Source organism: Castor canadensis, chromosome 15 (assembly GCF_047511655.1).
Source record: "Castor canadensis chromosome 15, mCasCan1.hap1v2, whole genome shotgun sequence".
Taxonomy (NCBI): Eukaryota; Metazoa; Chordata; class Mammalia; order Rodentia; family Castoridae; genus Castor; species Castor canadensis.
Genome location: NC_133400.1, coordinates 9,977,620 through 10,265,977, shown reverse-complemented (window position 1 = coordinate 10,265,977; position 288,358 = coordinate 9,977,620). Strand labels below are relative to the sequence as shown.

General features: G+C 40.3%; 3 protein-coding genes and 1 pseudogene across 9 annotated transcripts; 2 read left to right on the top strand and 2 right to left on the bottom strand.

Moving 5' to 3' along the window:
• Window positions 1–80,938: 80,938 nt before the first annotated feature.
• On the bottom strand, window positions 80,939–94,780 carry LOC141417353 (14-3-3 protein zeta/delta pseudogene; annotated as a pseudogene).
• Window positions 94,781–95,492: 712 nt separating this feature from the next.
• Mon1b (MON1 homolog B, secretory trafficking associated) lies at window positions 95,493–104,896 on the top strand. 6 transcript variants are annotated; one of them, XM_020162455.2, is made up of 6 exons: window positions 95,493–95,648; window positions 96,051–96,196; window positions 98,021–98,350; window positions 98,932–99,751; window positions 100,147–100,294; window positions 101,794–104,896. In XM_020162455.2, exons 2-6 carry the CDS (start codon window positions 96,061–96,063, stop codon window positions 101,992–101,994), a joined length of 1,635 nt encoding a protein of 544 aa, XP_020018044.1. In that variant the 5' UTR covers window positions 95,493–95,648; window positions 96,051–96,060; the 3' UTR covers window positions 101,995–104,896. The 6 variants fall into 6 exon arrangements, with proteins under 6 accessions (XP_020018044.1, XP_020018046.1, XP_020018045.1 ...); XM_020162457.2 differs by having other exon boundaries at window positions 95,494–95,648; window positions 96,051–96,133; XM_020162456.2 differs by lacking the exon at window positions 95,493–95,648 and adding an exon at window positions 95,679–95,839.
• A 4,063-nt stretch (window positions 104,897–108,959) lies between these two features.
• On the top strand, window positions 108,960–115,023 carry Syce1l (synaptonemal complex central element protein 1 like). The gene is made up of 9 exons (XM_074055363.1): window positions 108,960–110,649; window positions 110,854–110,928; window positions 111,438–111,485; window positions 111,750–111,804; window positions 113,255–113,318; window positions 114,081–114,150; window positions 114,239–114,293; window positions 114,436–114,507; window positions 114,673–115,023. Exons 1-9 carry the CDS (start codon window positions 110,466–110,468, stop codon window positions 114,737–114,739), a joined length of 690 nt encoding a protein of 229 aa, XP_073911464.1. The 5' UTR covers window positions 108,960–110,465; the 3' UTR covers window positions 114,740–115,023.
• Window positions 115,024–152,267: 37,244 nt separating this feature from the next.
• Adamts18 (ADAM metallopeptidase with thrombospondin type 1 motif 18) lies at window positions 152,268–287,698 on the bottom strand. Of its 2 annotated transcripts, XM_020162447.2 has the most exons (23): window positions 287,586–287,698; window positions 287,401–287,485; window positions 284,406–284,722; window positions 224,005–224,287; window positions 222,097–222,290; window positions 221,770–221,853; window positions 220,055–220,214; window positions 217,564–217,669; window positions 215,619–215,756; window positions 213,241–213,394; window positions 204,175–204,270; window positions 201,008–201,156; window positions 195,124–195,296; window positions 191,455–191,585; window positions 190,606–190,729; window positions 189,670–189,914; window positions 170,622–170,763; window positions 168,259–168,385; window positions 164,572–164,776; window positions 162,185–162,367; window positions 160,383–160,586; window positions 158,819–158,966; window positions 152,268–154,130 (listed from the first exon to the last, which is right to left on the bottom strand). In XM_020162447.2, the coding sequence occupies exons 1-23, from the start codon at window positions 287,673–287,675 to the stop codon at window positions 154,015–154,017; spliced, it is 3,654 nt and encodes a 1,217-aa protein (XP_020018036.2). In that variant the 5' UTR covers window positions 287,676–287,698; the 3' UTR covers window positions 152,268–154,014. The 2 variants fall into 2 exon arrangements, with proteins under 2 accessions (XP_020018036.2, XP_073911717.1); XM_074055616.1 differs by lacking the exons at window positions 152,268–154,130; window positions 158,819–158,966; window positions 160,383–160,586; ... (1 more) ...; window positions 164,572–164,776; window positions 168,259–168,385 and adding an exon at window positions 168,392–169,053.
• Between the last annotated feature and the right edge of the window lie 660 nt (window positions 287,699–288,358).

The following is a 288,358-nucleotide window of genomic DNA, read 5'->3' as shown; positions in this document are numbered from 1 at the left end:
CTAACACATCCTTCTTCTCCAGACCCATGCACGACTGATAGGAGGTATGAAATTCTTGGACTTTAGCACTCATCTTCCCTCAGGACAAGACACGTTTCATCATTTAAGATCATCTAAAGTACTACCTCTTCAAAGATACCATCTTTGACCACTCTAAATGAAATCGCCTCCTCAAAGTCTCTCACATAACATTTTCTTCCTAGCACTTATCACATAAGGAGCACTTAACACTTAGCACCAGCTGATATCATCTCGCTTACTTGGTTCTCACCTGTCTCCCTATCCCCACTACCCTCCAGGTGCAGTGTTTAAGCTTTTTAAAGATAGTTGTTGCCCTGCCTATCTAATCTGCCTGATCTATAAGAGGAGCACCAACGCATATTTGTTACGTGAGAGTATTGTCTCCAACAAGATTCTAAACCACAACTGGTCTATTTATCATGACACTGTACGAATCATGCAAGCCCTGTTAATTCTAGTAGAGCCATAAGGAAACTGAAGTAACTTCTAAGCAATTGGCCTGAGGTCACAAAGAGTGACCACTGTTAAACAGTATATATTTGATGCCATTAAAACATTAGAGTATTTATTTTAACTTTGTCACATCACAGTATCAATATAATCATATTTTCTAGCAATACTATGAAATGGTGTAGAAGCCCAGGAAAGGACACAATGAATGAATATGCACTTGGACTCTGACTATTATTTATTGAGACAGGTGCAGTCTGTATCCCTGAATTCAGAGACACCAAGTTCAAGTCTTAGGTCTGCTCATTCCTAGCAGAATGGCTTCATAAATATCCTGAGATGCTTTGTACTTGTGAAGATAATAAATCCACCTTGTAAGTTCCTAATGAGAAACAGAAGAAATTCTTGCAAGGTTCTGGAACACTGAGTAGACACTCAGTCATCTTCCTTATCATAATCACCATCATCTACTTGGGCCACTTATTTCTCATGGCTGTTTGAGACATATAACTCAGCAGGAGTGGCATAATCTTTTAAAGTCTAGAATGCCAGACTAAAGCTCCATTTTGGAAAACCTTAAATTCTAGGCCAAAAAGTTTAGATTTTTGTCTTATAGGAAAAGCTTTAGCAGAAAAAGTAGCTAAACAAGGATGCATGCAGTATTAGGAAGAATCTGTGTTCTTGACTTTGATATGTATTCAACACTCATTGCCATTGTGCCTTTTATCCCATCAAATTTCTTAATCTGTTTCCTTTCCCAGTGTAAAGAATACAAACTTTAATTCTGCACAATTTCCAGCACCAGGAAAACCATGAACATTGTATGTTCAGTTAACATTTATGAAATTAATGAAGTTGTTGAGAAATGTATCAGTTTTCATTAAATCTTCTTAGGAAAAATTCTAAAGTCAGAAAACAAATGACTTTCCTGCTCTTCTTCCTCACCTCTTCCCCCATAGACCTCTCCACCTTTTCCCTAAGCTGCTGCCTTTCCAAACACAGTAAGGTACCTACCCATCCTGCATCAGACACAAAAGCACATGTGAGGTGAAGGTGAATTAATCGGCAGAACTTTCACGAAGGACCTTTCTATTCTTAGAATGAGTTCTATATATCAATCTTTGTCTTTTCATTTGCAAATACCATAAATATAAACTTTAATATTACAATGTACAACCTATTCCACATTGTCCATTGAGCATTCAAACAAGAATGGACCAGGTCATGGTGGGGGACGGTGTTTAGTACACATTTTAGGAAATAGCCATATCACTCACCTCAGCCTTGGACACCACCCTTTACTTGGTTTTCTCCTGTCCCAACTCAGGGTCAACCATGCACCAAGTTCTGCCTAATCAGATCATTATCCCCTTCTGAGAACCCATTGGAACAAGTTCCAAATGTCTTGCACCTCCTGTGATCTGGTCTCTACCCACATCTCCAACATCGTGTTCACACTGAGCTCCTTCCTGTCTCAGAGCCTCCTCTGCTTATAGCCCTGTCTCCTGATGTTCCTAGAGTTCTTTCTTATTCAGACCTCAGAATTAACTTTACCTTCTTAGGAGAGGTCCCCGTCACTGTCACAACACCTTGCTTCATCCGATTTTAGTTTCCTCCTAATGCTTATTACTCTCACAACCATCTTGCTCATCAGCACATCTACCTGTTCATTGACTCCCTGCTCTGAAAAGTAGAACTCTTAAGAGCTAAGGGCTTGGACACATGTTTCAGGTTTCCCCTCCCCACGCCTCACCTACCAGCTAACACTCAAATCCCAATCACCTATAAGAGCATACTTAACTGGCTTCTGGGAGCCCCAGTCACATCACTCTCAGCTTACATCCCTTCAGTGGCTTACCACTGTTCTTAGAATAGAACTAATTTTTGACTTGGCTTACATGGCCTTCCTTTCCAGTCCTATTTCACACCAGACACTTTTCCCCACAAGGTCTAGTCCACAGTCAGCATAGCTGGCAAGAGTCGAGCTAAAACCAAAGGCTGGAATTCAATGACTTACCAGAGCTGCTGCCACAGAATCAAGATATCTATGGACAGAGTGGTCAGAACATAGAATAGAATGTTGACCTCAGAAGGCAGGCGCCCTCTCCCAAGAGCCTGAGCTCTAAGGCATCAGGGCTCCACCCCTCCTGTTTTAATCAATTGTATTGTGAAAGAAACCTGAGCTCCTGATTTAAGGTATTTTAGGAGGTGGCACTGTGAAAGAGAGTAGGATTAGGGATCTAAACCAAGAGATTGGGCCCTATTGATAGATTAATTGTGTAATAGACATGGAATGGACACTTGACCTTCCCTACATTAAGTAATTTCAAGGCCTTTAGACCCCAGCTGATGAATGAGATAACATAGGAGAATGTCAGGCACAATGTCACATACTAGAGGCTCTGCAGAAAGCTGGAGTCTGGGTAACAAAGAATAGGTATGGGCCAGTGTTGATTCAGTGGTAGATCTGTGGAGCTGGGATTCACATCCTGGCTTCTCTGGCTCCAAATCCTGGCTCTTACCATTAGATAAGGCATCACTGCTGGCATGACAATGAGAATATTCTTCATTTAGATTTGAAGTGGGGGCTAGGCACAGCAATCAGACTTACTGGGGAGCTAGTAAGTGCCAGGCATTCTACTCCAGGCTGTCCATACCAACAACTTTGTGAAAAAAGTACAACAGTTTTCATCTCTGAAAGGATCTATGACTCAGAAAGTCTATATACCAGTCATGGTTACACAGCGCCAACGTCCAAATCCTGTGTGTCTGACCTTGACTCTTGTGTTCATCCCATCACCACATGCTCTGGCATGGCTTTATAGACACCTTGAGCTGAGGCAAAGGTTTATCTCCCATAGTCCTGCTTTTTTTCTGTGCTGAACATTTGATATTTAATCACCATTAGAAGTAATTCAAAGTGTTTTCTTAAATCTGCACATCACTGATTAAAACAATATCTATTCAGATACAATATCAAATAAGTTCATTAAGGAAAAACTAAAAATAAGTTCAAATCTTGGAACCTCTGATAATATTAAAACAGTATTTCTCACTGCCACCCCAAATCATCCTCAAGTCTATATTTCTTTTCCCATGCCAACTCATATATCAGTTGATGAAATGCAGCCTCCATTTTCCATTCATTCATTCAGTCAGTCCATCAATCTGTCCATACATCAAAATATCCTCTGAACACCTATTACTGTGCTCCAAACATTATTCTTGGGGCTGGAGATACAAGGTTTAACAGGGCAGGACTCCATCCATCTAGGAATTTACAGTGTACTAGGGGATACTGGGAATAAATCAATAAGTCAATTGTTACAGTACAGTAAAATATATATAGCATAGGATAGGATAGGACAGGATAAGGTAGGAAAGGGAAAGATAGGGTGGGATAAGGAAAGAAAGGACATTTCAAAGTAATGGCTTTTAGAAATGTTGAAAACAGGAGATAAACACAGAAGTGGTCTAAATCAAGTTGTGGTCCCCAAAATCTTCAAGAGGGGATACCTAGGCTGAGTTCTGGGAAATAAGTGTAAATGAGCTAAGAATAGCAATGAAATGATAAAGAGGTCCAGATCTTAGGGCAGACTGCTCTAAATCTAAACCCCTCCTTCATTCTCTGCTCCCTATTGACTATTTTTAGAGCTGATCTGCACCCCAGTTACTTAATGGATGTCTTGACCACTTTTTGCACTTGGTGCTGAACAGCTCCTTTCAGGTTCTTGATTGTGTACTTCAAGTTCATTTTATGAAAGACAAGCTCTTGGTTCTGTTTAATTACCCACTAAAACATGTACTTACTTAGTAATATGGCTGTTTTGTTCCTTTTCTGCCTCTGGCCACTGTCAGCCTGTCTGGCCTTTCTTTCCACCAATCCCTACCTCTCCTATTAAAGGTGGGCCACACCAGCCAACTTGAAAGACCAGCCCCAACCTTGCTGTTTCTGCACCCTTGACTTTGCTCTTGGGATGAGCTCAGCCTAGAATGTTCTTTCTGTGGTGTTAACTAGAAAACTCCTCCATCAGTCGTCACCACCCCTCCAAGATGCCCTCCTCTATGCAAGTGCCCTATTCTATCTGTTATCCCTGCTAGAATGAGATCCTTAGGACAGACATGTCCCAGATCTCAATAAACACTGATGTGTTAATGACACCAAAGTTCCTTCCAGGCCCAAATGTGCCTTCTGATCCGACAGCAGAATTCAGTTGGACAGTACAGCCACATATTGATCTATTATAAAAGGCATACCCGCTTCCCTTTGTGAAGAGAAATGTCCCCTATCTTGGTACTTTAAGAAAGGAAATTCATATAATAATAATAATAGTAATAACATGATTTTTCAATTAACATTTAATTTAACTTACCTTGTTCAGTAAGAATCATCCATCTTTAAGTCTTGGGAATACCCAATTCTTAAAATACTAGGATTCTGAGAAAAGATGAGTTTATATCTCAACTTGGCCTGAATTAAAATTTTTTGATTACATCCTTCCATCCAGAATCTTGATGTGTCTTTCCTTTTGTTCTGACATTCTTTTAAGTCCTTCTATCAAGACTCTGTGGTTTCCATTGTAATGACTTTTGGCTATATTTGTACCCAGAAATTTATATCTCTGTTGCTATTCCAGATGGAATTTATTTTCTAATTTCTATTTTTAATTTAGTATTACAAATATAAAAATTAGTTTTATATCTTTTATTCACCGCATTATTAAATTATCTTTTTTATTGTTGTGCTGGGTGGGGGTACATTGAAGTACTTGGAAAAGGTTCTTATAATGTATCAAATATATCATATTTGAATTCACTCCCTCCATTGCTCTCTAATTTGCTTAGCTTATAGGACAGTTTTGTGGGGTTTTTTTAAACTTTATAATCATGCCATCAGCATGACTCTTTTCTCCAATATTTGCTGTTAATACTGCAGTATTGTTCATATTGCATTAGCTGCTGCTTCAAAGCTCAAAACAGAGTAAGGTAGACACTGATTCCAGTTTTTAATGGGAAATGGCCTTACTATTTTACCCTTTATTATATTGTTTTTTATTTAAGGAAATAGCATTTATTTGTTTTGGTAGCTTCCTCCTAATCCTTCTCTCTTTGTAGTTATTCACAATAGCGCTACATTTTACTGAATAGCTTTTCAGCATCTATTGATATCCTTTGGTTTGTTGATGTAATAAAATGTGTTATAAAGTTTCTATTTCTTCAGTCCTTGTGTTACTGAGAATAACTCCATTTGCCATATCACATAATTTTATAAATGGATATCTGGACTCAGACATCTAATAGTATATTTGAAATATTTGCTTTTATATCTGTAATTGGAATCCATCTAATTTTCTCTTGTGTGCTATCTTCATGATACTTTATACAATGATTTAAGGATATTTCATCTTTTCCTGTAGACTAGAAATCTTTAAACAGCATAAGAATTACATGATGTTTGAATTTAGATTAAGTCAGCAGTAAAATCATCTAAGTCTACCACAAATTTGGCTATGGTTATTGGTCTATTCAGATTTTTCTCTCATTTTGGGTCAAATGGGGTATTTTACATTTTGATAACAAGTTATCCATTTCCCCCAAGATGTTCTAAATCTATTATCATTGGTTTGTTTGAGATACCGTAAATATAAGTCCTTAAGCTTTTCTGTGTTTGAATGTCATACTCATTATTAACATTGTTTATCTGTCACTCCCAGGTTTTCTAGGGATCTCCTTTTATTTTATTGTTCATCTCAAAGAACAAAATTTGAATTTTATATCATATAGCAGAGAATGGGTAGCATATTACAAAAAATTAAGTTCAATGTCTTAAGATAAAAGTATGTTTTTATCTCATGTAAAAAAGATCCTGAGAGGGCTGGTGGAGTGGCTCAAGTGGTAAGAGCCCCTGCCTAGCAAGCATGAGGCCCTGAGTTCAAACCCCAGTGCCACCAAAAAAAAATAAAGAAAGATCCTGAAATATGCAGCCTAAGACTACTAATTTTGCCAGCCCCTTGGCATTATCAAGACCCAGGCTTGGTCTCTATGTCTTGGTCTCAAATGTCTGCCTTCCATCCTTGTGATTTTTGTCATTCAGGTGACTATTATCAGTTGATCAGTGCACATCCTGACCAACAATAGGTGGCAGAAATTAAAAATAAAAGGATCACCTCACCAATGATTTAGTCTCTTGCATTATTGTTCCCAGAATTTCTAAGCCATACTCTTGTTTAATATCATCTGCTGGGATCTAGTCATAGAGCCAGAGAAATTCGGGAATACAAATTTCCACCTGGAAGTGGGGGGAGAACTGGATGTCATCTGCTACAATCGTGTGTCCTAATAGTTCTGCTTTTCCAGATGTAAAACCGTCTTTAAATTTTCATAGCTTCAGCCTTCACCTGAGTCAATTTTTCTTCCTAATTTCTGTTGACCTTTTTCGTTTTTATTTTTTTATTTGTGTTTTGTACTGGGTATTGAGCCAAGCCCTTGTATGTGTGAAGAACATACTCCACCACTGAGCTACAACCCCCAGCCCCTTGCCTTATTTTTATAATGATTTTTCAAGTCATACAGTCAAATAGTTTGTGTATTTTTGTCTTTTTAAAAACTACAATAAAACATTTGAGAACATAAACTTGAAATCCTGTGTTTCATAGGCTCATTTGTTAGATTCCAGCCCCCTACCAGCGGGGCAAGTGTTTATGGAGCTGCCCAGAGACAACTGGAACTAAGAGCATTGGATTTTAGGGTTTATGATCTTTGAACATATATTCCCTGAGCTTTGTGGTTACTTGACATACTAAATATTTCTTCTCAAGCACATAGTCCCTCTGTATCATAATTCATTTAACCAATTGCTTTTTGCCAGACATTTAGTGGTCTCCAATTTCTCAAGATTGTAAGTAATGCTGTATCTGCCTTCCTTATGATGTATCTTTGTCCATCTGTGTAATTATCTCTGTGGATTAATTTCTATGACAGAAATTGCTGTGTCAAAGGATGTGCACATGTAAAATCTGGAACCTACCACAAAACCAATTGTTAGTTTGTTTTTGGCCTCCAAAAAGACTTTGTGGAAAATATACACTTTCTTTCTCTCTGCATTTTTAGTGAGAGTATACTTGTTAAAGCTGATGCAGATATAGCAATATGGTAAGATCAGCCAAAAGTTAAACAGGTGTAGTCACTGGTGTGTGTAGCAAGTCCTCTTCTAGGAGTCTGTATCACTAAGTTGCTTCCATATACACACAAATATATATGTGCTGTCTACTCTTCCACATGTACCCACATATATACTGTATATATTGACTTGAAAACATAACATAAAGATACTAAAATTAAGCGGGAAAATCACTTCAAAGACCATACTGTACTATAATTCCATTTTGTAGAAAGAAAACTCTGAGACTGTCAGCATATATTAGAATTTAAATACAAAGTAAAAGAATGAGAACAATACATGTCCAACAATGGCCAATGGTTACTCCTAAGGAGGAGAGCCAGAGTCCAGGTAAAGGAATCAGTGGTTAGGTATATCCACTGTTTAAACAAATAATGTATTTCCCTAAGAATGTATTTTAATTTTGCTATTAAAGGAAATAACATGCTGATTAATTAAAATTAAACTATGGTACATTTTAAAGTTATCTTTATTGTTTGCTTATGTAATTATTCATATGGTTTAAGTATTTGTACTTCAGTATCTTGATTAAAAGATACTGCTCCCTTCTTACTGCTCTTCTAGGGCATAGATTGGATGCTGCAGACTCAGGTATTTAAAAAGACCCAACACAATCTAGTTGGAAAAGAGGGGCTGTTGTCCCAATGTGTTTCCCCAAAGAACAACAAAGAAATAACCATCCAGAAGAACCCCTTCCACCAGCACACACAAAACTCTCTCTCTCTCTCATGTGTATTCTCTCTCTCTCTCTCTCTCTCTCTATCTCCACCCCCTCTATCTCCTGCCTTCCCTCTTTTCTTTCTTCCTCCCAGTCTCCCCCTCTCCTCCTCATAGCCATAATTTTCCTGTGCCCATGACCAGCATGGGAAGAAGAATTTGATAACCAAGAGAGGCTTACTGAAAAACATAAACAAAGAAAGAAGCTATGCATCCAAGCAAAACTCAGAGTCTTTAAAGCAGGGAGTAATGGTTATAGCATAAGCAACCAAGTTCTGATCCTGTAGCAAAAGGAATCTCTCTCCCCCTAAGTCCCATCAAGACTTTTGTAAAGTGGGCTGGCAAAGTGATTCAAGTGATAGAAAGCCTGCCTAGCAAGTGTGAGTTCAAACACCAGTACCACAAAAAAAAATATTTTTGTAAAGTAATTACTCAATGGTTAGATCTCAAGATAAATCTTACAATGAATGCACTTCTCCATGTCATGGTTCAGCTAGTGTGAATTATGGTGTAGAGCAATTTATAATGAATTCAATGTATCTTAAAATTCTTAGAAGATTCCTTCTACTCTAAGTATGCCCACAGATTATGAAGACTTCTAGGGAACTTAATGGACTCCAAACTTAATCTGAAAGACTGTAAATTTTGATTAATACACAGATTTAATAATTTATCAGTTGACCAGGCATGGTGGCTCATACCTACAATCCCATATACTCAGGAGGTGGAAGTAGGAGAATTGCAATCTAAGGCCAACCCAGGCAAAAAAGTGTGACTCCTTAGCGAAAAAACTGGCTTAAATAGTGCTTGAGACCCTGGGTTCAAACCTCAGTAATGCAATATATATATATATATATATATATATATATACATACATATATATATATCAACATCTTGGAGGCACTGGGGCTAGATGCAAGGAGGAAGTTTAGACAAGAGAACTAACTCCGTGGTCAAAGTTGGCCAAGTATTCCTTCCTTCTTCAAATAAGAGAAAGGCAAGTCATACAAATCATACAAAGTGGGCAATATTCATCTAAAAGTTTTAATGACTTTGTAAAGAGCAAATGTGGGAAGGGTGAATATATAGAGCCACTGAAAGATATATACATGAGGGTAGTTTGTGCCAACTCACAGGCTGTTTCTCATGAACAGTACTAGGTATACTGAAAACTCCCTGTACAGCTATGTTAAACAAGTGAAAATGTCATTTTTTTCTTTTACAAAATCAGAGAACAGGAGGATGAAATAGGTCCTGTCTGGGGGGAGGGGGATTGGTACCAGTGGGAAGGGGGAAGAGGTGGGGTAAAGGTGTAGGAGGGTGAATATGGTGCAAATACTGGATACACATGTATGTAAATGGAAAAATGATACCTGTTGAAACAATTCAAGGAATGAGGGGAGGGAGAGATAAAGGAGAATGGTGGAGGGGGTGAATTCAAATATGATATATTTGATATATTATAAGAACTTTTGTAAATGCTGCAATGTACCCCAGCTCAGCACAACAGTGAAACAGATAAAAAACCAAGGTGGTACAGAAAGGCATAAAGCCACACTCAGATCCCCTTCCCATTTGCCTAGCAAGCATGAAGCCCTGAGTTCAAACCCCAGTACCACAAAAAAAGAAAGAAAGAAAAGAAAACAAGTTACCAAACTGAAGCACAAGTTGAAAAAAACAGTAAAAAACAAGCATGTGTCAGAGCCTCCCTTAAAGAGCAGTGGGACAGTATTAAATTGTCTTACATAGAAGAGAGAGAGCTATTTTGCCCTTCTTGCTTATGTGTTTTGACTTCATTGTGCATGCCTTTTCATTTAATCTTATAACCATTATTTAGTCTCTATTAATTTTTGTGGCTTCTGTTGAAATTAGAAAACATACTTATTGTAGCATATCTTAAATTATTACTTCTACTACCTCCTGAATTATGCTTGAAGCTACCAAAAATTTAATTCCATTTTCTCTCATGGCTTTTGGTTATTGCTGTCATTTTCACTATGAATCTTACTCCATTTGTTTAAAAAAACTCACAATTTTTTCTACTTATTGTTCTTACAATGTCTATTACTTTTTAAATGCCTATGTACCCATCTGGGTTTATTTCCTTTTACCTCAAGGAAACCTCCTCCCCACCCCTTAGTATTTCATATAAAGTAGGCAGATTTACAAATAAATTCTCATTTTCTGTCACCGGAAATTTCTCTATATGATCTTCATTTTTGAAGATTATTTTTCTTAAGTAGCATTCTGAGTTTGTATGGATTTTTGTATACTATAAATATCCCATTCCATTTCTTGTTTCTATGCTTTCTTAAGATGTTAGTCATCACTCATTTTTATTCTTGCTATCTTGAAATTAATGTTTCTTTTTTTCTTAAACTATTAAGATTTTCTCTACTTTTGAAGTTCAGATGTTTGAATATGATGTACATGAATGTGGTGTCCCTTGAAGTTATTTGGCTTGGTGTTAATTGTGGTTCTTGATCTATAGATTAATGTCTACAGATTTGGAAAAGTGTTGACTCATTTCTTCAAATATTTCTGTACATCTTTTTTCCACTCTTTCTGGTCTACCAGTAAAATATACATTAGACTTCCTGGCAATGACCCAATTTTTTTTTATTTGTGTGTGTGTGTGTGTGTGTGTGTGTGTGTGTGTGTGTGTTTGCTCTTCATTTGTCATGCACATTGACCTTTGTTTTAAACTTTCTTCAGGTTTACTAGTTCTGTCTTCTGTTGTGTCCATTCTGAAGTTAATCCCATCCATTGGTCCTGATTTCAAATACTGTGTTTTGTTACTTTTAGAACACCAATTTTATTTTTGTACATATCCTAATTCTCCATTGAAATATTCCATTTTACATTTACCTTTTTTATTTAATATAGCACCAAATTCTCTAAAGCCCTTGCCCATCAATATTGGATCATCTCTAGGTCTGTTTCTGTTGACTATTTTATCTACTATTGGACACATTTCTTGATTTTTATCATGTCGAGTGACTTTGTTATTGCATCATAGGCATACAGATGAGACATTATTATATCATTTTCCTCATAAAGAGTATTGAACTTTTTCCTTAGTGGCTGTGAAAATACCAACAGATCAATTTGTTCCTGGTGAGAACTACTTTTAGATTACATTAGGTCAGGTTTGTTTCAATTTTATCCAAACACACATGTCCTTACCCATGTGACATCAGTTTTATCAGGTCTCAGCTAAATGACTTGGTCATTCATGCATTTTTAAAATCAGTAATTGATTTTTAAAGAAATGTTTATCTTTCTTCATTTCTGGCCTCTATAAAAAAGTAAATTTGCTGCTATTTAAGTCAACTTAAGACATGAAGGAGATGGGGGAAGAGGACAACACTGTTTGATTTGACTCTTGCTAGGTTGTACCACATAAATTTTCTCCATAGTTCTGTGTAAAACAATTTCCAAGTTTCTTTTGTATATCCACACTTTCTTTTTCTTTCTTTCTTTCCTTTCTTTCTTTCTTTTTGAGAGGGGCCTAGGCATTGAACCTAGGATTTCACATGTACTAAGCACACACTCTACCACTGAGCTACACCCCCAGCTCCTGAATTTTCTTTTCTACTCATGTAGCCAGCTATATGTATGTTATATTTAAAAAGAGAGGGGATATATTCTTCAAAATTTACCTCAGGATTGAAGAGAAATAAAAGTTTATTACAAGGAAAACCATACACTTACTTGTTTTGTTAATTCCCTAATCCCCATTCTGTCAGTATTCACAATGAGTTGAACTAAGTCAAATCTTAATAAGGATGAATGTCAAGTTCTGCAGTTGGAATAAAAACAACAATTTCTCAGGAATAAAATAAATAACATTTGAGTTTAATGAGCATCTCATGTGAGAATAAAGTTCATTTTGAGTCTTAAAGTTAATGTTTTAAAATTAAAAGTAAACATATACTGGTACCTAAGTCAGAAATTTTAAGTGTCTGAAGAGTCACAGAAAAATGTGCCACTTATTTCTCTACAGGAAAGTCCTAGTGTTTCCCACTGTTTCCTCCAGGCCTGAATCCAATGAAATAATATAAGAATGGAAAGGCAGGTCTCTAGCAGGGTGGCAACCTATAAATACAAGGAGTGGTCAACTACAAGCTTGAGACTGAGAGTGCTCAACCAAAAGCATGCAGTGCATAGCTCTAGGATTCCCAGAATGCCTTGGAATAAATCAGATACCTTGATTTCCTCTTTTCTGCTTTTTTTTTCTTATTTCTGAAAAGTTCCTAACTAAATCTTGCTATCAAATGTGTTTTCCTGAGAAATCTAAGATGGTTAATACCAGCTACTACAAAGCTCCACAAGTAAGCACAGTAAGTGGTATTTTTTAAAATATAGAACAAGGACTGAGGTTGTAGATCATTAGTAGAGCACTTACATAGCATGCATGAGCCCTGAGTTCATTCCCCAGCAACATATACACACACAGTAGAATAAAGTTAAAAGAAGTGACCAATTGTCCAAAACTAAATTCCATTTTACCTCATAGGTCTTACAAATTTTAAATTATTCCACCTGAAGCCCAAGTAAGCCAGCAGTTACATAATTTGTGAAATAAATGAGAGAAATAATAACAATTTTCAATTTTTTGGCAACTGTATTTCAGTTAGATTGCACATACTTCATTTCTTAAGCCTACTGGATATCACTTACTGAATAGGATATATGAGGTTTGCTTCTAATTTATGCTGAGTGATATAAAGATGAAATCCATTGGAATCTCATTAAAGTGTTCCTTTGTGTCAAATAAGAATCCATTTTGGCTCTTGTCATTCAAGAGTTCCAAGCCTTAGCATGCAACTCACTTAGAAATGTAAACAAATGTTGGTTATATAAATGTTGAGCACAGGAGAAGTTAAACATTTAATGCATAGAATAATGGAAATGTTTGGGTTTTCAGGGGTGTCATTCTCTATTATTGACTATCTACTATATTCAAGCCACAAACTGAGAATGAGAACAAGAATCAGGATACCCTGTGTATGTAGGTAGCACAGAGAATGCTGCATAATTTGTGTTTGTTGGATCAATAGCAGCTTGCATGCATTTTCCACTTATTATCTCATTTTGTCTTCAAAATTTCCCTGTAAGGTACTGTTCATGTACATTTCATAGATGATAAAATTGGGGCTTATAGCAGTTAAGGAGCTTCCTTGACCCAGGTCCCAAAGCTGTGAGTGAATAAGAAGTGCTCTCCCTACTGGACTGTGCTCACATGCTCTCTACTGGCTCAGCAGGAGGCAGCCATGAAGGCTGAGAAAGGAGAAAGGATCTGGATTTGCAATTGAGAAGCAAGGTAGTAATATCCATGTGCCTCCTGAGAGGTGGCATGAGTGAGGGTTTGTGAAATATGTTAGATTTCCAGGAGTTGTGAGAGAGACAGGAGAGAGTAACCATGGTAGCTATGTCTACAGCATGCTGTTTGGGAAAGATGTGGAGGCAAAAAGGGAGCTTATTGAAAAGACTTGAAGGGAGATGGAGAGAAAGTGGAAACTATTCAGGGTATCTGGGCAAAGGTCCCTGATGCACAGTTGGGCATCTTGAGAATTTGCTGTGAGTCTATGTGAAATAAAGTCATTAAGGACAAAATGGAGGTGGAAAATGGAACCCCCAAGTCTCAAATTCCATGACTGAATACTGGTGCCCTTACTGGTGCCCACATCCAAAATCTGACCCAAATCATCCATTCTTTGTCTTAGGAACAATGGAATGTGGCACCTTGAGGCAATGTTTGTATTCTTCAGAGTGTCCTTAGTCTCTCTTTCCCCCTTAAATCACCCACAGGCTTCCAGCAATGCACACAGGCCTGCTCCATGACATGGAGCCAAAACCACAGTTCCAAAAGGAAAAACAATTAGACCAAAAAGGAATAATTTTCTCTAGGCTTTTTCATGGATTCCTTTGGGCTCATCCCTATTTTTAACAATTCCTTTCAACCTGGCTTATAATTATGCAAGTACAGTACCTACAAGAATCAATTGGTCTTCCAAACCCAAACACGTTTATCTTTATCTAAATGTAATTTATCTGAAATGCCATGTTGGTGAGCATTATGTATTACTGCATGGGCTTCTATTTTCTTCTTAAATAATGAAACACCCTAATGGAAAATATTCCCTCTAAATAAATTTTAATGAGCACTTATTTGCCTAAATTGTCCTTTCTCTGAATGGCAGAAATTTAATATGAACTTGAAATTATTAGGAGCATTTTATTATAATGGGCTATGGGAATAAATCATGCAAAGATAAATTATTTTCCTACATCTTTCTAAGCTGCAAATGCTGCAGTAACCACTTTCTCCCAAATGCAAAGTGAGTATCAACGTCTTATCTTGCATCTTTACAGGAAATTGTTACCTCAGGAATCATGTCAAGGTATAAGACATTGCTAAAGCTTGAGGTGAACAAGAAAAAAGCCAGATTGTTACAGAAGGGCATGTATTCCAGAATTTGCTACTCCAGATGACAATGTATGTGTATGCTACAGTTTTTTGAATTCTGTGTACTGAATCAATTTTCTGAAGAAAGAAAGTAAATGGTATATAGTACCCCATATCCTGGGCAGGCTAGAGAATTTGGGGGCCAAGCTGTGCTCACCAAGTATTAAAACAGGAACAGATGGAGAGCTTGACTAAGTGCCTTCCAGAGAAGAGCTTCAATCCTAGCAAAAATTATGAGTCAGTGGAGTAGGAAGCCAGATTTGAGAGTGCCCCCATAGACTCCAGAATTCACATTAATTGCTCCTCTAGACTTTTTCTGCATCTGAAATACTGCCAAAGGGAGCCATTGCCATTTGTGAGTCTTTTTTTCTTTTTATAATAGAAATGACACTGAAAGGGCCCATTTAGTTCAGTTCCAGAATATGTATTGCATATCTACTACAAGCTTCAGAGTATTAAAATCATCAACAAAAGAGTTTCCGTTTTTCAAGGAGCTTTTCTTTGGAATGAGTAGCTGAGTCAAAGATACTAGTGACTGTCTGACAGTCAGTCTTCTTTGTAGACTAGGGCAGTGTCAACTCAGGGGGTAAAAGTACATCAAAGCAGGTTGAGACCATGGTGCAAGTGTAGAGCACCTGCCTAGCAAGTGAGAGACCCTGATTTTAAAACCCTGTTCTGCTAAAACAAAAAATGGTGAATTGAAACCCCACTCTTCCTATTCAAAGGAGGCTTCTGGGCATAGCCAGAGAGCATGAGTTCCAGACATTGATGGAGTCCCCAGCAGAGTAGCTATCACAAGGTCAATGAGTCCCCTAAAAACCTCTGTTTCTTTTTCAGCAAAATGGAAAAAGACTACCCATTTTAAGAGCAGTTGGGAGATGCACACAGATGGCAGGTATTCAAGGAATGTCCTCTTGACCAACCTCCCCAGCAATCTCCAGTTGCCTCTGCCCCCACCTCATCATTACATTCCTACCTTCCTTACTCTCCTGGGAGTTTTGTCCAGGACCATCTCTGTCCACAGAAATGACAAAATGGTTAGGACATAAGATCTCAAGGAAGATATGGAAGATGGAATTATTCTCTATCCATGTAGAGAGAAGTCAGAGGAAAATATTAGACATGGTTAAAATTATTTTGGAATCAATAATGGTTATATACCTCTCTTAATTTATGTATACTAATAATCATTTCTATTTTAAAAACATAAAAATAGCATAAAACATTTAGTAACTACAAAGGACTCATATATATTTTATAATTGGACCTTCAGAACAACTGATATTGTCATCAAAGCAAAACATTTTGCTACCAATTTTAATATAAAGAAATTGAAGCTCTGATGAGTTATATGGCTTGATCCAGGCACATGGAGAACTACTGGGAGAACAAGTCTCACGTAAACTTTTGTTCCAAATCCTATTCTTATTTTAACATGTCAGACTGCTTGAATAAATCTCTTTAAAAGAGTTCCATCCTGGAATTTTATTCTGTATCAGTATGTCTACTCAACAGCTCAACTTGAATGTCATTTAAGCTAGATCTAAAACTTTCCCCATGAACTGTTTCCACACACCTTCCATCCTTCACACCAGTAGCCTTGGGGTCACCCTGATACCTCTCCTTTCCCATTAATGGATTATATTACCCATCTCAGTGAACCTTACTCTACCCACTTCTTAAATATCTCTGAATCTGATTCCATCAGCTTTGACTAGCCACCATCATCTCTTCACTCTTACTATAATGGCTCCCCAGAATCCATTCTTGCCATCTTAAATTTGGTCCTCAGCAAACCATCCATCCTTATAAAATACAGATATTACTTCACACTTTCCTACATGAGTCCTTCCTCCTCAATCCTCTAGGAAGATTCAAAGTTTCCATACATTTGGCCATTACCAGATGTTTGGGCTTCCTCTTTCCCATAATACCTACCCAATGCCCTTTCATTTCCACCCTGCCAAATCTCACCCCATAACTGAACTTCTCCATAAGATACTCTCTGGGTTATGGATCCTTGTTACCCAGCATACCTTCTTACCACCAACTTTCATTCATTCCCTCTGCATATGATCCTTCCTGATGACTTTTTCTCAATTCCTCTTTTATTCCATTTGGCAAGAAGAACAGTGACCTCACCGAAGACATCTGAATCATATCCCTTAAACCTGTGGTTGACAAAAGAGAGTGTGCTGAAGTGATTAAGGATGGTGAGATGGGAAGATTATTCTGGATTATCCAGGTTGGCCCACTGTAATCAATCATAAGTGTCCTTGTCAGGAAAGAAGGAGGCAGGACAATGAGAAGAGGAGGTAATTATGGAAATAGAGGTTGAGGTAATTTAATTACTTGCTGATAGCCATAAACCAAGGAATGCAGGCTGCCTCTAGAAGTTGTAAAAGACAAGGAAATTGGTTCTGCCCCAGAGCTATAGCAACACCTCAATTTTAGTTCCTTAAGACCCATTTTATACTTCCTACACACAGAACTGTAAGATGATGAATGTATTTTTTCTTAAGTCACTATGTATATTGTTACTGGTTACAAAAGCAGTAGGAAATAACACACCCCTCAATTCCTATACCCCAGGGCTTTTAGGTCCCTTGTGCTAGAATAGCATTCTGTAATAGTAATACTAATACTAATAGTAATAGTAATACAATACTTCTTGTTGTTCTTTATCTTCTCTTCTTCTTCTTCTTCTTCTTCTTCTTCTTCTTCTTCTTCTTCTTCTTCTTCTTCTTCTTCTTCCTCCTCCTCCTCCTCTTCCTCCTCCTCCTCCTCTTCCTCCTCCTTCTCTTTGAAGGGAAGAGAAAGGAAGTTTATTGTATGGTGTGAGCACCATCAGGGGAAGAGGCATAGTAAGCACTTCAGCCCATCTTCAAGGTACAAATATGAGATTTAGGTTTAAATCGCAAAAGAACTCAGGTAGAGGCAATAGGCATGCATAGTTAAACAGTCCTGGTCCTGGTCATAGGTGTGGCCTGGTTAATTTTTATCTCAGTCCTGGTTTGGGGAGGAGTTCTTGGGAAGTTGTTATCACTGTCATCACTTGAGAGGAGCAATCTAGTCAGGATAAGCAAGTCATTATTGCCTCGGTGGTCTATCCTGCAGAGACTCTGCTGTTCCTCTTCTTGGGAGCAGTTTCTTCTGGTCCTCTTCATAAAGATGTTATCAATCAGTCTTGTCCTTCCTGAATTCCAAGATGGCTACAACATAAATGGTTCAGAGCAAGACAGATACAAAAATGAAAACAAGGATGCCAAGCTTTTCTCCTGCTTTTAGCTAATTCATGGGCCCAAGTAAGGAGTCAGTGGTTTTCAGCACAAAGTTTACCTGTTATATTTCCACCATTATGCTTGAACATTGCTCAGTCTTGAGGAAATTAGGGTATTGGCCAGTCTGGTTTTGCAGGTTTCTTGGCCAGTGATAACCTAGTACAGGAAGTAGACAAATAGCTGAAGTACATAAGTCAAAAGAACCTGTCATTTAAGCCATTATAAAGCAGAATATAAGAAGGAATAAAAGTTAGGAGATATTAAATTAAATAAATTGTGTAGGGGATTCTCTTTTAAATAACTCCGTGAGCATGGGCACTCTGTATTTCTTCTAATAGCACATAGGGGTTTTTCAAATACTTATCAGGAAAACATATTTCTAATTGTCTAATCTTCTAGTCAGAGTGTAGCATTCACCACATGTCTTGGCCACTCCTGAATCCTCAGCTTCTAGTAGATCCTAAAGCTTGTCAAAGAGAGAATTCACATATTCAAAGAAAAGGTTCACAAACACTGGCTTGTCAAGAGAAGCCACTATGTGTTAATAAAATGATCAAAATAGTGGGGTGAGACTTTAGAGATATGGGCGACTTCTAGGTAGTCTGTTGATGATGTGGAGAAGGACCACCCTTCACCCTAGTCCAGGGCTAATCCATCACCCTTCTAAATTACACAGGGAGAGCTGCTAGCAGAGGGTGCTGTCACTCTGCTGTGAGTTCCTGAGTTTGCATACCAAGGGAATAAGAGGCCAGGAGCCTCTGAAGGACAAAAGATGCCCTGGGATCTGACAGTCCCCTGAAAGGCAGCTGTCTACCAGCAGAAGGTCTACCTACACTGGAGTGCAGAGGTAGGAATAACAGGTAGTGCCTCCTTGTGGGGAGACACATTTTACCCCCAAGTGTAAAATACTTCAAACCAGCTTCTTTGCAGTATATCAGGCCAGATCACCTTCCATGAGAAGGAATTCAGGTACAGTAGTTGAATTAATTCATTAGGAAGTTAGACATATAAGGCTTCACTGCCAGAAATAGATAAGAGACCAAAATCAAATCTCTAAATCTCTCATTTTTCTCATCAGGAAAGTGAATTCATAATGCCCAACTCATAAGACTGTTTCAAAGCTTAAAGAACATGCAGGTTAGATGCCTGGACATATCACATGCTTAATAAATAGTAGGAATTAATATTGCTGTTTTCATTATTCTGATCTGAGAAATAGGAGGACAATAATAATTACTGAGTGCTTTAACAGACCAGGAACTTTCTCAGGTAATTGCAATCTCAATTACAATCTCATGTCCAGCCTTTACCTTCTTCAGGTAAAGGGACCTGGCACAGGAAGGGGGTATCATCTGCTGACAGCTACACCATGGATAAATGGTGGGATATTTTTGCTCATTCAGAGTGGCCCCACTGACGGTGGACTTGCTATCCTTACCCTATGGAAAAGAATTATCAATACATCTGCATAAACACTGTTCAGACATTTCTGAAATGAGCACAAAACTTCTGAGAAAAGGAAATTGGCAAACTTTACTGTCAACAATCAAAAGTTGATCAACAGGAAAAAAGTTCTGTGAGAAAGCATTTTTTTTTCCTCTTTGAAGCAGAGCTGATTTCCCTGGACAACTGGAGAGCCGAGTTTTTATAATTATTTATGCATATACTCCTGTCATCTTCTATATTTGTAGAAAGTATATTTTAGTTTTAAATAAAGAAAAAAAGATAGAGCTACCATTTTTCATATCTTAGTAAGCTGAATACCCTCTCTCCCCTCACTTCCTCCATTGCAACGATAAGCACAACATTTATTTCTAGGTCAAAAAATGAATTAGGAAAAAACCTAGTGAGAAAAAAATGTGTGCTGCTGCTTGTTAGTGTGAAAATATCATGAGTTGCTTCCTCATTCTTTGAAGAAGGAATTCAGTGTATCTGTCTGTCTGTCCCTATCTGTCTCTCTCTCTCTCTCTCTCTCTCTCTCTCTCTTGAACTCTTTCCTCTAGCTGAGTGTGACTTGTGAGTAGGAGTATTAACTCATGAGGACAGTGATGCATGCATCAGCTTCACTGCCCACCCATCACATCACACCTAGAAAACCAGCTCCTCTTTCCACGGGCCGATCTAGGCGCTCTATTCCCAAAGACAAGAGATCAAAGACTGGATGGCTGTTTGCTAAGACTTGCTTGGGACTGTGGAGTTGAGTGTGTGTTGTGGGGGTGATAAGGGTCAGACATGTGCTGGGCAGATAGCAGATCCTACATTTTAAGAAACTGTGTCTGTCCATTGAACACTGAGTTGAGAACACACATTGTTTGCAGGGGTCATATTCTTGGTTTCTTTCCAAAAGCCCCTGTTGACTCCCAGAGTGGTAACACCCTTTTTCTAAGCCCATAGATAATCTTAGACACACTTCTGACTGTATTTAGATCTGTTCACCAGACCAAACCTGTCTTTTCTGCATTCTAAAAATAAGTATACCTATTTGAATACTCCATCCTGGGGCTGTTCAAAGAACCAAAGGGAGTCAGAGTGAGTGGTCAATTCTCTGATCCTCCAACATCCTCCATTGCCAAGCCTGTCTCAGAGCCATAATCAGCCCTGGAGATGGTGTGAGTCCTGGTCTCCAGTTTCCCTCCCTGGAGAACAGGGAGACTAGAAAATCCTTGGCCAGAGCATGGGGCCAGTGAGAAAGGAGATATGCAAAACAACTGATACCCAGGAGAATAACTGGAAACCAATTGCACCAATGGGAAACAGTTAGATAAGGGTAAAAATAAATAGGTCATAAAATAAACTATGTGATGTAAACCCATTGTTAAAACAATAAAATGTACATACTGTTTTTAAAGCAGGGATTTTTTTCAGTACTAGGTTTTGAACTCAGGGCTTTTCACTCTTAAGGCAGGTTCTCTACCACTTGAGCCATGCCTCTAGTCCTTTTTGCTCTGATTATTTTGGAGATAGTGTCTTGCTTTTCGCCCAGGCCAGACTGGGCCCCAAACCTTCTCGTATAAGCATCACACCATCACTGGGTTGACAGGCGCTCATCACCATGGCCAGCTTATTTTCCCTTGAGATGGGGTCTCACAAGCTGTTTTGCCCCAACTAGGCTGCAACCATGACCCTCCCAACCTCAGCCTCCCACATAGCTTGGGATAACAGATACTCACCACTGTACCCAGCTACTGGTTAGAGATGGGTTCTTACAAACTTTTTGCCCAGGGTGGCCTCAAACTATACTCCTCCTGATCTCAGCCTCCCAAGTACTCCCAAGTAGGATTACAGGTATGAAGCCACTGGCGCTTGGCCATATGTTATTGTCATTAGAGAAAACACTAGAAGAAAATATATCCAAAACAGGAATGGAGGGAGGCGAATAAAGGAGGTGATGGAGGGGGTAAATTCAACTATGAGATTGTAAGATCTTTTGTCAATGCCACAATGTACCCCTAGCATAACAATAATAAAAAAATAAAAATGCAGAGGTGCTCATCTACCTCGCCAATAAAAAAAGAAAATATTTTCAAATTTTGATGTTTTTTTCTCCGAATTCTAGATATGCAGGTGATTTTTATTTGTGTTTGTGATGTAAGACTATTGTTTTTTCTAAATTTTCTACAATAACCATATACCACTACCATGAGAAGAAAGACTAAAAAGGCCACAATAATCTGCACTGGCCTATGAGTTGAAAGGAACCTATTCACAGACCTAAGTAAGCCCAATAAAAACAGTCGTTCTCCAAGCCCCCTGTGCCCCACAGATGACTTTCCCATAACCAAGAGAAGGAAGTGTTAAAATGAGTACATCATCAAGCATTTAGTCTTTAGGCTGCAAAATTTTCAGATGTGGATAAGTAACTGCCTTTTCACAGAACAGAGTGAGGTTGCTCTGAATAGGGAAGAAGTGGAGGCTGCTTCTTATTACCTCTGAACTGATTCTCCACCATCTCAGAGCAGAGTGACTCACTCCATATTGACCTAGAGGTTCGGTGGCAGCAGGTTACACACCAGGGTGGGTAGCAAAGCAATGGGGACTTGGAGAAATTGATCTGATCCGATGAATCTGATATAGAGCTGTGCTCAAGACCAAAATGTAGGGGAGCAAATTGACTCCAAGCCCCTCTGTAACCCTCTAGCTTGCAATCTTCGGGCAACTTAAATTTACTCTCAGCTGGCCTGGTATTCTTCATCCATGTAGCTGTCCTGCATTTGTCTCCAAGTAACCATTTTCCCAGAACACTGACTACTCAGAACAAGAACTGGAAAAATGACAACTGTGAATTAGAAACACAAACACAGCATCTTGTCTTAGTAAACATAGAATAGAAATAGACTATGTTTGCCTTTACTGTGGCATAAAATGAGAGAAAACTCAAACACTCCCTCCACGTACACAATCCAGATAAGCCACAATAGTATAAGAAGAAAATATGGATATTTGCAATGTAAAGACAGAATATGAGAATTCCATAAGCCAGAGTTGTCAAATATGGAAGCCAACAGCCACACGTGACTACTGATGTTTGCCTATTCTGAGTTGAGATGTGCGGTGTATTGGTTTGATAGGCTAGTCCTAACGAAGTGCCACATATTGAGTGGCTTAAACTATAGAAGTTCATTGTCTTCTAGTTCTGGAAGCTGGAGGGCTGAGATCAGGGTGTTGGCAGAACCACACTCCTAAAGGAGCTAGGAAGGAACCTGCCCAGGACTCTCTCCTAGGTCCTCTTTGCTCCTTCCCTTGGACAGCATATCTCCTTTGTGCACATCTCTACACCCAAAATCTTCAGAAAGACTTCAGAAGGACACCAGTCATAGTGGATTCCACCCTATTCCAGCACGGCTTCATCTTAACTAATTACACCTGCTGCAACTCTATGTCCACGAAATCTCACTTTCCGAAGTACATATGAATCTCAGGTGCACATAATTCAACCCAGACGTGTTGTAAGTACAAAACACATGCCAGATCTCAAAGATTTCATATTAAAAATATAAAACATTTCATTTATAATTTCATATTGATTATATGTGAAACAGCTAATATTTTGTATATGAAATTAAACGGAATACATATTATTAAAGCCAATCTCACCTGTTTTGAATTTTTATGCACCTTTTTTACAAAAGATAAAATAGTTTATGTTCCTATTAGGCTGAAGTAGAAGAAAGATTTTCTTTTCAGGACAGCTACTCTCTGCATTCCTTTCCAGTCTCAACATGGCACAATGAAAGTACTATGGGAGGTGTGCTTTACAAAGAATAGTTGGAAAGATGGATGGTATTTCAACACTCTTGTGTAATGGCTGTTATGATCTGGTCCAGTTTTGCCCTTCATTCTTTCCCTCCTTCTTTCCCTCTTTCTCTTTTTCTTTGCCCTTTCTTTCTTTTCTTTTTTTTAGGGGGAAGGGATAAAATTATCTCTGCCAAAGTGATTTTCCATGTTGAACTCCAGTAGGAGTGAGGAGCTGGTGGGATAATTAGCTGCTGTTGTACTTCACTCATCATTAGCAGCTGATTTACTAGGAAAGCTTTACTCCAGGTAAAATCATTACCTGCCAGAGTGATGTGACTTTAGAGACAGGTTTTGCCTGCCCAGAATACTTCCAGTGTCCTTTAAGTAACAGTGCTCCTACTCAGCTTTGCAAAACTGATCAATCCTTTTGATTATGTCAGTTAGAGTCCCACACTCTTCCCTTCCCCAGTGGATTTTTAGGATAATTCAGATCATTTTCCTGTAACTTGAGTCAAGAGAATTCACACATCATGGGAATAGAGGTAGAACAAGACATGTTTATATCAGTGTCCAAAGGACATAACCATTTGCTCCTGCTACTGGATCATTGGAGCACTATAGATTTTCAGGTCTTCCTTTGATCCAATAAGCTACCCAGCAGTCTTGAAGTAATTTCCTTTTACATGTCAACTACCCAAGTCATTTTCTGTTCTTTGTACACATAATCCTCTATGTTATTATTCTGATTTTGCAAAACAGGGAAATGCTGAAAAAAGAAGTACTTAAGGACTTTTATCACTGAATATAAATAAGTGAATAAGGTAAACAGATGAATGGATTCTAACATAGTCATCAGCTTTGGCTTTGTAAAAATTACAATGGACCTGGTAGTTAGCACTCAGCAGGTAGCTGAGTTCCACCAGGTCCTAAAAGTCTTTATCCCCCACTTTGCCAGGGAACTTAGCTCTGGAAAATAGAAGTTAAATTAAATGGGATGGACTGGATTTTCCCAAAACTTTCACCTTTAAAACATTACTACAGTGAGTTCTTCAAACTCAAGCTCTCCTTATGAAATCAAGTTTTCATGTGCCTGAAGCAAATCTCTGAATCATTTTTAAAAGCACTCCTTAAATTTTATCCTCAAAGAAGCCTCTATTTTCTTGTGACTTGTATATGCAACTTCAATTACCTTTGCCATTCAGGCAGAATACTGGTCAGTTGAAGTAAAAAAAGACTTGTTTTCTTCCCAACAGGTAACCAATTTTCCTCTTATTTGGGAGTTTTAAAGACTTGGTCATTGTTTCTCATTGATTTTAATTGTTAACAAATACACTCTCTCTAGTGTTTTACAATGGAAAGTTGGAGGGGGTCAGTTTAAGTTTTGCAGCTGTGAACAGTGAATTTGGTAATACTAAAATATATTGCATTTACAAAATAAGTTACCAAGAAACTGGATTGGAACTGTGGCTCAAATGGTAGAGCCCCTGCCTAGCAAGTGTGAGGCCCTGAGTTCAAACCCCAGTACCATCATAAAAAAGGAAAGAAACTTATTATTTCTTCATGAACTCTATGCCTATAATTCTTATCTTTGCTAAAAAGTTAGGTAGGTACCAATCAGTAGAAAAGGACTCAGATCCCTTTATAACTCTCTGGGTATATGAAACCAAAAGTCTGAAATAGTAATTGTTTGAACAGAAATGTTTATTGGTTACATGCTACATTTCAGGCACTGAAATAGGATTTTTCATTTGCTTTACAAAAAGTAGAATAGATACCATCATCCAATTTTACAAATGAGGATGCTGAAAACCAGAATATTTAAGTCATCTGACTTAAGGTAACTTAGCTAAGAAATGGCAAATCAGGGTTTCAAAGTGGTGCCAATATGTAAATTCAAGGCCAGACCTTCTGATGTCATTGCTGCTGCTGCTGCTGCTGCTGCAGTTTCATAAAATTCTTTTCTCAAGCATTCCCTGTTTCTTAGGTGCTAAACTTAAGTCATATGTGAAATTAGAATTAAAGAAACAGGCCCTCATCAACACAATTAGTCAGGTTCTACTTTTAAAACCTTAATTCCAGATCCCAAGCATCAGACGAAGCTGTCTGATGTCAGAAAGCCATTGTCCTCTGTTTGTATAGACACAGCAAATATGGCACGTCCTCTCAGGTCCTGCTGCCTGAAACTTCCGGCTCTGGTAACCTGCCCCTTCAAGCATTCTTCACTGTTCTATCCCACAGGCACAAATACTTTGCCTCTAGCTTCCACCTGCCAGGTTTTCCTAAAAGACTTAGCCCAAACTAAACTTAACCCAAACCAAAGCTAGTTTCCCCTCCTTTTAGATAAATATTTGAGCAACTACACAACTTTGTCATTTTCTGGCTCTCCATCAAGGATGAATGACTTCTCAAAGAAACTATGCCTACTCTTGATTTTCAGTCAAATATCTGCTAGCAAGTTCTCGGGTGATCTCATAATAACGCCACAAATGGGTTTATCCTATTATAATATATAGTTATTTTCCAATATAGCCATGGAAGGATTTTTCATTTCCAAGGCCAGGCATTTTTGATGCCACATAATGTTCTAACATCTCTCTCTCTCAGGTTGGTTTTTCCAAGTGTATGTGAAATGACAATCACTGCCCGCCAAGTCCACCCCCAGATCTGAAGAAAGTTCCCCTTCTACAATTCTTGAATCCAAGAGGGAACTTGGGGGCAGGTTAGGAGATATTTATAGGGAAGGCTGACATTTAATGCTTGCTTCCAATGTACCAGGCATGGAGTTAAGCTCCTGTCATGTGTTGTTTCATTTCACATCAAAATGACCTGTGAAGTAAATACTATTACCCACATTTCCTAGATGAGGGAATCTGAGGAGTAGTAAAGAAAACAATTTATCAAAAAGAGTTAGACTTTGGACCCAGGCACTCTGACTGCACAGAGCATCCTCTAACCCAGCATGATAGCATTGTTGACCCAATTGTTTCTGTTACCTTGATGCCTCATGACCTCAAATGATTGGCCCACAGCTGGGGGCATTTCCTCCACAGCTTTCAAGACCTGGCATGAAAAGATGGGCTGGCCCAGTCTGCATTTCACTTCTACAAATTTGAACTAAGATACCAAGAATCCTCTAGGTGACCTAGTGTTTAAAGTTTAAATAGTAGGTAAGGTCTACATGAATAGGGTAGGTAATATGCAAAGAAAATTGGCTGATCAGGCAGGGAGAAGCAGCTTTTAAGGAGATGGGGAAGAAGGAGATGTTAGAGGGTAGTTCAGGCAAGTTGATAGCACAGCAATGGGAGCACAGACCCCATGGCTGAGTGCTCTGTTACCAGTGCAATCTTTGCAAGGCCAGTCTCTGGCTCCCATCTGTGTTTAGCACAATTTCTGCACTGGCCCCCTGAAGATTTTTTTCTTTAATCCCCCAAAACTGTGAATATATTTTGTGAAATGGCAAAGGGGATTTTTTTGCAGATGGAAGTAATTTACTAATTAGTAAAATAGGGATCTTAAAATAGGGAGATTATTTTGGATTTCCAGGTGGATATCTAAAACATCCCAGAGCATACAGTATTGCCCAGGTGTAACCACTTGAGAGCCCTTAGAAGCAGAGAGCCCAGGGAAAAGGTGTCAAAAATACTGGAAGTCTACAAAGGAATAGAGGCACTATTGCTTCCTTGAAGATGGAGATACCACACGCCAATAACCACTGAGTTTGGAAGAGGACACTGAGACCCAGCCAAGAACTCATCTGGCCAATGGCTTGAGTATGAGACCCAGAACAGAGGAATCAGTTGAGTCCAGCAGACCTATGAGATGATAATATGTTTTAGGCTCCTCTGAAGTAGTGGCAAGCCTGCAGGATGGCAGCCATGCCTGGATATTATAAGTCCAAAGGCCTATCCCTTGGTCATTGTACAAACATCTTAGAGTACTTTTGAAAATCTAGATTGCATATATATATAGCCTACTATATACCCATACACATACCCATGTGTGTGTGTGTGTGTGTGTGTGTGTGTGTGTGTATAGAATAGCCTACTTACTCCTAGGTTCGCAGTGAACAAGACACAATATTAAATCAGAAAAGACTGAAACTAGATCCCAATCTCTTACCCTGTGCAAAAATCAACTCAAATGGATTAAAGGTATTAATATAAGACCTGAAACTTTGGAACTAGTAGAGGCAAAGATAGGGAAACACTTCAAGATCTAGGTACAGGCAAAACTTTTCTGAATAGGACCCCAATAGCTCAGAGTAAGAACTGACAAATGGGGTTGCATTAAAATGAAAGGTTCTGCATAGCAAAAACAAGCAGTCAACAGAATAAAGAGATAGACTACAGAATGAGAGAAAAACTTTGCTTGCTATTCATCCAACAGAGAATTAATACTCAGAAAACGTAAAGAACTCAAAAAATTAAATACCAAAAGACCAGATACTCTAATGAATACAGGGGAAAATAAAATGAACAGACACTTTTCAAATGAAAAAGTACAGATGGTCACTAAATACACGAAAAAATGCTTAACAGCATTAGCCATCAAGGAAATGCAAATCAGAATCTCACCCCAAGTCAAAATGGCTATCATCAAGAGAACAAAAAACAACAAAAGTTGGAGAGAATGGGAGTTAGGAAACTCTCACACACTATTGGTGGATATGTAAGTTAGTCTACCTCCTGTGGAAATCAGGATGGAGGTTCCTCAAAAAAATTAAAAATAGAACTTTCATATAATCTGACTGTACCACTTCTGCATATATTCCCAAAACAATCAAAGTGAACTTACTATAGAGATACCTGAGTACCCATGTTTATTACTGCACTACTCACAATAACCAAGCTATAGAATCAGCTAACATGCCCATCAATTGATGAATGTGTAAAGAAAATGTGGCAGCTGGGTACTGGTGACTCATCCTACCTACTCAGGAGGCAGGGATCAGTAGGATTACAGTTCAAACACAGCCTGGGCAATAGTCCTTGAGATCCTATCTTTTAAAAACCCATCACAAAAAAGAGCTGGTGGAGTGACTCAAGGTGTAGGCCCTGAGTTCAAGCCCCAGTACTGGAAAAAGAAAAAGAAAATGTGACATGTATACACAGAGGAGTTATTCATGATAAAGATGAATGAAATCACATCGGTTACAGGAAAATGGAGATCACCGTGTGAAGTGAAATGAAACAGTCTCACAAAGACAACGATCACATGCTTTCTCTCATGTGGAATCTAGGGAAAAGAAACAAGGACATGAATAAAAGGGGGACATTAGGGAGGTGGAAGGAGAAAAGGGGGAAGGGAGAGGAAAGAAAAAGGGCAACAGAGGGTGTGAATATGATGAAAATGCATTGTACACATATACAGATATGTCATAATAAACTCCTTACCTTGTATAATTAATATATGCTAATGAAAAATTAAATCCAACACAGAATGAAATCAAAATATCTTATAAACATGAGATATGAGGCTACTGCTGATGCTATTTGACATTGTTTCACAGTAAATTTTCTTTACAAGTAGAATGTACTCTAAGATAATGACAAAAGTATAATGTTATAAATATATAAACCCATAACCATTGTTTATTATCATCATCAAGTTTTACCTACTGAACATAATTGTATTTTTGTGACTGCCAGCTCTGTGGGTTTGTCTGCACCAGCACCAACACAAACACAAGAGCACTACATTACAAGGGCTCTTTTTTTTTTTTTTCCATTTTATTTTTTTTTTCTTTTATTATTCATATGTGCATACAAGGCTTGGTTCATTTCTCCCCCCTGCCCCCACCCCCTCCATTACCACCCACTCCAGCCCCCTCCCTCTCCCCCCCACCCCCTCAATACCCAGCAGAAACTATTTTGCCCTTATCTCTAATTTTGTTGTAGAGAGAGTATAAGCAATAATAGGAAGGAACAAGGGGTTTTGCTGGTTGAGATAAGGATAGCTATACAGGGCATTGACTCACATTGATTTCCTGTGCGTGGGTGTTACCTTCTAGGTTAATTCTTTTTGATCTAACCTTTTCTCTAGTTCCTGGTCCCCTTTTCCTATTGGCCTCAGTTGCTTTTAAGGTATCTGCTTTAGTTTCTCTGCGTTGAGGGCAACAAATGCTAGCTAGTTTTTTAAGTGTCTTACCTATCCTCACCCCTCTACAAGGGCTCTGATATCATTAGGCAACAGGAATTTCTCATCTCCATTACAATCTTATGGGACACTGTCATTTATGTGATCCATCACTGAGTGGGTTATGCTCATGAGACACAGGGTTATATACTGATGGACGCTTTTTCTAGGAATAAGAAAAAACTCAATATCTGGGTTACCCTATAAGAATCATTTCCTTCCCTTATCGATGCTATATTCAATTCACTATTCTATTATGGCCATTATGCTATCCAACAATCTATTGAGGATTTTCAATCAATGGTGATGGAAATACATGTAAAGAAAAATATTTGAAATTGTAGCCAACCAAGCTAAAACAAAACACTAGAAGAAGATTATTACTGCTTTACAACTTTGACACTCAATCCATATAACAATACTATGAGAAAATCCTATGAGACAGGGGAAAAAGCATTATATGTCTTTGAAATTTTCCAAAATCTCAGTTGCCATTGCGCTGCCTCATATTTTGTTTAAAAACTGAATTGGCAAACCATAGACCTCTCAGGACAACCAATCAAACAGGATACTATGTCTTCTTATGAATGATATAAGATAACTAATGGTGATAATGCAGGCTAGGATATCTGGCACAATTCCTGTACAGCTTGTGCTAAGTCAAGACATCCTGCATAACTCAGTGTAATGCAACAGAGCCTACATCACCTGCATCAGGAAGGGTTTCTTTGGTCTCCCTCAAACCCTTCTTCACATTGTTTTTAAAAAAGGAAGGACTTTTGGAGTTCACCCAACAAACTGTTGTCTTTCAGAGGCTGTACTTCCTGCATTATAATGCAATAGTTTGATTGGTCTCTCCTTGATCCTATTTCAAAACTTCCTGCTTTTATTGTATCCTTGCCTATCTTATCAGCGATATTTTTTCTTATCCCTCTAAGGATACTAATTATGCTAAAAATCCTATTTTGGTTGTTCTACCAACACATCCCTCATTATAAATTCTTCTCTGATTCAATCTGTGGATTCTCTTTTTAAAATTAGAACTAAAACAAGTATTCTGGTGAATCAGATAGTAAGTTCGTCCTCCAAGGATAGCCTCTTCTACATTCCTCTGTCCTTGTTTCTGTGCCACCCAAAGGCAGTAAGGGCTGGAAGTTACTTAGCTCGTGCTCCCTGCATTTTTTTCCCAATGACAATAGAGCAGCCTGTTAGGTAGTGTTTCATAGTGATTTTTTCAGCTTGGCTATTTCTGATTTTCCAGGAATATTACTGGTTACCTAGGCTATTAAATGCAAGTATGTCTTATTAAAGAGGTGGCTAACACCCACAAAACCTAAATTATATTCTAGAGTCATTATTGTTTTTAAGGCTTGTGTTTAGATTTATAGTTCACCTGAATAGACTTTTGTTTATGGTATAAGAATGATATACTGGTATTTATAAGACAATACCAGCAAGGATAGTCAAGACCATCTCTTTCTTTCTTTTCTTTTTTTTTTTTTTTTGGTGGTGCTGGAGTAGAACTCAGGGCCTCACGCTTGCCAGGCAGACACTCCTCAACCTGAGCCACTCCACCACCCCTTTTTTATGTTGGGAATTTTCAAGATAGGATTTCCATGAACAACTTGTCTGGGCTGGCTTTGAACTGTGATCTTCCTGATCTCGGCTCCTTGAGTGGCTAGGTGGCTCAATATACTCTTCTTGATCCATGGAACATTCATGACCTTGTTGCCCCAAATTACCAAATTACCATTGCATTGTGCCTGGCTTCCTTCCTCACTCCCTCCTTCCCTCTTTCTTTTCTGCTGTCTACATCAAATTCTCTTCCCCAGTCCTTGACCCAGTTTCCTGAATAAGCAGAAACATACAGTGAGGAAAAGAGATTGCCTGTTTGTTCTCCTGAAGCACCCACACTTCATAAAAGATGGTCCTGGGACAGATTTCTTGATACTTATGATCATCCAAAACTGAACCAAGAGGACATTAATCACCTGAATAGATCTATAACACAAAATGAAATTGAAGCAGCAATCAAGAGTCTCCCAAAAAAGAAAAGTCCAGGACCTGATAGATTCTCTGATGAATTCTATCAGACCTTTAAAGAAGAACTAATATCAACCCTCCTTAAACTGTTCCATGAAACACATTTTATGAAGCCAGTATTACACTTATCCCAAAACCAGGCAAAGACACCTTCAACAAGGAGAACTATAGGCCAATCTCCTTAATGAACACTGATGCAAAAAACTCAATAAAATAATGGCAAATGGAACTCAACAACACATCAAAAAGATCATTCACCACGACCAAGTAGGCTTCATCCCAGGGATGTAGGGGTGGTTCAACATACGAAAATCAATAAACATAATAAACCACATTAACAGAAGCAAAGACAAAAACCACTTGATCATCTCAATAGATGCAGAAAAAGCCTTTGATAAGATCCAACACCATTTCATGACAAAAACTCTAAGAAAACTAGGAATAGAAGGAAAGTACCTCAACATTATGAAAGCTATATATGACAAACCTACAGCCAGCATTATACTTAAAGGTGAAAAATGAAACCATTCCTTGTAAAATCAGGAACCAGACAAGGATGCCCACTATCTCTACTCCTATTCAACAGAGTACTGGAATTCCTAGCCAGAGCAATTAGGCAAGAAGAAGGAATAAAAGGAATACAAATAGGTAAAGAAACTGTCAAAATATCCTTATTTGCAGATGATATGATCCTATACCTTAAAGACCAAAACAACTCTACTCAGAAGCTCCTAGACATCATCAACAGCTACAGCAAGGTAGCAGGATATAAAATCAACATAGAAAAATCATTAGCATTTCTATACACTAATAATGAACAAACTGGAAAAGAATATATGAAAACAATCCCATTTACAATAGCCTCAAAAAAAAAAATCAAATACCTAGGTGAAAACATAACAAAGGATGTGAACGACCTCTACAAAGAAAACTAAACTTCTGAAGAAAGAGATTGAGGAAGACTATAGAAAGTGGAGAGATCTCCCATGCTCATGGATTGGTAGAATCAACATAGTAAAAATGTCGATACTCCCAAAAGTAATCTACATGTTTAATGCAATTCCCATCAAAATTCCAATGATATTCATTAAAGAGTTTGAAAAATCTACCGTTAAATTTATATGGAAACACAAGAGGGCATGAATAGCCAAGGCAGTACTCAGTAAAAAGAACAACACTGGAGGTATCACAATACCTGACTTCAAACTATGTTACAAAGCAATAGCAATAAAAACAGCATGGTACTGGCACAAAAACAGACATGAAGACCAGTGGAACAGAACAGAGGACCCAGATATGAAGCCACACAACTATAACCAACTTGTCTTTGACAAAGGAGCTAAAAATATACGATGGAGAAATAGCAGCCTCTTCAACAAAAACTGCTGGGAAAACTGGTTAGCAGTCTGCAAAAAACTGAAACTAGATCCATGTTTATCACCCTATACAAATATTAACTCAAAATAGATCAAGGAGCTTAATATCAGACCCCAAACTCTAAAGTTGGTACAGAAAAGAGTAGGAAATACTTTGGAACTAATAGGTATAGGCAAGGACTTTCTCAATGGAACCCCAGCAGCTCAGCAACTAAGAGATAGCATAGATAAATGGGACGTCATAAAACTAAAAAGCTTCTCCTCAACAAAAGAAATGGTCTCTAAACTGAAGAGAACACCCACAGAGTGGGAGAAAATATTTGCCAGCTACACATCAGAAAAGGACTGATACCAGAATATATAGGGAACTTAAAAAACTAAATTCTCCCAAAATTAATGAACCAATAAAGAAATGAGCAAGTGAACTAAACAGAACTTTCTCAAAAGAAGAAATTCTAATGGCCAAAAAACACATGAAAAAAATGCTCACCATCTCCAGCAATAAAGGAAATGCAAATTAAAACCACACTAAGATTCCACCTCATCCCTGTTAGAATAGCCATCATTAGCAACACCACCACCAACAGGTGTTGGCGAGAATGCAGGGAAAAAGGAACCCTTTTACACTGCTGGTGGGAATGTAAACTAGTACAACCACTCTGGAAAAAAATTTGGAGGCTTCTTAAAAATCTAAACATAGATCTGCCATATGATCCAGCAATACCATTCTTGGGGATATACCCAAAAGACTGTGACACAGGTTACTCCAGAGGCACCTGCACACCCATGTTTATTGCAGCACTATTCACAATAGCCAAGTTATGGAAACAGCCAAGATGCCCCACTACTGACAAATGGATTTTAAAAATGTGGTATCTATACATAATGGAATTTTATGCAGCCATGAAAAAGAATGAAATGTTATCATTCACAAGTAAATGGATGGAACTGGAGAACATCATTCTGAGTGAGGTTAGCCTGGCCCCAAAGACCAAAAATCATATGTTCTCCCTCATATGCGGACATTAGATCAAGGGTAAACACAACAAGGGGATTGGGCTTTGATCACAAGATAAAATCGAGAGCACACAAGGGAGGGGTGAGGATAGGTAAGACACCTAAAAAATTAGCTAGCATTTGTTGCCCTCAATGCAGAGAAACTAAAGCAGATACCTTAAAAGCAACTGAGGCCAATAGGAGAAGGGGAACAGGAACTAGAGAAAAGGTGAGATCAAAAAGAATTAACCTAGAAGGTAACACACACACCCAGGAAATTAATGTGAGTCATCTCCCTGTATAGCTATCCTTATCTCAACTAGTAAAAATACTTGTTCCTTCCTATTATTGCTTATACTCTCTCTTCAACAAAATTAGAGATAAGGGCAAAATAGTTTCTGCCAGGTTTGAGGGGGTTGGGGGGAGAAGGAGGGGATGGGGGACAAGGGAGGGGATGGGGGAAGTGGGGAGAAATGATCCAAACACTGTATGCACATATGAATAAAAGAAAAGAAAGAAGACGGTCCTGGGGACTCTCTGGCAAGGTGGGGTACAGGTTTTCACGTAGGAAGAGCACGGCATGCTTTGATCCCTCCTTCTAATCATCTGTCCCATATCCTTGTGAAGGAATGAGAATAGGATTATAAATGGGGCAGCAGAGAGAATGTGGAGACTTCTGTAGTGGTCTGGAGTGTGACAGTTGTTCAGTCTGACACCTTGCTTTTCTCAGCTTGGGTTCCTTTATAAATCCCCAAGGAACTGAAAATATGTCACAGACCTCCCTTCCATTACATCAGGTGGACATGCAGAGGAGAAAGGACAGTAAAGACAGGGAGCTGAAGTCCAAATATATGACGTCCATTTGTCAGTTTTACCTGAAACTCTACCTGCTCACTTGCTGAGAGAAATGAGGGGTGCTAGCGCCCCCTTCAGGACAGAGCCCCTAGTGCCCAAGGGGACATCAGTAACTAACTGCCATTAGAGCACACATCTAACAAGGGTCTTTTGATCAAGCCTAAAAATAAAAAAAATGTAAAGTTCTCACAGCTGAGCAGCTGGAGATAAAGTTCATTAAAAACAGCTAACGTAATCTCTGTGTTGTCAAAGAGCAGCAAGCCACCTGGAGAAAGAACATTCCAATAATTCAGGTGAAAAAGTAAAGCAAAAGAGAGAAGTAAAAAGAAGCAGGGACAAAAAAAACAAACAAAAAAAAAACTCTTCTATCTCAAAAGACACAGATTTTCCCAATTCTGAGATTGTGAATTATAGCTCATTTTAAAGTCCCTTGAAATTAACAGGTTATAGTAGAAGAGTTGATACAGCCTTATCTAAAAGTAAGCAAAGAACACCCCCATTATGATGGCAAAACAAAACATCTAAAGTATGCTCTGGCCAGAGACAAAGAAATATTAAGGTCCTTACGTAACATTGCACCAACATTGACCAAGTCAGATTTCTTCATGTGGCTGTACAAACAAGCAGAAAATTTTAGAGCTATGAGTGGACAGGATTTTTACTAAGAAGCAAAAAATGTTGGGGATAAAGGAAAAATAATGAAAATATAATGGAAAGCGATGGAGAGAGCTGAGAAGGAATTCTCAGGTTCTTTGTGGTTCTTAATTCTGTCTCCTCTGAAGTCCACCCACTTTCCACCATGCTGTGCACTTGAACTGACTTTGTAGCCACCTTTTTAAGAGCTGGCTGGACCTGGTTCCTCCAACTTTCAGCAAAGAATCATGACCACCATTATAAGGTTGGGGGGTCCTCTTATCTAGGTACAAGATACACAAACATCATCGAATGGACAAGCTCATCTGCCTCAAGGGGGCTAAGCTGTGACATGAAATTCTTGAACACTCAGATATGCCACCAGAGACACACAGCAGATGGGAAGAATTAGAGTGATGTCTTGTCTGGGGAGAAGATGGGAGTCAGATGTGAGCTGGTCTCACACAGCAGCAGGGTGTGTGATGTAACCAATCCATCCATCACACTAGAGAGGGTGGTCTTTGAACCTGGAACCACTGGGAATGTCATGGTTCATAATACACTGCTCACCCCAGCCTAGTATTCCCTTAAGCACTAACTTAGGTTCACCCTGACTCAGGCTAGCATACCTAAAACTGTTTCCTGTGTCCACTCTTCCCAGTGAGCTAGTAATGAGATTATAACACATATGTCACGGAGTCCAAGAACAATTACTTTTCATGTGAATTCAGAGAGCCCCAATGTTGCTAACATCAAACACCATATTGTTAATTCCGTGTAGTATAAATAAATTTAAAGTAAGTAGTTGTGTACATTTTTCTAATTATGTAATCTTGAGCAAATTACTTAAATTCTCTGGCCTCTGTACTTTTCCATAAAATAGATTCAAAATGTACTATATGATAATTGTGATGATTAAATAAATTTGCCCATCTCATGTGCTTATCACAATTCCTGGTAAATGCTAGCATGTGGTAAATGTGAGCAAACAGTAGCTCTTATTAAGAGGAGAAGTACCTGGCTGCACTCACTGATTGGACTCCATAGGCAGAACTCCCCTTTGTCCAAAACATATTACACACACTACTCCAGTCATTGGAGACTCATCACTTTGGGTTGTCAAATAATCTCTGCTGTATTACAAAAAAATTCTAGTAGGAAACATGAAATACCTTATAGTCATTCAAGCCTTTTATAAAATAGTTTTCAAAGTAGATGACTTCTCCTAATTGGTTTCAATAAAGAGAAGGATGAGATTAAGAGAAAGGACTCTTGGGAAAGGTACAGATTTGGAGGATTTGCGTGGGGTAAATCACTGACATCACAGTGATCCCTAATTCTCTGTATCCATCAAGCAGATGAGCTGGTGTTCTCTGACATACTCAAAGCTCCAAAATCTTTGAAGCAGGTGCTGCCATATCAGGTACATAGGTTTTTTCTGCCATCTAGTGGTCATTTTTGAGACGATTAACCATCTTCATGTAAGCAAAGGTGCCCCACCCTGAACCCTGCACAGGAATCTCATTGGCTCCCAGGCAACTTCTTCGGTTCACAGTTTGAAGGGGGTACCTCTAAAGTCTCCTGTGAGCTGGGAATAAAAAAGCAAAGGTTTTAACCTACATAGAGACATAAGCCTACAACAGGCTTTTATAAGACCAAGATCTTAGCCACCAATTCTCTGGAGAGCCTCAGGCCAAATCATTTGCCTCTAACCTGTTTTCTCATCTATGAAATGAATCACCGAGCTGGTCCCTACTGCTGTGATACTCTGGAGCATATCTGATTTTAAATCTTTGTTTGAACAACAATTCCATACTTCTTTCATTAATACAACTAAATCAAGGAGAAATTATAACATATAGACAACTAATTACTATTCCCTAGGACAACTCAGTGATAAAGGGATTGAGTACAATGTTTCTGACATCATCTTCCTCTTGGGAAAGCTATTACTTTTTAATTGCCTTGTAGAGACCGTATGGATCATTGACTCATTTATTGTAAAGTTCATAAGTGAAATGCAAATTAGCAATGAGCAAGTTGTTTGTTTCTAATATTCAGATGTTCCTTGATGAGTTCCAGAAAGCCTTTTATCACACTAATTTATTCACTTGTTAGGATGTATTTAAATTATCATTTTCCACGTCACAGCCTTCCCAAACTCTTATCTGAAGGACCACCCTATACTCTTCAGCATTCTGCCTGCTTCTAAGAACTCTGCAGGGCTGGGACATAGCTCAAGTGATAAAGTATTTGCCTAATGAGGCCCTGAGTTCAAACCCCAGTACCACAAAAAAAAAAAAAAGCTTAATAAGTTGCCTTGTAGAGTGTAACAGTATGATGATTTCACGATATACTGGGGACATGGCTTAGGTGTTAGAGCACTTTCCTAGCAAGTGTGAGACCTAGTACTGAAAAAAAAATAAAAAACTGGTCTGGAGACAAGGTGGCATGGATCAAATTGTAGAGTGACTGCTTATCAAGACCTCTCCTTTTCCTTCCTCATTAATTCCATCCAATAATCAAGAGAGATGAATGTTTTTATTCATTTTTTTTTTTGGTGGGACTAGGGATGGAACTCTGGGCTTCTTACTTCTATTATGGTGGACATTCTACCACTTCAGTCACACCTCCAGTTCATTTTGCTTTCGTTATTTTGGAGATGGGGGAGATCTCACCAAATACTTGCCTTTGTTGCCTCCAACTAAGAGCCTCCTGCTCTCAGTCTCCCAAGTATCTAGGATTACAGGCATAATAATTAGGCCTGAGTGTGGGAGACAAGGTGGTGTGAGCCACCAGTGCCCAGCTTTTTATTCATTTTTAATTGACAAGATTGCATACATTTATGGTGCATAAAATGATGTCTTGATATTTTGTGGTAAGGACACTTCAAATCTACTCTCTTGGAAATTTTCGAGTATATAATACACGTGCCCATAGATTCTGCTGGATTCCTGCTACCATCATCCAATCTAAATCTGCATCATGCCATTTGAAGCTTCTTTGATGGATCCCTAGGAAAGAGATTTATTTGTTCCTTCCTTGGTACCTCTACCCTATCAGCTTGCATCTCCCTGTATTGTCTTTGGAATATTACTCCCTCCATTACCTGCATAATCTTGGCCTAACTTCATTTCCAAGGCCAGGACAAACCTTATTGCCTTACTCTAACTGATCTTTTCCCTGGCCTTGTGACTGGTTCAGGAGTAGATCCATTATTCAACATGAGTCAATGAGATTTTCAGAGATATCTGACAGATTCTCAAGACATGTGTAGTCACTGAAGATGCTGGTGCCATTTTGGAATCAGGTGGGAGAAACTTCTAGAAAATGGAGCAAACATCAAAGAAGATGGGCAAGGAATGAAGAAAGAGACTGAGCCTTGGTGGAGCTGTAGATTGACTCTCCCGAAACTTTTTCTCCCCCTTTTATTAGCCAATAAAATTCCTTAATTATTTAAGGCAGATTGAATTTGGTTCTGCCTTTTGAAATAATAATAAAATTATAGCTCATGCAACCCCCAAGAAAACTTCACATACATGTTACACTAATCCTCAGGGACCCTACTTCCAGTGTCTCAGACTAAAGGAAGATAGTCGACCAGAATGGACAGTGTGGGTGAGCACCAGAAGCATTCATCTTGGTTCTGGGCTCCTGACTAAGTTGCTAATAATTAGATCTAGTGTGGGAGAGAAGACAGCAGAGAGGGTGAGCCCAAAGTGAGAGACTTGAGTCACCTTGGGACTAACTACTGGTAATATTTACTAAGAGAAGAAACAAAGTGGAGAAAGAGGTAAGGTTCCGTTTGGAACAATCTGAATTTGAGCAGAACTAGCACATCAGGCTTCAAAATATGTGTACAGACTACCACCCCAGGAAACTGGCAGTTCCTTGAAGGTTGGACTGTGGGTTCTTGATATTCAGTTTGTCTCCTAGAGAACCCAAAGAACATGTGTTCAATTAATAAAGTAATAAAATAGGACTGGGGGTATAGTTCAGTAGTGAGTACTTGTCTGATATGCGTAAGGCCCTGAGTTGGATCCCCAGCACCCCAAAAACAAAACTTTAATGAAAAAAATAGGGACAGGCATGCACACCTGTAATCCCAGATACTCAGGAAGTAGATTTAGGAGAATCACAGTCCAAGGCCAACCCAGGCAAAAGAATGATACCTTAACTCAACCCAGGCAAAAAGTACTGAGTTGTAGTTCAAGTGTTAGAGCACTTGCTAGCAGGAGGCCCTGGGTTCAATCCCCAATAGTGAAACAGAAAATAAAATGAAATGAAATATAAGTTATCCAAAAATAATGAGAGAACAGCTCAGTCCCAATCTCCTCCATGGACCTGATGATTCTGTTTATCAAAAGTTCTGAAATGCTTCCTGGAGGGAGTGAAAATCCTGTCAGTAGAAAAGGCAGCAATGAAAATGCACTCTGAAGATTGAGGTTTATGAAAGGGAGAAGGGCATTCTAAATTGGAAGCAGAGCCTGAGCAAAGGTACACCCAGCCACCCATCTGGTTGGATTTACCATGGTATGGTGTGGAATTATACCATGTTCCAGTAATTAAAACAGAATGAAGCTACCAAGAAGAGATCCCACTTCACCTGGCAATCAGTGATCCAACACAGTGACCAAAGAATCAAAAGATACCCAGAACTGGGTTTGGAGAAATAAGTCACAGGTAGTTAAACAAAAACTCTTCATCAGATAGGCAGGGAGGTGGATATGAAAGGAGAGAGATGGTTCAATGAGTACAAAGTTATAGTTAGGTCAGAGGAATGAGTTCTGGAGCTTTGTTGCATAGAAAGATGACTACAGTTAATAATAATGAATTTTAATTTCAAAACAGCAGAAAGGAAGAATTTTAAATGTTCTCACCACAAAGAAATGGCAAAAGTGCTTCAGGTGAGAGGTATGCTGATTACTCTGATCTTATTCATCTAAGGGGTATATGTGTATCAAAATATCCTTTGTAACCCATAAATATATTCAATTATCTATCAATTAAAAATAAAATGAAGCTAAAAACAAGGAATACTCTTCACTGCAACTTTATAACTTCTTCAGTTGTGTTGGGAGACCATTTAATGTGTCTCTATTGAAATCCAAGGAGCAGGCAGTGAGGAAGCTGGTGTGAGGTTTTGTGCTTCCTTTTCCTGATGACACATGAGATGGAGTGAAGGAACAGGTGTCTTAGAGCCACCCTGATAAACAAATCTAGAAGATAATTGCATTGGTTGGTTGTCTTTACCTCTAAAGGAATTTTCCAGGAGAAAAGTCATAGAGAAAATATCTATTAAAAGAGAAAAAATTTAACATCTGTAATTATTTCAAATGTAAGAAAAAAATCTTCAAAGGGAAAGTATTGCTTATAAGCTAGTTCCATATGCATTTTGAAAAGAAAATATGGGACAACCTAAGGCAGATTTCTGTCAGCTGTTGGGGATTTGCATGAGAATGATCAAAAGGTCCTCTTCTTTCTCTCTGAGAGATATAAACTCTTATCAGTCTTTCCTGAAAGGCTCTCTGAGTTCTTGCATAACTCTACACTTGCAGACAATACAGCTCTCATGGCTGCCTGTATGAATTTCTTTGCCATCTGAAAAGGAATATTTTGAAACATTAGTGCACCCACTGAGTTTTAGCAAACAGGCAGCAGGCGATTTGGAAATGATGCTATGCATCCTCTTCTTTAATTCTTGGGAGAGTGATGGTGCTGACTGGCTTCATTACTTCCACAGGGAAACATATCTGGAATCTGGAGACCTGTGACATAAGAGGTACTTGCCCATCATCATTATGCAATTCATACTTTCTGAGTATTTTGGTGACCAGACATACCAGAAGACTGATGAGGTAATAGTGGCCTTCCATTCTGAAAAATGGCTTATGTTTTCGTATTGTATTAGGAACATTCTAACTGGGGGGCAGAAGTGCTTTGGAATAGCAGATGAGGCATAGAATTAGGTGTCATGAAATCTGAAGGGGATACTCGTCCTACCCAGGCCTTGCCTGGTGACCTTCATACATTTGATTTTGGTTTATATCTTGGGGATCTGTGAGGCAAGAGATTCCCAGAGTTTTTTACCTAGAAAGGGAAAGTTTGGGTGGAATGGCCTAATAGTTTATCATAGAGGAAGACGGACTCATTTGTTGGTTAAGGTATCCAGTGATAAGATGACGGTCTCAAGTTTTGCCAAATGTGCTATTTCTTGGGCTTGGTTCTTTATTAGAGAATGAAGTGAACAGATGGTGCCTCCATGAGGGGAAAGGGGTTGGAGTGTCACAGCTTGCTCTAAAGAAAATGGAGTTCGTCATAAGTGAGCGCCTTCCCAGATGGAGTTGGTCATGAGTGAGCACCTTCCCAGTTAGGGCTGTGAAGACATAGAACTGAAGATCTCTGGTTGGTTGGGGAAGACCACTTTGGGAGCACATTAAGCATTTCTACCAAGCAACATTTGAGGGGACAGCCTGGAAGCCCTTGGGAGAGATGATGCTGTAGTGCAAAGCAATGCATTGATTTATGGCACCATAGTACTGGTCTATTCCAGTCAGGAAATTAATAAACCTCAGCAGTTCAAAGAATCTTGTGCTAACCAAGAGAAGTGCTCTTCATCCCACTGCCTGAGCTGGATGTTTACTACACATTTATTAGGCATTATTTGATTTTGGATGGCAAGCACCCCTCCAATGATCAGGAGAGGCACAGGATGGAAATAAAAATTTTATTACCTAAAGTCCCCTCAGAAAGTTATACTGAAATGCCAGGAGTACACACACACACACACACACACACACACACACAGAACCAGAGAGAGAATTCAGGGAACAGATGAACAGAGACCCATGGACCAACACTTTTATATTGGGGTCTAGTTTTGGGTCCAGTGATTTACCCAAACATTTCCAGTTTTAGTTGGTGGGTTTAAAGCAAGTATGCCCACTTCTGCAGTGACTGAGATGTCCTCATTGGGTCATATCTATCTGCACAGTCCATGGAGGTTGTGAGATTCAGTGGGCCACTTGAGTAGGTTGTATCCAACTGCCCCATAGGGAGGTGGTCACCAAAAGTCATTTGGATAGGGTAGTTAGCCATATCCACCACATACAAGGACTGGAATGATGTGGAGAATTAGAAACTGTGTTAAGGGTGGCTAAACACTGCCTCTGGCATAGGAAACTCTAACTAATACTCAAAATGGATAGTGAAGCAACACAAAATTGTAAGAATTCACTACAAGGCATAATTCACACAGTATAAAATTCAATGATTTTAGTGAATTTATACAATGTGCAGTCATTACCATACCTAGGTTTAGAATATTCCCACCGCCACAGAAAGTTGCCTCAAGCCTATTTTACAATTACCGAGCTCTAGTCAAGAACTGCTCTCTCTCTCTTTCTGTCTCTATACAATCAACTACTATAGAGATTTCACATAAATAGAATCATGCATTGTGTAGTCTTTTGTGTCTGGCTTCTTTCATTCAGCATACTGTTTTTAAAGTTTATTCATGTTGAAGTTTGTGCCTATTCCCATTAATTGTGAAAGAAAATACTATTTTATAGCATACTCTATTTTATCTATCAATTTATGTCATAGGCTACATAATAGCCACCTAAAAGTATCAGATTCTAATCCTTGTAAGCATTATTTGGGTGACAGGTCTTTGTAAATATAATTGATTTATGGATACTGGGATGGAGGAATCATCTTGAATCATCTGGGTGTGCCCTAAATGCCACCACAGGTGTCATTATAAAGGGAGAGGAGGAGGGAGATCTGACTCTACACAACAGCATGGAAGAATCGCAGGGACAATGTTGAATGGGAAACGCCAGAACAGAGGAGAAGGTGATATAAAGACAGAAGTAGAGAGCACAACAATGTGATTACCAATCAAGGAATGACAGAATGCAGGAAAGTGCAAAGATCAGATTCTCCTGCTGACATCTTCATTTTAGACCTTAGGCCTCCAGAATCATGAAATAATAAATTTCCATTGTTTTAAGCCATAAAGTATATGGTGATTTGTTATAACAGCCATAGAAAACTAATACAGTTCATCAGTTGAAGAATATTTGGAAAGTTTGCAGACTTTGCTTATTATGAATAATGACACTATGAACTTTCACATACATGAGCATATGTTTTCATTCTTTTGCATAGATATATAGGAATAGATTTGCCAGGTCACATAGTAAATTTATGTTAAACATTTTAAGAAACTGCCAGTCTGTTTTCCGAAGTGGCTGTGCAATTGACTTTCCTGCAAGCAAAATATGAGGGTTCCTGGTTTTCCACATCACCATCAACAGCTGTTAATTCTTTTCTGTTTGATTGCACAGATTCCATATCCCTTATCCACAATATTGAGAAGATATGTGGTGTAAAACTTAGGTGTCAGTCCTGGATATTTTTGTGTTCACATAATGTGTCAGCGTGGAGATTGGCATGGGGTTTATGGTCAGATATTGAAAGATGTCTATGGTCAAGGACTGATAATTTTGGAGGGGATAAGGGGGGGTTGCAGGGCAAGTTGCAGAGCTTAGGGGTTAATTTGGGAGTATGTGATTAATCATTTTTGGGTCATTGCTAAGTGTCTCTCAGTTCAGTGGTGGGAGTCAGTGGATCAGGGAGAAGGAGCTGAAGAATGAGTGACAAAAGAATTATAGTGTTAGAAATGAGGTTTCTCTGGAGTCATTTACTGTGTTCTGTACATATGGTATCTTGAAATGGGGTTCCAAGTACCTAATCCAGGTTCTGTGATCTAAAGACTGTAAGCTCAGTTGTGAGGTCTTACATGCCAGTGATATGGACTGTGTGGGGTAGTGATGATAGTCGGGGTCTATAGCATCCGCAGTGGCATTGGCTATGAACTTTGGTGTCACCACCTGAGCCAGTATTAGATGAAGTTTTCTGCAGAGAGCAGGCAGAAACTTGACTGAAATGATACCCATAAGATGGGAACAATTCCCTGAAAGTAACTCAGTTACAAGATACCCACAACTATCATACGCAGAATGCTTCAACCCTAAAAGAGCTTGAAGAAGGAAAGCTGCACCCCACGCTGTGAACTAAAACAGACAGTGATTATAAATGTGGAAAACCCAAAAGAATAATTGCAAATCACTGCAAGCAACCATAATATTTATTAATATAACAATTTATCAGATTAACCTATAAAAACCTGTACTGGATACATACAAATATAAACCAATACAATATATAGTAGAGGAGAATTCTCCATTTACAATCAATAAGTAAATAAGTAAGCATAAAAATGCTGGGAATAAATATACAAAGAATAGGCCAACAGCAGGATACAATTTTACTTTATCCATGTCCTTGGCAAAATTGCTTATTGAAGTAAATCATGGAAACATTAAACAAAATGAAATTGAAGGAATAATTGTGTAACCAAACAGAGCTTGTTAAGAATGTGAAGGTCATAAAATGAAAAGAATAACTGAGGAAGTATTTCTTGCTAAAGAAGTCTAAAGAGACATGATAACTAAATAAAAGCAACATGTGATCCTTGACTAGATCCTGGGATAAGTAGATAAAAATTTAAAAAGAACCAGGCATGGGTCAAAAAAATGAAAATCAATAATACATTAAGTAAACATTAAATCAATAAGAAATTTCTTTGCTCCATAAGAAAAAGGTTTTCATCTTCGAGAGATGCATGATGTTTGCAATTTGCTTTCAAAATATTGCTGAGCAAGAAAGTTTGCATGGGAGAGATGTAAGATGGCAGATTAGAGACAGCCAGCACTTTCCTGAATCTCCAGAAACCTGAAACAAAATCATTAATTCCATGGTCCAGGGAGTGGATGGTGGCCAGGAAAGTAAGGGAAATCAGCATTAAATAGTAGACATAATCCAGAAATAATGAACTTCGTATCTACAAAGGAAACAACAAACTCTAACATAGAGCATTGAACAAAATGACAGGGAAGGAGGAGAATCCCACCAGTGGGGCTAAAGGCAGAACATAAAAAGTAGCCTCAAGAACAGCCATGGTCACATGTACACCAGAAGGCACTCTACAGAAATACAATCCAGCTGAGAGATACATATACTATGCATCACAAGGATGCAAGGGAAGGGGATTTAGGGAGGAGCATATATATATATATATGTATATGTATATAAAACTGCCTATGTAAATAAGGACCTTAGCTGCAAATCTAAACACTAAAATCACCAAAACAATAGCCACAGAGCTGCCAGTGAAGACAACAGTGACTGCAGAGCCAGAAACTGCAACATAAACTGAACTCTAATAAAAGACATGAGTATAAGTATCTATGCTAAGACAGAACTGTGAGGCTAAGGCAACAGGGATCAATTAAGAATCCCATGTCTTAACAAGCCAGTGGAAACTGCATTGTCTTGACCATTCTCTACACTTCCTGAGGGCCAGAGAGATTAGTGGACAGCAGCACTGTTTGGGAAATTATTTCCCATGATAAATCAACATAGGCAGAGATATCCACCATGGGGGGTCCTCTGTTCACCAAGGAGGAACTGTTTCAGGGTAACCCCTAAATTCCCTGAATCAACAAGCCTGCTTTTAAGTAAATACTATCCTGAATTCAACACAGTGAAGACAGGTCAGGGCCCAGCAATTCAACAGACTCCACCCCACTCACTACTTAATATTCGGAGAGAAAACAAACAAACAAAAGAAGTTGCCCTCTTACAAAGGAAACTGAAAAGAAACCTGTGGGCTAGAAATCTACCCTCAGCAAGAAAGAAATACTAACTCTTGTGTATTTTATTTTATTTTTATTTTTTATAGTGGCAGTTGTAGTTGGATTATTGTAGTTGCTGTTTTGTTATTTTCCTTTTTTTTTTCTTTTTTCTCTGTTGATCATTTTATCTTCTGCTGTACTCATTTTGCCCTGTTCTCTCTAGTTTTGCCTATGCTTCTACCCCATATTCTTTTCCTCTGTTTCCTATTTTGCTTCCCTTCTTTTTCCTTTCTCAGTCCCTGCTTCCTTTTTAGTACTTAATTATTAATATGTCTAAATCTAATAATTTTTAAACTCCTAGTGCATCTTATAAGTATTTTATTTCTTTTCCTTTATAACCTTATTAGGGGTGTAGTTGAAGTTTCCAACTATTTTATGCTACATCTAAATATCAGATATGTTTTTGAATTGTCATTGTTAGCCCTCCTGCTTTCTCTCCTTTGAGTGGCAGAAGAGAGTGTGATGCCAAGAGAAAAATTAATCTCCAAGAAGATTCCAACAAAAGATAAGTAAGCAAAACAAAGAAACATCAATCCCAACTGATGTGCAAAACATAACACTAAGCACAAAAAGTATAAAAAACAAGGCAATAAATAGATCTCTAACATGCAATGAAACTGAAACAGCAATAAAGAGTCTCCCAAAAAAGAAAAGTCCAAGACCTGAAGGATTCTCCACAGAATTCTACCAGACCTTTAAAGAAGAACTAATACCAACACTCCTTAAAATTTCCACAAAATAGAAAGGGAAGGAACACTTCCTAACTCATTCTATGAAGCCAGTATTACACTCATCCCAAAAGCAGACAAAGACACATCCAAAAAAGAGAACTACAGGAGATCCAAGATGGCAGTTAGGGTAAGGAATCAGAATTCCTGAGCTCTGTGACTCCAGAAACCACCTTGAGATGTGGGAGCTACATTTGGGTAATTCTGATTGCTTCTAGTGAAAATGATAACTGCCATCACATTAGGTGCACATAAATTTCAAGGTCTGACCCTTAAAACAGCTTTTAATTGCACCTACCAGCCACTAAAATCCTGGCTCAGCACAGCCCAGAAGGGTGTGTCTGCCCTGGGAAAAAAGTCCCCTCGCCATTTCTCTTTTTTCTCTCTCTCTCTCTCCCTCTCTCTCTCTCAATAAGCAGAAGACAGAACATCAATCGGAATTGAACTCTGTGACATCCTAGAGCCCTAACTCATGAAAAGCCTCCCCATACCCTGCCATGCTGAGAAAAACAGCATGCCATGTTTCCTCGCCAGCCAGTTCAAAAGCTGCTTATATAAACCTGCAGAAAAAACAAACCAGAGACAGAAAGAGCACATCAACCTAGCTAAAAACCAAGTCAGGCACAATGCAAAAATTAAATCAAGGGAAAGAAAACAGGCAAATAAAAACACCAACTAGCTTATCAAGAACATACTTGTACAGTACCAAGTGGAGCAATGGGGAGAAGAAGTAAGGGATGGAAACTACATTCCACAAAAAAATAATTCAATACACGACTCAGTGGGAAATGAAGAAAATAGATACCCAGTTCCTGACCCCAACAAAACAATGATAAATGTCACTAATGAGCCCAGTGACACCCACAAAAAAAATTCCTAAAAGAGGAAATCATGAAAGAAATCACTGAGAAACTCATGGAGAAGATACTAAACATGGTTAACCAGAAAGTACAAGATGCACTCAAGAAATCTTAAGACACCAAAAATGAAGAACATGAGAAGACACAGAAACAAATAAATGAACCAGAGACGACTTCAACAAATACCAAAGTGAAACAAAGGATACTATAAAAAGAGAGATAGATGAATTAAAGAAGACAACACATAATATAAAAGAGAAGCTGAACAAAGATATGGAAAACCTCAGAAAAAAAGAATCAAAGAGAAATCCTGGAAATAAAAAGTCCCTTTAGTCAAGCAAAAAACTCAGTGGAAGGCCACTCCAGCAGACTAGAACAAGTGGAAGACAATCTCAGATCTCAAAGATAAAATATAAATTAAAGAAACAAACAGAAGAACTCTTAGTCAAACAACTCTAGAGCTGTGAAGGAATATGCAAGAACACAGCAACTCCATCAAAAGACCAAACCTGAGAATCATGGGCATTGAAGAAGAAGAAGAGGTGCAAGACAAAGGAATACTTAATATATTCAATAAAATAATAACAGAAAATGTCTCAAATCTCAAGAAAGTTTTGCCCATTCAGGTACAGGAAGCCGCCAGAAAACCAAACACACTTGACCAAAATAGAACCTCTCCACGGCATATTATCATTAAAACAACAAGCACAGAGAACAGAGAAAGAATATTGAAGGCTATAAGAAAAAAACAAATAACATATAAAGGTAAACCCATTAAAATAACAGCAGATTTCTCAACATAAACCTTAAAAGCAAGAAGGGCATGGAGTAAGATATATCAGGCACTGAATGAAAATAATTTCAGCCCTAAGATACTCTACCCAGCAAAACTATCATTCAAAATTGAAGGAGGAATAAAAGTCTTCCATGATAAACAGAAACTAAAACAATACATGACAATCAAACCCCCACTACAGAAGATTCTACAAGGAATTCTGCACACAGAAGATGAAAGCAAACAAAACTACAGGATGGAAAGTATTAAACTGCAGAAGAAGAAAAAACAAGTAATAAGAGAGTAGCATTGATTTGGCTGCACAAAATCAAATCCTTAAACAACAAAAACTAAATGGCAAGAATCACCACATACCTATCAATAGTAACGCTGAATGTCAATGGACTCAACCCTCTCCCATCAAAAGATACCATCTGGCAAACTGGATTAAAAAGGAAGATCTGACAATTAGGGCCGAAATTTATGAAATAGACACACACACACACACACACACACACACATACACACACACAAAAATGATACAAAAAATCAATGAAAGAAAAAGTTGTTTCTTTAAAAAATAAGCAAGATTGACAAGACCTTGGCAAATCTGACTAAAATGAGGAGGGAAAAGACCCAAATTAGTAAAACCAGAAGCAAAAAAGGGAGATAAAAACAAACACCAATAAAATCCAGAGTATCAGAGACTACTTTGATATATTCCAATAAGTTGGAAAATCTTGAAGAAGTGGACAAATTCCTAGATACTTATGACCATGCAAAACTGAACCAAGAGGATATTAACCACCTAAATAGATATATAACATGAAATGAAATTGAAATATCAATAAAGAGTCTCCCAAAAAAGAAAAGTCCAGAACCTGATCGATTCTCTGCTGAATTCTATCAGACCTTTAAAGAAGAACTAATACCAACTCTCCTTAAACTTTTCCATAAAATAGAAAGGGAAGGAACACTGCCTAACTCATTCTATGAAGCCAGTATTACACTCATCCCAAAACCAGACAAGGACATATCCAGAAAGGAGAACTATAAGCCAATCTCCTTAATGAACATTGATGCAAACATCCTCAATAAAATAATAGCAAACCAAATCCAACAACATATCAAAAAGATCATTCACCATGATCAAGATGGCTTCATTCCAGGGATAGTGGGATGGTTCAACATACAGAAATCAATAAATGTAATACAGCACACTAATAGAAGTAAAGACAAAAACCTCTTGATCATCTCAATGGATTCAGAAAAACCCTTCGATAAGATTCAACACCACTTTATGATGAAAACTCTAAGAAAACTAGGAATAGAAGGAATGTACCTCAACATTATAAAGGCAACATATGACAAACTTACAGCCAACATCATACTTAATGGGGAAAAACTGAAACCAATTCCCCTAAAGTCAGGAATGAGGCAAGGGTACCTACTCTCCCCATTCCTATTCAACATTGTCCTGGATTTCCCAGCCATAGCAATAATGCAAGAAAAAGAAATAAAAGGAATACAAATAGGTTAAAAAAAAACAAGTCAAACTATCCCTATTCACAGATGACATGATCTTATACCTTAAAAGCCCAAAAAACTCTACCCAAAAACTCTTAGACACCATAAATAACTTCAGCAAAGTAGCAAGATACAGAAACAACTTACAAAAATCAGTAGCCTTTCTATACACCAACAATGAACAGATTGAGAAAGAATATAGGAAAGCAATTCCATTTACAATAGCCTAAAAAAATAAAATACCAAGGAATAAATGTAACAATGGATGTAAATGACCTCTACAAGGAGAACTACAAACCATTGAAGAAGGAGATCAAAAGACCACAGAAGTGGAAAGATCTCCCATGCTCATGGAATTGGCAGAATCAACATAGTAAAAATGGCTATACTACCAAAAGCAATCTACATGTTCAACGCAATTCCCATCAAAATCCCAATGACATTCATGACAGAGATTGAAATATCTACCCTAAAGTTCATTTGGAAATACAAAAGACTGCAAATAGCCAAGGCAATAGTGAGCAAAAAGAGCAACACTGGAGGTATCACAATACCTGACTTCAAACTGTACTACAAAGCCATAGCAATAAAAACAGCATGGTACTGCACAAAAAACAATATGAAGACCAGAGGTACAGAACAGAGGACCCAGAGATGAATCCCCACAGCTATGCACATTTTTGACAAAGATGCCACAAACATACAATGGAGAAAAGAAATCCTCTTCAACAAATATTGCTGGGAAAAGTGGTTATCTGCCTGCAGAAAACTGAAACTAGATCCACGCCTGTCACCCTGTAATAGTATCAACTCAAAGTGGGTTGAGGACCTCAATATCAGACCTGAAACTTTGAAGTTAGTGCAGGAAAGAGCAGGGAATATACTGGAAGCAATAGGCATAGGCAAGGACTTCCTCAGTAGAACTTAAGTGACTCAGCAACTAAGAAAGAATTGATAAATGGGACTACATGAAATTAAAAAGTACCTGCGTAATAAAAGAAATGGTTTCTAAATTTAGAGACCACCCACACAATGGGAGAAAATCTTTGCTAGCTGACTATCACACAAGGGACTGATAACCAGAACATAGGGAGCTCAAAAAACTCAACTCTCCAAAAATCAATGGACCAATAAAGAAGTGGGCAACTGAACTAAACCAAACTTTTTCAAAGGAAGAAGTCCAAATGACAAAAAAAAAAAAAAAAAAAAAACACATGAAAAAATGCTCACCATCCTTGGCCACACTAAGATTCCACCTCACTCCTGTTAGAATAGCTACCATCAAGAACACCAACAACAAATGTTGGCAAGGATGTGGGGGAAAAGGAACCTCATATACTTCTGAAGCTAATACAACCACTGTGGAAAACAATATGGAAGCTTCTTAAAAATCTAAACATAGATCTGCCATATGATCCAGCAATCCCACTCCTAGGGATATACCTGAAGGAAAGTGACTCAGGTTATTAAAAAGGCACCTGTACACCCATGCTTATTGCAGCACTATTCACAATAGCCAAGCTATAGAAACAGCCAAGATGCCCCACTACCAACAAATGGATTAAGAAAATGTGGTATTTATACACAATGGAATTTTATTCAGCCACAAAGAAGAAAGAAATTTTGTCATTCGCAAGTAAATAGATGGAACTGGAGAACATCATCTTAAGCGAAGTTAGTCAGGCTCAGAAGGCCAAAAATTGCATGTTCTCCATCATATGAGGGTTATAGGCCTAAAACAAATGCAGAAATATTATTGGACATGGGTGACACACTAAGGGGAGAGAGGAGGAAAAGGGAAAGGGAAGAAAACCTAAAACTTGAATGTGGTTGATGTGCTTACTGTATAGAAGCAAATATAGTAATCTTAAACTGGCAGAGGCCACTATGGGAAGAGACTAGGAAGTAGTGAAAAGGTCTGGTAAAGATAAACCAATGTGGGTTGTAATACACATATGCATGGTAACAACACTGGGAATCTCTCTGTACAGTTATTTTTATCTTAAACTAGCAAAAAAACTATGTTTTTCTTATTATCTCTCAGGTCTTCTCTTCAACAATATCGGAGAACAAGAAGGCAAGAAGAGGTTCTGCCTGGAAGCAGTGTGTGGGGAAGGTGGCCCAAATAATGTATAAACATGTAAGTAAATATAAAAACAAGAAAATTAAAGTTTTAAAAAGAGAGAACTACAGGCCAATATCCTTAATGAACATAGATGCAAACATTCTCAATAAAATAATGGCAAACCAAATACAACAAAATATTGGAAAGATAATACATAATGACTAAGTCGGCTTCATCCCAGGGATGCAGGAATGGTTCAACATATGCAAATCATTGAATGTAATACAGCAAATTAACAGAAGCAGACAAAAACCACCTGATCATCTCAATAGATGCAGAAAATGCCTTCAACAATATTCAACACCATTTCGTGATAAAAGCTCTAAGAAAACTAGGAATATAAGGAATATACCTCAACATAATAAAGGCTATATATGACAAACCTATAGCCAACATCATACTTAATGTGGAAAAACTGAAACCATTTCCTCTAAAGTCAGGAACAAGACAAGTGTGCCCACTCTCTCCACTGCTATTCAACATAGTCTTGGACTTCCTAGCCAGAGCAATAAGACAGGAAGAAGATATAGAAGGAATACAAATAGGTAAGAAGTCAAACTAACCCTATTCACAGATGATCTGATCTTATACCTAAAAGACCCAAAAATTTCACCAAAAAAGTACTAGACACCATAAACAACTTTCAGCAAAGTAGCAGGATACAAAATCAACTTACAAAAATCAGTACCATTTCTATACACCAACAATGAACAGATTGAGAAAGAATATATGAAAACAATTCCATTTGTAATAGCCTCAAAAAATCAAATACCTAGGAATAAACTTAACAAAGTATGTGAATGACATCTGCAAGGAAACCTATGAACCACTAAAGAAAGAAATTGAAGAAAATTGCAGAAGGTGGAAAGATCTCCCATTCTCATGGATTGGTAGAATCAATATAGTAAAAATGGTTATACTACCAAAAGCAACGTACATGTTCAGTGCAATTCCCATCAAAATCCCAATGACATTCATCATAGAGATTGAAAAACCAACTCTAAAGTTCATCTGAAAACAGACTGTGAATAATCAAGCCAATACTGAGCAAAAAGAGCAACACTGGAAGCATTGCAATACCCAACTTTATACTACAGAGCCATAGCAATAAAAATAGCATAGTATTGGCACAAAAACTGATATGAATAACAGTGGAACAGAATAGAGGACCCAGATATGAATCCATGCAGCCATACTCACCTAACTTTTGATAAAGGTGCCAAAAGCATATGATGGTGAAAAAACAGCCTCTTCAACAAATGTTGCTGTAAAAACTGGTTCTCTGCCTGCAGAAAACTGAAACTAAATCCATGTTTATCACCCTGTACAAGTATCAACTCAAAGTGGATTAAAGACCTTAATATAAGACCTGAAACCTTGAAGCTAGTGCAGGAAAGAGCAGGGAATACACTGGAGGCAATAGGAATCAGCAAGGACTTCCTCAGTAGAACTCAAGAGGCTCAGCAATGAAGAGAAAGGATCGACAAATGGGACTATATCAGATTAAAAAGCTTCTGCACAACAAAAGAAATGGTCTCTAAATTGAAGAGGCTAGCCACAGAATGGGAGAAAATCTTTGCCAGCTACACATCTGACATGGAGTTGATAACCAGAATATACAGGAAGCTCAAAAAACTAAATTCCCGAAAGATCAATGACCCAATGATGTAAAGGGCAAATGAACTGAACAGAGCCTTTCAAAGGAAGAAATCCAAATGGCTAAAAAACACATGAAAAAAATGCTCACCATCCCTGGCCATAAAGGAAATGCAAATTAAAACCATATTAAGATTCTACCTCACTCCTGTTAGAATAGCTATCATCAAGAACACAAAAGACAGCAAATGTTGATGAGGATTCAAGGAAAAAGGAATCTTCATATTCTGCTGGTAGGAATGTAAGTAAGTTACAGCTACTATGGAAAACAGTATGGAGGATCCTTAAAAAACTAAAAATAGATCTGCCATATGATCCAGCAATACCACTCCTAGGAATAAACCTGAAGGATTGTGAGTGAGCTTACAACAAAAGCACCTGTCCATCCATGTTTATTGCAGCACTATTCACAATAGCTAAGCTATGGAAACAGCCTAGATGCCCCACTACTGATGAATGAATTAAGAAAATGTGGTATTTATACACAATGGAATTTTACTCAGCCACAAAGAAGAATGAAATTTTGTCATTCACAGGTAAATGGATGGAACTGGAGAACATCATCTTAAGTGAAGTTAGCCAGTCTCAGAAGGCCAAAAGCCTCATGTTCTCTGTCATTTGTGGAATATAGACCTAACACAAATGTAGTAATATTATGAAACACTGGTCACACTAAGGGAAAGCCACACAGAGGAGGGGTAGGGAAACAAGAGCTTGAATATGGTTGATATACTCACTATACAAGAATGAATATAGAAATCTTAAATTGATTGAAACTACCATAAGAATGTGCCAAAGATAGAATGCAGAAAATTAGAGGAGATAAATCATCTTTTCTCTTTTTTCCTCCTACAAATCGGAGAGCAGGCGAATGGAACAAGTGCTGCTCAGAGGGGAGGGCTGGGACCAGTAGGAAGAGGGAGGTGTTGGAGAAAGAGAGTAGGAGAGTGAATACAGTATAATAAAATGTGTACAGATGTAAGTAAATGCAAAATGATACCTGTTGAAACTACTCCAGGAATCGGGGGGGGGGGTGGGATAAAGGAGAATAGTTGAGGAGGTGAATTCATGTAATATATTTGACACATTGTAAGAACCTGTGTAAATGCCACAATTTTACTCCCACCCATCACAATAACAAAGGAAAAAAATCAAGGCAGTATGACTCCTCCAGCAGTTCCTAATCCCCCCTCCAGTAACTGAATCAAGAGATAGTGAAGCAGGTAAAATTACAACAAAGAATTAAAAAGCATAATTTTAAAAATGATCAATGACCTCATAGAGGATTCAAACAAACAGCTGAATAAAGTAAGCAACTCAATTCAAGACCTGGGTTAAAAACAAAAAACCTCAGCAACATGGATCAGAAATTCAGCAAGGATACTGAGATTCTAAACAAAAAAAAAAAAAACAATAAAACACATAGGCATAGGTAACAACTATGAACAAAGTTCCAATAGTGCAGTAATTAAGAGAAAGAACTGACAATGGAACTGCATAAAACTAAAATGCCTCTACACAGCAAAAGAAGCAATCACTAGACTGAAGAGACAGCCTACAGATTGGGAGAAAATCTTTGCCAGCTATACATCAGATAAGGGAAAAATAACCAGAATATATAGAGAGCTCAAAAAACTAAACTCCCAAAGAATAAACAACCCAATGAAGAAATGGGCAAATGAACAGAAAATTCTCAAAAGAAGAAGTACTAATGATCCATGAAGAAATGTTCAATATCTTTGGCCATAAGGGAAATGCAAATCAAAACAACATTGAGATTTCACCTAACTCTTGTTACAATGGCTACTACCAATAACACACCCAACAACAAATGCTGGCAAGGATGCTGGGTGTGGTGGGGGGAGCACTCATACACTGTTGATGGGAATGTGAATTAGTGCAATCACTATGGAAATCAGTATGGAGGTTCCTCAAAAAACTAAAAATAGAACTATCATATGCTCTTGTTGTACCACTCCTGGGCATATAACCAAAGAAATGTAAAAAAAAAAAAGCATACAATAGAAATACATGCACATCCATGTTTACTGCGGCACAATTCACAATAGCCAAGTTATAGAATAAACCTTGTAACCATCTCCCAGTGAGTGGATAAAGAAAATGTATTAGTTATACACAATAGAGTATTATTCAGCCACAATGAAGAATGAAATTATGCCATTTTCTGGAAAATAGATGGCACTGGAGATCATCAGTATGGAGGTTCATCAAATAGAGCTACCTTTTCACCCTGCTATACCCCTCTTGGGCATATACCCAAAGGAGTATAAATCAACATACAAGAGAGACACCTGCACACCCATGTTTATTGCAGCATTATTCACAACAGCTAGCATTATTCACAATTCATCTAGGTGTATTATTCCCTTTGCAGGAAAATGGATGGAACAGGAAAATGCTAGTCCATGTAGCCATGGATGCCTCTTTATCAGCCTTACAGTTTCAGACTCTGGGGTTGACCATCTATGGTCCATGGCATGTCCTTCCCTAAGGGATATCCACTTATGCCGTGCTGCCTCTCTGCTCTTGTTCTCTGTTTGGTCCAGGCCATGTGTCAGCAGGGAAAGTGTACTCTACAAGACTCAATATGGTTAAGAGGCATTACTTCACCAGAGAGCAGAAATCTGCCTTTGAATCAGCATATAAAGATGAATATGGATGCCTAATGAGTGGTCTACTTTTTGATTTTTTGTTTTCTTTGTTTCTGATAAATAGGCTCTGGGCCTTGCTCCTTCTCTCTGTTCCCAGGTCCTTCTTGTAATCTTTGCTCTCTGACAGACCCCTGTCCCCCTACCTTTGTCCCATTCCTTTGTCTTCATGTCCTCTGAGCCCATCACTGCTCTATTTAGCTCCTATTGGGACCCAGATCTCTGTGGTCCTTGTCTTCTTAGGATAGAGTGTTTTACAAGGGATGGGAAAGATTGCCAACAAGTCCCATGCCCCTCTCTACCTCTGGTGTGCTGGTACCTCTGCCCTGAGCCTACTGTTAAGGATTGTCAGTGAAAACACAGACTACAGGTACATTGTACAGTAGGAAACTTCTCCACATCCTCCAAGTATGTTCTCTCTGCAAACTGGTCAGTATGACCGGGACAGAATTTCACTTTACAGCTTCTAAGGAACTACACATTCACCTCTAGCTTAATAATAAGCTTCTAATATTCTCTCTCTCTCTGTCTGAATAATGTTTACAGAATCTGTTTAGCTTTGTAAATAGTCATTGATTTCTATACTGAAATTTTCTTTACTTTCTACAAATGGAATGTGCTTCTACAGAATAGATCCCAGGCTGGTGACAAACCTACCCTGGTAACAAACCTTGATCCTCTGATTTCTTCATTGACTTTTAATCTCTCATTCATTGATCAACTACATTCCTGACATTAATTCTTCTCATCCTCAAATTCCTCTCATCTTTTCATCCTCTGAAAATGAAAGTTCTGGTGCCCAATGAAGGGTTATAGCCAGCAAAACTGGAGTCAAACTCCAGCTGACATTCCCTGAGTCTTCCATAGCTGATGTGTAGAACTGGTAATTACTGGGTGGGGGAGAAAGGATATGCTTGTTCCCAAATAATCAAGACCTCTGCAAATATAGAAATAATTCCCTGGCAGATTAAAAAAATATTTTTCATTCATAAGACACAAAGAGGAACATTTTTTAGAACTGGAAGTCATGAAAGGCAAATGCAAAGGAAAATATTGACAAATACTATCTCTGACAACTCAGTTTTGCTTTGTTTTTCATGGCTTGGTAATTTTGAAGAATACTGGTCAAGTATTCTGTTGAATGACCTTCCCTCGGTTTGGATTTGTCTGTTGTATTTTCATGATTAGATGTGGGCCTTGAATTTTGGGGAAGAATACCTCAAAAAGGAAGTACTTGTTTCATTGCATTATATCTTGAGTACATAGCGTTGACATAATATTAGTGAAATCAACACTGATCAGTTGGTTAAGATAGTGTCTGCAATGTTTCTCCACCATCAAAGTCACAAGTTTTTGTCTTTCCATATTCTACAGTTAGGCCTCCATTTTTAAAAATTGGACAGTGGAATTAAGAAACATATCTATGCAATGGGTTATTTATTGCTGATAGGGTGTCCTGGTTCTGGGTCTTGTTAGCAGATAGAATTAGGAATATATGCATGCATACTAATGCATTTATATAGACATAGTTACAACTATTTCCATATCTTTCATCATATACATATATACTAAACATGATATCGCACTGATTTTATACAGTTATAATTGTCTGATACAGGGTCCATTCCAGTCCCCATCATTAATTTTACCTTCTATGACAATAAAAAACATGACTCTTGTTTTATGTACTTACCTACTCAACATTACTATACATGTGGTTCCAGAACTGTCAACATATGCCTCAGTGGAAAAATCAATTTACCAACTACAGTGCTAACTTCAGCTGGGGACATGGGTCAAGTGGTAGAGCACTTGCCGGGCATGTGCAAGGCCCTGGTTTCAATCCCCATAATGTGACAGTTTCATATATAGCTCTTACATAAACCAATGGGCTCTCTCACCTACACATGGTCCCCCTTTTTCAGAACCAAAACTTCCCAAAAGCACATGTTTTCATTCTGGAAGGGGAACCCTGCAGAGAAGATAGTGTTCCTGGCACAGAACTCAGAAAACTGCATTCTTTCAATAAGCAGGTTCTCACATTTAAAACCCTCAGAATAGGAGGGGGCTCCTGGCAAAGAACAGAGAATCTGAGAGGTCATCGATGTGGTTCATAGGCAGAGAGGAGGCTGCACAATCCTTGCACCAATTGTTCCATGGCCTGCTTTTCTTGGAATTCAACCTTAAAACTAGAGGAGGAGTCTGTGAGGAGAACATCTATGAGTCAGATGGCATAACTGGCCCAGAGAGCCAGTTATATATAATATCTAGGTACAACCTAGATATTATGACTCTCTCTTACTTAAAGATGTATAAATGCTGAAAATTTGAAAAGAAACAGTCATGGAAGTTACCCTTAATGATTAGTTAATAAATCCTATAAAGATTATTGGTATATTCCAGGTACTTATGAGAGCAAACAAAGTTCACCTACACAAAGTGGGGGAAATGAAGACTGGAATAATGTCTACTAAAATTATATTCAATATTTCTTCCGATAATATTATTTCATAGGCTTTGGGGAAATTTTGAATTTCAGCAAATGACACTTCAATTCTAATTGTTTTCATTGAAAAGGGAGACAGCAAAGTCAAGAATCTCATATGTTAAGTAGAAGGTCATTGGATGTCTCTTCTTGAAGTGACAAACATTAGTGAAGTAAACGAGTTATATAAACCATCTTCACAAGAAGGTTGTAATGAGATTTTGACAACATCACTTTTAGAATGTCAACAAAAGATATTTCGTGAAATGTCAGAAATAGTAGCAGAAATTTTTAGCATTTAAGAAGTATTGATTTTCCTTCCCCAATTATATAATCCATATATGTTCCATTGATAGCGTAAAAACAAGGGAAAGGAACTCCTACCTCTTTTGGTCTTTAAAAAGATAACCAGTCATTATTATCACCTTCTATTTCTAATCTGTTCTAATATGGAACTGTCCTGTAATTGGGGAAAAAAGAACTGACTTATCTATAACTAGGTTCACAGCACCCTCTCCCATTACTGATAAAAGTATGTTCTTCACAATAGGGACACAAGTATCACCATTACTGGTACCAGAGAGCTTCATCCCTGATACGTATTCCCCCTCACTCACTACAGGGTTATGTCACTGTGCCAACAGGTACCTTAGAACTTAGTCCACAGACCCTCAGCCCTCATCCACAGTCGATATCATTATTATATTCATACAATGAAAAACATATAAATGGCAAAAGACTACTGAGTTCCTAGAATAAGAGACAGGGTGAGGACATGAAAAAACACGTGTATGTAGTAATACAAGGGCAACAGGAAAGATCCTGTTTGTTGATGCAATTATATTGTATGCTTATTGGCTCACTGTCAATATCCTGGCTGTCATGTTATACAGTAGTGTGGTAAGATGTCACAGTTCAGAAAAACTAGGCAAGGATGAGCAGGATCTCTCTCTACTATTTCTTACAAATGTGTGCAAATCTACAATTATCTCAAAATAAAAATGTAATTAAAAATAAGAAAGTGACCATTAATTCATCTTAAATGCATTTTTCTAAAAGGAAAAGAAGCCAAGGCCAAAATTTTACATACTTTATGATTATATGCATGAGCATTACGAAGAAGGAAAACCTATAGGCTTTTCCTGTAAGACTGGAAAACAGTTTAATGACTGCTAGAAATTTTGCGAGTTAGGTAGGAATGAATAAAAATGGGCTGCACAGCTGAATTTTTAAAGTGATGAAACTGTTTCGTATGATATTGGGGTGATAGATACATTCAAAACTGTACAATGAATATGGAGAACCCAAGGTAAACTTCACTGTTTGCAAGCTGGAGATGCCTGGGGATAACAGGAGAGAATACAGTGTACTTTGTGACCAAAGAATCTAATTATTTTACAAATGTGAGGCATAATGTCTGTGAAGAGAGGGAAGAAAAACAGAGGTGAACTAAATAACTTTTGGAAAGCATTGTTTGACCAGATATTAAAGCGATAAAGGCAAAAAGAACTGTACAATACTCTCGTTGGTAAATTTGTTTCTTACAGAAATAAAGACTAGCCATTCTAAACTATTTTACATTTTACTAGGAGAGAAGCAGAATAAGAGCTCCCCAAAGATGTCCACATCATAATAATTGGAAGGAGCCTATGAATAAGTAATGTTATATGGCAAAAGATCTTTGCAAATGTGATAATTAAAGGGTGTTCAGACAGGGAGATTATCCCTGATTATCTAGGTGGGCTCAAGGTAAATACAAGTGTCATTAAAAGTGAAAGAGGAAGGTTGAAGACTCAGAGAGAGAGAGAGAGATGACATGTTCTAATGGATGCAGAGGTCAAAATGATGTGATTATTGGCTTTGAAAACAGGATTCTTCGATAGTGGGACTGATTGAGGGGACTAGGCAAAGCAGGAAGAGTAATATTGAAATTCACTGCATCTGTTAGGAGGATGGCATAACAAAACACTGAAAGCTGTTAAGTTGTCAGAGACAAGGCTCCCTTTGTGAGCCATTCTATCTTGACCTTGCCCTGGAACATTTTGCGGTTGTTTGTACCAACTTCTCCATCTCCAGCACAAGATGGCGCCATCCCTGCTTCTCTTCCGGGAGTTTACCTTGCCGCCGGCGCGAACGTGCACCCTATCAGAAGTCCTATAGCAGAACCAGCCAACCAGCCTGCACCTCGTCATACCCCTCACTCCCTCAGCACATAAATACCCCTGTGTGAACAATAAAATTTTGCAGCTTGATCAGAACTCCTGTCTTGCTGTCATCCTTCGTGTCTCTTGTCCCTTCATTCTTCCCCTTCTAGGTTCGCTACCCACGCTGATGTGTCCTGCAGGAGGGGACATTAAGTAACAGGGGTTGGGGAAAGGATTAGGAAGAGTAATAGAGGGAGTCAGACTGATTAAATAAGTACAATATATAGACAAGTGAAATACCATGGTGAAACACCTGTGAACAATGAATGTACACTCAAACAATGGAGGACGGGGCTGTAAAACAGGTCCTGTTAGGGGGAGGGTACTAGCAGGAGGGCGGATGAACAGAGTAAAGAAAGGTGAATATGTTCCTGTACTTTATATACGCACATGAAGATAGAACATTGAGACCTGTGGAAATCATTTTAAGTAGGTGGAGAGGGGAATGAGGGAGAGTGATGGCAGTGCGGGGGGGTGGGCGGGGGACCTAACCAAGGTATATTGTAAGGATATATGGAAATGTCACAATGAACAACTAATATATGCTAATAAAAAAGGTTTCAAAAAGAAAAAGGAAACAGAGGTCAAGGCCATGACCAAAACAATGCAGACAGCTTCCAGAAGCTAGAAAAGGCAAATATGTGAATTCTCCCCTAAAGCATCCCTGAAGAAACATAGCCCTATTTGTTTTTAGTATAATCAGACCCTTTTTAGACTTCTGGTCTCTGGAGGTATAAGATATTACCTCTCTGCTGTTTCAAGCAAATTCATGATCATTTAGTACAGCAGAAATAGAAAATAAGTGCCTCTATTACCTACTGAATCCCTTTACCTAAACGAATGAGAACCAGGAAGAAGGGAGCTGCTTCTCTAAATTCCTAAAATTCAGGAAGTAACTTTAGAAACTGGCAGTGATCACAAAGTGTAAAAATGTTACAGACCATTGCAGAAAAATTTTAATTGCCTTGAAAGGAGGGTTAATTAGAAATATGGATGTTTTTACTCGGCTAGTGAGAACTCAGAAAGAAAAGAAAGAAGATGACAAAGAAAACATGTCACCTTAGAGGGTGCCTAAAATATTATATGAAGTTGGTTCAGTAAGTACATAAATAGTTATGATATTGCAATGTAGGAAGAAAATGAAGAGCAAATGTGCTCCTATTAAAAACTGTAAGAAAAGGGATCTTTGTTATTTTGTGGCAGAAACCTTAGTGGAATTGCATTCTCAAGTTTTATGGAAAACTCAACCATAAATAGTGAGTTGGAGATTTATCTAAGGAAATTTGCAAGCAAAGTGTTGAAGATAGACCCTTGTTATTTTTGCTGCTTATAATAAAATGTAGGTGTAAAAAAATTTGAAGAAAGAATTTCTTTATTGAAATAAAGAAGCAAGAATATGATTGCAGCCAGGAAAGTGAACTCGGGGAGAAAACCTGGAGTATGGAAAACCATCTTTGCTTGCACATCCCAGGATAACATTTCAGGATGTTCAGTTACATAGAGGGTTCTTTGAAGAGGCCAAGCATGTGACTGCCAGCTACATATGCAGAAGCCAGAAATAGAGATTGGAATGCATGAGATGTGTATGAGGGTGAGTATGGCATTTACTAGAATAAATCCTGTGTGTAGACAACAGATCCACAAAGTTCCTGAGAATATTATTCCAACAATGATAGAAAATGAATATATAGGAGCCAAGTATGGTGGCTCACGTCTGCAATCCAAACTACTCAGGAGGCAGACAGCAGGAGGATTGGGGTTCAAGACCAACTCAGACAAAAGGGTAGCAAGAGGCAATCTCGACCAATGAGCTAGGTGTAGTGGCACCCACCTGTGGTCCAGATGCACCGAAGGCCATAGGCAGGAGGATCATGGTAAAATGCCAGGCCTCAAGCAAAAAAACCACATGACCCTACCTGGAAAACAACTTAACAAAAAGGGCTGGAGGTGTTGCTCAAGTGGTAGAGCACCAACCTACCAAGTGCAAAGCCTTGAATTCAAACCCGGCACCACCAAAAAATTTTTTAAATAGGAAGGGAAGGGAGGGAGAGGATGGTGGTGAGAGAGAGGAGAGGAGGGAAGGAAGGAAGGAGAGAGATGAGGGAGGGAGAGAGGGAGGAAGGAAGAAAGGAAGGAAGGAAGGAAGGTAGGAAGGAAGGAAGGAGAAAGAAAATGAATAGGCTTGAAGAAATAAGTAACAAAATCATAGGTAAAGGGAGGCCTATTTATCACTGTATAGGATGACATAATAAATGACCAAGAAGGTGCCAGGCATGGTAGAGCATGCCTGAAATCACATCACTGGGAAGGCTGGGCAGGAGGATCATGAGATCAAGGTCAGCCCGGACTACATAGTGAATTTGAGGTCAGCCTGGGCTACAAAGCAATACCCTGTCTCAAAAAACTGCAAAATAACAAAGGAAAAAGCCTAGAATGAGCTGTTTTGCTGTTCCCTGAAATAAATATAAAAATATTTATTCAAGAGTTAGAGAAAGAGAGAGGAGAGGGAGGTGGGTAATGGTTATATTACTTCTTGAATATTGTGTTCCAATTCATCCTCATAGCTTCCTTTACAACAAAAAAGTTGCTTAAAGACAAATCTTGCAGTTGTTTGAATATTTCAGTGTTATTGTTGGATTTTTCTAGTTGGGCTGTTTTATATCCTTAGCATTTGTATGTGTTTCTGTATACATACATACATATAGTATATTAAAATATGGTGGCCACTTTTACAAACAAACAAAAAACTCAACTGGGTTTTACCTTGAAATTGCATTGATTGTATAGATGCAGCTGAGAGAAACTATACTAGAATTTACATAGCATTCATTACACTTATTCCTAGCATATGGATTTGGGAGATGTTTTAGGTAATTATGTTAATCTGATCTAATTTTCAATAGTTTAAAGATTGTGTTTAGAAGCAGATGGATGGTCTAGTTGATAAACTTAGTTTTCTCAACAAGTTTGAAGCTACTTTGCCATGCAAGCTAGGTTTGAACAAATAAGTTATATAAATTCAGAGCCATGGTTGCAAAGTCAAAAGTAATAGTTAAGAGCCCAAAGTAAAATCCCTAAGTCTTACATATTCCTCACCTGCAAAATTAGTTTGTGAGGTCTGCCTCACAGGACTGTTCTGGGGAACCTGCAGGTGAGAGCCTGACATATCATACATCAACAAATGGCAGGAATCATTACTGCTGCTGTTATTACCCTAATTACAATTCTGAGAAAGAAGAAACAGCAGTAAAAATTACTGAATGTTTTTTAACAGGCCACAAACTTTCTCTGGCAATCAAGATCTCTATCACAATCCTGTCTTTGCACCACAATCCAGCAAGGTAGATATCATCATTCCCGTCTTCAGGTGGAGGGACTTAGAGATGACTGGCTCCGGAAGGGGGTGTGATCTGCCTACAGCTACCATGGCTAAATGGTGGGATGTTTGCCCCTTCAGAGTGGGCTCACTGAAGGTAGACTTGGCTGTCCTTTCCCTGTAGAAAAAATAATCAGTACATCTGCAGAAACATGTTCAGACAATCTGACATGAGCAAACTTCCTGAAAAGAAATTGGAAAACATTCCTGTCAACCACCAGTTGATCAACAGGAGAAAAGTCTTGTGAGAAAGCATTTTTCCACATTCTTTGAAACAGAGCTTACTTTGATAGATAAATAATTATCTATGCATGTATTCCCATCATCTTCTGTATTTGTACAAAGAACATTCGTTTTTAGGTAAAAAAAGATGAGATGCCATTTTTCATATTTTACCAAAAATCCTCTTCTACCCCTCACTACTGCAGTCATCACACAACATGGTACCAGGAATTTCTAGAGTAGGGCAACAAATGTATCTGGAAAAAAGCTACTGAGAATTGGGTACTGCTTCTCATTACAAAATATCATTGAATTGCCTCCTGATTCTGGGAAGAAGACAAGTCATGTTTTGTCGGCCTTTCTCTCTCTCTCTCTCTCTCTCTCTCTCTCTCTCTCAAATGAACTCCTCACACCACCTAAATGTGTCTTATGAGTATGAACATTAACTCGGAAACAGACAAGCATGTATCACCATCTCTGCCCACCCATCACATTCCACATACACAACCAGCTCCTCTTCCAAAGGCCCATCTAAGCTCTATATCCCCAAAGATTGGAGATCTAAGAAGGTAAGTTGTTTGCTACGATTTTCTTGGGACTGTGGAGTTGAGTGTGTGTTGTGAGTGCCATGTTGAGACTAGGCATGGGCTGAGTAGATGGCAGGTTAGACTGGGCATACATAATCATTCACAGGAACCAAACTCATGGTTTCAAAACCCCCTCTTGGGTCCCAGAATTGAAACACCTGGCTTCTAAACCCGTAGACCACCTTAGACACACTTCTGGCTATATTCAAAACTATTCACCAGACCATAGCTAGCTCTTCTTAAAAAAACCATACTATTATAATATTCCATCCTGGGGCTCCTCAAAGAAGCCAGTAAGAGTCAGAGTAGGTGTTCAATTCTCTGATCCTCCAACTTCCTCCTTTGCCAAGTCTGGCTCAGAGCCATAGTAAGCCCAGGAAACAGTGAGAGCACTGGTCTCCAACTTCCCTCTATAGAGAACAGGGACAGTCAGCCAGCCTTGGCCAGAGAATAGGGCCTGTGGGAAAGGAGATGTGTGAAGCAACTGATACCCAGTAGAATGACTGGAAACCAAATGCACCCATGGGAAGAAATGAGGCGAGGAATAAAAGTAAGTAAATTATAAAATAAACTGTACAATATAAGCCCATTGTTAAAACAATGCAATGTACATATTTTCTGGTTATGCTTGTAGAAAAACCACTGGAATATATCCACATTTTGGTATTTTTTTCTCTGAATGCTAGAAATATAGATGACTTTTACTTATATATGTTTGTGACATGGGTCTATTTTTTCCTTAATTTTCTACATTAACTTCACACTGTTGTCACAATGAGAAAAAGGATACTGTTAAAAATTTATAGCTAAATCTGCAGAATTTAGGAATACAGAATAGAATATATAATAAAAACATGAGGTGGGGTCTTATTGTGTAATAGAGTGAACTGCAATATACACAGAAGCCCACAAAGTTGTTGAGAATTTTTTATTATTTTATTTTTATTTTTTATTACACCAGCAATAGAAAATGAATAAACTAGGTTTGAAGAAATATGTAATAAACAGTGAGGTAAATGGAGGCAAATTTAACATGGTCATAGAATGATATTATAAATAACCAAGAGGAAGGCTAAAATGGGCCCTGTTTTGGTAGATAGGTCAATGATAATAGTATAAATGTGTGGGGGGCCAAGCACAGTGGCTCATGCCTATAATCCCAGCTACTCAGGAGGCAGAGATTGGGAGGATCTCTATGCATAGCCAGCCTGGGCATAAAGTTAGGCAGACACCATCTCAACAAATAGGGTGGATGTGGTGGTGCCCAAATGTGAGCATGAGCGGGAGACATGGGTAGGAAGATTGTAGTCCAAGGTCCTCCTGAACTGAAAAATAACCAAAGCGATAAAGAGCTGGAGGTATGGCTCAAGTGGTAGAGAACCAGCCCAGCAAGGGTAAAGCCCTAAGTTCAAACCTCAGAACTACCACAGAGTATGAAATTGTATTTGCTCATAAATAGATAGATGATGAAGAGAAAGACAGAGATCAGATAGATAATGGCTGTACTATTTCTGGACTATTTTGTTCCAGGTCATCCTCATTACTGTCTTTACATCAATAATGGTACTCAAAAGCATCATGAAATGGTATGAATACAACACTGCTTTTGTTTGAATTTTTCAATTGAGCCATTTATATCCTCCTCATTTGCAATTATATATTTATACATGCATACATATCATATATTAAAATGAGTTTGCCAGTTTTATGGACAAAATAATCCAAATAGCATCTTGCTTGAAAGCATATCAATTCTATAGATGAAGCCCAGAGAAATGATACCAGGTTTGCACATACTCCATTTATCTCTCGTGTATAATGTTTTTGAAAACTGCTTTAGATAATTATGTTAATCTTCCTCAGTTTTCAATAGTTCAATGTTTGTATTTAAGAAATAAGATTGGTAGTCTAGTTGACAATGATAGTTCTCTCAGGGATATGGGTGAACAATTTTGAAACTACTCTACATGCATTCTAAGCTTGAATGAATACGTACATAAATTAATTAAATTGGGTACCAAGGTTTTTAAAGTGAAAAATCAAAGCCAAAATAATAGTTAAGAGTCCAGAGTAAAATCCCTAAGTCTTACATAGCCTCATCTGCACAAATGAGTTTGCGATGCCTATCTCACAGGACTGACTGTTCTGGGGACTAAAGAAGAATCTGCAGATTACATGTCTGGCACAGATCACATGCTCAATAAATGCAGGAATTGTTATTGCTGCTTTTATTACTATAATTGTCATTCTGAGAGAGTGGGGAGAACAGTAACAATTACTGAGTGCTTAATAGGTCTTATATGTCTCAGGCAATCACAGTCTCACAATCCAGCAAGGTGGCTGTCATCATTCCCATTTTTGAGTGGAGGGGTCTAGCTCAGGAAAGGGGCATGATGTGCCTACATTCACCATGGATAAATGGTGGGATGTTTGCTCCTTTAGAGTGCCCCTAATGAAGGTGGACTTGGCTGTCCTTTCCCTGTGAGAAGGAATAATTAATACACCTGTAGAAACCCTGTTCAGACAATTGTGATATGAGCAAAATTCCTGAGGAATACCTTCCTGTCAACATTCAGAAGGTGATCAACAGGAGAACAGTTCTGTAAGAAAGCTTTGTCCATCTTCTTCAAGGCAGAGCTGATTTTGCTAGACAATCATGCATATACCACCATCATCTTCAATATTTGTACAAAGTATATTTTGGTTTTTCAGTAAACAAAAAAGACAGAGATACCATTTGTCATATATAAACAAAATGAAAACCCTCTCTCCCATTACTGTCTAGAGCAGTCATCAGTACAACCATTATCTTGAATTTCTAGAGTAGGTCAATAAATGTGTCTGGAAAAAAAACTTGTGAGAGAAATGTGTATTGCTTTTTGTTTAGTGTGAAAATGTCTTGAATTTCTTCCTATGTCTTGGAAGAAAAGAACTCGTGGTATGTTTCTTTTGTTCTCTCCTTCCCTTCCTCCCTCCCTCCTCTTTCTCTCCCCCTCTCTCTCTGAAAAAGGAAAAAATGAACTCTCCACTCCAGCTGAATGTGTTTTAGGAGTGGAAACATTAACTAATGGGGAAACACATGCATGCATCAGAATTGTTGCCCACCCAACATGTCCCACCTACACAATCAGGCCCTCTTCCATAGGCCAATCTAGGCTTTATATTCCCAAAGATGGGAGATTTGGGCTGGATGACTGCTAAAACTTGCTTGAGACTATGGAGTTGAATGTGTGTTGTGGGATGGTGGGGACCAAAAATCTGCTCATTGGATTTTAAGTACCCTGTATTTTAAGTATCTGTGTCTTTCTACTGCATGCTGAACTGGAAACATATTCATTCGCATGAGCTAAACTCCTTCAAAAACCCCATCTTCAGTACCAGAGTAATAACATCCTTCTTCCAAATGTGTATATGACCTCAGATGTACTTCCAGCTACATTCAATACGGTTCACCAAACCAAAGCTGGCCCTTCTGCATTCTGGAAAAAGTAACCTACTTAATATTCAGTCCCGAGTCTCCTCAAAGAAGCCAGTGAGAGTCAGAGTGGCTGGTCAATTCTGTGATTCCCCTATTTCTTCTTTTGCCAAGGCTGTCTCAGAGCCATAGTGAGCAAGCAGACAGTATTACCCTCTGTAGAGAACAGGGACATTAGCATAGGGACATGGGAAAGGACATATGTGAAGCAACTAGTACCCAAGAGAATGACCAGAAACCCAATGCACCCATGGAAAACAGTGAGGATAAAAAAATGGATAAAAATAAGTAGATTATAAAATAAAAATAAAGTGTACAATATAAGTCAATTGATGTTGATACTATAAACTGTATGTGTTATATTCATAGTTTTAGGAAAACCACTTTGAGAATATGTATCCATATTTTAATATCTTTCCCCTGAATGCTAGGAATGCAGACAATTTATATATATATATGTTTGTGACACAGGCCTATTTCTTTCCTATATTATCTACATTGGCCATGTATTGTGTCATAATGAGAAGAAAGTTACTGTTAAAAAGTATAGCTACATCTGCAGAAGGCAGCAGTAGAAAAGTATGTGGGGGTTTCCACTGTCTAATGAATGAACCCTGAGCACATACAGAAAACCTACAAAATTCTTGAGAATTTTATTGCAGCATCAATAGGAAATATCCACACTAGATTTGAAGAAATAATTAACAAAAACGTAGGAAACGGGAGGCGGTTTTATTACTGCCATGGAATGACATTATAAATAACCAAAAAGGAAGGCTAGGGCAAGCCCTGTTTTGCTCGATCAGTCAGTAATATCAATATGAACTTATATTTATTCAGAGGGGAGAGAGAGAAATCGAGAATGGTTGTGCCGTTTCTTGGCTGTTTTGTTCCAATTCATCCTCATTACTGCTTTTACTTGAATAATGTAACTTAAGAATAAATCTTGAAACTGTGTGAATAGGTCAATGTTTTTGTTTGAATACTTCAAGATAATTGGGCTATTTTATAAACTTTACATTTACATATGTGTATTGCATACATCCATGCATACATATAGTATATTAAAATATAGTTGTCTATTTTACAGGCAAAAAGTCCAAATAAGATTTAGCTCAAACTTTTTAGATATGACTGGGAGAAATCATAACATTAAATTAAATTTATCCCTAGTGTATAATGATTTGCAATTCTGTTTTAGATAATTATGTTAATCTCCAATGCTAATAGTTCAATGTTTGCATTTAGAAACAAGATTGGTTTAAAAAAAGGAAGAAATAAGATTGGTGGTCTAGTTGATAAAATTAGTTCTCTCAAGAGTATGGGTTAGTAATTCAAAAATTAGTTCACATGCATCCCATAATATGCATACAAATAAATAAGTAAACTAACAATATAAATTGGGAGACAAGGTTTTCAAAAGTGACAAACATTAGAATCGCTTAGTAGTTACTAATTAGACACAGATGTTAATATAAATCTATGTTTACACACAAAAAACATAAAGACAAAAATGTTCATATTTATCCATCTATAGGTAACATATATTTCCTAGCTCTATCTGTTGAAAGCTCCTAAGTTAAATCACACCCTAGTTGTAGTAAGTTCATCTGGTCCTCAGGTATCAGTTTCTAAATATCATTCTCCAATTTTAAAAGCCTAGTGGCATTGCCAAAGGGCACAACAGGCAACCTGAACTTGCTCCCTATGGGTATGATGTGACAATTTTAACAACATAAATAATAATAGTACTGAATTTTATCTCAAGGGATAAGATAAATATCAATCAGTTCATATTAAAATAAATTAGTAATTTGTTTTCATGAATATTTAAAGGATCAAGACTTCCTGAAAACAAATTCCAAATAATATATGTACATATTTACTCCTCTATGAGGTGAAGCTTAATTTCCTTCCCCTTGAATATGGGAGGTATTGATTCACTTCCAAAGGGTGAAGAATAGAAAGGGAGAAATAGTGACTGTACAGTGGAGAAACTGGCAGACACCACCTTAACCAGATATTCAATGTTGATATCCCCGGTGGCAAGTCATGTAGATGTGATGATGTAGTGTGAGTGAGGACAGCTCACCCCTATGGTACTCATTGCAAAACCCCGTAACATCGGTCTGTTTATGAGAATGCAGCAGAAAAACCAAAATTATACTATGTACTGCAACATATCTAACCTGTACTCTTCAAGACTAAGTAAGGTGGGAAAGACTAAATTATCACAGATCAGAGGGACTCATGGAAACATGGCAACTGAATACAATGTGGTGTCTAGCTAAGGTCCACAAGAGCGTGGTGGAAACACTGGTGAAATCAAGTCAACTCTGTAGTTCAGTTAATAGGATTGCATCAGGGTTAATTTCATAGTGTTTTCCAAGTGTAGGGACAGTTGGGTAGAAAGTATATGGGAATTCTTAGTAATGTTTGTCTTAGTTTTCTTTAAAATCATTTTAAGTATCAAAAATGACAGTGTCCTTCAGGAAAAATGAAAACAATATAAAATGAAATCAATAGGAAAATATAATATAAAGAGGAGAAAAATCAGCTACTAAGGAGAAATCCAGAGATGATGGACTTGGCAGACAGGGCATAAAAACGTTATTGTTGCCGGGCACTGGTGGCTCGTGACTATAATCCTAGCCACTTGGGAGGCTGAGATCAGGAAGATCATGGTTCAAGGTCAGCCAGTGTAAATAGTTTGAGAGACCCACATCTCCAAAATAACCAGAGCGCCTGCTTTGCAAGCACAAAGCTCTGAGTTCAAACCCTAGTCCCACCAGAAAACAAAAGGATGTTATCAATATGTTTCATAGTATCATGGATGCAGATGAAAATATCAACAAGACAGGGTAGGAAATGGAGGACATATGAAGAACCACAGCAAGCTTCCACAGATGAAAAATATAGTATGTGAAATAAAATACATACCAGATATGCTAAAAAAAAAAGAAAACCAGATTTGATATACCATTAGAAACATCAGTAAATTTGAAGACATACCCATAGTGAATAACCAAAATGAAGTTCAATGATAGGAAATATGAATTATGAAAGTTTTCAAAAATATGAAACTTTTGCTTGGATTTTGTATCAGGATAATTCTAATCTCAAAAAACAACTTGGAGTGTTTTACCTGTCACTTCATCCACATTATGAAATAGATTATATGAGATTTAGGATTTTTTTTCATTACATGTTTGATCAGTTTTTACCAGTGAAGACATCAGTACCTAGAAGTTGTTACTTTGTTTGGTGGTTTATTCATGCAATGTAATAGCACTTAGCATTAAAGAGAATGAACTACTAGTAGAAGCAAAGACCTGATGACTCTTCAAAGTACTGTCTGAAAGAAATTAAAGAGATTATGCAGTATGAATCTAGCTCTAGGCAATTCTAGATAAATAGAATTGATCTATGAGGACAAAAACCATTGTCATTTTTACCTGGGGATGATATTGGTAAATGATTAGATCCAAATGTGTATAAAGGAATTGCAATAATTACATAGTTGTTTCCTTATCTGAGAGTGTCATTATATGGTTATTTGTTCATTAAAAAGGCATCAAAGGCCATATGCTATTGGCTCATACCTGTAATCCCAGCAGCTCAGGAGAGAGGTAGAGATCAGGAGGACTGCAGTTCAAAGTCAACCTGAGCAAATAGTGATGAGACCCTATCTTGAAAATACCCAACACAAAACAGGTCTGGTGGAGTGGCTTAAGTGCTAGAGCACCCGTCTAGCAAATATGAGACCCTAAATTCAAACCTCAGCACTGCAAAAAAGAAAAAGACAAGAAGACTGGGCATAGTGGCTCACACCTGTAATCCTAGCTACTTGGGAGGTGGAAAACTACAGGATTATAGTTTGAGGCCAGCTTGGGCAAAAAGTTAATAGGATCCCACCTCAACCAAAGGCTGGGCACAGTGGCATATACCTGTCATCCCAACTACATGGGGAAACATGAATAGGAGAATCCCAGCCCAGGCTAGCCCAGGCGTTAAAAAAAAAGCAAGACCCTATCTTAAAAATAGCCAGTACACACAAATAACAGGACTGGTGGAGTGGCTCCAAGTGGTACAGCACCTGCCTAGCAATCCCAAGACCCTGAGTTCAACCTGTGGTACTGCCAAAAAATAAAAAGTATCAATCTGGGCACAGCAGTTCAGGCCTATAATCCCAGCTACTGGGAGGCAAGGGTAGGAGGATCATGATCTAATGCCAGCCTGGCAAAAGTCTTCCTAAAAAATAAAACTAAAAGCAAAAGAATTGAGGACAAGGCTCAAAAGTAGCGCACTTGCCTAGAAGTACAGGGCTCTGAGGGTCTATCCTTAGTACTGAAAAAAAAAAATCGAACTGCAGTTAAAATAATTAAAGTACACCTCGTTCATTGTAGGTCCATTTTCCTATAAAACCTGAAAAAAATCAGTAATCATCACATGATTGAATGGATGGACTTTCTTTTTTATTCATTTATTCATATGTGCATACATTGTTTGGGCCATTCCTCCCCGTTACCCCCACCCTCTCTCTCCCCCCTACCCCCTCACTTCCAGGCAGAACCTGTTTTGCCCTTTTCTCCAATTTTGTTGAAGAGAAGACATAAGCAATAATAAGAAAGACAAAGCATTTTTGCTAGTTGAGATAAGGACAGCTATACAGAGAGATTCCTAGCATTGCTTCCACGCACAAGTGTATTACAACTTGATTTGATTCATCTCTACCTGACCTCTTCACTACTTCCCAGTCACCTTCCCAAATTGACCTCTGTCATTTTAAGGTTACTGTATTAGCTCCTCTGCAGTGGGCAAATCAAACACTTTCAAGTTTTGGGTTTCTTACCTATCCCCCTGCTCTGTCTAACACCATCTGGACTGCAATCAACTCCAGACTGAAATGGACTAGAACATTTCTTTGCAACTGCCTAAGAGTTCCACATCTTCTAACTCTAAGCCCCTTCTCCTTCCACAGAAAGGACATGACCAAGAAGCCCTTCCTGGTGCTGTCTGCATCGAATTTACCCTGATTCTCTTTAAAGGTTATTCTTGATCAGGGATGTCCTCCAACTTCAGCTGATTTCAACGTACTCAGAAAACCTACTAGTTAACCAACCCTGGAATTTTTTTGTATCACTAAATGTATAAGTTAGTATAGGCTTTGGTACAACGATATGACTTTCAGAAAACTTGCTCATGTGTCATTTTTTTGCCCTATACATATGCCCATTTTCAATCTTGAGAGCATCACTTATAGCTGTTAAATTTGTGCTGAAATAGCTTGAACTTATGAAGGAAGTTTGGCCAAACCCAGTTCTACAAACACTCAACTTGGCTTTGTCTTTTTGATGGTACTGGGAATTGAACTTGGCCACAAATACTCTACCATTTGAGCTATGCCCCAGTCCTCTTGCTTTCAGTTGTTTTTCAGATAGAGGCTTGTGCTTTTGCCCAATCTGGACTCAAAATACAATCCTTCTGTATTGGGGTAGGGGCAATTTCTTCAGCCTTGCCCTTACTAACTGCTATAGGTTAGCTCTTTTGTATCCCCATGTGTTAAAGACTTGACCCCTAGGGTGGTGGTATTGGGAGGAAGGGGAACTTTTGAGAGGTAGGGTCTAGTGGAAAATCTTTAGGTCACTGGAGGTCTGCACTTGAAGAGGATTATGGAATATGAGAAACTAATCTCTCTCTCCTTCCTCCTCCCCCCCACCCCGCATCCATCCCTCTCTCTGCCCGCTCTGCCTTCCTGGTCATGAGGTGAGTGGTTTTGCTCTACCACGCACTCCCTGTCATTGGTATACAGTATCCTCACTAGAGACCTTAAGCAATGGGTGCACCTGATCGTGAACTGGAACCTCTACAGTTCTGACCCAAAATAAACCTTTTCTCTTTATAAATTGATTATCTCAGGTATTTCTTACAGGAATAGAAACTTGACACAATGACTTTTTTCCCGTGCTTCATTTTAAAATGAAGAAAAAAGTTTTTACTATGGTGATTGAGGCTTCTCTAAATTTGTCGATTACAAAAAGAAAAGAAAAGGAAGAAAATTTTTATCAGTGGCTCATATCTATGATCCTAGCTATCAGGAGGATAGAAGTTAGAGACCAAGCCGGGTAAAATAGTTTGCAAGACTCCCATCTCCAAAATAACCAGAGCAAATGTACTGGAGGTGTGACTCAAGCAGGAGAGTGTTTGCTTTACAAGTGTGAAGCCCTGAGTTCAAATCCCAGTCCCATCAAAGCAAAAATTGTTGAGAAATGCATGTTTTAAGAGCACAGATTTACCAAATTGGACAAATCATGTACTCCTTTTCTCCAAACCCAGACAAAGAAAGGACACAAAAGAAGTTTTAATACAAGCAGAAGATGGGAGACTATTATTTGAGTGCTTCTAAATGTCAGTGAGAATCTAAGTAAGCAGTGACCAGTATCTATGTGAAGTCTCTTTGGAGGGTACAGAAAGCAGGAAAAAAGTTTGGTATGTATTTACTCTGTGCCCTGGCTTGTGTAGAAAATACAAGAAAGTGAAGTCAAAGGTGAATATAGAAGGAAAGTCCTGGGAGCAGAGAGAAGGAGCACAGCCCAAAGAAAGGACCAAAAAAGACAGAAGATGGAGCAATCTATAATAGAAGTGATTAGCAAAGATAGAGAAATAGAGGAAATTCATGAAATAGAAAAACAAAATCAAAGAGAAAACAAAGAACGGTGGAAAGGAAAGAGTGCCAGAGACAGGAAAAGGAAGAGGAACAGGCAGGAAGATACAAGAAAAACTAAGCAACAGATCCTGGACTAGGCTGGTCCAGGATAATTCATGATAGAATTACCACCTGCCCTGGAGATATCAAGATATCTTCTTTTCCCTTCTAGTTGTGTCACTTTTAATATTTCATACTGAATAGATTCAATTTTAGGTTACTCATACTTAAACCTACTCATGACAAGAAATTATATTTTGAAGTCAGCACACTGTATCTGCTTGCTGGCTTATGTGGGTCCACTCCCAAAGCCTTGTATACAGCCTAGCAGGGTTCAGAGACAGCCAGGAGTGGGCATTCCTGGGAGTACAATGACTTGAGTTACTCAGAGGAGACAAGGCCTGTGTCTATGGTCTATTGGCCAAAATTGAGGTTTCATGCACATCAGCAAAGGCAAAGGAATGTGTGCATGTGAGCTTTCTCTGGAGAAAGTTTATTTTTTATGGAGAACATCCACTTGTGAATATAACAATGACACTTAACCTCAACAGTCATGTAGATAAATTCAACTCTCTCCTCAGGGGAGAGAAAATGTTTTGACACTCATGGATGTTTATGAGCTAGGGTCTTGCTGTTTAGCAGACTAACCAGGACCTTTTGTCTTCCAAATACACTCCACACTCTCTCACAGCAGGTGGAGAGTTTTGTTTTGGTGAGAGAAATGTGGGAAAGAGTTGGTAGGTATGCCCTGGCAATTAACTCGTAGAGTCACATTTTCTTACTGGTATGACCAGGCCTTTGAATGAACAAATAGTGTCCAAGAGGGTGCAAAGAATACTCACAGGATGCCACTTACATGCCTCCACCCGATCTCAAAATACAAAAATGTTCATCCCCACTGCACCCACACCTGGAAGCCCTTACTCAGCCACTATAGAATTTTCACCCCCTTCAGAGCTACCACAGTAGTAAGACACCACAGTGAAGGGTTCTACATTTCTACCAGACCTGCTAGCATCCACATAAGCCACCTGGTGGTGTAATAGCACTGTGGTAGGCCTGTACGGATACAGTGCTGAGAGTCAGGAGGAAGCAAAGACCAGCAAGAGAGCAGAAGACAGGTGGGATCCCAGGGAACAGGAAAAGAGCTCTGGTCCTCTGTCTTTCCTGATACAATGTTATAATATTGATAAAATGTGGATAAGTAATAAGATTCCTTAATTGCCATAGAAGTTAATTAAATGGAGCCTAGGCTCAAGTTGCTTGGGTTAAAATCCAGATTCTTTTCATTTATGGCTATAGTGCAAGGAAGGTCATTCAACAGCTCTTTGAAGAGCCTTTGAGTCCTCAACTGTGACATGTGGATAATTATGGAATCGCTCTATAGGATTATGACCAAGACTAAATATTTAACACATGAAAGACACCTGAAATATTTGGAAAGCAAGTAAACACTCAATAAATTTGCTTTTGTATCATATTTATTATCATTACTCTATGGTTAGTATTTATAATTGCTAACACATTAGTAATAATTAATATTGCCTTAATAAATGAAAATGTACCCCTTTTAAACTGCACAATACCATTCAAATATGGATTAATCCCCCTGTTTACAAGTAACTCTTCTTTCCTAATTATAGTATTAATTTCAGTTATACTATTAATATAATCATATCAATGATGCATCGTAACCATCCCAATAGATTAAGAGGGAACAACAGGATCCTCTAGAAGAGTATTAATCATGGTAATAAGATTATGTTCATGCATATTAACAATGTACTGAAAGCATCTCTAGTTCCCAAAGAGAAACCAATATTCCCCAAAACAGCTTACCACAGTGCTTATCAATACTGGCCTCCATTGACTTCCAATGGCCTTGAAAGGTCCTGGGATATGAAAGAACTCTGCAAGATGTCATGAAAAGCTCAGAGATTAATCCTCACAAATATTATCCTTCTTTATTTTTACTAGATGACTGTGCTTCTTCTTAGCCACAGCTAAGCCCCTACACCCTCTCCCCAAGACTCAAAACTCATCAGGGTGAGGCCATGAGCCTAGGCTCTTCACCTAGTCTGAAAATGCCCAGGTCCAGGCAGTCATGTATCTGGATCTTACTTGCAGATTAGGAACCTATAGCTACGACCCCAACATATCATCCCCTTAGCATACAACACAAAAATATTTTTAGACCATAAACCATGGGTTTACCTGTCTATCCAGCCTTTGGCCTAAGAATAGAAAACAAACAGGTCAGGGCCAGTTGCTGGTTCCTGTTCCCTATTCTAGTGCCTCTTAGTAGCACCTAAGTACGTATCCAATTCTCTGACATCAGCAAGATGGAGAAAGGCCAGATTGTATCCTGTGATGATGGGTTAGTCAGGATATCAGTGCAGTATGAAATCATGTTTATTGCAATGTATATCCAGATATTTTTATGCAGAAATAATGATAAATATTCACATTTGCAAAGATTTTCTGGCTCTGTACCCTGACAAGACCTAGAGCCATGGACACCATGGTGGGAATAAGCCTATTTAATGCCAAGATCAAAACACCATTGGTCTCTAAACACTACCATCTATTAAAAGAAACCAAGAGCAAGCTGGGCATGGTGATTCCTGCCTGTAATCCCAGCTTTCGGGGTTACAGAGGCAATAGAATCACAAGTTGGAGGCCACCACAGGCAAAGGTAGCAGTAAGACCCTTTCTAAAAAACAAAATAAAAACAAAAGGGAATATGAGTGTAGCACAAGAGGTAGAGTACTTGCCTGACGTGCACCAAACTGGGTTCAATCCCAGTACTAAAGAAAGGGAGGGAGAAAGGAAGAGAGGGAGGAAGGGAAGAAAAAAGAGAAAGAAAGAAACAAAGGAAAGAAATAGAAAGAAACCAGGACTCCTTTGGAGAAAGGGCTGAATGCAGGACTGGGACAGGAAAAACACAAAATGATCCTGGTTCTTTCCAAAAATACATAAATCAATTTCAAAGCATTTCCAATAGCTAAGACTGGAATGATTTTTTATAGCAACATATAAAATGGTAGTATTGAATTCTAACGAGTAAAATAAATATTGCTCCATACCAATGTTAATAAAAGCTTAAAAGAACAAACTAGTAGAGAGAGAACAAATCTTCCTTATAGAGGAATTCCAAATGACAAACGTAGCTACCTGCTGCCTAGGAGATAGAAATTAATTCCCTTCCCCTTAAGTATGAGAAGGTTGTACCATATTCCCAAGAATAAAATATCAATAGGAGAAAACAGTAATTTCATGATGGTGAAACATTGAAGAAACCACCTTAATGAAATGATCAAGACTAATGTCTAGAGTGATAACTTAACTGATATTAGGCTGATGTCATGTGCCCCAAAATGATGAAAATGAGAAGCTTGCTTTACCTCTGAAGTATTCTTGGATCCCATAACCCAAGTCTGACCATGAGATATAATCAGACAAACAATGAGGAACATTCTACAACACACCTGATCAGTGCTTTTCAGAAGTCATTGTATTTTTCTGTGCAAAATTTGCATTTGATTCTTCCACTTTCAGGATAGTTACTGGTATTACCTATTATTTTATGAGTCATTGTCCCAGTACTTTTCTTCTAATTCTTTAAACAATATTTTCATTAGTTCTGTGAATATATTTGTAATAACTGCTAAGAAGTCCACTCTTGCTAAATCCAGCTGTGTGCATTTGTTTCTGGGTCCTCTACTCAATTTAATTGGTCTATTTGTCCACCCCCTGAGAAAGAATTCCTATTGGCAGATTTTTTTCTTCTGGATCAGTTACATTTTTCTGTTTCTTATGTGTATTGTTTAAAGGTTTCCATTTTTATTCTATGTTCTAGTCAGTTTGCACTCTGGTCCTTCCTCCTCTGTGAGTGGCTTTATTGCTAGCTTTGTTTGATTAGTTTGTCTCTCTATTTGTTCAGTGATTTTCCTGGATTAATTCAGTATAGTTTTTGCTCTACCGTATGTGTTTGTTCTGTTCTTTTGTTTCTTCGTCTAACCAGTGTTGCAGCCTCAGGCTAGCTGCAGTATGAGCCTTCTACTGGTCTCACTGTTGTTTTCAAAATTGCTCCTGGGTGTGGCTTTTTCTATGCTCTGTGAGGAATCAGTCCCTCCAACTGAGCAGCAAGGCATCCAGTGTCCACCCAGAGCACTCAGGTAGAAATTTCATGCCACAAAATGGGAGAAGTCCAGAGTAAGAAAGCCCCAGATTCACTGTTAAGCTAATACTCTCTTGATATGCGCCTCTCAGCTATACACCGTGAGTCACCTTCCAGAGATATCACGTGATTGCTTAGTTTTATCACTGATTTGGGAGAATATGATTCGCTAACCTCCTCATCCTGCCAGCCTGATGTCCTGCCCTACTCCTGCATACCTATTATTGTTTCTTTCTTTGGTTAGCATTGAGTGAGCCATACTCCTCAATTCTTCTTCTCAATGATGTGCAAAGTACATTTAAAAAATATTCTCAATGTTTTCTTTTTTCAAAGCAAAATTGAGGTATGTAAAATCATGCATTATATTTAAATTGCAATTCCATTGTAAGTCTCTGTTATAACCTCTTAGATTTATAGGACTACAAGTATAATCACTAACTTAGGCAGCAAAGTTAAATGATGACAATTACATATTTTTCCTCATTTTTGACTGAATTTTATCATCTAGGAAGCACTAACTCAATTCAAACAATCTTAAAATGTGACTATAGGAGTGTCTTTTCAGGGACTTGTCTTCAGGTCTTTGGGAATATTTTCTGGAAATGCAACACAAATTACATATTTCCCTCTTAGCTAAACAATTCCTATTGTTAATGACAGAAGACAGTGATGTCCTGTCCTTCATAATGCTTGGTGTGCTTGAAATAATGCACTCCATTGGCAGCTTGCATCTCCCTTGTAGTAACAAAATGACATATTATCCCTTCACTGATTTTCACTTGTCGATGTAAACAATGCTGTCCACTGTCTGGTCAAACACCAATCTAGTCATTGCTGTGAAGATATTTTTTGGATATGTAAACACTTAAATCAGCATATTTTTTGAAAAGTCCATTCATAAAACTTTCATTCCATTTACATGAACTTAACACATGTGTTCTCAACACTTATGCTTGGATAGTTCATGAAAATTTCATAAGACATTTAACAAAGCTAACCATCATCTCAAGTTATTTCCCTGTTAACTATTTCTACAGCACATGCATGTTAGGCAAGTATCAAAAGGGAGGAAAAAAAAATCACAAGAGCAAAATGAAAAAAGCCCTAAAAAAAGTTAAATACATGGGATTTTGTTTACTGCTGTGCTTGACATCCATGAAGCAATTGAAAGGATGTGCCCTTTGCCCCAGCAGATCCCCATAGCAGAAACCAGTAAAGCCAGCACAGGATGCCCCGTGCAGGATAAGATAAACAGGATGGGGGCAGGTGGAATGTGAGGAATGTGAGCAGATTGTGAAAGACGACTAGAAGTACGTGCAAGATGTGCCCTGCCTGCTTGCTAAATGTAACCGTGTGCGCGAATACTGACCCTTGAATCTATAGGCTAAGAAGCAATGTACTCTTAAATGGATAGGCTGGAAATGTATGTGGTGTTACAAACTCATTGGCTATGTACTGTGCGGGCTTTTGCTGTAACGGCCAGTAGGGGCCTATATAAGATCTTCCCTAAAGAGGCTCGGGGTCTTGTCTGCCCAATCGGACCTGTGTGTCTGTGTGGGAGCTTGACCCTGGCTTGCCAGCTCAATAAACTCTGCTTTGTTGATTGCATTCACGCGTGACTCTCTGTCTCTCAGAGGAATAGGATTCTCGGACCCTAACACAATGAACACTAAGCATTTCATCTTTTACATGCATCTGTACTTTTACATTTGTTCTTAGGTTGCCTAAAACATTTAAATACAAATAAAATGTGTAGCAAAAATAATGAAAGCTAACAGCAGGTAACTTTACAAATAATGGAATATAAACTGTTTCTGCCCTTGTCCAGAGTTAATTGGGTCATGACTTTGTCTAAAGGAACACTTCTGCAGCTGTAGTCAAGGTGTGCACACTGAGAATGACTATTCCACAGAAACACATGCTTCCAACATGTAATATCAATGGGATATTTGTACCACAGCCTTGTAAGTGCTCCAAATTTTAAAGTGCCCACAATAACTACACCTGTGACTGGGGTCAATTATTTTTCGCTTTTATTCCCCACCAGGACAAACCAATATGTAAGCAGTTTTCTTTGCTCAGACATGGAAGCAGTTTTAACACTGGCCCTTATGAAGCCACAATGTACCAAAAGTACTACGCCAAACATTTATAACTCGTATAAAAATTTCGCATCCCCATCATGGCCACCTCAAGAAGATAACAGGTAACCCCTCATGTTAATTGGCTCCTCTAATAACTACTCTAAAATTAAACATAAAAACCACATGGGAAATATAGAAATTCAAATAGAAGTAACATAAACCTGTCATAAATCATAAACAAAAAAACACTATTTGTGGGACAGCAAGGATGACAAATGGTCTACTGTGTAAATTTTAGAATGAGGCAGACAAATTTGGAAGGCCAGTTAATTTTCCCCTCCTCCTACTTCTGCTTTGCTTCCTTCGGTGTCCGAGATCCATAATGTCAAGTTGTCTCTCAGTAATTGCATTATTAGCTGTGCTGTCTTTATATGACTCTTCACTTAATGTATCAAGTTCAGCATTGGCTTCATCAAAAGCTGTCTTTGCAAGCCAGCAGGCTTTCTCTGGGGAGTTCAGAAACTCATAATGGAACACAGAGAAGTTAAGGGCAGACCCAACTAATAGGATGTGTTGGTTGCATTTCTTTTTTGCTGATTTCAAAAGCTTCTTGGTATGCTTGTTGTGACTGATCTACAATCCCTTTCTTGTCAACTCCAGCAGCAACCTCAGCCAAGTCATGGTAATAGTCTCCATTTTCAAATAGAACACTTTACTCTCTGCTTGGGAAGCACTGGAGATCAAGAACTTTTCCAGAAGAGACAGAACATCATTGAAGATATCTCTGAGCTCAGTCTCAATTTTCTATCTTTATTCTTGAGCCATCTGCTGCTTTTGCTCAGCACCTTCCGTCTTTTGCTCAATACTGGAGATGACCCTCCATGATGACCTGTGGGCTCCTGCAACATTTTTATAAGCAACAGAGAAAAGGTTCCTCTCATCATTAGATAATTCAGCTCCTTGCTCAATTACAGACTTCATGTAGGTTGCCATGTCATCACATTGGTCAGCCTGATCAGCCAGTTTGGCCTTCTTCACCACCTCATTTTTATCCATGACTGGATGTTCTGTGTCCAGAATGGATGATGGTGGACTGGGACTCAGCAGTCTCTGGGTGACAACAGTGGCAGCAACAGTGAGGCTGAGACTCTGTCCCTGGATCTTGCAGCTCACAGGCTACAGCTGCTCTGCAGGCACGGGGTTTCTTCCAATCTAAATCAGTATATTTTTGAGTAAAGCAAATTGCTGTACTCAATTTGGTGTAAGTCAAATGTCAGTACGATCTGAGTGGGCCTTATCCAGTCAATTGAAAGTCTTAATCAACTCATTGAGGTCTGTCAAGAAAGAAGACTACAATACCAAGTGTTGCCTAGGCTCCCCTACAATACCAACTCTTCCTGTTAGGGTACGAGGCCGGCCACCTCCTGAGAGGACAAAGGACACTCGAGACAAAGGAAGTCACAAGGCGAGGTTTATTTCTAGCCGGCTAGGGTCCAAGCATCCGCCTGATGCAGCAGGTTTCAACAAGGACCCTGAGAGAAAATTTAAGCAGATCTTATACTCTTTAAAGCATCAATCATCATCACATAGGAATTCCTCATGCCCCTGGGGTCACATTTTCCTGATCTTGCCCACATCCTGATATTGCCCACATCTTGGTAGTGGGGTAATATTATTTATTGGGAATGGGGAAACACCAGAGGCTTACTTATCAGGTTACAAGGAATGCGTTTTCCCATAAATTAGGGGCTAGTAGTGGACTAGAAACCTAAGGTTTAGATAAGAACAACAGGGGAGTCCTGCTTTGGAAAGTTTATTTACAAGTGGAGACAAAGAAAGGCAGGAATGGGTGCTTATCTCTGCATGGTGCCTTTCATCTCGGTCCCGAACTTTTGCATGGCTCTAATGAGCAATTCCTCACAGCTCTGTAGGAGGTTACAGCTTTTAATTGACAGTTTACCATGTTTTACAACCCTGTTTCAAGGCTATCTTTCTCTTCACAGGTTACCCAAGGTTCATGACAGTTATAGCTGATTTCTAGGCTAGGTGGGCTGCAAGTTAAAGTACCCCAACATTTCCACACACTTTATTGGTTCTCTTCTCTGGAGAAACCTATGGGTACTGTGAGTGGAGTCTTGACTTCCACTTTTCATCTGCAGTAACAAGGTGGCTCTCCTATTCCTTTCCATTGACCATGGGGAATCTCCATAGTCCCATGACTAGACATGCTATATAAAATCATTTGGCAGAATTTTCCATAATCTAAACAAATCTAATCCTAAACATTCATTTTAAATGAATAGTTTCTCATAGGATGTGGAAAGAAGGCATGTGGAAGTCCTACAGTTCCATAGAAAGAAAACCAAGAGATCCTATATGAGGCCAATAAAAGATAGTTTATTCTCTGAAAACCTTCCAAGCCAAACAACCTCTACCCTTGAAGCTTCGTGGATAGTTAATGAAGATGACTGTATGGATCCCAATACTGGCTCCTCCATGACCTTGCTGTATGACCATGAGTAGATTGCTTAACCATTTTGTCATTCACTTTTATCACTTACAAAATAGACACAATTGTATTTATCTCATAGGACAGTTGTAGGGATTAAGAAAGGCAATACACTGTAAATCAGCTAACTTAGTTCCTGGTATTATATCTGCTTAATAAATATTAGGGTTATTTTAGCTTTTTTTAAAATTTCAGTATTTAAGAATTTTGTTGGAAAAAAGCCTAGATTTTAACTAGAAATATCTTTGTGGCCTCCCAGCAGGCAGACTTAAATTAATTGTAGATCCAGATGAGAAGCTCCAACCTGCTTCTTATTTTCCCTTAAAACATCATGAACCCACTGCGTTTTCAAAGACAGGGGCCAAGAGCTAGAGTTGTGGTTCAAGCAGTAGAGCATCTGCCTAGCAACTACAATGTCCTGAGTTCAAGCCCCAGTACCAAAAAAAAAAAAAAAAGACAGTGGCCAAACCTATATTGAATTTTAATTTTCCAAGATTCAGGAGTGGGTGTTATTCTGAAATGGCAAAATTGTGTGATTAGAAAGTTAAATCATGTAAAACACCTGGCATTACATAATGTTGGCATATGAAGTGTGTGCTTGTGTCCTGTTGAAAAACATTGTCAACCAGTAAGCTGTATTCTCCTAAATTCTGTTTAGATCATTATTGCATTATCCTTCATATTTTCACCACAATCTACCAGGAATTAATTTTATTTTAACAGATATTTTTAAAGATAAAGACTACAAAAAGACTAAAACCAGTTCCTGTGCAGCAGGATTGTCTTGATCCATGTGAACAAATGTACTGTTTCAAAATGACAAACTGTCACTGCATGCCATCTCCTTTCCTTTCTGCTGATGTCTTCTGTTCTCTTTCTCACTCTCCAAACTAGTTTTCTAGATAAGCAGACATCCTTCTAGGGCATGAAATTGCCTATTTGTCTTTCTGAGGCCCTTTCATCTCTATAAAGTATGGGGTTTCTATAACCCACACCAGTCTTTATAAGGCTCTTGGAGAACTATTGGAAACTTACATGGAAACATAGTGGAAAGAACTACAGCACACCCAGCCCATATTTGCAATCTTTTCCTCATCTACACTGGACAGAGAATAAAATTAAATGATGGCTGAAGCAGAAGAAACAACTTCGAGTCTTCTCTGGGGATCTGGAGTGTGACCGTAGTTGTCTCTGATGTCTCTTTTTCCTCAGCTTGAGGTCCCACTTAGCAATTCCCAGGGAACCATACACATGCCAGAAGTTAGCTTCCCATTATGCTTGGGTAGGTATGCAGAGGAGAAAGGGAAGTAAAGACAGGGAGCTGGAGTCCAAACTCATGGTATCCACTGGTCAGTTTTTGCTAGGAGAAAAGAGGAGTGCTAGCATCCACTGCAGGACAGAGCTCCTAATAACCCAGGAAGGCACCCATGTTTGAGTGCACATCTTACAAGGGGTTCTTAGTAACCCCCAAAATAACATTGTCACAGCTGAGCAGCTGGAGATGGTGTTCATTAAATGCAACTAAAGCAAACTGTGTGCTGCCAAAGACATACACAGTACCGGGAAGAATAGCATTCCATGTGTTTTGAAGAAAAAATAAAAGGAAGAAGGAAGAAAAGGCAAAAAGGACACTTCTATCTCAAAAGGCACAGATGTTTTCCAATTCTGAAGATGTGGGTTGCAGCCAGCTTATAAAGTCCCCTGAAATTAGCAGGTTATATTGAAAGTGTTGATACAGCCTTATCTAAGTAAGCAAGAGCAGCTCCATTATGCCAGGCAAAGGCAAAACACAAACTTCTAAAGCCCGAGACAATGAAAACTTAAGGTCTTTGTATAATATTGCAAGTCACTAACTGCTTTGATTCTGTTCTAATGTTTAAATTCATATCCAGAAGCCAATGATATAACCATAATACAGAATTTTAATTTATGAAGTACAATATAATTAGAAAGAGCAAACTGTTGGCTGTAAGCCAATATAATGTGTGGTATGATAGAAACCACTATAGCTAAATATGTTTTGTCCAGCTTTGCAAGACTGTCTAATATATTAGGCCTGAAAACTTTTAGTGGACTTCCCTCCTAAGTTAGGCAATTATCCTTATAAAATTATTTTATATCTTGTCTCTAAATATTTCACTAAGAGAAAGCAAATAATAACAATATTCCTAAACTTATGAATTATTTTATGAAGCAATACTATTATTAATTGTAGCACAGGATATGGAAACCACTTTGAAGAGTGATACAGAGCGATGTTTCAGAGAGCTGTTGCTGATTAGTTACATGATCTTTGAAGGTCTTTAAAAATATAATCTATCATTGACAAAATGATTAAATAGGGCCTAGGGAGATGCTTAGAGCCTGCTGTGGGCTGAGGCATACGAGCCAGTGTATTCTGTTATAAGTATAGAAAATCAGCTCAGAGTAAGTAAAAGAGATTTTGATTACTCTGTGCTTACTCTTTAAACAAAAGAGATTTATCAAATCTCACAACTGGATATTATAGAACTTCACATGGCTTCCAGGCCAGTTTGACTAAAAGATTCAGTGGCTTTAGGGCTCCAGGTGTGTCTTCAACTCACAGCTCTGCTTGCCATTTCTGGCATCGTTCCTCACGTAGTCTTCCTGTTTACTAAAAGGCCGGTCAGCAGGCTTTCAAAGCCTCAAACTGACATCTACTAACTAAAAAGAGGTACGCCTTTCACTTCTTGGTATTAAAAAGTCCTTTGGAGAACTCTCATTTGTTACATGCCCTTTCTTGAACCAATCACAATGATTTGGGCTACTCTGATTGGGTGGCCCAGGCTTTCCACTTCTGTGTTAAGGGAAAAGTAGGACCAGGTGATTCACTGACCAGGAAGGTCTGGTAGGTGAGAGAGGAGACATCCCTGAAAAAGCTCAGGCAATTTCAGAAGCATGGAATGAAAATCACAGCTCACACAGCCCACTTAGGCTATACTGTTGTCTTACCCAGAAGAATTGAGGCCACATGGAAATTGTCCCCAGGAGTGCAACAGAGCTACCCAAATGGGCTTCAGAACAACATGTCACCTGTTTCCTCCTGAGTGAGGTCCACTCAAAGCAAAACTAGGAAGAGAATGGCTGGGGTCTCAGTGGTAGACCATTTGCCTTGTGTACATAAGGCCCTGGGTTTGATTCTTAACCTTGCCAAAACCAAAAGAACAAAAACCCTCATCAGATATTTTTGAAGGACTTGGAATTGAAGCCAACAAGTCAGATTTTCCTGTGTGGCTGAACCCTAACCATGGGAGTTTCCAGGTTCGGATGCCAGGATACATAACAAAATGTACAGAAAGAAGGCTATGCAAAAGGTAGAAAAAGAGTTCTCAGGCTCTTTCCAGTTCCCAATTTCATTCCCCCTGAAATCTGTCCACCATGAGCTACACATCAACTGACTTCATAGCCACCTTTTTAAGGAGCTGGCTGGACCTGGTTCCTCCAACTTTAAGCCAAGAATCCTAATCACCAGTGAGGTTTAGGAAATTAACCAGTAAGTGGGAGAACTCTTTTCTAGGTACAAGACTTTCACACCACACACCATGGAATAGACAAGTTCACTGTATCCCAAGAGAACTGAGTTGTGGCATGAAGCTCTTGAACATTCAGGTGTGTTGCCAGAGACACCCAGCAGATGGGAAGAATTGAGTGATGTCTTACCTGGGGCATAGATGGGGGACAGACGTGAGTTGGTTCCACACAGCAGCTGGGCCTATGATGTAACCACTCTATCCATTACACTAAAGAGGGTCCTGGAACCTATAACCATCAGGACAGTCTTGGTTCATAATACTCTGCTTACTGCAGCCTAGCTATTGTCCCAGTATTCTCTTAAGGATTAACTCAGAGTTACCCTTACTCAGGCTAGCACAGCTAAAACTGCTTCCCTTGTCCATTCTCCCTTGTGGGTGAGTAATGAGATTTCAACACCTGCCATGGGGTCAGAGAGCAATTATTTTCATGTGAATTCATAAATTCCCAACATCGCTAATGTCAAGCAACTTACTGTTAATTCCATGCAGAATAAATTAAAAGAAAATAGCAGCCAACGTTTTTCTAATAGTATGATCTTGAACAAGTAATTGAGCTCTCTGGGTTTTAGTATACTTATTTAAAAATGCATAACATGTATCACTTCATGAGATTACTGTGAAGACTAACACTATGATTTGAATGTCTAGCCCCTCCAAAACTCATGTCAAAATGTAACTGCCATTGTAATAGTATTAAAAGGTCAGGCCTAAGAGATTCTTCCCTTGTGAGTGGATTAATACCACTATGGAGAAAGTAGGTACATTATTATGGGAGTAGAATGATGGTATTTTTTTAAAAATACTTAAATATCATAAACTTATATGATACTGAGTGACTTTTTTTTCTGGTTTGTTTTTTTGAGACCAGATCTCACAATGTAGGCCAGGCTGGCCTTGAAGTTATGATCAAGTGCTGGGATTATAGACATGCACCACCATGCCATGCCCATGTGATGTTTTGATAAATGTACACATTGTGTAATGTTCAAATGAAGGTAAGTATAAGTGTACCACCTCAAGTATTTGTCATTTCTTTATAGTAAAAAAAAACCACTCAGATCCATATCCAGGTGTGGTGTGCCATGCCTGCAATCCTAGCAACTTGGGAGGCAGGGATCTGGAGAATCCCAGTTCATAGCCAGCCCAGGAAAAAAAAAATTGTGAGATCCTCCATCTTGACCAATAAAAAGCTGGGCTCAGTGATGCACACCTGTCTTCCCAGCTACGTGGGAGGGATAAGTAGGAGTGAGGATCACAGTTCAAGCCAGCTGGGCATACACAGTGAGACCCTATCTGAAAAATAACAAAAGCAAAAAGGAGTGGAGTGGAGTTCAAGTGGTAGAGTTTGCAAAGCCCTGAGTTCAAACTCCAGTAGTGCAAAAAATAATTCTTTTCTTGTAGCTTTTTGAAATATATAGTATATTATAGTCACTCCACTGTGCAATAGAGTACCAGAACTTATTGCTCCTAATTGTAACTGTAACTTAGTACCAATTGATCAAAATTTACCAATCCCTCTCCCTTCCCTGCTCTCCTTGGCCTCTGGTAACCACTTCTGTAACGTTACATACGAATGAGATAATGTGACCTTTCTTTTCCTGGTTTACTTTATTTAACATAATGAACTCTAGTCCACCCATGTCATCACAAATGACAGGATTTCATCCTTTTAATAGTCAAATAGTATTCCGTTGTGTATATGTACCACATTTCCCTCAACATTCTGTTTTTATTTCCTTGGGATATACACCCAGTAGAGAGTGAGCTCATTATAAAAGGCTACCTTAATGCCTCTTCCTTTTCTCTCTTGCCCTTATGGCTCTGCCATGTGATGGTGCAGTAAACAGGCCCTTGCTAGATCCTTGATCTTGGACTTCCCAGTCTCCAAAGTTGTGAGAAAATAAATTTTGCTTGACTATACATAGTGTACTATTTTGTTATAGTAGCCCAAACTGGGCTAAAAAAATTCAATTTGCCAATATGAATTGCTTAGTTCAGTGCCTCTCACATAGTGTTGAACAAATACCACCCCTTACTATTACTTCTACAAGTATAGTGCTGCCTTCACTGAAAACCTCAGAGACTGGCAAGCGAGCTCTCCCCTGTGCAAAATTAGTTCCCTTGCCACACTGGTCATCTCAGCTTCACCACATTGGGTTATCAATCACTGCTGTAATACAAAAAAATCCTAGTAGTAAATGTGAAATAGCACATTCAAGCCTTTTGAAAAATAGTTTTTAAGATAGATTATCCCCTCCTAATAGATTTTAATGAAGAGAGGAGTGAGACAAACAAGGGTCTTGAGGGAACTGCAGATTCAAAGTTGTGATATGGAGGTGAAGTGAGCTGTTTATAAGTAGTGGGCTATGAATAAGACAGAAAGTAGAAATAAAAGGAATAAAAATAAGAAAGGAAGAAGTCAAACTACATCTATTTGCAGATGACATGCCAGCTTATACCTAAAAGACCCAAAAAACTCCTAGACATCAAAGACACTTTCAGCAAAGTAGCAGGATACAAAATCAATCTGTAAAAATCATAGCCTTTCTATACACCAACAATGAACAAACTGAGAAAGAATATAGTAAAGCAATTCCATTTACAAAAAATACCTATGAATAAACTTAACAAAGGATGTGAAAGACCTCTACAATGAAACTCTAAACCATTGAAGAAAGAAATTGAAGAAGACTACATAAGATGGAATGATCTCCCATGTTCATGGACTGGCAGAATCAATATTGTGAAAATGGCTATATTACCAAAAGCAATCTACATGTTCAATGCAGTCCCCATCAAAATTCCAATGACATTCATCACAGAGATTAAAAAATCAACCATAAAGTTCATGTGGAAGCACAAAAGACTGTGAGTAGCCAAGGCAATACTAAGAAAAAAAACAATGCTGAAGACATCACAAAACCCAATTTCTAGCTATACTACAGAGCCAAAGCAATAAAAGCAGCATGGTTCTGGTACAAAAGCAGGCATGAAGACCTGTGGAACAGAATAGAAGTCCCAGATATGAATCTACACAGCTACGCCCACCTGATTTTTGACAAAGGTACCAAAACATAGGATGTCCCACATGTTGCTGGGAAAACCGGGTATCCACATGCAGAAAGCTGCAACTAGGTATTTCACCCTGTACAAGTATCAACTCAGAGTGGATTAAAGACCTTAATATAAGACCTGAAACTTTGAAGGAAACTAGTGCAGGAAAGAGCAGGGAATACACTGGAATTAATAGGCACAGGCAGTGATTTCCTAAATAGAACTCAAATGGCTCAGCAACTAAGAAAAAGGGTTGACAAACAGGATTACATGAAATTAAAAAGCTGATGCACAACAAATAAAAAATGGTCACCAGATTGAAGAGGCAGCCCACAGAATGGGAGAAAATCTTTGCCAGCTATACATCTAACAAGGAATTAATAATCAGAATATACAGGGAGCTCAAAAAACTAAACTCCCCCAAAATCAATGATCCAATGAAGAAAAGGACAAATGAACTGATCTTTTTCAAAGGAAGAAGTCCAAATGGCCAAGAAAAAAATTAAGAAATGTTCAATATCCCTGGCCATAAAGAAAATGCAAATCAAAACCACATTAAGATTCCACCTCACTCCTGTTAGAATAGCTATCATCAAAAACACCACCAACAACAAATGTTGGCCTGGATGTGGGGGAAAAGGAACCTTCATACACTGCTGATGGGAATGTAAATTAGCACAATCACTATGGAAAACAGTATGGAGGCTCCTCAAAAAACTAAAAATAGAACTGCCATATGATCCAGCAATACCATTCCTAGGGATATACTTGAATGAATGTCAGTAAGTCAGGCTACAATAAAGGCACCTGCACACCCCACCCATGTTTATTGCGGCACTATTCGCAATAGCCAAGTTATGGAAACAGCCAAGATGCCCCACTACTGATGAATGGATTAAGAAAATGTGGTATTTATACACAATGGAATTTTACTCAGCCATAAACAAGAATGAAATTTTGTCGTTTGCAGGTAAATGCATGGAACTGGAGAACATCATCTTAAGTGACGTCAGCCAGGCTCAGAAGACCAAAGGCCGCATGTTCTCTCATATGTGGAAGCTAGGCCCAACACAAATACCAGCATTACTATGAAAAACAGATCATGCTAAGGGAGGTCACTAACAGGAGAGAGAGGGTAAAAGAAGGAAGTTAACAAGATGAATATAGTTGATGTACTTCCTATGCAAGAATGAGTACAGAATTTTTAAACCCACTGATATCACCATAAGAGGACTAAGGTAGAAAGAGGAAAAATAGAGAGGACGAACCAATTCGGGTTTAATACATATACACATGGAAATGTCACAATGAAACACCCTGTATCACTATCTTAAGCAAACAAAAATGTCATTCTTTTTACAAAAATGGAGAACAGGGAGGCAAAACAGGTCCTATCTGGAGGTTAGTACCAGGGCGAGAGGGGAGGATATAAGGAAAGGCTGTAGGAGGACGAGTATAGTGGAAATATTATGTATACATGTGTGTAAATGGAAAAATGAAATCTGCTGAAACTATTCCAGAAATGGGGGAAGCAGGGATAACGGAGAATGATGCAAGGGCTGAATTCAACTTTGATATATTGTGAGAAGTTTAGTAAATGTCACCGTGTACCCCCAGTACAACAATTAAAAAAAAAAGTGGTGGGCACTTGATGGAGAGTTTGCTAGTGTCACAATGATCCTCAATCCTCGGTACGTGCCAGGAAGGTGAGCTGATCTCAGAAAGTATAGATTCTACAGCTCCAAAATCCTTGATGCAGCTGTCACTATACCAAAAACAATGGCTTTGTCTGCCATCTATTGGTCATTTTTTTAAAAGACAACCATCTTTATGCCAGCAGAGATGTTATACCACCTATTTCTGTTCATAAGTACCTCATGGCTTGCCAAGCATCTTCAGCTTACACTTTCCAAGGGATGCCCTGAAAATCTCCTCTGAGGTGATAACAAAAGCAAAGGCCTGAGTCTCTAGGGATCATAAGTCTAAACTTGTGCCTGTTAGAAGACCTGATCTCTGTTGGCCTCAGGCCATGTCACTTCTCCCACTTCACCCTATTTTCTCATCAATGAGTAACACTGGCTGGTCCCTGCTAAATCTAGAAATCTGAGGTTTAGTCTCTTGTGTTTGATTGAACAAACATTATCTACCTATACTTCATTTAACAATGAAATCAAACATAATTTATAACATTATAATACAATATCCATAGGCCCTCTAATCACATTTTGCCTCTTTCAATCCTGCTACTGATAATTTGTCTACTTTCTGTTTTATCATGCAAGCTCAAATTTTAGTTACTTGACCTTTTCAAAAAATAAGTATTTTTATGTTGATTGCCTCATTTGGCTGTATGTTTTCTAACTTACTGAATTCCACTCTTATTTTTATTATTTCCATCTTCTTAAGGGTCATATGTAGATCACTGACTACAGGCATTTCTTTCGGTGGGGGAGGCACTAGGGTTTGAGCTCAGGGCCTCATGCTTGCTAGGCAGGCGCTGCACCACTTGAGCCACTCTGCAGTCCCATTTCTTTATATAAGCACATAATACTATCAATTTCCCATGAGCACTACTTTGCATCCTCCATATTTTATCTGTTGTGTTTTCATTTTCATACAGTTAAATAAATGTTCTAAATGTCCCTTGGGATTTATTATTTGATCCATGTGTCAATGTGAAACGTATTGATGTGTATTTACTTCATTCCCAATACTGGGAGAATTCTGAGATATGTTTCCATAATAATTTCTATTTTCATTCTGTTTTAGGTACAGAACTTCCTCTGTATGATCTAGCTTTTAAAAAATGTATTAATACTTCTTTTGTGGTCCATGGTGTAGTCTACGTTATGTATGTTCCACATGAACTTGGAAAACATGTATACTCTGCTAACAATTTTCATAAATGTCAATTAAATAAACTTGGCTAACAGTTACATCTTCCATATCCTTACTTGGTTGCTGCCTACCCTTTCTGCCAACTACTGAGCATGGAGTGCTGAACTCTCCAACTATCATTATGGGTTTGTCGATTTCTCCTGAGTTTTGTCAATTTGAGAGTAATGTACTTCCAAGTTTTGTCTTTAAATAGATACCTACTCAGAACTGTTATGTCTTCTGGATGAGAGCATCTTGACCTCTGTATCATCGTGACAGGCCTTACCTGGAAGTCTGTTTTCTCTGACGGTAATACAGGCAATCCTATGCACTCGATGCACTCCGGGTCAGGCAAATCCTCAGACCCACAGGGTCTATAATGCCCTCATTGTTTCACAGCTAGGGCACTTGGGGGAAGGCGTCCAAGGAACCCCACACCTTCTTCCAAATGCCCGCCCAGGAGAGGGGCCGCAGGGCCAGCACCAGGTGAGGTCCCCTGCCCTTCTCGGATGCTCCGGCCCCGCCCTGCAGGCGCGGGAACCCTGCGGGTGATGGAGCTGCGCGCTCCAATCCGCCCATCCTATGGGGCTCTGGGCACGGGTTTGGAGAGCGAAAAAGAGAGAGGCAAAGACCTAGACCTTGAGAGACAGAGAGACTGAGAGACCGAGAGACTCCGGGAGTCAGTCTGGAGGAGTCGTACAGAGAGAGACCCAGACAAGCGAGACATTTAGCCCGGAGCAGGTGCGTGCGCACCCGCGCTCGCCCTCACTTTAAAACTGTCAGCGTGAAGCGCCTTCTCCCGGCCGCCTAGGCCCCAGGCAGCCTTCGGGGCGGGATCCCAGTGCTTCCTCGGGATGCGAAGATCGGGTTCCGCCACTGCGTTCCTCTTTCTAAGCTAGCGTAGACCCTCCAGGGGACGGGTCCCAGATGCGAGTCATGGTGCCCGCCCCTCGTCCAGCCAACCAATGGTGGCGCGCAGAAGCCGGCAAGGCAGAGCCCTCAGCCAATGAGAAGCCTCTGTGGGCTATGCCACACAGCATCCACGGCCGGGATTCCTAATTTGCATGGCTCCGCCCACAAACCCTGTCTACCCAAGTTGGGGTGGCACGGGCTTTCGCCTGTCTGGACAAGCCCTAGTCAGCCTGCGCTTTGTTTTATCAACATTTCCAGGTACCACGAAGATATCCGCAAAGGCTCGCGCTTCCCTTTTCCCAGTGACTGCCAAGCCCTTGGGCTGATTAGACACCCACAAGTAATTTCTACTTCCGAGAGGACCGCCTCTTGCTTTAGGACCCAAATCCCATAGGCTGACCAGAGTGCTCGAGGCACTCTGATTGGAAGCGGTGAATGTCCATCAAGCACCACCCTATACGCCACCCTTGCCTCTCTTGGAGGATAAATGAGAGTGTAGTTGCCTCAGTTCTGTTGGAGCAAGTTTGTTGATTTGGCATGCGAACCTATAACGATTTAGGCTGCAAAAGTCTAGAGCGAAGAGAGGAATAGACTGGAACCTTCGGTTAGGTCCAGGCACATGTCAGTCAAGCAATGGGCGGGCGCAAACACCAGCTAACGCGTAGTACTTGTGGAGAAATAACCTAGATCGAGGGGACGAAGGAGACAAAGTACTCTCGATTGGTCCCAAAGGGAGCTAGTCCCGCCCTCCATACTCCGGGATTGGCTAAGCGTGAACCGCGCCCCCTTCGTGCCGGCAGCCCTCAGAGAAGTGGGCGGCACTCGCTCTGCTTCGCAGCTCCGGTTCCTTGGAACGGGGTGAAGGGACTGGCTAGATTCCTGCACAGATCCATCGTAGATCGGGAGAGGCGCACGGTATCTCAACGGTGAGGAAACATCAGTAGGCGGCAGGAGTTGGGTGCCATGGAGAGGGTGTAAAACCCCGCAGCCGGAAGTGTCTTCTGGGAGGCGTCTATTCCGGAAGTGTGGCAAATACCTAGCAGAACCCGGAAGTGTGGTGCTGCTGCCGGCCGGAAAGTATTGGTATCCGGCCAATTGGGATTGGGGGTTAAGACAGGTGTTTATGTATCTTTTATCTACAAAGGCGCGGTGGAGCTGTCCTCCACGCAAAGTTGGAGGGTGCTAGCGTTCGGTCATGCTTTGAATGTCTCCTGTTCAAAACCGTGGGGGAAACAAGCACTAGGACTGTGTCCAGGGGGGTTGGCTCTGTAAGGCTTTTAAGAAGTTTCTTTTGCTGCCTGTTACCCTCAATTCCCCTTCCTCCCCAGGGATGTGCAGATGGAGGCCGGAGAAGATACTCCTGCCCCAGCCCCCGGGGCCGCGGAGGACTTGGCGGACACGCAGCTCCCCGGTGAGGAGAGTGGGGTTCACGGGGACCCGCCGGATCTCGGAGACCCCGACCTGGAGGAAACAGGTGTTCCCTCCCCTCACTGGGGTCCCGGAAGGAATTTCCTAGGGGTTGTCATTATTATGCGAGGAGGACAGAGGATTAATGGGGAGTCCTTTGGTACTGAGGGAAGTAGCCCAAACCATAGCTGGGTCAGTAGGAGGTCATAGTGGGCTTACTAGTATAGATTAAATCATTAAGAAATGAAGAAGAGGTCAGTGCGTATCGGTTGTTCACTAGCTGCCAGCCTGACCAAGGTGGTGGATCGTCCTGGCTTGTCCCAGAGATATCTCCATTTTAGTATTGGAATGCTCTCATTCTGAGAAATCGCTCAGTCCTGGGCAAACCAGAATATACTTGGTCTGGTTTAGATCATTGAGGAATAAAAAGGGTGCAGTTGGGGGTTAAAGAGTGTTATTATCGATTTAGGGTATTTGGATAAATGATATGGAAAAGAAAGTCGATAGTATCATTAGAGAAACTATTTAGAAGTGTTTGGGGAACTAGGATGTTAAGTCATTGCAATGGGAAAGGGGATCCGTCTTCATGGGGTCATTAAAGAGTCTGTAGAATGATGTTGGGGGGAGTCTTTAAGGAACTAAACGTTAATGGTGATCAGTAGGGGTGGAGAATTATGAGAATATTTAGAGACTCAGAATAAGTAGAGGGAAGGCTTTGAAGTCCCAGACATTATTGGGTACGTCAAGGTTGTCATTTGAGGGATTAATGGAAGTCATTGGCAATCATTGTTCATTTATCACTTTGGAATTAGCGGATGATAATGGGATCATAGGGAAGGATCAACAGACATCACTGAGGATAAATTGGGAGTCTTTTAGGACTTGGGAATTACTGGCAGGTAACAGCAGTTACTGACAGGAGGTAGTTGGTTTTTGGAAACATGATGCTGTTGGTGAATGTCACTGAGAAAATATAAGTTCATTGGAGTTTTATGGGGAAGTGACACATAGTTGTAAACGGATAGTAATTACTATCATTGGGTGAGTCAGTAGACATCAATGGGAATACATGAGAGTGTTGGGGCAGGCAGGGGGAGCACTGAAGTTGTGGGTTTTAGTTAATGTCAATCATGATTGTGGAGAAGGGCAGTGGAGGTCATGAAAGCTATGTGTATTAGTGGAGATTAATGGTGGTCACTGATGGAGTGGAGAGAATAGATGTGACGACAGTAAGTTGTGGGCTAGGACAATCCTTGAGGGTTACTAGTGTGGGCTTATTGGGGTGTTGATGTATCTTCGTGGAAGTAAATAGGAAGAGTGATTGGGGGCTAGGGGGACCCCTGAAGATCTGAGTGGCAGGCATTGAGAGAATTAACGAACATCACTGAGAATATAAATAGTTGACCAGGAGAGTTTATAGGGGTCATTAGGGACCAGTGGCCATCAATGAGAATAAAAAAAGGCTAGGGGAGTCAGAGGGTAGAGAGCTCAGCTATAAGTGGATGTTAATGGTGGTCATTGAGGGGCATAGATACCAGGAGAATAAACTGGAGAATCATTTTAGGTGAGGATATCAGTGCTCACTCATAGGTAGTGGGTGCTTTGAAGACTTGGGAGTGGCAGCTGTTGAAAGGGGAATAATTAGTCTGTAGGACCAGTGAATGACAATGACAGCATATTGGGTCATTTGAGTTTTAGGGGGATCATCAGAATCTAAGCATTAGTGAACATCATTTGGGAGGTCCTAGTCATTGGCCCTTGGGAGTCACTGGCCATTGAGTGGCAAGGGAGCTACTCAGAAGTCTTTGTTAGCATGCAGGGGTCATTGGTGGGCTGGTAAGAATTTGGTGGGAGTCCACAGGCTGATGACTCAAAAGGGGCTTCCTTTTAGGATCCAAGGCCAAGGACCAGCCGCCCAGCCTCCTGTCACCACTGCCCCAGCTGGAGGCCCCATCAAGCACCTGTGAGCACTGGAAGACCGCAGCCTCAGACAGTAGCCTCATTCATGTCCCTGAGAGTAGCCCTGGAGGCCAGAGTGGGGACCCAAGTGATGAGGACTGGCGCAGCCAACGGAAGCACGTATTTGTGCTGAGTGAGGCTGGCAAACCCATCTACTCACGGTACGGTAGTGTGGAGGCATTGTCGGCTACCATGGGCGTGATGACAGCCCTTGTGTCCTTCGTGCAGAGTGCAGGAGATGCCATCCGTGCCATCTATGCTGGTGAGTCTTGGTGCAAGGCAGAATGAGGAACAATAACTGGGAATGTGGTTAGTGGGCTGGAGGTCTAATGAGCTGTGGGTACACCTGTCTGTCTGTCTGCCTGCCTGCCTGCCTACCTACCTGAAGCAACGTCCTATCACCAGAGGTGAGTCAATGTGTGTGGACAGCCAGCCAGATGTCTGCCTCTGTGTCTGGAGATTCATCTGTTTGGCCTGCTGGATACAGAGCACCTGACTCACTGGGGTCTTAGTGATGAGCTGAATACTCCCTGGTTACCTGAGAGTGTGACTGTGGGGCCTGAGGCACTGACATTGGTGTCCTGGCTTTGTCTCAGTCTGTGTTCCATCTCACCAGCCCTGCCACCCTAACTTAGTACTGTGTGTTTAACCTACTTGATCCTTTGACAGCCCACCATGGCTCTATAAATGTCCAAATTCCCCCAGCTTGTCCTTGGCCTAGTCCAGGTGCCTGCTGGGCTCAGGCCAGGTGTTGCGTGTGTTGGGGAGGAGGGGGCTGAAGAGCCACTCCTTAGGTCGTTCCTGATGCATTTCTACCCCTGCCCTGCCCCATATCTCCCCCAGAGGACCACAAGCTGGTGTTCGTACAGCAGGGCCCACTGCTGCTAGTGGCCGTGTCCCGGACTCCTCAGTCAGCAGCACAGCTACGGGGGGAGTTGCTAGCTGTGCATGCACAGATCGTGAGCACATTGACACGGGCAAGTGTGGCCCGCATCTTCGCACACAAGCAGAACTATGACCTGCGCCGCCTGCTAGCTGGTTCAGAGCGCACGCTGGACCGGCTTCTGGACAGTGTGGAGCGAGACCCAGGTGCCCTGCTCCTAGGCGCAGTGCGTTGTGTCCCCCTGGCCCGCCCACTGCGAGAAGCACTTGGTGCACTGCTGCGGCGTTGCACAGCACCAGGCCTGGCACTGTCAGTGCTGGCAGTTGACGGTCGGCTAATAACAGCAGCCCAGGAACGGAACGTGCTGGCAGAGTGCCGGCTGGACCCAGCTGACCTGCAGTTGCTGCTCGACTGGGTGGGTGCACCAGCTTTTGCGGCAGGTGAGGCATGGGCCCCAGTGTGCCTGCCCCGCTTCAACCCCGACGGCTTCTTCTACGCCTACGTTGCCCGCCTGGATTCCATGCCTGTCTGCCTGCTGCTGCTTGGCACCCACCGGGAGGCCTTCCATGCCATGGCTGCCTGTCGGCGCCTGGTCGAAGATGGGATGCGCACCCTTGGTGCCCTGCGTGCCCTCGGGGAAGCTGCCAGCGCCTCTAATGCCCTGGCAGCCAGTGCCCCTGCCTACAGTGTACAGGCTGTGGGGGCACCAGGCCTCCGGCACTTCCTCTATAAGCCACTGGACATCCCTGACCACCACCGCCAGCTCCCCCAATTCACCAGGTGGGTCCTGATCCCCTGTGCAGTGGGCCAGGTGGGGAGACTTGTCTAACCAAGAGGGCCAGTGTCTTACAGACATCACTCAGGAGACGTGGCCAGCCATGCTCTAGAAGAAGGGAACAGAACAGTTTTCTGTCTGATGACAGAGACTCATCCATCTCTGGGGACCAATAGTGGGGCCTAAAGGAGTCCCCCCAGTCTAGTGGGAAAAGTGGTAATCCTTAGGGAATCCCCTAGTTTGATGGGGTAGCTTGGCCTCCAATCACTGAGAATTCTCAAGTGTAATGGGGAGGCTTAGCCCCATAAATTTAATTCACATCCCTAGACTGAGAGAAGAGTTAGGCCAATCAAGAAAGCCCTTGACTAACCTTTTGCTCCCCCTCCCTCTATCATGCCAGCCCTGAACTAGAAGCGCCATACAGCGGAGAAGAAGAGCGTCAGCGGCTGTCGGATCTGTACCACCGTCTGCATGCTCGCCTCCACAGCACCTCTCGACCCTTGCGCCTCATTTACCATGTGGCAGAAAAGGAGACGCTACTGGCCTGGGTGAGTTGGGTAGGGCTGTCAAGCCTCCTTTCCCTATAATATACCCCTCCAGTAATAGCAGTATTCATCAGGGAGACCAACCAAACCTTTGCCTGCAACACTATTGCTACCATTACACAGGCATCTTCAACCACTGTCTGCAACCCTACATTTGCCCCACCGTTCTGTTTGCTTTTCCCCCAGTGTCTTTGACTTTCAAAACACCCTTTAGCAATCATCACTGTGCATGTCAGTTCCTCGGTTTCCTCTAATGCAGCTTTGATTCCAAGTTCCCAGTACTCCTTGATCACTACAGGCTCATGATGTACCCTCTATCTGGGTTACCCATCCTGTGGATCTGTTAAAAGAGCAGTTACTGAGGGAGGACAGTCAAGGTGACCCCATCACAAATGGGACCTTCTCCTCAGGTGCTGTTATTTATTCATTGAATAACTTACTGTACATTTGTATACAGGCATTGTTCTAGGCTGAATATTTTAGTTTTAAATTCTTTTAAAACTTTCATTTTCAAATAATCTTAGACTTAAGAAGTTGGCGAATTAGTATAAAAAATTATCATAAAGATGCTCTTCACCTAGTTTCTCCAAAGGTTAATGTCTTACGAAACCACAGTAACTTCCTAAACCAGGAAGTTAACATTGCTTCAAGAACATTTAGTCTACAGACTTCATTCAGATTCCACCAATTGTCACATTCATGTCCATTTACTGCTCCAGAATCCAGTCCAGGATCACATAGTGGATTTATGTGGATTTATTTATTGTGTCTCCCTGGTCTCATTTATTCTGAACAGTTCATTAGTCTTTTTTTTTTTTTTTAATCTCATTGCCTTGGCACTTTGGAAGAAAGTGAGTAAGTTAGCATGTAAAATGCTTCTCAACTTGGATTCTTCTAATGTTATGCCATGGTATCTGAAGGAAGAGTACCTAGCAGATGGAAAAGATTGCAAATGCTGTAAGGGGGTCTGACTCTAGGATAAAGGATAAGGTGACTGGGATGGGGAGGAGGGAGAGAGCAGCAGGACATGGCATAGAAAAGTTGCTGGTGACCTGAGGATTGAATTGAGTTCCTCTTATATTATGTCCAGGCTATAAATAATGAAAACACGGAGTGTGGCGCTTAGAGCAGGACCTGTGTGTAATAATTACTCACTGAATATTAAGTATCGTTTTTACTATTTTCCCCAGTCCTCAGATGAGCAAATGAGGGCTCTAGAGTAAACACATACACACACAGCCAGCAGCCAGCATCACCCTGTTGAAGCCACTGGGTCCAGCTGACCACTAGGCCCAACTGAGAACCCCTGGCTCACCCTTAACACAATAATACCAGCTTGCCTGCCTAAGGTGCCTGCCTTAGTCTAGCAGCACCAGGGAGTAGTTTCTGCCAGGCACATCTTCCAAGCTGCAGGAGGCAAGCCTGTGACTGGGTCTAGGAGAGACAGGGTTGTCTATGGCTAACTGTAGCTCATCTAACTTTGTCTCCTCCCAATCTCCCAGGTGACTTCCAAATTTGAGCTCTATACCTGTCTCAGCCCTCTGGTGACCAAGGCAGGTGCTATCTTGGTAGTGACCAAACTGCTGCGCTGGGTGAGGAAAGAGGAGGACCGACTCTTTATTCGTTACCCACCCAAGTACTCCACACCCCCAGCCACCTCTACGGACCAAGCTACCCATAATGGCTTATTCACTGGACTCTGAGTGCCAGAGCTCCCAGACTGCTGGGAGCAATCACCTTTGTCTTACCTTCTGGCTTCACCCTGGAAATATGTGTTAGGCATCTGTCTGTGGCTGGTTTCCGTCTCCCTCAGCAGTCAGGCAAGAGCTGAGGGAAGGGCTTGTCCACAAATAAGAGATGGGTGGCAGCAGCCACTGGCACAGGCTGCTTTCCCAGTCTCTTCATGCACCTCCTTCTCCCCTCCCTATGTCTCACCTCCTGGACTTGGATGATGTTCCAGCCTGCATCAGGGGCTGTCCCTCCAGATCTGCTTCAGAAGTTGGCCTCATTGGATTTTCAGCCTACAGGCCTGGTCAGGGTCTCTGGGGGTGGCCCAAAGGGGTTCTAGAATCAGGAATGCCAGCCTGTGCCTGAACCTACCTGAGGATATTTTTAAAGAAGAAAACTACATAAAAGGCCTAAAGCCAAGCCCCATAAGCATATTCCTTTGCCCTTCTTGTATTTCTGTTCATTTTTACCTTACCAAAAAATGAGCCATTATCAATGTTGGCTGCTTCTAATATTAATGAGAAGGTGGCCTTCAGTGTCCACCTGTGTAACTCAGGACATGTAGCACCTGATTTCATTGCACAGTGGCTGGCTGAGATCCAGAATTTTTACAAAGGAATTGCACCTAGCTTCCTAAGCTCATTTTATGTTCTGTGAAACTGAGATAACTCTCAGTTTAATGAAGCTTTGTACATGGAAAGGGGTTGGAACTCTCATTTACTGTGTGGCACATGCACATTTGGCCCAGACTTTGGCAACCTGCAACATCACAACTTGGAGAGACCTCCCTAGAGTTTGTGAGTGCACAACACTCACTCCCCAGTTGCCCACCACCTTGATTTGGCCCTTATTTGTCTGGAGCTGTGACCTCGTGGTTGTATGTGTGCATGCTGCCAATCACCAGTACGGGCTGGCCTGCACTCCTTGGAGCAAATGACCTGCTGTAGCTTAAGGGCGTAAATGCACATGTCACGCATGCGCACTGCCTTTTGCAGTCACATGGTGTTTTTTAGCCAATGGGCTCCAAGGCCCAAAGCGCAAGCGCAGCCCCGCACTGGAAAATGGCGGGGGAACTGCTGTCTTTGAAGGAGGAGTGGCCGGAAGCCGAGGAGGCTGAAGGTACTGAGGAACTTAGTATGAACCTCAACCCATTACAGCAGTGAAATAATGATAAAAGTAATCTTTTTTAAAAAAGTAAAACAAGCCTTTTATTACTGAAGCTTAACCTTTCCACCAAGTGGAAATAAGTAGCATGCACATTCTCGTCGGTGGATTGACCTGGTCGGCTTTCTGGGATACGTTGCTTAAGTGTTGTAAACAAGTAGCTCAGTGTGCGTCACTCTAGGCACAGTGGGGAGGGACGTTCTCACAAGCCCACCCTGCTGCTGCCACCCTCAAGAAAGAGAGTTAACCCCTCACAGCTGGCGCCCGAGTCCCCACGGCTGTCGACAGTGACACTGGCCCCGAGGGGCCGGGACCGCGGGGAATTACAGTCCAGCCAAAAGGAAATCTCCAAGGCCTAATGCCGCCAGCGTTGTTTAATTAGGGAATTTTCAAAATGTACCAAAGTAGAGACAACAGCATGACGAATGCCCGTGCACCATCACGCTCTTCAACAGATGTTCGGTTTTCTGCCCTCTTGCCCTGCACTCCCTAAACCACTGTATTAATGCACACCTGAGAGCTCGTCTTGCCGGAACTACCTACGAGACATCAGAATAACAGTTGTTTTACTTGTCTGTCATCTCTCCCAGAATGTGAGCGCTATGAGAGCAGAGAACCGTGCTGTTCCCAGCACCCAAACCAGGGCCTGCTTAGCACATAGTGGGTGCTGGTTGGTTGGTAACGTGTGGATAGCGAAATAACTTTAACACACAGTGTGTCTTAGATTAAAGCCACGTGTTGAGGGCCAGCTTTTTGAAAAGGAAAGACATAACTGCCACAACGATCAACCTTTCAAATTCCTCCTAGTTATAATTATCAGTAATGAGTAAATTGGAAAACATATCAAGTTACCATCTCTATTCCGTCAAATTGACTTTATAAAGGGAGGGGTGATGTCTAGCATAGATGATTGGGAGAACTAACTTGAAAAGGCTCTGCTGGGGGCAGTTTTGAAGAATATTTTTATTATCTAAAATGCTGTTCCACATCTGCATTGCTAGGCAGTTGGGAGAGTACACAAATGCATGGGCCAGGAATGGTCATTGGAGTGTTATTAAGGGAGGCAAACACGAGGAATCATGGGAGTGGTCTAATCTAGACGTGGGCATACTGTGGAATGCCTGGGACATGGATATTTTTTTTTAAGAGGCAGAAACCCTAATTTCTTAATGGATAAGCTCATTGTTCATTGACATAGAATGAGCGCCAAAAAGAAGTCATATTCTTAGTGAAGAGCCAGTTGGGATTAAAACATAAAAGAAAGAGGGAGGTTGTCAATGTAGCCTTTGTGTGTTACACAGAGTAGTGTTTAAAGGCTAACAGCAGACAGCTCTAAACAACAGACTCAGATGGGGGAGTAGGTGTGCAGAAGTGGAGGCATTTTTGTGAGTTACTGTTTTATTCTTTTAGAAAAACTGTAGGTAGTTCTGTGTAATTTTAAAATACAAGGAAAATGTGAAGGACATCTGAGAATATTTGGATCATTATTAACATCTGGATTTGGTGGTTGTCCTGTATGTGGTATATTTCCCTGTGTAATAGTAAGTACACAGGAAAATTAAGGAGTAATGGGCCATAATGTCTGCACCTTATGGTTAGGGAGTACTCAAAGATGGGGAAGCTGACAAAAGGGCAAATGGGAGCCCTGTATCCTATTTCTACAACTTTTGTGTACACCTGTAATTATTTCAAAATAAAATGTTTAAAAGGGGACTCATACTCTACATGCTGTTTTCTTCTGAAACATGGAAACTTTAAAATTTTTTAATCAAGATGTTAGATTATTTAAAAGACTTACTTAGCATTCCCCCTTGGTCTTAACTCATGTCTAGACAAGAAAAGCTGTAGACAGGAAAAGTCCAGATGGAGCTTTTGCAGAAGTAGTTACCATGTGGGGACAATCAGAGGACATTGCATATGGTCTAAGTATTGGGTGAGAGTACATGCTGATTGTTAATCTCATTGGTTGATTATAGGACTGAGGTTATCCTAGAAAATGTCCTTAAGCAGTTGAGACTCAATGGTGTAACTGGGGAGAAAATGTCAAGAGTTGAACACAGTAAAGACAGCAGAAGCAAATATGGGTGAATAGTAACAATTCTCAGATCTGAGTCACAAGGACAATCAAGTTCATCTGTGTGCCCTTTCTTCTTTCATGTGCATTTGAAAAATTTCATAAAATGTTAAAAAGAAAATATTCACAAATACCTCTCCTTTGCTAAAGTAGTTTTGTTTCATATCCAAGTATTAAGGCAATTTTAGTATTTAAAATGTCTCAAGAGGAGACCTTCCAGTCTATTAAGGGTTATTGTATCTGGGCAGCCAGATTTAGGGCCAAGGAGAGAAGGCTAAGTTTTGCTTTTAACGTCAAAGATTTCTGTCATGTTTGGAGTTTTGTTAGAATGCTAGGTGGGTAAGAAACTAAAAAAAGCGATACATGAACTACATTTTATTAAAGATTTGAATGTCGTCACTGAGCTGCTGGTAGTGGTTATTTTGGAAAGAGAACTGACTTGGAGAAGGTGCTATTAGTGAGATGAAGGTTTTACTTTTAGTTCCATGTTCTACGTTTGTTTATTGTTTAAGTAATTTAAAAAATTAAAGTGTAAAAGTAAACTAATGCATGCTAATTTATAAAAGATTTCAGGGCCCAGTGTCGTAGCTCATGCCTGTTAATCCCAGCTACTCAGGAGATGGAGATTGGGAGGATCACTGTTCAAGGCCAGCCTGGGTAAAAAGACCCATCTCAACCAATAATCCAGGCATGGTGGTGCGTGCCTGTGGTCCCAACTACAAGGGAGGTGTAGGCAGGAAAATCGAATTTGAGTCTGGCCCCAGGCAAAAATGTAAGACCCTATACAAAAAATAACTAAAACAAAAAGGGCTGGGGGTGTGGCTCAGGTGTCTGCCTACCAAGTGTAAGACACTGAGTTCAAACTCAAGTACTGCCAAAAAAACAAAAAGAGTTCAGGCCAGACAAAAGGATGTAAAATGTAAAGAAGTGATTATGCCCACAAAATTTTTTAATAAGGTCTGGTTTAAAAACCCCAGTTTACAATAGAATTTTTAATGGCTGAAAAGAATTTCATTCAACAAATGTACGGTAAACTCCCCTAAGATACATTCAGGTTGCTTCCATATTTTAAAGTTACAAACAGTAAAACATCTTACCCTCCATCCTTAACTATTTCTTTAAGATGCATTCCTAGGAATGGAACTTCTGATCAACAGGAGATGAGGAAGGTTTTCATAACAAAATGAAACACTCTTTCTGCCCATCAGATTGACAAAAAATGAGAAGTGTTGGAAACATATTTGGCTGGTAAGAGATTGGGCAAAGTTCCTTTGTGGGCCCAAAAAATGGTCAAAGGCAATTTTGTAATGTCAGCCAATTTAATAGTAATGATGTAGCAAGTCGCTTCTAGGTGGTATTCTAGGTGTATCCAGTAGACATAATCCAATAGAAGCACAAAGAAGAATGTACAAAAATGGTGTGCTAAGTAAAATGGTGCCCTTCCCAAAATTTATGCCCACCAGAACCTTAAAATGTGACCTTATTTAAAAATTGGGTCTTCACAGATAGAACTACTTAAGATGAGGTCATACTAGATTAGGGCAGGCCGTAATTCATTGACTGGTGTCCTTATAAAAGACAGGCAATAGGCCAGGTGTGGTGGCTCAAGTCTGTAATCCTACCTATTTTCGAGGTAGAGACAGGGAGGATCATGGTTCAAGGCCAGCAGAGAATTTTTTAGTTCACAATACTCCATCTCAAGCAATGGCTGGATGCAGTGGCACATGCCTGTCATCCCAGCTACATAGGGAAGCACAAATGGGAGGATCCCAGTCCAGAACAGCCCAAGCATAAAGGGAGACCTATCTCAAAATATAATCAACATAAAAAGGGCTGGTGGAGTGGCTCCAATGGTAGAATGCCTGCTCATCAATTCAACATGAGTTCAAACCCCAGTACCACCAAACAATAAAATAAAAACAAAAATAGAGGAAGGCAAAAGGGATACACAGAGATACACAGAGAGAATGGCATGTGATGATGATGACACAGACACACAGGACAGACCAAGTTTATGGTTCTCTCTTATAGCAGTGGATAAAACAAATACAAGCAATCATCCTGGCATTGTTTGTAATGGCAAATGATGAGGAACAACCTAAATGTCCATCAGTAGGAGCCAGGTCTTAAATTACTGCTTGTCTGTGCAGGACAATGTCATGCAGCCAGTAAAAACAATAAAAAATTCACCAGTATACATCATCAAATGAAAAATAAAGAGGGGAAATACTGTGTATGACAGACAACCATTTACACAGAAAAAATAGGACATATGCTTGCATATGAATTAGATAACTTGGGGGGAGAGTTGTGGTTCAAGTTGTAGAGTACCTACTTAGCCAGCACGAGGTCCTGAGTTCAAACCCCAGTACTGCTAAAAAAAATTAAATACCTTATAACATTCAGTGACCCCTGAGGAGGAAAACTGGGACACTTCACTGTTTACTGTGAAGTATGCTGTATACTGTATACTTTTCACTGTATACATGTGTATGAGCACTTCTGTACTCACTTTATAGCTACCGTATGTGTTTATGAACTGGCTTCCTTCTCTGATCAATTTTCCTTGGAGAGGAGTGGGTCACTGGAATTTGACCTTTTATCATTATTTTCAAGCATTTAAAATGTTTTTAAAGTGCTAGTATTTTCCTGTGTTGTTGTTTGAATTTTAAAAGGAACACAGCCTCATGTTAAAGTATATAGTGAACTATATATGGTGAAAAGTGCATTCTTTTGAATCAGGATCCAAAGGTCTATTCATTGCAATTAATTGATGTATGCCTCATGTCTTTTTTTTTTTTTTGTGGTACTGGGGCTTGAACTCAGGGCCTTCACCCTAAGCCACTCCACCAGCCCAGTTTTTTAGGTTTTTCAAGATAGGGCCTCTCAAACTATTTCCCCAAACTGGCTTTGAACTGCGATCCTCCTGATCTCTGCTTCCTGAGTAGCTAGGATTACAGGCATGAGCCACCAGCACCTGGCCTTCTGTCTTTTTTAATATAGGTTTTCCCTCTCCCTTGTTTTCTTCTTTGTAATTTATTTGTCGAAGAAACCAGACTTAGCTGTGCATTTCCCACAGTCTGCATGATGTTGACTGCATTTCCAATGCTGTCATTTCATATGTCTACCTGCCCTTTGTATTCTTCTGAATTAGCATTAAGATAGGGAAGCCTGACGTGATTCCATTTTGTTGTTGTTGTTGTGCTTGTTGAGGTTTTTGGAAAAGTAAAAAAAACTTTCATAAGCAGTGTTATAGTCTTCCATTAAGAGGCTCATAATATCCACTTGTCCTTTTTAAAAATGCTAACAGCCAAGAATAATCATTACCTAGATATATCGGTTCATTAGAATTTGTAAATTATTGACTATACCATCTTTAAGGAAATTTATCTGCCCTTTTTTGTTGGTTAGAGCTTCACATTGACTTTAAATAGCAACAGTAGCAAAACTATATCTCTTCTCAGCTCTGAGTTTCCAAGGGGTATTTGGGGTGTTTTGGGGTTTTTTTTTTTTTTTTTAACCCCTCCTGGAGAACCTGACTCATCCAGCACATACCATGCACCTGAGAGGCAAAGGAGAGGGGTTTTACAAGGACCCTGCTCCAGTTGGAAAACAGATTCTTAGCCGACACTCCAACCCAAGGAGTGTCTGACACTTCCGGACTTTCCAGATGACCTGGATCTTTTCCCCTGTCCCTGTCACTCCCGTGGGGTCCTATAATTCTGGTTTTCATCTCCACAGGGCAAGACACATCTTTGAGGAAGACTGAAGACTTGCTGGAGATGGTGAAAAAGCTGCAGAAAGGTCTCATATCTTAAGTCTGAGCCTTGCACTGGGATATTGGGTCAGACAAATATGGTTCAAAACTCAGACCTCTCAACTCACAACCTTGGGAAATTATCCCATTGCACTTACTCCTTCTTACACAATTGTGTTCTTTGAACCAAAAATATAGCTCCACAGTTCAAAATTCAAGAAGCCTAGAAGGATGGAAAAACATACCCCTTCTATCTACCTACACATACACACATTTACACACACCACACCATACATTTTCTTGACCCAAAGGCCAGTGGCGGGTGTTTTTAAATCCGTAAGTATCTTCAAGAGATTTTTTTAAAAATACATTCACACATGTATACTCTTTGTCCTCTTTTTTTTATGCACAAATGGTAAATGACAATGCCAACTGCTTTGCTTTGCTTTGCTTTGCTTGCTGAGAAGGACCTAGAAGCCACTTGCTTACAGTGCCCACCTCAGGGCTGGGCACAGTGCTGACTGACTGCTTGAAATTAGACCCCCATTCTCAACTTCAAGTGCTTCCATCCATTGGTTTGCTCTAAACAAAAGGGAACTTCCCCATCCCACTCATGGCTGCACACAGGAGTGCACTGGGACTTTGCCTGGACAGAAACTACTTAAAGCGATTGAGGGACTAAAAATGCATAGGGACCCATCCAGAGCATCTCCAGTAAAGCAAAGATAACCCCTTCCCCCCTAGGATTTTTGCCAGTCATGATATGCATCACAGAAAGCACCCACAGCAGGGGCAGTCACAGCAGGGGTAGGTGGTGATCCCAGAAAATCCAGGGCCTGAGCTTATTCACAGTAGACTGTGTTACATGTTGGCAGTGAGACCCAGCATGGGAGGGGCAATTTTATACCCCAGCTCTCTTTTACTAACCTTAGAACCAGACAGGGAAGAGGAAGAAGACTTCTCCCTACAGATCACTAAAACATGTCCCGATAGAGAAAAATTGCAAGGTGCCACCTGCCACATGAAATCAGTGTTTCCCTTATTTCAACCAGGTTGACAGAAGTGACAGCCTACTCTACCCAGCTTTGAACAGTGTGGGACATATGGGAGGTCTCCATCAGCTCCCACCACACTCAAAATTGTATCTGTGAGCCTCCACCATGACCCAAGAGGCCCTGTGTGATTTCCCTTCCCACTTGCTCCTCCTTCCCACATGCTGCTAGACTCTAGCCACATCAGCTCCTCACTGAAACTTTGGATGTGGCAGAGCCTGCTCTCCTTCCTTGATTGGGAGCTTTTCCATTTCTCAAGAAGCACCTTTTACCATCTTGTTCTTTAATACCTTACTTCCCTTCACAGCAGGCCCTGCCACCCAGATTGATTCCTTTCTCCTCCCCCATCCAGAATGCAGGCTCTGCAAAGTGCTTGTTACAGATAGGGACACACAACAGATGCTCAATAAATGTCTGTTGATTGATAGCAGCAGAGCCCCAATGCCAGCATGCAGCCCTTGTGCCTCTGCCTGGGGCAGGCTGGCATCTGTTTTTCTTGGCTCAATCTTCTTTCTTTCTTCAGAGGGAAATCTGGAACCTCAGATTAAGGACCTGATTAACCGGATTAATGAGCTACAGCAAGGTAAACTTGGGGACCCATATGGACAAGCTGGGGACAGCAAGAAAGGCCTGGACTTTGAACACCTCCATTTCCTCATCTACAAAATTCCAGTTCCCTACCCTCATCCTAGAACTGGTTGAAGATGAACGTGTCATGTCACAAGAGAACAAAGAGCAAAGCCAGAGGCTGTGCTCACAGTGTATTTTTTTTCCTTCTTTGGCCCAGGAAAGCAGAAATCCAGCAAGGAAGTGGGAGAAGCCAGAGATCTCCAGGGTGCTCTGCATAAGGAGCTAGATTCCTGTAAGTGGGACCAAAAGAGGGACCCAGAGACCCCCTGACCATTATTAGTGTTTCTGCTCATGACTCAGGGCCTTTGCCTCACCTGCAGTGCTCTTAGCTCACATAATCCAGACTGTCTCTTGCTATATCGTGACAAGCCTATCTTGATAGTCCCATCTAAAAATAGAATTCACCCTTTTTCTGTCCCTCAAATTCCCCTTCTTGATTTTTTTCAGAGCCTCAGTGGCCACCTGAGATGACATTTACTTCTTTATAGTCATCTCTCCTGTCAACGTAAACTTTGTACATTTTTCAGGGTCTTCACTCCTTTGGCACTTACAGGAAATGTGGGCATGGGGTTGATGGGGAAGTGGACAGAATGGTCCCAGTGGGAGATGGGTGCAGGACTGGCAAGAATATACCTCCCCTCTCTTGTGCTGTGTGACTTTTTTTTCCCCCTTGCATGAAGTTGTAGAGGGGACCTGAAATAATGTCCCTAGGGGCTGAAAGTGTCACTTTGTGTTTTCCAGTGAATGGAGAGAAAGAGCACCTCGAGGAGGTCTTGAGCAAAAAGCAAGGTATTTATCCGGTTCTGGGTCTTCCTGATTCTACCCTTTCACTTTACAAAAGCCCACTCTCCAGAGTAGCAGAGGAGGCCCCTAGAAACCTGAGTTGGGGGCTTCTCTGTGCAGATCTCTCCCTTGGTTCCTCCTTGCTTGGAGGATGCATCTGGGGCTGCTCATTGCCCTCCAGTGTCCATCGTGATGTGGGGCTCCTTACCTCTGCCCCACTCTGTCTCTCCAGGAGCTCTCACAGGGCCGTTTTGGTTCCTCTCTCCACAGAAGCACTGATGATCCTCCAGCAGCACTGCCAAGAGAGGGAAAGTGAGGCTCAGTGGTAAGAGCCCCGCCCCAGCTCTCCCCAACTTCATTCTGCTGCCTGAGAAGGGAGCAAGAACTAGGATAATGAATCTTGGATACACACTCTTCATTTCCCTTTCTATAAAATAGAGCTTCCAGATAAGACACTTTCCTGATCATCTCTGATTTTAGGTGGTGGTGTTAAACTAACCTCAACAGTTTATTCACTTGTTGCTGATTCTTTATCAAAGAAAATTCCACCCACTGTTATTATCTTGTCTTTACCTGCTGACCACTAGCTTCTCTGCCATGCATTCATTTGTTTAGCTGCTCACTTTAAGTTCCCAGTCATCCATTGTCCTGCCCATCCATCTACCTATCCACTCATTTGTTGATTTAGCTATTCATATTCTGTTCGACTGCCCAACTAAGTCATCCAGCTGTCATATCTTTAATCTTCCATCTAATCATCTTCCATCTATCCAACATGCATTCACCTTCTCTCCATCTTTCCAATTACCCCTTCCTAGCCATTCATTTCTTTTCCATCCACCCATCCAAACAGCAATCCATCCTTCGTGGGAATCTTTCCATTATTTCTACATCAAGTCATCACACCTTCTCTCATTTCTGTAACCAGCCATCATCCTTCTAGCCAACCACTCATCCACTTAACTGTTCATCCCATTATCTGTGCACCTGTCATTTCATCTTTTGATCCTTTAACTTAGCACATTCCTGTGACTGGGGTCTCACGTCCTCATGCTTCCTGACTTTGTGTTGGGAAACCTGATGGGAAGTTGATGTGTGTGTATGCTTAACCACACCACACACACATTCAGCCTGATGAGTGTTTATGTTCATTTATTTACCTAACCCTCACAATGACAGTCACCCTCCCATCACTACCACCATTTTATGTATGAGGAACTGAGACCGAGAGCCATTAAGTAACCTCACAGTGGAGCATATCCAGGCTTCAAGTCATTCCCGTAGAATCCATGATGCTAAAATACTCGTGCTTCTCATAAAGGTTTCTTGGAAATGAACAGTTTTATGTGGAACAAGATGGGCAGAACAGTCATTTCTACAGACATCTCTACAGGTTCACATACAACAGAAGAAAGGAGATGGGTGAATATTGGGAACAGATGTACTAACCCCCACTTCCATTGGAGAAAAGGGGGCTCATTCAGAGTGTGACCAATGGTGATCTTTCCCTTCCCAGGAAACACAGGGTGCAAGAGTGTATGGAGCACATTTCTGACCACAGCTCTCAGATAGCAGAGTGCCAAACAGAAATCTGGGATAACTGCCAACCCTGGGTCTGGTGAGCCACTGGGAGGCAGTGGTAGTGGAGCAGGTGTCCAGAAGAGTTTGCGGAAAGAGGAGTTATTGGAACCCATGAAAAGCTGCTCCTGAACATGAGGTGCCCTACAGCTGGCCTGGCTAGGTGTTGGCCCTAATCTGTGATCTCTCATTCCTAGGATGGATGTCAAAGAGCAGCTGGAGGATCTGACTGGCCAGCACAAGGATCTCTGGGAATTCCATGTGAGCCATCATCATCACACCTAACCCCACTTCTCCCTGGGCTTCAGTCTCTGCTGCTCAGGCCCAATGCATTGGACAGTCCCTGACTCCTTTTTTACTGTCACTTTTAGCCTTACATTCGGCCACTTTTAACCCCCCTTTCTCCCCTCACGATTGCTTGCTGATTGTTGTGGGAGCTGTTGTGGATCCTTCTTCCTTCCCGCTCACCTAAAGCATTCACCTTGCAGTGGCATATGGGAACCTTGAGAAAGCCTTCATTCAACTGTGGATGCTGCATCTGGCAGCAGCTGAGACCCAAAGGGTCAAATCTTACCTACCCCCAGCTGGTTGGAGCAGGGGGAGGCATTCCCAGACTAAGAAAACAAGTTAGGTTGACCTGATAACCCTTGGGGAAGGCCTCTGAGCAGGTGATATCTGTATACAACCATGAAGGAAGTGAAGGAAACAGTTGAGCAGGTGTGTGGGTGCAAGTGTACCTGTGGGAAGAAAGGCTGAACTCTGCCTGGAACGTTTGAGGAACAGCAAATGGGATGCAGAGGATAAGGAAAGTGAGAAGTGCATTTTGAGAGGCCATGGGGAGCTACTGAGGAAATGGGGAGAGACTAGGGGTAAATGGGTCTCCAACCACAACAGAAACTGCACATTGTGTTAATTGTTGAATGAATGACCTAATATAGTGGACTTCGCCAGAAGCGCAAAGGGAGAGGGGTGGTGTAACCACAGAAAGACATTTGGACAGATAGTCCTCCTCTGTCCTCGAAGATGCTGAAGCAGCGACTGGCGCAGGAGATCCGTGCCCTGGAGCAAACCAAGGAGCAGTTACTGGTTGAGAGTGAGATTCCTGAACCGGGGGGCGGCGGAGTGGGGGGCCGAGGAACGTGGTCTGGGACATGGCCACAATGACGCCCCTGTCCCCGCAGGAAAGCTGGTGGGAGCCAGACTGCAGGAGGTGGAGTTGTGGATAGGCTCCGGGTGGTAAGTGTTGGGCGCCCAGCTGGGAACGACCGGTGGCGGGGAGGTGCGGAATTGTCCCCCAGCCGGCCTCTGTCTCAGTGGCTTTCTCCCCGACCCCTTTGACTCTTGCTCTCTTTCCTCTTCTCTCTGTCCTTTTCTGCAGCCTGGAAACTGAGCTCGAGAAATTTGGGGGACAAACCCAACGCACCCCGGAGACCCGGTCCGCTAAGGACAAGTTAGTGCCCGGGAGACGGAGGTTAGGCGCACGGGGGTCTTCGGAGGTCCCCGGACGGAGGGCCTGGAGGTGCAGGGCGTCCCCGGGGCGGGGTGCAGGCAGGTGCCGGCCGTGGGAACCTGAGGTTGCGGACCCGGGCCCCAGCCTGACTCCCGCTGCCCGCAGGCCGGCCGCTGGCGCCCCCGCACCCGCCGTGAGGAGCATCTGGAGTCGCCGGTGGAGCTGGCCCTGACTCCCGCCTGGGCCTTTGGAACCAGCCCCAGGAAGTAAAGGCGGTGCTTTCGGAGGCTGTGCTCTGGGTGTCACTGGGGGGAGGGAGTTCGGGGCGGGAGCCTCAGCCCAACTCCACCTACCAGTCCACTGCAGTCATAGAACAGATAGATGCTCAATAAATGCTGAGCAGCTCAATGAGTGAATAAGTGGGTGTCAAGTCCTGCAGATCACGGTGCGTCCACGCCCTCACCTTGGGTTCCTGAAGCGACTATTTTATCAACAAGGGTTACAGGAACAGTGTCAAAAGGACCAGGCTAGGTCTTCAGGTCCAGAGAAGCCCAAGCCGCTCAAGGTCTCCAGATTCCCACAGTCTCCCAGTGACCTCTCAGACCTTTCTGCTCACCTGAGCTCACCCTCACGTGTTCTAGCCATCCAGTAGCCTTTTTTTTTTTCAACCAATTTCTTTGCTTTTATTTGTTTGTTTGTTTGTTTTTTTTCATTTTTCTTTTATTATTCATATGTGCATACAAGGCTTGGTTCATTTCTCCCCCCTGCCCCCACCCCCTCCCTTACCACCCACTCCGCCCCCTCCCTCTCCCCCCCCAATACCCAGCAGAAACTATTTTGCCCTTATTTCTAATTTTGTTGTAGAGAGAGTATAAGCAATAATAGGAAGGAACAAGGGTTTTTGCTGGTTGAGATAAGGATAGCTATACAGGGCATTGAGTCACATTGATTTCCTGTGCGTGGGTGTTACCTTCTAGGTTAATTCTTTTTGATCTAACCTTTTCTCCTCAAGCACTCTGAGCCCCGGTCCTCACAGGGTCTTTGCCCTGCTATGTGTTCATCTGGGCTGCCTATCTTCTGGTCTCCTGCCTGGGGTCTTTTGCACTTAACTGAACGACTATTACGTATGTCATAATTGAACCAGAAAGACAGCAACTGAAAAGCAGGAGGGGGAAGGTAGTGCAAACATACAGTCTATGCAGCTCCTGGACTAGGGCGGCAGAGATAGTGGGGCAGGGCTTCATTAGAATCTCCAGGTGAGCAGCAATATGCTACTTACCTGGACAGAACCTGCGTTGGCACATCATGTACTGTGTCAGGGGTAGCCATCCTTATTACAAAGAGTTTTCATACTGTTTAGTCAATCGCGGTAATCTTACACAATAAACAGCATATTAGTCTTGTTGCCTTACAGTTAAAGAAACTGAAACCAGGGAAGAACTAGTACTCAAGGCCAGGGCTTCCCGAATTCTACCTGTTCTCCAGCCCACATTATACCACATTCTTTTCCATTCCATCCTGGCTTCCTCCCCATCTTGTTAGTGAATGTAGTAGTCCATTTTTCCAATGAAAAGCAAAATACCTGAGACTAGGGAACTTTATAAAGAAGAGGGGTTTATTTTGGCTCATGATTCTGGAGGTGCAAGGTTGAAGGTCCATCTGGTGATGGCTTTCTTACTCATAGGTCCAGAGATGACACAGGACATTATGTGGCCAGATACAGAGTTTGTATCCCTTCTGTCTCTTATGAAGCCACCAGAATTCAATCATAAGGGTTCCATATTTCATTAGTATGACCTTATTTCATTCTAATCACATTTCGAGGGTCCCACCTCTGTACACTATGGTGGAATTAAGTTTCAACCCTTTTACTTCCCCATGATAGGGATTAAATTTCAACACATGGAAATATGAAAGACACCCAAGCCATAACAGTGAATTAAGATCAAAATCCATTTGACTTAATTCTTCCAAGTCCAGTGATTCAACCAGCATAAATCCAGCATTTTTCACATACCTAGCCCTTTGCTAATCATTGAGAAAGTCACAGAAAATGTGTTGGTCAGAGGTTCTTCCATCAGGGAGCTTATACTCACTAAAGGAAGAACAGATGTGGTCAGTAAATAATAGGAGACACACAGCATGTAGGTGGAAAGTTCCAGGCCAAGAATTAGGCAGTTTCTTACTTTATTTCAGTTCTGATCCCCTATGTGACCTTGTTGGGAAAATAAGGCTAAGCATCCCCTGCTGACCCAGGAAACTTCACAAAAAATAGAAGACACAACAGCTTTATTGTTGAATACACATTAAATCAGAGTAATGTACATCACAGGCAGTCTGCTAAAAGATTGCCAAGATAGAAATGCAGCCCATTCTGTGATAAACAGTGACTAGTCCTAAAATAAGTAGACTAGGCACCATTTGTCACACATACATCATCTGAAATTTGGGTGTCTGCCTATGTTAATTTGCTTTATCCAAAGGAAAACCCCATGGCAGTTGGCAGCTTTGAAGTAGGACACACATGGTAGCTAGGCTCCTATTCCTTTACAGAGACTGAGATTGGGGTGTAATCATTCAAAGAGGTGGTTCCCAGGTCAAAGAGAAAGACACTACTGGGTCTTAAAGGTGGTAGGAGTGTATTTTTAAAAGATTTATATGCATTTCAAAGGGTTTTCTAAAGTAAGTTAAGGAAGAGCAGGGGTGGGGAAGAGTCACTTTCCTTATTTTAAGTGGAGAATTAAACCTTTTATTTCTAATTCGTATTTGCCATTACAACCATAGGTAAATCACTTCTTTCCAGGCCTCATTGTTTATGTAGGAAGAGGCAAGCAATGTATATCAGTGTTGATAATTTTGGGGCCTGGCTTAAGCAGTTTGAAGCCCAGTAGTACCCTGTTAAAACTTCCTTCTCTCTGTGTCATTACTTGCAATGTAGCCTACTTTTTCCTCATTCCACTGATTGAAAACCCAACACACCCACAGCTGCCAATGGTAGCAAAACCTAATGGTCAATCTAAGTCATGCGAAGAAGCTCCCCACTTTGTACATGTTTTCTTTGAACTGGGAAATCCACAAACTTCCAGGAAAGTGGAAGGGGTAAGGCCCATGATCCTCCAAAGGGCATGGTCCCTGCAGGCTCTGTCTCCTGTGCCTCTAGACTTCCCATCAGCACAGCTTTGGATAAGCAACTATTTTTTTCTAAAATGCATTTGTTTTATTTGCCTTCTATTTGTTTTTGCATTTCCCTTCCAATTGGCACTAGGTTTTCACATGGTTATGACCAAGGGCTGATATACTGATCAAATTCAGCATTTCCTGTACTCAAGGATGTGCAAAAGAAATCACAGCCTTAAGTTATTACAGTCCCTGAGAGAGGAGGACTAGGATCTGGGAACTCTGAAAACATGTCAGAGCAGGCATGGACATGGGGTAAAGGTGAATGATATGATGCAGAAACCAGGGTCAATGTGTAGGAATCTTAGCAGAAGTTCCTGTGAAAGAGATGCTGATTGATTGTTCAGATGACAGTCTGCAAGAATGCTTATTACCCTTGAAAGCCATCTTTAAACACACCAATACAATTTTAGTATTCTGATTGAAGAGATTGTGTTCTGCTGATGTAGCCCTGCTCAGAGCATTTGTTTAAAATGCTGATAAACTCAGTTTGTGTCATTAACAAAATGAAGCCCATTCGGGGTGGGGGGGGTAGTATAATAAAGATTTTGAAATCTGTGTCGTAAGTGCTGAGACCAAAGGATCTAAGAGTATTCCGAGGAAGAAAGACCTGGGTACTGAAAACGTCTTTGTGCATTCAGTGTATATAGTTATCATGTGATAAAAGAACCAGAGACACAAATGAGGACTTGCTCAAAATTACTGCTATCCAGCAGTAGAATCAGTGGCCATGTTGGGTAGGGCAAGCTCCATCACCAGAAGGAACCCAAAAATTCAGGCAGTGACTGACAAATGTGTTCTTCAGATGTGTGCAGTGGTTGAAATGTTAAAGTAGAGACTAGTTGGTGAGTATTGTGTGTATGGAAAGGAAGTATAGAAAAGGAATTCATTTATGGAGAGTGTCTGCTGTGTTACAAGCTATTTCCCAGCTCTGTGCACCCTTCTTCCCCCCATGAGGAAATGGAGACTGAGGTTTGAGAAGTTTTGCAACTTGCTAATGTTCTCGTGGTTAAGAACTTAGGTAAGTTCCATCTGTTAATCTTTACAATCATTATTTGACTTTTTTTGAATCTTGTACCCTTCTATTTTGGAGTTATCACTTCTTCATGGGTTGTAACCCAGACAGAAGTCACAAGAGTGTCTGTGTGTGTGCTTTTTATGGCCTCTGTCTGAAGTTGTCAGCAGAAAGAGCCTGTAAGAGAGCCTGAGGGTTCTGCTGCAAAACCCAGTGCCAAATCAAGCCCTTCAGGCACTCACCAGAGAGCATCTGTATGACAATGCTTACTGTTGACTATGGTGAATGTTGTACTCTACTTCCCTGGATCTTACTTTGGGATGGAGAACTATCTCTATAGCAACTGACAGCTGCTCACTGTTGCCAGCCCTCTTCAAGAATTTCATCAGTGACAGAATGAGGTTGCTTAAGGTCCTGCCTTTGTCCTGTAGTATTCAATAACCACTGACTTGGAGGTATAAGAGAGCCCATGAGGTATAGAGACCTGCCTCTCTTGTCTATGTTGAAGTCATCTTATCTTTAGAACTCCCCATGAGGTTGGCCAATGCCTTCATTGAAACCTCTCCCTTTGTGCTTCCTTTCCTTCTCTTCCTTTTCCTTCCATAAGTTTTGATCCCAAGAACGGTGCCTAATAAATACCTATTATGCTGGTCTCCATTTTAGAGTTGGCTTTAGCAGTCAACTGTGACATTTCAGCATCTTCCCATGTGGGAGGTTGTCCTATGTTTCAGTTGTCCAACCAAGGGGCCTGGTAACTGAACCACATACACATTTATTCATATATTCTCCAACAAATACTTACCAACCAACCACTATTGGTCCATAAGTGCTCTGAGCTCTACTAGGAATGCAGTATAAGTGAGGATTCTGTCTTAACCCAAAAGGGATTTTCAGGCTAACAGAGAAGAAAGTCATTGAACAGATATTTACATAAAAAATGATGTGACGTTAGGGAAGGTGTTTGGAGAACTGCAGGGCATTATCAGTGAGCCTTTTCCTGGTACAGGGAAGTCAGTGGAGGGTCTCGTAAGGAGCTGAGACATTAAATTTGAGACCTGAAGACTGGGGGATGACTCAGATGTGGTTGTGCCCCTGTGTGTGTGAGTATATGGGGGTAATTCTGAAGTAACAATATGAGATGGAAGATATTTCTATCTTTAGTGAATGGAAAGGCTTGGATGGCAGCAGCATGGTGAGAAAGAGGAAGAGAAGTGAAAGTGAGGTTTGGCTAAATATTGTAGGAACTTACAGGCTCAAGCATAATTATGTCGCATAAAATAGTAAATCATATGTGTCTTGGATTGTGATGTAATTTTCCATTTATTTTAATTCTGTTAATAACTTCTGCATTTTAATAAGCGAGAAAACAATTTCAGAGAGATTGTATGTTCTGTTCAAAGTCAGAAGCAGAGCAAAGAAACCCAGCTATGTCCACCTGGGTCCAAGGTCCACATACTTGTGGATTCCATGAATTCTCTGAATGTCTTTGGGAAATAGTCTCTGTTTGGGTCAATGGAAGCCACAGCTTAGAGAGACCTTTAACCTACTTTAATTCTCTATCAAACTGAGGGCCCTTGGATGCTTGGTCCTTTTACCAGGGTGAAATTGAAAAATAATCACCAAAAATGGATTGGTGATCTCCGTGCTATAAAACCATCCAAGGGATAGACCATGCTGGAATTTCTCTTATCAAATACCACTTTCATTTCAAAGTTTCAAAGTAGGTTAATGGCCCTTTAACTCTATGATAATGATTACTTTTAAAATATCAAAGGCCATTTTCTTAAAGGTCCCTCAGATTTCTGGCTTACAGTCAAATTCTTGTTTTTGTGTTCATTTCACTGAAGTAGAGTTGCCATCAGAATGATTTCACTGGAGCCCACTCATTTCACACATTGCCTAGGAATCCTAATGAGGAAATACATGGTGTTTTTGTTGTGATTCATTTACTTTGCATTGCAAAGTATTTTAAGTTTTAAAAAATAGAATTCATAGTATAAGTAATTATCTACTCATATCTGCTGAGTGAGTTTCTCACATCCATCTTCTTGTCATCTTTTTCTCAGTTCCACTATCCTAGCTCAGACTTTTGTCCTTGCCCTTTGTTTGCCTGGCTAACATAAGAACCTCATTTCTCACTCTGCCTGTAGTCTTACCCATCCCCATTCATCAACCACAGTGTGTTCAGAACTAATTAAATCCTAGCCGTTTGTTGCTTTGGTCATTTCCCATGAACTACAGGGTTAAGATCTAAACCCCTATTCCAGAATGCAAGACCTTCCCTAGTAGTCATGCCAACCTACCTTTCTAGTCAGGTACTACTGGGTCCCACCACTCTGTCTACCTCTGAATCATGCAAGGTGGGATTCATGCAAGGTAGGATTCTTTTCTTTGTTTTCCTCTTCTATTTGTCCTTATTTGGACACCTTACATTCTTTAAACTGACACATAAAAATCATACATATTTATGGGGTACAATGAGATGTTTGAAACATTGTATAATGTTCAAGTCTGTCTCTTCAAGCATTTATCATTTCTTTGCAGTAAAAACATTCAAAATCCTTTCCTTATTTTTTTGAAACATACAGTAGATTCTTATGATCTGTAGTCTCTCCACTGAGCAACAGACACTGAACTTATTTCTCCTAGCTAACTATAATTTAGTACCCATTGACTAATCCTTTCCCATCCTTCACTGTCCCCTACTCTCTGCAGCCTGTGGCAACTACTATTCTACTTTCAATTCTAGAGATTTGTTATATGTGTGGAGATAACTTTTAGATCCCACATATGTGTGAGATCCTATAGTGTTTGTCTTTCTATGCCTGGCTTATTTCACTTAATGTCCTCCAGTTCACCCATGTTGTCCCAAATTTCATCATGCTTTTAGCTAAATAGTATTCCATTTGTGTGTGTGTGTGTGTGTGTGTGTGTGTAACTCACATTTCTTTATTCATCAGTTGGAGGACACTTAGACAATTAGGTTGATCCCATTTCTTGGCAGCTGTAAAGCAAATGTCACTTCAACATACCAATTTTGTTTCCTTTGGATATATACTCAGTAGTGGGAGTGCTGGATCATATGATAGTTCATTAATTTTGAGAAATCTCCCTATGGTTTTCCATAATGGTCATACTAATTTACATCCCACTGAATGGCATTAGAGTTCCCATGTCTTCACATCCTTGTCAGGAGCACTTGTTGTCATTTGTCTTTTATGAAGTACCACAGAAAGGTGGTAACTCATGTCATAAAGGTATGAGGTGGTGGCTCATTGTGGTTTTAATTTCCATTTCCCGATACTGCTGTCGAGCATTTTAAAGTCCCTGTTGGCCATGTGTATGTCTTCTGTTGAGAAATGTCTCCTTAGGTCTGTGGCCCATTTTAAGATCAAGTGGTGGGTTTTATTTTTGCTATTGAGTTGTTAGAGTTCCTCATATACCCCAGATATAAACTCCTGTCAGATGTGCAGTTTAAAAATATTTTCTCCCATTTTATACTTGTCTCTTTGCTCTCACCAGAGAGCTGTGCTGAAGTTTATGCATTTAATCTTGTCTATTTTTGCTTTTAGGCTATTGTGTTTTGTTTGTCTATGTGCTTGCTTTTATGCAAATACCCTGTTTTGTTTACTATGGCTTTGTAGTGTGTTTTGAAATTAGGTAGCATAACACCTCCTGCTTTGTTCTTTTTACTCAAGATTGTTTTGGCTATTCGTGTGTGTGTGTGTGTGTGTGTGTGTGTGTGTCCATACAAATTTTAAGGATTGTTCTATAAAGAATGTCAGTGGTATTTTTATAGGGATTGCATTGATCTATAGATCACTTTAGGTAGTACTGATATTTTACACATTATTGATTCTTTCCTTCCATGAACCTGGTCTTTCATTATTTTGTGTGTCCTCTTCATTACTTTCATCAGTATTTTATAGTTTTCATTTTAGAGATCTTTCACCTCTTTGGTTACCTTTATTCCTAGGTTTTAAAATTTTTGTAGCTCTTGTAAATGGGATTGATTTTTTTTAGATAATCCACAGATGATCTAATAAGGTATAGAAATACTACTGAGTATCGTATGTGGATTTTTGCATACATCTTGGAATTTTACTGAATTTATTAGCATTAATTTTTTTGTGGAATTTGAGGGGGTTTTATACTTATGATCACATGGTTGGCAAACAGTGACACTCTCACTTCTGCCTCTCCTATTTGAATGTCCTGTCTCTTGCATGATTTCTCTGGCTGGGACTTTCAACAGTATGTTGAATGAAAATGAAAGTAGGTGTTTATGTCTTATTCCACATCTCAGTAAGTTTTCAGCTTTTCGTGTTCAGTGTGATGTTGACAACTTGTTATAAATGGCCTTTATTGTGTTGAGATACATTCTTTCTATACCTAATTTGTTCAGTTTATCCTGAATGTTGAATCAAATGCCTTTTCTATATCTATTGAATTGATCATATGGCTTTGTACATCATTCTGTTGGCATGCTATATCACATTTATTGATTTACAGATGTGGAGCTATCCTTGCATCCCTTGTAGGAATCCCTCTTTATCGTGATAAATAATCTTGTTAATGTGCCATTGGATTCAGTTTTCCAGGGGTTTTGTTGGGGAGTTTTGTATATATGTTCATTAGGGGTTTTGGCTTGCAGTTTTCTTTTCTGTTGTTTAATTCTCATCTGGTTTGGCGTTGGTGCATTAGCCCAGTCTAACTGATATTTAGGTGTGTGGCTTGAAGTGGTTTCTTTTTATAGTTTCTATGAGGGTAAAAAGTAAGTGCAATGATACATGTACTTCACAGTACATACATATTTGTTTCACTGGGTGAATAACATTTAAAAATTACTTTCTGGTAAAGTTGCCTGTTCTCACACCCAGCAGTGACATCATCCTGCAGCACTGGTGCTTCAGAATCATGTGCAACTTGTCAAGGAGCTTCAAAGAACAGAAAAAAAACTACAAAGCCAGGAAAGGTGGTACACCTCTGTAATCCCAGAACTTGGAAGGCCAAGGCAGGAGGATCACTGGTTTCAGGCCAGCCTGGGTTATATAATGCATAGTGACCTGTCTCCAAAAAGAAAAAAAAAAAAAAAACTGAGTGCAGGCCAGTTTGATAAGTCCAACAGCAGGGCTCTGTGTAGTGGAGGGTGGGCTCAGAGAAAGTTCGAGTCTCTGCTGACAGCTAGCTTGGTGTTCCTTTGAGTTTCACACCTTCTGAAAGCAGACTCAGAATTCAAGGGATATGAACCCAGTCCATTTGCAAGCCTACAATGTTGACCATTCTGGAGGATTGCTAAATGTAACTATAACCAGGAGATGGCAGCATATGGCAAAAAATAAGTCAACCAGCCTCTGCTGCCTCCTGACACTATGGCATCTATTGAATGAACACCAGAGGGTGCTAAAGTTCCACCACTGGGTGGAGAATGGTGTTGGTTCAGAGGCTCTCCTTGTAGGAACGTCTTCATGTCTGGCTTTCTACACCCGTGTGAGTATTCCACATATGCATATCGTCCCTCACAAGATTTCCAAGCTGAGACAAAACTACCAGCCACCAAATCTCCAGGTTCAGAGACAGCTGTCATCTTTTCACCTCTTTTACATTTCAGCAATCACAGGAAGTGTTCTACATTAAATATATGTTTCAATGGCAGGATTTATTAGACCTCAAGATCATCCAGGATGAAGTTGGACAGGAGTTGTAGCCAATAGAAAACAACAAGCAGATAAAGAACTAAGAATAATTGCATGCATGTATGCCTGGAACGGTGACCACAGATGTATATGTCAAATGAGGTTGCATTTATGGATATAGATATGTAATTTAAAAGGTGTAACTTCATTCCTTCTTCCCACCTTATACTTTAGTCAACTCTTTTTGGTTTTTTTTTTTTTTTTTTTTTTTTTGGTATCACTTTGCCGTCACTTCTTGTCATACAACTCCCTCATGGTTATAAAAGAGGTTCAATCCTGGAACTGGAGGTGTGGCTCAGTGATCAAGTACTTGCCTAACATGCACGAGACCCTGGGTTGGATCCCCAGTCACACACACACACACACACACATCTTAATCCCAAATGTGTCTGATTATAAACCCTCTGTTCTTTCTATAGCCCCAGCTTCCCCTAGAACACTTAACAACAAGAGAATTTTCATTTATATGAAAAGAATTTAGTGTCACTTATAATTGTTTTTCTTCTTCCAAATAGAATACCACTGGATTAAATAATTTTGCCAAGTGCTGAGTAGAAATGTTTCACTACAGGCACATTCTAGTTAAGTAGAATGTAATTCTGGCTTCATATGAATTCTCAGGAGCATTGCATAATACAATTTTTTGTAATCACAATAGCTCTGAAAAACCCCAATTATATAAATTTTAAAACAAGGCTAAATAAAATTGCCCTGCTTTTTGCCTACAATGTTAACAAATAAAATCAATGCATATTCTCAGGTTGAGGTGAGATGTGAGTGGACGTTGGCCTAGGAGTCTTTCACACAGGCTACTTCTGGCTGCAAGGTCATTATAAATCAGCAAAACAAGGCTATCGATAAATTGATATGAGCTCCGAGGCATTAATGAAAGAATAAAGTTCTTAGCCATGGATGTAAGCATTTTTCTCTATTCCGTCACTCCTAGTGGTTCTGTTTTTGTAGCAAAACACTTTGCAGGTGTTTTTTTTGGCATCTGTAAAACTGTCACAAGAGAAATGGGATGGTTAGTGACTACTCTGAGTTAGACACCCCCAAATGATGGCTCAGCTGTTTTCTAAGCTATAGTCTAACAAAGAGACCATTAAGGAGACACTGCCCCAGGTTTGAACAGATACAGGCTTATGAACAGAAGGTTGGAATAGAGGCAGAGTGTATCTCATTTCAGAAGAAACATCCATAGTATGATCCCATAGGTGTCCTGGTAAGAGGATTGATAAATAAATACTTTGACAAGCAGAAGATCTTTTCCATGTATGGCATATGCTGAGCTAGATTCTGGGAATGAAACAATGACTGGGGCACGATCTGTCCTTGCCTCATTGAGGCTTACGTCCAGTGTGAGAAACAGGCACCACAACCATGGACCATGGATCCTACTGTATATAAAAGGGATAAGAGCAGGATGCCAAGGAGCACAACAGAAAGCCCCATGAGCCTCTTCCCAGAGGAAGATTATCCAACTAGCCACCCGAATTGCATTGAGAAAGGGAAATTCTTTGGACCATTTAAATTTTAGTGCAGTTTGTTTGAACACAACACAACAAAAAATTAATTTATGAATTATGTAGTTTCCAGAAGCAGAAGAGGTTCTGAGAACTCTTAATCAACCACATGATCTGACAGCATTTATAGAAGATGGAAGTGAGACCATACTTGGGAGCAGCTTAATTAAGTGATTTCAGAACTGCCTGCCATTAACTGAAGCTCAGCTACTGTAATTAATCTCTGTAGTAGCTTGGTCTGTAGAGGCCAAATAGGAGATTAGTCTACTCCAATGGCTTCCTACAAATTTTGTTTACAATAGTGAATAAGGGTTAGTTAGATAGAGGGTAGGATAAAGGATTTTCCCATAAAAAAAAAAAAACCCACCTCCACAAACTCAAAGATACCTGTGACTTCCTATACATTTGTAACCTTTCCAATACACCAAGAAAAATGTTATATCTCTTATCTATTGCTGCATAACAAACCATCCCAGTGTTGTAGCCTAAAACCATGACTTTGTACTTCCTCATGATTTTGTAGCTTGTGCTGGACTCAGTCAGGTGATTTACTTCCTGACTTATCTGGGATCACTCATGGGGCTGCCATCATCTGTTATCTCAATCAAAGTGGGTGGCCCAGATTGCCTCAAATTTTTGGTATCCCCTAGGGCACCTTGGTCCTTCTACATCTGGACTCTTCTCCTCCCGTAGGTTAGACAGAAATAGATAGATTGATTGATTTGGTAATACTGGGGTTTTTGAGCCCAGGGCCTCACATTTGCTAGGCAGGCACTCTATCACTTGAGCTACTCCACCAGCCCTATTTTTTTATGTTGGGTATTTTCAAGACAGGATCTCATGAACTGTTTGCCTGGTCTGGCTTTGAACTGCTATCCTCCTGATCTCTGCCTCCTGAGTAGCTAGGATTACAAAGGTGAGCCACTGGTGCTTACCCCAGAGATTCTTTATATCATGGTTTCAGGCAAGCATTTCAAGAGGACATGGGGGAGAGTGTTCAAAGTCATTTTGGACCCTTGGTTGTAGAACTCATATAGTGTCACTTCCATCACACATGTTCTTTTGGTCAAGGCAAGTTTAGGACCAGCCCAGATCTGAACAATGAGAAATAGACCCCTACTTTTGATGAAGTATGTGGTCCAGGACAATTCAGGACCACAATTGTCCTGAAAAATGAAAACAGCCAGCTAGTAAATTTAAATACAGAGAACTGAAGGAGGTCCTGAGGGGTAAGTAATGTTAAGGAGAGCTGACCTGTTCAGAGAAGTTCTCAGTGTATGGTGTCAGAGAGTTAGAGAAGAAATTATGGGGAAAGACATAGCAGGGGAACAGCATCATCATACCTATCAATGCCCCACAATGCACTGCATTGTCTATGAGGTGGGCAATAAATACTAATCTTATCCAAATGAGCAGAAGATCATAAAAGGCCTTACATGGTTGATATGAGTCCAGCAAGAGATCATTTAGACTAAGGAATTTAGACAATGAGCTTTGTCTTTGTATATCTGAAGTTTGATTCAGAGACCCTTCATAAAGGAGCCAGCCTCAAAATGACTTCATTCCTATAGATTTGGTCAGAGCCTTAATTATTGGTATTCAGTGGTTTTCTGGTTCTATCATCTCTGAGTCCTGGCTCCTGCATTGGTCACATTGCTTCAGTCGGAGTAAAGGAGATTTACTGCTCTCTTAGGATGCTACAAAGACACTACATAGCTTCATTGTGGACACTGAGATTTGTAAACCGAGGATTATTATGAAAGCATGTGACCTTCAGCATATGAAGACAGAGGCCATCAAATCCAATACACATTTGGAATTTCCATAGGATTTTTTCCCCTACTTATCTTCAGTTGGTAGGGAAAGAACATTTTACTGCTGAATGGCCCAAATTGAAGCACTTAAACAGCAACCAACTTTTTGGCAAAGCCAGGATGGAGGTCATTTAGATTACCCAAGATCATATGGTGGCCAAATGATCTAAGCCACTAGGGCTGGATATCAAACATTTCCTCACAGTTTTGGTTACTCTGTTATCAGGAACAAAGCATGATTTAAAATGAAAGTACAAAGTACTTAGAGCAAATCTTTATGTCATTTTGAGATGAGCTGGCAACCACCTAGTCTTCACTTTCAGAAAATCTTTTGAAAGTCAAGTGGAGACATGTTCTCAGAGCAATAGCAAGTGTAACAAGTGCCTTCCACTTCCTAAGTACACCCCTTTGTTTCTTCAAACTAAACAAGCAACTATTGAAACATAAATTAAGAAAGAATCCAGCAGTTCTGAAAAGTTATTAGTTGGAATTTGTATCATTCATTCAACCTTAATGCTGTTACAAAATACTCTTGTTTTGCTCTAAGGAAAAGTGGAAACTCTTGGAAGAAGTAGGAGTAAAGACTTGTCAATTCAACACATCTTGTGTTAGATTAGCCGGACTCTATAGAACCACCGCCCCGCCCCACCACCCCACAGCCTCAGGTTACCTATGTTTTGCTAAGATAGGAAGGCGTTCCTCAGGGACAGACAGGCCTGGGGCTAATTATGCTGCAGGGTGAATTCATCAATAAATCTTTCACTAACAAAGACAAATTATCTCATACCTTTTACAAGGCCCTAAAAAAATTAGGTGAATATAATATCCAGCCAGTGCTTGAAGCCAGTCAGCAGATGGCACCCTGCCAGAGAGACTCCTCACTGTAGGTTTGTTGTACAAAGATGAAAATAGGCCACTGTTGTCAGACATACTGTTTATGAGATCTTTCATAGACCACGGTCATCTTTGATTCTTGGTGCAGTCATTGAGAGAGAAGTATTATTATTATGTGCATTTGTGAATAAAGATTCACAAATCTGTGATTCGGAAAGACCCAAATCATAGAGCCAAAAGAGCTTGGGTGTTACAGACATACAGCTTTTAGCTTTATGTCCATCTGCACCACTCACTTGCTGTCACACAGCAAGTGAGGTTCTGTCTCTTTGTCTAATGATAGGGTTGATAATACTTGCCTCATAGGCTTGTGACAACAGAGGACAATTACGTGACCCATGACATCTCGAAAGGGTTATTTTATCTGGTGGTCATTAAGCAGTGAACCCTGGACTGGGGCTATTTGAGGTTCATTTCTGGCTCTGCTATTTGACAGAAGTCATAAATTGAATTAGTTAAGCCTTTCAGGACTACATTTTCTTATTTATAAATACAGACAATCACAGCAGCTGCCCAATGGTTTGTTGTGAAGCTTAAAGCTGATAATAGTAGAAAAAGCCAATAATAATCACTGAAATAATGTTGATACTAACATTAACAGATAAAGGCATGATTTAACCAAAGTCACATGTGCTCCAGAGTTAAGGTTCAATCCTATATCCTCTTAAATTTTGAGAGTTTTCTATTGTAAGACAGGAGCACAGAATTCAGGGCAAGGATGGCAAACAAATTGAAATCCATTCATTGGAATTTCTGTGATGGCAGGAAAGACTGGAGCAACTTTTAAGAGACAATGAAAGTGCCAAAGGGGTGGGCTGGTGCCTTCTGGATGGCTAGGGTGAGCACTACCACTTGACCAAAGTCAAGCTACTTTGTATATCAAGATTCCATTTCCTTGTCTGTAAAATAGGTCATGAAGTATCATAGGATTTTCACTAAGACCATAGAAGATAATGTTGAAGCACTTAGCTATTGTTTCTTAGTAATCAATTACTGGTAAGTCTATTAGAGATATAGCCTTAGGGACATAGCAGCAAGAATGTCCCTAAGGCTATATCCCTAAGGTTCTGCGATTAGTGTCTTAATGGCTACATTTGAATATTAGTTCTTTCACTGATCAGATTTGCCACCTAAACCATTGTCACTTTTCCTCTGAGGCTTTTTTTTCTCATTGATCTTGGGAAAGATCAACATTTAAAAGCTATTTTCCAAGGATGGTTTCGTTTTTCCATTTTCATACATGAGTACATATATTTCCACCACCCTCCTAATACCCTTTCCTTACACCCTTCCACCTCCCACTGGTACCAACCTCCAGATAGGTTCAACATTTGAAGGCTATAGTACAAGAAACATTAGTCCTGTGGGATTGTCCTTAGAATGAAAAGGGATTCCGTCTGGAAACTTTGTGTCTTTTATTCTTCTGGTAGAAATTCTCAGTGCTCATTTAGTTATCCTAATAAAGAAATTGAGAAGTACTGTAGTCAAGAATGTTCTTGATTTGGATTACACCAACATTTCCCATTTGACCACAGGATCTCTCTCTCTCTCTGTCTCTCCTCTCTCTCTCTCTCTTTTTTTCCCCATAACAACTTATCACCTTCTCATGGATTATTTTTGGGGACATGCTGAACAAGGTGATCTCCTAAGAGTCTTTTCAACTTAGGCATTCTTTAATTTCTCTCTACTCACATTACCTACGTTCATTATTTGTTTCTGTGACGTCAGCATCTGGTACAAGACAGGATGTCCCCCTTGTTGATAGCAACCACAGTTTTTAATACCAAACCACATGGCATAGGCAACTGACAGGTTTATAGTTACCCAAAGCAACATGAGTAAGATCCACATCCATTATGTGCACAATGATGGTGATAATATGCAAAATCTAAAAATATGCTTTGCAACATCCTTTTCAGCCTTTACTTCCTGGGCAGCCCTTTCTTTAGGAATTGCACTCCATTTTTCTCACCCAAATGGAAAGAAAAACTTGAAACATTTCATTGCCTCCTGAGTCACTTACCCAAAAGAGCAATGGTCTGGAAACCAGAAAGTTTGGATTCTCATTCAGCCTGGGCTGTGAAATTGACCCTTATTGAGAGCAAGTGATCTGTCCAATCAAATCTTGCATTTCTCCATCTAGAAAGGAGGTAGAAGAGAATCCAGCTGAGCTGGATTGGTCTTTGTGTTCCCACCCAGTGTGAAACATGGTTTCTTTCTAGATGAATAGTATCTGAAGCCTGCTTTGAGACCAGCAGTTGCACTGTTTGTCACTGAAGTCTCCTATAGTAGCTGACGGCTCCTGTGTGGTTTACATTAGCCTCTCTGTACCCAGAAACACAAGCAGGGTATGGGATGGCTGGAGCCCATCTGGCTGTTTACAGGAGGCTGCACCTCACCCCTCAGGTGTCAGTGCCGACACCGACATCATGACCTCATTCTTTGGGAAAATGCTGTCGTCTTCAGCTATAGGGATATCCTGTGTCCACTAGATCAGTGGCCTGGATTGTAGGGATTTGGATATTTTCTTTCTTTTTAATATATTAAAAGAAACATCATTGACACAAAACCTAATTTATGTGAAGGATTTCCCTTAAATCCACAAAAACAATGAGAACCAGACCTAGGCCTACAAATAGGGCCAGACACAATGGCTTAGATTAAGGCACCAGGATAAGCTTCAATTTTGAGGCTAAAGATTGTTCATTCTTTTGTGGCTCTGTCAAGTCCTTTAGATCACTTAAGCATAATTGACTTGCGGGAACTGAATGCTGTGAATGTGTACATTGGTTTCTGTTTCTCTGAAAGTGCTCAAATTCCCTAAACTACTGAGCACAGAGAACCTGTCCCCAGATATACTCATTTTAAGATTGTTTACTGCATCCCCTTGGTCCCACAGGTGATCAGTGAATTAAACCTTAGTTTATCAGAATCACCTCAGTGGTTTCCTTGAAGGGTTGAGTTCCATGATCTTGTTGGATGGGCTGTGTCTCTGGGTGTCTTGAGAACTTTATAACTGTGACTTTGGGCTAGGTGTTTTATTGCTCTGTGCCCTGCTCAGCTTCCTTTTCTGTAAAATGGGGTAGAAAATCCCCCACCATGACTCAACTAATGGGACTGCTCTGCTGGGACCCCACCCCCACCCCCACCCCACCCCCGCTTTCTAATCAGCTATATGGCATGTGTGGACGATCTTGACTTTGTTTAACTCCATCTGATTCTCCTGTGTCTTTGAGGCTTAGCTAAAACTTCTCTTGCTTCTGATAGTAATATTTTTTGTTGCTGTTGTTTTTGTTTGAGACAGAATCTGGCTATGTATCCCTGGCTATCTTTGAGCTCACGATCCTCCTGCCTCAGTCTCTTGAGTGGCGGGATCACAGGTGTTCTACCATGTTTACCAATGTTCTTTTGCTTGGTGAACTTGTACTCATTCTTCCAGACTCAAACCATGCATTTTCTCCCAGGTAGTTTTTCTTGACATCCTAGGCTAGATGTCCTTGTTCTGTACTCCTCTGATACCTGGTATTTATTTAGAAACCATTATTTACTATTTATTATTATTACTGTTTACCATTTATTATTGGAAACAATTTATTTAGTATAAAACTTAGAAAATTCAAAGTGCCCACCCTTAAGGTGCTCACAGATGCCTCTGTGATTTTATGTTCCCCCATATGGAGGCAAGTGTTCTTCTAGGCATGTCATAGTTGGTGAATGAGCATAAAAAATATAGATAAGTGAAGAAAAAAATTAAAGAACAACTTGATCTATATGAACTAGTACACTTTAGGTATTTTACCTCATCTAATCTCTCCAAATTTGTGATTCAATATATGATAACAATGTAATTTGAAAAAAGGAAGAAATTAAATCTGAGAGAGTTTATGTAACTTACTATGCCAGTTGGATCCTTTGAAAAGCAGACAGAGATGAAGTTAGAAATGCAAATGGTTTACTGTGTGGCGGGGGGGGGGGGTGGGGAGCAGTGCTTTGGAAAGATCAAAGAGGAAAAAACCAAATTTCAGCAGGGAAATCCTTCAGGCTGCATGTGGGTCAGGATTTGGCAAAGAGAGCCAAAAAACCATGATACAGATGTGATAAAGTTCCAGCCAATACATCAGGGACTTTGGGAGCAAAGATTATCCATTAGAGATGCCCCATTCTGGGCTGAAATGATTCTCTATAACGTTGAGAAGCAAAGATGAGTACTGACTCCATACTTGTATCCTTTCAACATTTAGTTTAGATATCCCCACAAAGCCACGATTTGATAGTGGGTCAGTCTGGCTTTAAAGTCCAATTTTTTAAAATTAAATTACACTTCTGAAACTTATGCGGCCTCCTGTTACATATTCCAAAATAAAGTTTCAAAGATCAAAAGCATGGTCAAGACCACCATAATACCAACATGAATAGGACCTTAAATTTTAGTGTGAAAAACGAGATACATACAAGGTGACCTTCTAGTTCAAAATCTTGTGTCCATTACTCTGTTTCCTCTCTTGAAATTGTCTTGGCAGGACCTACAGTGATCATATACTATAATGAATGATTAAAAGTTATAAAACCCCAGATGATTGAATCTACTGATTAAACAACTGTGCAGACATTCACATCACTTAGCAGGCATGAATGGTTGCCAAGTGTTGTAACCTTGGGTTGGAAAGGCAAGGGATTTAATGAACAAGATTGCTTCTCAAGCTTTCTCTACCAGGGATTGGTCAGAGCCAAATCTTGATTAATTATAATATCATCTTCATTCTAGATATCCTGAGATAGCAGCCTTTACACCCCTTCCCCTCAAAGGTCATCAGAGTAGGATGACATGAGCTCGATCACAGTATAAATTTCTGGAATATTCATGAAACTTCAAGTCAATATAAAACCATCTTCTAACCCTATGCTCTTTTAGACCATTTTAAAAGTTGCAAATAAAACATCAATTAGGGAAATTAAGGTAGGTTTAGCTTCTCAGTTGATTCTGATACTGACTTTATAAAGCCAGATGTAGAAATGTGGTAAGCACAAAGTCCCAATGACTCTATTTCTTAGCACCCTACTAAAATTAATAAGTATCCATTGGATTGGAGATCTGAATAATTAATTACTGATGAGATACATATAAAAATACTGTTCATCCCAAAAGAATTAGCAGACTGGTGACAGGCACCAGAATCATGAAATTTATACTTGTCTACATGGATCCTAAAAATTCTAGTCCCAAAGCCACGGGTACTTTAGTGGGAGAGAGAGGCCTGGAATCCAGTTCAGTAGTCTTTTAGAATTATAGGGAGCCATACAGCCTTCAAATCAACAAGTTCATGGCTGTCTCAACTAGTTTTAAGCTCCCTATCTCCAAAGATGGGGCAGAGAGTCATCCCTCAGATGGATTATGGATGAAAGTCCTGAAAATGGAAGTGGGTAGCCATCCATAAGTTCTCTTACTGTTATGAAAGTCAACCTCTAATAAAGGTGGGCATGGACAATCCAGAAGGAAATAGTTCACTATGCATCATATCTTATACTAGACCTGCCAATACCTTTCTGCAAATCATGGTTTCCTGTCTATACACTTAACTTTCAAACTCACAATTATGATCACATCACTACATTTTCCCGTTTCTCTGTGATCTATCCTGACCACTAAACATTTCCAAACTGTTTCTCTTTAGACCTCAATCCCTCTCCATTCCCTCTCTTATTTCAGAGAATGATATAAACCTGTATACCGCCTACATTAGCTGTCTTTTACCATGTAACAAATTTGTCCCAAACATAGTGGCATACAAAATTAAGCATTTATTATTTCACAGGAATTCAGAAATGCTTAGTTGTGTGTATCCAACTTGAGGACTCTCATGGCTGCAATTATTTAAATGTTTGGGCTGGGGAATGTGCTTCAAGATTACTCTTTCACCTAGCCTGATTGTTGTTGAGAGGCCCCAGTTGCTCTTCATGGGAGCTGGGCTGTTTGAGCACCATCACAACATGGTGACCAGCTCCTTGCAGAGTGTGAAATCCAAAGCCACAGTGTTTTTGATGGTCTAGCCTTGGAAACTACACATAATCATTCTGGTAATATTTTATAGGTTATGAATGTCAGCCCATCTCAACCTGAGAGGGGACCACATAGAGGCATGAATATCTGTAGGCAGAGGTCATAGGGGAATTTTTCTGGGATCCACTTCCATGCCCATAAGTTTGAAAATGCTGCTTCTTTTGCCTGGATTGTCCTGGTCTCTTCTCTTTCTAGCACCCTCCATTCATCTTTCCAGAATCATCTCAAGTGCCACCAACTTCATGGAGTCCTCTCTAACCACAAAACAGAACTAGTCTCCCGTCCACAGCACTTTGTACTTAATCCTATGATATCCCTATGGAAAGATGCACTTTATTGTAAAGTACAAAGTTCTCTATCAGGAAACGTGTGAAAGAAAGGGCTTATCTAATGTTTTTAATACTAAGTTTAAACTTCATTTTCCTTATGTCATCATCCCTAACTTTCTTTCAGGATCCAAAATTAATACTAAGGAATAGTAAAATACAAAACAACCTCATTGAGAGAGAGAGAGAGAGAGAAGAGATCAAGTGTTAATTTTCATTTAAATCATAAACCTATGTGTAACTTTTATTAGGAAGTAACTTTCTATAGGGAAAACTGGGAAATTAGAATTGCTAGAGCAAAAAAGGACAAACAAAAAAAGCCTTAGAAGTCGTGCTGCCCAAATCTTTCCTTTTGCAAATGGGAAACATCTTAACATGTATTTTTCATGATGGAAACTAGAAATGAGGGTAAATTAGCCTTGATTAGAAAGAAGAGAATTAAATATCTTCAATTCATTTTATCACATTCATAATCTTTAATCTCATCCCCTAAATCTTCTTTGAAGAACAATTATTCTATGAATAAATGACTTGAATGGGTGAAAAATAATAAGGAAAGCAGATCTAACTTCAAAATAACTTTATTAAGAAAGGACTCAGATATTTGATATATACCGGACATAGGTAGATAAGAGTTCTTAAAAAATTAAAAACTTGGAAGAGGCCCCATTGGCTTCTTAAACTCTAATGTTCTCCATTTTCCATGTAGGATTCTAACTTCCAGAGATGGGTAACTATTCTCTGTAAAAATAAAAATAAATTCAATGGCAAAGGCTGGGTAAGTACTGAGGTCAACGTTCAACAATAAAACTGACTTCCTTTTAGGAAAGAGGAATGGAGGGTGTTGGAAAGGGACATAGAGAACTCTGATTTTTGCAAATTCAGTCTTGCATTTAAACAGTAATTTTTCTCTGTGTAGATCAGGGCTCATTTAAGTCCCCTGTCTCATTTCTCTGTGACCTTCACTACCCAAAATTGGTGCAAGTATTTCTCACTGTTCACAATTGCTCCAACATCAACCTGAAATTTTAAGTGTTCCTGGGTGAAGAGAAGGAAAATAAGGTTTCTATGTATCAAGACAACTAGGCTGCAGACAACCCTGTTGTACAAAGCCTACCATTAAGGTGTAGGCAGAGCATTTGCTGTTAGCAGAGCAACAGTGATAGACAGCTAAAGGCTTGATTTGAGTTTGCAACAAGAAGTTCACCACCTCCATCCTCACTGTGTCCGATGTCACCGTGGCGACTAATACTCAGCACAGATTTTTTCAATCCTTGCATGTTGAACCCACCCAGGCTGATAAATACATTGTTTTAGGCCCTTACACAATAGGCTGAAGTCATTCTTAGCTTTTCATTCAGACTGGAAACCATCATAAAATTATAGAAGATACAGGGCTTGGAAGAGCCTTTAAATGACTCATCTACAATGTTTGTTGTTGGGACCAAATCAAAGGTTTTAGTTCTTGGTGAATATTAGACTAATCTGGGAACTTACAGCTTAATTCCAAATCATTGGAATAAGAATCTTAGAGATGGGGCATGGGTATGTTTTTTACATCCTCTCCAAGATATTATAATGAATCACCTGATCTAATGATATCCAGATATCTGATGATACCTAAGAGGGTATGAGAATAAATCCACTTTGTCTAGAGACTCAGTGCAAAGTCTAAACCCCAGGCTTTCAACTTCTCTCGAGGTCTTCTTTCCAATGCACTATAGGAATGTACTTAATTATGCCAACTTGCTCAATTCCAGGAGTAGGGATACTAAGTCTTAAGTTCTCTTTCTTTCGGTAATGACCCTTACACATTCATGATCTTCAGTCACCAGAATATTGGGCTCCATTATTTGTTGAGAACTAGACTAAATTTTTAAATTTTGAGTGGCAGCAGAGCCCACAGAAAATACATTACAGTAGAAGCCATATAAAACCAAGTCTGAGTAGCAATTTGTCTTACTAGTCACACAAATTAGGTTGAATGGCACCGAGTTGAGGGCTGTGGATCACTATCTGGCTGCAATTACCAGTTATCTTGATAAGTTTAAAAGATGAAAATAATACCCAATAAGGTATTTGCATTTAGGGAATCTACAGTGTCCCAAGAATGTGTTTTAGACGATTCCAGTGATCTTGATTTCTACCTCTAGTTGAAAACCCATGAACCAGTCATTGCTAGACACTTTTTTTTTTCAGTTCTGATATGCTGTGTTCAAATGATTTGAGTCTGCAGGCTGAGGGTATGGCACAAGGGGTTGAGCACCTGCTTAGCTAATGTGAGGCCTTGAGTTCAAATCCCAGTTCAAATCCCTGCCCCCCAAAAAAGATTTCTGACTCTGGCTTATATTCTACTTCTTAAGTTTCTCTTTTCTTTTTAAACATCTTCATTGGCATATATTTAGTATAATTCAGCCATTTAAACTTCACAATTCAATTACATTGATACCTTTAAAGCTATGTGGAACCATCACTGTGATCAATTTTAGAACATTTTCATCACCCCAAAGAAACTCCATATGCTTTTGCTATACCACCTATATTCCAGCCCCTTGTGGTTTCCCAGAACTAAGAGAGTACTAATATAACATATGATCTGTTCTAGTGCATATGTGCTTGAGAAGAATGTTCTGTGCATGTCTGTTAGGTACATTTGTCTAAAGTACAAATCAAATACAATGTTTCTTACTGTGTCCTGGTGATACTTTTATTGTTGAAAGGGAAGTACTGAAGTCTATTATTGTATTGCAACCTGTCTCTCCCTTGGATCCTGTAATGTTTACTTTATTTACTTGGGCACTCTAAAGTTGGGTGTGTATAGTTGTTATAGTCCCTTGATGAACTGATCTCCTGATTTGCCTTTTGTTTTATTTTTACAGTTTTTGACTTAAAGTCTATCTTTTCACTTACATGGAACATCTTTTTCCATCCCTTCACTTTCAGTCTTTATGAGCTTTTAAATATGTGGCAGGCAGCATATAGTTGGATTTTTAAAGAATTTGTTCAGCCATTCTGTCTTTTTAATGAAGAATTTAGTCCATTTACATTGACTCAATTGAATTCAATTATCAGTTATTCAATTGATAATTGATAAGGACTTAGTACTGCCATCTGTGTATCTCTTTCTCTCTCTCTCTCTCTCTCTCTCTCTCTCTCTCTCTGTGTGCATTTAGTAGATGCTTGCTTTTTTTTTCCTCTTGATATTTTCCTTTGTGTCTCAATGCTTTTCTGTAGTAGAATATTTTGAATCCTTTCTATTTTCTATACACTTCTACTATCTATGTTATGCTCATTTACTTTCCAAATTTTAATTTCATATTTGTGTATTCTTATAGCTCACTGAATTTCTTTAATGAGATTATTCTTAATTCTTTGTCAGTCATTTCATAGATCTTTATTTCTTTATGGTTAGTTTTGGGAGCTTCATTAGTTTCTTTTGTTGGTGTCATAATTCCCTGCTTCTTCAGAGTCCTTGTGTTTTTGTGCTGGTGTCTGCTTATTTGAAGAAACACTGCCTCTTCTGGCCTTTACAGGTGTTCATCGACAGGGATAGATCTTCACAGGCTTATAATGCCCAACCTAGGCAGAGCTTGTGTTCGATTTTTAGTTGACCAGGATGCTGCCTTTGCTGTGAGTTTGAGTGGGGCTACTGTCCAGCAAGGCTGCTAGCTGGTAGTAGTTTTTCTGAAGGTTATAGTATCTTAATACAATAATCCAGGTTGGATTTATACCAATTCAATTTCAACAGCATATTTTTCTTCTGCATTGCCCAGATAATTACATTTACGTGTACTCTTTCTCCTTTTATGAATGGAGGCTACTCTCTAGTATTCTTACATTTCAGTCTAAAGGACTTCCTTTGGTATGCATGTAGGGTAGGTCTATTAATGACAAATAATTTGTTTTCTTTTCTGAAAGTTCCTTAATTTATCTTTCATTATGTAAGAATGCTTTTGCTGGATATAGACATTTGGTCAACAGTGTTTTCTTTCAGTACTTAGTACTTCTGGAATCCATGACTGCTGAGGAAAAGTCAGCAATTAATCTTATTGAGGATCTTGTATGTGATGAACCACTTCTTTCCTATTTTTATGATCCTTTCTTTGCCCAAAGATAGTGACAGTGTGTAGATGTGGATCTCTTTGAGTTTATCCTACTTGGAGTTCATTGAGATGCTTGGATATGTGGACTATTATTTATTTGTTTATTTATTTGGCACTACTGGCGTTTGAACTTGGGGCTTCACACCTGATAGCCAGGCATTCTACCATTTGGGCCATGCCTACAGCATTTTTTGCTCTAGTTATTTTTGAAACAGAGTCTCACTTTTTGCCCAGGTCTGACTGGACTGTGATCCTCCTATGTTACACTTCCCACCATAACAGGGATCACAAGCACACACCATTGTGCCCAGCTATTGGTTGAGATGAGGCTCTCATGAACTTTTTGGCCTAGGCTGGCTGATCTCAGCCTCCTAACTAGCTAAGATTATAAGCTTGAGCCACTGCACCCAGGTATAGATTTTTTTTCATCAAATTTAGAAAGTTGCAGCCATCATTTAGTTATAATCTTTCTCTTCATTTATAACTGTTATGTATACATCTATGATCTGTAGATTTCTGAGGCTCTATTCATATTCTTCCTGTTTTCTCTTTCTGTTCCTCAGAGTGGATAATCTCAATTGACTTTTATTCAAGTTTGCTGATTCTTTCATCTGCCTGCTCCACTCTAATAATTTTTTCCTTTCAGTTACTGGACTTCTTAATCTATAGAATTTATATTTTTTATTATTTCAATCTCTTTATTGGTATTCTGTTTGTTAAGACACCATTCTCATACTTTACTATCATTTTCATAATTCTGTTCTTTAGGCATAATTTTCTTTCATTTTTGAAATAGTACAATAGCTGATTTAATATTTCAAATAGCTGATTTAAAGTCTTTGTTTACTGAGTCTAATATCTGGTGTTTCTCATGCACTTTCTATCGACTGCTTTTTCCCAGGAAAACAACCATGCTTTTTTTTTCCCCTTCTGTGGCACTTTTGAAGTTCACGTCCCTTTCTGTAGTTTATTGGTGCTTCTGTTTTTTAGTTTGTTTAGTGCCTCTCCTGAACTAAATCTGTAAGTCTGTATTCTTCATGCATGGCCACTGAAGTGTCTACATTGTTAGCTTAGTGGTCAGTGGATGATTGAACAGATATTTCTATAAATGCATGTCAACAAGAAACACAGATATTTCAGTGTTTACTGAGAGCTCTGCTTGCAGAGCAGTTTGTCTTCAGTACTTAGCAAGCAATTTACATCTCTTTACACACTGCCTATTCAGTGCCTCAAGGTCAGTCTCAGATATTTCCTGAACATGTTCACAGCTGTGGGCATGTGCTCAGCCCTACACGTGTGCATGGCCTTCTGGAATCCCAGGAATATGGCAACGCTTTTTGATGCCCTCTCTGGACATCTCATTCTCCAGAATTTGCTTAGATTTTTGGCTAGTCAGTTCTTTTTTTCAACTGTTATCACCACCTCAAGCAGTCACAATGTGAATCAATTGCTTCTGCTTGTTTTTGACAAATAGTTCAAAAGAAAAGACTCTTCACACTGAATGGCTTCAGAATCAGATTAGAGACAAGCCTTGTGGGTGGGTTTTCCAGGAAACCACCAGACAGGTCAAGTAGAAATTCTGTGAATTGTGCTTTGAAGGGATCCTAATACCATTATGTTCCCTCCAGCCGCCAGGGTGTGGTTTTCATCATGATTGCAAATTCTTGGTTTTCCAAGCTACCATGTTGCTGGATAAAGGAGGATGGAAAATAAATCAAGCAAAAATCTACAAAATTCACTGTTCTTACAAATAGTCACCTATTTTTTTTAAATGTCCTTATGGTTTTCTGAATGTCTCTGGTTAATTTCTAAAGTTTTGAAAAGTTGATTGACTATTTTTCCCAATCTTCTCAGTGCTTATATGGGGCTGAGTTTTGGAGGTCCTATTCCCTCATTACTTCTGCTGTCTACTTTTATTCAACCATCTATCTTTCATCAAATTTGATATTTTCTATTGATCTATCAAAATATTTCTTTGTCATATCCATTCTTCTATTAAGCTTAGGAAGAGTCCTTACTATAAAGCCTGAAACTTTGAAACAACTACAGGAAGAAGGAAATAAACTAGAACACATAGGCATAGGCAACGACTTCGTCAGCAGAACTCCAGTGGCTCAGCAAATAAGAGGAAGGATGAATAAAAAGGACAGCATCAAAATAAAAAAGCTTCTGCACAGCAAAAGAAACAGCCACTAACTAGACTTAACATATTGCCCACAGAGTGGGAGAAAATCTTTGCCAGTTATTCATCTGATAAAGGTCTAATATCCAGAATCTACAGAGAGCTAAAAAAAAAACCAAAGAATCAACAAACCAATGAAGAAATGAGTACATGAATTGAATAGGGAATTTTCAAAGGAAGAGGCACCAGTGGCTAATAAATACATGAAGAAGTACTCAACTTCCCTGGCTATACAAGAAATGCATCTCAAAACCACATTAAGATTTCATCTCACCCTAGTTAGAATGGCTATCATCAAGAACAAAAATAACAAATATTGCCAAGGCTATGGTAAAACAGGAACCCTCACATACTATTGATAAATTGTATATTAGTACAATCATTATGGAAAGCAGTATGGAGATTCCTTAAAAAACTAAAAATAGAACTGCCATATGATCCAGTGATACCACTCCTAGGCATATACCCAAAGGAATGTAAGTCAGGATACAATAGAGACACCTGTATTGCAGCATTGTTCACAAAGCCGAACTATGGAAACAAACAACTCAGATGCCCTGCAACTGAACAATGGAATAAGAAAATGTGATATATATCTATCTGTCTCTCTCTCTCTCTCTCTCTCTCTCTATATATATATATATATATATATATACACTTACATACATATATACCTATATATGTATATACATATCATATATATGTGTGTGTAGATATATGTGTGTATGTACACACAATGAGTTTTATTCAGCCATAAGGAAGAATGAAATCACAGGGTTTGGAGGTGAATGGATGAAATTGGAGGATATCGTGTTTAGAGAAGTAAGCCAAGTTCAGAACGACAAAGCCCAAATATTTTCTCTCCTATGTGGAAAATAGATACAAAAGATAAAACATATACACAAAAATAAACATCATATACAAACTTATATGTAGAACATGTTTGTAATAGTAGAATTACTCTATGGAACTTAGGGGAGGAGGGAAAAGAAAAGAGAATGAGAGTAAACAATGTCAAAATATATTATATCTGTGTAGGTAGGGATATAACGATACGTTTTGAAAGCTGTTGAATAATGGGGGGTGGGAGGGGAGGGGTAAGGGAGAGCAATGAAGGGGTTGAACAGACCAAAGTAAAGTATATTCACAGTGGGGCTACATTGAGAAACCCCTTTGAACATTGAATTAGGAATTAATATTGGAATTAATAATGAAAGATAGGATGTAAAATAGGTACAATGTATGGGGGTGCCTGTAGGGGTGTGAATGGAGGAGATGAAAGTGAGGCAATATGTTGATGGGCTTCATACACGTACATGAAATAGAATAATGAAACCTCTTGCAATTGTTTCAAGTGGGGGGCAGGGAGGGATGGGGGTGTGAGGGTAAGGATGATCTAATCAGTGCGCAATGTAAGGCTATTTGGAATTATCACAATGAATACCCCTGGACAGTGACTATAGCCTAATAAAAATGGGGGAACACCTCAGGCAAAGAACTTTTTACTACCAACATTGTATTTTTCAACTACTGTAGACCTTTGGTATCTGCGGGTCTGTAGTTCCAAGGAGACTGCCATTGATGAACAAATAAGAATGCCCAGGATGCATAGTTAGGCCCTATACTTTGGATGCTTGATTCATTTTTTCCCATAACACCACCCAACTTCTGCTAAAGACATGCCGTCCTTCAACAAATCTCAAATTTTCACTTTGCTATTTAAATTAAGTGCATTGCATGCTCTTCTTGGCTTGGGAGGATTACCATAAATTACCTTGATGTTTGGGCACCATTTTATTTTTTTGGGAGGCTGATTTTCACAAAATTAAGAGCAAGGAAGTACTCAGTAGAACACATGGTTTACGCACAGCTGACGAAAACACAGGACTGACTGACAGCTTCTGAATCAACTGAACTGTGTAATGCACTCACAGAAAATTAAAAGTTTCGTTTTCAAAATTTCTGTTATTTTTGATTGTGCTGGGTGAACTGTGTGAATTTGGCTCTTTTTTATATTCTGTATTTCCCTCACAATATTTCCTATTTTGAGCACATATTCCTTTCATCTTTGAGGCTAGGTCTATCACTTTCTTTAAAGTTCTTCTCTAACCTTAAACATTTGAGGCTGGAGCAGTCACTCAAGGGATAGAACATCTGCCTAGCAAGCATGAGGCCCTGAGTTCAAACCCCAGTAACCCCAGAAAAAATAAAACCCAGAATTAAAAGACCTCATTCTTCCAACGCTGGGTCATTTTTGCATTGGTATATATTGGTCATCATTTCCACAGTCTTTGGTTTGTTAAATAAGTTTATATTGTATTCTGGGCCTAATGACTATTTTGCTGTGAAATCTCTGGGTTGTATGATTTTTATTTTAGAAGACAATTCATCAGCTCTGTCTTACCTCCCATGGTTGATAATTTAGATCTCAGCTCAATACTTTAAGCATTTACTGTGATGCATTGAGTCTTTCCCACTTGTGTGGTGTGGTTAGGGTCAGAGATTTATATTGAACTCATACTTAGGATTAGGAAATGCCTTTCTTTGGATATCTCCCATATAGGATTCCACTCCATTATCTATTAGCCATTAATGATGTCTGGGGTTCCCCTTCCTGGTTTTTCCATCTGGAAACTCTATTAGGATTCTTGGCTTCCATGCAGCTGCTGTTCTGTGTCTATGCCATGCCCTCATAACAAAGCCATAAATAAGAAAGGAAAAGAAGAGAATAAAGAAGAAAAGGAACTTGCCTTTCACTATTTGCTTCTTCACATTTGACTCCCCTCTACAACATATTACTTATGTGTACTTACCAGAATTTTTAAGCAGTTGGTTTTCATATTTTCTCTGAAGTTTATCTGCTTAGGAGCAGGTCTGTAGTTTATTTATGTAACTATAAGTAGATGACACAGGACAATGTCTAAACAAACCTCATAATTGGCTTGCTTTTAAAAACGGATTCTTCTCTTTCCTAAGTAGATTTATTACTATATTTTTTGCCTGAAATAAATCTGTTTTCTGAACCCAGTTACATCATTTTTTGCTGTATAAACTCAAGTGAGTTACTGAAGTTTATTAAACATTAGTTTCCTTCTTAAAAGGGAGGAAGTGGTAATAAGGGATTTCAAGCGTGAATTGAAAGAAAAGGCACAAAGTGCCTCACATGCTATTTGGCACAGGACTGGACTTAGTAAATAAATGTCAGCCCACTTTTCTCTGTGAAAAGGTTTTGAACTAGCTGGCGATTTGGCTACTGCATTTAAAGGCAGTCAAACCAAAGTCTGAATTATCTGGGTTGATAAGATTATCTAGATTGATTTTTTTTTTTAAGTCTCTCTGCCACTTTGTACTGAGGATACTCAGACACCTAACTCTAAAATATAATCTTTCAAAAAGCAGTTCTTTACAAGGTAACTCTGAAAGACTCTTTGTGCTAGCAGACAATACCCAGAGTGTGACTTCCAGAAAGACAGTATGGTAAAGCAGCACATTAATCTTGCCACAAATCCTATTTCATGTCTTCCAGACCTTGCAGAGGGGATGTGGCTGGAAACAATTGATCCATTGAGAGTTGAAGGCTGACCTCCAACTGAGACCTCTACCTGGGTAACTACATTTGGAGAGAGAACAAGTGCTTTGGCTCCAGCCAAAGGTGGTTTCCCATTTCCTAACTGAGGCTGGCTGCAGTTCAGATGTGAACTCTGCTAATAAGACTGTGACACTGGAAAAGATGTTAAAAGTGCCCACCCAGTCAGGATTTAATTAATTGTCACACAGGAACCAACTTCCTCCCACTCTGGGGAAAGGAGGAGGCTGGCTGCTCCTGAACTGCCAGCTCAGTCCTTTGAGAACTTCAGATGTGTACCTGTGCCAGGAGGCTGGCAGCCGAGGTTCCATAATCCAGGGCCTCAGGACATCTGGGCTGTGAATGAAACTGCTTATCAGCTTATTTCCTGAAAAGCATCAAAACCATGGAACTCTTGTTTTCATCTTTACTGAAAGTATAATTGACATAGAGGAGAATTGTATATATTTAATGTGTGCAGCTCAATGTTTTGATGCACGCATTATGACTTGATTATCACAATTAAGCTTGTGAATATATCTGGCACCCTACACAGTAACCATTTTCTTTTTCTTTTTTTCTTTCTCTTTCCTCCTGTTTCTTTCTCTACCTTTCAGGTCTCCCTTCCCTTTCTCCCTTTTTACCCCTCTCCCTTCTTTCCTTTCTTCATATTTATGGTCTACACTCTTAGCAGATATCTAGTATATAGCATCGACTGTGGTCACCACACTGTGCAGTAGGTCTCTGAAACTTACTTTATCTTGTAACTGAAACTGCACACTTTGATCACCATCGTCCCCATTCCCTCCTTCCCACTCCTCTGGAGGCCACTGCGCTACTGTTATGAGTGTGAGTGTTCTAGATTATAAGTATTTGTTTTTCCTTTGTTTGGCTAAATTCATTTAGCATAAAGTCCTCTAAGTTCGTTCATGTCAGAATTTCCTTCTTCAGGGCCAAATAATATTCTTGTGTGTGTGTATACACACATTTTTGTGTACGCTTTGGTTTTTTGGTGGTGCTGGGAATTGAACTCAGTGCCTTAGGCTTGCTAGGCAATCGCCCTATCACTTGAGACATGCCCTCTGTCCTTTTGGTTGTTAAGTTTGTTTTCCTGATAGAATCTTCCCCTGCTTTGACTAAACTGGCCTCAGACAGTGATCCTCCTACCTCTGCCTCCTAAGTAACTGGGACCACATGTGCACACCACCATGCCTGACTCACGTTTGACATAGGAGCTTGCTAACTTGCCTGGGCTGCCTGAAACAGTGATCCTCTGATCTATGCCTCCTTGTATCCATTCTCTTTTCAGCAGCCACCTAGGCTATGCTATGGCTTTGCTGTTGTGAATAATGCTACACTGACATGGGAGTGTAAATCTCTCTTCAACATACTATTTTCATTTCCTTTGGATATACCCAGAACTGGGTGTTGCTGGGTTATATGATAGTTCTCTTTTTAATATTTCAGGAACTTATGTATTTTTCCCATGATGACTGTATTAATTTACATTCCCTCCATGCGGTGTACAAGAGTTGCCATTTCTCCACATCCTCCCAACACTTGTTGTATTTTATTCTTTTGAGAACAGCCATTCTAAGGCGTGAGGTGGTTTTGAGTTGCATTTCGGTGATGATCAGTGATGTTGGCATGTTTTCATTTATCTGTCGGCCATTTGTATGTGTTCTATTGAGAAATACCTTTTTAGGTCCTTTGCCAATCTTAAAATCTAGTTACTTGGTTTTTGCTATGAATTCCTTATATATTTTTGTATGAATTCCTTACATATTTTGGTTTTTAAAACCTCATCAGATACATGGTTTGCAAATATTTCCCCTATTCCATAGGTTGCTTTTTGACTGTTGGTGATTTCTTTTGCTTTGCAAGAGATTCTAAATTTAGGCATTCTTCTTTATCTATTTTTACTTTTTTGCCAGTGCTTTTGGTGTTGTTCCCCCCAAGAAATCATTACCAATATCAAGAGGCTTTTCCCCTATATGCATAAAACACTGCTTTCATCCTTAAAATCTCCATAGATGCTTCAAGAACACCTGTTGCCTTCTTCACTATCCTGTCTTTTTCTAGACTGTCATTTGTGTAGCTACCACTTGTTGGGTATTACAATATTTCCAGGACTCCTCTTTAGTGACAGTACCTTATAAAATACTGAAATTAAATTCTAGTTTCTATACTTACTCCTGACTAGATCAATCACTAATGAGTAAGTGGCACATAGGTTGATAACCTGAACAGGATTGAGTGCAAGAGTAACTTCCAGGTTCTTTTGGTTTTTCTGTGCTGGCAGCATGATCACGCCCTTAGAAAAAGAAATGCAGGTACTAGCTTTGGAAGTAAAACCACAATTCAGCCTAGTGGGTGAGAAAATAGCTGAGGTATGCAAATACATGTAGGTAGAGCACAATGTAGTTTCTGCTATAATCATGCTATAGGTTTTTAAAAATTGTTCTACCAGGGGATTAAAAACACCTTTGCATAATCCTAATGCATGTATGTCGTATTAACAATAGGCTGAAAACATGAATTATTTAATGTTCATCAGGATAAAATATAAAAGAATTTAAAAAATAAATCTAAGGACCTTGGATCATCCCCTAATTGATATGTGAATAAACATTTTCAAATGTAAGCCTCCTTGGATGAGGAAGAAGATATTTTTCCATGTTTGGATCTAGCACTGTAATTGATGCTTAAACATGCTCAATAATTTTTTTGTTTTTGAAAGAATGGCTGGAGACATGGCTCAAGCAATAGAACACCTGCCTTGCAAGTGTGAAGCCCTGAGTTCAAATCGTAGTACCACCAAAATTTAAAAAAAAAAAAAGAATGAACATATGTTAGTACACAAGCAGAAAAAAAAATGGTAGTTGAATTGGACCAAACTATTCAAGTGTGAATGTGACTGTGCATGTCAGACTTACAGCCTGAAAAACAAATACTAACTCTCAGAAAATGTGAAATGTCTGTCCCCTTAGCAGACTGGGCAGTAAGTAATAAAATCTCTGGACAATAAGGCCATTGTAACAAAGGAAGAAATTTGCTGAATACAATAACAATTATTCCTTTATTGGTTTTGGACTCTGCAGATGTGTAAATAGGCAACATGTTAATTTTTAAATATCTGGAATCAATCTTTTAAAAAAAAACATAAAAGCTATGAAGTAATAAATTCACCTATTGAACAGAAATCAGAGTAAGCCCCGGAACACCAAACCATAAGCTAAACTTGTTTATATTTCAGTTTGGCCGAAAGCATCATTCTAGCAGCTCCTTCCTATATCATCAAGATTTTTTGTTTTCTGTTATGCAAAAGCTGAAGTCACTGTTTCCGTTAGTCAATCAGCTAGTGCATTTCTGGCAATTTATTAGGAAGGTGGCAGTTGGCACCATTCATAGCTGTGGTTAATTCTTGGCACCCAGTGTCAGGCAGGAAATAGGACAGCAGTCTTTGTTCTAATCTGAGGTTTTCATGGACTGCAGGTTTTTCCATAAACACACACACACCTGAGGTTCCGTAATTTGCCACAGATATGTTCTGATGGGCATTTTTCATTGGCTTCTCTATTGCTCTCTCTACCTCTCTCACATGGCTTTTGTATGTGGGTGCCTAAGAGAAATGGCCAATCATCTTCAGTACAGCTTTTCTCCATCTACTTAACCTGGAATGTAGGATCCTGATGTGTTTGACAATGAGAAGAAACAGCGATCACCAGGACCCTGGCTATCCTTACCTTGTCCAACCAAGAGTGTCCAGGTGAAACATGCATGTAGAAGATGAGGCTTGGCAAAGGGCCAATATGCTGGGAGTTGAATCTGGCCCACCCGTTGAGGAGCTGTACTGGGTGGCATGGCTCCAAGGAGCTCCTTTGTGAGCAAGAGCTCACTCTTGCTGAGTGATCTGATCATGGGAAGACAGACCCAAGCTGCTTCCTTTCCCCCACCTAGACCAGTGGTTCCCAAACCATTTTTCTTTAGAAAAACTTGAATACCTTTTAAAATATAAATTCCCAGGCCCTGCCCCCAGGCTTGACAAACATAAGGGGGAGGAGGGAGTCAAAGGGGTCCATGTCTGGCTCCTGTCTTAAGCAGGGACAGCCCTTGGCCTTGGGTCACATTCAAAGACTCTCTCCTCAAGAGCCCAGTTAGCTTCTCACAGCAAAAGAGCCCTCTGTACCACATACTAGTTTAGTTATCTGGGGTGAGGATGAGGAGCATCAGGTGTCATCATCTAGGAGAGCATTTCCAACAGGGCCTGTGGATGCTGTGGTTGAGCACCAGGCCCCATCAGGTGACATCCTACCCTTTTTAGGGTAGGGCAGACGTGCCTACATGGGGACATCAAGGCCACTTGAAGGAGAATAGGTAGGAAGAAACAGGAGTGGGGAGAAATGGCTCTTAGACACTAGCATCTTTTTTTTTTTTTAATCCCTATTAATGTAAGCCAGAGGCCTAACTCCAGGAATTCCAACATGTCAGGCCCAGCCACTTGCCCCCAGGAAGGCAAATAAAGAGAGGAAGGGCAGAGAAAGGAGATTTATTACATGGCACAGAATGAGGTGAAGTAAACAACTTGTGCCATCTTTAAGGTATAGACATGAGCTTTAGGTTCAAATAGAGGAACAGTTGGGGCAGGGGTGAGAAGTCCTTGTAATTATTAAGTAATCCCTGCCACAGGTGTGGTCCGTCCAGTTGGTCATCATCTCAAGATGGTCAGGTGGTGCCTGGTCACAGTAAGAAAGACCTTGCTGTCTGCAGAGGCATTTTCCATTCTTTTCATAAGATGTTGTTGATTAGTCTTACCCTCCCTGAATTCCAAGTTGGCTGCAGAGACAGCATCTCCAGAGCAGGTGAGGCAGGGATGCCAAGCTTTTATGCAACTTTCAATTACCCTTTGGACATGGGTGGGCCCAGGTGAGGAGTCAGTGCTTTAAGCATCTGCTACATTAGGATGTGAGGAAGAACCTCTGAGCCACATTTGTCCATTGCAGCAATCTATAACTATATATTTTTTCTTGCTGAGTGATCTGATCATGAACCCAGTTTTGACCCTCATTAGACATGGGCTAGGGAAACACTAGGGACATCTCGCAAGTATGTCTTTAAGATATTCAGAGAGGATAGTGGGGCAGAAATGGGGAAGGCCATTTGCCAATGCTCTGCATAAATTAACAACTCAGCACATTTGGGAAAATACATTCTGGATATGTCTTTGAATGTCTTCCCTACACAAAAGTTTGAATAAAATCACATCTTGATTCTCAATGTCCAGCTCTCTAAGCAAAGGACAATTACATGGATATAATGTGTCTTCTCCTGTGTAAATGTGAATTGGCATTCGACTATTGTGCTTGATCTTTCTTCAAGGTTATCCCATTGACAGAAAATTCTATCTTCATACTAAGCTTAGTGATGTTGAATTGAATGTTTTTTAAGGAACTATTATCAGTTCAGTTATTTTTTTTTCCAGATGAAAATGTTCTAAACCAATTAGAGTGATATTTTCTTTTTCATTAAAATCAACAATGTACTTGTTAATATTTATCAGGCTGGCTTTTATGGCTACCTTTTATTTATGCCATGTAATATAGATTCTCCATCTGAAGGAGTTCTAGAAAGGTTGCCTTTTGAACAACACTTTTAGAGTAAGTAAGTTTTTTTTGAAATGGAGAAATTAAAAAATGAGTACAGGTGATAAGTGTTTTTGGGAAACTTAGGATGATGGTAAATGAGTGGCAAGTTTGAAAATCGTCTCTCTTGAGCCTCTGTAGAAGAGGAAGACACCAGTCACCTGGATCCAAGAATTGACTGATAAAAAATAGGCAGATGTTAAGACCTTCTGCAGTAGGTTTTGAAGGAATTAAAATACTGGGGGGAAGATAAGGCAGACAAAACATGAGACCATTATGCACATTTGCATGTTTTGTAAGATAAAACCATGTAACACACAAATAAGTGGCCTATTCTATATAACATTTAGCAATAACAGGTTCAGTGTTCTGACTCTTATACATCGTTCCTCGTATGCAAAACACTGCTGTGGGGTCATCTCTCCCTATTGCTAGCACGTAGAACCTGCGCCAAGAGCATTTCCTTTCATTCTTTTTCCATCCTGATGGACTTGGAGTTGCAGCTCCAGACACTGGTGCTATTGCCCAGGAAATGCTATCATCCCAGAGAGAAGTAGTAATTGGAGAATAAAGGCTTAAATATGCAACAAATCTTTAAGTATCCTTTGTTGAAAAGAGGGGCTTAGTGGGAATTTATTGCCCCCCATCCCCAGTCCTTAAATTCCTCATCTAAAATTCCCAGCTCTGCCCGTAATTCATCATTGTTTAAATCATTTATTGCCAAAGTCTATTCACATGTATCTCAGGGGCCGGGAGAGTTCTCAGGCCTATATATACTTCTTTCTCTCTCTCCCAGGGTAAACCAGCTCGGTGACATGAGAACCCAAGGGAAACTGAGTTTGAGTCCTGACCTTCACAAAATGACCATTTGCTCTTGGGCTAAGTATGTAATATTTCTGAATCCCGGAGTACTCCCCTGCAAACAGGGGCCTGTTGTAATGGTATCATATAAAGTAAACATTTTGCATGTTATCATATAAGTGCTTTATATGATGGCAAAGTGCCTGATACCCATTAAATCCTGATGGAGTTGCTTCTAATAATATTGTATTAACAAAAGATTCCTTTTCCAGACGTGTTCAATTTTTACTTTCTTAATCATAATTTGTTTTTTGTACAGCATTAATTTATATGAAAATTATTTAAACATATTTTGTGTGTGTTTGTAATCACAGATGCAGGGAAAATAGTGTATATCCACATCAATTGGATTTACTTTGCTCTGATAAATCATCAACCCATGAAGAAGAGAAATCCAGATCTGGAAACCTGAGAGCAATTGCTGTTTAGTTTTGTTTCTTCTCTCCTCTGTTCTCTCTTAATCCCATTCCTCCCTCTCTCTCTCTCTGTTTTTGCAAAAATATTTTAATAGAATACATTTCAAGTAGAAAAAAATCTATGGTAGCTTTAAATGTTTATATGCCCCAGGGGCTCACGCCTGTAATCCTAGCTACCTGGGAGGCAGAGATCCCAGGAGGATGGAGGTTTGAGACCAATAGTTCGAGACCACCTATCTCAAAAATACCCAACACAAAAAAGGGCTGGTGGAGTGGTTCAAGTGGTAGCAAGGCCCTGAGTTCAAACCTCACTACCACCAAAAAATGTTTATATGCCTGGTACAAGACAACAAAATAATTCAGTATTGCAAGTTGTTAAAAGATTTGTTAAAGTTGTGTCATAGATTTTCTTCCAGTATATTTTGGATTTCTCACACATTCATTATTGGATATCTATCTTTCTCTTCCTTTCAATGACATTTCTGAGGTTCTTGATCAACATTTATACAGTTAAATTACCTTGGAAATGACTGCAAGATTCAAAGATACAGAAACAAATTTCAAAGATACAGAAACAGAATACTTTATTATAAAACTTATAAAATTAAATATTACACATATATTTTGACTTTTCTCTATAATCCATGGTTTTATTCAACATTTTCCTCAGAATTAATATCACTTACTCAGGAGCAAGTGAGAATACATAAGAATAGGCTATTAATAAATTAATTTTTCCATAAAATGATAATTATATAAAGACACAAGTAACTTACCGTTTTTCAGAGGGCAAGTGTGGTGGTGGTATGGGACCATTTTTTTTTTCCCTCTCATGACTAAATGGCCACTAAAGGCCAAGCAGGTTCAGAGAAACTCTTCATCATTGTTTCTTATGGGATTCAAGAACTCATGATTTCAATTAGAATGGGAACAAAGGATGGGCTAAATTTAACAAACCACTGTCTAGTTAGTTCTGTTGAGCTGGCTAATCCCCACTTGAATTGAGACTTTTTGAAGCAGTAAAATTGAGTTACATTCATCAAAGAGCTTGGGGGGATCGAGTAGCATTATATAAATATGACCTTTATAACCACTTCTCAAAAAATTATAGGAGGACACAGTCTTGGAAGTTCCTTTGGTTTTTGGCAAAATAGTGTGGTGTTTTTCCAATTGAGAACAATTTTAAGCTTGTTAATGTCTATCAACAGCTGGCTTCTGGTGACTGAAAAAGACTTATTCATTGAAAGGGCTTGGCAAAGTGTGATTTATTAATATTAATGTTGCAAGAAGACATATGGACTTTTCTTTTGCCACTATCTTTTTTTTCCCCCCCTGTTAACTAATTCCTAGGGCAAATTTAAACTTGTCAGTTGGTAGGAAAAAGCCACGAATTTTCCAAGCATTCTGATAATGTATATGGAGCAATCTAAATGACGGGCTTCCCCTCCTTCAAACACCTTTGCCATTTAGCACTTCTGAGATTTTTACCATAAATGAACATTTTACCAATTTTCATTTCCAAAGTCCAGGCTCCCACATCCTTGTTCTGCAAGCACCAAAGGTTATGAGGTTGATATTACATGAAGAGCATCAATGACGAGTTGTGTCCAAGCACGAACGTCTCTCAACCAGTCTGTGTTGTCCTGGTTTCAGAGTATTTCCTGCAACACTTTTCAAGTTGTTAATTTTAGTCTTGAAGACTTTCAATATGCAGAATATACTTTAAATAACACATACTAAATAAACATAACGTGAAGCCTGCCAGTCCAGCAGCAAGCACCATTTTGAGCACCATGTGGTTTCTGATATAACTCCTGGTTTGGGTGTTTACAGTTTTGGTCAAATTATGAATGCCAAGCAAGGTATTCCATCCATGTTTGATGGCTCCAAGTCTGCAAGGACCTTTGGAAAACAGATGTTTTTGCCACTGAATCCTTTGAACCAGTTCCAAAGTAGACACGGTCTTACTTTGTCAAATTAGAACTTGACATTTCTCAGTGTTATGCATCACTTTCATATTACAGTGCAAATCAGAGTTTTTTGTTTTTTATTTTGTAAGTCAGATTTGTCATCACTTCCCATTGTCAAATGCTTTGGAGTACCATGTGCTTCAGAGGATGAAATTGGGAACCTGGTGGCCACCTATCTCTTCCTCAAAGTTTGAAAAGGTGGCTGGTCTCCCTAGAGATTGAAAGGTCAGCCCCTTGTCCTAAGCAGGGGAGGAGGCTGTCAAGGTCAGCTCTTCCTTGTACATGACTTGCAGCACTGTTTACCATAAAATTTGTGATTGCAGACACCATGCTGAGGAACCAGGTGACACCAGCTGAAGAAATCTACACAGGATGGATCCTCTAAAATGACAAAATGCATTTAGCATGTTAGCTTGGGCACTCAGCCTTTTTAAGATGAAGATCTATAGAACACAGACCATGGGCCACCTACCTTGTGCCTCTGTGTGGTGCTGCCTAGTCTATATGAGGATATTGCCAGTGGCGGGACTAAAATACCAACAGGGATTGTGATCATTAAAATTTAAATAGGAGGGGAAAAACAGATGTTAGAAAATTAATCACACCTAGTAAGAGATCAATGCCTAATCACCCACACACAACCTGGGAGCTGCCACTGACTTGAGTGTATAAGGAAATGTGCCTGGAATGGGACAGAAGGAATCCTTTGGGGAGCCTGTAAAACACTGGTTCTGATGGAGCTGGAACCTCCACCCTAGACCAAGGAACCTAATCTATTGAGAAGTCAGGACACCTGGATTTGAGGCCCTGTTTCAATATTCTGTATAGGTTTAAATAAATCTCCTCACCAGTTTGCAAAGAGGTCAATACCTGTCCTTTTGAATTTCTTTAGCTGCTCAAGTAAGATTACATAAGTGATTATCCATTGGAAGCAGGACATTGTCTGACTGGGAGTCTCAGAAGAGGCATGAGAAATCATAGATAATATTTTCTTTCCGTAACCATAAATGCATGATTTTGGAGTTAGGGTTCAGTAACTTAAGGTGGATCAGGATTTACTATCAGTGAGTAAAATATTATTCACAGAATTCTTTTTGTCCCCTATTCATGGCTTTGACTTAACAACCCAACCCTTCCTCTAAAGCTACATAATCAAGTTCTCCTTCACCCTTTCATTACTCTCCACTGTGCCTTTGGACATGACATAGAAAACTCTCAGCGCTCCTGTTGCTATCTCTTACAGTTCCTTCAAGCCTTGATTCTTCCACTTAAAATTCCCTTTTATACAGCTTCTCCAGTCTCACAGTTGTCTCAGTGATCAAAGGACCACAAGCCAATTCACGTCATGTCCTTTCCCCACACCACTGGAGTCAAATGATGCTGGAGGATAGGCTCTTTCTCCTCTCACCACTCTTGTCCCTAATCTAGCCATAGTGGCCCCTTGCTGATCCCTAATGTACCAACCTGCTCTAACTTCAGCCTTTCCAATTTTCTACTAGACAGTGGATGGTTTCCTCTTTGCTTCCTTCAACTGTTTTATAAAACCAGCACTCTCTCAGGAGGTATTCCTCATTCCATGTCCTTTAATTGTTCTGTATTGGACTCATTGGTTACTTGTTTACTGTCTGTCCTCTAGAATGCAGAATCCTTGAGTGCTAAGACTTCATTTACTATTTTCATTGCTTTATTGCCAACACTTAAAGCAGTGCCTCTCACAAAGTAATTGTAGTAAATAAAACTAATTTCTCTATCACGCCTAAAATAACCAATCCAGAACATAGAAAGTCTCATTTTAAGTACAAGATAAAGTGGTATTCTCTTATTTCCATTAACTCTTGGATATATTTGGAAGATAGAGTGTTAAAAGATGTGAGAGGGAAAAAGTGACCATAGTCACTGAGTACCTGGAAGAACGGACTCATTTTCCCTGTAGGGATAGAGTACTAGGAGATTAGTTTGAAAAATATTAGGTTAGAGATAGAAGATGAAGATCTGGCTAAACTCTGTTTACCTATCTATAAGTTCAGTTATTTTTATTGTATATTTGTACAGATTCTGACACCCTAATTAGCTCATATCTCAATCAGAACATGTCTGGACCAGTCTGAATAGAGCTTATCTGTTGATGAAATGGAAATACATTAGGATAAACACTCATCACTGAAACTATGGTCCTAACCACACTTGCCCATCTTAAGAATGGAATTTTAACAGGCAGCTGGGGCTACATGTTTCATGTAAGCCAGGAAGCAGAAATGAGGTGTATCAGTGTAAGTACTCTGATTATAAGAATGATGACTAGTAGCTGGTTCTTTGAGCTCCTATGAAGCAGGAATTTAACTTACACTATTTGGATGACCTTGGATCCCTGTTCTTTGCCTTACCTGCTGCATGCAAGCAACAGGTGGCACTAGGTCCGTCTCAAATCACATCTACTTCCAACCTGAATTCTTGTAATGTGATGGCCAGTGATCTTACCACAAGCCGAATCCAACTATTCCTCTGCTCAAAGTCTGCCATGGCCTCGAAGTCTTTATAATGATAAGGCCACCACTAACACTTATGCCTCTCCACTTGTCACCTTGTTAATCATAATCCAAACACTGTTTGCTCCTTAGATTTACCTATTCCTGCCTCAGGGTCTTCTCATTGCCATGAGGACTCTCCTACTGGATCCATGGCTCATTTTCTTGACTTCCTTGGGACTCTGTAAGTGGTTCTGTCTGACCTCTAGCTGTCTAGCCTGGTTTCTCCACCTCCCCCGCTATACCCTAGTTCACCATCTGAGGTTATACGTTTATGGACAGGTTTGTTGTGTGTTTCCCTCAAAAAAAAAAAAAAAGGTTGTCATAAAAGTGGTAACTTTGTTCATAATAAGCCCAAGGCAAGCTTGCCCAAAGCTGCATTATAGTCAGTGTCCTATTTTGTGATTTCAGAGTCTTTGCTCTTTCCACTATGCAATGCTGCCCATGCACCATCTGAAGACATGGAATTTCATGAAGAAGAGCTTTTTAGTATCACCCCGAGAGCGTGCTCACCCCCAACTTAATCTCACTACTCCTTAGCCAGTCATCTTGCAGAGGATGTGAACAACCATCTCCAATTCACCGTGACTGACAAGACCCAGTGGTTTCATATAAAATATTACTATGCAAAGTCATGAGGATGGTCCCCCAACATGGAGATCTAATCAAGACAGCCAGGTAAGGCATCCCACAGTGGTCATCATATAAAATGAAGGCTCCTCGCTGGCCAACAGCATGGGAGGGAGCTTGGAGGGATGAGATAAAGCCAAACTGGGCAGGACAGTCTTAACTAGGGTCCCTTTTGAGAAAGGCTAGAAACTTCCATCTGACTATAAGCTCCTTGAGGGAGCTATTCCTCTGAAACCCTCAAAGTACCTAGTAGAATGCCTTACCCACAATGTGGGGGTAGGGTTCTCAGAGAATTGTCCCTGTATCGCTATGGGCGTGCTTACTCTTTGCTAATGCCTCACTGTCAGAAAATACATCCCAACAACTCTCAGAGGGTCACACGCTACTAAGCATGACACTCTCCTCTATGTGGGACAGGAGAAAATCCTGAACTCAGTAAACTATAGGCCACATTTTTGGCTAACAAAGATATTTTCCTTCCCAAAAGAGACCTGACTTCAAGAGGCATAAAGAGAAGTCCTTTATCGATCTTTATGCATACTCTTCCCATTTGCTTCACTTCCTGCACCACAGGCAGAACTGACCATCATGGCTAACAGGCCACCACTTCTATTTGTTGTGTCCTTTTCAAGGCACTCAGTCCTTTATGACAAAAGAAGAGGACCCTGTTTTGCTGCACTCTTTTATCCCTAAAAAAGAGGGCTGGGAATACACACTGGTGCTTAGTGATTTTGCTTTGAATGAAGTAAAGGGCTTCTTTGCACTGTCCTCATTAGCTTTCATTTACTGTGTTCTGTGCCCCTGCTGTAAGCCAGGTGAAGTAGTAGATTCTGGATCAGCAAGAAATAACAAGAACAGGGGCCTATCTTCTCGGAGCTTATGTGCGTGTTTATTCTCCTGCCTCAGAGATGTTTTTGGAATTGACCACTGTTGCCACACTGTCCTTGGCATTTCCTAGAAGCGCCAAGGGGCTGAATGTGCTCCACACTGACCTTCGTACATGTGTTGGTTGCTGGTGGTCTGACAGCAGGGCAGACAGGAGGAAAGGCTCTGGGAGGATGTTACATGTAAAATTCCACTACTGACTACAGATGATCTGGCTGTTAGCAACTGCTACATGACTAAGTTTCTTGGCTTTGCAAGCCTCAGATTGCGTGGATGTAGAGATGGGGAGTGGTGACAACGGGACAACAAGTAAGTAACAGTCCTGAATATGATTCACCACAAGCTGAAAAAAGTAGGGTAAGAGATTGGACAGTCTTGGACATGCTGTCATTGATTTTAAAAAAAAAGAAAACCTAATCATTGTGTACTGGAAAGTGATTCTTTAGCACAAGGAAATCTGATCGGGGTGAAAAATACTTTCTGATATTTGTCAGATTACTTTAAAATGAGTTGGACTTGTAAAGCATGGTATAGTTCACTCTTATAATTAAACTCCCCTTCACCACCCAGTACATTTCACTTGAAGTTGCTGTAAGAAAACAAGTAAGGTATAGGACTAGGACAATACACATTCATGGTAATTTACTGTAATTTCTGTCTCCTCAAAGAAGTTCTTATTTACTCTTGGACTCCTGCTGCTTAGCATAATCTCTGGCACATGGTGCTTATGTTTTCATGTTTAACAAATATTTAATTTTAAAAGACAGGGATTGTAAGAAGACCCTTGATCACTTTCAAAGTCAGAATTAATGGCTAAAGAGGCTTAGGGCATTAACTGTTCCCTTCAGCCCTTGCAAACAAAATCAGTTTGACAGTAACTGCCCCAGAGGTTCATTGTATACCAGCCAAGGGAGTACCAGTCACATGGACTCTGACGTGAACAGCATGCCCTAGAACTGTGTGATATACAAGGAGCACAATCAAGTATAGAGAGCTCCTGAAAAATAAGTGGAGCCTGGGGTCCTTTACCTCTCTTTTCAGGAGCTGGACAAAAGTTTGTGTTACAGGCTCGGAGTACTGGAGGCTTCTGATGGAGCAGACAACTGGAGGAAGGCCGGCCTTGCTGGACACAATGGACGGATCGTGTCTGGACCCCTCCCCCACAGGTGACTGTGCACTGCAGAGGAAAGAAAGTCAGAAACACTCAGTTGGCTGGTGTCCTTGCTGAGGTTGGTGACATCAAAAAGAAGGAATCTTCATGTTCATGACATTCTCAAGGTGCCTGCTCTGAAACAGATTGTCTAGAGTCTAGCATAGGCACACACATTCATTCTTAATATATGACCTGTTTAGAAAGGTCTTAGGTAAATGTTGTCTAGCCCAAGAATGTGTGCCTTCCACTTGAGTCACAAAGAAGAAAGGTTTCATAAGTAAAGAAATGAATGGAACCCAGTATTTAATTGCTGTAGTGATGTATAGTAGGTAAGGACAGTTCAAAATGAAGCTGGAAAAAGAAATGATAAACCATGCCACTCTGGTACCTAGCCAAACACTGAGCTAGAACAGAGGGTTTGGTGCTTTCTAAAAGTCAGTGATCTCACTGTCCAATTAAAAAATGAGTAAAAAAAAGGCACTTATGTTTTCCAGTTAGACATAAGAAAAGTTGATGTAAAGCTATTTTGGAAGAATAAGGAAATGTTATCAGGGAAAAGAACAGCTCTTTAAATGGATCAGTGTTGTTTTGAATTTTTAATTTTTTTCCTTAGTCTACGGTAGACAGAAGAAGGCTTCATTTTGGAGTATATGGCCTGGCATTTTAGAGGACAAAGTAAATTGGGGTGACACACATTTGTGCTCATATATCCCCCCACCTACCCTCAGGTGTAATGGTAAAGGGAGCAGCTCCCCTCCACCACAGTGAGTCTTTTGAGGAGCCATGCAACATCTGTGGTACGAATATCCCAGTGTTCTCTCAGGATAAGCTTCACCTGCTTGTCTTAACCCTTAAAAACCAGACTAATGTGACCAAAGTTTCACCCAAGTTTTCTTAGAAAAAGGGTGCCTCAAATAAGTTTAAAAGTCAGGTAGACTTGGCTCAATTACCAACTACTCTGTACATATCTGTCTCACCCACAAAATAGGGACAATAATGCTAAGTAAGAGAGTTGTCCGAAGGATGAAATTAGAGAGTAGATAATTTATGCAAAGCAAGAGTACACAGAAATAGTTTGGCAAATGTTAGCTATGATTATAGTATTCAGAAACATGATCTATGAGCCAAACGAATAGAGATTGGAAGCAGAATGTTACAGGCCTGGTACTAGAGGTTTTACATTCATTACTTCATTTACTCATAACTCATACAAAGAGAAAAAGCAGCTCTACCAGATGTTATTATTGCATACTTCTAGATGTGAAAACTAAGATTTAAAGAACCTGCACAGAATCACACTAAAAAACACAAGTTATTCTTGGTTTTTTTATATTTGGATCACTGCCTGTGAACTAATAGCAATGGTTGATAAGCTGCCTCCCCCGCCCCTTTTTTTTTATTTCACTTGAACATCAGCCTCCTAATCTGTGGGGTACCCACCTGTTGCCATGGTGATGAATACCATCCAGCTGCCATGTTGGACACTGGACAAGCCCTTAGGTTGCAAGTTTCTTCCAAGTTCAGGTTTGGTTTCTTAATATTGCGGCATCTTCGTTCTGGGAAAGTTACCAGTTTTCCCTGCAAGGTCTTCTCACTGCATTTCATGCCTCTCTTCCTCACACCCAAACCACAGGTTGTAGAACACTGGAGCCAAGAAAGGAGGTGTAAGAGTGCAGAGGTCCTCAGTCAATTCTGAGTGGATGTGCTTCACCTAATTTCAAGCACACATCCTTAAGGACATAAGAGTCCAGTCTCTCATGCTACAGGTAAGGGAACCAAAGGCCAGAAAGACTTTCCCAAGGTCAAAGAGCTCACTAGAAACATGGCAGGCTGCAGTTCAAGTGGCTGTGAGACAGACTCCAAGAGAGCAACAGGATCAACATAATGATGAGAGCAGGAACTCTCATCGTCCAGGTCTACCTGAGGTCTTCCTTAGCAGGTAGGATTTTCAGGCAAGGGAAGGTAAGGGTTAAGAGACAGCAGAAGTGAAAGAACCATTCTAAATTTTCATCTTCTTAATTAATTTCCTTTCTATTCTATCTCTCCCTTGGCTGAGACATAACCTCATGCTGGGAAAAAAAGAAGGGTGGAGGCTGATGAGACTGAGGAGAAAACATGTTTTTATAGAACTTTACACAGCATTATAATGTATGGGCCTTCATAAGCAAACAAAATTGTTATCAGGGTAAATATTATATTCAATAAAGATGACGTTGAGCTTCACGATTACAACTCTACACAGGAGGTAAAATTCTTAGCTCCATTGTGAAGATGAGGAAAGTAGGGCTAGCCCAAAGTCACACCCATAGGAAACACTAATGGCTGATTTCAAACCCTTTAGCCATTGGGTCAAAAATAGGAGACACATTACCATATCCCATTTATGTTATGGGCCTATACGCATCATTTAGACAGAATAGAAGGGCTGTGATGGCACAGATCAGGGAAGAAGTCTTTCCCTTATCGGGTCTCACCATTCCTGTTCTTTGATATTTTTCTTCTGAGCTTCTACCTTCCTCACCAGACTCTATATTCCTCAAGAGCAGAGACATCATTGTCACCATCGTATACTTCCAGCTCAGCATGTTTTCTCATGTTTGTGTGTGGATTCAACCTAGTTTCCCAAGGCAGAGATCCAGCAGGCCTCTCCCCTCTCTCTTACCTCCATACCTGAAGGTGCCAAGTGGCCTCTTTAGGCTCTCAGAGAGAGGGTTTCTCTCCATTCCTGTACTAGCCACCCGAGCACCTGCCTGTCTCTGGACTTGCCTCCTTCGTACCGGTTCCCTCCATCTAAAGTTGTACTTGTTCATGTAAGATTTCACTTGCTTCTCGGCTTCTCGACATTCAGAGGGTCCATTCCTACTCTGCTACCCCAGGCATCGTGATCCGAGGGTATGAAAGTTTCCATCGCACGTCCTGGCTTCACAGGGTGTGCAATTCTCGGTCAGGGACAGCCTCCCCCAACTGCACTGTGAGATTCTTGCTCACCCTTCAGGCTCCGTGGAGAGTAAAATACCAAGCAAATTCTTCCCAAGATGAGTCAACCTTGACCTCTTCCCCACCTGCCAGACTTTGCCCATGGCACTTTATGGGTGCTCTATCATCTTTTGGTGAAGCAACAGAGGGAAAGAACCAGCCATGAGTAGGTATTTTACTGTGCAACAGAAAGGAGCCTAATGAGTCAGGAGAGGGGAAAGGGAGCTGAGCATTAAAAATGAAGAGCCATGCATCAAAACTTGTACCTCGCTCCACGAAGAGGCGACCCACTCTAGCCTGTTGTTTTTGGGACATCGTCCTAGCACACATCCTTCTTGAACCTCAGGTCTGAGGCTGCTGGTGCACAGGCTCTCAGGGAGCGTCTCTGCAGCAGAGTTTTTGCACAGGAGCTCACGCCTCCTCACTCCTCGTCCACATGTCTTGGAACACTTAAAGACAAAAATGCCATTTACATGCTAATTTAGTTAACTATCATCTAGGTACATGCTGACACCATATTAGTGAAATGTTCACAAATTTTTTTTAAGCGTTTGAGCAAAATTTCCAGTAAAGGCAGCAGGAGAACTCCACCCATCTATGCTTAGCCTTCTCTTCAACCTCTGAATGGCCAGAACCTGGTGGGTAGCCCCAGCTATGAAGAGGAGTTGTGCTCATAATGGGGCAGAAGTCTTCTCAGTATCCATTGTAAAGAGTAGAGAAATGAGACACAGCCAGTCCACCGATCCCGGGTGCTTGGTTAAAAAGGATTACTGCGTCTCCAGCGAGGAGAATTATGGAGGCATCCTGACTGTGTGCAGTAGCAACTGATAGTCCTAGAAACAGACTCAAAGAATTCAGATCTTATTGGGGAGAGGACATAAGCATACATCAAACATTTCTGAATAAAAGTGCATAATAAAAATCTCCACGATGAGCAATTTTATTCTTTCCTTTCACAAGAATTATGTGAAATAGACAAGGTAGCAAACACTTGCCTCCAGAGGAAAGTCACAACTTAACAAGGTCACTTAAAAGACTTTGGCTTGGGTTTGTCCTTGAAGAATGTGTCACTCTCTTGGTCTTTCACAGTCTTGTTTTCCTTTCAGCAGGACCAAGTGAAATGTGGTCAATACCGGTATGAGCTAGAGCACAGCTCTATGTGTTCAGAAGACCCAAGGTAATTCTTACTCTTTGCCCTCTTAAGGGAAATGTCAATGATGTCATCAAGGAACAATTAATACCTTCCATGTGACATCAAGTACTACAGTCTGCATCTTACAACCCTCCACCATCCTCAGGAAATAAATGCTATCATTCCATTTCACAGAGGTATTTGAAAACCAAAGAACCTAGGCATTTTGACCAGTATCAATCACACCGCTGCAAAGTAACAGAGAGGAGCAGACAGTGATTCTGATGCCCAGTCGTGGGAATGAAGTGCTAAATGTATCATTACTGTTTCACATATAATTTCTGGATAGTTATTTGTTCAATTATGATTCCAGGAGTCACAGGTTGCGATAATATATTTTGAAGGCTCTCTTTCACATTCGTCACAAAAAATTTCTCAAAAAGACATCTGATTTTAGCAATCCACCCAAAATTTTTCTATGAAATTTGTCCTAAACTCAATGAACTGAAGCTCTTTCAGAAGGTTCCTTTGAAACATACCAGTCCTCACTTCCTTTGGTCTGTGCCCATCATACATATTTGGCTAAAACAGTCCTTCTAATTCTTTGCAATGGGGAATTATAATTCGCAAAGGAAGAGAACAGATTCAACATATTACTTCTATCTACCTACCCCGTGGTATAAATGAATATAGCATCTTATTTGACAGAACCCCTAGGCAGGCTCAAAGACATTTTTTCCCTCTCCTGGCCTCTTATTCCCCTAATTAATACTGGGATGGAGCAATGCTCTCCATACCCTCTAGAACAGAATGAACTTGAAAGTATGGCAGATGCTGCTGCCTAGCTTCCTCAGCCAGGTGATAAAACTACTATTTTGAGAGGTCCTTCTCCTGACTTTGCTGGCCATTGACAGTTTAGCAGAGGTTTGCTGATCTCCTGTGTGGGTTTTGGTGACCATGGGACTCTCCTATTCATTCAGGGAGCTGACCTGTGCATTGCAGGATATTCACCTCTGTGCCCTGGATGCCGGTTGCCCCATCCCCCTCCACGTTGTGACAAAAAGTATCTCCCAGGGGCAAGCCCACCCCCAGCAGAGAACCTCGCTTTAGAGAGAATTTCTGAGTTGAGAATGACGGGTAGTCTTATGCCTCATCCAACTTTATTGGGAATTTGTGACACGTTCAAGCCCAATGCCCAGCTCTTCTCTGTATATATTTTTTGTAACTCCACCTCTTTGCCACTGAGACAAAAGTTGAATGTCCTTTCTCTGCATTTCTGTCTTTCCATTTGCTCTGGAGAATTCAGTAGTCAGGAATACATCCCAATCCCTTTCTAGGCTCACCACACTAATTTCTGAAGCACTAAGAAAGGGGGTCACAAGACTTGAGGTTGCAGAAGAATCACTAAAAACACGCTACAGTGCACATTCCCCAGCACCACCCAAGTCAACTTCCATGTGGCTCTTGTTCAATTGTAAACAGCTGAGAGACTCTTGGTATGCAAAGACACCTGCAGTTTACCTGTGACCAGGGCCCAAGACTCCACTCTGGAGGACAGGGATGGCTGTTGCACACTTGAACCTGAGTGGGTGTGCTCACTGGGCAGAGGGAATGCACCACTGCCCCTTCCTTTTGGAAGGGCTTCTTCTGCACACACTGGATCTTTCGGCTCTGCTGGCCCCCAGCACACGACTTGCTGCACACGCTCCATTCACCTGGCATCCAGCTTTCAGAGAAAAACCAGATTACTTTCAATGTAGACATGATGCTATATTGTCACTTCTAAAGCAGTTACTGTGAAAGATTAACCCCCGAATGAAAGCTTTAGATCTATTTTATAATCAACCAGGGCAGGTCATACTAATCGTTCTCTTTCAGAGTGGGAAGCAGATTTAGTCAGCACATAGTTCTAGGTTAACTGTATTGCTGCCGTATGCATGGGAAGAAGTACATGCCATGTTAATATCTGAGCAGGCGATTCAGTCAGATTTACTGGGATCTGAACTGTGTGTCAGGAACTTTCCTAGGCAAGGGGGGGTTGCAAAATGAGGGAGGCTGCATTCTTTTCACGAAGAAGCCTTCAACACAGTGAAAGGGGGGTATGTAAACAATGATAGCCCTTCCTGGAAAGTGCCGCAATCTGGATAAACACAAAGAACAGTAAGGAGGCTCATGGAAGAGTGGTTGATGGGGCAGGTCTCTGCACAGGAGAGGGGCTACAGTCACAGGCGGCCTCACCAAGGACATTTCTAAGTGGACAGTTCCCCAACTACTTTTCTTGTCTTTAAATTCACTGATGGATTAGACACCAAACCTCATGTTATTTTTTTTTAAAGATTGCCAGACCATTTTTTTTCACAGCTACCTACAGTGAGGTATCTATTTGAATGCTATTCAGTGGAAACTGTTAAAACACTTTGTCTTTCTTATTATTGCTTATGTCTTCTCTTCAACAAAATTAGAGATAAGGGCAGAACAGGTTCTGCCTGGAAGCGAGGGGGAGCTGGAGGGGAGAGGGAGGGGACATGGGGTAGGGGGGGAGAAAGGGTCCAAAAATGTATGCACATGTGAATAAATGAATAAAAATTTTTTTAAAAACCTGCTTTTGGTTAATTGAAATTGCATGATTTAAAAGGATATGCCACATATGACTGTTACACATTTGAGTCACAGCAGCAATGTCTTAAAATTGATCTTGGATTACAAATATTCTAGATATCATTTTGGAAAATAAAGCCAAACCAGTAAGACTAAAAATGTTTTTGTTAAACCTTTGCAATTCCGTTACCTTCCCTACCCTTACACTTTTTTTCTTTAATTTTCCCCCCACAAGCCTGACATGTAAAACTTAAAACTTTTAGTTCAGAGAATTGAGCTCTTGGGTTCTAGGATTATGTGTGCTCTTAAAAGCACTACACAATCCATACTATTCTATTTAGTCAAAGGAAAATGATAACAGAATAATTTCTCATATTTATAGAATTATTTGTGTCATAATAAGATATAAAGAAAACATTATGAAGTTATAGTGTCAATATTTGCCTGTACAATGATCTTTTTCTAGCAAATTCAAGTTTCTTCACATGACAAACATGGTGAGTCTGTACGTGTCTTAAAAGGATGATGCACAGTCTTCTGCATTGGAATCCCAGGCTAATTTTCCACCTAGCCTCAACCCATCCACACCTGTTCAGAGCCTGGACCCCACGCTGTCCGTTTCATCCCTTACTGCTTTTTCATATATAATATTTAAAGTATATTGATCAGCATCTCAATTATTTGTACACAAATTCATCACTTCCACTTGACTGTGGCTCATTGATGGCAGGAACCACATGCTATTCACCTCCAAAGCTCCAGGTATCAGCTAGTTCTTAGGCATGGTTATTACATATGAAAGTAACAGCTCAGAGAAGTTCCTTTTTCTTTATAGTTTTAGCAGTCTATGAAGCTGGAGATACCTTTCTAGTTTATCCCAGGGGAAGAACAGTCCATGGAAGGTCCCATTATTCTAGGAGAAAATACTGACACATAAGTAATTAGGGTAGAGAAAAAAGGAAGGGGACAGAAGAACCTGCCCATGTCACCACCATTCCTCTGCACTGCCTGCAAGGGGCTGATCTGCTTCAAATACCACATTTGGTCTTCACAGAATAATATCATTTCTACATGAACTCATCACGGGCGTTCTAGGTGTTGAACATGACCTTGGTATGCTCCCTTACATGGATGTACACATAAGTGAACCACCTCCTTTGGGTGGCTGGAATAACCAATGATGGGAAGGAATCTTAAAGTGAGAATCTACCAGCTTGACAATCAAGTATATGCTAATTATCCCTACACATGCTCATAAACACACACACACGCAAGCATACCATCCCTACTACCACCTAAAGAGAATGGTCCACAGGGTCAAGAATACTTTTGATTAAACACGTCTTAAAGCTGACAGGATATTTCTTAACAAAAGAATAAAATCCACAGATTCCCCACTCTTCATTTCTCCTCTTTGTGTTCATGATACAGCTGGTTCCAGAGGCTAAGAGAAAAACTGGGTTGACAATTGGGCATAAGGGAGTGCTTGAAACCCCAAGCAATTACAGCAAATGCATTTTTAGTTACAAGAAAAAGTGTGTGTGCGTGATTGTGTAATATGACTGCCTTGCCACAAACTGAAAGCTTCTTAAGATGATCTGAAACATTGGCAAATGTGCCCCTGCTTTAGAAGAAACTGTCCATTTATATAAATACATTTGGCAGAAGATAAATCACATAAGAAAAGAACCAGTTGGCTGGGAAAATTATCTAATATTAGTGTTCAAACAATGGTGTGGGTAAACCCAATCCAAGAACAAACCCACTGAGCTCCCCATAGGGACCATCATCAGTGGGGAGCCACCACTTGGCTTTTACCTCTTGTTATTTTGCCTCTTGCTACTGTGTAATTTGCACTGGGGTTTCATGGTCTACATAATATGATTCTTAAATTCTTGGATGACTTATATAAAAGTTAAACATACAATCACATGTGAATTTACCTAATATAGGATCATGTGCTATTTAAATATCTGTTTGATTCAGTTCTGGGAAGAGGAGTCTGCATTCAGAAGTTAAAAAAAACAAAACAGGAAGACCAGGCATGGTGATTCACACCTGTAATCCCAGGTACTCAAGGTGGAGATTAGGAGAATCATGAAAGCTAGCCAAGGCAAAAACAAAAGTTAGTAAGACCCAATGTCAACAAATGAGCTGGGACTGGTGGCTCATTACTATAATCCCAGCTACACAAGAGGCACAGGTAAGAGGATCATAGTCTGAGGTTATTCTCTGGCAAAACTGCAAGACTATATCCAAACAAATAACTAAAGCAAGAAAAGAGAGCAGGAGACAAGGCTGAAGTGGTAGAGAGAGCATCTACCTAACAAGTCTGGGTTCTGCCTAGAGGCCCTGGGTTCAAACTCCAGTGCTACCAAATTAATAAAACAGAGATACCACTACATTCCCTAGCCAAAGTGAGGGTCTAATAAAATTCATATTTTTAGGTCACATAATTGAACTCAGAACATTTTTTTTTCTTTTAGGAATTGCATCTACTTTTAAATCACTACTAATCAGAAATACTGACAGTGGGATTCTCTTATGTCACCCAATAGCAAAGGTATTCAAGTTCAAATACAAACAGAAAGCCATTTCCAGGTGACTTACTAAGCTGGGCAGGAGAAAGCATTGCATGTTTTGGGTTCCGTTGTTGGCTTGGTTCTTAGGTTGCAGAATGAAGAATTGACTTGAGTGTTTTGGTCTCGTAAGCAAATGGCCTTTATGCTTATGTAACCTGATAAGACAGCAGAAGAGGCAAAGTAAAAATTACAGATAATCATCCAGTTTTGTTTCCAGGTTTAGTTTGGGATTTACCAGCATTCTGGAATCCAAATGTTTTGTGGGAATACTTCCTTTGGATTCAAATGCAACTAATTTGAATTCCATATATCTCTAGGATAATAGATTTGTATTTTTAATAACTTTAATATACGTAGATTCTTAGTTTTCCATGTAGATTCTAGTACCATAAAGTGATAAATACAACTTTTTGAAAACAGGGTGACTAACAGAAAGCCCCTCTGCAAGCTTTAACTCATTTTGCACATGTTAAGAGAAAATGTTCTGCATAGAAAACCACTAGTGAATTATATATGGAAATTCCAAGATTCCACTTTGCCATGAAGCATGCCATACTTCCATAAGAGAGGGGTGCACATAGAGGCAACCAGTTGACACCCCTGAATAAGATCCGTACCTACCAGCTGGGACTTGGTTTAATTTATTTGTTTGTTTGTGTGGCATCCCACTGCCTGGTTTTCAGCATTCATTTCAGGAATTCCTATCAGAGGCATGGACCTTTTTTTGTGAATAACTATTTTTTACCTCTTCAAGTAGGAAATGCTGCCTTCTCTTTGAATGGTGTTTGATTTTATTTACATGGCACCTCTCCTTACAAGGATTCTGAGAAATGATAAAAAAAAAATCACTCCTGCAATAATGATTAGCAGTGAGTCCAACTCCACAGGTTCAAGTAGGTTTGCTTTCAGGAGACACAGATCAAAACCACTGAGATTCCCCAAAGTTAACGGCTTATTTCCATAGAACTTATTCACATGCACTCAGGATACTCGGTGGCTGTAAGTGGAGGGAAGAGGTTTCTAGGTCAAGACAAGGGGGATGGGATTCCACAGCATACCCGTCCTGCCTCCTTGTTTTGTCTAGTTTACTACCTGCAAATGGAAAATGCATCAAATCTTTCTCTTTCCCTAGGCACGGCACTCTCCCTAGAATAACAAGAAGCGACTGGAAATGTTCTGAAAGCACATTTGATATTTGAGAAACCACTCACATCCTGAGACTAAGCCAAAACGAGCTGCGTGTGAAGCTCTGTAGCACGGTGTCTGTAAAACACACAAAGTGATAGTCATGGCGTGCGTCTGAGACTGTCAAACACTCGGGTGTTTATACAGTCATAGAAAAGAACAGAACGACACAGACCAAAGTGTTAACATTGGCTACTGTTAATTAAGGAATTATGGGAGGGGAGTTATTCTTCTTTACAGAATATTGCCTTTAAAATATTTATTAATAAAAATGTATGATCTTTTAATTATTATATGTGTGTGTGTTTGAAAAGTATTTCCTTGTTTTGTTAATTACCATAGACTCCTGAAGATAGGCCTTACAGACATAAGAATTTCACTGCTCTATCTTGGCTCTGGTCCTGATTCTAAAAGGCCTCATTTTGCTCAGTAAGATGGGCTCAGCAGGAAAACCTAAGTTACCAGGTATCTAAACAATAGGAAGTAGGTGGCTAATCTTCAAGTTTTGGTTATAGGAACCTATTTATGAGTTTTCATCCTCTCAAAGGGACAAGTGTCACGATGATTGACTTATCTAAAAACATGTGATATTTCTAACATCTAAGTAAAATGCCTGCCTTCTAGTCACTAAGTGGATGGTGGCCGTCCTTTCTTCAAAAGGTTAGCTTTCAGATTTAACTCATTTCACTACAGAGGAGACTGCAGACCCTACCCCTGAGGGGAGTTATGGCACAATCTCCATCTTTCAGATTAACATCTTAAATTTGCTTGCTATGTGTTCTCTCATCTTCACCCTACTTTCTGTATGTTCCAGTGGAAGGTTTAAAACATAGAAAAGTAAGCATTGGAAGAAACTGGACCACAATCTGAAAGTTAACTGTCTGTCTTCCTACATGTACATAGAGAGATATAACATATGGCATGAACTCTCATAGAGAGAACTTATATTCTTGTAAGTGTAGTTTATGTTTCTCCCATAAGTCTCAGGAGTGTAACTTTTGAGCCTTGGCTGTAGTTGAATTAAGCACTGAGAGAACTGCTTCCTTTCATACTCAAACGGTGCAATCATTTCTTTCTACAGTTAAGGTCTCTATGAAAGGCAGTTCTCTTGTGTCTTCTTTGAGCCACACACTGCTAAAGATACCTGGAATGGAAGAACCTGTTTTAAAAAGAGAGACTTGGAAGATGAATTGGGAAGTCACCTACCTCCACCACAGGAGACGGAGCAGTCCGACTGCACTGTGGTCCAGGCATGGTGGTGTCTTTTTGTGGCTGGCTGAGTTCCATTCATGACTTTGGGAAGTGCATACTTCCAAGCTATCCCTGGATTTTTGCCTTGCATCAGAATCTGGACAGTGTGAGATAAGAATTAGAGATTACGATACAGGTCAGACTCTGGAATTCCAGAAATCTGGCTATACGTTTCAAAGATATTTTCATGTCATCTTGATCTTAAAGTCAGTTTACTTCACTGTTCCCATGTCTGTTTTGTGTTGATTTAAAGTCTTCCTGTGACACTTTAGAGTGTTTATCTTCATAGGATCAAAACTATGGTTTAGATAGATGCTAAAGAAAAAAAATATATAATTTGAGATTCACCATAAGCATATAATTCTCAACTCTGGGTATAGCCATCAATAAAGCAAATATTGAAATTAAAGTGAAGGAATGTTCTATTGCTGGCTCTGAACCTGAACTTGAATTTGAAAGCCTAACATGGTCAGTCTCTCTCTCTCTCTCTCTCTCTCTCTCTCTCTCTCTCTCACACACACACACACACACACACACACACACACACACACACACACACACAGCACTGCCAAAGCTCATAGTTGAAACAGAGTCTGTTCATATCTAGTCTTATGGTATATCCTGGGCCACAACTTGTAAGCTCTCTAAGTGTGAGTAGAATCTGAGCACACAAGAAGGTACCCCCAAAGCATAGTCATCAACTCTACGATCCACACAGGTTTTCAATACAATTTCCCCAGAAAATTTGCCAACAGGCAATGTGTCTATTAACTTGCCTAGGTGGGCAAATAAGAGAAAGAAATGTAGTTGGAATCAGGGCTTGGCAATATATATATATGTATTAGGATGGATTTTACCTTGAAAAGGTCAGGACTCTAGATAAATCTAATCTTGTAAGATTGAACTCCTGGGATAGCAGTGAGCATTTACTGGGCATGTCCCCAGTGTCAGAATTCTGCTGGGCCTTTTCTGTGCCTTACCTGAAAACATTCCTGCAACAACTCTCTATGACAGCTGCCTATTCATTGAAAAAAATGAGGAGGTGTGTGAGATCACACAAGTAACCAGGAAATGAGTTTAAAGAAAACCTCTAACAAATGTGCTTAGACAACGCACTATGCCACCTTGTTTTAGACGTGGGTAAACCACCCTTCTGGATGCTCTCTTAACTATTAAAAAAAAAAAACTTTCAAGCCCAAAGCATGACTATAAATAACTGGTTTTCTCCCACTCCATGAGTCTTCTGGAAAATTTTTCACCACCAGAACTGGGCACTCATTGCCAGTTAAAAATAGGAACCCCTGGCTCCATCTCTGTCTGGTGGGATCCCACCTCAATTAAAGTTGGGTAGGTGGCAGCTGTTCAAGGACCTCCACTGTACCAGACTACTTTTTAGGATGGCTTTACCCTTTGTTATTAGCTTAAATGTCTCCATGAATATTACATCTAACTCTTAATTATTTATATTTGCAGTACTGGGGTTTGAACTCAGGGCCTTGTGCTTGCTAAGGCAGGCACTCTAGCACTTGAGACCTTAGGGCCCCCCCCCCCTTTTTTTTTTGTCAACCCTATCTGGAAAACCCTATCTGGGACCAACCTTGGACTGTGATCCTCCTACCTATGCTTCTCACATAGTTAGGATTATAGAAATGAGCGACAGTGAAAGGCTTGTTGATTGAGATGGAATTTAGCAAACTTTTTGGCCTCAAACTACAGTCCTACTGATCTCTGCCTCCCCAGTAGCTGAGATTACAAATGTGCATCCCTGCACCTGGCTACATCTAACTCTTAAGATTCCATGATAGGGACATCATTTTGCAGTGCAACAAACGTTTCATGATTCCCCAAACCAACAAAAATGTAAATAGATGTGTCTGTGTTCTCCCTACATCCTCCAAAGCTAAACCAAAACACAAACCCAACATGCAGAACTACTAAAATGAACAAATATCTAATTCTCATCAGTTGCCAATGAAAACCTTTTCAGAATCAAAATCCTAGGGGTCTTAAATTTGAGGATCTTTCTGGCCTTTGCTTTTCCTATTTTTTCAGCTAAGCCACATGGCTGTTCTTGGAATCACATGTTCGGTTGAACATAACATTCACATATTTTGAATAAATATTGTGCTGTTCTTTTTGCCACTTCTGCAGTCCTTCACTTAACTTTTTCATGTGGTATTAAGTTTTCTTCACGATCAAACCGGAATGGTGAGAAGGGTTTTGCATTCAGAAGATAATCTGATGCTTATTGATAGTTTAACTTAATTTTTTCTACTGATTAAGCAATATCTTAAATTAACACTTTTGGTGAGCATTTTCTCTGTGCAACAGAAACACAGAGATTTTGTAGAAAAGAATGCAGAGTGCCACATTTACATGTGTGTTATAAAGATGGGTGAAATGCTTAGGAGTTATAGTGAGGGAAGGCCTTTGGGGCAGGATGACGTCACACTACAGGGCAGTCACTTCACACGTGTACACAACCGTAGCAAAGTCAGGTGCAAGTGCTATACAGAAAGAAATTTATTTGCTTATCTCCACTTTCCAGCAGTAGCCCATTCTCCCTATTCTAACTAAATCCTACTTTCCACGGTATAGGGGAGTGGATCTTCAACAAAAATGCAAAGAAAATTTAAGAGAATGTTAGTTCTTGCCTATTAAGCTTCAAAGACTTATGTTCTGGTGACTTAAGAGTGGCTGAACAAATTCTCAATGGTCAGTCACACTACGTTCTATTTCACTTTCTAGATATGCTGAGAGCCTAAGCCATACATGGCTCATGGTTTCACTGCAAAGCATTTAAAAATATTGCTGTGAAGAGCAAGACACATTAAAAGAAGTATTAGAGTGAAGATAAAAGTGTCCTCACTACTAATAAAAAGCAATCAAGGTATCAGTTTTCCCCCATCCTCCACTCAAGCCAACCATAAAAGATTATCAATGCTATCAACAGGAAGAGACTTGCTCCCTATGCCATTGTCAAAGCTGCCTCCACATCTGGTATCCATAGACTCCGCCTCTTCCATTTCCAGGATGTCCCACTCTGGCTTCTGTCTAAAACCTGTCCCTCATTATGTGCTGGATTCCATATTCCCTCACCTCCTTCAGGATCCCACTACTAACATTGCCCCCTGTCTCCTGAGCCTTACTCAGATTTCCCTGTTTTATTTAATTGACCATTTCCATCAGCATCAAAACATATCTCTCATCTTAAGAACAAAAGTTATCTTGATTCTATATATCCCTCTAACTCATGCCCCATTTCTCTCTTGTCCTTCATAACAAAAAATCCCCAAAGAGCTTCTCTTACTCTTCGTTTCTGTGTTTCCTCATTGGTCCATGACCCATGTCAACCAGCTGCTGCTCCCCACCAAGGTGCTCTTCACCTTGTCAAACACAGTTAGTAGAGGGTCGTCTTCTTCAACCAGTCACCAGCACTGGCTATAGCTGCTCACTTCCTCTATTTGACATCAGAACTCCTCTGTTTCTTGTCCAGTGTAACTGACCCTCATTCCTATCTCTTTTGCTGAATCCCCATTTCCTATCTATTCAATGTCAAAGTGACCTCAAACCTAAATAACTTAAACTGAACCACGTGTGGCTAACAGCTACTAGTCTCTAATCACCACATTCACTTATTCAGTTGCCTACTCGACATCAGTACTTGAATGTTAAAAAGGCATATTCAAGCCCAATATTAAACTTGTCATGTTCTTCCCTGTGCCCAGAAAGGCTTTTCCTCCTTCCTTCAGCCTTCTCCACACATGAAATGACAGCCCATCCTTCTCATTGTCCAGGCCAAGCCAGAATGTTGGCGCTGCCCTGGATTCTTCTCTTTCTCTCACAATCACATTTAGTAGGCCAGGAAATGGGGTATCTTTTTAGTATATCGCGTATCTTATTACCTCTTTGTTTCTGCCACTGCCCTGACCTGTGCTACTGTCATCTCTCTTCTGATTTCCATGGCAAGGGCACTGAAGACAGCACTCTAGGGAGGACAGAAGTGATATCCTCCAGGGGAGAAGACAACACAGGTCCACGTGTAAAAATAATTCAGTGACAGTTACTTCATAGGTTAAAAATCAAATGCTGTAGAGCCTGGCAGGGGAAATCAAATCCTTCTATGAAAGGGGGAAAAAAAAGTATCACATGACTATCTAAAAATCATAGGACCACCTTAAACAGTTTGGTAGCTATCATTTAATTGACAAAATGTTGTTTCATTTTTTGAGATAGAGTCTCACTGCATAGCTCAGGCTGGCCTCATACTCATGATTTTCCTGCCTCAGTCTCCCCAGTACTGGGATTATGGGTGTGTGATACTATACCTAGCTTGACTAACGAAGTATCTTGATGGTGACCTGAGCTAAGAACCCAAACCAACAAAAACGTGCTACATTTTCTTTGAGGCCTTCTAGTCCCCTCCCTCTCCCCATAATTAGAATGAGATGATGAAATCCTGAGAAAGTGAAATACTTGAGCTAAAAGAACAGCACTGAATGAAATATTTAGAAGCAATAGCTTCTAACAGTTCTAATAGTTTCTAATATGAAACTAACCTATTTCATATTATCAAGGTCACAAGAAATTTATGTTATTGAGCCAAAGCAAGAAGAGAAAGAATTCACTTTACTGTAAATGTTCACAGGAACATGTAATATTAAATTAGTAACTCACAAAGGCCAGAGTAGCTGGATATGCATATGGGTGTATGTCTGTGCTCTCTTACAGTTTTGTTGCTGCTGTTTGGTGGTACTGGGGTTTGAACTTGGGGCCTTGTGCTTGCCATGCAGGTACTCTACCACTTGAGCCACTCCCCAGTCCTCTATTACAGTTTTACCGATAGTGTTGTGTACAGCATATTGTTTATGTTCATTTGTTGAACAAATTGATGCATTCAGTGAATGCATAAATGAATAAAGGCACCCCAACTTTATAAAGCCAAATGCCCAGATGCTTGGCTTTAATGTTTCTGTAGCTATCAATCCACATGCAGAGTTCTGTGATCCTGTAGTCTGAAAGACATCTGTATAAACCAGTAGCAAGCTGAGTTGAGAATTTATTTTGCCAGGTGCAAGTGGCTTACACCTGTAATCCTAGCTACACTGGGTACGGATAGGGAAGATCACGGTTCCTGGACAGCCCAAGCCCAAAGTTCACGAGACCCCATGTCGACCAATACCTGGGTATGGTGGCACATGCCAGTTATCCCAGTTTCGCAGGAGGTTGAGCTCAGGAGAGTTTCCAAAGGCACAAGACACTATCTCATATTGAGGGGGGGGAGCGGGAGGGGGTGGAGTGGGTGGTAAGGGAGGGGGTGGGGGCAGGGGGGAGAAATAAACCAAGCCTTGTATGCACATATGAATAATAAAAGAAAAATGAAAAAAAAAAAAAAAGACACTATCTCAAAAATAACCAAAGCACCAAGGGCTGGAGGAGTGGCTCAAGCGGTACAGTGCCTGCCTAGCAAGCGCAAGGCCCTGAGTTTAAACCAAAGTACCACCTTTAATCCCCCCAAAAGTATTTATTTTAACAGCCCATAAAGGCTTCTTAAAGAAACTACAAACTTAAACAAATAGGAATCAAGGTCAAACAGATGAAAGATGAGTACATGTAAATTATTACACTATATTATTTGCTTCTCAGAAATAAATAAGATGCTCACGTCCCTTTATTCTATATTAAGGAGGAACGTAACCAAGAACAGAACATACAGCAGTTATCTTTCATCTTACTGTTTGGTGCTTGTCAACAGTTTGTTCCTCTGTTGAAAACAGTCAATAGAATCTCTGTGGGTCTCTCCTGCTCTTAAAAAGACTGAATTCTAATAAATAAATAAATACCAGCCTCAAGAATGAGTATGTCACTCATGGGCCCAGTACAAAATGAAAACTCTAGGCCTCTTATTTAAAATCTAATTAAGAGTTTAGCACAGCATGGAATCAAAAATAGGTCCTTCTGAGCATGAGGTCCACTGTAACTTGGTCAGTCCCACGGCCAGCTCTGCCCAAACTTACAACCCAGGACTTTCCCAACTGGCTCAGTTTTAAAAGTTTTCAAATTCCAAATGACCCTTTGCTCTAGTGACTCTAGCCTGTCTTTATAGGTGAACATGCTAGCCACCAATTTGCTGACCTGTTTACGTCTAAGTAACTACAAAAGCCAGAGTTTTGTGTTAAGATGCTGGTGACCATCACAGGCGTCCTCTTCCATTGTAAACCAGGAGGACCATGGAAAGATATGCACACACCCACAAAGCTAAGAGTCTAACTTCCTCTACGAATGCTGGAGAATGTATCTTAGACAAGATGTAATTTGAAAATGATAATAACCATCACTCGTATTTCTGTTAAAACCTTTTCAGCGGCCTTGTCCAGAGCAGTCAGTTGCTTTTCTCAGCACCACTGGAGAATGCAATTCCCCACCCCCAGGTCCTAGCAGCACCACATGCTTGCCATCATGTCACAGCATCACGATAATGCCACTTGTGCGCAGCCCCACGCTGCATGTCAGGTTGTATAGCCAAGCTGTTAAACGTACAGATTTGGAAAGACCGCCAGTGATTCAGTCTACTTAACTGGACTTAGTCCAGGGAACTTTCCAGCCAACTGGCATTGGGTCTCTAATTTACAGCTGGCAAGAAAACTCTTTAAATGCTTCCAGGTCCTCAATAGAACTGTTTAATGTCTACCTTTAACACACGAACCACCTGAGTTCAGACACAACACTCAGCAGCTTTTGACCGCAGGGTGCAGAGCTATAAAATTTACAGCTTCTTAAGTTGAAAAACCACAGACAGGGGCTGGAATCTACCACCTGCACTCTGAAGGAAGGGGATGTCATTTCTGCCTAAGGCACAAAGAACACTTGGAGTGGTGATCTTGGGTAAATAATTTTCTTTCTTTTGCTTCCACTTTTAATTGTTAGTGTTAAAACTATAAATTCCTCCACCAGCTTTGTATTCATTTGATTATTTAAGGTCTTTTTTTTTTTTTTAAATAAAGAAGTCCTAATTTTCCCATGGAAATCAGAACGATGGATAGGTTTTAAAGACTGGCTTTTTATTCATTGTATGGTATGAAACTTGGTTCTTGGCTTCTATGTTGTATTTGATTGCTTAAAAAAAAAAGAGCAATTCCTTCTGGATGCTTCTTGTATGCCAGGCAAAGTGTTGTAAATGAACCTCTTACTTAAAGTTGATATTAATATGATGCAAGGGTGGTATTAATATTCCAAAGTGTAGATGAGTAAGTCAGTACCCAAGGTCACACATCCGGTCACAGACAAAAATGAAATTCAACTCTTTGATATCAGGTAGCTCTAAGATGTGACAAAGGCTCTCTCACCACACTGCCTCTCATTATTTGTTAAAAAGCTGTACTGACACGCACTGGCAAGGCTTTATCACTGGGATTCAATAGCATGCCAAACCATTTAATTTGTGAACTTGAAAGTTTGATTTCTTGAACATGCTATTACGTAATTTAAGCCTAGGTAATCCTTAATCTCCTTTGCATTCACTTAAATGTTTTATTCACTGTTAAAACAACTGAAATGCAATAGCCTCTATTGATAAGTCCTTTCTTTAGAAATCTCAAATGGCACCATATGCCATATGTCTCAGAAAAGGAGCATTTCTGTGGTACAGATTCACGTTTTTGAAAGTTGGTATAGTTTATGGAACCCCTGTGATGTTAAAATTCAGCCAGTTTTCTTTGCTGCCTTCTTGTTTGCTTCAAAGGCTTGAGGAACACAACCAGGTACCGTCATTGCTAGTATGTGTGAGTGAGCCGGATTTGACAAGTGACAGTAACACAAAGATGTTGCTTGGGGGCTTGGAAACACATCTGTTAAGCAGCCTCAAAGGTGTGAGCTGACACACCGACTCTCAACCATGGTACTAATTCAACTCATCAACATTCCTCCGAGTTTAGTGCCGAGAAGTACTAGTGTTGTCCAGCCTGTCACAGAAGCATTTGCCATCAATTAACCAGAGCCCTCCACTCCAAACAGCAAATGGTAACATCCCGACAAATAATGTGCCACCGCCAAAGTCCCTCGGAACAGTCCTTTCGCATCTGACTTTTCTATCGTCTGTTCTGAATTAATTCCCCATCACTTCCTGGCCTCTTGTTTCTGTGTCTTCACTCTGTCCACACTGCTTGGCTGATCTCTCTTCCTCACACTGGTTTTATCTTGAGGAACATCTTTACCTAGGAGAGAATTCAGTCAGCAGGGTCCGAAGGAAGGAACTAGATGAAAAGGTAATTAATACTTGGCTGATGGTGCTCACATTGTCATCTCATTGATCAATGTGCCTTGTCCACCTGGTCCCCTGCCCCCCCATCATCTCCTCTTGCCAAAGAATAGAGGAAGGTGTTTATTATAGTAATTTTCTTTAGCTGTCTTTTCCTTCCTTGGAACTAGCCTGGGGTTAACCTATTTCTCACTGTCATTACCAAGGTGGCTACATTTTTTCACCATCTAGATTCTCTTGTGATACAGTATCAAATAAAGATGGGCCTTCAAACAGTTAAACACCTCCTTCTGCCTCTTAACACAGAGGGAAAAAATATCCCTAATATGAAGGAGAAGTCTCATTTTTAAAGACCTTGTGAAAAAGCAATGCTGTAAAAATACAGTGATCATATTTCGGTTATAGAGTAACAACCTGTGCTATCATGTCATCCTGAAAGGCTCTGTTTATCAGACAGGGATGAAGTCACTTTATAATGAAACACTCATGACAAATTTCCTCACTTCTACTCCAACTGCATGACAGTTTGATAGAGAACATGACTCATTCATTGTTCCATGGTGTGTGTGTAACAGAGAGAAAGAGACCGAAAGGGCAAGAAACTGAAAGGGGAAAAAAAAAAAAGAACATAAACTGGCAAGAAAGTACATCTTCAGTCACTTCTAAAGAATGTGTCATCTCTAAATGGACACCTTAGGCTGGGGACATAGCTCAGTGGTTGAGTGCTTGCCTAGTATGTATAAGGCCCTAGGATCAATAGAAGAAATGAAGGAAGAGAGGGCAGGGTGGGAGAGAGAGGGGTAGGGAGGTAGTAGCTAATCATGAAATAAAAGAATTTGCAATTTAACCCTTATTGCCAAGGCCTCTGAAAATTGTACATTAATATATCTTTTACAAAATGCGCTAAGCAAAGAAGCCAATGACCTTAAATTACCTATATCTAAATCTCAAAATGGAAAAACATACTCAGAAGCCCAGCGCAGATAGTTCTACATCAGATGAAATGAGTGCTTTTCAACCAATCCATGTGAAAATTTCAATTCTAATTCTCACTTTTCACATTTCTATTACTTAAAATTTAATTCTTATATCATCACCACCACCCATACACTAAATTTAGTTATTTGGGTGTGTAGAGTCAACACAGACTTAAGCTATTCTTGTTCCCAAATCCAATCAAATAATGCAGTAACCTACTCACTCATCCTAAACACTGCTGAAATATAACTCACAAAATCTTTCAGATGACTAACAAGTTCATGAGTTCATTGAGAGAATTTTTTTTTAGTCTCCATTCCAGACTTACATAGTAGAGAATAAGTTAAAATAGATGAAAATTTTCTAGTTTTATAAACTTATATCTTTTGTGATCTCAGGAAGAGATTACAAGTGCTACTGTCAAATCAACATTTCTTTCCTTGGGGTCTGGAGCATGTATGTATATGATTAGATTTTTCCCTGGGCAATGCAGAAGCATTAGTCATGTATATGTTTATGTGCATATGTGTACTATTTCCAAACAGAAACTTGATTGGTGAGCTTAAATAATGCCTAACAAACTGAAGGCCTAAGACAATCACACAAATCCTTGATTACCCTTAGGAATTTCCCTTGCCAAGGAGGAAATCAATGTGGCCAGTACTGTTTAAATTGACATCCACCTGTTGCAAATGTCGAAACCATGGTGAGAGCCAAGGATCCAAGAAGAACAACTGCCTGTTAAAGAGACTGCATTTTAAAATTGGACCGGCTCGTGACTTAGTGATAAAAGTAAAAGTCTGCTTTCCATTAGTTTAAACTTTGAGCTCCCCATGAAGACATTCTATAAAGTTTTGACATATAAAAATAACCAGAAGCAGAAGATACTTTTATTTGGTGTCAGGCCATGCACTTATTTCTTGGGGTTAACTGACATCAGTCAATACTCCCAGGGTTCTTTTACTCTACCTCGCATTAGGAAATATCCAGAAATACAAAGAAAGACCTGAGAAGCCCACCATCCTGGGGAGGCAACTTCCTATGTGGCGATTATTCACAATGGACAAGGGAAGTTCTTTAGGAAGCAAACTGATTCTTCAAATGCATTTTAGGAGATCAAAATTCATGACTTGGGTTTGAAAGAAGATTGTACTTGTTAATTGAACAAAGAAATTTTTATCATTGGATGACACTCAGTCAATGATGTTTTATTTTTAATGTTCCATGATGTTCTACAATGCCAACTGTGAAAACTTGAGAAGATAGGTAAATTATCATTTGATAATATAACGTTCCAGGTGCTATAAAAAGTGTCTTAGGACAGTGCTGTAGGACAAAGACGAAGACATTAGTTCAGTCTGGAGAAATTAGTTTCCAAATAAAGAAATTAGAATCCAGGCAACTTAAGTGATTTGTCCAAAGTCACACAGCAGCAGTTAGTCCATGTCACCACCTACTTATAAAAATGTTCCCTGTCCAACCTGTGATGCTTCCAAGAAGAATGGGACTCATGTACCAAAACTTGTTCTTCACATTCTTTAAAGACTTGAGACCACAATTTTGGGATGATTTGATTTATATCTTTCCCAATGGTGCATCTTCAATGGCTAGCATAGAACTGGTATCAAATGGGCAACCCACAAATGTTTACTTTTTCTTAAAATCAGACATTGATAGGAAATGAAGAGAAGAATGCTTTGAAAACAATTGCCTAAATTGATACATACCAACGTGGTTGAAGATGGAAGTCAGCTAAGATATTGGGAAGATGAGCTCCAATATATAGAATGACAAAGAAAGAAGAGCAATATTCTTAAAATGCCATCCTTGACAGATGTGGCAAACACACCCTTCTGAATTTTACACTGTAATAAGATTTTAGAGAACATGTAATAATTTTAAGTGGCTAAGGAGAAAGTGCTTTTGTTCATGGATTTATGCATTCTGTGACTGGAGCAGCACTTTTCATTTTAGTAGGTTCCCACACTCTGATTTCAGCATCCCACAGGATTGTAAAACATATTCAACATTTTTATATTAGAGTGAACATAGTTTTGGCTTTAAAAGTATTCATTTTGATACAATTCATACTTGTATGGAAAGGCATATGAACTTTATTTAACTTCTTATAAAGAATTAAACCATGGATCACTTGCAGATTAAGATGGAGCCTAGTTTTAGAAAAATGTTATTTATTACTTGTCGTAATTTAAAGTTTTAAAAATAACTGTGTTCTATCCATTTTTGAGAGATACAAGCACGTGTTTAAAACTTACCAGAAATCTGATGATGTACTCCTGAGAACAATGCTTTAAATGTATAAGGCAATAACCCAAATTCTTTAAAAGATAAAATAGACATAATACTAGGTTATTGGATCTGACTTTTTAAAGCTTTGAATATGTTTGCAACTTTTGTGTGTGCGTGTATGCACATGTGTGTGTACATGGTGTGTGCACGCATGTGTACAGTGTGTGTACACAGTGTGTGTGCATGTGCACGTGTACAGTGTGTGTGTACACAGTGTGTGTACGTGTGTGTACAGTGTGTGTATGTACAGTGTGTGTGCACGTGTGTACAGTGTGTGTGTGTACAGTGTGTGTACAGTGTGTGTGCACACTGTGTGTGTGTGCGTGTGTACAGTGTGTGTACGTGTGTGTACAGTGTGTACGTGTGTACAGTGTGTGTGTACACAGTGTGTGTGCGCGTGTGTACAGTGTGTGTGTGTACACAGTGTGTGTGTGTGAGTGTGTGTGGTAGTAAGGATTGAACTCGGACTCATGCTCTACCACTTGAGTTATGGCCCCAGTCCTTTTGCTCCTAGTTTGTGTTACAGTGTCTCACGCTAACCTTGCCCACTGAACCTTGGTCCTCCTACCTCTGCCTCCTGAGTAGCTGGGACCACAGCAGTGCACCACCATGCCAGGCTTGCTTTTGAGACAGAGTCTGCTAACTTACTTTTGTCCAAGGCCAGCCTTTGACTGTAATCCTCCCATCTCTACCTCCCAAGTTACTGGGATTACAGCCATATACCACACCTGGCTATTTGCAACTTTTGAATGAAACCAGAACTCCTTTAAAAGTCATATCCAGTCAATCTCGCAAATTTCCATCTAGACTGTTTTTTGACAAGACACACTTCTAGGATATACATTCAGCTTTCACTAAATCTAGAAGTCAAATGAATGTATAAAGTAGGACTCTAAAACAATAGCCAAGCAAATGTGACTTTACTTCACCATGATAAAATTATAACTTTGTATTACTGGATATATACTGTGGTTCTTATTCTCTTTTTACATAGTTAAAAAAAAAGCACGTTAAAACAAATGCATACATATCCAATTGAACTCACAGCATGCATTTTTATGATTTTATTGAGGTCTACTCAATATTTCTCCTGACACGTCAGCTGTTGTTCAAGGAACTATCTGTATTTAAGAGAGAATAGATAAGCCTGGCCAATTTTAAAGAATTCCATTCCCAATTGAGGCCAAACTTCCCTTTCTCAAAAATTACTTCAAAAATAAACCAGGAAATATCTTGGACTTGGTGAAGAACCCAAAGTTTTAGTTTTTCTCAGGTTGAAATAATGCAGTTGAATGAGATACAGAGCCATCTTACATTAAGCAAAGCACAAATAAAAAGGCTGGGGCTGACGGAGTGGCTCAAGTAGTAGAGTGTCTGCCTAGCAAATGTGAGGCCCTAAGTTCAAACCCCGGTAACACCAAAAAATAAATAAAAATAAAATAAATAAGTAAAAAGACTCTGCTTGAAGCTAGTATACTATTTGGTGACATGTCAATAGTCTGTTTAATTTGATCAACACTGACAACAATGGGTCATTTCAGGTTTGAAAGATGAAAGTAAGAACAACTCACTCACTGTTTTCTTCCTCCCATCATCTCGTTTTATTCTGTTGTGACTTCCTTGCAGAGAATACATACTTAATGGCAAAGCTTAAAGTACGAACAGAGCTGTGAACAACTAGAATGGTTTCATGTTTATGAGCAGAACTGCAGGGGAAACAACAAAAAACAACAATGGCTCCCTGTCCTGAAGTAGTAAAAAACCTACTTCTCATCAGGAATGACTTGCACTTGGTTCTGATTGTCCAGGGCAGAAGCCATGAGAGCCACCTAACCCACTTCCTTAGGTGGGTTTTCTCAGCCACAGAAGCTGGGCATGTGTACGTTTTCTTGGTGATGGATCAAAGACCTCTTGGCACAGCTAGTGAAGCCATGTCGCTCTAAAACTGATACCCTTCAAGCTAAATATATTCTACAAAAGGAAAAGAAGTTTGCTACCATGCTTGTTAGAAAAGAAATAAAGAAACAGATACATCTGAGAAAAAGTACTGAACAAATAAACCAAGCCTAGAAATCTTTAATTTGGGAGTAAATTCTTATGCCTTACAGTGGTTTTAAGGTCTGGATTCCTTGTAGAGTTCCAAACTACCCTGGCCTTAGTCCAATTTGATTTGGAATTCCTAATTCTTCCTCTCAAATGAGAGAGCCGAGAGGAAGGAAAGGACATTTCTCAAGGACGGGTTTTCTGTAATAAGCGTGGCAAGATCTTTCAGGTTTCTTCTTCCACGTAGACAGAAGTGGCTGGACCCAGTGTTTCAAGTCTGGAAGGTGACGGGATGTCAATTCATGGTCAAGGTCTATGGCCAAGTTTGCAAACACAAATGTCTACTGGGTCCATGAGTGTCTCCTTCTGGAGAGATTGAAAAGTCTGTATTTTTACAGAAAATCCCCTGGCATTGATCCACTTTGTTTTCATATTATGTGATCTGGGACCTGGATTTGGTCGTGGTTACCAGTGTGCTAACTATGGTTTGAGGTTTACTTTTAGTGCTTTTAAAATATATGTCAGGGCTGGAGGCGTAGCTAAGCAGTAAGAGTACCTGTCTAGCAAATGTAAGGCCCTGAGTTCAAACTCCAGTACCGCCCCCAAAATTAAAAGAAATAAAAAATACCTGTCATATGCTCCGAGTCAAAAAAAAATGATGATAGAGAATAAGTTTTTGTAGTCACTGAACTAACCTTTAATTAACCTATGATAGCTGGAGGAGTTAGTGTTATTTGTCCGTTTTACAAACGCGGACATGACTGAGAAACTTGCCCGCATATAGCTAACATCTGTACTTTTAACCTTAAGTCTCAAGTTACATGTGGTTATTTTTTGTTAATTAGCTTTTACTACTGTTTGTGAGTAATTGTTTAAGACTAGCACCATTCGATAACTCCTACATGGAGAGCAATCCTTCTTTTTGTACCACCATGACCCAGAAGAAACATCTCTCTCACAATCAAGTAGTCTTCCAACATTTCAGGAAATACTGCGGTTTTGAAATCTGAAGAATAAATAGCGTGGTCTTAAAACCAAAAGCAACACTCTGAAAGCAGGGTTCTCTGGTTGCTTCCCGAGGTCAAGGGAACACTTGGGAAGTATACTCTAAAGTGAACTTGCACAGCTTTTGAGTGTGGGTTGAGACACGCACAGCAGGAACCATGGCAGAAAGAACAGCTCAGATGCATCCCAATTCCTACAACAGGGACATCTCCACTCTCCTGCTTGTGGTTGTGTAGGGGCAGGGCAAAAGTACATGACAAAATGCTATGGTCATGACACAAAATTCCAGGTGTGGGGGTCCCTCTGACCCAGGGTTCAGCAGGATCCTCACAAGGCATTCTTGATTTGGGTACTATCAAGCAGCTCATCAGGCCGGGTGCAGTGGCTCACACCTGTAATCTTAGCTACTCAAGAGGCAGAAATCAGGAGGATCACAGCTCGAAGCCAGCCCCGGAAAACAGTTTGTGAGACCCTATCTTGGAAAAACCCAACACAAAACAGGGCTGGCAGAGTGGCTCAAGTGATAGAGTGCCTACCTAGCAGGTGTAAGTTCCTGAGTTCAAACCCCAGGACCACCAAAAAAAAAAGAAAAAACAAAAGGCAGCTTATCAAAGAACGCTGGGACCTAAGTGCTCTGCTCAGTTAGCAACTGGCATACTACTGCACAACTTCAGGTGTTTCCAGGACTTGACTTATATGTTTGATCCAAGGCTGCTTTGGTGCATTTAAACCACAAATTCAAGTGCCTATTCTTTAATAGTTAGTCTTTTTTTCTTCCTTGCAGGACTGGGATTGAACCCAGGGTCTTGTACATGGTAGGCATCACTCTATACTTGAGCCATGATCCTTTTGTTTGTATTTTGAGATAGGATCTTGCTAACTTTGCCAGGGCTGGCCTGCCCCTGCCTCCCAAGTAGCTGGGATTACAGGTGTGTGGCACCATGCCTGGCTTAATAGCTACTCTTGAATATCAAAGGTGCATCTTGAATAGAAGGTGGCTAAAATGGAATTTCCCTATCCCTAACCTATTTCCTGGCATTTTCACAATAGTTACAGTGCTGAACACATCCTCCAAAAGCTAAAGGAAGAAGTCTAAGATTCTGTCCCCAACGCACTCTTCTCCCTCAGAGTCCATAACACACACATCTCCAGGACCTTTTCTATCAACTTTCTGTCTTACTCCATAATAACTGACAAGTAGATCCACTTCCTCTACCTTCACAGTCCTCACCTCAGTTTCAGCTCCTGGCACCTCTTACCTACAACTCTAGAAGAATCAGTTTCTTTGTTCCCCAATTCCCTCCCCGCCTCTCTAATCACTTACCCACACAACAGCCGGAGTGAATTTTTTCACGACTCACTCTGGTAAGATCTTGACACTGCTCTTAGCGTGAAACCCAAACTCCACAGCACGGTTTATACACAATCTGTGGCCCTACCTACCCCATGCCCCAATGCTGTCTTTTCTCACCACACTCCAGCTACATTGGACCATGGTTTGTTTTTTTTTCCCTCGTTCTAAAAAACTTAAGTTCATGCTCAACATGGCGGTTTTAATCACCACTTCTTTCAACCCGAGTTCCTGTACTCTTCACCTGGCTGGTTCCTCACACCTTTCACGATTTGCCTTAGATGGAAAGTCTCCCCCAGCCCCCTAATCCAATGACAAGCTGTTTTCTTTCCTGACACTGATTTTCCTACAGAGAACTTCCCATAGCCTACAGCTCTGTGTCATTCATCTATCTGTGTAACGCTGTGCTGTACTTTCCAACACTCCAAGTTTCACAACAGGGACACTTTTTCCACCGTCCTTATCCACAACCATAAAACCGAGTTTACTGCAAATGTGGGACCCCGATAGAAGCTGAGGCCACAAGATTCAGTGTAACTCAATGACTATTTAATGCAACGGGTTATTTCCACTTTATGCTTTCTAAAGTTCCAGAGACTCTAAGAATCCGTTAGGGAAACTTCAGGATGTCATCTAAACTCTCCCAGAATAATTCAACACACATGGAATCCAAACTCCCACACACAGGGTAAGAGAAATTCATTTTCTCTGCTTTCACTGCTGAGCTGTGTCGGGAGCTGCAAACGCTGACATCACAGTAGCGTGGTATTTGTTTAAAGAATCACCCACTGTGCCTGGGAACGAGGAAGATCAACCAGCTGCATCACTCTAGACAGAGTAAGAATCTGCCTCTGAAAATTGCTTTATTAATTACACATCTGACCAAAATGCCCTGCAAAGATTGAGGACACAGCATGCTTTACGCCCACAAGAGAAAGTACGACGGATAGTTTTCTCTGCACCAAGAAGAGTGAGTGCAAATGGTCTTAAATGAACTCGTTGATATACCCAAGACAGAAAGGAAATTTAACCATCAAGCAGGCTTCTGATAGCAATTCTCTTAATATCTGCATTTTGGATCAGCCTTCTAATTTCCATACTTACGTCTGTGTTGGGCAAGACGTGCTATCTTATACATTCATAATGGTGGCAGACATTTCCAAAGGGCACACTGTGTGTTTTCCCACTATTTTCCACTTCTTGTCTGCTTCTGTACCTCCTACAGAGCAATCACAGCAGTTCCTGCTGAGAAAAGCCTTACCATGCTGAGAGGTTGGGCCTTCCCAGCATGTCTGGTATAAGACGATGTCCTAGATGACAGCATCCGAAAGATTTGAGTTCAGTCTTCAGTCCTGCCACTTACATGTAACACAACCTCTTTAAAACTCAGTTTTCTCATCTTAAAATGGAGATGCAATAACCATACCAACCTGGTAAGGTGGTTGTAGACATTCAAGAAACTAATGCATGCTGGCCTCTGGTGGCTCACACCTATAATCCTAGCTACTCAGGAGACAGAGATCTGGAAGACTGCAGTTCGAAGCCAGCCTGGGCAAATAGTTCGTGAGACTCTATCTTGAAAATATCCTACCTTGAAGGGCTAGTGGAGTGGCTCAAACAGTAAGAGCGCCTGCTCAGCAAGTGTGAGTCCCTGAGTTCAAACCCCAGCACTGACAAAAAAAAAAAAAAAACTAATGCACGAAACTGCATAGAACAATGCACAGACACAGGAAGTCTGAGGATGGTACAGCCTTAATAATAATGCTAATAACAGTGGTGTCAAATGATGTCTCCTTTATCAGAGTAGAGCAGTGTGACTGGACTGAGTACAGACTTCACACTCCCAGAAGGAGAAAATATGGATGTCAGTCCACTTCTGCTTTTCCCTGGCTGTGTGAACAAAGGAAATATTTTAACTTTCCTTTAGACTAGATTCCCTATTTTTCTGGTAAGACATGAGGTAAGTGTTGTAGTTTAGATAAGTGTTCCCCAGAGGCCCATGTGTTAAAGGCCTAGACTCTTCTCATGGTGCAACTGGAGATAGTGGACCCTTTAAGAGGTGGGGCCTAGCGGGAGGAAGTTATGTCACTGGAGGTGTGCCCTTAAAGGGGATATTGGAACTCTGGTCCCTCCTTTTTCTCTTTCACTTCCTGGATGCCATGAGGTGAGAGCTTCTTCTGTACATTCCCATAATATACTGCCCAAAAAGCTATGGGGCCAACTGACCATGGACTGAAACCTCGAACACTGTAAGTTAAAATAAACCTTTCCTCTTATCAGTTGCATATTTCAGGTATTTTGTTACAATAATGAACAAGTGATTAAAATGATAAGTTTTACTACCTCAAATTTTGCAGGTTAAGAAAGTGAAGCTCAAAATGACTAATATGAGTGCTTTGTTTCATAAGTGTTCAGTAAGCACAGTCAGAGTCACTTCTACACACACTGAAGAAAATCTCTCACCCATCAGATGAAGCCATTTTGCCCTATTTTGTGAATGGGATAAAAACAGGCTCAGAGACATAATGAGGACTTAAGAAAATGCACACATGACCCTAATCTTTCAGAGTCACTTGGAAGGAAATATGTTGGCTGTGTTCATTTCTGTTATTACCCCCCCACCATTAATATGTTTTTCTTTTCTTATTTCTAGGGAAACAGCAACCTGTAAAATGATGATGGTTTTGCATGACTAGAACTCTGCTGACACCCAAGGAAGCATTTTCTCTACCACATTTCTACATCATGGGCCAGCTGACCTAAGACAAGAGTAGCTACAGTGTCCTCCAAATGACAGACACAGACAAGTTGGAATATTCTCACAAGTATTCTTGGTGTATCCCTTGGCACTCAAGAGAGCCAAGCATGATGGTGAAAGGCCAGCATATAAATGTGAAAATCAACACGTTCTCTTGGAGGCACTCTATCTTCTTCCCAACACTGGGGTTGCTAACTGCCTTTTCCTCCTTGCACTATGACAGTTAGTCTACTCAGAACAGGACTGAAAGGATTGGAGTCAACAATATCAATGCAGCGTTCAGAAACCAAATTGAGCTTACTTCAAAGACCAGCGTCTCGTTCGTGGGTCCTGGTGCGTACAGACGTTCCGGGCGGTTAAATGAGCGTTGGTACTCAAACGTGGTCCCAGCAAAAGGGAAGTTCCCAGGCCAGTCAATGCTCCAGCCCCCAGTGAGGTAATACTTTTGACTGAGGTTTCGAACGGCAAGATAACTGGAGGACATCTGCAGCTCTTGGATTTCAATATTTCTGGCCCCAACAGGAATGATGACCACTGGATGATATTCTATGTGGAAACAGTGATACATTTCTGAATTCTACACTGTGCACTGCAGAACAGTGAGACGTGCAGTGCCCACTTTTTATAGAGTTTTTGAATCAGGAATGCATTTGCATTTTTACAAAGTAAAAATGACCGGTCATTTCATTTTCCCAGGGGTGAAACACAAGAGGAAGAAAGTGTGACTTTGCCAGTGTCTTACTTTGCACACATCTATAGATGGACCACACACTCACCTCTTTCCCAGACCAACAAAGGCCTCAAATTCTTGTTCTTTTTAATCCACCTAGAAGAAACTTACAGCCATGTATCCACCATAGTGGTATCCAGAAAATGGGGCTCAAAAGTTTACTTAAGATGTTTAGATTTTTTTTTCAAATATGAATCACCACTGTGATTGTCTAAGTTTTGCAAAAAGTCTCCTTGTTTGGAAAATGCATGTGGGATATGTAGCAGCTTGGATGGCATGCTTAAATTGTGAAGGAGGAAGGTATTCACTCAACATACCTCCTGAGGTGCAATGCACTGATGAAATGCCTAAGAAAAAAATCCCACCTATCTCCCTTGTCCTTGCACAAGTGACAAATGCTATCGTTAGAGTGTCAGGTGAGCTAGTCTACCTAGCATGGCTCACACTTGCTCAGCTGCAGGAGGTGTGTCCCCCTGGCAATGACAATGAAATGGTGGTATCTCTCACCATTTGCTTTATGTTGGTTGCGGTACAGGCCTTTGTAAAACTTGCAAGTCGAATTATCACCTTTGCAAACTCCACACGCATCTGAAACTGCTTTAGAGCCAAGTTCATGATCACATCCCACTGGCTGTGACAAAAAAAAAAAAAAAAGTGAGAAAATCAAAGCTGTGAGAAGCCAGTGGCTGAGATTAACTACAAGATACATGGTTTTCTATATTTACAGAGTAAGGGAGGCAGTGTGGCTTATGGGTAGCAGCCCGGTCTCACGTTTGACTGGGGTTCAAGTTTTTCCTGGGCTGTTCTTAGTTGCATGACTGAACAAGTTGCATAATTTACCATGTCTGTGAAACTAAAATAGTCACCTGCTAATGCCAGGTGAGGTTTTTAGGGCCGGTCTACGACTGAATCGTAATAATGCCAGATACTGACCCTAAAACGATCAAAGACCTCAAAATGAAATTTAAATGAAAGAGAAAATGAGTATGAGACAAGAAAGGAAAAGCAACCAAGAGAAGCTGTTTCAAAATGTATTTGTGAGGTTCAAACACCGCAGTGAATACACTTAGTAAACATGCAAAAAAAGGTTGCAGTTATTAACATTTTTGCTTAATTCTACATCTTCTATTTTTGTTCTACCCATAGGTAAATGGAGTGAAAGAGAAGCTGAAATAATTGGCTGGGGGTCATGCCAAAAAATAAGTGGGGAATTTAAGAGATGTTGAGCATCCAACCTGAACAATTTGTTTATTTTCCCCATGTCACCTGCAAGAACATCCCAGCCTTCTTCATGGTGTGCTCTTGGTATACAGATAAACAGCATGACCCAACACCCCACGGTGTTCTCTTACTCACTTCACAAATCCCATTGATACAAACGTCGTTTTTGTGTGAGGAGCAAGGAGTCCCATCTTTCACCTTGCCGGACATGGCGAAAAAAAAATCAAAGTTCTCAGCCTTGCAGTACAGTTTACATCGATCTTCCTCTAGAAGCAAAGAGATCCAGAGAGGCCGTGGTCAGAAGGGAATTGTAAGCAACATGGTATGACCACCCAGAGGATTGATGAAATATTAATACATAAGAATTCTGTTTTCCAAACCCTTAGCAATGGTTACCACAGATGTGATAACTGAGCTGTGTAGCTAGCCTCCCTAGACAGGAAGTATTTTAGGCTTCACTAGCCCTGACAATATGTAAACGAAGGTGTCACTGTGCTCCAACTTTTTTTTTTTTTTTAAGTGGTACTGGGATTTGAATTTAGGGCTTCGCACAGTCTACCACTTGAGCCACACTCCAAGTCCTTTTTTTGCTTTAGCTTGTTCTTCAGTTAGGGTCTCATGCTTTTCCTGGGTTTGCCTCAGACCCTGATAATCCCACCCTGCCTCCCGAGTGGTAGGGATTACATGTATAGTATCAAGCCCAGTCTGAAACTTGTTTTTTTAAGAAACAAGTCAGGCCATAGTGTGATGACTTTGGTTTAGGACTAAACTATTATTCAATCTACAAAAAAGACATGCTTTAGATACTTAAGAAAAAAAGCACAGGGACAATAATGTTTATAAAATATATGGAGTAAAAGCATATCATGAAACAGAAGAAAGAACAAATAAACTATTCCTAAAAGCTATAAAGTAGGTTTTGTTGACTGTTAGAACCCTAAGAAGTTTCTGTATTACTGAAAAAAGATAAGCTACCTATTTACAGAGATTTTGTTATCATCAATGAGTGGTTATACCAATTTCTACAGTCAAAAGGGCTCCCCCTGGCCAGGAACTCTGGATGATGTATCTCACGTGGGACCTTCTGTAGGTGACAGTGAGAGATATCCCTGACAACAGTTTTACAACAAATGTGTAAACAGTTTGCAAACACTCATGTTTCAAAAAAACCTCTCGATAAAAGACAAAGTAAGTATGAGAGAAATTATTATTGGCAAAATATATAGATGTGTGGGTAGATTAAAAGTTTCTCAAGTACAATTTTTTAAATGGCAGTTTAGCTTAATACCTCTAATTTTTAGAAATGAGTTAGGAAGTTGGCTGGCATATAGCCTCTGTTTTCTCTATCACTCCCAAGAATTGACAAGTTTTTCCAGTACAAATTCCTGGGCAAGTTTATGAACTTACCCATAAGAAACAGGAGGAAAAAACATTCACTACTGTAGGACGTATGGTCTTATTTAGGAATAAGATCTTCATCTTGTTCATTTTGTTTTGCTTTGTTTTTTGAGACAGAGTCTGGCTATGTGGCCCAGGCTGCCTTCAACTCACAGTCTTCCTGCTTCAGCCTCCCAAGTGCTGAGATTACAGGTGTTTACCACCATGTCCACTTTCAAGTCATGGTCAGTCTCTTGTTCTGTTGTAAGCATTAGAAGGAGAAGTGGGGGACGTCCCAGGTCCTTAACTCTGCTGTCTCCCTCCATCAGGATGTGAGATCCTAAGGCTGGGGAGGATTCTTTACTCAGTAACTCTCCTGTAAGCTAGCAGAGCATCTCCTACACAAAAAGAACTCTGTAAACACCTGCAGAGTGAGTGAATGAAATTTCAAGCTCTCTACTTAATGAAAACTGCAGTGCAGACAGTGAAAGAACAAAAGGCATTTTCCATGTTATAAATTTATGCACTTAGCTTTCTCTTTATGTATCTAACACACAACCCATTTAAAGGGCAGTAATAGGACAGAGCCCATAAACACTATATTTTGAATGAAAGATAAAACATGGGAAATGCCAAAAAAGTATCCAAGAAGCCAATATGAAGAACAGAGGGCAAGTGAAGGCCAGCAGAGTCTTAGAACCATAGCTGAGAAACATGGGGTCAGGAGTAAACAACCAAGAGAAAAAAAAAATCTTCAAGTGGGCATTGTGGTGTACACCTACAATTCCAGCATTCAGGAGGATGAAGCAGGAGGACCATGAGTTTACCACCAGCATAGACTACATAGCAAGTTCCAGACCTACCAGGGTTACATTTTAAGACACTGGCTCAAAAATCCAAAAATAAATTCATAAAATGTTGAAGTTGACATTGGGATAACCCCAGCTCTCCTAACGAATCATCTGCTTGAACCTCCCTAGGTGGTCACTCACCCCGAGTCACCTCTAGTGACAGAGACCTCCCTAATTACAAAGGGGACACAGTAAGCCTGCCTTATTGGTGGATTTCTTGCGGGTAATTTTGACCAAGTGTGGTAAAGCAATAATACATTTTTAAAAATCAGAAGAAATGTCATTAACAAAAATTTTCATTCCCCTATGTGCATTATACAGCTCAGAGGATAGAGAGAACTCTCAGTCCGTCCTGTGTTTTCATCAGTTGTGCTTAAATCGTTGTGTTTTCTGCTGAGTGTTCCCCCTGCCTTTGATTTTATAAGAAGCATAAAGGCTTTGGAGAATGAAATGGATGAAGAATATTTTAGAGAGGCCGTCAAGGGAGGTCTCCGTGAGAAGGTAACATGAATTTTCCAAGAGATTCTTGGCCTTTGAATTAATGGTGCACTCTGAAGCAACTTCAAATAATTATAAGCCCCTTCTTTTCAGCATTTCTTTAATTTTTAAATATAACTAGTTTCTTTTCTTTAATTAATGTCTACACACATTACTCATTACTTCTTCCTAACACACAGCTTTCAGAATTTTCATACCTGTCTCTTACTATGCTTTTGGACAAACAGTCACAACCAAGCTAGAGCCATGTGACCAGGCTGGTGCTGAGTAAGTGACATTTCCCTCTCTTTGATTTGAAGGCTCTCATTGTAACATTAGCTTCCTGATGGTAACTGATGACACAGGTTTGTTTTGAGGATAGGAACAACCCATGAATTGTCCAAAAAATTCAGTCTTGTCCTTTTTCTACACACATGCAGTTGGGATTCACATGTACCCTTTCTCAAGGGAACATTGATGTGTTCTGATAATACAGGTGGATGTAGAAATAGAAAGAAAACAACTAGAATTGTGCGGCTCATTCTGCACGGGTAATGAAGTGTGCACTAAAATAAATGAAATAAATCTCAGATTGCACTAAAATAAATGCTGTGATGTTTAACCAAGATCAAAAAAATTTAATTTAAAAGGTAAAATGCAAGTCATAACTTCAAGTTAAGAAACACACACACACACACACACAGGCATACGTGCTATCAAACAAACAAGTCTTCCCATGCTGTAACCACCTGACAAGTCAGTTGCTGAGGATGGGGTGCCTACAGGGTACAGATGGTTTCATGAGTTTTCAGTCTGGACAACTCATAGGAGACAAAATTCCTGAAATGTCAAAGGTCAGTTTAGAAACTTAAGGACATGCCAAAAGGATATGGATCCTTTTGCTTACAGATGTGGGAGACAAGGAGTGTCTTGTGAAAAAGAAAGCATGGGAAAAAAAACCCAAAAAACAGAGCCAGGATGAGTCTGGGGAATGGAAGGCCAATATTGAAACTCATGGGCAGCCATTTCTCCTGGATTGTGTGTTCACATCACTGTCCACATAAAGACATTTATTTGAGCTTCACTGAGATGGAATTACCTTCCACCTTCATGTAGGGCTTCCACTGGTAGAACCATCCACGGAAAGGTTTGCTGTTATATTCTGCACACTGCTGGGCTCGAAAATCCAGGCTGTTTTCATTACAAGGGTTGATGTTGCATAGCTTATAAATACGGCCAGACCCAGGACAAAACTTGCCACCATACTGAGGCCTAAAAGAAAAGTTCAAGAACCTCAATGCTAATAAATAAATGGATTATTATTAGTCACATGCAATTATACAAAAAGGGACAGTCACAATAAGTATTGTCACAGTGTACAGTTGCCCACAGTTTATTCCCCAGATGTAAATATGGCACCTACAACTTGCCACACCCCTTCTTGCATCCATGGTAGATGTAATTAATAAGGGAATCCTTTTTTTCTTTTCCTTTATGCAGAAGCTTCACATGGCCTTGAAATCTTTCAACACACCCTTAGGCAGCCACTACCATTGCTCATTAATTGGATTGGTACATTAGATCAAACTTATTAGGCATCTCCAGTCCAATTTTTGTATTCTGCAATTTCTTTAATGACTGATTCTTGACACTTATCATATTGCCTCATGGGTCACGGAAATCTGTAAACACACGTAAATGTTCTCAGTAATGTGTGAGGGCATTTGGGTGCACCCCTCACCAAATGCATTGGCGTTAAATCTTTTCAAACAGTCTCATCCTGCATCTCTAGCTTTTCTCCCGTTTCCTGACACTCCCACCACCTTCCTATACTTTTCCATGCACCTGCTACCATGGAGAAGGTCAGGTCACTCAGGACAAGCAACAGAAAACCCCACTTGCCATGTTCTCCAGCCCAGCTTTGTCAGTTCTGGAATCTGACGTCCTGATTACTATCTGACTCTTGTGTTTTATTCTAGTCAGTTCTACACTCCGAGAGAAAACATTCTCTTGTTTTCATCCATATAATCACTTTTTAACTTTGCAGGTGGCCTACTACTTTCCTGCTGAGTACAATGGGAATGCATTTCCAGGGTAGAGAATCCCATTAGAACATAAATTATCATGTAATGGTAAGCTCCTGGAGCTGTTAGTTGGCAGGCTCCGATCTGCAAAAACCAGAAAGCCAAACAAAGAAAAAAGGGTCACAAACACACTGAAAATTACTTCAGACCACTTAGGCAGCCTGTTCTGTGCACAAGGCAATTGCCTTTTCTCAGGTCCCCAGTTCTGTAGCTTTTGTCACAGGCTAAAACTCAACTGTGGAATAAAACATATAAAAACACAGTGCCAACACATGACATGAAAGAAGGCTCCAGGTTAACACATTTACATGATTAAAATTCCTTGCTTCTGTAGGAAGACAAATATGCTATAAAACACCCCTAAATCTGCTTCAGCACAGTGTACCAATTCTCATAACTGCACACTGAGAAGGATTCAACAGAAAGTCTCACTGCAAGAATGAGATTTTTATGCTATTTCAAAATATTCTGGAGAAACTGCTTAAACATCCATCAGGCACAGTGCTAGATCAAGTCCCTAGAGAGTTCTTAAATGATCATCGAAGAAACATTTAGAAAACCTTAGACTACTGTCTCATAGCCTCAATATTCCCAGTCAGCTTTACAAGGCAGGTTTAAAACTAATTCTCAGATTAAGACGTGCTGTCTGAGATTTAGCACATCATGCCCCTTTGGGTTTTAATGATGTGGAAGAGCACCACGATGTGTTACTTTTTCAAATCCTGGAACTGTAGCATGGAAAAGACTTTTAAAGTAATATAGCTGCCTGTTCATTTCATAGACGAAGTGAAAAATGGCAGGTAGAGTTCAGAAACCTTGCTGGATGGCGGTCATAGGGCTGGAAGAGGCAATGCAGAGCTCAACCTCTGACCTCTGGACCCTGTCTAGAATTCTTTGATTGCTCCACTATCCCTGCATTAAACTGAGTTGCACAGGAAGAGGGAGAAAGAGACGGTAAGCACAATGGTTAGGGAGGAATGGCTCACAATGAGACAGACCTAGATGTGAGTATTTTCTGTCTTTCTCCAGCTTGACTTTAGGCAATTTTATTTAACCTTATCATCTGTAAGATGAGGACAGTTTTGACAACTAACTCAAATAGTGCTTATAAAGAATTTGGGGCTGTTCTAAGGCAGAATTGACATAAATGAATCATAATTTTTCAAGTTCTTCATACTTCTGTATTAAATACTCACCCTGTGCTGGGTAGCATGCTGTGTGTTTTTTATATATATACACTCATTTTTCATTATGGGATTAAGTCAAAGTGATCAAAAGTAATGACTAGCAAGAATTTTGGCTTTCTATCAAATCCTGCAACTCAGGTACAATTTTCTGCAGCTTGAAGCATGAGTATTAGGATAAATTAACAAAAATTTCCCATAACATCCCTCAGTGTAATGAGTTCTTTATGGTTAAAAACAAAAATAGAAACAGAAAACAAAAGTCAAAGCAAATGATTTTTGTCTTTCTGACTCCTATGAAATACAGCTGTATTTGTTTCTGCATAATTCATCCTGACTACAAATGGTTATAATGCTGATTGAGTATAGATGGGCGTTAGAATCATTTGGTATCACACATACATACATATATGTACACACACACACATATAGGTGTGTATATATATATATATATATATATATATATATATATATATACATATGGATACCTGTGCCCTCAACAGTCTCTCCATAAGAATATATGGTGTGTGATTTCAAAAGAAATCAGTAATTTTTTTAAAGTACCCTGGTAATTCTGATAATTAAACCTGGAAATTGCTGGTTAGAAATTGGGCCACAGATTCTGTTCAATTACTGCTCTGGAGCCACAGCTTTCATACAAACTCCCTTTGCCTAGTGGTATTTTAGTAAGTGGTAAATAACTCACTCTCTACTGGACACCTGCTTAGGAAAGTTCTAGAATGCTTTAGTGTATTTTCACTTTATTGAACAGAGTTTATAGGAATTTTGCTAGGCTCTCTTACGTTGTGATAATGTAATACAAGGGGAGCCAGGAGAAATGACAGAGAGTTCAGACTGTGGAGCTCAGCCTGCCTCGCCATGGCCAGTGTGGTACCCAGGCAGGTGCTGTTGCTCTGAACAGGACCCTCTGCCCACCTCAGTTGCTCATCTGTAAAGCAGCTGAATTAGACAAGGCTTTATCTCCAGGGTCAGTTCTAACCTGATTGGGAACAGGCATTTTGGGAGGCTCCCAAGGCATAAGAAGGCTCAGGAGAATTAAAAATGCCCACTACAGACCTGGGATAAAGGAACAGCCCTGTGTGCCTGGCACTGGCCATTCTGAGATCAGATGACTTTTCAACTGTTTTGAGGCTCAAAAATTTGATAAATCCACAAACCAGCTGGGAATAATTCATTTTTATGAAACAAAATAAGTTCTAGGCAAAACATCATTAAATGAAATAGAAACCTCACATTGCTTCTCAGATGTGACAATGAGAAGGGTTCGACTGACTGATGGGCGCAGAACCAAATGCTGACCACTGAAGGCAAGAAAGAAATCAGTAACTTGAAGTTGGGAGGGAGAAAACAACTTAACTGCCACAAAGCAAATTAAGAGCAGAGAGAGAACAATTAATTCGATTGTCTTGGGAAAGCCTATCATCTACTTGCTTTATTTGTGACTTCACGCATAGTTAAAGTAAACAGTATCTTGATTATCTTTAATCTTGTTGAACATGACAAAACTGTACAAGTGGAAATACTTTAGTGATTAATTCTTTTAATAGAGAGCTCTAAAATTTCAATATGATATTTCCATGAACAATGTCTCAATCCCTAGGTGGGAGAAGGGTTTTGATTTAATTCTCAAGGGCAACATTCACGTAGTTTACCAGCAGAGCTATTAAATTAGGTAATCTATTTCTTTCTTGGGCAAATATCAAGATTATAAAACACTGTGATGTATGAAAACCAGATCCATGAAATATGCTTCAAAAATGTAAAGCAATACAACGATATTAACAATTCTATCCAAGACACAGGCTACATTCAGAGTAACAGAGCGTGGTTTCAGTAATCTGGTATAAGTTATAAATTCATCACAATCCTGCCCCTGCAGTAAATCTCAATCAAACATGAATTTTCCCCTCTCTAGGACATTTGGCAATGGCTAGAGACATTTCTGGTTGTCACAGTTTGGGGGTGGGGTGGAGAGAGAGTAATTGATTCCCACTGGCACTGAGCTGGTGGATGCCAGGGATGCATTCACCTGTGGTGCACAGGACAAACCACCCAACCAGAATTTCCCAGCCTTTCAGTCAACGGTGCCAAAGCTGGAACACTCCTGATTAGTGTGAGTTTTCAAGTGGTGCTTAACAAATCATGATCAAAGTATCTCCATACCGTCCCTTATATTTGGGGAAAAAATTTTGCCTTTTTATCCATCTCAGACTGCTGACTTGGATGAAGTGCCATTTGTCTGTTTTAAAGTTTCTTGTTGCTCTAGTTTCATGATTTATTTTATTTCTCCAGTTAGCAGACATTTATGCGATGCTTATAACATGCCAGAACCTTTTGTGAAGCACTTTACAGTGTGAACTCAGCTGGTGTGGATGCTATCATTCCCATCTTCTTAAATGAGGATTCTGTGAATGGGGAGAGCTAAAGAGCAGTGGCTACACAGCTGGCAGTGGCAGAACCAGGACACAGAAGCAGCTGTTGGACTTTAGAGTCTATGTCCTTACTCTCTGTGCTATGTCACCAATCAAACTGGGTTATGAAATTAATGCCCCTATTTTCCAAGGGACCATCCCATTTTTCTCCAGCACATTCTCCAGTGTTCAGCACACCATCAGCCCCTCCTCCTTCCTCTGTAGGGTTTCCCTCTGGGACCCCATTCTCCTGGTGAGCATGGGATGAGGAAATCCACATATGCCCCAACCTCTTTCGTTGAGTGTCCATTAGATACTCCTTCACCTTTCAAATATTTTTTGGTTTTATTTTATTTTTTTAAAGACAGGGTCTCGCTATGTAATCCAGATTGGCCTCAAACTCACAATCCTCCTTCCTCAGCTTCCCAAGTTGGGATTATAGGAAAGTTCCACCACACCTGACTTTCAGGCATTTTATAGACACAATTTATAATCCCCTCCAAACCTTCTGTGGTGAGTATTAAATCTCCATTTCATATATAAACCCAAGCTCAGAGTTCAAGTGACTTTCCCAAAGCCACACAGTTAAGAAGGGACAGATACAGACTCTGGAGTCCATCTCCAAAGCCTAAGCTCTTTCTCCCAGGCCAAAAGAGTAACATCTCACACACAAGTAACCTACATGCTCCTACACTGTCACAGAACACAGACTCCAAGATGGCTTGACCGGAGGAGGGTGCTGGCAGGCGACCACAGGTCAGTTTCAACCTGCAGACGATCTGATTAGTCCTTACAGTGGTCTTTGGTTTTGCTTTTGAAGAAAATAAAATTTACTGTCAAATTTCCAAATTTGGGAAATTTTTCATGTAATCTTTTTTGTATTTCTGGCTTCTCTTGAAAAGTTGGGCAGATCTGTCAATAGGCATTGATATATATTCAATAACACACTTTCTCCTAGATCACCTGTTAGAGACACACACGAATTGGGCCGCCAAGCTGCTGGGTTCTCCAATAGCTCAGGCATTTGGCTGTATGCATACAGAGCTCTAGTGTAGACTAAGATGATGAGTGGAGCCCTTGATCATCATATTCACCTCCAGAGGAACCCCTCGGCTGGGTTTTGGTTCCACCCACCAAGCTCTCTCCCTCCACAGTACACACAGCAAACAGTAAAACTCTGGTTGATTGCTATTAACTGCAGGGAAGAAAACCACACTTGAAACAGCATGTTACAGGCTAAAGGTCAATGCTTTCCAAAAGCTGTGTTTCTCTGGGAGCCTTACTTGGGATTATTGCAGTGTCTCTCCTGATACTTGACGCCTCCACCACAAGTCCGGGAACATTCTGACCACTTTGACCAGGCAGACCACTGGCCATGTATAGGCCGGGGTCCAAGCTCCCCAAATTTTACACACTGGCCTTGTCGACACCACTGTGAAAAGAACATGAGACATGGTACCCATCAGAGATCACCTGAGAAAACACAGGGAGAGCAAACACCTGCACAGTAACGGGACAAAAGTGTGCAAAAGGCGATGTGTGACACCTTGGTAGATCCCTGTCTTTGCTGAGCTCCATGGACACTCGGTCTCTCTGCATCTGCCACCCATTTTAAAGGCAGCCATCGAGAGAGAAGTGGCATTTCCCATCAACAGGATGAAAATAACACGATTTTGGAGCTGTCGAGGTGGGTAAAATGCTTGTCTAAGATTTCCACCTAACAGCTAGGGGAGTCAGACAAGGAGCCTCCCCTTGCATTAGAAATGATGCTACCTCAGGAACAACTCTGATCATTCTCTTAAGGAAAAGTCATTTGAGGATATTGATAAAGAACTGATCATGGTGAATGATTATGTCATCATAAAAACAGGTATAACTGTGATACATTGTTTTTGCTTATTCAAATCATTACTACAGTGCATTTCTTATGAAATGACCTCCTGCCTAAATAAATGATGGTCTTCACATTACATCTTTTGCCTGTATAAAAGGTCCCATCTTCTGACCCTCTGATGCTTTTGGACTCTTTCAGCCACTTTGATGATTTAGCTCTAGGCCTTTCATCTATTTGCTCACGATCTGCAGAAGGTAGGGGAAAGTTGTTGTCTGTGCTAACTTTCTGTGTGAGTTTTCTTTTGTAGCAAATACCAGACTTTGCTGGTTATCTCCCTCCTTAGTCTCTGGTAGCTCCCCACCCCCTGTGGTGTTTTTATTATGAACAAATTTTGCATGGCTTAGCAGAACTGCACACTTTTCTAAAAGCCTCTGCAATTAGATCCAAAGTGTTGGGTTTGGATCATGTCAGATTTTGCTGAGAAGTAGGGGTTCGGTTACAAAATTATGGGGAGGTTGTTTGACTTTTAAATCTTCACTTTTCCCCTGTGATACATTTGGCTTCGTGGCTGTTTGTTGTGTGGTTTGGTTGCTAGTGCACTTTGTCTAGGTTAAGATATTACTTCCTCTCTTCAAATTCTTGCCATGTGCTGATTAATTCTTCTGTTTTTAATTTTCCTCTTCCCTGGATTAATTGCCAGTTTGGAGTTTGCATGAAATCATGTAACAGTGTTAAGAAATTTTGAGAGAAAAGCAATCAGTCATTTGAGAACTTTTGTCTACCACAAGCACACATCTTCCTTACCAGGAAGTATAGAGGCTAAGACAAAACAAAAACAACAGCCAAAAACAGCCAGCGACAACTATAGTTGAGCAAGTTGCTTCTACTCCCCAAGAACAGTGGGGAGAACTTCCCATGCAGAATCTCATATAATCATAACAAAATTTTTTGTGTTAAAAACACTTCATAGATGAGAGAAATTTAGCAAAGAAAAACTAACTTATTCAGAATCACATAGCCACTCAAATAGCTAAGTAAGTAGCAAGACTGAATTTAACTCAGTAGCTGAAGCACCTAACCAGGACTCAATTCTCTTCTTACCTTGAGGCAAATCCCTGACAAATGGATCTCAATTTGAATCTAATTTCTTTCTTGGGAATTTTTTTTAGATCTGTTCCAATCATTCAATTAATTGGACTTGCTATTATTGTGGTATTCATCTAGTATTGGGTTAGGCTACTGACAGATTGCCTCCCTCTGGCTTTTCAATCAGAATAGAAAGTAGAAACACAGCAATTTATACAAACACATGCATATATAAACTTCTGCATATGAAATGAAAATATTTCATTCTATCCATACACACTTACTTCTAACAATACTTCCAGTACTCAATATGGAATAGCCACAACTTACTTCAATGCTTTTTAATAGAGACTATGCTTAAATCTTTCTTTCCTTGCATACATATCTTCAGATAAAAGTACCTGGAATTCACATGTTAATTCTTGTGTGACTATTTTTGGCATCTCCCTAAAAAAAGTCTCTTTTTCTCTTATCCCACTGAAGAACTTCAACTCAAACTCTTAATGCTTACCTTGGTGCACCCCCTCATTGTGGTTACTTCTAAGTGTAACCCTAATCCTGAGCAAGATTCAGTTCTCATTCATCTGGACCTTGATAGCAATTATCGCTTAAGGAAGATGTGTCCTTATAGAGATAGTTGTTGGCTTCTGCATAGCTTTCCCCACTCACCTATGGTTTCTTGACGAGATAGGACTGACTTTTGAGTTTATTCATCTATCTCCTGTCTCTGGTGTCTAGATCTCAAACGATGACTGAGGGATTGACAAATGGCCAATTCTTTTACACAGACTGTGCCACCTTGAGAGAGCTGATACCAGATCAGCAAACCTGTCATCTCTCATCATTTATGGGAATTTAATCTCAGTCTTTCCAATGAACTCTCCAAGTCTGGATCATTTAATGGTGCCCCAAGTTCACTTTTCCCTCCAGACCCTCCTGGGAGAGGAGAAGAAAAATAGAATATACAAGAGTATTTCACTCGAGCTATAGCTCTCCCATAATCTCTCACAATGGAGATGGTTGTTAGGGTCAAAGATGCTCGTGAACAAAAAGACCTAATGGTCTGAGAGGATGGAGATGCCCCTCATCCTTCAACAGGAGCATCACTGTCAGTGAGGGGCACCTACGTGGCATGTCAGAAGCTCAGTGACAGCTCCGGTTAGGTGAGGTGAGCAGCAGAGGTCTTGGTCTGGAGACTGCTACTCATGGGTACATTTGCTCCCTGAAGCCTTTAATAGGACATCAAGTTTAAAAGAAAAGTAGAATGCAATGAAACTGATTAACTCATTGAATCACAGATATTTTGACTCAAGGTTTCACCTAAAACACAACAAAAAACAAAAGCAACAACAACAAAAATTTCTTAAACAATTGACCTGCAATCACGGTCCAATAGTGCTGGCTACTTTAAAGCAAAGCAGAAGAGACACAGAGTCAAGGTATTCCATTCTAAGTCACAACACAAATAGCTTGGATTGTATGCTTCTCATCCCATTCCCAGAGCTAAAAACTTCCAACTGTGCAGTTTACCATGCTCAAGCCACAAACGGTCCCTTCTGCTGCAGGCATAAATTTGGTCTCACACCTGTGACCCACTCGGTGGCACCAAAGTGATTTGCAAATGTCCTGAAAGGGAAGAAGAGGTGTGTAAGGGTGGTAATAAGGAAAACATGAACCTATTCAAAGTTTTATATACAATATTACATCCTGGGATGTGTGGAATCAGAAAGTAGAGCCAAGTGACTTTGGTAGAAGCAAGATAATACGCTGGAAGTCTCTATAGAACCTACACGCTTATGTGTGTTCAGTAATGACTGGGAGGTGTCAACAGAGGACACTTGGCTTGGCGTAATAGATCTTGTTTGTAATGATAATTATAATAACCTATGTAGCAGAATAAACCAAGACTGAAATAAAGTAAGTCTGATTCAAATCCTCATCGTGGACACGATTTCCTTGAAGCTGCAGTTTCCTCTGCATTTTTTCTTAGTTTTCACCGTGAAAAGTGATAAAATTAGCACTTGACTCCACAGAGTTGTTCTCAAGGGTAAATGTTGTAATGCATGCAAAGTGATTAGCGCGCCTGATACACATAGTTCTCCAAAATATCAGATGTCATCATCACCATCCTTACTTTCTTCATCTTTATTGCAATTAATCATCTAGACAATTCTTTACCGTTAGACAATTTAATTCTGACACTAGACCTATGAAATAATTTTAAGTACCATGAGGCAGCCTCCCAACAAATTGAGTCAGGGGTCATCATCTCTATGTGTTTCCATAACAAGTCACTCTGGGGCAGAGGAATCCATTTAATGCAGAAATATGAGCCATCTAGGTCAAACTTGGAGAAATGAGAAATACCCATTGAAACAGTTCAAGCCACACTTGGAAAGGCTTTCTTGCAGCCAGGGGACAGCCATAGCCACACCCATAGCAGTCACCATAATGACCATATGGCAGACCAAAGAGAAAGAGGCCTTAAAAAGAAAAGGAAGCCTAGATTCTACAGTAAATGCCAACCCACAGGGCTAAGATGGGGCAGTTGGAGAGGACCAGGAAAACAAAGCGAAACAAAAAAACAAGGGATTCCAGAGTGAAATAAGGCAGGCCTTATGAACATGTTATTTCTTCTGTGGTGAAGTGCAGAAGTCAAACGTAATTATAGCCAACTACATGCTTTGGCGACCATGAAAGCCCTCTGAGGAGGCTCTCTTTCAAAGTAAACAGAGAGAGGAGTTTGCACTTTTTTGCTTGTACCTCCCTCTTTTTTTTCCCAGCATATTCAACTAACTTTTTCTTATCTATAATTACCTGGACTTAAGTCATAATTTAAGAGAAAAAGAAATAACCACAAAGACCCCAAAGTCTCATGTTGCCTGGATTTGATTTTCCTCTGAAGAAGAAGAATCTCGAAGCTATCAGTACTTGGTCCTGTCAATTGCTGACCATGTTCTCTGACTGTATTCATTGTGCCCTTTCAAGTAAAACCTGACAAGTAAAAATGTTAATGGCTTCTGAAAATCAGCTTTTATAAAGCATCAAGAACTGGACACATCCAAAACAAAATCGTCATCAGTCCCCCCAAAGCCTGCCCCATGTTCAGCCTTCCCTATCTCATTTCATGACCTGTCTGTCCTTCTGGCTGATCAGGCTCCAAATCCCACAGCCATCTTTGATTCCTGTCTTCCTCTAACATCTCATCAGGAAATCTGCCATTAGATCATGAAATCATACTGACTTTACCTTCAAAATAGTTTAAAATCAGAACAATTAACACCACTTCCATTGCTATTACCCTGTTCACCTCACCTCACTACTCTCCCTTCCCAAATCCCTACCCAGTTCATTCTCAACACAGTGCTATCCAGTATGGTAGGTAGCCCATAGCTACATGTGACCTATTAAATTGGAATTTAGTTTACTTAAAATTAAGTGAAAATTTCACTTTCTCAGCCACCCCAGTCATATTTCATGGTCTTAAGGGTCAGATTTTGAGAGTGGCTTATTGGATGACAGAGAATATTCCTGTCATTGTAGACAGCACCAGTGGACAGCACTGAGCTACAGAGATCCTTCCACATCCCGTCAGCCAGCTCATGTGTCTTCTTTGAGAAAGATTATATAATGCCTTTCTATCTCACTTGGAGAAAACCCAAAGTCCTTATTATCTCCCTTCTAAGCTATGTGTCATTGGAGCCCCCTTTTCTCTCTGATTTGGTCTTCTACTACTTCACCCTGATCACTGTGTTCAACCCATGCTAGCTCCACACTGCTAGGAAAACACACCCACCTGTTCTATTTCCCCAGTTATCTGAATACCTAACACTTTCTTATCTCCATCAAGTCTTGCCTAAATTCTACCTCTTATGACTACACTATTAAAATGTAACCTGCCACCACCTACTAAGCCACCTTACTTCTTTTATCTTACTTCAAACTTACTTAACTCTTGTGACTCATTTATTAGCTCATTTCTTTCTTTATAATGTTTACAATACATTGCCTTTCTCCTCATAATGATGGCAGTAGTATGAGGGAAGGGAACTTTGCTTTGTCTCTGATTCACCCCAAAAACCTAGAACAGTGCTTGGTATAAAGCGGGCTTCAATAAATAGTTTTCAGTAAGTCAATATATGAATGATAATTATTGAATTTATAATTAAAAATTCTCACTGGTAATAAGGACTGTATAATCCTTAAGAAGTGTCTTTAATTTTATATATATATATATATATATATCATAAATATACCCAACAAATAAAACATGTCACAAAAAATTGGGTCCTGTTGCTAAGAGTTTTCCCTAAATGTTTTTTACTGCCTCCTCAGGATGACCCTATGAGGCAGATACAATTGTTCTGTTCAATGCATTCATAGGAAAATTGTTAAGAGAAATCAAATTAATTCCTTAATTGCCTTTAGCAGGTAAGTCTCTGGTTAGTTTGGGTTTTAAACCATTTATGTTTAACCTTACTGCCCAACCTTCCACACTAAGTAATAATTGAAAAGTAACAATCAACAAGGATTGTTCCTGGTATCATTTTTTTAAAATCAAGTTTACTGAGGTATAATTTACTACGATAATGTGCACGCATTTTAAGCATATGGTTCTAAGAGTTTGTATAAAATATATACACCACTGAACACAACACCATAATCAAGACAGAATATGCACATTGTCCCAGAAATTCCCTTCTCAGAGCAACCACTGGTCTGATGTCTGTCACCAGAGATTAGTGATGTTTTTTCTTAAATTTCATACAAATAGAATCATACCGAGTGAACTTTTTATGGTGTTTTGCACAACATGCATTTTAGTCATCTATGTTTTGTGCATATCAATAGCTTGTTCTTCTTTTATTGATATATGGTTTCTTTGTACAAATACCAAAATGTGTTTATCTATTCACCTTCTAAAAGATATTGCAGTTGCTTCCTGCCTTTGGCTCTTACGAATCAAGCAATGACTAACAACATGCCTGAACAAGTCTTTTTTTGTGAGCATATTTTAAAAAATTTTCTTTCAGGTAAGATCAAGGGTAAAGCTTAGGCAGAGTATGGTGGTATATGCTTTGTATCCCAGCTATTTGGGAGGGGGAGATGGGAGGATCATGATGTGAGATTGGCTGGGCCAAAGTGTGAGATCCTACCTGAAAAACAAATAAAAATCGAAAGGACTGGGGACACGGCTCACATGGCAGAGTGCTTGCCCAGCAAGCATGAGGCTGATTTCAATCACCAGTACATCAAAAAGGAAAAAGAAAAAAAAAAATTCCGTTAAGCCAATATTTTTTCAAAATAATTGTAACATTTTACAGACTCATCAGCAGTAAATAAGATTTCCAGTTGCTTCATAGCCTTTTTTGACAATTGTTGTTGCCACTGGACATGCAGCAGGATCTCCTTGTGACTGAGTCTGTGTATTTTTGACAACTGATATTAAGCACTATTTCGTGTATTCACTGACTATCTGTTGATGGTTTATAATGTGTCATTTTAGTATTTGACCCCCTTCCCTTTTTTTATCTTATAAGGGGGATGGCACTGGTACCATTTTATATTTTCCAGGTAGATAACATAAAGAGGTTGTATTACATAGCCAAGAGTGTATTCTACCAAGACTCTATATTAGCTCTGCAATTTACTAGTTGTATAAACATGAGCAAAACACTTATCTCAGAAAATGTGGAAAACAATACATATTCCATAGGTATCAACATATTAATATGTATAATGTGCATGAAGCATTGTTTGGTTGGTACGAAAGGACTGAGTAGATGTAGCTATCTTTATATAAAGGAATGGCTAACTTACCTTCATTTTCTACAAATTCACGGAAAACTTATTAGCAAGATTTCACTACAATTTTGACTCTAAAATCTGGGCTTACTGTTTTCTCGTTTTTGGGCACTTTCTGCCTGATCTTGAAGAGATCATTTAATTTCAATTTCCTTACCGTTGGCTTTAAGTAGAATAGTAAATATACCCTTGTCTGTTCTACAGGTACATGAACAAGACATTGAAGTCAGAGAACTGGAAATCAAGATGACAACATTGTTGCAAATAAAGATGACTTGGTGAATGGCAAAGATCTGTGGCCAAATAGGTCTCCTAACACTGTCTCCTCTGTGTTGAATTAACTGCCCCTTCTGCTTGCAGGCAGAAGGGACAAGCACAAATCTCCATTAGAGATATTCTACCTAGAGGATTTTAGAAGAGAAGTGTGTGCCCCATAGCCAAGGAGCACACATACACGCAAAGAAAAGACCCAGAAAGCTGAGATCCTGAGGTATATATGCTCAGATCCCCTTTTAATCAGATAAGTCACTCCTACTTCCTTGAGAAAGGATGAGAGAAGAGACAGAGCAAAATCTTCCACTTTATCAAAATGGGCATGCCCCCCAAAAAGTAAGCCACAACCACCACTGCAAATCCAATAACAAATGAGTATCTGCTAGTATGTCAGACAAATGTAGGCATTATGCCAACTGGGGCAAGAGATGTGCACAGACAGTTATAAAGTAATACGACAAGCTCCTGATGGTGACAGACAGGTTGAGATGGAACCTCAGGAAAAGAATGTTCACATCATCTTGGAGGAAAAAAGGAGAGAACTCTTGAGCTGAACCTTTAACAACAATACAAAATGATTAGGTGTTTGTCACACAGGTGGCCATTCAGGATTCTAGGATGGGAAATAGGTAGAGCAAGGTTTTGTATACATGAGTAATGAAATATTTGAAATCCATACAAAGGTATCAACATTGTGTGGACACAACTATGAAAGTCAATAGAACTTGAAGGATGATACAATAAAATTGGTATATTATAAGGGAGGTGTGATTAGATACTAGGAAGTTTCTATTTCTTGCCATTCTTTAATTCCAATGTCAAATTCTTGGAAGAAGAAATAGATACACATCCTATTATTCTTCAAAGGAAATGCTCTTTTTGCTGACGGGCCCCAAACCATCCATTATAATTAAAATGCTTCCACTATAGCTTCTCAATGGCTTCAAACCATTTCACTGGGTGTGTAAAAATAACTGAGCCTTTGTTATGTGATAGTATTTGCACTGGCTACCGAACTATAGAATCAACTAAAAGATGACACATTTGTTCAGCTGCTCATTTCCATCTCAGGAAGATCACTAACACAGAAGCAATGATAAGATTCCCTCCCAGGGCTCCTTCTGACAAGCAGCACCAGTTCACTCGGTGAGCCAGGAGGCTTTCTAAGTACATAATAACCGAGTGAGCGTTCTCCCTCGTTGCTATGGAGGGAATCCTCAATATTGGTCTGCTTCTATAGTGGAACCACTAGCTAGACTGGCAACTCAATTTCATGAACACTGGTATAGCTTGGAAGTGGTTTGTTCCCCAATGCGCCCATCTGTTGAGCTCTTGGTTTATAGTATGGCAACATTGGGAATGGGCCCTAGTGAGAAGTCATTAGGTCAGTTGGGGGCATAACCTTGAAAGGGATTAAGATAGCTCTCATGAAGCTCTGGTTGGTTCTCAAGAAAGGACTGTTGCACAATCCTGAACCTGTCTCCACCTGGCTTACTATTTGTGCAATGTTCCGAGCACAGCTGACCACGCACAGCCAAGCAGGCCCTTTCCGTCCAGAATTGAGCTAATGCCTGTGAACCTACAAAACTCTGAGCTAATGAAATCTTTCTTCATCCGTAGCCTACATCATGCTTTTTTTTTACTGCAGTGAAACACTGACTAATACAAATACTTTGGAAGGAAACACATCAAGCTTGATGTGCCAAAGACAGAAAATCTGAGGCTGGGAAAAGAGGGAAGTGGGGATGAGTGATAAAGTAGACAGTCTTAGACCCTTTAGCAAGGCAGCCACTGTGAGAGAACAGTCAGGTAAAATGGTGACAATGGCACCTGAACATAGAAGGGGAAGGGAACAAGAGGAAATCCTTGTCATTTACTGCAACTGTACTGAGAGATTAATCCTCACAGATTTTCCAGGAAGAACTTTTATTATCTTCTTCTTACAGATGCAGACACTAATTAGGGCTGAGGGAGGCCAACTCATCTGTTCAAGCTTCTAGAAAATGGTAGAATAACATCCTAAATCCAGGTCTTTAACTTTAAACTCTGGAGTGTGTACACGCACCTAACACTGAAGACTGCCCAACTCAGTGGTTCTCAACCTCAGGCTGGAATCACAACACCTAGAGCCCTTTTTAAAATTTTATTTTATCCTCATTTATTTACTTATTTTTCTTTATTTAGCAGTACTGGGGTTTGAACTCAGGGCCTACACCTTGAGCCACTCCACCAGCCCTTTTTTGTGATGGGATTTTTCAAGATAGGGTCTTGTGAGCTATTTGCTCGGGCTGGCTTTGAACTGCAATCCCTCCTGACCTCTGCCTCCTGAGTAGCTAGGATTACAGATGTGAGCCACAGGCATCTGGCTTTAGAGCCCCTTTTAAAACAGGGTCTCACTATGTAGTCCAGGCTAGCCTTGAACTCACCATCTTCTTGCCTCAGTCTCTCAAGTACTAGGATTACAGCCAGCCATGTGCCTCCACATCCAGCTAAACATCTCCTTCTTGTGGGTTTTTTTTTTTTTTTCTTTTTCTGGTGGACTGGGGTGGGAACTCGGGGCCTTATGCTTGCTAGACAGGCACTCTATGACTTGAACCACTCTGCCAGCCCTAAACATCTATTTCTTAAGCCAAGTCTCCCTACCCCTCCAGACAGTCCCATCTCTGTGCCTTTCAGCATTTCAGTCTGTCTTCTAGCTTGGAATTTCCATTTCCCTTTGCCCTGCTTCCCGGGGAAGACACTGTGAATGAGACACTGTCTTTTCAAAATACAGTGTAGTTCCAGAAAATGATCTATAATTTAAGAACGGTTGTCTAAGCCCCGCACACTACCTGACACAGAACAGACATCCCACAAATGTCAGTTGAACGTGTGATCCTAAAGGAATGAGAGCAATTTTAGAAACTTCCTTTGTATCTCTCAAGAAAATTTCCCTCATTACCAGTGCTGTACTCACTCCATAGTAAGTACACAGTAAGTATTTGACGATTGAGTTCTCTAAATAAAGTGATTAAGAGGCAAAGTTTAGACACAAACTCTTTCAACAAAGTGAATGGCTAATTACTTCTGCCAAAAGTCTCTAATAAATAGAATCAGCCTTGAATTTGCTCATTTTTACATATGCCATTAGCATTTACCAAAGTAAAGTCCGTGTGCCATAAAGGGTACACCCAAAGGTATGTGGCTCTGGATTAACCTTTTTGTAACAGTTATACTTTCAAATTGCATTGAAATGTATAACCCCATATCAAACCTACAATTTGACAGATCTTGTTTCTTAGGAAAGGAATTATAGTTTGAAAGTGAGTTGACTTACAGAAAGTAAGTATATAGTTAAAAGTAAAGAGATACTGTACAATTAGTGAAGATGGGTGTTAATGTTAATTAGTTTAATTCAGGAAAATCTGGTGTTCACCAGTGGAGAAGAGGAAGCAGAACATCAATGTAGATGATCTGTTTTGTTTAAATTCCACCCTTTAAACATTTTCTAGCTTTCGGCAAGCTGAATTCCTTCTCTAAGCTCCAGGTGAAAAGGGGCAATAATTTTTACTTCAAAGATTTCTTGAAGAGTGAGGTCAGGTAAAACAAATATCTGCCTTCTGTGGAGCAGGCAGAGGCTCACTGAGGAATTCTGGAAATGGCAGTGGTAGTGGTGGTGATGGTTGTAGTAGATGGTAGTGGGTGTCGGTGATGTCGGTAACTATGAGAGCAGTGGTGTTGCTGGTCCATGTTTCTGCAGGTGGTGATGGTGGGTGGTGGTAGAAAAGAAGGAAAAAAGGAAGAGAACTAATAGGAGAGGGGGGGAATGGAGCTATAAAACTTCTTAGTCTCCATGTACCCAGCTATCTAGGACTTCAATATTTCTCATAGGATACTGAGAATAAGCCAACTTAAAAATAGTTCTAGTTTTTAGGGATGCTTTCAGTGATGTAATTCATGGCTAAATGGAACAAGTTTGTTCTCATTTCTACATTCTGACCTTTGCATTTTCCCATTTTATTCACAGTCCTGAATGAAAAGACTTAACACAAAAATCTTATTAAGACTACTCAAGATGCACCTTGAATTTTCACACATCAAAAAAAAAAAGTTAGCTACCAGTCATAGTTTTCCTACACTACAAAAGGCATAGGATGTATTTTGGGGTGGTGGTGATTTAAGAGTATCACATTAAAAGAGAATGCAAACGTGAAGAAAATAACAACAGTGATTAGCAGTAGGCAAGGGCTATTATTCCAAGATTTATTACGAGGGATAAAGTCTTTGTGTAGAGAGGAGAATTTTCTTCCAAGGAGACAGGCAAGTGGTATTTAAGCCTGGCCTGGTCTATGGAGGAGAAGCCTGGACAACTCATCGACAGTAAAATTACCATTTAATTATCATGCCAAACAACTGACATGTCAGAGATAACCCAGACTCTAACCTTTGGCCTCAGCAAACCAAATGTTTACCTTTTGGTAGGCACACAGACCCACTGCAGAATCTTAATGTAAGTTGAAAAATCACAAGCAAACATACCTTCACAAAGCCAAGGCTGCATAACTTGGCTTTTGCTCCAAACTGCCACTTGCACTGTGTGTCGGCATCATAAATCTGTCCTGGTAGCTTGTCTGGATATTTATACTGCCCTGTTTGCTTGGGCTCATCCACTAGACATCCAGCCTGAGGTGTGCTGTAGGGATAACACATCGTGACTAATTACTGTGGTCATCTATGATGTTTCCATTTATAACACTCCTCTGAATGCAGTCATGTAAAGAAAAAATAGAACATGGTTAAAGAAACAGGTATATAAATGAAAACATGTATTTATTCCAAACAGTGAGAGTCCTGTCTAACAGGGTGGAATGTACATAGTCCTGAAGGGTTTTACAAGACACTGGAAGTTCTAGCCATTCAACTTACAGGCCTTAGGACTGGATAGAAGATGGGAAAGATAAACATATTTGAAAACTCCCTTCAGTGGTCTCAGACAACAAAATTTATTGAGTGCCTACTTTGTGGCAAGCATAAAGCACTAAAGGTACAAAATAAACCAGACAGAGACAGTAAGTATCTTCATAGGGTTTTAAATCATGGGGTGCTTTTTACAGAGGAGGAGGCAGACATCAAAGATGTATGTTACCTCCAATAAGCTTTGCAAACAAAAATAAGGTTATCGAAAGAACCAGGAGGAAGAAAACACTGGGGCATGAGGCAGAAACATTTCTGAGGTATGTTTGATCGGGACATGTTGAGGATGAAAATCAATCTTGATGACATAGATATTCTTAGAAAAAAAAAATCTCAACTTACTTAAATAATTAAACTGTGGTGTCACTTAGATATTAAGTAGCATGTGTGGTTACATATAATTTTGGGGTCAGAATATGGATCCAAGAGCATATTATAGAACTGTCATAGTCTTCAATAATGACAATAAAGGTTGTCATGCATATCAAACAAGAAAATGTAATGCACTTATCATAGCATAATAAGCAACATTAGCTGCTGGTGCCATTCGTGATGGAAATTCTATGTACATCAAGTTGATCTTGATTTATAATATTTACTAATTATATTCTTATATGACTTAGAAAAGATCATTTCAGGCCCCAAATCATGAATTTAAGACTAACAAGAAAAGCCTGTGTGGTAACACTTATTATTTAGCAAAAGATTTATGGTGATTTTGCCATCCTTTGGGAATCATTTGGTTAGACACTCTTACATATTGAAACTATATATATGGCTTGCCTATATACCTTGGTAATTCTGTAAACATTTTCAAATTATGTGTAGTGGTACAAATATATTAAAAATGTCAATTCCCAAAGAAACTTCACTAATATCTGGTTGAAGGGAGATGGACTAGAACCTGTGTCCATGTGAGTCAATGGAAATTAAAAAGATATATCTATACCTATAAGCCTTGGGTTCATTGCTTAATATGAATCAAAGAGTACTCCCTTCCTAACTCCTACTTTTACTAACATAGTCAGGAATTCTCAGTGATCAAAAGAATTTTACATAACTACCAATCAAGAAATGCTCTATTTATTAAAAAAACACACAGGGCTGGGAACAGTAGCTCACATCTATAATCCCAGCTACCTGGGAGGCAGAGATCAAGAAGACTGTGGTTTGAAGCCAACTGAGGCAAAAAGTTAGTAGGATCTCGTTTCATTCACTAAGTCAGGCATGATAGTGTACATCTGTGATCTCAGCTACGCAAGAGGACATAGGTAGGGGGATCACAGTCTGAGGTCAACCCTTGACAAAAGAATGTGAGACCCCACCTGAAAAATAAGCAAAGCAAAAAAGGAATGGGGTGGACAGTGGCCCAAGTAGTGGAGCAACTGCCTAGCAAGCACAGGCCCTGAGTTCAAACCCCAGCACCATGAAAACAAAAATAAACATACCATTACAGCATTTTTAACATTCTTAAGATACTGATTGATGAGAGTAAAATAACTGATCACAGCAAAAAAGGCAATATATCTAGGAGATTTGGGAGTCAAAGAAGGGAGATGAATACAGGTTTTAGAGTCAGAACAGACCTGAACGCGAGTCTTCTGCTTACAACTTATCAGCTATAGTCCCTTAAGCAGTACAGTGAACCTTTCAAGACTTAATTTCCTCAATTCTAGGACAGAAATGCTATTGGATTGCTGTGAGGACACAGGAGGGCGGCACGTGAACAGTGTTTAGCACAGTTTTTGGACTTCGATGTATTTTTTCCAACAACAAAAATGTCACCATAATCACCAGCAGCAACATCACAGGGCTTTTTATTCTTCCTGTTCATTAGGAGGTCAAAAGACATTTCTACCAACCAGCAGTTTTTCACGTCTATTAAACACTAGTCTCTATTGCCATTCCAGACCTGGCATGCACCTGGTTTTCACCCGTCTTACCTAAGGAATTTCTTGAGATATTGTCGACTGCATGAAGACCATGAGAAGACCCCATTGTTCCCAGTCAGTGTGGGAGACATGATATTGCCTTCAGCCTTCCTGCAGGGGTTCCCTTCACCATCATGAATCATGCCGAAGCTGAAACAGAAAGACAATCGCCCTCCTGTGAAGCCCATTCCTCAAGTTAACAGCCAGAGGAAGCAAAAGATGCACTGGGAATTAATGAAACCAGGTGAGAAACAGTGACTGAAATTGTGAAAGAGAGAGAGAGAGAGAGAGACAGAGGAAGGAGAGAAAGACCAGTAGGGTGCTGATAATCCTAGCGACTCAGGAGGCAGAGATCAGGAGGACTGCAGTTGGAAGTCAACCTGAGCAAATAGTTTATGAGACTCTATCCCAAAAACACCCACTGCAAAAAAGGGCTGGTGGAATGGCTCAAGTGATAGAGCACCCCAGCAAGTGTGAAGTTCTGAGTTCAAACCCCAGCACCACAAAAGAAAGTGAAAAAGAGAGAGAGAGAGAGAGACAGAGAAAGAGAGAGAGAAATGAGTTACTATAAACTACTGCAAAATCCATGCATAAAAACTTAAAGAATGGTAAGGACTTCATTGTATTATTTCTTAGTCACAAAACTTAAGAATGTTGTACCTGCTGTACATTTTAAGGGCTAGAAAATCTTGGTCAAGATTTCTAAGCTAAAGCTTAGTCAATTTTGTTATTTAAAATACCAATTTTTTTTCTCTGACACCGATCTTGGAACTATGAAGTTTGAAGTGAGAAATAGAGACAGAGAGAAATTTTTAAGCTATTTATGAACTATTCACACATTAGGTTAGTGTGATATGAAGAATTCTCTCCAGTGATGATCAATTTATTAGATGAAATCACAAACTCAGATTATAATAAATTTCCCTTAGAATAAGAGACATCTTTAAAAATTAATGTTTGAAACCAACTATCATAAACATATGTAGTTAATTTTTTTAAAATCCATCATGAGAAAACATTTTTGTGGTTTTGTTTTTTGAGATAGGGTCTCACTAAGCAACCCCAGCTGGTCTTGAATTTGTGATCCTTCTGTCTTTGCCTTCCAATGACTGGAATTACAGACATGCACCACCACACCCAGTGTGAGAAAAGTGATTTCTAATTCCTAGAAATCATGCCCATTGTGCCTAAATGATTACAAGTCTGACAGGTAGAATAAAGGTACGATTCATGTATATAATACCCACATATGATATATACACCATCAGACAGAGCTTACTTAAAGTTTGCATTGGGGATTGGAGGAATAAACTTCTATAAAAAACTCAGTGCTCAAAAAAAAAAAAACCCTTTTATGATTTTTCTTAAGGGAGACAGAGCACAGATGGACCAGATGGACATGGATGTGAATTCTATCATTAGATTATTCTTAATCTTATTATTTAAAGAAGTAAGGGCAGGCAAAGTGGCTCAAGTGATAGAGTGTCTACCTAGCTAAACATGAGGTCCTGGGTTCAAGCCCTAGTACCACACACACAAAGAAGTAAAGTTTTCCTTTTCAGAGCATATTTTTTGTAAGGCAGGTATAATTGCTGTGGAAATAAATACATTATTCTGATACAATCTTGTTTATGCAGCTATCCTTTGAAGGTAGTCTATCCAAACAAATATGTTGTAACCATACTTATGGTGAAAGAAAATAAATACCTGAAAGACCAGAGAATTGGTGAAATGGCATGCAGTCCATTTTCTCACACAATGTAATAATGCAACACAGAAAGAGAAGTGTCAACAATAACTGGCTATTTTGAGCTCTCCCTATAGTCAGTCACTATTCTAAGATTTACACAAGATTTATCTGATTTACTGTACCTAGAACAGTAAGCATTATTACAGGGATGCCAAAGAATGGCTGGTCCAGTTTTTGGATAAAATGGTGAATCAAGGAGCCACTTACTTGTGCCCTGACTCATGAGCGATGGTGAAAGCCAGGCCAAGTCCCGTGTCTTCATTGATGGTACAACTTCGGTACTTACTACACATTCCGCTGATAGGGGCAAACCCTAGTGAAAGACCAACTTCCAAAGTTAATCCAAAGGAGGAACACACATGCATGGCCTTTTCTCCTGTCCTCAAAAAGCTTACCAAGTTTCAGCTTAATGGACAGATGTACATAGTATTTTACAGGACAATACTAAAAGTATATAGTTCTCTGTCCTGACTTAATATATAAATGTAGTATTTCATATCTTTTGCCATTTTTTGGATATTGTAATTGATTGCTTCTCCTAACTCCTTTGTGAGGTCAATAGGAGTACTGTAATTCCCATTTTACATAAGGGAGAATAAGCCACTAAAAATGTATATGCTTTATCTGAGATTATTATTTGAGTCAGAGCAATTGACAAAATGATAGCTAACCAGTACATCATATTAGCTGAGTGGTGGCATTACTGTCAAAAGTGCAGACTATATTTTCCAGTGGAAAACACACATCCTGGTCTTTCTCTGGAGCAGAGAACATGGAAATGCCTTGGTACCACATGCAAACTAAATTCTTTTCTGTTCACTGTGACTTGATAACTCTTCCTGTTCTCTAAAGTTTACCTCCTGCTAGGACCAGCCATAAAATCATTACAACTAGCACTTGATTCTTTCTTGACCTATATTATAGTGTGTGAATGTCTTTCTTCCCAGTCTGGAGTACTAATTATCAGTATTGCCTGACTTGCTATTTAGAATTAAGTACATGCTTGTGAAGCGACTGTACCCACCTCACTGCCAAGATGTGCAAGTCATCTGGGAAATCTAATGTGAAGCCACCTATGGTAGGTGGTATCAGCATCGTTGTCACTAAACCAGTAGCTGCCAAATACTACAAACTGTGTTATAGTCTAGTATATATGTCGATGTGTGTGTAGACGATCATAGATAAGGAAACTGAGGCTCAGAAGGGGGAGTCAATGTGCTCAAGATGGCACAGTCACAAGTCCAGGACTCAGAAATTGAGCACATGCACATTTGAGTCAAAGCTCAGATTCTTTGCATGAGGACATGCTTCTTAAAGTGAGTGACCTACAGATTAGTTAGGGGGATTCCTGCTGTTATATTTGTTTATCCAAAGTTCTCCTTTTCCCTTGGTTCCCTGGTTAACAGATAAAACAGCATCTTTTTCAGAAATGTCAACATCTTTCTAAAACATCAATGGTATATTGGGTTATTACATGCTACTTTGTACATCCCATACTCAAAGTATGAATAGATCTTAAAATTTGTTTTCTCAAAGTGGTTGTGTTTTTTTGAAGATAGTGGTTAATGGTGGATTATTAAAATAGACTTATTTTCTAGGGCATAATAGAGACAATATAGAGCAGCTGGGAAATATAAAATTTTGTGAAGTTCAATCTACCTTTATCTCTAACATAATGGATCAGAAAGCATTTTGAAGAAGAAACTGAAGGGGGATAAGTCATGTAAGCTTTTCTCAGCTCCCCCAAATTTCATCAGTCTGGACCATCACTGGCATCAGCAAAGCATGGCTTCCACTTTCTGGTTTTGTCAATGAGCATTTTTAGAATGCAGTCCCACTCACTGTCCATGCCTGTCTGTGCCACTTTCTTACTGATGCAGCTGACTTGAATAGTTGCCACAGAGACTTAGAGCCTGCAGGACATAACACATTTGCTGTCTGGCCATTTACAGAGAAAGTTTACTGACCTTGACTTAATTGCTAATTCATCAAAAAAACAAAGGCTAAATTTCTACTATGTACAATGGAATATACTAGAAAATCAGCATAGATGTAAAAGATACAGTCCTTACTCTTGTTGCCTTGTATAAGAAGGGAGAACTGAGTTCTTTGAAATCGAGTAGCTTGCTAAGGGAGGCACTGCTACCTAGAGTCCATGTAACTGGACTATGCCTCTAGGTTAATTTCTCTTCAGCTTCCCTTTTCCATGGTCATGATGTTTATGGAATAACCTGCTACTTGTTTGGTCAAACAGTGATGTATCTCACACCTCAGTGACCATCGATAGTGTCAATAAAGAAAAAGATAAAAATCTGACTAAAGGATGTGACCTTCCCATTCCACCCTGAGTTCAAACAGAACATCATTCAGCAGGGTACAATGAGGACACTCCACAATTTAAACTGTCAGGTGCTGCATAATGTGTGTAATGACGGGTCAGTCAACAACACATTGCATACATGGCAGTGGTCTCAGAAAGAGGATAGTTTCTAGTGGCATCAAAACTATCTTAGTTTGTGAGTTCATGCAACAAAATCACCTAACAACACATTTCTCAGAATGTCTCTCCATCATTAAGTGACACATGACTGTATTAGGTCTCTTTAATAAGCTTTGCAAGGGCCATGCATCCAGTAGAAAGTTCCTAAACTATGCTTTTACCATACAGACATGCATGAAGGGTCTGTTCATACCATACCTAGAGTGTCACATGGTTCATTCTTCCAGGAACAGATGTCAAACCCCGTAAGCAGAATGGCATGGTCATGCCTCTTGCCATTCTTCCCAACAAGAGCAGACTGCCACTGACAGAAGCTATTCAGAGACTGGTCTGCATGATGGTTGATCAGTAGTCCTCCCTGAGGGAAACCCACACAAACAAGAGTGTGACTTTGTCATAGAGCTAAGAACGGAGATCATCCCATTTGTACAGGTAACCCAGAAATATCATGTTGCTAAGGGAAAATGTCAGTAAAGGAAAACATTCAGCTAAGCTAGGAGAAAAAAATTGTTTAAGAGAAATATCTAGTTTAGGTAAATACTCATAACTTGTTAGAGCGAACACAGAGTTTCAGTAATGCAGTTTACAATCAATTATATTTCTACAGGAAATAACCTGACATCAGTTAGGAACACCTTTGCTCATGTCACCAGTTACCGCCTTTATAAAACGTTAGAATGTGACAACAAGAGAATGGTAATGAAGTTCAATAGCGTCCTCAGCAGAGCATGACAAAGACAGTGACACAGCTTCTTCACCTCTAATGCCAAATTTCCAGCAAAGGATTTGGTGTATGCTAGGCTGGAATCAATCAGTAACACAATGAAAGTTCACTGAGGAAGTGAACAGTTGTAGGATGCTAAAAGGATAAGGTAGGACCTACCCTGAAAACAATCATGTATCAAAATGTTTGCTTAAGTCAAAACTACTGAGTTGGGTCAAGTTGACTGTTTTTAGACGAGAGCTCTAATCATCACTGAGTTAGGATGCTGCTGGTTTCATTGTTCTTGGGAAGTGAATCAGTGGTGAAGTGTCTCTTAACCCACACATATCCTATCCTTCTAAAACTCAAAAGTAAGTTGACAAGTCATTAACCTCTGTAGCTCTGCACATCTGGGCAATTATATCATTTTTTCTCTTGTCCCAGACTCCCTGCTTTTCACATTCTTTATTGGGGTTACAGATGAACAGGAATGGCCTCAAGGCATTTAAAAATGGTGCCTTTGACTAGTGACCTCTATTTCAAAAAACATACAGCTTAAACAGCAAAACACTACAGAGCAGTGAGTACCATGCAATTTAACACGTTATTATATGTTCTGGTTTTGTGACTTTTTCCATGTCTGTGTCCTGCACTTGCTATAATCAATTCAAAGGCTATTAAAAACCCCTGTGTATTCCTTGCAGTACCTAAGATGGTGCTGAGGAGATCACAGGTTTACTATAAGAATTTTCTGATGATTTCATATTTTCAAAACACCCTTCTGCATCTATCTAAAATTACCTAGCATATCCAAAATCCAGCTAATCCTGAAATCTATAATCAAGTTTACCTTCCTTATCAGACCATATAATATTTACATAGCTTACTTTTTATTTATATTATATATGGATTTAATGTCCATCATTGTGTGCATGTATCTATATCTATGTATTATATAAATATACAAATATTTATATTATATATGGATTTAATGTCTTTCATGTGCGTATCTATATCTATATATTATATAAGTTAATATACAATTATTTTGTGGACCTATTAGACTATACTTTCCTTGAGGATAGGGGTCAGCATATTTTCAAATTTGACTTTCCAATGACTAGTACATGGATGGACCAAGTGTAGGTGTTCTGGTAAATGTGACCTGAATGACAGAGTGAATGCAGAAATAAATGAATGTAACACTTACAGGTTCTTGTTCCAAAAGAATGAGGCTGACCACAACAATGTTTATGTCACTCCCAATGGTCCCATCTTTAAATAAGCTAGAAACCTGTTGAAATGATTAAAATCACATAAAATCTTTAAAAGTTCTAAAACTCACAGTAGGAATCAGACATTTACAAGTGCATTGACTTCAATTTCACAAAATACATATACCCATTAATTTCTCAAAATTCAACTTTTTTTCCCAATAAAATCATGTGGCTATATCTGCTATTCCAGCCATGAAAAGGAACTGTATGATTTCTGGGTCCATTGCAGAGCCAGAAGCGTTCATGATAACCTCCCTTACCATGTTCATGACTGTGAGAATATACGTGGTGACATTCCCCTTGCCATGCTTTTCCACCATCTTCCTGTCTGCCACCACCAGGGTTTCCACGTTTAGGCCCTTTTGTGTCTTTCCAGCTGATCTCCTGGGCCGTCCTGAGTTCCCATATTCATCAAATCTTAGATAGGTGTCCTCTGTGGGAGGCTTGGGGAAATCTACGATGAACATAAGAACATTTGGAAAGAATATAAGTAGAGAATAACTGGGAAAGATGAGAGACAGAGAGAGAGAAGCTATGACACCTCCACCTCACCACTCCACTAACAAGTGACACTAATGGTCCTGGTGCTTTGCACGTAGTGTGTGGTTGAGAGAGATCTATTCAAAAGATGTTTGGATGCATGGATGAGCAGTCTGATGGATGGGTGAGAATTTGTAACTCAAAAATGCTCTAAAAAGAGTAAAAGCTACACTTCTAGTCAAAAGAGAAGGCAAGTCAACAAAAATCAAGCAAGCAATCTTTAGAGGAAAAAATACTCATTTTGTCACTCCCAAATTGTAAAAATAGACATTACCCTTCAGATATAAGTTAATACATTATTTTTTTTTAAATGCAAACTCCTATAAAACACTGCACAGGCCTTATACTTCTTGTTTCATCAATACAAACTCAAAAGTAGCACAAAAAGGCTGGCAGAGTGGCTCAAGTGGTAGAGCTCTTGCCTAGCAAGCGCAAGGCCCTGTGTTCAATCTCCAGTATATCCCCAAAAAAAGTAGCATATATAATAAGTGGTATTGACTTAATTACTGAGGAAACAATGCATGAGTGATATTAAAAACTACCTTAAACTCTTTCATAAATAGCTTCAAAACTTAACAGAATTAATACTGGCCACAGTCTTTGAGTACCTATAAATGCCTGTTAAGACAGCTATGACACATTTAGGTAATGGATAGTGACAATTCCAAGGGTGCCCTGGAGAGCAAAGGGACTTAGAAGGCTCAGGACAGTAACTATGTACTGAACTAATACTGTAACAACTGGTTACAGTGGCTACAACAGTAAAATCAGCTCTCCACAGAGTGAAATTCTAGGACTACATCATTTTGAGTTAGATTTAAAGCCTCAGATTTGCCACTTATTTACCCTATAACCCGGGATCTCAGTTGCCTCTTCCTGGGACACCCATGTATAAGACTGCCCTAAGATTAGGTTGGGTATCTCATATCAGACACACATCAAAACCAATGTAAACACCACTGCTATAATTAATTCCACTTTTGTTCATATAGTATGCACTTCTTAGCAATTTGGTTACATGTTGAGATGATAATGTTTTGTGTTTATTGGATTAGTTAAAATAATGATAAAAATTAACTTTTTAAACTTTTTTATGTTACTGTTAGAAAATTTTAAATTACATTTAGGGACTGTATTATATTTCTATTGCACATTGCTGGTCTAGAAAACATAGAAGGTTTCACTGGGTCACAAAGCATACCCAAGAGTCCCTATATTTCACTGCCACCTCCCCTCCAGAGTCAATGTTCTTGTTTCTGAGAAGTTTCTTCTTCATGTCCCTAGAAGGACATCCAACCACATCTAGAAGTCAACCTCTGAATTCTTTCATCATGGGAGTGTTTTCCCTAAGAACACAGAGGCCAAGATAAGATTGGTTCCTGTGGCTAAACATAAAAGAAACTGAAAGAGGCAAAAGAGCCTGTATCTAACTCTTTCCTAACAGAACCTAGAGGAACTGATCATCCAGCTTTGCCAGGCAGGGACAATCACTGGTCCTTCTCCAAGACATCATCGCAGAGTGCTCAGCGCAACCTGCCTCTCCCTGCAAAGTCAGCACACCCAGCCGCACTCGAGACAACTGGTGAGGCCCTCCTAAGAACAGAGCAAGAAAAAGTTTCCTTACATACATTTCTTGCGTCGTCCACAAAAATGCTGCTTTTGCCACCTTCGATGGTGGTACTCTGTCTCTCGACTCTGGGACGCAGGGGGTGTGTGACTTGGGGAGTGACCAGGGTAAGTCCAGTGGGAGCCAGGGGAGCCATGGTACCCCTGGGCCTTCTTCTCTGCTGTCCTTTTGTACAGTACATGAGGATGGTGACCCGCAGGGGAGCTGTAGTTGTGTGCCTCGGCCAGCAGCTGAGGTAACGGTGAGATGAGGAATTCATTTTTTCGTGTCCTTATTAGACCTGACTAAAAAGGCAAACACAAAGAACACATTCATGATTCCATGCATCCCCTCTTCCTGGGTTCATTCTCAACGTATGCGTACTGAGAACGTCCTGTGGGGAGGCACAACAGCTTCCCACAGGTAAGTATAACTCTCTGTTGGGGGCACTGTGCAAAATATGCTTGACATCCATCGTCTTATTTTTATCTGCACCACTACACAGTGAGCTCATTACATGATGAGCTCTACGCAGTCAATTTTGTTCTTTTTTTTTTTTTTTTTTTGGTGGTATTGGGGATCAAACCCAGGACATCACACATGCTAGGCATGCATTCTACCACTAAGCTACATTCTCACCTATGCTGCCAATCATGACACATGTCCTTGAAGGGCCAAGCGATGAGGTGCTCTGTTCTCCTCTGCCTGGCATGCCTGGCAGACACTAGTATACACTGGACAGAATGATGAAGATACCAACATCCACCCTCAAAGAGTTCATAATATTGCTAGTAAGAACAAGGTATTGATTGCCTCTTGATTTCATAAGTATTAAAAGAAAGTACTAACAAGGCTGGCCAGAAGGGGCAATGAGCTGCACTATATAAAAAAAAAAAGAGAGAGAGAGAGATTTGCTAAATCAAGAAAGATGAGACCAGAACTGGGCATGGTGGTCCATTACTGTAATTCAAGTTACTTAGGAAGAGGATATCAGAAGGATCAGGGTTCTAGGCCAGTCCTAGGAAAAAGTTATCCAGAGTTCATCTCAACAAAATAAGTTGGGGAATGGTGGCAGCCACCTTTAATCCCAGCTATCTGAAGGCATAGGTAGAAAGATGCAGGTCCAAGGCCAGTCTGGGGAAAAACACAAGACCCTATCTGAACAATAGCTAAAAGTGAACAAGGCCTGTAAGAGAGTGGCTTAAGTGGTAAAGCATCTACCTAGCAAGTGTTAGGTCCTGAGTTCAAGTCCCATGTCATTAAAATATAAACAAATAAAAAGGAAAGAACCCTGGTGAGTCCACCCAGTCACAATTTCATCTTCCAAATTCATGGCACAGTATGTATATTGCTGGATGGTGACCATAGCCTGAATGTGCCCTCGCTTTTCAGGACAGGCTATATGCAATCTTCTCTGATTATCAGAGTTTCCTGATACTCAGGTCCTGCTGCAGAAAGTGTGGGCCCGAAGTTTCAGCAGTTTGTTAGAATTGCAAAAATCTTGGGTCTCACTCCAGACCTGTTGAGCCTGGATCTGCCTTTTACTAAGATCGCAGGTGATCTGTATGCCTATTTAAAGTTTGTGAAGCGCTGATTTAGGCCAGAATGCAACTTTACTGCACATCACCATTATATGTGTATCTTAAACAGTTGTATACCCTTGCTCTCCTAGGCAGAAACCCACACAGAATCAGAATCCCTTTCCAGGCAACTGATGCATCAGCCATTTTTTTTTTTCATGCCATCCATGTATTTATCATAATGGTTATCCACAAATGCACTCGGTCTGCCCTTCTTCATGTGCAAAGTTGGGGGAATTCCTCCTGCCTTACAAAGGAGACCACATAAGCATTGCAGAAGTGTCTTATACACTCTAGATTACAGCAATATAGGTGAGTGATAATGAGCAGTCATTGAATCAATACATACTCATTGAGCACCAGTCAGGGCCATGCACCCAGGTGTATGCTAGGCACACAATAGTGCAGAAGAATTGCAATGCATGTGGTTTACAGGGAGGACTCAGATATGTGAATCCATAAATCTGATGCAGAATGCTAAGTTGAGGTGTTGTAACAAGGACAGAGCACCCCGAGAATACAGAGTTGTCACCTGACCCAGTAGGGAGGGCAGGGCGGGGTGAATGAGCAGCATCAAAGAGGCTGTGCTGGCGCCTTAATTTAGCCCCATGTTAGGGTTTGATGTCTCATTCCAAAGGGAAACCTCAGAATGATTGCTTCGGTCCTGATTTTCTGGGCACCTCAATCTTTTGCTGCTGTCTTAGAGGCTGTGGCTCTGACATAGCCTGGACACATAGATAGATAGTTTTGCTCACCAAGCACACACTGGGCACCTAATTCTAGGCATTGGAATTTTAAAAAGAGGCACACACAAAAAATAAGTAAAACTGTTCACATTCATGCCTATGTGGAGATCATGAAAGAAGAGGATTAGTAGGCAAGATAAAAAGTTAAAATAAATCCCATAATCCCAGAAATCTTGCCCATCATACCCTACGACACATACCATATGTGTCAGAGGGGTCCACCTTCCACAGCTAGTCCAGACCATGTCAGTGGACACATCTATCGGTCATTCAGATACTTTTTACCTAAATGCCCAGATCCCACCTGGGTCTCCAATGCAGTCTCCAGGGCACTCCCCCAACATCAATCAACTGCTGCTGTGCACGCTGGTGTGATCTCTTTCCAGTCCAGAAATCCCTGCACACTCGGCACCTTAGACTCTGCTGACGTTATCAGTCTCTCTCCTCCATGACATTCTGACAGGACATTGCGTGCACTCTTAAAACTGCTAAGTCCCTTCACAGTCAACAGCTTTTGCACACGTTTCTTCTCTCACCTGCAATCTTCTCCAAATCGACTTCCTTTGGCCTCGTCATTGATGTCTCAGCTTCAATGTCTTCTCCTCAGAGAAGCCATGCTCATCACCCTTCTGAAAACTTCCCTGTCCCAAACAAGCTTCAGGCCACAATCTGCAGGCTTTACATCTCTCTTCAATGAAGGAAGCAAAATACAAATTCCCTCTGACCCCTTACCTTCTATGCCTACTCTAAGATACCAGGGGCTGCATCAGAATCCCTGGCACAAGCCATATTGTATCAGGGAGGAGGAGATGCTGAAGGCATGCCATCATGAAAAAGAAGAAGCCAGAGCTGGGAAGTGAAGAATTCTGTTAGCACAGGCAGCTAGGAAGATATGAACAGGAGAGAGGAAATGCCCAGACACAAGATTCCATTCTAAAACCCTAGATGGCCCACATCCTGGGTCAAAGATCTTGATAATGGCCCTATGTCCTTGTGGAGCCCACTCCCTATATCGAGGTTAAACCATCAAGAGCAAAGAGGATCAAAAGCACAGGCATAAGACTTCCATACTTTAGCAGTCTTTGTGCAATGGCATAACCATTTGGGGAGGGTCACAAGGGGTAGGCCCTAATTTTATACCACCTACTAACCCTATCTTTTTAGATAAAAACCCCAAACCTCAATAGCTTCCACATAGTTTGTCCTCTTCCAAAGAAACAACCTCTGTCTTCCTGCTCTTTGTGGTTCTTTTGTCACATCTGGGGCAGTACCCTAATACTAGAAGACCGGGAACATCTGGAACACTCCAATCTCCTGGGCTTCCTGCTGAGATTTTCTCCCAGGCAGTTGTCAAGGTTAAACAAGGTATTGCATAGAATGCTCCTGGCCTCACCCCTGGAAACTAGAAAGAATTCTTGTATTTCATGATCTTAAAAAATTACCTGGGATCACATCCCAGCAGGAAGTGCAGGTAGAATTCAGGGTGCCCATTCTCTGAGCAGGGCCTTCCCACCCAAGCCATGCCCTCCCCCCTTTCAAACTGCAGGAAGACAAAAGGCACCATTTACATTCCCCTGCAGACAGTGATTAGTTAAATGAAAAAGAAAGCAGTGCCTTATCCTTGAAAGCCCTCCAGCCTTACTGACTTCCTTGCATGGTTCAAAGGCTTATACAACTTAAGGGCCTTGACTGGACTAACAGGTTTGAAAGCTTTCTGTTTTCCCTGTTTCATGAAAAACACAGGCTACTCAAATGTGTAGTAGAAACTTCTATATTAAGAAGGCAATTTAAAAAAAAAATCCTGCAACAGGTCGAACACACTGGATCTAGATTTTGTCAAGGGCAAAAATCTAGAACAAGAATTATACAGCACTAGATATTAAGGAAGAAAAATATTCTTTCTATGGTTTATTTTGATGAAAAACATTGGACTCTAACTGAAGAAATGTATTTTATATCAGTGTAATCAAAAGGAGCCATGTCTTCATTTGGGGTGTGAAGTGTTTTGAGTTACAAACCCATGTGACCTTCTGGCTAAATAGTGGTCAACAGGACACGTGGTGGTCACATATGGCTCCCAACTAAATGGAATTTGAAGCAAAGATTAAGCAAGTCAATATCAAGCGTAAAAATGAAATATTCCTTCATGTGCAGTATGAAGAAAAAGATCAGGTTCTACAAGAGACAATAATAGGGGTGAAAAGAGTGGGGAAGCTAATTTCAGAGTGGGGCATTGTAGAATGCTTTGGTGAGGACAGTCATGTTCACTGAGACCAGACATCCTTTCCTGGTTCAAGTAGGGGAGCCTAGATGAAATCAAAGAATACTATCTCAGAACTAAGAAGTGAAAAAGCTGGTGAGAGCAGGAAGAAAGCAGAGACCCAAGAGGCTTGTGAAGTAGGTAATAGAACCAGGACAGCTTCAGGCTTCCTCTGGAATAGGACAGGAAAGTTCCCAAGTCCCTGGAGATGAGGGTGCCATGAGTTGCTGATGGTGGAATAACACCCCACTCTTCCTCCACAAAGGGAGCCAGAGGTGAAGCGCTGTGTGTCTCCCCCTACTGGACCTGTACAGAAAGACCTGCTCACCATGAGCCTTACAGTTCTGAGTGTTCCATGTTTTCCAGTTTTAAAGACAGAGAAACTGCTACATGATTTAACTACTAAGTGCATGCTGGCCACAGGTCAATATTCTATTCAGACATTTTACCGTTTTGTATTTTAAAAGGTGAGATAAGTATGTTTTGTTAGCAGTTGTTTCTTATTTTAGACTTCAAGGACAAAAATAATTATCAAAGAACTTGCATCATGTATAAATCAGATATCACGGAATGTCCCTCAATTTTCCCTTAAAATATCCTGCCTATAGATCATATTTCAATTCCACTAAAGGCTTTAGGTTTATTAGGAAAAAAGACGACTGCAGATTCCAGAAATGCCTGAACAATGTCACAGTGAGGGGCCCCCTGTCTACGGGCCTTGTCAGCAGCCTATGTTCTAGTTCAGGAAGCAAAAAAACTTACTTTTGGGGGGTCAATCACAATCATCTGCCCCCATCACCTGGTGGAACTCCTGACATATAAGGGCTTAAGAACCCTTCTCCCTTGCCGGATCCTGTCGCTTCTTGTCTCCTTCCTCCATGACTCCTCCATTACCCTCCGTGCTTGCTCTTCCCTAAATCCTGCCACCCTCCTGCCCACCTCTACTGCCATGCCTACCCACTACTGCGTCGAGACCCTGGAGGCCCTTCTCCCCTGCCCTTCACACATCCAGGAGGGGCCCCTACAGGGCTCCTCCTACACCTGGTTCACCGATGGCAGCTCATATGTAGAGGCGGGTATACGGAGAGCAGGTTATGCTATAGTGTCCCTAACCCAAGTCATCGAGGCACAGCCCCTCCCTCCCAGTACCACCAATCAGCAGGCTGAACTGTTTGCAGTTACAAGGGCTTTTGAGCTGGCAGCCGACCATTCTCTCACTCTATACACTGACTCTAAATATGTCTTCCACATCCTCCTCTCCCACTCAGCTATCTGGAAAGAAAGGGGATTATTAACCACGAGAGGGACCTCTGTCACCAACTCCACTTTCATTACTAACCTACACCGGACCTCTCTCCTCCCCTCTAAGATTGGGATCGCCCACTGCCGGTGCCACCTAACGGATTCATCACCCATAACTACAGGCAACTCTAAGGCAGACCAGGCTGCCCGACAGGCAGCAAGGGAGAATTACTCCACTCTGGCCCTTGCAAAGACTCAGGACCAGACTCCTGAACCGGCCCATGAGTCACTCCCCAGACACACTCTCCTTTCATATCTACACTCTGTCTTCCACACTAGCACTCAAAATCTCAAGCTTTTCTTAAATTCATTCTTCCCCCTTACCCCGGAGGATTCCCAATATCTACACCATCTCACCTCCACATGTCCCACTTGTCAAAGGACCAACCCACACACCCCTCTAAGGCCTGGCCCATTCCCTACTCACCAGGCCAGGGGATACATCCCAGGGGCGGATTGGCAGGTAGACTTTATAACATGCCCAAGGTAAAGAAACACCAATACCTTTTGGTTCTGGTGGACACTTTCTCGGGGTGGGTAGAGGCCTTCCCAACCTCTAATAAGAGGGCTTCAACTGTGGCCTCTATTATTGTAACCCACATCATTCCTCGGTTTGGGATGCCCACTTCCTTCCAATCAGATAATGGCCCAGAGTTCACGTCCCAGGTGACCCAAACAATTATCAAGGCCCTGAATATCCCATGGCAGTTCCACATCCCTTACCACCCCCCTCATCAGGAAAGGTAGAACGCTCCAACCGTACACTAAAGGAGACTCTCACCAAACTTACCTTAGAATTACACCTAGACTGGGTTCAACTCCTTCCAATAGCCCTCTTCCGCCTACGGGTGCTTCACGGAAGCCCACGCAAATATCCCCTTTTGAGTTAATGTTCGGTCGCCCAGCTTTGCCTCCAGGGATCACCTCTGCCACGGGCCCCCTCCCGGACACCTTGCCTTTCCCCTGCTCTCCTTCCTTCAAACCCAACTGTGGAGACACCATGATACCTTATCTCCGGATCCTTCACGCACTCATCTCTCTTTCCCTTTGAACCCGGGGGACTGGGTCTATTTCTCTCCCCCTCTCCCCAAAAAAAAGCCCTTCACCCCAAAATGGAAAGGGCCCCCTAAGATCATCCTCTGCACTCCTACTGCAGCCGGATTAGAAGAGACTCCAGGAAAACTAACAACTTGGATTCATATTTCCAGGCTAAAGCCAGCCCGGCCCCCCGGAGACAACTGGCAGAGCGATCCCAGTGACGCTTCGCCTTCACCCCCCACCTTCATTTGCACCCCTTCCCCTGAAGACCCCTTGAAACTTCACATCTCTCGGGTTCATGTTCCCTCCCTGGCCCCCAAGGATGTGCCTTGACTCTCTTTTTTTATTCGCTGTTCTCACCCTCCTCTCCATGAGTGGGCAGGCTAATGCCGGAGGGTATTTTTGGAGGTTTAAGATACGGGAGACCTACACTGTCTCAGAAACATCTATCACTGGTCTGGTGGGCACTGGAGACTGCTCTCCTAAGGGGTGCCAGACCCCTCTCAGTCCCCTTCAAACCCAGGAGTGATAGCGACTTTGGATGTCATTGTCCTTTCTTCTCCCAGACTAAGGACTACTGCAAGAAGGGGGTACCATATACCCAGGAATATGGGGGATGTCCCTATTGGTCCTGTAACATCTACCAGGTACTGAATTTAAGGGGCCCAGACAATAAATTCTTCCTCTATAGGGGACAAAATGGGACCATCGTGGCCCACATCCCCAACCCATGGGACAACAGATGGATTCGGGGTGAAATGATAGCCCTCTATGCTGGGTGCACTGCCTCCAAACCCTCAGCTCACATTATGATTTCCAGGGAGCTCACCTTTCCAATCCCTACTCAAAAGGAGGTGACTTCGGAGGTCCTCCAGTCGGAACAAAGCCTACAACAGGCCTTCAACAACCCTCCACCCCTACCTGGCTCCAACTGTTCCAGGCTTCACTCCAACTCATGAACCTCACCACATCCATTAGTGTCATTGACTGCTTTCTTTGTGCCTCCCTCCAGCGTCCTCTGCTGGCTGCAGTTCCCATTAATGCTTCATCTTCTATCAAGACTTCCCCTGCCTTACAAAACTCCTCATGCACCCCTTCCTTGCCATCGGTACCTCTATGGGCACCTGACTCTACACAAGTTCCCCTTCCTACACACACCTGTTACACCCCACTCTCGACATCTCGGTCCAACTTTTCTCTCTCCTGTCATATCAACGTCAAAGTTACAGCACAACTGGCATCCCCGGGTGGGCTATATTTCTGGTGCCACGACACCCTACACTCCTGCATAACCCAAACTACTCCCGGGCCCTGCATACTGGTAATCATAGTTCCCCAGCTACTCTTTATGGGGAAGCTGAATTCTCCCTTCTACTCGGCGCTGGACCAAAGCGCGCTGCCTTCTTACCTGTTATGGTGGGTATAAGTTTTGCAACCTCCATTGCCGCCACAGGCTTCGCGGGGGGAGCTCTTGGCCATAGTGTTATTTCAGCAAGGGACTTTGAGGAGCGCTTACAGATCACCCTCGAATCCACCTCGGCCTCACTGGCCTCCCTTCAGCGTCAGCTCACCTCTCTAGCTCAGGTGGCCCTCCAAAATCATAGGGCCCTGGACCTCTTAACGGCTGAAAAAGGGGGCACCTGTTTCTTCCTCCGGGAGGAATATTGCTATTATGTCAATGAGTCTGGGATTGTGGAACAAAACGTCAACAGGTTAACAGACTTGGCCGAGGACCTCCTAAGGGGACCCAGTAAAAACACCTTAACCAACCTGCTGAACTCTCCTCTTGTCACCTGGCTTCTGCCTTTCTTGGGTCCTTTGCTTATGCTCATTGCTCTCTGTGCCCTCCTACCCTGCTTACTCCAGTTTCTCAGATCTCAGGTGAACAGAATCTCTAACCAAACTTTTAACCAGCTTCTCCTTCAGGGATATCACCCCCTCATAGCTCAGCTGGAGGACACCCGTGATGAACCCTACCGGGACATCGGACTGTGAGCCACTCCAATCCCATACAAGGCACCTACTGCAGTTCCTTGATTCCCTACGTGAGGACAGCTGGCTAATACCTGCCATACGAGGCCCAGAGGAGTGGCTGGAGACCATTTATGATCTATGGCTACAGGGAACCTTTATCGAATTCAGGGAGGAGGAAATTTTCACCTTTGGAGCCTGGGTGTATGCCGTTATGAGACTCACTACTCCGATGCCATTTGCCAACTGACTCTCCCTTCCCCTACACCGCCCCTTGCCAGCTTGAAGAAGCCAGAGCGAACACAATGCCCCCCTTCCTTAACAAACAAAAAAGGGAGGAATGTTGGCAATAATGGCACCGATAGGTTTTGGTTCTTACTGCACCCTTAAGCTCCTGTCTCCCAGGGTCACGGTCTTGCCTCAAGTCTAGCTTGAACCCTCCCCCTCTGCCCCCAACCTCCACTCAGCATGAACCATAAGATCCTAACCAATCAGATCATGCTGAGTCCCACTGAGGGGTATTTAAGCCCTGCCCCTCTCTCCCTCACTCTCTTGGCTCTCTGCTCTCTACCTCTCCCACCCGGCAATAAAGAATCTCTTGGCCAGATCACTCCTCTCCACGTGGTCACTTTTGGGGCCCACATTTCCTTACATTTGGTTCCGTGACTCGTACTTAAGCCCCTGCCCCTCTCTCCCTCACTCTCTTGGCTCTCTGCTCTCTCCCTCTCCCACCCAGCAATAAAGAATCTCTTGGCCAGATCACTCCTCTCCACGTGGTCACTTTGTGGCCTATATTTCCTTACAGTGACTGAGAAACACTCAGTGTGAACAGCCTCAAAGATCAGTGTAAATTAGGACATTATAAGCTCCTTGAGGGTAGGGCCCATGCCTTCAGCGACTTGAAATCCAAGACTTATACATATTAATCAAAAAACTGAAAGACTTAGTGGACTAATGATATTTACTGCAACTGAACCAGAACTTAGATGGTATAATAGAAGCAAACATTAATCAATTCTCTTGAAATGATCATAAAAAGAGCCCCATGGGTAATACCATTGTTCTCCTTTGTTCCTAGTAAAGTGTAAGTGACAGATACAACAAAGCATTCCCTGATAGGCTGGCTAGAAAAGTATTGGTTAAGATCTATCTTTGTGGTCACTGATAATTGAATTATTTTTCACTTTTTAATTTTTAACCTAACAACAACATCTAAAATGCTGTTACTTTAAGAATGCCATATTATTTGGAAAAAATATATACTATATTATCCAACCAACAGAACTAAAGAGCAAATAACTGATTTGTTGCCCAATGCATATAAGGATATTCCAAAGGAAAATCTCAGTTTAGGGTAGGTGAAAAGCTTGAGAAAGTGTGGTCACTATAACACAGAAATCCTTGGCCCAAGGGTTGCAGATGGCAGAGAAGGGAAAGAAATGTCAGAGAAATGAAAGTCTAAAAAGTAAAGGTCGAGAAAGTCTTTAATGAAGGAAACCACTGGCATGAAGATGTTTTTGAATTCTACCCAAAAGCAACAAAAATTACTGAGATAAAATGCAATGATATAAAGACAAAAGAGTTAAGAGGAAAATGTTCGATAGAAAAATAACACGTTAAGGAAGGATGTGGTGGTGTGTGCCTGTAATCCTGGCTACATAGGAGGAGGCAAAGGTAAGGAGAATCATAGTCCAAGTCCAGCCTGGGGAAAAGCATGAGACCCTATCTGAAAAATAAATAAAGCAAACAGGGCTAGATTTGGCTCAAGTGGTAAAGGGCTTGCCAAGCAAGCACAAGGCTCTCAGTTCAAGCCCTATTACCACCAGGAAAACAAAAACCATGAAGTAGTTTAGAGGTAAAATTTAAGCTTTGCAAGTTGCTAGCTGGACTTAGGCATTCTGAACTGGTGTTTGCTTTTTATTTTCATGGACTAGAAGTATTCCTAACTTGGGTTTTCAAAGACTGTTCAATTGTGAACTCAGTAAATGTTAACATAAAGAATAGAGACAGCAGCTTTTAAATAGAAAGTCAGGGCTGTGATACATCAAAAAGTGTTTACCAAAACAGGTCCTGTCTGGAGGAGCGTACCAGCAGGGGTGGGGGTAAACCGAGAGGGAGAAGGAGGGCAAATATGGTCAGTGTACTTTGTATGTGTGTATAAAAATTGAACAATGTGTGGAAATTGTTCTAAGAAGGTGGGGGAAGGGAGAATGATGAGGGGTGAATCTAGTTAAGATACATTATAATCATGCATATAAATGTCACAATGAAACCCCCCTGTACCCCCCCTGTACAACTAACATATGCTAACAAGAAAAAAGAAAAATAAAGTGTTTCTCCTGGACAGCTGAGAACAAATGGAATTATTTGGACCACTGATAAAGCCAAGGAGAAAAGAATCTGACGCTGCTGTGTCCCGAGGGTAGACCAGAACCGATAATATAGTTCTAGGAATTCTAAATAAAAAACTGTGACATCTGCATAAGCAGAAATGGTTTAAGAGACAATTTGGACAAGCCCTCAAATATGGCCATCCACTTCAAAAAAGAATATGTGTTTAAGATTTCCTGTGAACTGTCAAAGGCAAGAACATCTCTGCTTTGGGAAGGAAAACAGTGTATATTTCAACAAAATTCAGGCATTTCCCATCCATTCCTTGATGTCAACTCTACTGTGCATAGGATTCACAATTAATGACTCTTAGGTGGAGACTACCCTGCCCCCAGCCATATGTGGGGACCTATACTTTCAGATTTGTATATACACTAAAACGTTCCTGCAAAATCTGTCAGACACAGTAAATCCAAACTTAATCAGATGCTGTGAATATTCCAAAACTATCCACAGCCTGGCGAGAGAGTGACATGACACTAGTAAGAGCCACAAAGTGTTTTTGATTCTGTAGCACTTCTGCATCTTCCATCTTGTCACTTATCTCAGGGAGACATTTCCAAACCTCTCTGATACTCAGGTCCCTGGTCTGTAAAATGAGAATAATAATAGCACTTCCTTTAAAGGAGTTTTAAAGAATTAAATGTGTTAATGGTTTTAAAGTGCCTGAGATGGTGCCTGACTCAGGGATGCATTCAAAATATACTTCTTATCATACTTATTATATTTGATTACTTGAGGGAATAAAACAGAGAAGCCAGGCCTTTTTCTAATTATACTTATGATTTTTCCTCTTTAATTAGATCTGAATTCTGGTGGAGTGGCGTAAATATTTTAGTTTATTGAGAACTACAACAAAAAAGAAGGCTTGAAAATCTGCGAAGAGAAGCACTGATGAAATTCTTGCAAATGTAACTGAAGATATTTAAAGACAGAGTAGAAACTACAAATATTTCTACTTTGGAAGCTGCTTAACCTGGAGAGTCTGGATTTTAGCTTGGGTTGGTTGGTTTGGGTGGAAATGGAAAAATGGGAAGAAACCAACAGGTAGAAAGAAATATTCTAGGCTGCTCCTTTCCTCTGTCCCTTCTTGGCTCCACTAACTTCACATCCATAGTGTTTAGGAACTTAAATGTTTAAATCCAGTTTTAGTGCATTATGAAGACCCAGCCTCTCACCCTCCTTCTCTAGAGGTGACCTGTCTCTTTTCAGTTTGAGTATCCATCATGGGGAAATAGATGCTTTTGTCCAGCCTGAAAGAATAAAGGAGGAGAAACAAGGCAGAGTGAACTTCCTGGAGAGTATGGCAGAATGCACCATGATCACGGACTAGAGTCCTCAAGTCCTATGCTGGCCATCTGTGTAGATGGGGCAGGAGAAGGCCCGCCCCTTCTGGGGAACACCTGGGCACACCAAGGCCATTGCATATATGCTCACTGACTGTCTGCCTGTGGTTCCTGCAGGTACATCTCTGGACAAAGTTGACTTATCCAGGTGACTCCTGGCAGGTATCATCCCCATGGCTTTCTGATTCAGTGACAATGCTGAACTAGGAAAAACGTGCCAAAGTCTGCTAGAGAAGTCCTTACCAAATGTCTGGCTTCCTTTTCCTACCTTACCTTGGGGTATTCAGCTGCTTCAAACCCTCCAGGAGGCTCAGAATGGAGTGTCCTTTTCTCTTACACTAATCAAATTTGACTCCAAAACAAGATTAACTAACATGGTTGTGACCATAAGCAATGGGTTTTGATCAAGATACAAAGAGGAATTGATTTAGTCCTTTCCTTCAAAGCCCTTACACAAAGGTTATGTCATTCTAGCTATTAAATCCATATTTATAACATATCGATAGGCTTCATTTATTTAGCAGATCAATAATATTTCTGCTGAGATAAACAATCACTTAAGAACCCTAAATCCCATGAGGCCAGAACACTGTGGTTCTCTGCTCAGCACTGGCTTGGGAGGTGTCTGCAGTGCATGGATTCTGCCCAACATATGCCTGTGTCTATTCTTAGGAGGCATGTATCTTTAAGAAACTACTTTTAAGCTACTAATATGAACGTGGCTGATATGTTTACTATAACCTATAGTATAAATCTTACTATTGATTTAAAAAAATTGAGTACATAAATGCATATCATTTTTGTAAGCAGTCACAAACTATGTTTCAACATGTATAAATTAATCCATAATGAACAGATGTTGGACAGTCCTCCCTACTTGCCTTTATTGCACCACCTACAGGGATAGGTCAGTGTTCCCTATGTATCAGACACTGCACAAACATCTTACCTAAAAAAATCTCATTTCAATCTCACCACATTTTTATTGGATGAGTACAGCCAGGGCTGTCTGACTATAGAGGCTTCCCTTGCTCTTTTTGTTTGTTTGGTTGGTTGGTTTCTTTTGATGGTGGTGGTACTGGGGTTTGAACTCAGGACCTCACACTTGCTAGGCAGGCACTCTACCACTTGACCCATACCCTTCATCCTTTTGCTTTTGTTTTGTTGGAAAAGGTCTGTGATCCTCTTACCTACACTTTCTGAGTAACTGGGATTATAGTCATGTACCATCAAGCCTGTTTTCCCTCACTCTAAACATGCTTTTTTTTTTTTTTTTTCCTGTTTTTGAGACAGTGCCTCACTATAATACCTAGACGGGCCTTGGATTCACTATATAGCCCAGAATGACCTGAACTTGATATCCCCCTGCCTCAACCTCCTGAGTGGTAGGATTATATCTGTGTGCCACCACACCTGGCCCTTAAATATGTATCTTATAAGGATTTAGGAGAATGTGACTTTGGGGAGAGAGTGGCAGTTGAAATAGCAGAGTTTTAAGGTACGACTCAGAAAAAAATATTTAAAAAAACAATTCTAGGCTGGCTCATTGTATGTCCTGGCCTTCTGCTAACTACTGCTGTTCTTTTCCTTAAGCCAAATGAATGAAAAAGACTAAGAAACACAAAGAAATGAGGGCTGCGGTTAAGTGATGGTAACTTTACATCTCAATTTTCATAACAAAGGTGTAATAAAGAAATGGCAGTGTGATGACCTGTGACATTGAGACAGTTTCTCCATGGATCCAGAGGTTACTGTCTCACCTGCCTGCTGGTTGTTAATAATCTACTTAGTTCAGATTTTACCCTGCAATGCTCTCAGTTTCCGCCTACTGGAAAATCAGTATTTTCAGGGCAGAAATATACATACAGAATAGTAAGGAAGGGAAACCACGCCTGCCCAGTCCCTCAGACAAATCAACAAGAAAGATAGTATCAAAGCTGCATGACCTTTAAATGTCATAAAGACATTGTCATTCAGGGAAGATGAAGGAAGGAGCTGACTAACTCTTAAGTATCTGATCCATTAAAGGCAGCTGAAGGGTGTCATTTGGGAAACACATGCCTGCCATAATGGTGGTTGGTTAATTGTGAGTAACCAAGAAGATAACTAACATGTCTCAATTTAATGGAAACCAGACATTCTGTGAACTTCACATGGGTCACGCAGCCAGCCTTCCTCCCTAGATCATTGCCAGCTCTGGTGTTCTGTCTGCTAATCACAGCCTCCATCTTCACAGATCAGCATCACCAGGAGGGAGGCCTGCATGTGTGGAAGGAGAAGGTCCTGCCTCACAGCACCTAAGTTGTGTTGTTTCAGTGAGAATTTCCAGATCCAAATTTGTGCTCCCACCTCTAACTCCTCTTTGCTGCAAACAACATTATACCGAATGTGGCGTTATGTGTTTGAGACCGCTGACAGATGTCAACATACAGTGGTTCTCCGGAGCGCCATCCTCTGTCCTTCCCTGTGTTCTTACTCCACTGTAGTTATGTGTCACCCCAGTCTAGAATGAGCCTCAGCAATCTGCTCTCTCTTGCTCCATACTTATTTTCTCCAAAGTATCACTATGAACAGGTCACCTTCATGCTCAATTACTACAAGATGAATTCTCAACCAAGAGGGATGAATTTTTGCATGTCAAGGAGCTGGCATATGGTAGGCCCTTTGCAAATATTTGTAGAATTATTTTCATAAACAAGGTAATGTCATGGTGCCGAGGGAGACATAAAAACAAGCAAGACTTTGATGCCTATATTTAAGGAAGTCTTCCACTGTAGGAGACAAACAAATGCAATGAATCAGATATGTCCCTTTCCAAGTTCATCATTCTCAGTTATAGACCCCTCCCACAAGCCTCCATACCATCCTTCACTTTATCACAGCACTTATCAAAGAGGCCATTATTTCTCTAGTTTCTCCCTAGTCCCAGCAATGTAAATCCCTGGCAACGCAGAGAGAATGTTGTACTTGACTTTGTGCCCTGGGAACTCAGAAGGCTTTGGCATGACACTCAAATCATGCTGAATGGAGGAATACGCTAAATTCTGAGGAAGTACAGGTAGGGCAGACCACCTGAGGGTAATGTTTGAACTCTTGTACAGTGAGGAATGGCTGAAGATTTTGAATGGAAAAGTTGTAAGAACCAATTTGTGTTATAGAAAACTCTAGCAGGCACACAGGTCATAGAGACTCTCTGACTCCTTCAGCCAAGAAGGATGTGCTAATCTAGCACTGCCTTATCGTAAAATACAACAAAAATTCAGATAACAGCAATTTAGATCACGAGCACACACTGCCTCACATCCAGTGTATCGAGTCTTATTATTATGCCATCTTTGCTTCAGATTTCTTTTTGAGAACCTAAGCATTACACACACAGGTATTCGATTTCTGAAGTCTAAACTCTGCTTATCATATCAATTCAGGAAAATATCTGGATACAAGATTAGTATCCCTTGTTAACAAAACTAAGTCCTTGCAATATGAGAATCAATAATCAATTTTTGACATCTCTGGCCACTTAAATCTCACTTATTTGGTTTCTAAGTTTGGATAGTAAAGAATTCATGTGGTTAGCTCTCGATACACGTTGGCTGAAAACAGTGGCTTTCTGGGAAGGAACAGTCGGCACACATCCTATGCATCCCAGCCGGAAGTGTGGAGTCTGTTACACGTGCAAGATACTACAGCAACCGTTTTTGGAATAAACGATGCTCTTTCATTTCCAAGGCTGCTGCCTGCTGATGCACCAGCAGGAAGACATATGTTTTCACTCGCTTCTATGGTGGTGATGGGTTATGTCAAGCACTCCGTCCTGCCCTACCTCTCTTGGAACAGACAGCATTCATTTGTTAAACAGACAGCTGGAGCTGAAAGCCATGCCAGTAACCAGCCGTTAAATAGTCAATGAAGTATACCACGTGGCATCAACCCATTGGGTAGCTTCACCGAGGGACTGGATGATTGACTGGGCTTCCCAAGCTCTCCCAAATACGATGTGGAAACATCTGTGATGACCACCATGTTGGTAACTGCTGGTCCCAATTTTCCTCAGTTATTTATCTTCTTCTGCCCCTCCTTATTCCCTGCCTTAAGGTAAATCCAAAGAAAATAATCATAGGATTATAATATGTTTTCAACTGTACAGTCAATCTCCCAGATTTTGCAGAGGAAGGAAATGAGATCCAGAGAGAACAAAGAATTGTCCAAACTCTCAAAACTGGAGAACCTCATTACTAGCATGCAAGTTTCTTATCTACTTAATGGAATGACTGTACTTAAAGGGTCCTTCTACACCTGAAATTCTATTCTTTTTTTCACTTGGCAAGATAAACAGGCACCTGACTGAGATGATGCAAAATACCTTTTCTGTACAAGGCAGCAAGCTCTTCAATTTGAAGACTCCACTGCTCCCAAGTCCTTCATTGCATCATGAGCCTGGTGCCTGCGGATGTTCAAATTCATGACTTTTGCCTTGATTCAACCCTGCATTGGTTGTATTTCTAATGTACAAGACATGTCTTGCTGGCTAAGGTGTTTCTTATTCCTTCTTTTGTATCTGCCAGGTCACCAGCAGAAAGCTAATTACACACAGGTATCACAAGCAAATACAATTATTAAAGAGGAAGTGTCTTGGAGTTATGTATGAGGGGTCAATGTTGAGCAAAAGAAGTGAGATTCTGAGTCGACCTAGATTCAAATTCTGACTCCACTCCTTAAACTCTTTGCAACCTTGGACCATTTGTAGAACTTCCTTTGGCCTTAGTTTCCTCATCTGTTAAATGAGAGTAACATAAAATTCTTCTTTTGTATTGCTTGGGAATATATATACACTAATACTAATATTAGATATATCCACACACATTACGTATATTTAGGATTGCTCTGTTTTATATACATATTCCAAAAACACCCTGCTTGGTAAATGGCATGCATTCAAAAACAAATCAATGAATGGTCACTGTGAACATGAGGCAGACTGGACTAAAAGCACAGTTTATTTAACCTTGTGAAGTCTGTGAGTTTGCAAATTCTTGGTGCCTTCGTGCAGAAACAAACTATAGAAGCCTGCGAGTGGGTGAGCAGTTCTGTTCCGTGAACTATGCCCACCTCCTATAGTATTCAAATTGCTGCTCTAAACAGATGCTGTGGATGGAGAAGGGTGCCAGGGTGAAAACAGCAAAGGCTATGTGCATTGAATTAATCTAACACCCTCCCTCCAGATTTGGCTTCAGAAAGACACAAATATGAGAAGATGTTGGCAAATGTGTACGTGAAGTCACCAACATGCAACCAAGGGAATTAGTGGATGCGTACAGCACTTTCAAAGTCGGTCCTCATCTCTCACAGATTCGCTTGCCTAGTCCAGTGGTCCTGCAGGTATTTTTCCTGTTTCAAGAGCAATGTGGCAGGTAGATGAAGAGTGGCTTTCTTGCCAGGCTTTGGCTCACCTCCATCTCCTGTCAGATAGTTATGTATCAGGCTGTCATGGATCAGTTTACATTTTTCAAAATGTAAGATGACTCAGGTCTGATCATGATGGGATAAATTGTATTTCAACAAGCCAAGTATGTCTAGGTGTGTAGATTAGCAACAAAAACAGACAGCCAGGTTCTTAGTCGCAATCTCAGACTGCACACGGCTCAAGAGACTCTCAGGGAGGCAGCTCCACCAGAACTCCAGCTATCCATGCCTCACACCCTCCAATGTACACCATATCCCACTCTGGTATTTTAATGTACATGCAGTATTTTAAAAGGAATTGCTTCTGCTGTCATGTCTGTCCTTTAAAGGGGTGATTACAGGCTGCCTATCAGTGGCTTACCATGATCACATTAGGAAAATCAACGGCAGGATGCTGGGTTCTTAAACTTCTGCCAAAGAGAGTTTTTATTCGATTCTCCGACCATAGCTAAGATAACATGTGAATGGAGATGACAGTCAATATCTCACATTTGTCTATCAACAGGCAAGACTGCGAGCAAAACCGCCTTTTCTCTCCAGTCGTTTGTTTATTTAAGTGATGGCTGGGCTCTCATTTGTGCACTGCAGGCATCAACACAGCTTAAATGAGGAAATCTGGTGCCTGCTCTTATATTCTGCCTGGCCTCCTCTCTCACCAGGATTCCCACCCCCATCCCTAACTACTTTCCAGGCCTTTCTGCTCTTCTTTAAACTTGCTAGACTTGTTTCTGGCTTTCTCTAGCAGAAATCCTGTAAACACCATGCTCTCTGCAAGGCGGGGTTCACACCCTTTCAGAAAGCTCTTCCCTGTCAGTTAACTAAAACCCGGTCCTCATTAAGTCCTAATCTCAGACAGCACTGCAGTCATGCCACAGACTGGAACCCAATGTCAGGGTTCAAATCCAAGGTCCACTGCTTGGAAGACTTGTGACCTTGGGGGAGTACCTGACTCTTCGTGCCTCAGTTCCCTCAACATGCACTGAGGACATTTCAAGGATATCAGCTTACTCTGGGCATTAAAGACATTAACATATATGTGCACCACTGAGAATAGATGACTCGTTCCATTTGCTGTTTCACTGTCTGAAAACAGTGGTTCTTGATTGACTGGTTATCTCCCAAACCAGCATTCAGGGAAGCAGAGAGGAGGGACCTTGTAAGTTCTAGTCCAATTTTCAGGTACCAAGAGCAGTATCTGAGGGATAACAGATTCTGAATAAGTATATGCTGACTGAATGAACAATTTCCAAATAGTGTTTTTCAAAAATTCTTTTGGTACTAGGCTTTGAATCCAGGGTCTCCTGCTTGCTAGGCAGGTGCTCGACGATTTGAGCCATGCCCCCAGCCCTTTTACCTTTTGTTTGTTTCAGATAGGGTCTGCCACTCTTGCCTGGGGCTGACCTAGGACAGAGATCCTCCTATCTATGGCTCTAGAGTACCTAGGCTTAAAGGCTATATGATCCCTTTGCAATTAATAACAGAGCAGCTTTTAATGAAACTGTCAACTAATTGAAAAAGTCATCAGGTAGAGAATCAGAGTTGTGACCCAACAACAAATACAAACAAGAGTAACCCAAGCTTTGTGTCATCTAGATAGACAAAAGGTACATACAATTATAGCCTAAATGGGGACTAGGTTTATTATTTATTTATTTATTTAAGCAGGGCGTTAGTCTGGAAAACTCCTTTTTGTGACAGTGAATGAGGGTCGGATTAATTCATTCAATAAATATTGACTATTTATAATAGGCTAAGCACTGACCTAGGCCCTGAGACTAAGGAATGAAGCAGGGCTGGCCACTGTCCTCAGGGAACTCAGGTTCCAACCAAGCAGACCAACAGATACCACAAGAGGGCCACCCTCCCTTTTGCCCAACTGCCACCACCTAGCAGCTTGGGAGCCCAGTGAAGGGGCCATAAAATTCTTGGAAAGGTTTCTTACAATGGGGAATATCTAAGCTTAGCCTTTAATGAGGCTAGAGTTAGCCAAGTGAACAAGTAGTGGGGAGGAAGGAAGAACTGCAGGTGAGGGAGCAGAGGGAAAAGCCACAGAGGGGCCCAGTGGCCTATGGGTATTTGATTTGTCAAGCATAGAGTGCAGTTGTGCACTGGCATGCATATACTACTGGACTGGTAGTGCACTAGGCAGATGTTTTGGAATCCCTAAACATTAAAAAAAAAATAATCCACACGTACTCACCTGTGATTCAAAATAAAAATAACATCATTAGCAAAACTTATATTCAGCTGAAATCAAAATAGGCTTCTATAACTGTGAATAAAACCCATAAACACACTATGTTCTTTAAAGTCAACGACTTATAGCTTTAGCCAGAGAAAAATGTAGATTCCTCAGGGATTTTAAAGAGGGAGGGTGGCTGGAGCTGCAATGTGGAGGATATATTTGAAGGAGGACAAGGACTGAGGCTGGGAAACCCATGAAAAGCTATTGCCTGGGATTCAGCAAGAGATAAAGACAAAGAACACCAACCAAGGAGGAGAAGGAGGTGGATTCAGAAGGATTTAACTATGAATGGTGAGTAGAGAGGAGGAGCAACAGAGGGCACTGAGACCTCTTTCCTAAGCAACTGGGTAGTTGAAAGAAGAAAACAGCCTTTGGTTCCATCTTTTATCACCTGAAAGAGTCACCAGACCTGCTGGTGCCCTGTGTATAGCCGGTCTACAGTAACCAGTATAAGTAGCCACAAGTAGCTGTTTAAATTCATTATCCCAACTCTTTGGGAGACCGAAATCAGAAGAACAAGAAGTTAGTGAGAGCCAACCTCAACAAGTTGAATATGGTGATGAGTATGTGTAATGCCAGCTATGCAGGAGATAACAGATAGGAGGATCGCAGTCTGAGGCCATCCAGGTAAAAAGTGCAAGCGCCTATCTGAAAAATAACTAAAAGCACATAGGACTCGGGGGCATGGCTCAAACAGCAGAACACTTGCCTTGCAAGCATGAAGTCCCAACTTTAAACTCCAGTACTGTCAAAAAAAAAATTTACTAAAAATCAAATTAAAAATTCAGTACTTTAGTTACATTAGTCACATTTCAAGTGTGCAATGGCCACATGTGACCATGTGGAAAGTTCTACTGTACAGTACTTTCAAACTATAAATAAATATGTTAGTGACACTGGCACACACCATGCCACCACCTCCCTTCCATCAACTCTCACAGACTGTCCAATGACCGCACACATGCTTATTTTGTTTTCTTTTTTAATCTAAAAGATATCAAGCCACCTCCAGAAACAAGAATCTCTCTCTACCTACAAGAGTAAGTTAAATGCATAAATGTTTTAGAAGAAAATGTATCAGACTTAGAAACCAGGTCTTCATAATTTCTTAGTCTTGAGGCTCGAGGCTGTTAAGTAGTAATGCCAATAATAAGGAATGGCTTGGGTGTTCCTGACATAGTATCAATAGCCAGGGGGAAGGAAAGAGTTCATAAGACTCAAGCAACCTCCCGTGTATAAGTGCAGAGGACGTTATGAACAACTATAGTCTGCCAGGTTAGAAATAATGAGATTATAATATCTGAAAATAATAACGAATTACAACTACATATGGTTACAAACTGAACACAAAGAAAGGTATTGTTTTCTACCTGGAATGGGCAGCATGAAAACCCAGGCGTTCCCAACTCAGATCAACTGATAACCACACTTCGTGTTCCCAAAGCACCACACAAGAGTATCCATCCACACCCCAGGAAGAAGGTGGTCCAGCAAATTAGAGAGGGCTGTCCTGACTTTGAGAAATGTAAACGGCATACATGTATCTGTTGTTACTACTGCTATTAACAAGTATATTCTATTAACTACCTATGTCCCAGAATCTTCAGTAACAGAAAACCAGTCCCACATTAAAGATACCCAGTCATCGTATAGGAAATTGAAGAAAATGATGAGACTCATCAAATCAGGTTGTTGACCATGTACAACATGGCAGACACAACCAGTAACATGATAGGAAAGAAGGCAACCAAGGTCAAGTGACATTGCTTGCTCTTGGGCTTGGAACCCTTGGGTGGCTCCTGTCCAGGTAAGAATAGAGCCTGAAGCTCTCACCATGATCTACATGGGGATTTCATGTGAATTCCATGATTGGTGTGATCTTAAATCACCCCCTTCTTCTTTGACTTCAGTGTTTACTTCTCATGAATTGAGCAACAACTCTATTGATCTGACAGCCAATCCTGAAAGATGCCAAGTGTGATGTCCCAGTGTGGCCTTTGTAAGTTCTGCGTCTTCTGCTCACAACACTTGCTCCCATTGCCTCTCCATCTCCTTTATTCCTGTTGCATGACACCATCAGCAAGAACTTCCATGAACACCCAGCATGCAATTCCCACCCACTTCCCCATGTCTGTTCCCAGTTTCAAACACTTTGCCTCTGCTGACTCATCACTGCTGATGCTTATGGCTCATCTCCTCCCCCTAGAGCACAGGCTCCTGGAGGGGATGCACCTCATTTTATGTGCTGCTGAGTTCCCAGGTGCCGCCTAGAGCACTAATCATAGTACTATGATTAATGGTGTAGTGAATGAGAGCCACTATCCAATGGACAGTGTTCTAAATGCTGAGCTGGCACGGTCTGAATGTTTACAGTGTCCCCTCAAAATTGATACTCTCAAGCCTCCTTACCCAGGTGGTGGTCTTAGAGGCAGGCTCCTAAGAGGTGATTAGGTCATGGAGGCACATGAAAAGATTAGTGCTCTCATAAATAGCGCCCCAGGGTGCTGCCACATGAGTCCACAGCAGGAAAGTACCAGTTTGCAACCAGAAGAGTGTTCTTCCTAGAAACTGATCATGCTAGTGGTAGGATCTCTAACTTCTAGCCTCTAGAACTGTGAGTAAATACATCTCTGTTGTCTATAAGTTACCCAGGCCATGATACTCTATTATAGAAGTCCAACAGACTAAGATACCAGGCAACCAAAATACCTCCATGGGTTGGGGCCATTATAATCCAGTGGCCTCCACTGGATCTCTTGCTCCAGGTCCAATCTTTGTTCAAATAGCCTCTGACAGATGTAAGCTGAGCACAGGAATCAAACCCATCCAGTAGGATTCACATAGCCTGGGTTTGCACAATTTTCATTTGGTTTGGTCCTGAGAATGAACCAGCACATGACTTAATGGGATTATTGCTGCCAAGATATTTCAATCAAGTTAACAGGGCTTCACATGATTGGTGGTGATTTTGTTTGTTTTTCAAGACCACCAGCTTCATTATAAAGATTTATCCACCAGAATCCATTAAACTTGAATCCATACCACTACACACTAAAATACATCTTCAGCAGTCATTTACTGGCAGGGAATGGGGGAGACAAGAGCCCCTCTTCCAAAGACTTTTCCTTAGTAAAACACTGTCCTGTGCGTTGAAGTGTGATTGCTCATAGACTTTTCATTGCTTTGTGTGTTAAGAGAGCAGCTGGTGGTCACAGACAAAGTGAGAAGTCAGACTCGTTTTAAATCCTGGTCATCAGTTAAGCAACACTTCTGAGGTAACTTAACCTCTCTGATTCTCAGTATTTTCATCTAAAAGATTATAAAATAGCAGACTTGGGGATTGGTAGGAGGATTCAATATTTGTTTAGTAATAGGTACATAGAACAATGTTACTCAGTAGTGTTACTGCAGAGATTTGGGAGAGAGAAAATACAATTTACGGATTAGAAGCCTGTGTCAGAAGGAATTGATCAGTATTATTAAGTGCCCTAGTAAGCAGAATAGAGGGAGAAAAAGACATATTAGAGAGCTAGATAAACTACAGTTGAATTGCCTCATAAGTAAGAGTAAAACATTTCCCTTCCACGTATGAATTTTCAAAGAAACTTTTCAAGAAAATTCCTAGCATAAAAAACAGGAAATTCTTAGGTTTTTGGAATTCTAGCATCTGAGAATAAAAACTGATTAACATGGATGTACAATGGACACCTTGATCCTTCCTAAGAACAGTCATTGCAAATTTGAAACCACCATCTTCTATCAACATTATTTTACAAACAAAAGACTAGGACATCTTATCATCAGAAATGCCAAGAAAAGAATAGGTATCCATGCACCTGCATTTATATATGTATATATACATATATATTTACATACATGTACATGTATACACATTTTTTGCAGTGCTGAGGTTTGAACTCAAGGCCTACACCTTGAGCTTCTCCACCAGCCATTTTTTTGTGATTTTTTTTTTTTTCTGAGATAGGGTCTCATGGCTTCAAACAGCAATTCTCCTGATCTCTGTCTCCTGAGTAGCTAGGATTTACAGGCATGAGTCACCAGTGTCCAGACATGCATACACATTTAAGAGACAATTAGTGCCCTTTTTTTCAATGAATGTCACTGATTCATCAGGTCTGGGATGGTTCTGTAGCATCTGTGCTTTCAGAAGCTCCACAGGTGAACCTACCCAGCTCTCCTCATACTAAGGCAAGCAGCAAGGCTATAAGGCAACATGAACATCTCCGTACAAGATGCAAACCCACAAAATGCTTCCACCATCTTTGTCTGCTTTCAATAGGCAGAAAAATCACACAGTCATGACAACACACCTACCTGTGGTTAGGGAGAGCTCAGATGACCTTCCCTCATCAGCAAAACTTCACAAAACCTTATTTCTGTTCCAAGTAAGTCTGACAATGGGTATGTCTGGCCATAGCACCAGAGCAGACCTAAGGCAGGCTGATGAAGTTTAGCTTTGGGGAAACTAGAATCTGCACTTAGGACTTCTGAGTCAGCAGTTAGCCAATGTGATTTGAGACGGGGTTAGAAAGCAGTAGGAAGTGGCTCTGAGAGAGGCTCTGAAAGCACAATGTAGCTCAGGGTCTGACTCCTGCAGCCTCCTCAGGACCCTACTCCTCAGCTGTCCACTGACTGGCTCCATCATGCCAGCCTCATTGGTCCTTACGTCAGTCAGCTTTCTCCTCCCACAGAGCATTTGCACAAACCACTGCCTCGACCCAGGGTGCTTGTGAGGTCTCCAGCTCACCTGGTTAGTGTATTTTTCCACCATCTCTCAGCTGAACTACTGTTTTCTCAAAGCTGCCTTGCACCTCCATGAAGCAAAGCACTGTGCACCTTTCTTCTGAAGCGCTTAACCCAGTTATAAACAGATATGCCCATGAGTCTGGAATTAAACGTCCACCCTGACAAGGGTGAAGTTAGAAATTCCAGACAGGCAAGGATCAAACCTTTTAAAAAGTCAGTCATCACCAGTACCTACCAAAGGCTCTGAGTAGGAGTTCATAAAAACATAGGACGGAATAGACAGTGACCATAGGACTTTGGAGAACCCTGATGTGGAAAAATCTTTCAGCGTTTCTTATCCGCTCTAGAGACCACTATTACTACAAGTACCCACAGTGGGATTGGTACCTCCTCCTCCTGTTTATGAAGCACTTACCACAATGAGCTGGGCAGTGTGCCACACTGCTTAATCTCACTTAGTTCTCCTAACAGCACTCTGGGGTAGGGAAAACACCATTAATATTTTGTAGATGAGGAAACTTTGTCTAAAAAAAAAAACTAAGTAACAAGCCAAAGGCCACCCAGTTGGTAAGACAAAACCAAATTGTAACCAGCCACTGACTACCAAGATCTACCACCAACTACCATAGCTCTCTACCATACTCAGTCCAAGTTTGCCCTAGAATGAAAGAATGTTTAATCTCCAGACATTCCACTTGGTCAAATAAAGCTATTACCACTTGACAGGGAAGCCAAGAGGTTAATCAACTTTTGGTGGTTGCCACAAAGGGAAATTTGAAATATCAGCAGAAAAAAAAAAATCAGTATGGCTTCAAACTGCTGTAAATTAAAAACAGATCACAGCCTTTCTGCAAAAATATGACTACACTTCAGCATAAAGTCATTTAAAAATAACTGTTTCCAGACACCATATGGGTTAGGAACCAGTTTCACATGATTAGTATAAATTTTGAAGGAAGTTGTTATCAGAACCACAAGGTTGAAAAATCATTTTAGACCAAAACCGCAGGAAATTTTCAAAGGTAAAAATCTTAATCGAAAAACAAATGTTGAAGGTAAAACAATTGGTCAAGAGGAAAACCTGCAAAGAGGAAGTTCTAAATTCCGGCACCCAGGGGAAATCAGGACTCCGAGAATGCATGTAGGAATCGGGGATTGGTTTATTTTGTAAACCAAAGTCAGAGACCAGGTGGACTCCAAAAAACATTATTTGCAGAGAGGTTCACATTAAAGGTTCTTCCAGCTTTGTTCACTAAGCATGTGCCAATTTGTGTTGCTTTTTAGGATACTCTTGTTGTTCCAAAGCTAATGCTGTTATTTCTACATGGAGAACAAGGGAAAAACTAGCTTTAGAATCTGATTTAGACACGGGAAAGAAGAAAAATCAACTGTGTGCAAAGCGAGAACTGTGTGTGTTTATTTGCTCCTACAAAAGAGAGGTACAGTCAATTCTTCCAATTTTCCCAAGTACAATTATAAGAAGATGTCAGACTTCCCAATGCTGTGTCCAGAGTATGCCCATACCTTGTTCAAAATGCTTCCTTGGCAAGTGTCTGTCCTGTCACCGCTATCCTGAAGACATTACACTCAATGAGTGATAAGCTTCATTCTAAAGAAAATACTCTTCTTTCTTTACTTAGGATTTATTAATGATGCGAGGGGGTTTCACATAAAATTTCCATATAGGCATACAATACATGTTGGGCAAGTTCACCCTCTATTATATTACCTTAACACCCTTCCCCTTCCCTTCTTTTAAAAAGCAGGCTTTGGTGGGTTTTTAATGCTCATATATATGTACATATTGTATGTAACATGCTATGATCCTCTTCACATCCCAACCCTACTTCTTCCCTCCCTCTTCCATTGAAACTCCTCCCCCACACCTCAACAGTGTCGCCTTTGCATTACGTCCCATTTTTTGAATCTTTTTTAGAACGAGATTCCATATATGTTTTTGCTCATATATGTGACAGAAAATGCTCCTCTTTTCGACAAGCTTAATGGATTCATCCTGAGTAGGTATGTAGACTTTGTTTAATTTGATATCATTAGCATATTGATAATCAGTCTCTTCCAAGAACTGAAAAAGTTTTCCCACTATTTAGAGCACCAGAAATCAGAAACTACAGATACGTAAGGCAGAAGTGCTTGTAAATTGATAGAAGTATGCTTCTTTTAAACCTACAGCTTGCAAAAATGTTGTATAAGCTGCCCACATAAAATATGATAAGACGTCCTCTAAAACTCAGACGCATGCATTGTCTGCAAACCTCAGGGAAGCTGGCAAATGTAGACCTGGCTCCTGAGGAAATGGAGGCAGAAATCAGTTTCCTTCTTGATATATGGCTTTCTGTCCCCGTTTGCCACAGCTGCTCTTTACACTCCTACATGCACTACAATTGCTTGATTTCCTTACATATTCTGCCTGGCCCCAGGATTTGAATTTGGGACACCTGATATAAAGTCTGATAAAGGTAAGAAACCAGGAAGAGGCTGGGGGTGTAGCTCAAGTCATCAAGCACCAGTCTAGTAAGCTTAAGTCCCAAGTTCAAACCTCAGTACCGCCAAACAAATGAACAAACAAACAAATAAACAAAAAGGAAGCCAGGAAGATGTCCCAAGAACAGCAGGAAGCCCAACCACATATTCCAAGGAAATGAAGGTTTCCAGAAGGTAGAGAACAAAATCATCACCCACTTTTAAAAAGGCCAAAAAATCTAAAGAGAGGGCAACATGCCAACTTAGCAACATGGAGGACCTGACAGCTTCAGTATCAACCTTGTTAAGGCATTGATCTGAATGATGGTTTCTCGGTTTGTGCATTCTTAACACTGTGGCCCTGATATGTCTTTGCTGTAGGAGCTACGGGCATATTGTAGGAAGTTTAGCCTCTGCTCCGTACTTACCACCACCTGCCCAAGTATTACCCAGAATCAAAGAATGTTTAATAGCTAGACATTCTGATTGGGCAAGGAAAGCTATTGCCACTTGGCACTGAGGGAAGCCAGTGTGAAAACCAAAGCTATCCTCAGACATTGCCAAATGTCCCCAGAGTGGGGGTGGGGCAAAGTTGCCCATGGTTGAGAGCTATAGTTCTAAGTAGAAAACTGACGGAAATGGGTTAAGAAAAAAAAAATCCAAGACCCAAAGAAAGGGAAGAATGAAACTATATACCTAGATGTACGTACATAGTTCCCAGCCCTCCTTCATTTCATGAGTGTGTGCAGGTGACAGCTGGGCCAATCACTAGCTTTACTCTGGTTTAGAAACCAGCCTGCCTCAATCCTGGCTATGTCCCAGCCCTGTGCACCTTGCTATCTTTAGTCTGAAACTGTTTCCTGGTGGGAAATAAGACCAAGACTGCTTGTGGTCACCCTTGCTACCACTCAGGAAGGCTGAGGATAAAGCAAACATAGAGGACCCAAGAACCTACTAGACAGGGAGAGAGATCAGCTCCTGATACCATTGTTTAGTAGCTGGCCCCCTGAGTCAGAGCCAGTCACTCTTGTTCACCTAAATCAGGTGAGCCAAGCTTTTACTTCCTGAAATGAAAGCTTCACAGAAGCTAGAGATGTTCTAAAGATTTTATGAGTTTTTATTTCTCTAAACAACAACAAAACTCAGCAGCTAGGGGAATGGCTCAAGTAGCAGAGTTTCTGCCAACCAAGTGTGAAAGCCCCAAGTTCAAGCTCCAGTGCCACCAAAACATTAAGTGATGTTTGTTATTTCTTCTAAAAGACTCTATAACTTGATGCCCAGTGACCTAGAAAGTTGCTTCATCTTTCTGCTCTTAAGTTGTTTCAATTATGAAGTGAAGAAGAAAAGATCACTACCATCCCTGCCCCCAGAGTTGTCTTGGGCTGAAGCAGTGCAATGCTTAAGCACAAGGTATGGTACCTGGGTGAGACCAAGCACTCAATACAGGCCAGTAGGTGGGATTCAGAATGCAACCATGACTTGACCATCACCAGGGCAGCTGCTACCCTGTCTACTAATAAAAATGGAAATTACTACAACTATAACTGCAATGTCCTTCAGTAACTGTCTCGTACACACTTATAGTTTTGCTGTCTACAATCTGGAATCCTATGTGGATTCTTTAAAAAGAGAGTGGTTCATCTGAACACCTGGCAACATATCTTTCAAATAAGCAAAAAGAATTTTTGGAACCAAGAAGTATAAATTGGATGGCAGTAGTTAGAATGAATCAATGCCCCCAGGCAGGTCTCTCAAATAAGATAATAAGGTTAATAATAAGATTTAAAAACTGGAATCTCTACCGTTGAATAGTTAGGAATGGGGCCTCCATGGAAGATCTCTCTGACAGCTTGCACACAATTATGGCCCCCTCTGATTCAGTCCCACTTGCAGAGGACCACTAGGGAGAGCTCCACTTTTGTCTCCATCTGACCACATCCCACCTCAAGCCAGTACTGTGCATCTTTGTTTATTTCATGACTTTTTTCTATGCCCTAGTCCCCTTAGCCTCCAGCCCACAATTGGGTTTGGAATGAGTGAAGAGTCCTCTGGCCACTCTCAACATATAGAAAATGGGACCTAGCCAAGGTCATCCCGCAGGGAGAACTCCAGGAGGCATGTGCATCTCTTCTCAAGAGACCTTGACAGAATTCAGCTCATAGTCCCTCTAGAAAAATCCTCTAGAAAGCACCTTCAACCTTTTCCTTCCTTACTCCACTACTCCTACCCTTTCACTTCTGCTTCCTGGAATCACCTACCTGAGTTCAAATCTGTCTCAGGTTCTGCTTTGGGAGAAAACAAATTAAAACCTAAATCAAGGCATGATAATCCAAGGTATGTGTTTACTAGATGCCAGATACATTTGCAGAAACGTACGTTAGTCCATCAGTCCTTTGACGTAGGTAACTTTATTGGCTCCATTTAGTGATATAGAAAGGGAAAAACAGCATTTTTCAGTAACTTGCCCAAATCCCTCAGCCACCAAATGACAGAGACATGATTTGAATCTTCTCTGGCTCCAGAGCCCTCGTCACTAAGATCTGCTGCCCTTGAGTCATACTAGAATCCACAATTCTGTGCAGTGGTGAGTTTTATGCATCCATTTGGCTGGGTTAAGGGATGCCCAGATAGCTAGTAAAACATTACTTCTGGATGTGGCTGTGAGGGTGTTTCTGGAAGAGATGAGCATTTGAATCAATCAACTGAGTAAAGCTGCATCCTCAACTTTGTGGGAAGTAGCATCCGATCCACTGATAGAATAAAAAGGCACAGGAAGGGAGAATTTGCGTCCTCGCTCTCTCTCCTTGAACTGGAACATCCATCTTCTGCTTCTGGACATTAGCACTTCAGGTTGTCTGACCTTCAGAGACTAGGACTTGCATCAGCAGTGCCCCCAGGTCTCCAGCCTTTGGCCTTAGACAGATAGTTATGCCATCGGCTCCAGTGGATACTGGGCCTTCAAAGTCACACTGGATAACATCACCAGCTTTCCTGGTTCTCCAACTTGCAGTCAGCATCCTGCGAGATTTCTCAGCCTCTGTAATCATGTGATCCAATCCCCACAATAAATTTCCTCTTATCTATCTGCCTGCCTGCCTATCTACCTACCTATTCTGTTGGTGCTCCTTCTCTGGAGAACCCTGTCTTTTTCTACCATAATTGCAAACACACAGGTCTAGAAGAATTTTAGAGGGGATACAGAATTTTTAAATCTGTTGAAATCACCATAAGAGGTGATATAGGACTAGAAAATAGGAGACAAATGGAGGTGATGAACCACATCGAGATATGAAATATATATATGATCTATCATATATATGTGACACACACACAAACACACACACACACATGGAAATGTCATAATGAAACTCTCTGTATAGGTATCTTAAACAAGCAAAAATGTCTTTTTTTCCCCTCAGAAACGGAAGACAAGAAGGTAAAGCAGGTCCTATCTGGGGGTTGATACCAGTGGGAGGTGGGAGAGCATAAGAAGAGCATGCAGGAGGGTGAACATGGTAGAATATTATGCACTTATACATGAAAATGTAAAAATGAGACCTGTTGAAACTATTCCAGGAATGGGGGGAATGAGGATAAAGAATGATGGACAAGGTGAATGTCACTATGATATAAGAACTTTTATAAATGTCACAATGTACCCCCAGTGCAATAATGTGATCTTAAAAACTTAAAAAATAGAATTTTAGTTATCTAAAAATACTCAGTTTCTTAAGTTCCCCTTTACAACACACAATCTAACCCACCACTTGCTTCCTGCCAAAGAGAGGAAGATTCAGTGGCTGATGCCCACCCAGTGCCTCCAGCTCTGATCACTGTTCCTCATCTGGAGACAGGCCCAGGGGCCAGCAGTGTCCACTGTCCTGACAGTCCTGGGAGCACCCTCTAAATGCAGAGGAGGCTCTTCCAGGCCCCTGCACATTCCTTAGCATGGCCTGGGGCACTCAGAATGGGAAGCGGGGTACTGAGCCTCTTTTGAAGGCTGGCTGAGGGATTTTCAACCCTGGAAGCAAATTTTAGGCTCCAGATTGTAGCAGAACATAAACAACTTTAAAAATAAGTTTTAAGTAGAAGGTTGTTTATGTGTTTTCCCTTCCACTTAATATACAAACATGACCAACAACAGAAAATACATTTTTACAAAATAAAGTAAGGCCAGATAACACTGTTGACCCACAAAAAAAGGTTTTTAGCTTTCCAGTTCTTAGTTTTACAAAATTATCCTAATTCTCTATAATTTTATGAGATGCCTGGCTCAAGACCAAGAACTCCAGCCACGGTCAAATGCCCTGAATTCTTTACCTCAGCATTCAGCTTCCTCGTGGGAAACGCACGCTAACATAGACACTCAACATCAATCACATACACATGAAGCAACCAGCAGGCAACAATTATATGGTGATGTATTACTAGTAATCATTTTATTATCATTATTATCATAAATTATGATCACTTCTATATGGACCGCTTGTTTCATGCCAGACACTGTTTAAACATTTGTACATGCACTAACTCCATGTCATGATCACTATAACAAGACAATAATACTCCCAACTTCACAGTTAAGGCAATCAATCCATTAGGAGATCAAGTCACCTTGATCTCTACAGCTCAAGTCATACAGGTGATAAGTGGGAGAGACAAGAATTTATCATTAAGGAGAACTGATACATTAAGAGGTGGCATGATAAATGTAAGTCCTGAGCTAGTTGTTATTAACAACAGCATTTACTGAACACTCTAGGAGACGACAGCATCTAATTCACATAATGATACATGAAGGGTGGAACAACTGACCCAATATCACAACTCTGAAACAGCAGAGCCAGGATTTGAACTCATCACAGCTTGTGATTCCAACCCATAATATCACACTGTTGAAGGATGTATAAGGCTAGGAAATGTGTAGGGAGGGCTTAGGGATCAGTGTGAGATTCAATAGTTCCCTGGCCTTTGGATGTCTGGAAAGATAGCCTGTTGTGGTCTGAGTCAGAACCTCTAAACAACACGCAAATGGTCTGCAAGTCTCAGCCAGTTTATCTGTTAGGGGAAACTGAATCATTCATTCATTTACTCATTCATTCAAAATATATGAGCACTGGTATACATCAGAGATAGGAGAAAAGTCAGACACAGTCCTATCGCAGTACATAAAGTCTAGTGCAAGAGTCAAACAACAACCAAAGAATTACGTAATTGAGTGTAAAATAATAAGCACTTCACGAGGAAGTGGCATGATGCTATTAGAGTGAAAACAACAACGGGACTCAAATGAGCCTCATTTGGGGAAGAGGACTGGATGGAAGGGAGGCTTTCCCAAGAGTGTGACCTTGGAGGAGAGATCTGAAGGACAACTGGAGTTACATTTGGAGCAAACTTTCTTCAGAGTATGATCTTTGAAAACTCGCAGGCAGATTTTTATTATCCAAACCTTTGGCTTTTCATGCCAGGAGCAGGAGGAAGTAGAAGAGGAAAAAATATGAATGAATAAATCTGAATTCTTACTAAAACTACCACAAAACTTCCAGAGACAATGGATGCCTATGGCCACAGGGAGGGCAGAGCTTCTTGGGGCCAAAAAAAACATTTAGGGGATGACTTCTCAGAGTCATGAAAAACTAGGTTTGGGAAAAAATGAATTTTGAGTGTGAACTTCAATTCCATCATACTGTATTATCATATGAACACAGGGCTTTTCTACAAGTCAATAACCAAATTAATGACAGTAATATAATTATAAGGAAAGAAGAAATAACACCATAGAAAAGTCCCTCTTAACTCTGTGTGGTTAAATACTGTTTAAAAAACAGCATTGGGAACAAGAGTAAACATCGTTTGACTCTCAAATACATGGTCCATGGAGAAGTAAGCAATGCTGGAGTATTTTGTTTGTTCTGTTTGTGTAACAAAAGGCTCTTGCTTCTTTCCAAAGGCCAATTGAGGTCACTGTGGCCATCTACTTTCCTAATGTATTTCGCACATGGTTCACTCTGTGATCCTTTGCATCAAATGTGACTGATTCCATGCCAGGTTCCAAGGCTGCAAAGACAATCAGGATAAACACTTTCTTGGGAGTCACCTGTCTAGTGAGGAGGGACCAAGTGAATGGCTGATACAGCATGGTGTGATGACATGAGTCAGTCCCAAGAGCTCAAAACAGGAGCCTTTAACTCAGCCTGAGATATCAGAGAAGACGTTTGCTAAAAAGGATATTTGAACAGTGTCTTAATGAAAGAACAAGGCCAGAGTGTCTCAGCATTGCTATTAAGGACGTCTGCTACTGGTGAGGAAAAAAATTCAGAGTGATTTTAGGCAGATCAGGCTCTGACTGAAAGTGACATTAAAATCCAGACAAAGGGATTGTTTGTCTTGAAGCAGTGTTTGTCCACCTCTGTGCCGGGCTAGAAGAGAAAATCTGGACTCCTTAGCAGTATGTTGCAGCTAAGTGGATTCAAATTCATGTCCAAACAAGCACCTCTTGGTCAAAAGCATCCAAATTTTTCAGTCCTGAATGAAAATCAAACTGTAACAATGGAATTCTTTTCAGGACATTGAGCGCCTCCTCCATTCCTCTTGGCAGAGCAGCTCACTTTGTCCAATCCAGAGGCAGCATAGCTCCAATATGAATCAATACAACAAATTTGTTGTAAGGCTCCAAATGAGCCTTACTCAGGCTTCAATTCCACTTCATATTGGATAAATCCTCCCAGTGTGTTTTTTTTTTTTAGTAAAAGTAATAGTAAAGTTTACTAGGAGAGGAACAGAGGGGAGAAAAGTGAGATAAAAGCATTTCCTGTTCCCCAGCAGGAAATGGGAGCAAAGACTCCCCCAGTGTGTTCTTAAGTACAATTTTTCACATAAACAAGAAAAAAGCATTATACCTCATTACATGAGAGAGTAACCCTTGTATTAGTTTTCCAGGGCTGCTGTAGAAAAATACTGCAGATGGTGGCATAAACAAAAGTGTTTGCTCTCACAGTTATGGGGGCTACAAGTCCAAGAACAAGATGTCAGCCCTGTTCGGTTCCTTCTTAATTCACAGGTGCCTGCCTTCTCACCGTGCCTTCACACAGAGGAAGACAAAATCTCTGGTCTGGTCTGTTGGTTGATATCTCTCTCTGTCTCTCTCTCTCTTCTCATATGAGAACCAATCTTATCAGATTAGAGACCCTCCCTTATCACCTCACTTAACCTTATTTGCCTAGTCTCAGACCTTATCTGCAAGTACAGGCACATCGGGGGACAGAGGGGACCCAAGCATTCAGTCTGTAACACTTCTCTAACACTTTGTTATACCATAGTTGTGACACTAGAACTTCTGCCATATGGTCATAAGACTTAAATGAATAATAAAACAAAGCATTTAGAATATATTTTTAAAATAACATATACTACATATTACTTAAAACCTTAGACTTTAAAAAAATTTCTAAAATTACTTGCTCTTGTAAGAAGGAATTCTGATAAGGAGATAAACTGTTCTACTCCCTTACTATATATAATGCTCATAAACATAAATTGTCATTACGTGCAAAACAATTCCTGGCTACTCTTCTTAATAAATACTTGTGTGGCTTCCTTCTCTCTCAGTTCCCCAGGGACCAGCCATGAAACAGGTGTGCAATAGAAGTTAATTTTGGCTGTTCCTATCCTTTCCAAATTTTAATTTTTCCTCTTTTCTACAGTGTTTTCAGTAACATAATAGCTAATAAAAGCATAAATTGAGACTATCCTATCCTAGACCATATTTTCCCATTGAAAATAATTAAATAAGCTTTATAAAAACTCATGCTCCAAAAATATACCTGTTGGAAGATATGAAGTACCTGTGAAGACATCCAGGACCAAAAGGGTCAAGATTTTTGAAGGGAGGGAAACAAAATTAGGTGATCTGAGCATGCTACATCATTTTTTTCCTCAATGCATCAATGACAAAGGCTCAAAAGATCAGGTTAGAGCAACTGCTCAGAGAAAAAAAAAAAGCCCAAGCAAAAATTTCTGCTGTCTCAACAAACCAGAAGTATAGAAAGTTGTGTTTAGGACTGCCAAAGTATCCAGGATTTGAAGGGCCAACATCCCAGAGAGAAGAGAAGCACATGGATGTGAGTATAACAGTTTGAAACATTAATCCTGAGAGGAATTTACTTCTGTATAAGTGATCCTGGTTCAGATAAGCCCAGAGTCTTAGAAGTTTCATGAAGGGATAAAAGGAAAATGCACCTCAGTTAACAAAAAAGAAGAAAACTGGTTAAAAAAAAATCCCAGATCTTTAGTTGGGACAACTGAAGGATTGTATCTACAAGTAAGGGAAAACTAGAGATAGACTAGAGTTTACAAAGATTGAAATTCAGGTGTGCATAGTATGATACATGCCTGTAATCCCAGCATTTGGGAAGTTAAGGATCTCAAGTTTAAGGTCAGCCCAAGCTACATGGAAGACTCTGCCTCAAAAAAAAAAAAAGTGTCAAAATAGATGGTGGGATTAATTAGGTCTACATAGGAGATTTTACATTTATCAAACTGCCTCTAGAAGCTATAGGCTCATCTGAAATCTTTGCTTTCATATGCCATGTCCACCATTTAATTAAAATCATAAGGCATGATAAGAACTAGATGCAAACAACAAAGAAAACAGAAACTTTAGGGAGATCCACAGGTGATAAATATTAGTATTCCCACCCACAAATTTGAAAGTAACCATGGTATAAGTAGCAAGCAAGGAAATTTCACTAGAAAACCAAAGTAAGAATGGAAGCTATAATCATAGAAATTAAGAACTCAATAGATGAGTGTAACAAAAATTCAGACACAGATGTTTGGGGAAAAGATCAGTAGAAAATGTATATTACACACGTTAGTGGTTATCTGAAAATATATATATGTAATTAGAGTCTCAGGAGAGGGGCTGAGACAACACGAGGCATATGTAATATCTGAAAAGCTACTGACCAACAATTTTCTAAAACCAAAAATAGCTTCAAATCACATATTGAAGATGTCTTACAAACCCTGAGAAATTTTAACAAAAAAGAAAACATAGTAGGCACACCATAGTAAAATTGCTGTAAGCCAAACAGGTTAAAAAATCTTAAAAACATCCAGAGGGGAGAAAATTGTCTTCTAAAGAGATATATGGCCTAAAGAGGAGTAACAGCAAGAATGACAGTGGACAACTTGACAAAAGCAATGCAAAGTGAAAGATAATGGGTTAACATCTTTAAAGAGCTGAAGCAAAATAAAGGCCAACCTATAACTCCAAACCCAGTGAAGATAAGGAAAAAGCTTACTATATTTCCAGATAAATGAAAACTGAGGGAACTGTCACCATTAGATGTATACTAATATAAATTTTAACAAGAGCTTTTCAGGCATAATTCGTGTGAAGGAACACCTATGAACACAGACACAAACCTTCACTCCTAGATGGAAAGAGAAGAGAGAATAACAAAGGAGAAACGGGGAAATGTGAAAAACCTAAATAAATATTAATCCCATAAGTAATAGTGATAATATCTCACCGGATTTCAATTCAATACATGACTGTCAAAACCAAGAAGGTAGGGTTTCAGATGTGTTAAGTTGTCAACATTTTACCAGAAATAGTAAAGCTATTTCTGCTAACTTCTAACAACTCTAAAATGCATGCCAAAATCTTTAGGCTACTCATTAAAAGAATTAAAAAATACTTACAAGCTAAAAGGGGGAAAAAGTAATAGTAGTGATGAAAAATAATGATCAATAGAAAAGAAAGCAGGAAAAAATCAGAGAAAGTGGGACATTTGAAAACAAGTAAGTCGATTTAATACTACTATACCTACAAGCAATCATATTAAGAGTACGAGAACAAAATACTGCACTTGAAATGCAAAATCTGCCAGAATGGAGTTTTAAAACTCCATTACATACCTCTTACAAGTGATGCACTTTAAAACTAAGGACAAAAAGTTGAAATTAAAAGGAAGGAACAAAACTATATCATGAAAACATGAGCCCAAATTACATTACTGCAACAGTAACTAAGGCAGACTTTAAAGAAGGAAGCATTACTAGAAATAGAGGTAATTCATATAATAGGAAGGGTTAATTGAGCATGCAGACACTAGATCTTAAATCTGTGTAGCTCTGTAATGGACTGCAAAATATATAAACTTATGAAAGTAAATTTTAAAAGCAGATTCTTAATCAGAAGGGAGATTTTAATATGGTCAGGGAAAGACAAAAAATGACTGGGTTCTTAATTATTTCAAATGCAAATAGAACATTTATCTTGACAATAAAACTGAGTATATGCTAGATTAGAATCTAAAACTCAATAAATTTTGAAGGACTGAAAATATCCAGTGGACGGATGTTATTTCATAGTGGAGAAGTGACAGTAGAAATCAAAAGCAAAAGATAACTAGATATCTGATATTCCCAAATGAAAACATAGTAATTCCTTGTAAGTAATCCTTGGGTTGAAAGAAAAATTCAAAGGGAAGTTATAAAATACTCTAAATGGCAATAGAGTCGATACATTTGTGACATGCCGCTAACACTGATATTTAGTCTTAAAAGCATTTATTAGAAAAGAAAAACAGGTGGAAAAAGAAATTAGCTGAGAATTTATGTTTTAAAAATGAGAGAATGTCAAATTAAACCCCAGGAAAGCACTGGGGGGGATGCTCAACATTATTCAATTAATTTTATGAAAATAACCAAACTTCAATCCCCAACCTGACAAGAATTTAACAAGAGGATAAGATTACAAACCATATTTTCTTACAAACATACATGGACAATTCTGAACAAATATTTACACATCAAATCCAGCAATGACTGAAATGAATAATAAATCTTGACAAAGTAAGGTTTTTTTCAGGAAGGCAAGGTTGGCTCAACTTTTGAAAAAAATCCATCTATTTACTGTAGAAAAATCATAAGATCATAACAGGTGCTAACAAATAGATGAAAATGATTAGAAAATTACCTACTTAAAATAACATCATCAATCTGGTAGAGAGCATATACAAAGAAACCAACAGCCAGTATCGTACTTAATGGTGAAATAGTAAAATATTGCCTGCCCTGGTCAGTAGCAAAACATCACTTGTAATAATTATCATATCTGAGGTCCAAATGGAGCAATAGGGGGAAAAAATCCATTAAGATCAGGTTGAGGGGCTATGGAAAACAGTATGGAGGCTCCTCAAAAAACTAAAAATAGAACTGCCATATGATCCAGCAATCCCACTCCTAGGAATGTAAGTCAGCTTACAATAAGACACCTGCACACCGTGTTTCCTCCCGCATTATTCACAATAGCCAAGCTATGGGAACAGCTAAGAAGCCCCACCACCGGCGAATGGATTAATAAAATTTGATATTTATATACAATGGAATTTTATTCAGCCACAAAGAAGATTGAAATTTTGTCATCCGCAAGTAAATGGATGGAACTGCAGACGTTCTCAAGTGAAGTTAGTCACATTGAGAAAGACCACATCATGTTTTCTCTCATGTGTGGAATGTAGGCCCAATTCAAATATAGGCAGAATTATGAAAAAAAGGTCACGCTAAGGGGACATCACTAACAGGGAAAAGGAGGGTGAAGAAGGAAGTTACGAAGGTGAATATGGCAGATGTACTTCCTATACAAGAATGAACATAGAATTTTTTTTAATCTGTTGATATCACCATAAGAAGGGGACTGCAGTAGAAAGGGAAAAGAATAGAGGTGATAAACCAATTCAGGTTATAACACATATACATATGTATTATATATATATATATATATATATATATATATATACATGGAAATATCACAATGAAACACCTTGTATGGCTATCTTAAACAAAAATGTCTCCTTTTTTTTTTTTTTTTCAAAAATGGAGAACAGGAAGGTAAAACAGATTGTGTCTGTGGTTTGGTACCAGTGGGAGGAAGGAGGACATAAGGAAAGGGTGCAGTAGAGTAAATGTGGAGGAAATATTACCTACTCATGTATGAAAACAGAAAACTTAGAACTACTGAAACTATTCCAAGAATGGGGGCATGGGGGTATAAATGAAAATGATGGAGGAGGTGAACTCAACTATGATATATTATAAGAACTGTTATAAATGTCACAACATATCCCCAGCACAACAATAATATGATAAAAATGTGTGAAAAAAAGTCAGGTGTTAGGGGAGGGCCTGTAATTATTGATAGAAGACAGGATTGTATATAGAAAATTTGAGTTCATATATAAAATTGATGAATAACAGGCTTCTAGATAAGAGTCTATATACAAAAATCAGCTTCCTTTCTAAATACCAGTAGCAAAAGTAGAAAATGAAATATAATTACTGTATCTTAATTAGCATCAAAACTACAAATAAAAAATAATTTTACTATGTTCATTGACGTCTCTATAATGGAAACTATAAAATATTACTGAAAAAGTGATAGACTTCAACAAATGAGATACATCCTGTTATACTATGCTCATGGATTGAAAAACAATACTGTAAAGATTAACTTACAAATTCAATACAGTTCAAGTAAATGCCCCAGCAAAATTGTGTGAAATTGGCAAACTGATCCTAAAGTGTACATGAAAAAAACACAATATATCAAGATAATCTCAAAGTATGAAGGACCTAAACTACTGGATACTTAAATAATAAGATATTTAGAACAAATATATAAGAACAAATAACAAGTAGTAGAACAAATATATATTTCTAAAACATGGAATAAATTGGAGAACTCGGGTACAACCCAACAGTAGACACCATCACTTGATGGTGTCTTATTGTGACGAAGACTGCAGTGAACATGCATGAAAAGCCACCTTTCCGATATGGTGCTATCTCAGCTGGTGAAAAAGGTATGTTGACCTGCATATCATGCCATTCAGAAAAAGTTCAGTTCCAAGTAAACTAGTGTAAATGTAAGTAAATATAATATCTAAAAATTTACATCAGAAAATATTTTCATGACTTTTGGTATAAAAAGGGGTTTTAATACAAGATACCAAAGACTGATAGATCAGAATATATTAAAATACCATATATCGAAAGAACCTATACAAGGGTTGAAAGGCATGCCAGAGAGTGGAAGAAAATATATGTATCCAGAAAGAGCCACATCCAGATAACACAGTAGGAAAATGGCAAATAAAAAAACCTTAGACGGACATTTGACAAAAGACAATATTCAAATATCTAATAGACATGTAAAAACTTACTAAATTTCAGTGAAACACAAAAGGGCAATATGATATGCCAAGTCCACTCCAGATTGATTAAAACGAAAAAAAAAAAAAAGCCCCACAAAAATGTCCAGTGGTGACAATGAGGAGAAGAGAGTGAGACTCATATACAGCCTGGGTACATTCCCACTAGCTGAACCACTTTGGAAAACTACTCAACAGTTTCTTCAGAAGATTTATGACCCAGAAATTCCGTTTCTAGATAAACACGCCCAACAGAAATGAGTACATCTCTGAACATGAGACCTGCAAAAAGGATACAGCAATTACAAATTATTATTTGTAATAATAGCCCCAAACCAGAAATAGTCCAATGTCTATCAACAATAGAACAGACACGTAAGTTGTGGTTATTTATGCAATACGATATTTTAGAGAAAAGAGATGTACAAAGGATAGCTACAATACGAATGGTCGTCAGAAACATACCACTGAAGAAAAGAACCCAAATAAGAGCATTCTGTTGATTGTGTTTATACGAAGTTTAAAAACAGACAAAATTGATCTTCAGTGGTAGGAGTCATGGTAGCAATTATGTTTGTTGAGTGAGGAATAGGGAGAAATACTTTGGCTGGGAAGCTGGTGCCTCCTCTGGTTGGTGACATGAGAGTGGCCACTTTGTAAAAATTACTTGACCTACATACTCATATGTGTACCTTTCCCTATGGATGCTGTTTTAATTCATTACTTCTAAAGCAGAAACTGAAACATTCTTTAGAGGAGAGAGGTAGTATGCGGGATTTCAGAAGCACCTTGTAAATTGAATGGCACCATTTACTCAAAAAACCCAAGACTAAAGCTACATTGCCTGAAGCTTTGTCCTACAGAAACAGACACTGAAGAAATCAGAGATAAGAAACTGCATTAGAGTCAAAAGTAGCATTTAACAGGGGACTGGCTTATTCCACAGAGAGCAACAAAAAACTATTCTCCTAAGCTGATATGACAGGGTAAATAGTATCACAGACGCTCTGCTCTCCATAGGTGACTCAACAGCCCAGGCTGACAGATTTACAATGGAGAACTGAATCCTTCAGATAAAAAAGCATGTGCTCTGTTTGGGGCTTGATGACCTGCAGTATACCCTGAAACCCTTAAATCAACAGGTTTATGGCATTTATGGTGAGGTGCTCTGACAGGTTTGCTTCATCAAACAAGCCTTGTCTTGAGTCTCAGCTCAGCTAAAAGCTGAGCTATCAAAGGCAAGCATTTGCTAACATGGAAGGGAAACACTCCATTTCTGTTCAAATAATGGAGATCTTTCTTATGCTTTTGGGGTAAAGAAAAAATAGCACGAATGTATAACGATGTACATAATCTTTAAGACCTTCCAGTCCCAGAAAAGACTTACTTATCTAGTAACTCCATCCCTCCTGCCATTGTTAGCACAGAAGGATTCTCAGGATTTGTCTGGCTGGATCTAAGTGGTTCACACAATACCACCTTCTTGAGCGACATTTACAAAGCCCACTTTATATAGCCACTAAATATGGACGCATTGTAATAATATCTCTTAAACCATTTTGACTAAAAGTCATGGCTAAAAAGTAACACACACACCCACTTGAACCACAAACCACACTTAATAACCTGCCTCAGTGAACACATACATACATACACTAAAAGATTTCATGAAAAACTTCCCCTTCTAATTTCTAGTATTATTAATCAGTTATTATCCAGTCCGTTCTATTCCATGCTCCTTGCTAATATTTCTTTTCTTACTACTGTTGCTTATAACCAACTACAATAATTTATGACCCACTAATTGGTTGCAATCCAAAATTTGAAAAAGAACTTTTCTATAAAGAATCAAAATATTTCTAGATGTATAAGCCAGTCTGCCTTTTAAAAAAATATCAGCAATTCTCAAAAATTTTCTGAGCATAAGAATCTTCCAGGACACTTAGTGAAACTACAGACTGCAGAGGTCCCAGTCCCAAGGACTATGGATTAACAGATGTAGAATGGGGTTTAGAAATCTGAATGTTTTATCAAGGGTTCCAGAGAATGCCTATGCAGGCACACCAAAGGTAATAGTTTGCTAAATGCACATCCAATTCTATCCCTTCGCTTTCAGATGAGGAAACTGAGGCTCAGAGAAATGATTTGCTCACAGAGCATTCAGAAAGAGTTTGGGAACTAAAGTCTGGTCACAAGGCTCTCACTCCTGTACCACTAGAGCAGGAAGCCATAATCTCTCCCCTTGTTTTAACCTTGGATGAGAAAGTGATACTACGTCAACAATAAAACCAAACCAAGCATGAGAAAGAAAGAAGAGCTCTGGGGTGCCTCTTCAGAAAGAGCTAGAATCAACCCCAGGACTGAGCACAGGTGGGTGAGAAAAACTCCTTCCTTTAGTCCACATTCAGCACATTCAGCACAATAAATCTTTCCAAAGCCTTTCCTTTAATCATCGAACCTGATCGTGCAGCAGACAGTATAATATTCTGGTCTTTCAGATACTTTGTGTTCACCTAGCAGTTTTGCAAGACCAGCACATTTCAGACTAGTTCATTTATTCCAGTGGAACCCGCTATTTTCCTGCAAAGTGCCAATGAAGCATGAATACCTACTTGTTTCAGGCAATGAGCTGAAGACAATAGTGTGGTAGCAATGATTTAACGTGATGGTCCACACTCATTGAGTACTTGCAGCTCCTGGAGTCCATCAGTCATTCCCGTTCACCACAGGGGATTTCCACTCCTTGCCTCTCCTCATCCCCAGCTAAGCCACAGACAGCATTGGCTCCCTTACATCTGTGCTGGATCTCTGCTCAATCACCAGTAAAATCAACCCAATAGAAAACAGCACAATGGAGAGAGTCTCATGCTAATGACGTTCTTCTGGACCAATTGACCACACTGCTTCCAGGATACTTCCTGTTGGACTCGTTGAGGATACTCAATGTATATTTGATGAATGAGTGAACTGATCTGGATTGTTTAATATTCAAAATACTTGGTTAGATTAATATAGCATTATTGTGAAGTTCATTCCCTCATGACACTAGCCACCTAGTACAAGAGACAGATGTTATTCAAATAATCGGATTACTGAGTATAAAAGCACAAATGGAGTATGTTAGGAAAATAAGAGGTGTAAAGCTAACTTTGCTGAAGAATGGGCAGGGACCTGTGATGATTAATGTTATGTGTGGACCTGATGGGACACAAGGTGCCCAGACACTGAGACAGTACACTAGCTGTACTTGTGAAGGTGTTTCTAATGAAATTAACATTTGAGTTGGCAGACCCAGTAAAACAGATGGCCTTCCCCAATGTGGGTGGGCTTCATCCAGTCCATTGAATGCCTGAATAGAACAAAAAAGACTGCTGAGTAAGGCAGAATTCACTGTCCCTGAGAGTCTAAGCTGGTAGATCTGTCTTTTTATGTCTTCTGAGTCAGAAGACATAAAAAAGAACTTACAGCATCGGCTCTCCTGGGCCTACAGCTTACTAACAACAGATCTTAGGACTTCTCTGCCTCCAAAATGCATGAGCCAATTCCTTACAATAAATCTCTCAAGATTCATCAATCTCAATCTCTCTCTCTCTTTCTCTATACACACACACATAAACACAAACTATTGGTTCAGTTTCTCTGGGGAATCCTGGTTAATACAGGTCCCTACATGCTCAGCCTACCAGCAAGATCAGAAAGAGGAAGGAGACATGCCTGGAAAGCACTCGCTGCCATTTCCCTGGACTTAGAATCCTCTCAGTACTTATTGTGCTCTTCGCTTCAAGAACTCTTAAGAAAACTTTCTTCTACTTTTTGGGCCTAAGGAGTCAGGACCCAACAAGCAGCTATGACATTAGGACTAAAGTCAGGCTCCAACTCCTTGGCTATGGAAGAAGCCAGTCTGGATGGTGCATGGGAAGACCTTCCGCTGGGCTGATTTCTCCCACCTTTCTGTGGGAGCTGTGTGTTTTGGTTAGCATTCCCTCCAGAAAGGAAAATTTGCTCACATATCCATCTGAGCAGAAATATAAGATAACTAAACTTTCTGATATGTCAAATGTGAAGCCAAGCCAGATGGAATTCCATTTGAAGGCTCACTGCTCTGGATTATTTTGTCACTCAATCTCTATATTAGGGAGGGAAATTTGTAAGTGTGGCATTAGCTTTTAATTTCCTGAGCAGAGGGATCTTTTGAAAACTATATTTTGTTTTGCTTCCTAAATGTTATTTAGCATGACTATGAAAGTTACTATGAAAATTAAAAAACCATAAAGCCGAGTCTTAATAAAGAGGTTTCCATTTAAAGAAAAAAGAAGAGCAAAAAGTTAATTAAACTAGCAAGACTTAACCAAATATAATTAGAAGAAAATCTGCACATAAATTCGGAAATTTCTCAAAACACAGTCTTTTTCATTTATCTTCAATAGAAATATTTAATTCAGCATCTTAAAGTCTGACTTTCATCAACAGAATTGTGCAATTTTCTAAGTAATTATATAATAAGCAAGTGCCTCCAACCCAAAATAACAACCTGTCCACACCAGAGTAACCAATTAAAAACTGCACATGCTCTGAAAGCACTTTTGGGAAGACAAGCAATTTCTGCAAGTGAGTCAATAAAAAGGGGGGACTCTCTTCTGCCTGTTGATTTCACTATCTGTGTCAGTGAACTTCAAGATACAAGGCACCACACTTGTACTTTACAATACCGTAGCCATTACTGGGTCCTTGACTTGTGGCTGAATTGCAGGAAATTGTACACTGGACTTTGAAGGACTCATACAAACAACAGAAGTAAACTATCTTATTAATAACTTCTACATTGATTATATAATAAACTGTTGGTACTTGTGTTCTGTGTTTGCAAGGAGACCACCAGTGAGGAAAAATCATGCATGCTCAAGACACAGAGTTCAGTGCTGTACTACAGATGCCTGATGCATTTTTCCCGTCACTCCACCCAACTTCCACTAAAGACACGCAGCCTCTCAACAAATCTCAAACTTTCACTTTCTCACTTAAATTAAGGACATTGTGCATATGTGCCCTTTGTGACTTGGGAAATTTACCTTAACTTGTACCCTGCTTTTGGGGCTTTTGACCACGCTTGGTCAAAGCTGAATAAGGCAGGTTTACTCTATTTTGAAATAATTACATCTTTAACATACTGGGTTTGATAAAATAGAGTATCAACATAAATTTCACCCATTTCTTTTTTCCTTTCTTTTTAAATCTGCCTGTTGGAGAATTTAGAATTATATATGTTGGCTTGCATTACATTTCTACTGCACAGGACTGTGTGAGAGCAAAGAGGAGGTAGAGCTCCATGCAACACACACATTAAAAAAAAAAATAGAGGATTTCGTGGCGGGGGGCGAGGGGAACGTTTAGGGCTGAGATATAGCTCAGTGGTAGAAAGCTTGCCTAGCATGCACGAGGCCCTAGGTTTGATTCCCCCAACACCAAAAAAGCAAAGACAACAAAAAAATTTCTGTTGTCAGTATTTAAGAATAAGAATCAACCACACACTAAAGTTAGATTAAAATAAACATCTTCAAGGACACACATGAACTGCTCATGAATGCTAAGCAATGCAATCCACCGATAAGCATTCTCAGTTTACATTATCCCACAGGGCCTTATCCAGAGAAATCAATTAAAAGTGGCTACAGAGTGTGAAGTCAGCCTGTAAACCAGCCATGGCATCTCCGTCTCCCTCCCACTGCTCCCTGACAGGCAGGTAATGTACTCGCTTGTGTTCCACTGCTTTGAAGCCAGCTGCAGTCACTGTCAGCAGACACAGAGAGGTGTGTGATAACAAGACAACTGACATAAGAAGTGGTGAACCAACAAGACAGATAATGTATCCAAGATGTACGGTTAGGAACAAACATCAACGATGCTAGATGGTATAACAGTCTGTGCCATGGGCATCGTGCCCAACAATACTGACTCACGATGCATGGAGGCAAATTGCCCATGCATCCACCTGCCAGCCTCGTGGGGCTCAACCCACTTGTTGCACTATGCCTTCCTGTTTCCTCTATGAGACTGCAAGCTCTTTGTAGAAAGTGGCCCTGGTTCATTCTTTTCTATCACAGGTTGGGTTTTCATTTCAAAGTACCAGAACGTGCTTGAAAAGCCCGAAGTACTTTAGTTTCAGGCTTAGCTGGACTGTCTTCAGATGATGACTCTATCTTCAGGTGGCAAGATGGTTCCAACAACTCTGGACTTACATTCTTGCTTCTTTACTACCCTGTGTGGCTCAGAATTTGATTTTTTTTTTTCCTTTTTTGGATCTGATTCTGTTAAATGTTTATCTCTAAACCAGTCACCATAGTCAAGGCCATTTGACCTGAATAGTCACTGTGGAAAACATGTTACCTCCACCGAAATCCCACAGAGTCAGGTAGAAGTAGGGTAAAAAGGTCTTTCGAAGGAATGCTGCAATGTTCTTATCAAAAGTCTGGGAAAATGGATGCTGGGTAGGGAAAACTATCATTTCATTTCTGAAATCCCACATAAGATACCCCATGTTTTTGCAGTGAATGAATATAAAATGTCAAATTCATGGTGTACCCCAAGCATGGAAATGACTTATCTATTTCTAAATTATCAGGATGATAATTATAGACATTATTTTAAGAACCAGTTATTGAGTACCTATTATTTGTCAGGGATTATTTGAGCCATAGAAATATCACAATAAAGGAAGATAAAACCCTGACACTTGTGGAACTAATATTTAAGAAGGGAAGGCAGAGTATGTAAGACTAAAAACCAAGTCAGTTCTGAGTGATAGATGGTATAAAGAAAAATAAAACAGGGGAAAGGAGTAGGAGTGATGGAGATATCAGGAAGAATTTTCTGCAATAAAGACATTTGCATTGAGAGCTGCATGAAGCAACAGAACCAGATGGAATTCTGGGGGAGGAGCATTTGAAGTGCAAAGTCACCGGGGATGTTGCAAAATGAAGGAAGTCAGCAGAGCTAGGTTGGTGCACACAATGGTGGAAAAGATGGAAAGGTAGGTTGAAGAGGCCAGGTCACCTGTAGGCATGGTAGGAGACTTGGATTATATCCCTCTTCTCAATGGAACCCTGGGGTAGGTGCAGAAGAACAAAGTGAAACAAACGGACTACTATAACATGGCAACACAGATGGGAAACTGCTGCAGGAACCCAAGTGAGAGACCTCAGATTTCTTGCTCATCATAATGAAAATGAGTCTCATTACTTCTCTATTAAACATTCCTTATCTATATTGTTAATTTTGTTACACTGTCCTTACAAGTTGTTATTCGTTACTCCCTGCCCTTGCATTGGCGTATCACAGAATTTAGGAACAGTATCATTTTTGATTTCTCATAATTTATAATACTAAGACAAATAATAGGCTAGGAATAAATGTTTTGGGTTAGAAGGGTAGGTGGGTGGGATGGGATAGAGGAAGGAATAGTAGGAAAAGAATGAAAGAAATGTCAACTAGTTACTGACAGCTAGGAATCCAAGTTTTTTGACTTTGTATACTGGTATATTCATAAAGAGACTGCAAAATTTAGAGGATATTGCGAGTTATATAAACACCAGTGTGCTACTTACTGCTAGCAAATGGGTCTTTGGAAGAAAGGGATGAAATAGACATGATTAGGTCAGCCAGTGACTCTATGCATACGAGAACTATATTGCATGCCTTGCTTTCTACTGAAATCAGAGCTTTCCTGCCTCCCCAAGTACCGTGGTTATTTCAAAAGAAGTACATGTGTAAGTGGCTCAATTACATGCAGTAGACAGAACAATCTAACATACCTTTGCAAGGGTCTCAGGCAAGAGCACACATTCAGAGAACATTTCTTATTTCATTCCCAGAACTGCCCTTCAGCCTCCTCTTTATAGGTCAAGAGAATATGGAGGACATTGAACTTTTATCTTAGGTCCACTGAAAACCCAAAAATAGAATCCGCATTTATAATCTATACCTGTATGTTTAGACCCCCTTCCTCATAAGAATGCAAGGGCAAATTTTATTATAAATATATCTCTGTTTCTTTAAAGATAGGTTATTTTCAGTAGTCTGGGTTGGCATGCTGTGAAATTCAAAAGCAAATACACATCTTTTAAAACATTCCCAGATGGTTTAACTGCTGCATCCAGCCCGCCCCCACCCCTGTGCACCATTCATCCGGCCTTGGCAGCTCAGGTTCTCAGAGGCAGGTGTAGAACAGCTCCAAAAATCCGAAATGCTCTAGAATCAGAAACCATTTGAGCACAGAAATGACATCAAACAGTTTCAGATTTCGGAGCATTTTGGATTTTAGATTTGTGGGTTAGGGATGCTCAACCAGTAAAGCTTATGTAAATATCCCCAAATTCTCAAAACTCCAAAATCCAAAACACTTCTAGTATCAAGCATTTTTGGATAAGGGATATCAACCTGCACCTGAAATCACCATTTTTATTGCTACTGAAACCAACAGCATGTATACTCTGAAAAAAACTTGCATAAATGTGTTTTATCAATGAAGCCAGTTTGTGGTTGTGCTGTACCTCTGGTTCTCAGCTGGGGACATGTGTTCCTCCCAGGCTGTCTGGAGACATTTTGGCTGGCACAGTTGGGGGTGGTGCTGCACCTAGTAGGCCTGGAATGCTGAACATCCTCTAATGCATAGACATGCCCCAAAAGAATTATCAACCCTAACTTATCAGTAATGTCCTGAGAAACCCTGTGTAAGTGTAAGTTTCCTAAGCAATTTCAAATTGTGACTAAGGAAACATGCTTCTCCTTGGATCCACAGTTTCACCTGTCCTACAAGGCCGGACAAGTAGTTGACCAGATGGCTGAAGATGACCATGAACCTGAAAAGGGAGGGGGACTAACCAAGTGCTGAACACCCGCTCCAGAGTAAGCCCACAGACATTTTCTCTATCTGCGTTCTATTGCTGCCTAACAGATGACCACAAATAAGCAGCTGAAAAATGCCCTATTATTAACTCAGAGTATTAACACGTCTGCAATGTGGGATGTTAGGCTGCATCCCTTTGTGGAACTTGTAGGAAGAATCTGCTTCCAGGCTCATTCAGGCTGTTGGCAGCAGTCAGTTCCTCTTGGGTATGAGACTGAGGCCCTGTTTCCTTTCTGGCTCTTGGTCACAGGCCACTCACCTCCTCAAGGTTGACCACCTTCCTTGTGACTCCTTCTATTTCCAAAGCCCACAGAGGAGCATCTCTCCCATGTTAGGTCCCTCTAGGTCCAAGCCTCTCTAATCCCCTGCCTATGAACTAGACTGAGGTTTAAAGGACTTCTAGGGTTAGCTCAGACCTTTCTGGAAAGTCTCCCCGTTTTAAGGACAACTGATTTGGGGCATTATCTACATTACAAAAACCCCCTCCCAGCAGTACCTAGATGGGCGATGGAGGGATAACTGGGAGAAGGTGTATGTACACCAGGGCCTGGAATCTAGGGGTGGGAGGAAGAAGGCATCTTAGAATTCTGACTTCTACGCTTTTATAATCTCATTTCATTCTCCTAACAGCCATTTTTTTTTTTTTTTTTTTTTTTACAGACAAGAAAACTACATTCCCAGATAGTTCAATTATTGCCCCAAAGCTGGGTAAAGGGTAAATGGGGTCACTCTTATTTCTGCAAGTTCTTCTGAGTCTAAAATTCAAAATAAAATGTTATCCAAAAGAATAATTTCCTCAACATCACATCTCCAGTGAGTGACGTGGGCATTTTTAACATATCGTCCTGCCATCCTGATCTACTGTACAAGACACTTCTAGACCAAAGATTCTCAAACCTGATTGTCCCTTATATCCACAGGGGGAGACTTTAAGAAATACAGATGCCTGGGCCCCATCCTCAGGGCCCAGAGATAAGATGCAGAGACAGACATTCAACTAGTAGAAAGTGAGAGTGCACTTAAGTAATATTTCAATCACATCTGACATGCCTAACAGAAACTGACTCACCCACAAAGATGGAAAAAAAAAACTGTGTTCATTACCCACACAGAAATTAATTTGGGGTAATTCTTCCTTTGCCTTCTGGAAGTGGCAAATTAAATAGGAAAGTTAGATGAGGAACTGTAAAGTCACAGGGAGAAGCCACAGACAATAAAACACGCCCTGTTACAGAGTGTGGTAAACCAGCAGACATGATCTCTTTCCCCAGCTTATCACAATCACTTTCAAGGGCTGTCTCTCAAGTAGGGAATGCACAGAGCTGACTTCTTGTAAATGAGTGTTTTGCACTATATAATTTATATTAGAAATCATGCCCCATGACTTGTCGTGGTAATGAGGGCAGATAAAATATTCCAAAGCTCAGTGGTATTCATAAGCAATCGAAAGAATTCAGCTGAAGACGAAATCCTCAGATACATCAAAGGCATCCCTTCAGGAGAGGTGCAGTCCAGATGGAGGGCTCAGCAGACTTGTATTAAGGTACTTGAGTGTATTCTGCCCTGTAGTTGGATAGCAAAACCGTGGGAACAAGCTTTCATGGGAACAACTCAATGTAAATGAAGAGCAACCCCTAGGTTTGTGGACAGAGATATGTATGAAGTCCAAGCAAATATTTTTGGTCAAGAAAGCCTTACTGTGCAGTGCTATCATTAGGCCTGTTTATATTTGGACTTGAGGAATTAATCAGTACTATTTTCTTCCCAGTTGTTTATTGCAGATGGTGGGAAACCATGCAATTTTACCAACACATATGTCCTTCTGGAGGGAGCTATTCTCAGCCACTGTCAAGCTCATGGAAAACCAGACTGAAATGAGTTCTCAGTAGCTTTGCCTATTATACAACCAAGGTAATAGTGACAATGATGTAGGGTGATTTGTGTCAATAGAAGTAACTCTTTGGCTAAGTTAACATCCCGTATTGATGTGACACCTCAGCTTTTCACCAAAAAAAGGGATGTCTATCTGTCTCTCTGATAAGATACAGAATTGCATGCAACTAAGGAACATATATATGCATTTTTTTCAGCAACAGCAACAAACTGGAAATAAGCATATTGATCAGAAGAAAATGATGAAATGCCTAGCAGTTAAAATAAGCTAGACCTATAAGTAGTGTTAATGGAAAAAACCTCAACACATATGTCATTTTTAATTCCATGCCAAAAAAGATGCCACAATAAATGTACTAGTATAATTTATGTATTTTTGTTTTTGCTTTGTTGGAGCAGTAGGATTTGAACATAAGGCCTTGAATTTGCTAGACAGGCATTCTACCACTTGAGCCACACTCCCAGCTCAATTTCTGTGTATTTCAAACATACATGCACTTGCATATGATAGAACCTCTGGTTCCAAAAAAGTCTCAAACTGGTAACTGTGGAGCCCTCATTTGCTGAGCATTGTTCTGCATCTCCTTCTGTGTATTATTTCACATTTCAATGCATAAGGAAAATATGGTTTTATCTTATTCTGATATGGAAATGAATTCAGTGGGGCCCCCTAAGGCTTACAGTTGAGTAGAGCAAATAAAGCCCAGAGTCACACACAGTTGTTCTCATATATGAATCAGAGTACAACTATGGTGTTAGGACTGAATAAGTTACAGGAGATACCAGGTACCTAAAGAAATGTCTGAATCATCTCTGGAACTTGTATGCAGAAGGAAGCCAAGCAGGGAAGTGTTGAGAGAATGAGGGAGAAAGAATAGATAAGGAAGGGAGGGAGGAAGAGAGAGAAGAGACAGGGGAGGGAGAAGGGGAGAAGAAAAGAAAGGAAGGAGGGAGGAAGAAATGGGGGGAGGAGAGAGATGGGGATAGAGGAAGGGATGGAAGAAAGGAAGGAGGAAGAAAGGGAAGAAGGATAGGAAAGAAAGAATGGATTAGAAAGATTATCCCAGAGCCCAAACAGATAAACAAAAATAAATATATGTTTAACATAGTTTGAGATGGGCTGGTCTAGTTACAATGGAAAGTTGTATAAGATATGAACAAGAACCATCTCTGAATTTTGATTCACACTAGCAACTCCTGCCCACATCCCCCACCCAACATCCATCCCGGCTCACAATAGTCCGTGCATTCATAGTCACATTTTATGGCATGATGCAGTCATGCAGCAAAAACCATTCTCCCAAAGAAGTTCAAACAGACCAGTTGCCCCTGAAAAGGTTCCTTTCAGACACCTTTAGGGCAATGACTCAGTCACAAGTGTCCTTGGGACTCCTTTATTAAACATGGACACCCAGGACAGGCAGAATACATGTGTTTATTTTTCAAAGTACCCCCAGTCTCTAGGAAGTGCTTGGCTAAAAACAATTGCTTCTTCAGGCCTCACATAGCCATATGCCAACTGGCAGATAAATAACATAAAAGGCCTATCTATGCATCTTAGCCGAGTCTGCCATTCAACAGCTCCAGTTTTAATCGCCATAAGTCATCAGTTAATATTAACTATTACTTTTATCTAGGATAAAACTCTCCTTCTTGTGGGTTTCAGGGATTGGCAGTAGCCAATTTTGAAAGTTCTTTTATGGAAGGCCATAAAGAGTAATAATTATTATTAAATCATTATCAAGACAGGTTGAATATACCTTATCTGAAATACATAGGACTCAAATGTTTTGGGTTTTTTGAATATGCATGTGTATGTGTGTGTATGGCTATGTATATATGTGCAAATATGTATACATATAGACATATGCATATACACATAGGTATTTATTGAGATATCTTGTGGGTGAGATCCAAGTCTAAACATGAAATTCATTTATGTTTCATATTAACACCACAAGGTCATTTTTTACAATATTTTTAATGCACCTGCTTTCAATACAACCCATTACATGAGCTCAGGTGTGGAATTTTCCACTTGTTGGTGCTCAGAAAGTTCCAGGTTTTGGAGTGTTTCAGATTTTCAGATTTCCAGTATCATTGTTACATACCAGGTATTGTCTTAGGCATTCATAAGAGTATATTTCTTTCAATAAAACATCCATAATCCCATGGAAGAGATAGTAATTATTACCCTCATCTTACCAATGAAGAAATTAAGCCCAGAAAGGGTGAACAATGCACTCAGCTCACACAGCTAGTGAGGGCAAGAGCTGGAACTCCAGTCTAATACCAAAGCAATGACATGCACTGTTTTATTAAATGGGATGGATCCCAACTGTGACCTGTATGTGATCCTGCTGTTTGAAATTTCCTTTCTCTCATTTTATTTCTTCTTAGTTGAAGTAATGGCTCCTTCCCCTGCCCCCAACACACACACACACACACACTGTTACCAGCGTGGTTGTCAACACTCAAGTGTTCTTTTCCTGTTCTGACAGGCTTGAAAAGCCTTCGGGATTATAGGGGAGAGGACTTGATGGCCATTTCCTATCCACACCAGTCCTAATTCAAACAATCAGGCATAGAGCTCCTACTATGTGTTGAGTTAAGCACTCATAATTCTTCATAACCCTGTGAGAGAGAATGGCCATTTCCATTTTACAGATGAGAAAAACAAGGCACAGGAAAGAAACCCAGGAGTCTGGGGAGCAGGGTGCTTCAGTGGCCATCCCTGGACAGGCAGGCAACATGAGAAGGGAAGATGGGCCCTATAGACTTTCACGGGAAACCTATTAGACTGGTGTTACCCACACTGGAGCCCAGCTCTTTGGCAAGAACCATTTTTAAAATTTTTTTGGCAGAGTTTGGTCTGGCATTTTGCTACAAGTGGTATTATAAACAAATAATTGATTCTCTTCACAAATTATGTCTTAAAAGGACATGAGGAGAGAAGCCAAAAAAATTTGTCTTTTTACCCTTGATGAATTGAGTAATAGCCTAAGAAAACATCTTTGATTTGGGCCAGCCTGTATTTTAAAAAGCAAGTAAATGTAACCCAGTCTTAATCCTTAATTTCACATGATCCTCTCAAGTGACCACGGAGTTCCAAAGGGGCATATGTAATTCAACAACCCCTGCTAGCTAGCGAGGCCGTCCAAGTCAGCAGAGTCATGGACGAAGGTCATTTAACTTCAGCCCTTTTATGAATGGAAATCACTTTTCTAAAGACTCCTTGGCAGGCAGTGACCAGCAACAGACAATTCAATGAGTGAGCTTTCTGAATTATAAAGTACTTTGGAAAGGAGAGATCAAAGCGTCCACTGCCTATTGAAATCCAAAAAGCTCCTTGTAGGGACCCAGGCTCTCCAGATAATGGGTCACTTCAGTCATAGTCTGCAAAGGCCACCACTAAAGAAAGATACAATGGGGACATTAGAGCAGCCAGCCATGGAGGAGAAATGCCACTTATGGTTTAATTGTTGGAGATAAAGAAAAGAGAAAGGAAAGGAAACCAAGTGACAAAATTGGATGGTTTGCTGGGAAACCAAGCTGGAAGAGATTCTTGAGGCAGCCTTGAATGTAGTACACACTCTACTTAGAATCTCTGACAAGGTGCTGAGGCAGGATGACAATAACACACTGGACAGAAGGTCCATCAGGAACAGTAGTCTACCACCAGCCAACTGGGCCTTTGGGGAGATTCTCAAAGGTAAACAGATCAATGCCCTACAAAGCTGGATAGGAATACAATATAAACAGTTAATGCCTGACTTTTTACTTCTTCTTCATGTGAAGAAGGGAGCTTGGTTAAGAGTTTTGTAAGCAAGGTGTGCATTTCCCCAGCAAAAATACGAGCTCATCTGACATGCCTGATACCAACAAAGGACAAATAGCCTTAGGCCTAGGAATTACTCGTTTATGGCGAGACACAGAACCCTGGTACATGATGTTGACAGAAGTGTGGTTTTAGAGAGAGAGTGATCTAATTAGTGTCAATCCCATCTCTTGGAGATTCACAATACACATTATCATATTGAAAGGTATGAAACCTGTTGAAGACATTTAACTTTCTTTAAGCCTAAAGTTTACCTAACTTATATGATCATGAAACTCTTATTTGTGGAGGATCTCCTCACAGTTAGAAAGCAATACGTATTACAAAATCTCTTTGGGGAAAATCATTGCTTTGGTACTTTTCTTATGACTACCCAACAGTAAAAAGATACTCCTCAAAAAAAATTCCATGACCAGACAAGCTGGGGAAACTCTAGGTTTAAACAGAGTTAAACAAAATTCATCAATGTAGGACTCATCTCACTAATATGCTAATACACACACTGCAGAACTCTGAGAGTTGGTATTTTTAGCACTAACTTTACAAAAACCATATCCTGCAGCTCTCCTTGCTCCTGAGTTCTGTGGAGCCATGGCTTGGTTCATAATCAACTAGCAAGTCTAAGTCTAAGAGTCCTTCTGCATCTTCTGCACTGGACATAAGCTCCAGCATTCACCTCATTTGTAGCCTTCCCACTGTGCTCTGAACAGTGCCTAACACAACAGAAGCTGACAAACACTTGTTGGATGAAGGAATGATGACTCAAGTGTCATCCCCTAAGTTTCAAATATACAAACATTTCCACTAAGTAGTTCTCAAATATTAGTGAATATTAGTATACATCAAAATAATTAAGAGAGTGAAAATATGCATTTCTGGGCCCAATTTTTGGTTACAAGTAAAGGAATTCACATTTTTGGCACCTCAAATGATGCTAATGGAGTTGACTGTGCATTAACAATCACTGTATTAACAAAAAGGCCACTAAGTTAGAACATTTTAGAGCACAAATGTCTCTTATATCTTCTAGTACACAGGAAAAAAGATAAAGATTTGCTTGATCAGAAAACAAAATTAAGGAACATAAGTAAAAATCCTAATAGTCTATAGTTCAACACAAAGATGAAGTCCCTCTCCAGTGGCACAGGCTTGCCAGATGCAATGGCCTTCTCACCACTGTGGTGGTCGGGGGGAGGCTGCACACAGCAGAAAGGACATAGAGGGCAGGTCGTGATTAGATTAGGTTAATCTGTAACCCTGAGATTCTGGGACAAAGACTGGAAGCTCATATACCTTCATAGAGTCTAAGATTATCAGGTGGAGCAGGCAGTAATGATGCTGAAAAGTCATTGGAATTTAAAACATAATCACTCATTATCACAAGCATAATGGTAAGCAGGATTCACTTGGGGAAGTGTGCAACCTCTATGATTTTTTTCCCCAAGAAAGGAACAACTTCCTGAATTCCTGATTAAAGTGAGACCTGTCAGTTTTGGGTGGTAGATGCAGGGAACATTCTAAAAATATATTGCAAATATTTTAAGCATATGTTAATTCTGAATTATTCAGGGAAATTTCCTTCTTGAAAAATTCCAGCTGGAGTATGCAGGTACACGTGCCTGCCTACCTTTTGGTATGCATGTACATACTCATTTCATCTCTATAATCTTTCTACTTTTTCTCACTTTTTCCTGAAGTGTCTTCAGCAGTAAATATAATAGTTAACTTTCCTACTAGTACTTTCCCGAGTCATTAAAGGTGACATTACTTTCCTAATACACACTGCATGCATACTTAGAAATTGCTATCACATCTAACAGGACCCTGATGTCAATGGTATAGCACCACTCTAAAAGAAATCCCAATGAAGAAACTTCATATGAAGAAGTCTCATCTCAGAGTCTCATTAATGGATGTCTGCCTCTGCATTAATGGATGAAGAGCTGTCTGTCTGCCCCGATGTTAACTTTGACCAGACCCTCCTTACAAGCCTTTAGAGGTATGTCTCTCTCCTGAACTCTTGAGTTATTCACACCATTCTGATTCCTCTTATTCCCTCTAAAGTTCCTAAATAACTTTAGAGGAGTTATGAACCCCCTGCTAGGCCAAAGAAGCTGAACAATGTCTATGGGTAGGTAGAGGAAATTCTTCTTCCCGGCTTGGCTATTTCTCTTCTATGCCCACCTCTTAATGCCCCTAGTGGAATGTTTCATCAATGTGGTACCAAAGTGATCTCACAGGACTCACTGTTTCTATTTGATCATTTTTCAAAAGCTAACAGAGACATTTTTAGAGATCCATAGCCATAATAAGGAAGATGTTAAATTGCAAAGGTGTTTTGCTCAGAATTCTTATTTCTATTCACAGAAAAAGGAATAAACACCACAGTTTCGGCTGAGAAGATATACATTAGGTCTTGCCCAAACATGATACAGATACATCATAAAAGAGGGTATATAAATGGCCAATAAGTTTAAGAGAGGATACTCAACTTCATTAACCATCAGAACAATGCAAACTAAACCCATAATGTAGAACCACTTCACACCCACAGAATGACTAAAATGGAAAACACAGACAATATCAGGTGTTGATGAGGAGATGGAGCAGCTGGAACTCTCATACACTGGCAGTGGAAGAGTACATGAGCACAGCCTTTTGAAAAGCTGCTTGGCAATACCTACCAAAACGAAATCCATTCATACCTGATGGCCCAACAACTCCATTCTTAGGTATACCCACCAGAATGGGCTCATAGGTTCACCAGAAGTCATCTACAAGAATTTTCAGCAGTATTCTTCACAACAGTCCCAAACTGGAAACAATTCTATCTCATCAACAATTACATAGAAACACTGTGGAATCTGTGTACTTACAATTCTACTCACGTAAAACTTTTAACTAGGCACAATTAAACTGTGTGAGAAGTTAGGATAGTAGTTACCTCTGGTGGGTAGTGAAGGGAAAAGAGAGAGGGGGGTGTTCTGGGAACACAATGATGTTGTTTGGGGGGATATGGAGTGGGTAATAAAGGTAAGTTCTGTTCTCTCCCTACCCCTTACCAAACAGGCCCATCAGTGTCAACAAATTAGATAATCAGAGTCAGATGCCTAGAGATGGTATGATCTTAGATGTCATCGCACGTGGTCCATGAGAGCAAGCAAGGCCTAGAGAGATAATCGGCTAAGTTGATGCACATGGCTTGTTGAACAACAAAGACCACCTGACCCCCACTATCCCAGTTTATATCAGCCTTTATCACAGACAGATCTGGTTGCCCATTACTTCTTTCACACCTGTGACAGATGAAATTTTTTTAACCTACTTCATTTTTCTTCATTGGGTGATAATTTGCTCCCTATCCTAAAGAAAATCTCTTCCTTAGAGAAATTACCCAACATCTAATGAGACAACTGATCAGACTCCCCATCAACCACAGATCACTTCCCCATGTTTAGCTGTGTTGGGATTCTAACTATTGTGGAAAGACAATGGCTAGAGAGCCAGGGACTGCTGGGCCACTTTCCATATAAGTCATTTACTCCTGACAGCCCTGGGACGAAACCCATCCCGTTACTCCCATTTTAGAGATGAATAAACCACGTTGCATTGAGGTTAAGGAATTTGTCTAAGGCCCTACTAGTAAGCGCTGGTGTGAGAATTAGAACTTGGGCAGACTGCCCTTAACCACGAGTATACAGAATTAGCTAGTTTAAGGAACTATGGTGGAGTGCCAAAATCCCTAAGGACTTTAGGGTTTAGGAGTAGACAGAGAGGGAAAGGAGAAAGCCAAAAAAGCAGCAGGAGATTCACCCCAACAAAACAAAGAAACTAAGATCTATTCATGCATGTGTGCACACACATGTGTAAGCATGTTATAATCTACAGGTCATTGGAGAGCCATAGTCACCATTTAAATGGATCCAGCTTAGTTGGGAATTGCTAAAGCTTTTCTTTACTTTATAATTTAAATAGACCAAAGAATATTGTGTCTGTGGTTATGATGAAAGGTTTTAGCTGGATTTCAGGCCACACTCTGAAAAAAAGTTACATGTCAACTAAAAAATTCAACTAGCAAAGAACACGAGAGCTCTCATTCACCCCACATAAACCATTCCTCTTGCTTATGCTACACTGCACTCTGTACATTGCCAACTAAACTCTCAGTTGGGCTTTCTTACATTTTCCTTCTTCTGGCCACACTAGGGCATGACCACCACGTGCCTCACACAAAAACCTCTCCTGTCATTCCAAGACATTTTTCAGTTGCAACACAAAATAAAAGCCTGGACTGCTGTTTACAACCTCATATATTTGATGGAACCCTGAGTGGAGTAATTTGCACTGATGTTCTTGGCTTGGTGCTTAACAGATGAGGACTATACAGAAATTAACATCTGTCCCCAGTGCTTTTAAATGTCCTGCCCCCCGGATGCCACACTTCATCCTTCCTTCCCAGGAATACACCAGGCCATGTTCTAAAAGGTTGCCTTATGCGAGCAAAACAACACTAACGAGATTAGTTAAAGGAAATCCAAAAGCCTTCCATCTATAAAACTGAAGGTTGAGTTCACTAAGGCTACTGAGTGCAATCTGCCACTGGAATCCAGTTTTCCCATTTCAAAGCAATGTAGATGTATGCAGTTTGTTAGATTTATAGAACGCCTGGTCTCCCAAGACTCTGCAAAGCGAATGGCATCCATCAAATTAATTTCCTTGGGGATCGTCTCAAACATGGACAATGAAAAGGCCCAGACCATTAAACATCAAAAGAATGCTCTAAGTGATAATTAAAGTTCTATTACATTTTCTTTTTTCTGAGAGCAGATTAGATTAATTCAATTGAGAATATTATAAGTATCAAAGTTGACAGAGTGAGTGTGGAGTTGGCTAGAAGAACTCTTAATATTACAGACATCTGTTCATTCAAGTTATGCAAAACACGAAAGAGGGAAGACCGCTAGACTGAGGCAGACTTACCAAGCCAGCACACGTAGACACAGCAACAGAGGAGAAGCTGTCATTTCTGATAAATCCCTGATAGAAACATCGTCGCACTGTGGGTTCCCGAGTCTCAGAAGCACCGTCTTTCCCAAGTACCTGGACCATAAAGTGACTGCTCAAAATTGCGGAGGGTTTAAGTTCTAAGTGTAGTTCCTGTCCAAATGCTGAAAATCGGTAGTGCAGGGAGCTCCTGGCACTCTGCGCCGATCGCTTTTTCCTGCCGTTGTGCAAAATGTCGTGTGAAATATACGACCCGCCCGAGTCCACTTCCACTGGTGTGACAAAGACGTAATCTGCAATGGGAAATGTTTAGCTGTCAGCACCCAGAGCCCACAATGCCAAGCAGTCACTTTCCAACAGTCTGGCCAAAAGCAACAGATAGCTCCCAGACACCTGTGTTCCTATGACCATACAGCTAGGGTGAATAGACTTCAGAGCAGCTCATAAAGGAGGAACTGCACTTAGCTCTGCCATGGTCATTGCTAGGGAAACTACAAGCCAAGCATAATTTTGATAAGTTTTAACAATAGTTGTGGAAAAGGTCACAGATCACAGTCTGCAAAAAAAGATAGTTGGACTTTTTACCTATTAGCCATACAGCCATCTGAAAGTACAATTTCTTTGGAGACAAAAATTAATATTAGGCCACAAAGGTAAGTAAATTGGATATCTTTTTTTCAAGGCGATTAATAGTTTTGTGTTTAAATTGAATTGGGAGTATATTTTTTAGCAGAGTTTAAGTTGCAAATGACATCTCACATTGGTGGGGGAGCTTCAGATGAGCCCGCGGGGATTAACAAGCAAGAGCAGTTTTATATTTCTAATACCTTCAATGCAGGATGATAAAACTCCAGCACTTGTAACACCTTTAGCATTTTACTATGATCTTTCACAGGGATGAGCCATTTAATCAGAAGCCAAAAATACAGCACACGCATGAGAATACCTCAAAATTGTCAGAACCATCCTCAAGAGTCTGATGTTGAAAATTGCTCAGACCTGTTGGAGGAGGTGTGGCAGAGCCCGGACACCTGGAAAGGCATGTTTAAAAATGCCTTCCCATTGCTCCCCAGAGCAGCACTGACATTGCTGCATGTCCTACAGAAGGGGAGATGAGAAAACAATTTGCTGTTTGAAAGAGCAAAGCCAGCACACTGTTTTCTTTCACAAAACATTGAAACTGAAAAGGACCCTCCCCCAAGATGATTTGGAGTACACCCTCTGCATTTCTACTTTCGAGGCACAGAATGGGAAACTGATTTGGAAAGTGTTTAGAAAGATTCCGAACGACTAAGAGGCACATTTGAGTCACTTGTGTCCTTGGTTACTAGAAGAGGAAAAAAAGGAGGAATTTCCCCTTTTCCCAAACAGTCAACAACAACCCAAAATTAAAATAATAAAAATAAAAAGCCCACAGCTTAGTGATGATCAGTACATGATATTCTAATATTCTGATATTCTATCACTGTGTGATTTCTAATGTGAGCCTATTCTAATCAGGCTCACATTAGAAAACAATATGACAGTAACTTTCAACAATTTTTTTTTCTGTGCATGCACTTGGGTAAAGCTCATTCTGATCACTCCTGTTTCCATTTTCTCCTTTAATTAGGAATGTTATGTAATTGACATCCATATTTTTCAGAAATTGAAATTAAAAAAAAAGAGCTTTTCCCTTCTCTCAACCTTAAAAACCTGAGCAGGACATACTTCATTTCTCTTCAAAAATTTCCAATATATTGTTTTGTAGGTTATGTGGCTTTTGATTAAACACAGGCTTTTCTTGGAGAAAACCCACCTTCTCCCTTTACCAAAGTCAAATCTAACTGACTGCATAAACCATCTCTAACATATGGTCCACACAGTTTCCACAGCAAGCAGCTTCTTACCTCCTTGTCCAAAATCATCTGAAACTCTGCCTGCTTAGTTGGGAGGCCTTGTGGAAGCCTTATCCAGCCAGCCCCACCCCCCAAACACCTGCTGCTAGTTTGTTTCTAAGGGAAGAACCAGCAAGCTTGATCTTGGTTACATTCAGTCCTTGCTGGGAAGAGGGGCATTGGGATCCCCCTGTAAGGAGTTAACTGATTCATTAGTTCAGGAGCTGGTCCTCAGAGGGGAACACTGGGATAGAAGGGCTCTTCATTTGATCCCCACGGAACAAGGAGGGGTAGTTTTAGAAACTACAGTCTAGGAATGAAGAGCTAATTCCTGGTTTCTCTTAATCCATTGTCTAGCAGCCCTTCTCCCTGATTCCACCATCCCCCAGTCCCAGCATGACCCCTGCCCCTAATGAAAATGATAGAATCTCAAGGAATCCAGGTTGGGCTGCAATATTTTGCAGACAGCTTGGGTCAGGCTGCTCTCCTATACCTTCTGGGTACCACAGGGAAGTTGATAAATGACAGAAGTGAAGGATGTTCTGGAAGTTTGTGGCTGGATAACTTCAGAAGAGACAGATAAAGAACGTCAAGACTTCAAGTTACTATTTTCTTCTCTCTAAAAGCCTTTGGGCACCGAGGACACAAGGGCAGCAAAGAAGGGACAAGAAAGGAGAGGAGACAGAGGAAGAAGCCGCGGTGGGAATGGGGCTCACTCATCTTCAACCTGACCAGAAATGTGTCTGCCCAGAAGAGGAAGGCTACGAGGAAGGAGTCTTTTGATTATTAATTCCCTAGTTGGTGTCTCCTTCCTTTCTAATTTCTCACCGCAGTTAAAATCATTCTTTCTTAACAAGCCATCTGTGAAGGAGGGAAAGTATTTTCTCATTTATGCGCCTTGTAGCTCCAGGCACTGATTCTTCTGATAAGTTCACCAGCCCCTGCCACTTCCCCCTCTCTCCAAATAGGAACCATTTCCAAGACAGCACACACCTGCCAGTTGGAGACTGCGCTCCCCCCACCCCCATTAGAAGAGACAAAGCGTTTGGAAAGTCCCCTCTTCGGGGGTCTGGGGGAGGAGGTCAAACACAAACCGTCATTTAATCCGTTGCCATCACTATTCTCAATGTCTATGGCCATGGCGACCGATGCACAGCAGAAGCAGCACAGCTGGAACGCCTACAAGAGAAAAGGTGACATCGCGCATGAGGGTCGCTGTGGGGCTAGCGCCGGGCTCCCCTTACTACCCGCGATCGGCGCGCCCCTCGGTGGCACCTGCCTTGGCCCAGCGTCCCAGCCCTGCGGGACCCCACCGCGAGCGGGACCCCGCGGCCGAGAGGGCGCACGCGAGCAGGAGGGCGCACTCCATGGTCAGGTGCGGGCGCGGCGGCTGCAGGCGGCGGGACGCGGCGAGCGGAGCGCACGAGAGGCGCGCATTCTCCCAGCGGCCCCGGAGCGCGGCGCCCCAGGTGCGGCGCCAGGTGGGAGCCGCGGCGGCTCACATGGCCGGGCGGACGCGCGGGGGCCTCTGCTGCTCGGGCCGCCTGCGCGCCCCCCCTGCTGCTGGCCCGGGCCCGCGGAGCTGCCGCCTGAGGCGCTCCGGGGGTGTAGGAGGCTCCCCGGGGGTGTAGGGGGCTCCCCGAGTTGGGGCTGGAGCGCAAACGGCTGGGAGATTCTGTCGGTGCCTGCCCGTCCGCCCGCCAGTCTGTGCGTCTGTCTCTGGCGGTGGGAGCGTCTGAGGCTCCCCCAGCGCGCCGGGGCCAAGCGCCCGCCTCTCCACCGCTCCGTGATTGGCGACCAGTGGCTCCCGGGCTCGTCCGAGCTCCCGTGCTGCAGGGGCGTGGGATTCCGGGCTGGGGCTCCGAGGGAGGGGGCGAAGAGGGCGGAGAGGGAGGGGAAAGGAGGGGAGGGAGGGACAGACCGCCGAGAGAGGTTGGGGAGCCCTGGGTCAGGCTTGGTAAACGTAATTTAAGCGCACCTAGAGATGAGCCTAGAAGGGGGAGGCTCAGGTAAGAGGCGCTACGTGTCTCACTGCCTGTGCAGACTTCTGAT

Bases quoted from the DNA above. Each gene is read 5' to 3' on its own strand.
- Adamts18 (XM_020162447.2), bottom strand. From the start codon at position 287,675: ATGGAGTGCGCCCTCCTGCTCGCGTGCGCCCTCTCGGCCGCGGGGTCC. The intron at 287,486-287,585 runs GCAGGTGCCACC...TTTCTCTTGTAG, and splicing joins GGCTGGGACGCTGGGCCAAG to GCGTTCCAGCTGTGCTGCTT. The intron at 195,297-201,007 runs GTAAGGCTCCCA...CTTTTCTTTTAG, and splicing joins AGACACTGCAATAATCCCAA to GCCTCAGTATGGTGGCAAGT.
- Syce1l (XM_074055363.1), top strand. From the start codon at position 110,466: ATGCTCAATAAATGTCTGTTGATTGATAGCAGCAGAGCCCCAATGCCA. The intron at 110,929-111,437 runs GTAAGTGGGACC...TGTGTTTTCCAG, and splicing joins GCATAAGGAGCTAGATTCCT to TGAATGGAGAGAAAGAGCAC. The intron at 111,805-113,254 runs GTAAGAGCCCCG...TCTCATTCCTAG, and splicing joins AGGGAAAGTGAGGCTCAGTG to GATGGATGTCAAAGAGCAGC.
- Mon1b (XM_020162455.2), top strand. From the start codon at position 96,061: ATGGAGGCCGGAGAAGATACTCCTGCCCCAGCCCCCGGGGCCGCGGAG. The intron at 99,752-100,146 runs GTGGGTCCTGAT...CTATCATGCCAG, and splicing joins CAGCTCCCCCAATTCACCAG to CCCTGAACTAGAAGCGCCAT. The intron at 100,295-101,793 runs GTGAGTTGGGTA...CCAATCTCCCAG, and splicing joins AGGAGACGCTACTGGCCTGG to GTGACTTCCAAATTTGAGCT.